Source organism: Taudactylus pleione, unplaced genomic scaffold (genome assembly GCF_031769625.1).
Source record: "Taudactylus pleione unplaced genomic scaffold, aTauple2 ptg000073l, whole genome shotgun sequence".
In the NCBI taxonomy this organism is placed as follows: domain Eukaryota; kingdom Metazoa; phylum Chordata; class Amphibia; order Anura; family Myobatrachidae; genus Taudactylus; species Taudactylus pleione.
In genome coordinates, this window is record NW_028284475.1 from 919,778 (window position 1) to 1,165,582 (window position 245,805).

Genomic DNA, 245,805 nt, shown 5'->3' on the forward strand with positions numbered 1-245,805 from the left:
AATCTTTTGTTCTGCCCCTTGCTTCCACCTTTATCCTTTACCCCTTGTCTCCTCCACTTCCTCTTCCCCTTATCTCCTCTCCTCTGTTTACCTTCCTCCCCACCTTCTCCCATTACTCCACTATCATTCTCTTATACTCCACTGGGGTCCTTCTACCTCACTGCTAATCCCTCCTCCCACCCCCCTCTCCATGTCCCTTCACCCAACATCCATCCACATATCATTAAGCTCCCTTCCTGCCCACCTTCTACAGGCTCCCCTTCTAGCACTGGAGACCGCACCATCGCTACACTCTATTCATCCCGGTCCCCCAAATTAATCTCACCCCCACGCTACAGCAACCCTGATAATCTCATTCAAATCTCTCCAACAAACTTTGTCCCTCTATCCTGTGCCCTCTGGAATGCCACGTCAGTCTGTAATAAACTGGTCCCGACCCATGACCTTTTCATCTCCAACTCCCTGAATCTCCTAGCCATTACTGAAACCTGGATTTTACCCTCTGACGCCACTTCTCCTGCAGCTCTCTCCTCTGGGGGCCTCACCTTTTCCCACACCCCACGACCTGGGTGTCGCCATGGTGGTGGTGTTGGGGTACTTCTATCCCCTGGTTACTCATACCAACCTATTCCCACTGAACCATCCCTTACATTCTCTTCATTTGAAGTCCATGCTATACGCCTCTTTCACCCAGTACACCTCCGTGTTGCTGTCATTTACTGTCCCCCTGGCCCTCCCTCCAAGTTCCTTGACAACTTTGCTTACTGGCTCCCTCACTTTCTCTCCTCAGACCTTCCCTCCATTATCCTTGGTGACTTCAATATTCCAATTGATATCCCCACAGAATCCTCTGCCTCCAAACTCCTCACCCTCAAATCTTCACTTGGTCTCTCCCAATGGACCTCCTCACCCTCCCATGTGAGTGGCCATATGCTTAATCTGGTCTTCACTCACCAATGTGATATGTCTGATCACTCCAATTCCCCTTTCCCACTCTCTGACCATCACCTTCTCTCTTTTAACCTGTCCCTCTCTCCTTCCTCTCCTCTACCTCTAAGCGTCACATTGACGCTATTGACACAGTTTCTTCCCTGCTTGACTCACTTCTATCCCCTATCCTCTTTCTCTCCTGCCCTGATAAAGCCACTTCCCTATACAATGCCTCCCTTACTTCTGCTCTGGACTCTGTTGTCCCGGTGATTACTACTCACAGTCACAGAACTACTCCCCAACCCTGGCATTCCAAATGCACCAGATACCTGAAAAAGTGTTCACGAACCGCCGAGCGACAGTGGACAAGATCACGCTCTAAGGCAGATTTTCTCCATTTCAAATTTATGCTCTCTTCCTATAGTGCTGCTCTCTCCCTCTCTAAACAGTCATATTTCAAGATCCTCATCTCCTCTCAGTCCTCTAATCCTCAGCATCTCTTCACCACTTTCAACTCCCTCCTACACCCACCCCCTCCTCATCTCCCCTCCTTGATCTCTGCCCTTGTCTTTGCTACCTACTTTACATCTAAAATTGATTCCATACGTCAGGACATCATATCCAACCAGTCCCCCAGCTCACCACCTCCTCCTTTCCCAGATCACCCCTCCCCTACAACTTTACCAACTCTAACATCCTTCTCCCCTGTATCTGAAGAGGAAGTCATGGCCCTTATCTGGTCCTCCCCCCTTCCACCTCCCCTCTTGATCCTATCCCCTCCCGCCTCCTCTGCTTCCTCTCTTTCTGCCTGCTGCCATCTTGCCCACCTCAGTAACCCCACCCTCTCATCAGGCGCTGTTCCTTCCTTGAGCGGATTGTCTACAAATGCCCTACCACTTTTCTTTCCTCCCACTCCCTCCTTGACCCTTTTCAGTCCAGCTTCTGTTCTCTCCACTCCACTGAAACTGCCCTCACAAAAGTCAGCAATGACCGCCTTGCTGCCAAATCCAAAGGCCACTACTCTCTTCTCATTCTCCTTGATCTCTCTGCTGCTTTTGACACTGTGGACCACCCTCTCCTGCTGCATAGCCTTCACTCCCTTGGTCTACGTGACACTGCCCTCTCCTGGCTGTCATCCTACCTCTCTGACCGATCTTTCTCAGTTTCCTCTCATGACTCCTCTCCCCCCCCACAGCCTCTTACAGTAGGTGTTCCCCAAGGTTCTGTTCTTGGACCACTCCTATTCTCCCTCTATACTTCCTCTCTAGGTGAACTCATCAGCTCTTTTGACCTCCATTATCATCTTTATGCTAATGATACCCAAATCTACCTTTCCTCCCCTGATCTCTCCCCCTCTCTTCTGACTCGTATCTCCAACTGTATCTCTGCGATCTCTTACTGGATGTCCCAGCAATTTCTTAAACTTAACATGTCTAAGACAGAGCTGTTCGTCTTCCCATCTTCCAATATAACCTCACTTCCCACTATTTCTTTATCAATTGATGGAATAACTATCTCATCTAGTCCCAAGGTGCGCTGTCTTGGAGTAATCCTGCACTCATCCCTCTCCTTCAAACCACATATCCAGAACCTTTCACAGTCCTGTCGTTTCCATCTCAAAAATATTTCTAAGATCTGACCCTTTCTCACCCAGGATGCTACTAAAACCCTCATACACTCACTGGTCATCTCCAGATTGGACTACTGTAACCTCCACCTATCTGGCCTCCCCAAATCCCCTCTCTCTCCTCTCCAGTCTATCCTTAATGCTGCTGCACGGCTTATCTTCTCCAAATGCTCTACATCTGCCTCCCCTCTCCTACAAGCCCTCCACTGGCTCCCCTTCTCTTTTAGAACCCAATATAAGGTTCTCACGCTCACTTACAAAGTCTCCACCCAATCTTCTCCCATATATATCTCTGATCTCATCTCCCTTCACTCTCCGCTCTCTTCGTTCAACTAATGCATGCCGCCTTTCATGCCAGCTGATTACTACCTCCCACTCCTGCCTCCAAGACTTTGCCCGTGCTGCTCCCCCACCTCTGGAACTCTCTCCCTCTCTCCATCAGACTCTCCATCTCTTTGCAATCCTTCAAACGGGCTCTTAAGACCCACTACTTCATCAAAGCCTTCCAGCTATCATTCTAACTCCCTGCTACATGCTCCTTCCTCCCCATCTACCCCATCTGTGTCACCCCTGTTTGTTTTCCCCTCCCTTGTAGAATGTAAGCTCTTACAAGCAGGGCCATCTACCCTCTTGTTCTTCTCCCTACTTTACTTTCATATACTTCTTACTCCCCACTAGGGCACCTAACACTTGGCTGCTTATGCACTGTTGCTTATCTGGGTGTTATGGTCGCTAATGTAGCAATATATATTATCCATGTCCTGGTCCTGTAGTGTATTGTTCTGTAAGTCGCTTGTCTACAACTTGTTTATGTACTTTGTAAGGCGCTGCGGAACACTTGTGACGCCATATAAATAATATGATAATAATAATAATAATGCTGTGCTACTGTACGTGGTGCTCCAGAATATGGGGTCTGTTTAGTAAGCAGTGTTAGGAGACAGAGGGCCTGATTCAGACCCGCTCGCGAGCGCTGAGCGCTCGCAAGTGGGTCGATCTTGCTCAAGTGCGCATGCGCACGATGGAGGCGGCTCCGTAGTGCGCATGCGCGAGACCCGATAACGACGGCCAAGCCAACGTTATGGGTCTCGCACCAAGGGGGCGTGCTATCGATGGTGATTGACAGCACGCCCCCTTTGGTGGGCGTGCCGGGGGCATGGCTGCCCAGACGGAGCCGTTCCCATGGGAACGCCTACCGTCTGGGGCCGGCCCCACTGACATCACTACTGATGTCAGTGGGAGTGCTTTTGGCTCTGATAGAGCCAAAAGCACTCCAGGGCTTGCGGCAGCGAGACCCTACCACAAGGGTCTCGTCGCCTGCCCGATGGTCGCAATGGTCTTGACCATCGTGACCATCATTTTTGTCGCTCGCTATAGCTGTGGGTGGTCACCAACAGCTATGCGAGCGGCCAGGGGGCCGCTCCAAAAAGTAGGAGAGACGGCCCTGTTTCAGAGCGAGTGCTCTGTCAGAACGTCCGGTTCTGAATCAGGGCCAGAGTGATAAGGTGCCAGCCAATCAGATCCTAACTGCCATCTCACAGGCTGTGTTTGAATATTGACAGTTGGGAGCTGATTGGCTGGCACCTTATCACTTTTCAATCTGTCTCCTAACACTGCTTAGTAAATAGACCCCTATATGTGTACTATTAGACCCAAAGGACATAGTTAGAATGTACAGTGCTGTACAGGTAACTCCAGGTGATTATGCTTTTTCCACCTTACCAATTTTTTTTTGCCCATTAGAAATCCAAGACTGTTGATGGGGTGGAGATCCCGGGTCACGTTATTGGGGATGCAGCCTACCCTTTACGGCGCTGGCTGATGAAGGGCTCCACGCAACATGTATAGTTGGGCCCAGAACAAATTGCATTTACCCACACCCTGAGTTCAGCCAGGATGGCCGCTGAGAATGCATGATGTGGACCACACGATGATGGCTGACATTGTAGCTGCGTGTTGTGTACTGCACAACATCTGTGAGCTTAGGAAGGAGCAATTTCTGCCAGAGTGGACTGTGCAGGAGTCAGATTGTGACCTATGTCGGGGACCATAGCTGTAGTGTCTAACAGCCAAACTTCCTGCACTAGTTACTGTAGCTACAGAAAGGCAAATGTCTGGTTTAAAAACAAAACTGGTTTATTTTTTGGTTCAACCAGTTTACCTGTTTATAAATTTTACCTTCAGCACACAGTACAATGCATGTGGTATATTATTCTAGGTATACGGTCAGGAAGCCGGCGGTCAAAATGCAGACCGCCGGCTTCCTGATAGCGTAATCCTGGGATTTAACATAGGCGTTCGAAATACCGACGCCTATGTTAATCCCGACGCCGGAACACCGACCCTGTCATCCCAATCGTCCACGATGGGTAAGTAGAACACTTAGCCCGGGGATGGGGGGTTTAAGTTTAGGGACCCCCGGGGGGTCTTAGGGTTAGGCACCTCCCCCCCCCCCCCCCGTGGAAGGTTAAGGTTAGGCTAGGGAAAGGGGGAATTAGGGTTAAGCACCCCCCAGGAGGGTTAGGTTCAGGGTGCAGGAATGGGGGGTAAGGTTTAGGCACCCCTGGGGGGAGGCTAGGGATAGGCACTGGGGGGAGAGGTTAGGGTTAGGCACCACTAAAAGAGGGTTAGGGACGCGAAAGGGTTAGGAATAGTTAAAATACTCACCCTGTCGGGATCTCCACTGTTCTGTCTTCCGGCGTCGGTATTACTTCTGACGGGCTTAGGTCCAGCCGCATGTCATACCGATATCATTATTCTAAAGGGTTTTGAATATACATTTTAAAATTGTAAACATACAAAATGTAACATAGCAAAATAGTACATTCAAAATAGCCTAATTTTTGTTAAAGCATTGCCTACTTACAGGATAAGTACATGTTATAACAAGCGTAAAATCCACATAAATATGTAAAACATAAAACATTTTAGCACCAGAAGGCATAGAACTTAGGCAATATATTTTAAAACCAAAATGCAGAGTTATAGTAAATTCCTGCACACAGGATAATCTGCATTTTCCTGGCTTTCAGGATGTTGACTACGGTCATAGTAATGGGCCTATTGTACTGGGGATGAGGTAGATTTGGGTAGCGTGGACCCTACTGTTGTGGAGTGACTGTGACCTGGGCTTGACTGTGACTAAATATTTGCTCTAGAAACTCCACCTGAAATTGCTGGGATTTCCTTTGGCGGTCATATGATTCCCTACTGTGACGATACATCGTGCCCATGAGCTGGGTAACACATGAGTACGGCATATCACGCTCTGCCTGCAGAAACCTGTCTAGACGAGCGACTTCCTGTGCGGACATTGCAGCGTCCATTTCTTGTCATAACTCGGGCAGCTTGTTCTGTGTTATTGGGTCTTTTTGTCTTTGGCGGAACCATATATAACACGGGAATAATAAACAAAAATGAGTCATCAGTGAGCGTATATAAAATAAGCAGTGGTGTTAGCTAACGTGTTTGTGGCCTTCCTCCACCTCCACACAAGCTACAGTACACTCTGCAACACACATTATTTTACTAATTAGAATTATTATTTGAACTGTATGAATTGATCATTGTGTGTCTGTTTAACAAATGAATTTACAGTGGAGAACTGTGCCAGTCGGGTAGTTGTCTATGAAAACTAATCGGTTACCATGAGCACCTTATCCGCTGGCACGCCTGTCCACCTTTTCACTGTATCATACATGTAATCCAGGGTGTTATGTGTTGTATCTTAATCTATTACTTACTGTTTCTGCATAAAGTTGGGGTTTGGGTATTTCTGGGCATCTCACTGGCACCAGTTATGTCTCAACACCCGCCTCAATGCTTGGTGAAACGCTGTCATCATGGGCCGCAGAATCTTGCAGAATGCTGTCATCTGGGTCATCTGGTAGTAACAGTGGCGAGGATGGGCATGCTTGTGAGGCTGATGGGCATGCTTGTGAGGCTGATGGGCATGCTCATGAGGTAGATGGGTATGATTGTGAGGTAGATGGGCATGCTTGTGTGAGGCTGATGGGCATGCTTGTGAGGATGATGGGCATGCTTTTCAGGATGATGGGCATGCTCATGAGGTAGATGGGTACGCTTGTGAGGTAGATGGGTACGCTTGTGAGGTAGATGGGTATGCTTGTGAGGTAGATGGGCATGCTTATGAGCAGTGGCATAACTAGGGTATTTGGTGCCCAGGGCAAATTTGAAAAGGGAGACCCCCTCCCCGATATGTGCGCGCGCCGAAGGCGCGCACAGCAAGAAAATGGGAGTGGTCACTTAAAAATGGGGTGTGTCAACATGACTCACCCCTTTATTTTCACGCTGAACATTCCTCTCCATATGCACCTTAACCCCAGTAGTGCCCCTTATACAGTACCCCCAGTATGCAGTTGTGGTCCCTCTTATGCAGGCCCATAGTAGTGCCCCTTATACAGTATCCCCAGTAGTGGTCCCCCTTATACAGCCCCCAATTAGTTCCCCTTATTCAGTGCCCCCAGTAGTTTTCCCCCTTATGCAGTGCCCCCAGTAGCAGTCCCCACAATGCAGTGCGCCCAGTAGTGGTATCCCCTTTTATTATTATTATTATTATTATTATTTATTTATATTGCGCCACAAGTGTTCCGCAGCGCCCTACACAGTACATAAACAAATTGTAGACAAGTGACTTACAGAACAATACAATACAGGACATGGATAATGTATATTGCTACATTAGCGACCATAACACTCAGATAAGCAATAGAGCAAAGCAACCAAGTGTTAGGTGCCCTAGTGGTGAGTAAGAAGTAAATGACACTATAGTAAGGAGAAGCACAAGAGGGTAGATGGCCCTGAGAGCTTACATGCAGTGCCCTTTATATAGTGCCCCCAGTAGTAGTCCCCCCCTATGCAGTGCCCTTTATATAGTGCCCCCAGTAGTAGTCCCCCCCTATGCAGTGCCCTTTATATAGTGCCCCGAGTAGTAGTCCCCCCCCTATGCAGTGCCCTTTATATAGTGCCCCAGCAGTAGTCCCCCCATGCAGTTTTCCTAGTAGTGGCCCCCCTTATGCAGGCACCCAGTAGTGATCCCCCCTATCTGGTGCCCCTCTGTAGTGGTCCCCCCAATGCAGTGCCCCTAGCAGTAAGCCCCTTATATAGTGCCCCCAGCAGTAGTCCCCCCCATGCAGTGCCCCTAGTAGTGGTCCCCCTGATGCAGGTCCCCAGTAGTGATCCCCCCTATCCAGTGCCCCCTGCAGTGGTCCTTCCTATTATTGCCCCCAGTAGTGGTCCCCCCAGTGCAGTGCCCCTTGTAGTAGGCCTCTTTTATAATGCCCCCAGTAGTAGTTTACCCCCCCCAAGTAGAGGTTCCCCCTCCCGATTAAGTGCCCCCAGTGGTAGCCCCCTCCAATAGAGGTCCTCCCAGTAATGGTGCCCCCAGTAGTACCCACCCCCCCTCCCTCCCCCATTGTGCCTCCACCCCCAGTAGAGGTCCCCCCAGTAGTAGCCACCCCCCCCCCCCCCCGTTGTGTCCCCAGTAGTGCAGACAGGTTTAAAAAAATATATATATACAAATATACTTACATGAATCCACGCTGCTGCTCCGGACCGCTCCCACCGCCACCGCCCGCCAGTCCTCCCGGGATGGTGCGCTCAGCATTATGGGAGAGACGTCATGATGTCTGTCCCATTACTCACTGCAGGAGCCGGACAGAAGCCCGGCTCTTGCAGTGGGTGCTGCAGCAGTCAATGAGAGTCTATCTGACTCTCATTGGCTGCTGTTTAACACACGCATCGCTGCCAGCACTGGCGGCGATGCGTGTGTTATGCACAGTCTGAGCCCGCCTCCTGGCGCTATCGGGCAAGCGCTCAGGGGGAGGGAATGGGCTCAGGCGTGCAGCACAGGACCGGCGCTGGAAGCCTAGCACCGGCCCTGTGTTAATGTGTAGCGCTGACCGCACTCACTGCGGTCGGCGCTACACTGGCTAACTAGGGCGGGCCGGACCGTGGCCGGTAGCCACGTGGCCACGGCTCCCAGGGCACACGCCATGCTCGACCCCCCCTTAGTTACACCACTGCTTATGAGGTAGATGGGCATGCTTGTGAAGTAGATGGGCATGCTTGTGAGGATGATGAGCATGCTTGTGGGGTAGATGGGCATGCTTGTGAGGATGATGGGCATGCTTATGAGATAGATGGGCATGCTTGTGAGGATGATGGGTATGCTTGTGAGGTAGATGGGCATGCTTGTGAGGATGATGGGCATGCTTGTGAAGTAGATGGGCATGCTTGTGAGGATGATGAGCATGCTTGTGGGGTAGATGGGCATGCTTGTGAGGATGATGGGCATGCTTATGAGGTAGATGGGCATGCTTGTGAAGTAGATGGGCATGCTTGTGAGGATGATGGGCATGCTTGTGAGGATGATGGGCATGCTTGTGAGGTAGATGGGCATGCTTGTGAGGATGATGGGCATGCTTGTGAGGTAGATGGGCATGCTTGTGAGGATGATGGGCATGCTTGTGAGGTAGATGGGCATGCTTGTGAGGTAGATGGGCCTGCTTGTGAGGATGATGGGCCTGCTTGTGAGGTAGATGGGCATGCTTGTGGAGTAGATGGGCATGCTTGTGAGGATGATGGGCATGCTTGTGAGGTAGATGGGCATGCTTGTGGGGTAGATGGGCATGCTTGTGAGGATGATGGGCATGCTTGTGAGGTAGATGGGCATGCTTGTGAGGATGATGGGCATGCTTGTGAGGTAGATGGGCATGCTTGTGAGGATGATGGGCATGCTTGTGAGGATAAATAAATAAAGAAGGAGCGCATGTAAGGAGATGGTGGGGATATGAGGAAATGACAGAGAATATAGTATCTATCTAATTTCCCCACCATCTCCTTACAAGCGCTCCTTCTTTATTTATCTATTTAACACCACATTTACCGGAGCTGCTAAATACTTAGCGTGGCACACACATAATTAATAGATGCTTGTGAGGATGATGGGGGGGGGTTGGACTAGGGAGGTTGGACATCAATTAGTGCATAACCAGTTTAAAAATTCTCAAAGTTTGGGGTGGGGAAGGCAGGATGGGCATGGGTGGCACGGGGCTGGGAAGGCTGGACTGGGAGGGCACAGGGAAGGGTGGACTGGGCGGTGCACAAGGCAGGGAAGGCTGGACCTTTATTGGGGGGCACAGGGCAGGGAAAGCTGGCTGGACTAAGGGGGGCATGGAAGGCTAGGTACACTAGGGTGGAGGCACAGGGCAGGGAAGGTTGGACTGGGGAGGGGGACGGGGCAGGGAAGGCTGGCTGGTTTAGGGTGAGCACAGGACAAGGAAGGCTGGCTGGACTAGGGGAACAAGGGGTAGGGAAGGCTGGAGTAGGGGAGCATGGGGCAGGGAAGGCTGGCTGGACTAGGGGAGCATGGGGCAGGGAAGGCTGGCTGGAGTAGGGGAGCATGGGGCAGGGAAGGCTGGCTGGAGTAGAGGGTTAGAGCAGGGAAGGCTGGCTGGAGTAGGGGAGCATGGGGCAGGGAAGGCTGGCTGGACTAGGGGAGCATGGGGCAGGGAAGGCTGGCTGGCTGGACTAGGGGAACATGGGGCAGGGAAGGCTGGCTGGAGTAGGGGAGCATGGGGCAGGGAAGGCTAGCTGGACTAGGGGAGCATGGGGCAGGGAAGGCTGGCTGAAGTAGAGGGTTAGAGCAGGGAAGGCTGGCTGGAGTAGGGGAGCATGGGGCAGGGAAGGCTGGCTGGACTAGGGGAGCATGGGGCAGGGAAGGCTGGCTGAAGTAGAGGGTTAGAGCAGGGAAGGCTGGCTGGTTTCTTGCACTAGGTGGAGGGGCACAGAGCAGGGAATCCTACCTTTCTTCAGAGGGCCCGGGGGAGACAGGGCAGATATAAAACGGCAGCTGGGGAGACACAGCGCCGCCGACGGTGTGTGAAGCTCTCTGAGAGCCAATCACAGCTCGCGGACCGGCAGCCAATCAGGAGCGGCTGCAATGGCTGCTCCTGATAGGCTGCCGGTCCGCGAGCTGTAATGTCTTGTATTTCAAATACCGCTGGCGGCGCTGTGTGTCCGCGGCTGACGATTCATATATTCTGTGCTGCTGTCACCCGGGCCCCTGCTCTCTCCGGGCCTGGGACTCTGGGCCTGTTAGTGGCCCTGCTTGTGAGGCTGATGGGCCTGCTTGTGAGGCTGGTGGGCCTGCTTGTGAGGCTGGTGGGCATGCTTGTGAGGCTGGTGGGCATGCTTGTGAGGCTGGCACGCTGCTGGTGGTTTCTGAGGCACATGGCCAGCTGCTTTCCCCTGCTGCTAAGATCAATGACAGGCTGACAGGCGTACATTAAGCTGTGTCTGAAAACACGGCCACATATGTCATAGTATTGCCACTCTAAGTGGGCAGCTCCACTTCTATTTCCATTGTCATGCCCTTTCATAAAAATGTTCTGAGTGCCTAAAGTTTGTATAGCACTTGCTGCTCAGTCCTCCGGAGGCCTCGGGATTCCAGGATGTTTGCTATACTTTTATAGATAACAGTTGTCTTTCACTGTGCTGTCATCTGTCATCTTCTTATTTCCTCCTGGCCCCTTATGGCCAGCAACTCCCCCATCTCTTCATCACTCCAAATGGACATTGCTGTGGTGGTGTTATGGTATATTACACCCGTTTAATACAGGAATGCCGCCTCTGTTGTTTGCAGTATGCTGAGCGTGTGTCCAGGGCTGTGGCTGCTGACATCATCAAAGGAGACCGAGGAACATCAAATCATCGCTGAGTCCAGGGTTGTATCCATTCATACTGCACATCACCCGGCTTGTTTCCGAGTTCAACCCTGCTCGATTGCAGGGTTGAAATGTGAGTCGCCGGACCCGGCAATATTTCTGGTGGTACGTTCACACTGCACCTCGACCCAGCAATATCCTGGGTTACTTTTGCAATGTGAAAGGGGTATAAAAGTCTTCTCATGTTCTTGCTCATGCGGCGGCTCAGTGTTCTAGCCGATGTGTATTCTGCTCATGGGATTCAAGCCAGTGATGCAGGATTCCAAACCTGGGACATCACCACAGCTATGTGCAGTGTTATTTATATTACATATAATTTTTACTCAGACTGAATGATAACATTGGTAAAAGTCTCACCTGGCTCCGGCGTGCGCATGCGCAGTGGCCAAATATCGACCCGCTCGCAAATCAGGCCCAGAGCACCCAGGGATAGTGGATGATGGTTGGTATGCTCAGTCAGGTGTCCTAAGTTGGAATGTTGCACCTTAAATAAACACACGGTGCAACATCAACTATAAAGGACAGCCTTCTGAAGGATCATCTACCACAATCTACTAACAGGTGATCTGCCTACTGGGGGCCTTTTGTCAATGTCATCCATCTTCCATAGAAGACTCTAAAAGTCAGTCACCACATTTGGGAAGCAGGGACTACTACTGTCACTAGAGCACATCCATGGAGCATTGAGGAAGAGAAGACACCTAGTCAGCATCCAAGTGTCTTGGATGCTGACTACTGTCCCTAGAGGAAGAGAAGACACCTAGAGTCCCTGCTTCCCAGGTGTGGTGACTTCTATTTTAATGGCTTCTATGAAAGATGGATGACATTGACAAAAGGCCCTCATAGGCAGATCACCTGTTAGTAGATTGTGGTAGATGATCCTGTAGAAGGCTGTCATTTACTGTTGATGTTGCACCTTAAATAAATAAACACACGGTGCAACATTGCAACTTAGGACACCAACCATCATCCACTAGCCCTGTGCCGTTGGGAACTCAGCCAGACTTTCGAACCAGGATCTTGATCATCACCAGTAGTAAACCTGGCAGCCATTCAGCTGAGCCACCACATGACCAATGCTAGGGTGAGACTTTTCCTATTGTCATCATTCCGTCTGGGAGAGAATTACAGGTAATATAAATAGCACTGGTCTTGGGATTCAAAGCAGGATTTCCTTGGTCGTCACCAGAAGTAATCCTAGTAGCCATTCAGCTGAGCCACTGCATGACAAGCTACTTAGTGAGACTTTTACTAATGTTATTATTCAGTCTGGGTAAATATTACAGGTAATATAAATAACATTGGTCCAGGGATTCAAACCAGTGACTCCCACCACAACTATGTGCAGAGTACATAGCAGCTAGGCCACTGAGCCACCACAGGATCAGGGATGGGAGGAAACTTTTACCAGTGTTATCATGCATTCTGGTGGAAAATGACCAATGTTATTTATATTATCTGTAATTTCTGTAATTTTCCCTCAGACTGTATGATAACATTGGTAAAAGTTTCGTTGCTTGCTTCGTCCTGTTGTGGCTCAGTGGTCTGGCGGATAGGCACTCTGCACATACTTCTGGTGAGGTCACTGGTTCGAATCCAAGGACAAATGTAATTTATATTACCTGTAATTTTTCCCCAGACTGAATGATAACATTAGTAAAAGTCTCACTAAGTACTTGGTCTTGCGGTGTCTCAGCAGAATGGCTGCTAGGATTACTTCTGGTGCTGACCAAGGAGATCCTGGTTTGAATCCCTCAACCAGTGTTATTTATATTACCTGTAATTTTCCCCCAGATTGCATGATAACATTGGTAAAAGTTTCCTTGCATCCTTGGCCCTGTGGTGGCACAGTGGTCTACCTGGTAAGCACTCTGCACATACTTGTGGTGGGATCACTGGTTTGAATCCCAGGACAAATTTAATTTATATTACCTGTAATTTTTCCCCAGACTGAATGATAACATAAGTAAAAGTCTCTCTAGATACTCGGTCCTGGGGTGGCTCAGCTGAATGACTGTCAGGTTTATGGCTAGTGATGACCATGGAGATCCTGGTTTGAATCCCTGAACCAAAGTTATTTATATTACCTGTAATTTTCCCCCAGATTGCATGATAACATTGGTAAAAGTGTCCTGGCATGCTTGGTCCTGAGGTGGCTCAGTGGTCTAGCTGATAGGCACTCTGCACATAAATGTGGTAGGTTCACTGGTTCGAATCCCAGGACAAATGTAATTTATATTACCTGTAATTTTTCCCCAGACTGAATGATAACATAAGTAAAAGTCTCTCTAGATACTCGGTCCTGTGGTGGCTCAGCTGAATGATTGCCAGGTTTATGGCTAGTGATGACCATGGATATCCTGGTTCGAATCTCTGGCAGTCTGGCTGAGTTTCCTGTGGCACAGAGCACCTTGGCTAGTGGATGATGGTTGGTATCCTCAGTGAGGTGTCCTAGGTTGGAATGTTGCACCGTGTGTTTATTTATTTAAGGTGCAACATCAACTGTAAAGGACAGCCTTCTACAGGATCTACCACAATCTACTAACAGGTGATCTGCCTACTGGGGGCCTTTTGTCAATGTCATCTTCCATAGAAGACACGTAAGAGGAGAAGGAGGAAGAAGACGAGAGAGGAGGAAGAAGACGAGAGAGAGCGCGTGGAGGAAGAGAAGACGAGAGAGAGCGCGCGCGGAGGAAGAGAAGACGAGAGAGAGCGCGCGCGGAGGAAGAGAAGAAGGCGAGCGAGCGAGGAAGACGAGAGAGAGCGCGCGCGGAGGAAGAGAAGAAGACGAGCGAGCAAGAAGACGAGAGAGAGCGCGCGGAGGAAGAGAAGACGAGAGAGCGTGCGGAGGAAGAGAGGAAGAAGAGCGCTCGTCTTCTCTTCCTCCGCGCGCGCTCTCTCGTCTTCTCTTCCTCGCTCCGCGCTCTCTCTCTCTCGTCTTCTCTTCCGCGCTCTCTCTCTCTCGTCTTCTCTTCCTCCGCGCGCTCTCTCTCTCGTCTTCTCTTCCTCCGCGCGCTCTCTCTCGTCTTCTTCCTCGCTCCGCACGCGCTCTCTCGTCTTCTCTTCCTCCGCGCGCGCTCTCTCTCTCGTCTTCTTCCTCCGCGCGCTCTCGCTCGTCTTCTCTTCAGCGCACTCTCTCGTCTTCTTCCTCCTCCTCCTCTTCCTCCTCGCTCTCTCTCGTCTTCTTCCTCCTCGCTCGTCTTCTCTCCCTCCGCGCGCTCTCTCGTCTTCTTCCTCCTCACTTCTCTCTCCTTGTCCAGTAGAGTGTCTTCTATGGAAGATGGATGACATGGACAAAAGGCCCCCAGTAGGCAGATCACCTGTTCCTGGATTGTGGTAGATGATCCTGTAGAAGGCTGTCCTTTATAGTTGATGTTGCACCTTAAATAAATAAACACACAGTGCAACATTCCAACCTAGGACACCTCACTGAGGATACCAACCATCATCCACTAGCCCAAGGTGCTCTGTGCCACAGGAAACTCAGCCAGACTGCCAGAGATTCGAACCAGGATCTCTATGGTCATTACCAGCCGTAAACCTGGCAGCCATTCAGCTGAGCCACCGCATGACCGAGTACTTAGTGAGACTTTTCCTAATGTTATCATTCAGTCTGGGGAAAAATTACAGGTAATATAAATAACATTTGTCCTGGGATTCGAACCAGTGACCCCCACCACAACTATGTGCAGAGTTAGACCACTGAGCCACCACAAGATCAAGCATGTAAGGAAACTATTACCAATGTTATCATTCAGTCTGGGGAAAAATTACAGGTAATATAAATAACATTGGTCCTGGGATTCAAACCAGGATCTCCATGGTCACCACCAGCAGTAATCCTGGCAGTCATTCAGCAAGGCCACCGCATAACCAAGTATATGAGGAGACTATTACTAATGTTATCATTCAGTCTGGGGGGAAATTACAAGTAACAAAAATAACATTGGTCCTGGGATTTAAACCAGCAACCCCACTATAACTACAGTATGTGCAGAGCACCTATGAGTTAGGCCACTGAGCCAGCCTATACCTCTAACCAGCAACCCCACTATAACTACAGTATGTGCAGAGCACCTATGAGTTAGGCCACTGAGCCAGCCTATACCTCTAACCAGCAACCCCACTATAACTACAGTATGTGCAGAGCACCTATGAGTTAGGCCACTGAGCCAGCCTATACCTCTAACCAGCAACCCCACTATAACTACAGTATGTGCAGAGCACCTATGAGTTAGGCCACTGAGCCAGCCTATACCTCTAACCAGCAACCCCACTATAACTACAGTATGTGCAGAGCACCTATGAGTTAGGCCACTGAGCCAGCCTATACCTCTAACCAGCAACCCCACCATAACTACAGTATGTGCAGAGCACCTATGAGTTAGGCCACTGAGCCAGCCTATACCTCTAACCAGCAACCCCACCATAACTACAGTATGTGCAGAGCACCTATGAGTTAGGCCACTGAGCCAGCCTATACCTCTAACCAGCAACCCCACTATAACTACAGTATGTGCAGAGCACCTATGAGTTAGGCCACTGAGCCAGCCTATACCTCTAACCAGCAACCCCACTATAACTACAGTATGTGCAGAGCACCTATGAGTTAGGCCACTGAGCCAGCCTATACCTCTAACCAGCAACCCCACCATAACTACAGTATGTGCAGAGCACCTATGAGTTAGGCCACTGAGCCAGCCTATACCTCTAACCAGCAACCCCGCTATAACTACAGTATGTGCAAAGCACCTATGAGTTAGGCCACTGAGCCCGCCTATACCTCTAACCAGCAACCCCGCTATAACTACAGTATGTGCAGAGCACCTATGAGTTAGGCCACTGAGCCAGCCTATACCTCTAACCAGCAACCCGGCCATAACTACAGTATGTGCAGAGAACGTATGAGTTAGGCCACTGAGCCAGCCTATATCTCTAACCAGCAACCCCACTATACTATAACTACAGTATGTGCAGAGAACCTATGAGTTAGGCCACTGAGCCAGCCTATACCTCTAACCAGCAACCCCACTATAACTACAGTATGTGCAGACCACCTGAGTTAGGCCACTGAGCCAGCCTATACCTCTAACCAGCAACCCCACTATAACTACAGTATGTGCAGAGCACCTATGAGTTAGGCCACTGAGCCAGCCTATACCTCTAACCAGCAACCCCGCCATAACTACAGTATGTGCAGAGAACGTATGAGTTAGGCCACTGAGCCAGCCTATACCTCTAACCAGCAACCCCACTATAACTACAGTATGTGCAGAGCACCTATGAGTTAGGCCACTGAGCCAGCCTATACCTCTAACCAGCAACCCCACTATAACTACAGTATGTGCAGAGCACCTATGAGTTAGGCCACTGAGCCAGCCTATACCTCTAACCAGCAACCCCACCATAACTACAGTATGTGCAGAGAACCTATGAGTTAGGCCACTGAGCCAGCCTATATCTCTAACCAACAACCCCACTATAACTACAGTATGTGCAGAGAATGAGTTAGGCCACTGAGCCAGCCTATACCTCTAACCAGCAACCCCACTATAACTACAGTATGTGCAGAGCACCTATGAGTTAGGCCACTGAGCCAGCCTATATCTCTAACCAACAGCCCCACTATAACTACAGTATGTGCAGAGAATGAGTTAGGCCACTGAGCCAGCCTATACCTCTAACCAGCAACCCCACTATAACTACAGTATGTGCAGAGCACCTATGAGTTAGGCCACTGAGCCAGCCTATATCTCTAACCAGCAACCCCACTATACTATAACTACAGTATGTGCAGAGAACCTATGAGTTAGGCCACTGAGCCAGCCTATACCTCTAACCAGCAACCCCGCCATAACTACAGTATGTGCAGAGAACCTATGAGTTAGGCCACTGAGCCAGCCTATACCTCTAACCAGCAACCCCACCATAACTACAGTATGTGCAGAAAACCTATGAGTTAGGCCACTGAGCCAGCCTATATCTCTAACCAGCAACCCCACTATAACTACACTATGTGCTGAGAATGAGTTAGGCCACTGAGCCAGCCTATACCTCTAACCAGCAACCCCACTATAACTACAGTATGTGCAGAGCACCTATGAGTTAGGCCACTGAGCCAGCCTATACCTCTAACCAGCAACCCCACCATAACTACAGTATGTGCAGAGCACCTATGAGTTAGGCCACTGAGCCAGCCTATACCTCTAACCAGCAACCCCACCATAACTACAGTATGTGCAGAAAACCTATGAGTTAGGCCACTGAGCCAGCCTATATCTCTAACCAGCAACCCCACTATAACTACAGTATGTGCTGAGAATGAGTTAGGCCACTGAGCCAGCCTATACCTTTAACCAGCAACCCCACTATAACTACAGTATGTGCAGAGCACCTATGAGTTAGGCCACTGAGCCAGCCTATATCTCTAACCAGCAACCCCACTATAACTACAGTATGTGCAGAGCACCTATGAGTTAGGCCACTGAGCCAGCCTATATCTCTAACCAGCAACCCCACTATAACTACAGTTTGTGCAAAGCACCTATGAGTTAGGACACTGAGCCAGCCTATACCTTTAACCAGCAACCCCACTATAACTACAGTATGTGCAGAGCACCTATGAGTTAGGCCACTGAGCCAGCCTATATCTCTAACCAGCAACCCCACTATAACTACAGTATGTGCAGAGCACCTATGAGTTAGGCCACTGAGCCAGCCTATATCTCTAACCAGCAACCCCACTATAACTACAGTATGTGCAGAGCACCTATGAGTTAGGCCACTGAGCCAGCCTATATCTCTAACCAGCAACCCCACTATAACTACAGTTTGTGCAAAGCACCTATGAGTTAGGCCACTGAGCCAGCCTATATCTCTAACCAGCAACCCCACTATAACTACAGTATGTGTAGAGCACCTGTGAGTTAGGCCATTGAGCCAGCCTATACCTCTAACCAGCAGAGATACTTTTCTCAATGTCTTACACCACCCAGCTGCAACTTTCAAGGAACCAGGATAAAAACAAGCCAGACAGGATCCAAGCCAGGATCTCACTATGCTGTATATGGAGGATCTGGCTGTTATCTCACTGATACAATATACATTGTGTCTAACTTGGGACACTTTTCTCAGTGCTTACAATCAGCCTGCTGTAACATCCAGGGGTCTATTTACCATCGGGGGCCGATACTTAAGTATCCACCTCGCAGCTGGGGATACTTATGATATTCAGCAAACTCTGAAAAATTTAGTTTTCAGAGTTAACCTGTGGGAACAAATGCCAAATGGTCCTATCCATACCCTGACGGGGATGCAGTCGGGAAGCCGATGGACGGAATCCCGACCGTCGGCTTCCCGACGGTCTAATCCTGGCAAGGTACAAATGACAGGTGTCGATATCCCGACGCCTGTCATTTTACCTACGCCGGGAGCCCGACACCCGGCTTACCAATCGAAGGTAAGCCGGGCGCGGACAACTGCGGGGGAGGGGGGAGGGTTAGATTTAGGGTTCCCGGGGGGGATTTAGGGTTAGGCACCCCGCTGGGAGGTTAGGTTTAGGCTAGGGGAAGGGGGGGTTAGGGTTAGGCAATGTTACGAATTCCGAGGCCTACTCCATGTGACACCACAAGAACCCAGCTATCGAGATCTTCCGCCAATAACAACTGCCCGTTGTTTCCTTAGAACTAGGATATGTTCACCGGTACTTAGGCGGCCGCCTGGACTTATGCTCGAGGTAGTAGAGGCTCACATGGAGATACAAGGGAATTCAATAGGTAAATAATGTACAGTTAGGACTGACACAGTTGATGATGATAAGGATATCGATGATCCAGATGTTGTGAGAGTACAGTTTGGTTTTTTGGACAATAGCTTGGGAGCCGATGGTGTGGCAGCTGTGCCGTTGGTGCAGCAATGGTGCAGCAGTGATGCTGATGGTGCAGCTATAGCCGTAGATAAACAGCCTAGGGTTAGTAAATGGCTCTGAGAGCCGAAGGTGCGGCAACTGTACCGATGGTGCCGATGTTGGGGCAGTTGCCGTGGATAAACAGTCTATGGTTCCATGATGGCTTTGAGAGCCGATGGTGCAGCAGGTGTGCCGATGTTGGGGCAATTGCCGTAGGATGAACGTTGGCAGCACGGGAGCTGCTGGATATGGCTAGGAAGCCGTTTTTAAGATTGATGGTAGCACGGAAGCTACTTGGAGCGGCCTGGAAGCCGTATGGTGAACCATGGCAGCACGGGAGCTGCTAGATGCGCCAAGGAAGCCGTTTGGAGATAGGTGGTAGCATGGAAGCTACTTGGACGGGTTAGGAAGCCGTATGGTGAACGATGGCAGCACGGGAGCTGCTAGATGCGGCCAGGAAGCCGTTTGGAGATAGGTGGTAGTACGGAAGCTACTTGGAGCGGTTAGGAAGCCGTATGGTGAACGATGGCAGCACGGGAGCTGCTAGATGCGTCCAGGAAGCCGTTTGGAGATAGGTGGTAGCACAGAAGCTACTTGGTGCAGCTAAGAAGCCGTATGGTGAACGATGGCAGCACGGAAGCTGCTAGATGCGGCCAGGAAGCCGTTTGGAGATAGGTGGTAGCACGGAAGCTACTTGGAGCGGTTAGGAAGCCGTGTGAGAGTTCCGTGAACCGGAGAACAGGAACAACCTGACTCTGCAGCCAGGCTGAGGGAACTCAGAGACACTCTATAGTCGGCCTGTGTCGCCCGGTTGACACAAGCAGCTGAGATGGTCTAGGCAGGGGCCTAAACAGCAGACAAGTGGATTCAGATGCTGCAGTAACACATAATGGAGGCAGTGAGGTGGAAACACTGCAGGTAACAAGATAAATGCAGACAGACAGGACTGTCACTCACCTGACTTGCATTCATTGCAATGGAGCCGCGGAGCTGGTGCTGAGAGAGAAAGCCTCGCAAGATGATGTCATCATCTCGCGAGGCTTTCTCTCTCAGTACCAGTTCCAGGCTCCAGGCGGAGATTGGGAGGGAGAGAGGTGATCGCGTGCAGCCAACAGTATGTGGCGCAGTCTGGCATCGTGACGTCAGGCTGCGCGCCTTTGCTGTTCTCAGTCTGCTGCTGTGAAGAGGAAAGGAGGAGGAGCTGTGCACCAAGGCCACGAGGAGGACGCTTCGCCCAGCCACCACGCTTTTCAGTCAGTCTGTGTGTCAGTGACAGACTGTCTGTAGCAGAAGAGGAGAGGGGGTCAGATGATTTACAGCAATTCTTTGCTTTCCCCAGGTAAGGCAATGTTTCTGGCTGCAGCTTTGCAGGGGAGTAGGTGGGGGTTCCTTTGCTTGTTTTGATTTATTACTCTGTAATGGTGGGAACCCCTGTTTTTATTCATTCTCTTTTTTTTTTTTTATGTAACTTTGTAAGAATATATGTTTTTAAACTCTGCAACTTCCAAGAGGGAGGTAGTCAGCACCCCGGCAGATGGGATGCCGACGTTCAAAAAAACGGCTTGTGAATCCCAACAGCAGTCAGGAATCCAGAGCGCCAGGGGGTTAGGGGGAGGGTTAGGTTTATGGTTAGGAATATGCACTATGTTAGGGTTGGGGGGAGGGTTAGGTTTAGGCACTGGGGAGGGAGGGTTAGGGTGCGGGGAGGTTAGGTTTAGACATTACGGAGGAGGTTAGGTTCAGGCACCGGGGAGGGTTAGGGGTAAGGGTTAGCATTAGGGTGCTTACCTAATGGTGTCGGGGTTCTGACTGTCAGAATACCGCTGTCGGTATTTTGACCGCCAGCATCCCAACCGCCGGGATCCCATACCCAGCCCTTTCCAACACTATATTATTATTTTATGTTGTCTTTTTTTCAAGTCATTTTTTTAATGTTAAATTTATATAGATATTTTTGAATCTGTGGGATGATTTAAATGTTTTGTGTGCCCCCTGCTGGCTGTCTATACAATTGTAGCTTTATTTAGATGCCTAAAGCTGCAGGGTGGGGGGACACATTTATCCTCACAGCCTCTTGAGATGCCGAAGAAATGTGTGCAAAGTCTTTTGTTTGGGCACCCAAACCAGGACGTCAGACGCCCAAACCAGGACGTCAGACGCCCAAGCCAGGACGTCAGACGCCCAAGCCAGGACGTCAGACGCCCAAGCCAGGACGTCAGACGCCCAAGCCAGGACGTCAGACGCCCAAGCCAGGACGTCAGAAGCCCAAGCCAGGACGTCAGACGCCCAAACCAGGACTCCAGACGCCCAAGCCACGACGTCAGACGCCCAAACCAGGACTCCAGACGCCCAAACCAGGACTCCAGACGCCCAAACCAGGACTTCAGACGCCCAAACCAGGACGTCAGACGCCCAAACCAGGACGTCAGATGCCCAAACCAGGACTCCAGACACCCAAACCAGGACGTCAGACGCCCAAACCAGGACTTCAGACGCCCAAACAAGAACTGTAGACAGATTTAGCTGCTTTCAGCTGCTAAACCCTGTTCTTTTGGGCGCGTTAAATACTAATGGGTGTCTAATCTGAGTAACAATTTATTTGCTCTGATAGACGCCTATTAGTTTAGACACCCAGCAGGGGGCACGCTAAACATTTGAATCGCCCCCTGTATATCTGTATAAAGCATGCATTAACAAATAAATTTGTAATTTAAAAAATGATAGGTATTAGAAAAAAATGGCAGGGGGATGGAGGGGATACAGGGGGCAGTAGGTGATACAGGGCACAAGTCTGGTAGAACTTCTGTTGTATGATGATGACATAGTTATATACCTACACAAACAGGCATCTTCTGGGACCATATGATCTCCAACATGAATAGTGAATACTGACTGAAGACAACGTCTGCCCAGGGAGGATCAGTTTCTTTAGAGGTCCTACGTTGCAGAGAAACCACCATACAGGTAAGGTGTATTTGGAACAGAATGGAGAGGAATGTTCTCAGAGTGACGAGAAATGGGTGGAGTGTCATGATGACATGCCCCCATTTCCAGTGACCACGCCCCTAATGACACGTGACCATGCCTATTTTTTTGCTGCTCGCCTTCGGCGCGCATACACTCCATGTTACTTTATTTTCAAACTTGCGCCACTAAAGTTATGGAACTGGGACCACCCATTATCAAATGGCAAGTTTCACCTATGGGCGCAGACAGTGAGCCGGAATTAGACTGTCACTGGCTGTGAAGGGATGCCTAACCCTAACCTCCCCCCCTAGTATGTCTATATATATATATATATATATATATATGTGTATATATATATATATATATGTGTATATATATATATTATAGCAATATATGGAGAGAGGCGGCACTCAGAGTCTTTTCAATCGAAAAGTGAACCCTATGCCAGGGTGATTTATTGGGACAATGTTTCGGGGACCGTATCCCCTTCCTCAGAACAACATCAATTGTAACGGGAGCGTACCATAATACCACGCCCCTCTTCGGCACACAGATGTCCCGACCGCTGAATCACCAGTGTTGGGAGGTATGATCCTAATAGTGAATACTTATGTGCCAGCTGCTGGTAGCCTTGTCATGCTCCTGTGGGTGGGTGCTTCTCACATGTTAGACACGCCCACAAAGAGGTGTAGCCCTGTCCCTAAAATGCTGTGGCCACACCCCCTCCAGAGGGGGCCCTGGGAAGTTGCTGTACCGGGACCCAGGATTTCTCTTGGCAGCCCTGGAAACAACACAAACACAGACAGACCTGAATGACAGGCAATGAATTGACAAAGACAAGACAGGATTTCCAGATTCTTGGAAAAAGCCAGAATAAGGATAGGACATGATGCAGAATCCCTGAAACAACTAAGACTGGGAATTGCCAACAAGATTATTTGATAAGCGCAAATCCTAACAGGCAGCAGGGAAGGAGGGGTTAGGGTTAGGCACCCCCCGTGGGACTTAGGTTTAGGCGGCAGGGTAGGGAGGGTTAGGTTTAGGCCCTTAGAGGGGGGATTAGGGTTAGGCACATTCAGGGGGGACGTTAGGGTTAGACACCCCTAAGGGAGGGTTAGGGGGGGAATTAGGTTAGGAAATACTTACCTTACATAATGTGGATTGTCACCCCTGCCGGGCAGCTGTTGTCGGGATTTGAACGGCCGGCCGGCGATAAATCATACTGAACCCCCCTGATGGTATTTTCACATGATTAATGGGCCATTAAGGGATGATGAATCGACCCTTCAAAGAACTAAGATTAATTATAGCCTTTGTCTTCATGATTATTGCACCTGTACGAGGTACTGTGCGGGGTCCTAGGTCTGGTATCCCCATACTGCACTGGTTCTATTCCCCATGCAGATTTCGTTTTAGTACTTTGAATGTTGTTTTGGGGCAATTGATGAAAATGACAAGAGTCACCTAGGTTGTTTAGCAGGCCAGCTGGCTCAGTGTGCAAGTGTCCAAACAATCTATTTATGGTGGTGGGGGAGTCTAAGGTTTGATTCTCCAAACAGGCTTATTTTCTCAGTGTCACCAATCAGTCTAGTACAGCAACCAAAGTAATAAAAAGAAACCTATCTTCAACCATCCAGCTGCAACTGCACTAAGATAATAATATGTCAGACAGGGTCAGTGGTGGATGTTACTTAGGGCCTTTATGGCTCCCAGTGATACCCACCCCTCCTCTGTGAGCCCCCAGTCCCCGGCAGCGGTTCCTACCTTCCTCCTATGGCTGATATAATAAAAGAAGAAGTGGTTTCCCATTGGAAGTGCAGCATTAGTGTGGAGGTGCTCTGGTGGCTGCATAGACAGAGGATAAGAGACACAGGGAGGGGTCTGGCTGATTGACTCTTAGGGGAGGCTGGCTGATTGACTCTTAGGGGAGGCTGGCTGATTGACTCTTAGGGGAGGCTGGCTGATTGACTCTTAGGGGAGGCTGGCTGATTGACAGGGTGAGGGCAAGGCTGAGGGACATGAGTGGAATTGAGATTGAAAGACACACGGGCAGGCAGGGCCGCCATCAGGGGGGGGACTACTGGGCCTGGAGTCCCGGGCCCGGAGAGAACAGAGACAGAGGGGGGCCCGGGTAGCTGCGGTGCAGCACCGATGATTTAATACGTGACAGTGCCTGCTGTATTACAGTTACAAGTATGGTGCCGGCCGCGAGACAGCTAGAGCTCGCGGACCGGTAACCAATCAGGAGCGTCCACTCCTGATTGGCTTCCAGTCCGCGAGCTTTGATTGGCTCGCGCTCGGCGCCATCCAATCAAAGCTCCCCGACAGGCAGCCAATCAGGAGCGGACGCTCCTGATTGGCTGCCAGTCCGCGAGCTTTGATTGGCTCGGGCCCAGCACCGTATGTGGAATGCCGGTGGGTGCAGCAGCTTCCAGTCACAGTGCCACTCTGCATGTATGATTCCGGCTGCCAACTGAAGAACCGCAATCTAGGTACCACATAGTGCCTGACTTTGCCCTGTGCTCTCCCTCCTGTTCCAGCCAGCCCTCTCTACCCCTGAGCCTCCCCAGCGAGTCCAGACAGCCTTCCCTGTCCCTCTCCTAGTGGTGATGGCCTTCCCTGCCATGCCCCACCCCCCAGTCCAGACAGCCCTCCCTGCCCTGTGCGTTTCCCCCCTAGTTCAGCCGGCCATCCCTGTCCGACCTCCCCCATTCCAGCCAGCCCTCCCTACCCTGTCCCCCCCTCTCTGCCCTGAGTCTCCCCCCAAATCCAGCCAGCCTTCCCTGTCCCCTCCTAGACCAGCCAAACTTCCCTGCCCTGTGCGTCTCCCTCCTAGTACTGCCAGCCGTCACTGTCATGTCCCACTTCTCAGCCCTGAGCCTACCGCCCCCCTCCCCCCCCCCCAGTCCAGTCAGCCTTTTCTGGATTTTATGTGGGTCTAGATTTTTCAACATATTTTATGTGGCTACAGCCTATTTATATATACAAATCCACCCCCTATCTCCCCTGGGGGGGCCCTATGTACTTTGTCAGTACCGGGCCCCACAATTTCCGATGACGGCCCTGCGGACAGGAGGCTACAGTGATGGGGCAGGAAGCTGGGGAGACGGGGAAGGAGGCTGTAAAGATAGGAAGTTGGAGAGACACATGGGGCTGGAGGGGATACACGGGGCACAAGACTGGTTGAACCTCTGTTATATTATGACATTGGTTATATTTCTACAGAAACAGGCATTTTTTGCATCATGTGAATCACTACAAGAATCACTACACGAATAGTGACTACCAAACTAAGAGACACCATCTGCCGAGGGAGGATCAGTTTCTTCAGAGGTTCCACATTGCAGAGAAACCACCATATAGGTAAGGTATATTTGGAATGGAATGTAGAGGAATGCTCCCATGGTGATGAGAAATGGGTGGAGTGTCATGATGACACTCCCCCATTTCGAGTGACACTGCCCCTCATGACGTACGGCAACGCCTATTTTTGGGCCGTGGACCTTTGGCGCACGCATACTGTACCTTGCACAATTTTTTTCAACTTGCACCACTGAAGGTAACTTACGTTATCTCTATCACTGCTGACCACACCCCTCTACACCAGATCCTATATATAATTATAGCGACTATCTGTTATTGATGACCACACCCCTCTACACCGGATTCTATATAATTATAGTGTTTATCTCTATCACTGCTGACCACACCCCTCTACACCGGATCCTATATATAATTATAGTGTTTATCTCTATCACTGCTGACCACACCCCTCTACACCGGATTCTATATATAATTATAGTGTTTATCTCTATCACTGCTGACCACACCCCTCTACACCGGATAATATATATAATTATAGTGTTTATCTCTATCACTGCTGACCACACCCCTCTACACCAGATCCTATATAATTATAGTGTTTATCTCTATCACTGCTGACCACACCCCTCTACACCAGATCCTATATAATTATAGTGTTTATCTCTATCACTGCTGACCACACCCCTCTACACCGGATAATATATATAATTATAGCGACTATCTATGTTATTGATGACCACGCCCTCTACACCAGATCCTATATATAATTATAGTGTTTATCTTTATCACTGCTGACCACACCCCTCTACACCGGATCCTATATATAATTATAGCTACTATCTATATTATTGATGACCACACCCCTCTCCACCGGATTCTATATAATTATAGCGTTTATCTCTATCACTGCTGACCACACCCCTCTACACTGGATCCTATATATAATTATAGCTACTATCTATATTATTGATGACCACACCCCTCTACAACGGATTCTATATAATTATAGCGTTATCTTTATCACTGCTGACCACACCCCTCTATACCGGATTCTATATAATTATAGCGTTATCTGTACCACTGCTGACCACAGCCCTCTACTCTGGATCCTATATATAATTATCTCCATCACTGCTGACCACGCCCCACTACACCGGATTCTATATAATTATAGCTTTATCTGTATCACTGCTGACCACACCCCTCTACATCGGATTCTATATAATTAAAGCGTTATCTGTATCACTGCTGACCACGCCCTTCTACACCGGATTCTATATAATTATAGCGTTTATCTCTATCACTGCTGACCACACCCCTCTACACCGGATCCTATATATAATTATAGCGACTATGTTATTGATGACCACACCCCTCTACACCAGATCCTATATATAATTATAGTGTTTATCTCTATCACTGCTGACCACACCCCTCTACACCGGATCCTATATATAATTATAGCGACTATGTTATTGATGACCACACCCCTCTACACCAGATCCTATATATAATTATAGTGTTTATCTCTATCACTGCTGACCACACCCCTCTACACCGGATCCTATATATAATTATAGCGACTATGTTATTGATGACCACGCCCTCTACACCAGATCCTATATATAATTATAGTGTTTATCTCTATCACTGCTGACCACACCCCTCTACACCGGATCCTATATATAATTATAGCGACTATCTATATTATTGATGACCACACCCCTCTCCACCGGATTCTATATAATTATAGCGTTTATCTCTATCACTGCTGACCACACCCCTCTACACCGGATCCTATATATAATGATAGCGACTATATTATTGATGACCTCACCCCTCTCCACTGGATTCTATATAATTATAGCGTTATCTTTATCACTGATGACCACACCCCTCTATACCGGATTCTATATAATTATAGCGTTATCTGTACCACTGCTGACCACACCCCTCTACTCCGGATCCTATATATAATTATCTCCATCACTGCTGACCACGCCCCACTACACCGGATTCTATATAATTTTAGCGTTATCTGTATCACTGCTGACCACGCCCTTCTACATCGGATTCTATATAATTAAAGCGTTATCTGTATCACTGCTGACCACACCCCTCTACACCGGATCCTATATAATTATAGCGTTATCTGTATCACTGCTGACCTCTCCCCACTACACCGTATTCTATATAATTATAGCGTTATCTGTATCACTGCTGACCACGCCCTTCTACACCGAATTCTATAGAATTATAGTGTTATCTGTATCACTGCTGACCACGCCCTTCTACACCGGATTCTATATAATTATAGCGTTATCTGTATCACTGCTGACCACACCCCTCTACACTGTATTATATATAATTATTGGGTTATCTCTATCACTGCTGACCACACCCCTCTACACCAGATCCTATATAATTATAGTGTTTATCTCTATCACTGCTGACCACACCCCTCTACACCGGATAATATATATAATTATAGCGACTATCTATGTTATTGATGACCACGCCCTCTACACCAGATCCTATATATAATTATAGTGTTTATCTTTATCACTGCTGACCACACCCCTCTACACCGGATCCTATATATAATTATAGCTACTATCTATATTATTGATGACCACACCCCTCTCCACCGGATTCTATATAATTATAGCGTTTATCTCTATCACTGCTGACCACACCCCTCTACACTGGATCCTATATATAATTATAGCTACTATCTATATTATTGATGACCACACCCCTCTACAACGGATTCTATATAATTATAGCGTTATCTTTATCACTGCTGACCACACCCCTCTATACCGGATTCTATATAATTATAGCGTTATCTGTACCACTGCTGACCACAGCCCTCTACTCTGGATCCTATATATAATTATCTCCATCACTGCTGACCACGCCCCACTACACCGGATTCTATATAATTATAGCTTTATCTGTATCACTGCTGACCACACCCCTCTACATCGGATTCTATATAATTAAAGCGTTATCTGTATCACTGCTGACCACGCCCTTCTACACCGGATTCTATATAATTATAGCGTTTATCTCTATCACTGCTGACCACACCCCTCTACACCGGATCCTATATATAATTATAGCGACTATGTTATTGATGACCACACCCCTCTACACCAGATCCTATATATAATTATAGTGTTTATCTCTATCACTGCTGACCACACCCCTCTACACCGGATCCTATATATAATTATAGCGACTATGTTATTGATGACCACACCCCTCTACACCAGATCCTATATATAATTATAGTGTTTATCTCTATCACTGCTGACCACACCCCTCTACACCGGATCCTATATATAATTATAGCGACTATGTTATTGATGACCACGCCCTCTACACCAGATCCTATATATAATTATAGTGTTTATCTCTATCACTGCTGACCACACCCCTCTACACCGGATCCTATATATAATTATAGCGACTATCTATATTATTGATGACCACACCCCTCTCCACCGGATTCTATATAATTATAGCGTTTATCTCTATCACTGCTGACCACACCCCTCTACACCGGATCCTATATATAATGATAGCGACTATATTATTGATGACCTCACCCCTCTCCACTGGATTCTATATAATTATAGCGTTATCTTTATCACTGATGACCACACCCCTCTATACCGGATTCTATATAATTATAGCGTTATCTGTACCACTGCTGACCACACCCCTCTACTCCGGATCCTATATATAATTATCTCCATCACTGCTGACCACGCCCCACTACACCGGATTCTATATAATTTTAGCGTTATCTGTATCACTGCTGACCACGCCCTTCTACATCGGATTCTATATAATTAAAGCGTTATCTGTATCACTGCTGACCACACCCCTCTACACCGGATCCTATATAATTATAGCGTTATCTGTATCACTGCTGACCTCTCCCCACTACACCGTATTCTATATAATTATAGCGTTATCTGTATCACTGCTGACCACGCCCTTCTACACCGAATTCTATAGAATTATAGTGTTATCTGTATCACTGCTGACCACGCCCTTCTACACCGGATTCTATATAATTATAGCGTTATCTGTATCACTGCTGACCACACCCCTCTACACTGTATTATATATAATTATTGGGTTATCTCTATCACTGCTGACCACACCCCTCTACACCGGATCCTATATATAATCATAGCGTTATCTCTATCACTGCTGACCACACCCCACTACACCGGATTCTATATAATTATAGCGTTATCTGTATCACTGCTGACCACGCCCCACTACACCGGATTCTATATAATTATAGCGTTATCTGTATCACTGCTGACCACACCCCTCTACACTGTATTCTATATAATTATACCGTTATCTCTATCACTGCTGACCACACCCCTCTACACCGGATCCTATATATAATCATAGCGTTATCTCTATCACTGCTGACCACGCCCCTCTACACTGTATTCTATATAATTATAGCGTTATCTCTATCACTGCTGACCACACCCCTCTACACTGTATTCTATATAATTATAGCGTTATCTCTATCACTGCTGACCACACCCTTCTACACCGTATTCTATATAATTATAGCGTTATCTGTACCACTGCTGACCACACCCCTCTACACCGGATCCTATATATAACTATAGCGTCATCTGTATCACTGCTGACCACACCCCTCTACACCGTATTCTATATAATTATAGCGTTATCTCTATCACTGCTGACCACACCCCTCTACATCGGATTCTATATAATTAAAGCGTTATCTGTATCACTGCTGACCACCCCCCTCTACACTGTATTCTATATAATTATAGCGTTATCTTTATCACTGCTGACCACACCCCTCTACACCGGATTCTATATAATTATAGCGTTATCTGTATCACTGCTGACCACACCCCTCTACACCGGATTCTATATAATTATAGCGTTATCTTTATCACTGCTGACCACACCCCTCTACACCGGATTCTATATAATTATAGCGTTATCTGTATCACTGCTGACCACACCCCTCTACACCGGATTCTATATAATTATAGCGTTATCTTTATCACTGCTGACCACACCCCTCTACACCGGATTCTATATAATTATAGCGTTATCTGTATCACTGCTGACCACACCCCTCTACACCGGATTCTATATAATTATAGCGTTATCTGTATCACTGCTGACCACACCCCACTACACCGGATTCTATATAATTATAGCGTTATCTGTACCACTGCTGACCACGCCCCTCTACACCGGATCCTATATATAATTATAGCGTTATCTGTATCACTGCTGACCACACCCCTCTACACCGGATTCTATATAATTATAGCGTTATCTGTATCACTGCTGACCACACCCCTCTACACCGGATCCTATATATAATTATAGCGTTTATCTGTATCACTGCTGACCACACCCCACTACACCGGATCCTATATATAATTATAGCTTTTATCTCCATCACTGCTGACCTCACCCCTCTACTCCGGATCCTATATATAATTATAGCGTTTATCTCTATCACTGCTGACCACGCCCCACTACACCGGATTCTATATAATTATAGCGTTATCTGTATCACTGCTGACCACACCCCTCTACACTGTATTCTATATAATTATAGTGTTTATCTCTATCACTGCTGACCACGCCCCACTACACCGGATTCTATATAATTATAGCGTTATCTATATCACTGCTGACCACGCCCCACTACACCATATTCTATATAATTATAGCGTTATCTGTATCACTGCTGACCACACCCCTCTACACCGGATTCTATATAATTATAGCATTATCTGTATCACTGCTGACCACACCCCTCTACACTGTATTCTATATAATTATAGCGTTTATCTCTATCACTAGACCACGCCCCACTACACCGGATTCTATATAATTATAGCGTTATCTATATCACTGCTGACCACACCCCTCTACACCGGATTCTATATAATTATAGCGTTATCTGTATCACTGCTGACCACACCCCACTACACCGGATTCTATATAATTATAGCATTATCTGTATCACTGCTGACCACGCCCGTCTACACTGTATTCTATATAATTATAGCATTATCTGTATCACTGCTGACCACACCCCTCTACACCGGATTCTATATAATTATAGCGTTTATCTGTATCACTGCTGACCACACCCCTCTACACTGTATTCTATATAATTATAGCGTTTATCTCTATCACTAGACCACGCCCCACTACACCGGATTCTATATAATTATAGCGTTATCTATATCACTGCTGACCACACCCCTCTACACCGGATTCTATATAATTATAGCGTTATCTGTATCACTGCTGACCACACCCCACTACACCGGATTCTATATAATTATAGCATTATCTGTATCACTGCTGACCACGCCCGTCTACACTGTATTCTATATAATTATAGCATTATCTGTATCACTGCTGACCACACCCCTCTACACCGGATTCTATATAATTATAGCGTTTATCTGTATCACTGCTGACCACACCCCTCTACACCATATTCTATATAATTATAGCATTATCTGTATCACTGCTGACCACACCCCTCTACACCGGATTCTATATAATTATAGCATTATCTGTATCACTGCTGACCAGACCCCTCTACACTGTATTCTATATAATTATAGCGTTTATCTATATCACTGCTGACCACGCCCCACTACACCATATTCTATATAATTATAGCGTTATCTGTATCACTGTTGACCACACCCCTCTACACCGGATTCTATATAATTATAGCATTATCTGTATCACTGCTGACCACACCCCTCTACACCGGATTCTATATAATTATAGCATTATCTGTATCACTGCTGACCACACCCCTCTACACTGTATTCTATATAATTATAGCGTTTATCTCTATCACTAGACCACGCCCCACTACACCGGATTCTATATAATTATAGCGTTATCTATATCACTGCTGACCACACCCCTCTACACCGGATTCTATATAATTATAGCGTTATCTGTATCACTGCTGACCACGCCCCACTACACCGGATTCTATATAATTATAGCATTATCTGTATCACTGCTGACCACGCCCGTCTACACTGTATTCTATATAATTATAGCATTATCTGTATCACTGCTGACCACACCCCTCTACACCGGATTCTATATAATTATAGCGTTTATCTGTATCACTGCTGACCACACCCCTCTACACCGTATTCTATATAATTATAGCATTATCTGTATCACTGCTGACCACACCCCTCTACACCGGATTCTATATAATTATAGCGTTTATCTGTATCACTGCTGACCACGCCCCACTACACCGGATTCTATATAATTATAGCGTTTATCTGTATCACTGCTGACCACGCCCCTCTACACCGTATTCTATATAATTATACCGTTATCTGTATCACTGCTGACCACACCCGTCTACACCGGATTCTATATAATTATAGCGTTTATCTCTATCACTGCTGACCTCTCCCCACTACACCGTATTCTATATAATTATAGCGTTATCTGTACCACTGCTGACCACACCCCTCTACACCGGTTTGTATATAAGTATAGCGTTATACATATATTACTGTTGATTATCATCTAAGTATTGTAGACAGAACGTAGTTTTATGGTGCCTTTTAATTGTCATCTGTAAATTGTTGATAGTATTATTACCATTCCTGCATACCCGACTACCAGAATTTCCAGGAGCCTCCTGCACGGTACGGCGTTACCCCGGCTGCCAGGAGAGTAAACAAGGCTGATGCACCCCTCTCTTCTGTAATGAAGTGGGCAGGGCGGGATTTGCAGCACCACAGTTGTGTAAGGACCAGGATTGGCAGACACCGATCCCGGCCATGTACCTGGGATCAGGGTGTCTCGGTAGTGACGTCAGCTGGCGCTTCATTCCAGTGCCACCACATCATCGACCAGCACTGTTCAGTCCTCAGAAGTGACTAATATCCAGAATTTTGCATCCTATCCTCAGCGTGTAATTGCTCTGTCCCTGCAGCCTCAGCCAGGCGGCCGTTGTTAACAAACATCTATAACATTTACATTTGCATGAATAAGAGTATACACAGCGTCCTCAAGGAGACATGTCAGCGCACTGCGCCTAAAGTGGACGGGATATTTGTGGCTGATGTTGTCCAAAGTATTTTGATATCTAATAACAGACTTCTCAGGCTAGCGGGAACATAGATTCGGTGACATCACTCATGTAACTGACTAGATCTCAGACCGGATGGTGACATCACTGCGGGCTTGAATTGCTAGCCCTTAATACTTTGTGAAAAGTTGAGTTGCATACCTCCCAACAATCCCGATTTAGGCAGACAGACCTGGTAGAAGGGGGCGCTCCCTGCGATCAGGACTTGTGTGTATTGAGACTGTGTGTAATAAAAGCCCACAAGTGACTGTTATAATTTCCTTGCTTAATATCTCTCCAGAAAAGGAGAGAACATTTTGTATGGGCCCTTGGGTACATGTACAAGATAATTTTTTATTTTGGTTGACCCTACAGCTTACTGAAGCGCCCTCTAGTGATCAGAGGCTGCAATCATAGAAAGCAGTTTACATCAGTGACCAATCACATTTTATTTTCCTGTCACTAAGACAGCAGTAATTATATATATATATATATATATATATACATACATACACATATATAAATATATATACATATACACATACATACACATATACATACATACAATCAAAATCACTTGTGAAGGCATTTGCTAAAGTCTGCAGTAATCTTAGATAACCACCAGGTGGTGCAATAGCACAATTAAAACTCCCGGAGGGGCCATTGGCAGATCCTCTGAGGATCAGTAGTTCTTATTAGGTTCCTGCGTTACGCGTTTATGCATGTATCTGTAGTGGAATACTAAAGATAGAAATTGTAAGAATTTTTTTTTTATTACACTTTCTATCTTTAGTTTTAAATATGTTTCTAATCCATAAGGATCCCAACAGGGCTGTAAAGAGAACTTTTGAATAATAAATAAGATTTTGCATACTAAATGAAGTGGGCCCAAGTGTACTACTTAGCTGGAATTCACTTGGTACTTTTTGTTTGTAAATTTGTAGGAGTTCAGCAGGAGCGCCCCTACGATTCCAAAATTACCAGTATTATAGCTATTTACCTATATTAGAACTGAGAAGGGACTTTTATATAGTAGTAATAATAATAATACTTTTACAGAAAATAGTGCAGGTTTATGTAATGAATGCTTATTGTCTGTCAGTCAGTCCCTACACCTGCTCCCTACATTAATGTGCTAATAATCTCCCATTACGCCCAGGGGAGAAAAGGGACAATCAGGTTACTTACTAAATTTACTTCTCCACCAGTTTAACCCCAAAAGGTAAAACGTCATTTATGTTAAAAGCAGAACACAAAACAATTTGGGGTTAAACATGGTAAATTCAGCCCCATTGTAATAACCAGTAACTTCGTCTTTGGCCTGAATTCAGTGATATTGGGAGAAAAATAAAATAGCACAATAGCATAAGAGCGTCTCGCACGTCCATTTATCAGGACGACGAGGAGGTTGCGCCGGCAGAGCTACAGAACAGACCGACAAGTGGTTTATTTATTCTTTTATAAATAATAATAAAAAACAAAAACACACTTGGCTCCGACTCTTCATGCACACAGCGCCTCCTATAATACTGATACGGTACTGCAACAACAGGAGACAGACGTGGAACACACCCCGCTCAGGGATCGGCATACTGCAGAGCATGCCTGGACACCGATAGTACACACACTCTCTACACTGCACGGAGGGTGATCCGTGTACACACACACGCACATACACACACACATGGACACGCTGCGCAGACACACTTGTACTTTGGTCACATGTAGTACACATGCACAAATCATTGCCGCATGTAGACAGTTGGCCAACACGCCTGGCAGTAATGCTTCTTGTGTGCTCGTGGAGCGTGGCAGGAAGAGGGGTACCCCCGGGTACTCAGAGATCCAGCTTGCATGGTGAGGGTACCAGCGCTGGGTTTTACATACTCAGCACCAGTGCGGCTGCCACCTGTTCGGCAGTGATCATGTCTTTTCTCTATTTACAACGGCGTTCACATTATAAAAAGGGCGACAGGATGTCCCCACGGGGCGATAAGTTTCCGGCTACTGGAACCGTCGTGGCTTATTGTAAAAACAAGTTTCATTTGGTCCCGCTGGGTGTGGCAGTGTAAGGGGTTTGATCAGCCACGGAGGTAGAAGGCTGCAAACCCATTATATACAGTACTGGAGGCTGCCAAAATATTCTAAGTAACATCCCAGAAACAGTGAAGTTCAAAGCGGTTGTGGAACCTACCGAGTGACAGGCGTATCCGGGGACAGCTTCCGGCTAACGCCACCGCAAGCGGACAGGAATGGTGAGAATGGTTTACAACAGGAATTAACAACATAGCTTAGACATCAGAAGCTCCCTCCATCGCCCCGTTGGGCGTCAGGTTCACGCTGTTATTATCCACGTCCATATTCCCATTGGCCCTACCCATAGGTATGCAGCACGGTTTGGCGTAGCTGCCGACATTCTGGTATAAACCATTCAGAGGGGTCTTGTCCGGCTGTTTAGAGACAGACAGTTTCTCGGTTTCCGGGGTGCTGCAGCCCTGAATCTTGCTATTTACTTTGATTCGGTCTCGGCAGGTGTAAAGCGCCACGATTAAGCCACCGCAGAGCGTCAACGTCAGCAGCACCGTCACGGCCACAAAAGGTTTGTAGTAATTCTGCTCGTGGTTGCTGAAGGACAAGTTATTCTCTGAACCCGAGTTACTGTCGCCGGTGTCTTTGTGGCTGACATCGACCCCACTGGGGTCTTTCACCCAGTACTGAGCCACCTTGTACTGAAAGCCGTTCTCGTTGGCCCAGCATTCGTACAGCCCCAGAGTATCGCGCCTGACAATCACTATCAGGGTCTCCTTGGAGGTGACCATCTGTTTCTCTGTGGCTTTTCCGAGCCTCTTCCAGCTGTAGGTGGCCAGGGACGACAGCTCCGGGCACTGCAGCTCCAGGATGGTGTTATAAGAGACCGTGTAGTTTATAGCTGGTAATAGAGAGAAATAAGATGGTCAGTAAGACAAAAGGTACCCGGCATCAACACATTATAGAAGCAAATGATCCGGACCCTTAGTGAATGACATAAGTGTTACTGCTGGGATCTTAATAAGACTTCTAGGCAGATGCAGCCGCTTTTCTGACATTTCTGTTGGTGTCTTCAGAGCACCTCAGATTGACATAAGTCATCAGTATATTTATAATTGATAAAATGTTCTCCAGTGGTAACTAGAGAACCTGTGTCCTTCAGCCATGACTAGCAGCCCGCTCATTGGCTCACCTCTCATCGGGGGGTTGTCCGTGTCCTGCCTCGGTTGGTTAGCCCTTCCTTTCGCCGCGGGGCTGAGACAAGTGTTATTCGGATTTCCGGTCTCTACGTCCTGCAGCCAGTGATCTCTGCGGGGAACAGACGCCAATCAGTATACACACCCGAAAGAGCCAGCTCCGCCTCCTATTAATAACGGATGGACTATCACCCCAAATTGTGTCACGTCATTTATCTCCCAAGCCTCCCTTCCCCGTTCTCTCACACGCAGGACAGGAGGCGGGGGCTGGGACACCCCTTCCCTGCCGTGTGTGCCGTGATGGCAGCCACTTACAAGTCACCATCCTTTGGGGTTCTCTGGCACTCCCGGCTTTGCAAGTTCCAGGCGCAGTAAGGGTCTCTGGCCAGAATACACTCAAAACAGGTCCTGTAGACGCTGCAGTTAGCCAGGGGCACCTGTAGGATGCCAGCTTTGGAGCCGATGTAAAGGATGTTCTGTAGGAGAAGAAGAAGAAAATGAGATATGATAATGTGAAATAAACTACAGGGGCGGAGCTAGAAGCATATGATATCACAGAGGAGGAGTATATAGTGGAAATAACAGGGAGATGTGTATATGTATATATATATATATATATATATATATATATATTTATATATAGTGGCAGTATCACCAGAGATGGCGCTGGTGAGCAGCAGATTCTGTGTGGGGCTGGAGGGATCCACCCACACAGGGTAGAAATACTAAGTTATGCTACACCTAGGGGCTGTAGTGAGATAGAGTCAAGTCTGCAAGACTCTGTAGTCAGGACAGAATGGGGCCTGTGTGTCCAGTCCAGGTGGGACTACAGTTGGAGACTAGTGTGGGCTGGGAAGCCACGGATGGCTAGGAAGCCAGGTTCAGACCTACAGGAGGTAGGGAGAACTCAAAAACTGCAAGACTGTGAGCAGGAAGCAGATTGTGAGGCTGTATCTGTAACCAGCTGTGGTAGACAAAGCCAGGCCGGAGCCTGCAAGAATACCTGTCAGAGACAGGACTGGGACTTTGACGCTGAGAGACTGTTTGCAGATTAGCTGCACAATGATAGTTAGGGGCGAAGATGTGAGTTAGTTGCCCTGAATGGGGGCTAGGCGTTTATTACTTTGTGTTCATTTGGAGTTGTACCCGATTTATGCTGAAAAGTAAACCACCATTCCATTTACTTACCTGAAAGCTGTGTTGGATCCTGATTGAGCACCTAATCATTGCACGGTATACAATCGGGAGGCCGGCTGCCGGAATCCCGACTGCTTTATTCCCGGCGTGGGATAAATGACCGGCGTCTATATCTAGACGCCTGTCATTTCCCCGACGCCGGGAAACCGGCGCCTGGCATCCTGATCGAAGGGATGCCGGGCGCCGCGAGCAGACAGCCACAGGGGGGGAGGGTTAGGTTTAGGGCACCCAGGGGGGACTTAGGGTTAGGCACCCCCCAGGAGGGTTAGGGTTAGGCTAGGGAGGGTTAGGCACCCCTAAGGAGGGTTAGGTTAGTTTATACTTACCTTAGCGACGATCGGGATTTCCAGCGCTGTCGGGCTTCCAATGCCGGGAACCCTGCGGCATTTCATACTGATTCCCATAATATCCCTGTGTGTTTTTTTTTTTTTTTTTTTTTCCATATTTGAACAGTTGCAAAATATAAAGTCTGCTCAGAGCTGGAGCTAAGCCGGGTGTGTCTCTCCAAGCAGCAGAATGCCCCCCTCCCAGGCACCCAAGTAGCCTGAGTTGTGTGCATACTGTATCCCCTTAGAATGCCCTTACCACTCCCGAATAGGATCGCTTGGCCACTCTAATACTACAAAATCTGTGTCATTGACATATATTAATAAATAGGGGCCCATTTGGTGTTCTCCAGAGTTATTTTCAAGCCTGTCAGCAGACTTTCTTTTAAATAAATTATTCCAATTGACAGTTTCCCATGTACAGTGCTATCTGCTTTGTGTTTGAATCAGGTCTAATGTTAATAGCTGCTTTATTGTTTCCCAGCTACCTCTGCTGACATTATAACTATAAATATCGAGCTGTACAGTAAGAAGGCAGACCGTCATACTAATCGCAATCAGCGTGCAGACCGTCATACTAATCGCAATCAGTGTGCAGACCGTCATACTAATCGCAAACAGTGCGCAGACCGTCATACTAATCGCAAACAGTGCGCAGACCGTCATACTAATCGCAATCAGTGCGCAGACCGTCATACTAATCGCAATCAGTGTGCAGACCGTCATACTAATCGCAATCAGCGTGCAGACCGTCATACTAATCGCAATCAGCGTGCAGACCGTCATACTAATCGCAATCAGTGTGCAGACCGTCATACTAATCGCAATCAGCGTGCAGACCGTCATACTAATCGCAATCAGTGCGCAGACCGTCATACTAATCGCAATCAGCGCGCAGACCGTCATACTAATCGCAATCAGCGTGCAGACAGTCATACTAATCGCAATCAGTGTGCAGACCGTCATACTAATCGCAATCAGCGTGCAGACCGTCATACTAATCGCAATCAGCGTGCAGACCGTCATACTAATCGCAATCAGTGTGCAGACCGTCATACTAATCGCAATCAGTGTGCAGACCGTCATACTAATCGCAATCAGTGTGCAGACCGTCATACTAATCGCAAACAGTGCGCAGACCGTCATACTAATCGCAAACAGCGTGCAGACCGTCATACTAATCGCAAACAGCGTGCAGACCGTCATACTAATCGCAGAATGAACGGTAATGTGGATAACGGTCACTCTGGGGTAAATGTAATAACCTGCGAATTGCGGGCATTGGCGACTTCTCCGCGAGTGTGGCCATGCTGGTTTTGCCTTTTAAATGATTGTTACTTTAAAACATCGGCCAGACTCGTGGGGAAATCAACGATCCCTGCAATTCGCAGGTTAATACATATCACTCCCCACCCCCTGTCCTTGTAGCATTTATGTGCCTTGAATGTCCTAACAATAGTCTGAATTTTCTGGGGCAGGTTTGGAGATGAGAGAAAATTACAAGATCTCTTCAAAATCTGCTCCTCTCACCCCATGCTCTGTGACTGCTCCTCTCGCCCCATGCTCTGTGACTGCTCCTCTCGCCCCATGCTCTGTGACTGCTCCTCTCGCCCCATGCTCTGTGACTGCTCCTCTCGCCCCATGCTCTGTGACTGCTCCTCTCGCCCCATGCTCTGTGACTGCTCCTCTCGCCCCATGCTCTGTGACTGCTCCTCTCGCCCCATGCTCTGTGACTGCTCCTCTCGCCCCATGCTCTGCGACTGCTCCTGTACATACTCTATTATATGTTCAAGCTAAGAGTTAGGGTCACTGCTAATACTTACTGCCGGGCCTGCTGGGCTCAGGGCTTAGCCTGCAGCGGGCCCTCACACAGAGTGGGGCCGTGCTACTTATACTGCCCGCACAGGGAAAGCAGAATCTGATTGGCTCTGTCCCCTGCACTGTGGGAGGTAGGACCCAGAGTCTGCTCTCCACAGTGTTGCTTTTTTTTTTTTAATTCTTTTATCACACATTCAAGTTCCTGAAAAACAAATGGGGTCACCCAAAGGATGGCTGCTACCCCGAAAATTCCGAGTGATGTGTAAACTGACTATTGGATTTCAGGACAACTTTGAATATTGTTGCGCTATATCGCAATTTTGCTTATTCCTATACAACGCCCTGTCAGTGATCCCACTCAAGCACACCACACTGCCTCGTCTTGCCACCCTTGCCAGATAAAACCTGATACTAAAGAACAATAGCTATGGGAACAGCTTACATTAGCACAGTTCTCTATCTGGACCCACCCAATGCCTGGCAGCTCACCTTGCTGGGTACCAGTTGAAGCGTCTCAATTGGCTCTGAATTTGGCAGGAGATCCAGCTCCTCAATGATATGAGATTCTGTGCCATCTTTCACCAGGACGGCCTTGTGCAAAGAGCCCCTGTCTGAAAAGGGCACAATGGTTGTGATTATTCCTGGCTACATGCTGCAGAACCATGAAGGACCAGCAGAGGGCAGAAAAGACCACTGTACGGGACTGGATAGAGAGACACTTACCTGTGCCCAAGTACATCATTGTGTAGGTACCACGTAAGGCCTGGACAGAGTCTATGGCGATCTGCGTATAGCTGACACTCTGTTTGATCAACACGGGGCTCTTGCCGACGGGTGAAACTTGATCATCCATCAGGAAGTGATCTTTCATGAAGTTGAGGTCGGTGTCTGAGAATTTTCCAGAGGAGCACTGGGGGGGGGGGGGGGGCAAAGGAAAGGGGAGGGGGGGGGTGAGAGTGGTCAATCAACATCTACACATGATCAGATGTTACACACATGTACATGCCTGAACCGCTGCCTTTGGCCAAGTTGTGGGATCTCATGACAAAAACATTCTAAGGGGGCTGACATAGCAATGTGGGTGATATAGCAGCACGTGAGCCACACTTATGGGAGCCCCTTATTGGTCGGCAAACTAGAATATGCATGATTTAAATAGAGGTATAGCAACGGCGTTCCAAGGCCACATCGGGGCATATCCCACAGTCTAATGGTGACTAGCTCTGCAACACTGCCACCCCAACTGCAGGTCACGTGAGGCACTGCAGCCAATAAACCCTTCATTAATGGCCTATTGCAATTGCGGATGAGAGGGGTAGTTGCAGTAGTAGTACTTACACTGCCGGGCCGTGGATTGGACACGGGTCCTGTGTATCTCGTCCACTTTGAACTCTCTTTGTTCTGCTCCTTGTAGTTCCCGTTGAAAACCGCCTCAATGTCCTTTAGTTTGAAGGCGCAGACGGCGGAGCTGCTGGAACCACCCACCTGCCTGCGGGGGGAGGAGAATGAGAACACGGTCACAGGTCTAGTGGATGAGCGTAAAGGTCACATGATGCTCTGAGGTCACAGATTAGGTATACGGAAGAGCCTGTCACTAAACCACAAGAAAGACCCCATGATATCTGTCCCATCCTCCAATACATGGGCAGACCTGGTTCTCAATTTTGTAAAGCTGCAGACGGCCCTACTTGCACCTACAGGGTCATCGCCAAGCGAACTAAGAATCTGTACTATACAATTGTCCAACCAGATCTGTCCTCTGCATTTTGTGCAGGTGCCCCTAGATTGCTACCCGATGGCGGTGAGCAGAATCGCAATAGGTGGTGGTGGGAGGAGTTGGGCTGTGTGATGTCCAACTCTCCGCCCACTAGGTGCACATCTAGGTCACGGAGATGGTAAAGTCGTGCGCACCACGTGTGCCGTCTAGACGCGCCATTGTAAAATCTAAGGTGTCTTCCATTACGGTGCGCCCTGTATAGGAGACTGAGCGTGTGTAGGCCTAAGGTGTCTTTATATTGAACTCAGCTGGGAAAGCCACTCCCTGAACCTAGAAGCCATTGATTAGACATGTATTATCCGCTAGTACTGGCCGCTCATTAGTGGGAGCAGCAAATCATTATTGATCGGAGCAGCGGTGACCGGTCCTCTGTACTCTGAGCACTTGTACCTGTACAGCGCTAATGACTGCAGGGCGATTTATAGCTCCACAGAGCGTATTACGGTCATGTTAACATAAGAATTGATCTTGGTGAATATGTGTTGTGTCTCCTGCATACAGTCTGATCACAGTCTGATCACAGGGGCCTCTGCATTACCTTTATTAAGATTAATACCAGTCAAATGTAATGGGAAGTTGCCATTTCTCTTTCCATTGTAAAAAGGTCAGTACTCCCATTAGCGGATGCTAGGGTGGCACAATGTGTGATGTGCACTATGTCTCGCAAGCAGGTATTCAACGTGCCGCCCTCCAGCAGCTGTGGAACTACATATCCCAGCCTGCTCTGCCACAGTTTTAGCATGTCCTAATAGCAAGACTGTGGCAAGGCATGCTGGGATGTGTAGTCACACAGGAATACCGTTCATATCTTCATGGTAAGACAGCATAATACGATGTGATCGCACATAATAACGGTGCCAGGTGACGCTTCCAGTTACTGAGGGTCCGCCCGTCGCACTCACCACTGAGAGCTGAACACCCCATAGAAAGTGCTGTCCTGGGGGTCCTGCGGATAAAGCAAGGCCACATGGCGCAGGACGTTAAAGGGAAAATTGTTGCTATGGGAGCAGACCAGCTGGGCTTTCAGGAACGTCGTCCACTTCCTCTGTAGGACCTTGTCCCCTCCGACGTCGTTCTGGAAGAAAGTGACACGGAGAGGTTACACTTCCCCCTGGATGACTGGACAGGTATACATGGCGGAGAAGCCTCTTCCTCCAACGGTCCCCGGGGCTGCGTCACCTTCCTGCGATATCGAGGTCACCGGCTTCCTACATGTCACAGCACATCTGCAGCATAACGAGATGCTAGGGGCCCGCTCATGTCTCACTAATGCGGGGCCCCTTAATATACTGTACATGCTGTATTTATGAATACCGTATAATGAACTTGTAAAAATAATAAAATCATTCTAATACAGGGGTTTTCAACTCCGATCCTCAGCTACCCCAACAGGTCATGTTTTCAGGATTTCTGTCTGTGGAAATGACTGGTCACGGTGGGGGGACGCACCTTGCAAACCCTAGCAACTCGGGACACCGTCAACTTGTCAAAGAAATCAAACTCTTTTGCAGTCTCCTCAAAGAAGAAATAGACCTTCCCATCCGACTCCGAGCCCGGAACGTAGAACGACCCTACAAACGAGGCGTCAGCTGCGACAAAGAGAGAGAGAGCGCGAGTTAGTGACAGGTGACGCGACTTCTACATCGCTTCCCACTGACAATAGTACATCTCACATTTAGCAAAATCATTGGCGGGCAGGCTATGGCTTTCCGGCTGTCTGTGGAACTACAACTACTAGCATGCTTGGCTAGCCAGAGGTTGGCCCTAAGTTCTGAAGTACCCGAGTATTATTTCGTATGTTGGTGGGTGGTCTCGGGATGACCGCAGCAGCCGACTACAACAGCGTCTCCAAGCGTATTTCACTACCGCGATGAGTTCCCATCAAACATGCTCAGAGGCCCACGCAGCAGGCTGACCAAAATCGCCATTCACTCAGAGGACGTGCTGGCGGCGGGTTTATACTGCTGCCACCACAACCCAGACGCCCCAGACATAATACACACTCACATCCTAAGTCACAGGACCTTGTACATTTATACGGAGGTTTATGAGAAGTAATAGTCAAGAGCTTACAATGCAACCAGCCCAGGGACGCTTCCGTCTTCAGAGCAGTTTTGTTGCCAAGGGTCCTGAGGATGACGGGGTCATTGCCCAAGAAATTGTAACTGGTTCCAGTGTACAGCTCCCCTTCTGCAATAAAACAAGGAAGATCATTAGAAGTTGGTAAAGGTTCCTGGAAGAGAGACAGGTTTACATAATCACTTCCTGTAACCGGTGATTTCCAATAACTCACTAATTGCGTGCAAGATATAATGACTTAATCACACCCAGAAAGCTGACATGCCTACTTGCTGGGTTTTTGTTAGAGGGTAGAACGCTCCTGAGCTGTCTCCTCCCCTGTGCGCAGTGACCGCAACAGGAAAATATCACTGGGCATGTGAGACCGGGCACACGCCACTGTGTAGAAAGTCACAGTACTGCACACATGTTCAGTACTTAGCCCCTCTAGGTGAGACTTGTTTTACTTGCAATAACTCTTGTTACAGGCATCCCCAGTGGCCACTGATGTTACCCTGCATCACAGTTTATACCGCTGTTAATGCAGTTAACCCTCTGTGTTACCAATAAACCTGCAAGCCTGGTAAAGGACTCTGGCCCTCATTCAGAGGCGGTCGCAAGAAGCGATCGCTCTCTCTGAATGAGGGCGACCGCTTCCTTTTTTTAGTGCGGCCTCCTGGTCGCTAGCTAAGCTGTGGGTTACCACCCACAGCTTAGCGACCGACCAGGTTGATGGTCGCGATGGTGAACACCATTGCGACCATCGGGGCTTGCGACGAGACCCTAAGGTTGAGTCTCGGCAACCGCAAGCCCCAGGGAGCTTCCTGCTCTGATCGAGCAGGAAACTCCCCACTGACATCACTGATGATGTCAGTGCAGCCGCCCGCCCACAAAATGGTAGGCGTTCCGTTTTGGAAGCCACCCCCCTGGCCCGCCTACAAGACGGGGCGAGCTGTCGATCACCATCGACAGCCGCCCCTTTTGTAGAGAGCTCCGGAGCGAGAGAGTTTCTCTCTCGCTCCGGGGCTTGCGCATGCGCAGTGCGGGCGCTGCGCATGCGCAGGGCTAACCATCGACCCGGTTGCAAGCGCATCAGCGCTTGCGACCGGGTCTGAATGAGACCCTCTGTGTGGACTAACTTTCATTTCACATTCCACTGTTACTCTATTGAAACCACCCAGGTTCCACCAATAGGCTGAATATTATTGATATAACCTATCAAACAGCATCATGCCTTAGTGATGTCACGGGTTCCTAGTGACTGGATAGGCTGCATTCTCAGTGATGTCACAGGTTCCTAGTGACTGGATAGGCTGCATTCTCAGTGATGTCACAGGTTTTTAGTGACTACATAGGCTGCATTCTCAGTGTTGTCACGGGTTCCTAGTGACTGGAAAGGCTGCACTCTTAGTGATGTCACTGGTTCCTAGTGACAGGATAGGCTGCACTCTGTGATGTCACTGACACCTAGTGACTGGATAGGCTGCACTCTAAGTGATGTCACTGACACCTAGTGACTGGATAGGCTGCACTCTTAGTGATGTCACTGGTTCCTAGTGACTGGAAAGGCTGCACTCTCAGTGATGTCACTGACACCTAGTGGCTGGATAGGCAGCATTCTCAGTGATGTCACTGGTTCCTAGTGCCTGGAAAGGCTGCACTCTCAATAATGTCACTGGTTCCTAGTGACTGGATAGGCAGCATTATCAGTGATGTCACTGACACCTAGTGGCTGGATAGACTGCACTCTCAGTGATGTCACTGACACCTAGTGACTGGATAGACTGCACTCTCAGTGATGTCACTGACACCTAGTGGCTGGATAGGCAGCACTCTCAGGGATGTCACTGGTTCCTAGTGCCTGGAAAGGCTGCACTCTCAGTGATGTCACTGGTTCCTAGTGACTGGATAGATTGCACTCTCAGTGATGTCACTGGTTCCTAGTGACTAGAAAAGCTGCACTCTCAGTGATGTCACTGACACCTAGTGACTGGATAGGCTGCACTCTTAGTGATGTCACTGGTTCCTAGTGATTGGACACAATAAAGCTACTTCACTGTGTAGAAGCTTTAAACGTCACATCTACTGACTCCCTATGGCTGATATTGCAGGAACAGGAGGGTCATTCTCCAAAATGTTCAGACGCTAACCATGTAATAATGATATAAAGGTTTATTTTGCACCTCTGCTCCCGGAAAGCTTCAGTGTATATATGATGTATATGATCTCGCAGGAAGCCCCTGATTACTTAAAAAATTGGTATTTCTACTTGACTGGCAAGAGAGGAGATGGTATGTTGCCCAGGGCAAATCTAACTGCACCAACCTGTCTGTCCCACCCGTCTGTTCTATGCTGAGAAATCTTAGCACATAACCCTTTCTATCCCTGGCAGGCCTGCACACGTAGCCTTTAACTCTGCAATATCGCTTCTTGGTTGTGGTTCCTTGTGTACTCACCGGCAACGACCGAGGTGCGTTTATGCTGAGGGTCAAAAGGGGAGCGACCTTTCCCGTCAGTGACGACCGTTTCATTCAGGTTGTTGGTCGGCAACGAAAATGTGTTTAAATCCTGAATAATTGAGATGAAAACAACCAGAAATCAGAAACTACCTCATAGAAATATTACCAGTATACTCCTTTATACCAGTACACTACCCTATACTACCAGTATACTCCCCTACACTACCAGTATACTCCTCTATACTACCAGTATACTTCTCTATACCAGTACAGTCCCCTATTCTACCAGTATGCTCCCCTATATTTTCAAAATAGTCCTCTATACTACCAATATAAACCCCTATATTGTCACTATAGTCCCCTATACTACTGCTATACTCCTTTATATCACTATAGTATCATATATTATCACTATAGTCCCCTATACTAGCTTATATCACTATATTATCACTACAGTCCCCTATACTACCCTATAAGCTCCACAATAGTCTTCTATGCTACAACTATACTCCCTTATATCACTATAGTAACATATATTATCACTATAGTCCCCTATACTACCGCTATAATACCTTATATAATCACTATAGCCCCCTATAATACTGCTATACTCCCTTATATCAAAATAGTACCGTATATACTACCAATATATACTCCCTTATATAATCACTATAGTCCCCTACACTACCAGTAAACCCGCCTATATATTTCCACAATAGTCCCCTGTACTACCAATATAATCCCTTATATTATCACTATAGTGCCCTAATACTACCGCTATAATACCTTATATAATCACTGTTACTATTACTACCAGTAAACCCGCCTATATATTTCCACAATAGTCCCCTATACTACCACTATAATCCCTTATATTATCACTATAGTCCCCTAAACTACTAGTATACTGCCCTTTATATCACTATAGTCTCCTAAACTACTAGTATACTGCCCTTTATATCACTATAGTCCCCTAAACTACTAGTATACTCCATATATTATCACTATAGTCTCCTAAACTACTAGTATACTGCCATATATTATCACTATAGTCCCCTAAACTACTAGTATACTGCCCTTTATATCACTATAGTCCCCTAAACTACTAGTATACTGCCCTTTATATCACTATAGTCCCCTAAACTACTAGTATACTGCCCTATATTATCACTATAGTCCCCTAAACTACTAGTATACTGCCCTTTACTATCACTATAGTCCCCTAAACTACTAGTATACTGCCCTATATTATCACTATAGTCCCCTAAACTACTAGTATACTGCCCTTTACAATCACTATAGTCCCCTAAACTACTAGTATACTGCCCTTTACTATCACTATAGTCCCCTAAACTACTAGTATACTGCCCTATATTATCACTATAGTCCCCTAAACTACTAGTATACTGCCATATATTATCACTATAGTCCCCTAAACTACTAGTATACTGCCCTATATTATCACTATAGTCCCCTAAACTACTAGTATACAGCCCTATATTATCACTATAGTCCCCTAAACTACTAGTATACTGCCCTTTACTATCACTATAGTCCCCTAAACTACTAGTATACTGCCCTATATTATCACTATATAGTCCCCTAAACTACTAGTATACTCCATATATTATCACTATAGTCCCCTAAACTACTAGTATACTCCATATATTATCACTATAGTCCCCTAAACTACTAGTATACTGCCCTTTATTATCATCACTATAGTCCCCTAAACTACTAGTATACTGCCCTATATTATCATCACTATAGTCTCCTAAACTACTAGTATACAGCCCTATATTATCACTATAGTCCCCTAAACTACTAGTATACTGCCATATATTATCACTATAGTCCCCTAAACTACTAGTATACTGCCCTTTATATCACTATAGTCCCCTAAACTACTAGTATACTGCCCTTTATATCACTATAGTCCCCTAAACTACTAGTATACTGCCCTATATTATCACTATAGTCCCCTAAACTACTAGTATACTGCCCTTTACTATCACTATAGTCCCCTAAACTACTAGTATACTGCCCTATATTATCACTATAGTCCCCTAAACTACTAGTATACTGCCCTTTACTATCACTATAGTCCCCTAAACTACTAGTATACTGCCCTTTACTATCACTATAGTCCCCTAAACTACTAGTATACTGCCCTATATTATCACTATAGTCCCCTAAACTACTAGTATACTGCCATATATTATCACTATAGTCCCCTAAACTACTAGTATACTGCCCTATATTATCACTATAGTCCCCTAAACTACTAGTATACTGCCCTATATTATCACTATAGTCCCCTAAACTACTAGTATACTGCCCTTTACTATCACTATAGTCCCCTAAACTACTAGTATACTGCCCTATATTATCACTATATAGTCCCCTAAACTACTAGTATACTCCATATATTATCACTATAGTCCCCTAAACTACTAGTATACTCCATATATTATCACTATAGTCCCCTAAACTACTAGTATACTGCCCTATATTATCATCACTATAGTCCCCTAAACTACTAGTATACTGCCCTATATTATCATCACTATAGTCTCCTAAACTACTAGTATACAGCCCTATATTATCACTATAGTCCCCTAAACTACTAGTATACTGCCCTATATTATCACTATATAGTCCCCTAAACTACTAGTATACTCCATATATTATCACTATAGTCCCCTAAACTACTAGTATACTCCATATATTATCACTATAGTCCCCTAAACTACTAGTATACTGCCCTATATTATTACTATAGTCCCCTAAACTACTAGTATACTGCCCTATATTATCATCACTATAGTCCCCTAAACTACTAGTATACTGCCCTATATTATCATCACTATAGTCTCCTAAACTACTAGTATACTGCCATATATTATCACTATAGTCCCCTAAACTACAAGTATACTGCCATATATTATCATCACTATAGTCCCCTAAACTACTAGTATACTGCCCTTTACTATCACTATAGTCCCCTAAACTACAAGTATACTGCCCTATATAATCATTATATAGTCCCCTAAACTACTAGTATACAGCCCTATATTCTCACTATAGTCCCCTATACGGGATACCTACCACCATAGTCCCCAATAATATTAACAGAACTCCCCTATACTACCAGTATTCTTACCTGTATTACCGCTATAGTGTCCTATATTAGCACTATATGCCCAAGTATTACCACTAATCTCACCTATACTACCACTATATATCCCGATATTATCACTATAGTCCCCTATATTACCAGTACACTAAACTATCGCTATACTCCCCATATTCTCCTATATTACTGCCATCCTGTTACCCCTATACTCCAATATATTAGCACTATATTCAGACGATACTTACCTATATTACTGCCATACTCCCGATCACTACCACCCTATTCACCTATAATACCACCATACTCTCCTTTATATCCTTATATTACCCCTATACTCTTCTATATTACCCCATAGTCTCCTATATTACAACTACACTGGAAGGAGAGAGCCATGTTACTTAATATGTACGTGCAGTGAGGGTGGAAGGAGAGAGCAATGTTACTTACTATGTACATGCAGTGCAGGTGGAGGGAGAGAGCGATGTTACATACAATGTACGTGCAGGTGGAGGGAGAGAGCGATGTTACTTACTATGTACGTGCAGTGAGGGTGGAGGGAGAGAGCGATGTTACTTACTATGTACGTGCAGTGAGGGTGGAGGGAGAGAGCGATGTTACTATGTACGTGCTGTGAAGGTGGAGGGAGAGAACGATGTTACTTACTATGTACGTGCAGCGAGGGCGGAGGGAGAGAGCGATGTTACTTACTATGTACGTGCAGTGAGGGCGGAGGAAGAGAGCGATGTTACTTACTATGTACGTGCAGTGCGGGTGGAGGGAGAGAGCGATGTTACTTACTATGTACGTGCAGTGAGGGTGGAGGGAGAGAGCGATGTTACTTACTATGTACGTGCAGTGAGGGTGGAGGGAGAGAGCGATGTTACTTACTATGTACGTGCAGTTAGGGTGGAGGGAGAGAGCGATGTTACTATGTACGTGCAATGAGGGTGGAGGGAGAGAGCGATGTTACTATATACGTGCAGTGAGGGTGGAGGGAGAGAGCGATGTTACTTACTATGTACGTGCAGTGAGGGTGGAGGGAGAGAGCGATGTTACTATGTATGTGCAGTGAGGGTGGAGGGAGAGAGCGATGTTACTTACTATGTACATGCAGTGAGGGTGGAGGGAGAGAGCGATGTTACTTACTATGTACGTGCAGGTGGAGGGAGAGAGCAATGTTACTTACTATGTACGTGCAGTGAGGGTGGAGGGAGAGAGCGATGTTACCATGTACGTGCAGTGAGGGTGGAGGGAGAGAGCGATGTTACTTACTATGTACGTGCAGTGAGGGTGGAGGGAGAGAGCGATGTTACTATGTACGTGCAGTGAGGGTGGAGGGAGAGAGCGATGTTACTTACTATGTACGTCCATTGAGGGTGGAGGGAGAGAGCGATGTTACTATGTACGTGCAGTGAAGGTGGAGGGAGAGAACAATGTTACTTACTATGTACGTGCAGCGAGGGTGGAGGGAGAGAGCGATGTTACTTACTATGTACGTGCAGTGAGGGTGGAGGGAGAGAGCGATGTTACTTACTATGTACGTGCAGTGAGGGTGGAGGGAGAGAGCGATGTTACTATGTACGTGCAGTGAGGGTGGAGGGAGAGAGCGATGTTACTTACTATGTACGTGCAGTGCGGGTGGAGGGAGAGAGCGATGTTACTATGTACGTGCAGTGAGGGTGGAGGGAGAGAGCGATGTTACTTACTATGTACGTGCAGTGAGGGTGGAGGGAGAGAGCGATGTTACTATGTACGTGCAGTGAGGGTGGAGGGAGAGAGCGATGTTACTTACTATGTACGTGCGGTGAGGGTGGAGGGAGAGAGCGATGTTACTTACTATGTACGTGCAGTGAGGGTGGAGGGAGAGAGCGATGTTACTTACTATGTACGTGCAGTGAGGGTGGAGGGAGAGAGCGATGTTACTATGTACATGCAGTGAGGGCGGAGGGAGAGAGCGATGTTACTATGTACGTGCAGTGAGGGTGGAGGGAGAGAGCGATGTTACTATGTACGTGCAGTGAGGGAGGAGGGAGAGAGCGATGTTACTTACTATGTACGTGCAGTGAGGGTGGAGGGAGAGAGCGATGTTACTATGTACGTGCAGTGAGGGTGGAGGGAGAGAGCGATGTTACTATGTACGTGCAGTGAGGGTGGAGGGAGAGAGCGATGTTACTATGTACGTGCAGTGAGGGTGGAGGGAGAGAGCGATGTTACTTACTATGTACGTGCAGTGAGGGTGGAGGGAGAGAGCGATGTTACTATGTACGTGCAGTGAGGGTGGAGGGAGAGAGCGATGTTACTTTGTACGTGCAGTGAGGGTGGAGGGAGAGAGCGATGTTACTTACTATGTACGTGCAGTGCGGGTGGAGTGAGTGATGTTACTTACTATGTACGTGCAGTGAGGGTGGAGGGAGAGCGATGTTACTATGTACGTGCAGTGAGGGTGGAGGGAGAGAGCGATGTTACTTACTATGTACGTGCAGTGAGGGTGGAGGGAGAGCGATGTTACTATGTACGTGCAGTGAGGGTGGAGGGAGAGAGCGATGTTACTTACTATGTACGTGCAGTGAGGGTGGAGGGAGAGCGATGTTACTATGTACGTGCAGTGAGGGTGGAGGGAGAGAGCGATGTTACTTACTATGTACGTGCAGTGAGGGTGGAGGAAGAGAGTGATGTTACTATGTACGTGCAGTGAGGGTGGAGGGAGAGAGCGATGTTACTATGTACGTGCAGTGAGGGTGGAGGGAGAGAGCGATGTTACTATGTACGTGCAGTGAGGGTGGAGGGAGAGAGCGATGTTACTATGTACGTGCAGTGAGGGTGGAGGGAGAGAGTGATGTTACTATGTACGTGCAGTGAGGGTGGAGGGAGAGAGCGATGTTACTATGTACGTGCAGTGAGGGTGGAGGGAGAGAGCGATGTTACTATGTACGTGCAGTGAGGGAGGAGGGAGAGAGCGATGTTACTTACTATGTACGTGCAGTGAGGGTGGAGGGAGAGCGATGTTACTATGTACGTGCAGTGAGGGTGGAGGGAGAGAGCGATGTTACTTACTATGTACGTGCAGTGAGGGTGGAGGGAGAGAGCGATGTTACTTACTATGTACGTGCAGTGAGGGTGGAGGGAGAGCGATGTTACTATGTACGTGCAGTGAGGGTGGAGGGAGAGAGCGATGTTACTTACTATGTACGTGCAGTGAGGGTGGAGGGAGAGAGCGATGTTACTATGTACGTGCAGTGAGGGTGGAGGGAGAGAGCGATGTTACTATGTACGTGCAGTGAGGGTGGAGGGAGAGAGCGATGGTACTATGTACGTGCAGTGAGGGTGGAGGGAGAGAACGATGTTAGCAGTGAGGGTGGAGGGAGAGAGTGATGTTACTATGTACGTGCAGTGAGGGTGGAGGGAGAGAGCGATGTTACTATGTACGTGCAGTGAGGGAGGAGGGAGAGAGCGATGTTACTTACTATGTACGTGCAGTGAGGGTGGATTGAGAGAGCGATGTTACTATGTACGTGCAGTGAGGGTGGAGGGAGAGAGCGATGTTACTATGTACGTGCAGTGAGGGTGGAGGGAGAGAGCGATGGTACTATGTACGTGCAGTGAGGGTGGAGGGAGAGAACGATGTTACTATGTACGTGCAGTGAGGGTGGAGGGAGAGAGTGATGTTACTATGTACGTGCAGTGAGGGTGGAGGGAGAGAGCGATGTTACTATGTACGTGCAGTGAGGGTGGAGGGAGAGAGCGATGTTACTTACTATGTACGTGCAGTGAGGGAGGAGGGAGAGAGCGATGTTACTTACTATGTACGTGCAGTGAGGGTGGATTGAGAGAGCGATGTTACTATGTACGTGCAGTGAGGGTGGAGGGAGAGAGCGATGTTACTATGTACGTGCAGTGAGGGTGGAGGGAGAGAGCGATGTTACTATGTACGTGCAGTGAGGGTGGAGGGAGAGAGCGATGTTACTTACTATGTACGTGCAATGAGGGTGGAGGGAGAGAGCGATGTCACTTACTATGTACGTGCAGTGAGGGTGGAGGGAGAGAGCGATGTTACTTACTATGTACGTCCATTGAGGGTGGAGGGAGAGAGCGATGTTACTATGTACGTGCAGTGAAGGTGGAGGGAGAGAACAATGTTACTTACTATGTACGTGCAGCGAGGGTGGAGGGAGAGAGCGATGTTACTTACTATGTACGTGCAGTGAGGGTGGAGGGAGAGAGCGATGTTACTTACTATGTACGTGCAGTGAGGGTGGAGGGAGAGAGCGATGTTACTATGTACGTGCAGTGAGGGTGGAGGGAGAGAGCGATGTTACTTACTATGTACGTGCAGTGCGGGTGGAGGGAGAGAGCGATGTTACTATGTACGTGCAGTGAGGGTGGAGGGAGAGAGCGATGTTACTTACTATGTACGTGCAGTGAGGGTGGAGGGAGAGAGCGATGTTACTATGTACGTGCAGTGAGGGTGGAGGGAGAGAGCGATGTTACTTACTATGTACGTGCGGTGAGGGTGGAGGGAGAGAGCGATGTTACTTACTATGTACGTGCAGTGAGGGTGGAGGGAGAGAGCGATGTTACTTACTATGTACGTGCAGTGAGGGTGGAGGGAGAGAGCGATGTTACTATGTACATGCAGTGAGGGCGGAGGGAGAGAGCGATGTTACTATGTACGTGCAGTGAGGGTGGAGGGAGAGAGCGATGTTACTATGTACGTGCAGTGAGGGAGGAGGGAGAGAGCGATGTTACTTACTATGTACGTGCAGTGAGGGTGGAGGGAGAGAGCGATGTTACTATGTACGTGCAGTGAGGGTGGAGGGAGAGAGCGATGTTACTATGTACGTGCAGTGAGGGTGGAGGGAGAGAGCGATGTTACTATGTACGTGCAGTGAGGGTGGAGGGAGAGAGCGATGTTACTTACTATGTACGTGCAGTGAGGGTGGAGGGAGAGAGCGATGTTACTATGTACGTGCAGTGAGGGTGGAGGGAGAGAGCGATGTTACTTTGTACGTGCAGTGAGGGTGGAGGGAGAGAGCGATGTTACTTACTATGTACGTGCAGTGCGGGTGGAGTGAGTGATGTTACTTACTATGTACGTGCAGTGAGGGTGGAGGGAGAGCGATGTTACTATGTACGTGCAGTGAGGGTGGAGGGAGAGAGCGATGTTACTTACTATGTACGTGCAGTGAGGGTGGAGGGAGAGCGATGTTACTATGTACGTGCAGTGAGGGTGGAGGGAGAGAGCGATGTTACTTACTATGTACGTGCAGTGAGGGTGGAGGGAGAGCGATGTTACTATGTACGTGCAGTGAGGGTGGAGGGAGAGAGCGATGTTACTTACTATGTACGTGCAGTGAGGGTGGAGGAAGAGAGTGATGTTACTATGTACGTGCAGTGAGGGTGGAGGGAGAGAGCGATGTTACTATGTACGTGCAGTGAGGGTGGAGGGAGAGAGCGATGTTACTATGTACGTGCAGTGAGGGTGGAGGGAGAGAGCGATGTTACTATGTACGTGCAGTGAGGGTGGAGGGAGAGAGTGATGTTACTATGTACGTGCAGTGAGGGTGGAGGGAGAGAGCGATGTTACTATGTACGTGCAGTGAGGGTGGAGGGAGAGAGCGATGTTACTATGTACGTGCAGTGAGGGAGGAGGGAGAGAGCGATGTTACTTACTATGTACGTGCAGTGAGGGTGGAGGGAGAGCGATGTTACTATGTACGTGCAGTGAGGGTGGAGGGAGAGAGCGATGTTACTTACTATGTACGTGCAGTGAGGGTGGAGGGAGAGAGCGATGTTACTTACTATGTACGTGCAGTGAGGGTGGAGGGAGAGCGATGTTACTATGTACGTGCAGTGAGGGTGGAGGGAGAGAGCGATGTTACTTACTATGTACGTGCAGTGAGGGTGGAGGGAGAGAGCGATGTTACTATGTACGTGCAGTGAGGGTGGAGGGAGAGAGCGATGTTACTATGTACGTGCAGTGAGGGTGGAGGGAGAGAGCGATGGTACTATGTACGTGCAGTGAGGGTGGAGGGAGAGAACGATGTTAGCAGTGAGGGTGGAGGGAGAGAGTGATGTTACTATGTACGTGCAGTGAGGGTGGAGGGAGAGAGCGATGTTACTATGTACGTGCAGTGAGGGAGGAGGGAGAGAGCGATGTTACTTACTATGTACGTGCAGTGAGGGTGGATTGAGAGAGCGATGTTACTATGTACGTGCAGTGAGGGTGGAGGGAGAGAGCGATGTTACTATGTACGTGCAGTGAGGGTGGAGGGAGAGAGCGATGGTACTATGTACGTGCAGTGAGGGTGGAGGGAGAGAACGATGTTACTATGTACGTGCAGTGAGGGTGGAGGGAGAGAGTGATGTTACTATGTACGTGCAGTGAGGGTGGAGGGAGAGAGCGATGTTACTATGTACGTGCAGTGAGGGTGGAGGGAGAGAGCGATGTTACTTACTATGTACGTGCAGTGAGGGAGGAGGGAGAGAGCGATGTTACTTACTATGTACGTGCAGTGAGGGTGGATTGAGAGAGCGATGTTACTATGTACGTGCAGTGAGGGTGGAGGGAGAGAGCGATGTTACTATGTACGTGCAGTGAGGGTGGAGGGAGAGAGCGATGTTACTATGTACGTGCAGTGAGGGTGGAGGGAGAGAGCGATGTTACTTACTATGTACGTGCAATGAGGGTGGAGGGAGAGAGCGATGTCACTTACTATGTACGTGCAGTGAGGGTGGAGGGAGAGAGCGATGTTACTTACTATGTACGTGCAGTGCGGATGAAGGGAGAGAGCGATGTTACTTACTATGTACGTGCAGTGCGGACTGAAGGCGTTGGTCCCGCAGGTGTACAGATGGGTATCATTTACAGGGAGAAGCAGACGGATGAAATTAAAACACTCCGTCTGTTGAAGACATTAATAATAATTAGTAACAGAAAACCCAGCAGAGCTTCGTTTAATGAGCAATGAGGAGCAAAGTCTGGGTACAGCGCCTGCAGTCACTGGCCAGTACGCGCCTGTCTGCAACGTTACACTGTGCTGTACCCATCTATGGTCTTAGCCTCGTCACTGCTTTATGTTAGCACACACACTTAGGGACCCATTTATCAAAGATCATTTGAGGTAAATTCCCCGAAAATAGAGGTTTTCGGGGGTTTACCTCAAATACTAAGTATCCCCCGAATGTATGAAGGAGGGACCGCAACAGCTATCTCCGATACCTGTTGCGATCCCTCCATTGCCGTCGGCAGCCGCCTCCCCCATAGGTTTCTATGGGGGATGCGATGCTGCCAAATCTATCAACATCGGGAATATGAAGCATTCCCGATATTGACCCCAGCAGCTAACGCCATCTGTAGATAGCGTTAGCCGCTGTATCCTATGGGCACTTACCGCATTTTCAGCCGGCGGAGGGATCTCCCAGATCCCTCCGCCGGCAATGGGTGCCGCTCATGTGCAGTCCGCGGGACTGCGCATGCGCAGCAGCCCGGAATGCGCTCCGGCCACATCGCAGGGACGGGCTCTTTTCGGAGCCCGTCTCCCTGCATGTGCCGGGTGATACATTCGTCCGGTATGATCGCATTTTGCAATGCGATCATGGGCGGTACTGCATGCCCTGATCGCATTGCAAAATGCGATCCTTAATAAACGGGGGGAGAGAGCGATGTTACTTACTATGTACGTGCAGTGAGGGTGGAGGGAGAGAGCGATGTTACTTACTATGTACGTGCGGTGAGGGTGGAGGGAGAGAGCGATGTTACTTACTATGTACGTGCAGTGAGGGTGGAGGGAGAGAGCGATGTTACTTACTATGTACGTGCAGTGAGGGTGGAGGGAGAGAGCGATGTTACTATGTACGTGCAGTGAGGGTGGAGGGAGAGAGCGATGTTACTATGTACGTGCAGTGAGGGTGGAGGGAGAGAGCGATGTTACTATGTACGTGCAGTGAGGGTGGAGGGAGAGAGCGATGTTACTTACTATGTACGTGCAGTGAGGGTGGAGGGAGAGAGCGATGTTACTATGTACGTGCAGTGAGGGTGGAGGGAGAGAGCGATGTTACTATGTACGTGCAGTGAGGGTGGAGGGAGAGAGCGATGTTACTTACTATGTACGTGCAGTGAGGGTGGAGGGAGAGAGCGATGTTACTATGTACGTGCAGTGAGGGTGGAGGGAGAGAGCGATGTTACTATGTACGTGCAGTGAGGGTGGAGGGAGAGAGCGATGTTACTTTGTACGTGCAGTGAGGGTGGAGGGAGAGAGCGATGTTACTTACTATGTACGTGCAGTGCGGGTGGAGTGAGTGATGTTACTTACTATGTACGTGCAGTGAGGGTGGAGGGAGAGCGATGTTACTATGTACGTGCAGTGAGGGTGGAGGGAGAGAGCGATGTTACTTACTATGTACGTGCAGTGAGGGTGGAGGGAGAGCGATGTTACTATATATTTGGCAGCCGCCTCCCCCATAGGTTTCTATGGGGGATGCGATGCTGCCAAATCTATCAACATCGGGAATGTGAAGCATTCCCGATATTGACCCCAGCAGCTAACGCCATCTGTAGATATCGTTAGCCGCTGTGTCCTATGGGCACTTACCGCATTTTCAGCCGGCGGAGGGATCTCCCAGATCCCTCCGCCGGCAATGGGTGCCGCTCATGTGCAGTCCGCGGGACTGCGCATGCGCAGCAGCCCGGAATGCGCTCCGGCCACATCGCAGGGACGGGCTCTTTTCGGAGCCCGTCTCCCTGCATGTGCCGGGTGATACATTCGTCCGGTATGATCGCATTTTGCAATGCGATCATGGGCGGTACTGCATGCCCTGATCGCATTGCAAAATGCGATCCTTAATAAATGGCCCCCTGAGTCACATGTACCTTTACATGTATGCAAATGGTCTATGATCATATATATCAGTCTATGCATTTTCATAGACATGCGCAGGAACAGGCATAGGGTGCTGCAATGGGACCACACAAGCCCCCCCAGCCGGGTTATGTACTCCCCCCTCCCCCCTGGAACATACACTACTGAGTAGTCCATGTCATGGGGGCAGTCCATAACTCCAGCGGGGGGCGTCCAGTCTGGGCACTCCCTGTGCAGGTTCTTGCACACGCCTATGGGTGTTATGTTGTTCTATAGGGGAAAGGTGCCGCTAATGATAATGGATAGAGCTGACTGTATACTGGGACTTTTTTTTTTTTTTGGTTTCAGTTTTTTAAAGCACGATATAGGGCCTGATTCAGACGTGGAGGCAAATGCCATCGCCGCTGCCATCTCTCTTGGATTTGCAATTGCAACAATATGCTAATGTCTCAGTCGCCGACAGTGGTTAGAGACGCCCACTGACAGCATCTCACATCCACCGCTCACACACAAAACCGAAAACATGGAATGCAGATCCGCCGCCCATCAGCCTTCTGAGTAAATCTAAGCTGCCACATACACAGCGGTCCCCAGACACACAGAGGGCTCTCCTGCTGCCACATACACAGCGGTCACCAGACACACACAGGACTCTCCTGCTGCCACATACACAGCGGTCACCAGACACACAGAGGGCTCTCCTGCTGCCACACACACAGCGGTCACCAGACACACAGAGGGCTCTCCTGCTGCCACATACACAGCGGTCCCCAGACACACACAGGACTCTCCTGCTGCCACATACACAGCGGTCACCAGACACACAGAGGGCTCTCCTGCTGCCACACACACAGCGGTCACCAGACACACAGAGGCCTCTCCTGCTGCCACACACACAGCGGTCACCAGACACACAGAGGGCTCTCCTGCTGCCACACACACAGCGGTCACCAGACACACAGAGGGCTCTCCTGCTGCCACATACACAGCGGTCACCAGACACACAGAGGGCTCTCCTGCTGCCACATACACAGCGGTCCCCAGACACACACAGGACTCTCCTGCTGCCACACACACAGCGGTCACCAGACACATAGAGGGCTCTCCTGCTGCCACACACACAGCGGTCACCAGACACACAGAGGACTCTCCTGCTGCCACATACACAGCGGTCCCCAGACACACAGAGGGCTCTCCTGCTGCCACATACACAGCGGTCACCAGACACACAGAGGGCTCTCCTGCTGCCACACACACAGCGGTCACCAGACACACAGAGGGCTCTCCTGCTGCCACACACAGCGGTCACCAGACACACAGAGGGCTCTCCCGTTGCCACAGACACAGCGGTCACCAGACACACAGAGGACTCTCCTGTTGCCGCAGACACAGCGGTCACCAGACACACAGAGGGCACTCCTGTTGCCGCAGACACAGCGGTCACCAGACACACAGAGGGCTCTCCTGCTGCCACACACACAGCGGTCACCAGACACACAGAGGGCTCTCCTGTTGCCGCAGACACAGCGGTCACCAGACACACAGAGGGCTCTCCTGTTGCCGCAGACACAGCGGTCACCAGACACACAGAGGGCTCTCCTGCTGTGCCACACACACAGCGGTCACCAGACACACAGAGGGCTCTCCTGCTGCCACATACACAGCGGTCCCCAGACACACACAGGACTCTCCTGCTGCCACACACACAGCGGTCACCAGACACACAGAGGGCTCTCCTGCTGCCACACACACAGCGGTCACCAGACACACAGAGGACTCTCCTGCTGCCACATACACAGCGGTCCCCAGACACACAGAGGGCTCTCCTGCTGCCACATACACAGCGGTCACCAGACACACAGAGGGCTCTCCTGCTGCCACACACACAGCGGTCACCAGACACACAGAGGGCTCTCCTGCTGCCACACACACAGCGGTCACCAGACACACAGAGGGCTCTCCTGCTGCCACACACAGTGGTCACCAGACACACAGAGGGCTCTCCTGCTGCCACACACAGTGGTCACCAGACACACAGAGGGCTCTCCTGCTGCCGCAGAGACAGCGGTCACCAGACACACAGAGGACTCTCCCGTTGCCACAGACACAGCGGTCACCAGACACACAGAGGACTCTCCTGTTGCCGCAGACACAGCGGTCACCAGACACACAGAGGGCACTCCTGTTGCCGCAGACACAGCGGTCACCAGACACACAGAGGGCTCTCCTGCTGCCACACACACAGCGGTCACCAGACACACAGAGGGCTCTCCTGTTGCCGCAGACACAGCGGTCACCAGACACACAGAGGGCTCTCCTGTTGCCGCAGACACAGCGGTCACCAGACACACAGAGGGCTCTCCTGCTGCCGCAGACACAGCGGTCACCAGACACACAGAGGACTCTCCCGTTGCCGCAGACACAGCGGTCACCAGACACACAGAGGGCTCTCCTGTTGCCGCAGACACAGCGGTCACCAGACACACAGAGGGCTCTCCTGCTGCCGCAGACACAGCGGTCACCAGACACACAGAGGACTCTCCCGTTGCCGCAGACACAGCGGTCACCAGACACACAGAGGCCTCTCCTGCTGCTACACACACAGCGGTCACCAGACACACAGATGCCTCTCCTGCTGCCACACACACAGCGGTCACCAGACACACAGAGGGCTCTCCTGCTGCCACACACACAGCGGTCACCAGACACACAGAGGGCTCTCCTGCAGCCACATACACAGCGGTCACCAGACACACAGAGGGCTCTCCTGCTGCCACACACACAGCGGTCACCAGACACACAGAGGGCTCTCCTGTTGCCACACACACAGCGGTCACCAGACACACAGAGGCCTCTCCTGCTGCTACACACACAGCGGTCACCAGACACACAGATGCCTCTCCTGCTGCCACACACACAGCGGTCACCAGACACACAGAGGGCTCTCCTGCTGCCACACACACAGCGGTCACCAGACACACAGAGGGCTCTCCTGCTGCCACATACACAGCGGTCACCAGACACACAGAGGGCTCTCCTGCTGCCACACACACAGCGGTCACCAGACACACAGAGGGCTCTCCTGTTGCCGCAGACACAGCAGTCTACACAAGTGCTGCGTATGGGTCAGATGTTACCGATTGTTTAATACACCTCCTGGAGATGACGTGTGTTACTAAGGGAAAGTGGGCGTCTTGTGTCAGGCTGGAGGGTGTCTAACTACATACCGCGATCGAACGGCAAGACATAGCAGGCGTGCTAATAACTTGCTAGCAATCGCGTGATTTGCATACTTTGGCTGCTGACGGCTGCGAGTGAACGCATCCTAGTGACCGGGACTGAATCAAGCCCTTAGTCCCGGGATGATCCTTTCACACAGGGAAAAATCCCGGGTTGTTTAGCAAATTACCGGGTAAAAGTGAATTACACTGGAATTTCCGTGTGAAAGGGGTATACGAGTGTCTATCACCCCCTCCCCCATCTGTAAGAATTGCTCACCCCTGACTATATAGACAGCAACATGCTTATAATGGATAGCAAATATAATACTATATAGTCTCTGGTGACAAGCAGTGGCCACAAGAGCTAGCAGTCATTAGTAAATACTAAGAGCAGAGCCGCCCTCATTGTGTCATTAAATATCCCGCCTCACCTCTTTCCGTGCTTTGGTCTTACAGTTGCTGATCTGTCCCTCGTCGGGCGGCCAGGATATCTAAGAGGATGGACATGAGCGTATATATGATATATCACACATGGTCCCTCAGGGGCAGGAACTTTATTTACTGCTGGCCGGCTACTGCAGAGGGGGGCTACGGGAGACCGGTCAGATTATATGTTACCTCTCGTAGGAGCTGGATATTAACGGGGTCCTTGGTGCTGAGGGCTAGAATTCTATCTCTGGCTCCAACATACAGCGTCTCCTGGTCTCTGGAGAGGTGGAACTGGTCGTAGTTCTGAACGCCAGACTGGGTAAAGACATTCACCGTTCTGGAAGAGTCTCCTAGGACAGGAACAGCAGAGGTATTATTACACAGATAGAGACAACTTGCATAGTATAGGGATGTTTAGCAGACATCAATGGTTTGCAATCGATGGTCAATGGTTTTCCACAGATGGCCAAGTTCCGATGTTCCTCCACCATTCATAGCTACATTCTGATGATGACGTATGTATTTCTACCACCCCCGTCGAGCATTACTTACCCGCCTCACCCACCCCCAACTGACGTCCCTTAGCCCCACTTTCTGGCTCTTATTGGCCCGCTGCTGTCATATGTCCCCACCTGTGCTGGACACCGATGGTTCAAACCATAAAAAGCTGTCAAACAATGATTTCCTGCCACTGATGGAAGGTACCGATGGCACCACCGATGATAAACTATTCAATGTCCTTCCTCGGGTTCCAAGTGCAACAAGCAGGAGAGACACCCATCACAGAGCTCAGCCATGTACCAATGACAATTCTGACCTTCTGTATAGTCCAACACTACTTGCAGAGCTGGGGGCAGGGCCACACCACGGTCAGTAAGCAGCACAAATAGAGAGCATATAGAGGCATGCCTCTGAGTATGAGGGGGGCCGGGCCTGATGGACACCTTGTATGGGTCATGTGACCAGGAAGTGCACTGCAGTGTTTAGAGATCGGCTCTCAATCAGCAGCAGCAAGAGAAGACAGTGCTGCAGGTAGGAGAATCACTGGACACTTAGTGTGGTGAGGGAAGAATTACAGTGAGGAGGGGGTGACACAACGTCTCAGCACTCAGACCCATCTCCATGTGTGCCTCCCCAGCCATTGACCTCACCGCACGTCACTGCCGCTCACCATGCTGGAATGTGATCCTGGGAACAAGCTCGGCGGGTACACGCATGACCAGCGCCATCACCAACCACTGAACGACAACCAAAGAAAGCATGGTGGCAAAATCCTGTTTACAGCTCCCCAATCTCAGTTCTGTCCAATCGCTGCAATGACAAAGAGACATAAATTACCACACAGAGCAAATACACCCACAAACAGCATCCAGCATACTACACTGTGATCTTATATTACTATGTTTGTCATGGGACAGAGCAATCACTAGAGAGGTCAGTAATGTAATAATCTGCAGAATATATCACTATGTAGCTGTCAGGGGGTAGATGGGACAGAGCAATGTTCTGCAGATCACTAGAGGTCAGTAATGTAATAATCTGCAGAATATATCACTATGTAGCTGTCAGGGGGTAGATGAGACAGAGCAATGTTCTGCAGATCACTAGAGAGGTCAGTAATGTAATAATCTGCAGAATATATCACTGTACCTGTCGGGGTGGATGGGACAGAGCAATGTTCTGCAGATAACTAGAGAGGTCAGTAATGTAATAATCTGCAGAATATATCACTATGTCCCTGTCAGGGGGTAGATGGGACAGAGCAATGTTCTGCAGGTCACTAGAGAGGTGAGTAATGTAATAATCTGCAGAATATATCACTATGTACCTGCCAGGGGGTAGATGGGACAGAGCAATGTTCTGCAGATCACTAGAGAGGTGAGTAATGTAATAATCTGCAGAATATATCACTATGTACCTGTCAGGGTGGATGGGACAGAGCAATGTTCTGCAGATCACTATAGAGGTGAGTAATGTAATAATCTGCAGAATATATCACTATGTACCTGTCAGGGGGTAGATAGGACAGAGTAATGTTCTGCAGATCACTAGAGAGATGAGTAATGTAAATCTGCAGAATATATCACTATGTACCTGTCAGGGGGTATATAGGACAGAGCAATGTTCTGCAGATCACTAGAGAGGTCAGTAATGTAATAATCTGCAGAATATATCACTATGTACCTGTCGGGGTAGATAGGACAGAGCAATGTTCTGCAGATAACTAGAAATGTCAGTAATGTAATAATCTGCAGAATATATCACTATGTACCTGTCGGGGTAGATAGGACAGAGCAATGTTCTGCAGATCACTAGAGAGATGAGTAATGTAAATCTGCAGAATATATCACTATGTACCTGTCGGGGTAGATAGGACAGAGCTACGCCCTGGAGAGGTCAGTAATGTAATATACAGTAAGTTATTAGTATGGTCAGTGGACTTTCTGTAAGTCTGAATGACGCCATGTTGTACAATTCATGACAGTATGAATCACTGGTTAAACAGATATTAATGACACAACGGGCAGCACGTGTATATTATAGGTAGATATAGTCACCATTACACACCTAGTTTCTCTATCTGCCCAGTATTATTTTAGCCCAACTCATAAGTGAAGGAGCCAGCGGACATGTGAGGGGGAAGGAAACCAGGATGGACTCATTACCAGTCCGTGTTCTGCACTGAGAGGAATCCCGCTACAGGAACACTTCTGGCTCCTCAGCTTAATGAGCGTGTGAGACTGAATCATACATCCCACCAAGACCCTCTGCAATCTGGCTGGACCGATGTGCAACATGTATCAGTTATTCTCGTGTGTTACACTCCCATTTCCCTATAGAGTGTAAGCCAGCGAGCAGGGCCCTCTTACCTCTCTGTCTGTTATTACCCAGTCTCCTCTTATTACTGTTTTGTTCGCAACTTTAAAGCCCAACGTAATATGCTGGTGCTACTACCCTCTTGGGTAACGGGTGCAGTCCACAGACAGTCCAAGCACCTGCACAATGGTTCTGGCGCATGCACATAAACACCGGCTTCTAGGGACTGCATCGGCTGCAGCCTCTAGAATCCGGGTATGGCTGTTGGAAGGCAGAAGAGTGACATCTGGACTGACAGGAGGCGTTTTATCCCGTCCCGTGTGCGCTTAGCAGGGAGCTCTTCCAATGGGAAGCCACTGCCAGTGAAGCCAATGCTCGGACTCACTGGCTCACTTGGGGTGGCAGATTTACTGGGGGGGGGCTGCAGCCCCTAGGTAAAATCTGCCCCTGCTGGCGTTAAATGAGTGACTTTTTAGGCAAATTACCGCCCCCTCCCCTCGGTCCCTCATGTCAGAGGAAACCCGTGCAGCTCCGATCTCAAGGAAAAGGGGTTTTCCCAAATACAGGCCAGGCAGCATTTTTCAAGATCAGATTTTTATGGAAAGAGTATACATGTTTATACAGAATCAGGAGGAGAGAAGGAGGGGTATACATGTTTATACAGAATCAGGAGGAGAGAAGGAGAGGTATACATGTTTATACAGAATCAGGAGGAGAGAAGGAGGGGTATACATGTTTATACAGAATCAGGAGGAGAGAAGGAGGGGTATACATGTTTATACAGAATCAGGAGGAGAGAAGGAGGGGTATACATGTTTATACAGAATCAGGAGGAGAGAAGGAGGGGTATACATGTTTATACAGAATCAGGAGGAGAGAAGGAGGGGTATACATGTTTATACAGAATCAGGAGGAGAGAAGGAGGGGTATACATGTTTATACAGAATCAGGAGGAGAGAAGGAGGGGTATACATGTTTATACAGAATCAGGAGGAGAGAAGGAGGGGTATACATGTTTATACAGAATCAGGAGGAGAGAAGGAGGGGTATACATGTTTATACAGAATCAGGAGGAGAGAAGGAGGGGTATACATGTTTATACAGAATCAGGAGGAGAGAAGGAGGGGTATACAGGAAGGAGAAGGGAAGAAAGAGGGTTTATGGGGGAGAGGCACAAATTGTGTCTCATAGAATAGGATATACATCAACTGCAAACGGTACACCATAAAAACATTGCGATAGTGAATAATGTAGTATTGAGGTATTGCAGCAAAAATAAACAATACACAAACCAGTATCAATATAGAATCTTAATCCATTATAGGCTGAACGCGGGAGTATCGCCTAGTGCCCAAGTTGATTAATGGGGTTTTGTTACCCAGTATTCATTCCATCTAAACCATTTATTATGTAGGTTGGAGGCTGATGAGGAATACATTACTCCTGCTACTTCCATTTCGTAATGGGATTGTCCACTTTTCTCTACTGCATCGATGGTTGGGACAATTGGGGAGCACCAATGGTGGGCTAGGAGAAGTCTAGTGGATCTAAGAATGTGTCCAATTATTTAGGTTTCACTAAATATTTTATTTCCTTCAGGTAAATGGAATAATGCTAGGGTTGGCCAAAATGTAATATGTGAGTGGGAGATTTATGATATTAACATAAAGACCGACCTCCATAAGTTTATAATCTTGGGACAAGACCAAAAGATGTGCAATAGCGTTCTGACAAGACCACATTCTCGCCAACATAAGCTGGAGGTGGTAGGTTGTATAACGTGCAGAAGCGCTGGGGTAAGATATAATCTGTGCAGGAGTTTGTGGTACTGCTCGCTATGAGATACACATCTAGATAGTCGGAAACAACTTGAGTAAATCGTATTCCATGGGATATCTGAGGCTGAGCAAGAGAGATCCCTTTCCCCGAGCAGCATTTTTCTACCACCTGACGGGATATGAGAGGACACAGATACATAGGACATGAAGGAGGGCTCTGTCGCCCAGTCATCAGCGAACATACAAACTCCACATAGTTAGGGCCGTGATGGGAATCAATCGAACCCACAACCTCAGTGCTGATCACTTTATCCTAATGTACATCTCTTCCTTGCGCTCCTATTTGTACATTTTACGTGAAAATCTCAGGGCAGAGATCGTGCTGTAGACCGCGCTGGAACCTGCGCCAGCATAGGCAGGGAGACTTTCTCTACAATCGCCATCCATTACGTAAGCTGACACCCATTATTCCATTCCGTATCAGATGAGAAAAGGGAATAACAATATTAGATGTAATATTCCTGTACCGGTCACACGTTAGACATAAGTCATTAGAGGATTATAGCTGATGGCATGCACATAAATGCTTACAGGGAATAACTGGAATGGTTACCCTCCGTCACCTCTTATTAGAGACAAATCGTTACCGAAATGTGACTCACCACAGTCCTCCCTCCCTGGTTACTTTATTCACCTCCTAATTTTAATTCCAGTTTCCTAAGTCTTCCTGTGTGGAATATTTATGAATGCAGGACCTATAAGTTGTAGATTTTCTGCGTCTATATGGTGATCACCAAATAACCAGTATGTGCCGATAGGCCATACTGGCTCAAGGCTGGATCACCAAATCAGACCTACTGTGTGTCCAGTTAGGCTACACAAATGGAAGATTGGATCTACAACCAACCAGATCTATGTTAGGCCACACCTGTAGAAGGCCGTACCTCCAACCAACCAGATCTATGTCCAGTTAGGCCACCCCTGCAGAAGGCCGTACCGCCAACCAACCAGACCTATGTCCGGTTAGGCCACACCTGTAGAAGGCCGTACATCCAACCAACCAGATTTATGTCCGGTTAGGCCACACTTGTAGTAGGCCGTACCCCCAACAAACTAGATCTATGTCCGGTTAGGCCACACCTGTAGAAGGCTATACACCCAACCAACCAGATCTCTGTTTGGTTAGGCCACACTGGTGAAAGGCCGTACCCCCAGCCAACCAGATCTATGTCCAGTTAGGCCCCACTGGTGGGAGGCTGTACCCCCAACCTACCAGATCTATGTCCGGTTAGGCCACACTGGTGGAAGGCCGTACCCCCAAACAACCAGATCTATGTCCAGTTAGGCCACACTGGTGGAAGGCCGTACCCCCAACCTACCAGATCTATGACCAGTTAGTACACACTGGTGGGAGGCCGTACCCCCAACCTACCAGATCTATGTCCGGTTAGTACACACTGGTGGAAGGCGTCATAAGCCTGTGCTCCGCAGCCAGGTGTCCGCAGAGATTAAGTCGCCATTACCGGGGTGACAGAAGAGGGAGATCATTCACAGAGGACCGGAGCTTCCTTATATTCTGGTATTGCGAGGGGACAGAGAAAACGGTCACTACAACATAGGTGGCCTAAACGTGGTGCAAGAGATCCGATGGTGCGACACACCGCAATATTGTGTCAGACGTGAGAACATAGATTTCAGCAGCATGGCGCAATTGTACCTGGACATGGCAGACGCTTCCCCTTACTACTTCCCCAATGTCATCTCTCACTGTACATGACACTCATCATTTCCCGCAGCCAGAGACATGGCCCAGATGTCAGTAACACGGCACACTCCTCAGAGGAACCCGATGTACCATAAAACGCAGCATATGACCCAGATCCCGCAGCTTCTGCAAGACCACGTTCCAATATGGCTCCAATGAATGCACAACATCGAACAGCGTGACCACGCCAGTGCTCAGATATTACTACAAGATGCCAAAGAGCTGGACGGAGGGATGTGGTTTCAGGAGGACGGCCGGGAAGAACACACCCAGCTCTAGCGGCCTAAGCATACAGAATCAGATGGAGCACCATTCTTTGGGGTGATCAAGAGCCCCCATCTTGCCGTATGAACCCCGCCCACGCATCACAAATACTATTGGGGACTGATTGTGGCATGGATAGTGGTGATCAACCAGTCATGGGACACACTCGCGTTTCTCAGACAATTGCGCTCTGGCGACCACGAGCGCATTTCAGATTACCCTGCAAGTGATCATTTCAATGGTTCCCAGCAAGACCACTCTCCCCGTTCCTCATTTCGCTGACAGAGTTGCCATACCCATTGCAGGGCAGCAAATGGTTTCCGTATTGCTGGTTGTCCATAGGATTGACCAATCTCATTAGTCCATGGCCAAGAAAATCCTCGTCACATACGTTTTCCACGAAACAGGATCCCTTACCCTATAATTACTTTGTACATCACCAGCCTCATGTTACAGCTGGTCTAGCTGCAGGGTGTAAGTTTGCTCCTGGACGAAACATGCTGCGCCACAAGGGGGGGAGGGGGGAACCATGCAGGGAATAGACTGCCTGACATTGACGGAACCACAGTGTCGCAGAAAAGGTGCAAATCCGGATGGATTTAATGCTAACTCTAACTGAGGCCTTGTGGTTTCTAGTCCTGAACTATAGGCCCAAACCAGTGATCCGTGACCCATCACCAAACCTGAATGTACCCACAACCCGCCCCACTAATATTATTACACCCCAGAAAACCACCGTCTGCGCTGTTATTGGTCAATGCTGGCTGCTTCCAAACCATTAACAACCAGCTCATCAATGTCACAACTCTACGTCGTGAATAGCAGGGATTCTGCGCAGCCTGTGGTTGGGGGCCTCGAAAGCCCCAATGTGGCATGGCCACACCCACACACAGTGGCCACACCTACTTTCGAACCATGATCTAACGTTTCTAAAAAGCAGCACAGTTCGGAAGTCCAACATTGTACTATACCTCAAATATAATAATGACATCACAGTCATATCATAAAGGACATAGTATATGTGTATTACATAGGCGTGGTGATCTACGCTAGCCTGCACTGAGAACAGGCAATATCACATATTCCATACTACATAGTAATGGCATCAATGTCTGACCTACAAAACAAGATGGCCGACGTACTGCTCCATGTACCATGCAGCTAATTAGACCTTAAACCAAAAGTCTTCCGCTGACCAGTGTGTAGAAACCAGGATGCTCTGTAGATCAGACTACAGCGACTACACGATATGACCCCAGAGGCATACAGTAAGAGAGGAACACATTTACTGGGCCCAGAGCCTGCGCTGCTTAGGAAACCGGGCCCCAGATGCATCATCCTGTCCCTGGCATTACAGCGCTCTGCCACTTTCCGTCCCACTTCGCTCACAGTGTCAATATTTGCCTTTCAAATAATGCAAATAACCCAGGTGCTGTCTAGCAAGATGGAGGAGGGAGGTGACTGACCACACAAAACCAGCTCCTGTATTACCAGCTCAGCCTGCCGCTATTGTCACTGAGAACAATTCACTACAGCAGGTTGTCCGTCAGTGATCCATATAACTGTACATACAACATCATATAACACCCCTGTCCCCACCTCCCAGGCCTATGCCGAGGGCACAGTTTCCTAGGGTACAAGGCACAAACACTACACCCCCCGCCTGAGATTACCAGTCCAGCAGTTATTATATGGGACAGTGCCCACACATCTGTAATGTATATGGATATTACTGGTCATTAGATATTAGAGGTAGAGATGAGCAGTTGGGTTCTTTTCGCCAACTTATGGCAAGTTCGGATCTGGCGTGACAGCCAGATAGCCAATACGATGATGTTTTCAAATTCGAGTGCAACCGAGTCAAAACCAAACTGCTCATCTTTAATTAGAGGGCACGGAGTATCTCTCTGGCTATATAAGATTGTATACAGGTCACAGAAACCTGGGGTGGGCTATAATATAAGTAAGAGTTCACCATAGGGGGCGCATTACCCCTTATAGTACACACGTTTTCCTGATAAACACTGAACTAACTGGTTACACCAGTACTTATGTTGTTCTCAGTGTGGAGTGGCATAGCGTGCCTTCCTTATCACAACATCATTCAGGTTTATGTCTTTCAGAGTTTATTTTGGGGGAAATGCGGAGCTCAGGAATCCGGTTTTACTTTGTCTGTTTTCCCACACACAAAAGAAAACAAAATAAGTGTTAATGGAATAAAGATTCCAGAAACAGAACAACAGTTCCTATAAGTGTTTATCTTGTTATATTAGAGAGAAGACTAGATGCCAGGGCAGAGAGGAGGGGACCCAGGAGAGGGGAAGAGGTGCCAGGGCAAAGAGGAGGGGACCCAGGAGAGGAGAAAAGGTGCCAGGGCAGAGAGGAGGGGACCCAGGAGAGGAGACAAGGTGCCAGGGCAGAGAGGAGGGGACCCAGGACAGGGGACAAGGTGCCAGGGCAGAGAGGAGGGGACCGAGGAGAGAGGACAAGGTGCCAGGACAGAGAGGAGGGGACCCAGGAGAGGGGACAAGGTGCCAGGGCAGAGAGGAGGGGACCCAGGAGAGGAGACAAGGTGCCAGGGCAGAGAGGAGGGGACCCAGGACAGGGGACAAGGTGCCAGGGCAGAGAGAAGGGGACCGAGGAGAGAGGACAAGGTGCCAGGACAGAGAGGAGGGGACCCAGGAGAGGGATGCCCACAGTATTAGTGCCACAGGGGGGACAAGGTGCCAGGGCAGAGAGGAGAGGACCCAGGACAGGACACAAGGTGCCAGTCAGAGAGGAGAGGACCCAGGACAGGAGACAAGGTGCCAGGGCAGAGAGGAGGGGACCCAGGACAGGACACAAGGTGCCAGTCAGAGAGGAGAGGACCCAGGACAGGAGACAAGGTGCCAGGGCAGAGAGGAGGGGACCCAGGAGAGGGGAAGAGGTGCCAGGGCAAAGAGGAGGGGACCCAGGAGAGGAGAAAAGGTGCCAGGGCAGAGAGGAGGGGACCCAGGAGAGGAGACAAGGTGCCAGGGCAGAGAGGAGGGGACCCAGGACAGGGGACAAGGTGCCAGGGCAGAGAGAAGGGGACCGAGGAGAGAGGACAAGGTGCCAGGACAGAGAGGAGGGGACCCAGGAGAGGGGACAAGGTGCCAGGGCAGAGAGGAGGGGACCCAGGAGAGGAGACAAGGTGCCAGGGCAGAGAGGAGGGGACCCAGGACAGGGGACAAGGTGCCAGGGCAGAGAGAAGGGGACCGAGGAGAGAGGACAAGGTGCCAGGACAGAGAGGAGGGGACCCAGGAGAGGGGACAAGGTGCCAGGGCAGAGAGGAGGGGACCCAGGACAGGAGACAAGGTGCCAGGGCAGAGAGGAAGGGACCCAGGACAGGAGACAAGGTGCCAGGGCAGAGAGGAGGGGACAGTAGTAACGCCCCTTATAGAATGCCCACAGTATTAGTGCCACAGGGGGGACAAGGTGCCAGGGCAGAGAGGAGAGGACCCAGGACAGGACACAAGGTGCCAGTCAGAGAGGAGAGGACCCAGGACAGGAGACAAGGTGCCAGGGCAGAGAGGAGGGGACCCAGGACAGGACACAAGGTGCCAGTCAGAGAGGAGAGGACCCAGGACAGGAGACAAGGTGCCAGGGCAGAGAGGAGGGGACCCAGGACAGGAGACAAGGTGCCAGGGCAGAGAAGAGGGGACCCAGCAGAGGGGACAAGGTGCCAGGGCAGAGAAGAGGGGACAAGGTGCCAGGGCAGAGAGGAGGGTACCCAGCAGAGGGGACAAGGTGCCAGGGCCGAGAGGAGGGGAGCCCGGACAGAAGACAAGATGCCGGGGCAGAGAGGAGAGGACCCAGCACAGCAGACAAGGTGCCAGGGCAGAGATAAGGGGACCCAGGACAAAAGACAAGGTGCCAGGGCAGAGAGGAGGGGACAAGGTGCCAGGGCAGAGAGGAGGGGACAAGGTGCCAGGGCAGAGTAGAGAAATGGAGAGACTGTAGATGAGAGAGAGAGAGGGCGGACGAGAGAGAGGGGTCTCAGTATATGAGAGGAGCAATTGCTGCCATTAAAAAATAAACAAACAACCTATGGCTGACCTGCCGGTTATGCGGACATTGGGCCTGATTCAGAAATGTGGACGCTATTATCACCACAGCTGAGATCCCGTACGCAGCGGCTGTGCGCATATACACAAATGTAGCAGCCGCCGGGATATGTATCGAGACGCCCTCCGGCATCTTTGCATATTCCAGCCTCTGTGTACAAAGACGCAGGATTGGTCGCGTCACGCCAGCGGTTTTAGCCGACGCTCCGTTTGCCGCGTTCAAACTTCACTTCAATTTTTTTTAAGTTCATCAAAAGTTTGAGGATTTGTTTTGCAAATTTCCATCTCTCTCTGACCGTCACTCACACTGCGAACAAATGCTCGCTGCTAGCGACTACGGCAATGTACCCTGACACATGCCCATTGTGCGGTAACTTTCTGATAGGCCAGGTGAATTTCGGGTCGGCGCAGTAATTCGCATGAAGACACTGATGTAGGAATTGCGCCCTCCGGCAAATCTTTACAGCTTACACTAGAACAACCGGACTCTGAGAATTACACACACAAAACATAATAACAGAAGTAGCACTGTGCAGCAATCCAGGCATATGACAACAGTCCATGTACTGAGAATTACACCCAGCACACGGAGAGCCTGGTACTGAGCATTACACCCAGCACACGGAGAGTCTGGTACTGAGAATTACACCCAGCACACGGAGAGCCTGGTACTGAGCATTACACCCAGCACACGGAGAGTCTGGTACTGAGAATTACACCCAGCACACGGAGAGCCTGGTACTGAGAATTACACCCAGCACACGGAGAGCCTGGTACTGAGCATTACACCCAGCACACGGAGAGTCTGGTACTGAGCATTACACCCAGCACACGGAGAGCCTGGTACTGAGCATTACACCCAGCACACGGAGAGTCTGGTACTGAGCATTACACCCAGCACACGGAGAGTCTGGTACTGAGCATTACACCCAGCACACGGAGAGTCTGGTACTGAGCATTACACCCAGCACACGGAGAGCCTGGTACTGAGAATTACACCCAGCACACGGAGAGCCTGGTACTGAGCATTACACCCAGCACACGGAGAGTCTGGTACTGAGAATTACACCCAGCACACGGAGAGCCTGGTACTGAGCATTACACCCAGCACACGGAGAGCCTGGTACTGAGAATTACACCCAGCACACGGAGAGCCTGGTACTGAGCATTACACACATAATACATAATAACAGAAGTGGCACTGTGCAGCAATCCAGGCATATGACAACAGTCCATGTACTGAGCATTACACCCAGCACACGGAGAGCCTGGTACTGAGCATTACACCCAGCACACGGAGAGTCTGGTACTGAGAATTACACCCAGCACACGGAGAGCCTGATACTGAGAATTACACACACAATATATAATAACAGAAGTAGCACTGTGCAGCAATCCAGGCATATGACAACAGTCCATGTACTGAGAATTACACCCAGCACACGGAGAGCCTGGTACTGAGCATTACACCCAGCACACGGAGAGTCTGGTACTGAGAATTACACCCAGCACACGGAGAGCCTGATACTGAGAATTACACACACAATATATAATAACAGAAGTAGCACTGTGCAGCAATCCAGGCATATGACAACAGTCCATGTACTGAGAATTACACCCAGCACACGGAGAGCCTGGTACTGAGAATTACACACACAAAACATAACAACAGAAGTGGCACTGTGCAGCAATCCAGGCATATGACAACAGTCCATGTACTGAGCATTACACCCAGCACACGGAGAGTCTGGTACTGAGCATTACACCCAGCACACGGAGAGTCTGGTACTGAGCATTACACCCAGCACACGGAGAGCCTGGTACTGAGAATTACACCCAGCACACGGAGAGCCTGGTACTGAGCATTACACCCAGCACACGGAGAGTCTGGTACTGAGAATTACACCCAGCACACGGAGAGCCTGGTACTGAGCATTACACCCAGCACACGGAGAGCCTGGTACTGAGCATTACACCCAGCACACGGAGAGTCTGGTACTGAGAAATACACCCAGCACACGGAGAGCCTGGTACTGAGAAATACACCCAGCACACGGAGAGCCTGGTACTGAGCATTACACCCAGCACACGGAGAGTCTGGTACTGAGCATTACACCCAGCACACGGAGAGCCTGGTACTGAGCATTACACCCAGCACACGGAGAGCCTGGTACTGAGCATTACACCCAGCACACGGAGAGTCTGGTACTGAGAATTACACCCAGCACACGGAGAGCCTGGTACTGAGCATTACACCCAGCACACGGAGAGCCTGGTACTGAGAAATACACCCAGCACACAGAGAGCCTGGTACTGAGAATTACACACACAATATATAATAACAGAAGTAGCACTGTGCAGCAATCCAGGCATATGACAACAGTCCATGTACTGAGAATTACACCCAGCACACGGAGAGCCTGGTACTGAGAATTACACCCAGCACACGGAGAGCCTGGTACTGAGCATTACACCCAGCACACGGAGAGCCTGGTACTGAGCATTACACCCAGCACACGGAGAGTCTGGTACTGAGAATTACACCCAGCACACGGAGAGCCTGGTACTGAGCATTACACCCAGCACACGGAGAGCCTGGTACTGAGAAATACACCCAGCACACGGAGAGCCTGGTACTGAGAATTACACACAATATATAATAACAGAAGTAGCACTGTGCAGCAATCCAGGCATATGACAACAGTCCATGTACTGAGAATTACACCCAGCACACGGAGAGCCTGGTACTGAGCATTACACCCAGCACACGGAGAGCCTGGTACTGAGCATTACACACATAATACATAATAACAGAAGTGGCACTGTGCAGCAATCCAGGCATATGACAACAGTCCATGTACTGAGCATTACACCCAGCACACAGAGAGCCTGGTACTGAGCATTACACCCAGCACACGGAGAGCCTGGTACTGAGCATTACACCCAGCACACGGAGAGTCTGGTACTGAGAATTACACCCAGCACACGGAGAGCCTGGTACTGAGAATTACACACACAATATATAATAACAGAAGTAGCACTGTGCAGCAATCCAGGCATATGACAACAGTCCATGTACTGAGAATTACACCCAGCACACGGAGAGCCTGGTACTGAGAATTACACCCAGCACACGGAGAGCCTGGTACTGAGCATTACACCCAGCACACGGAGAGCCTGGTACTGAGAATTACACCCAGCACACGGAGAACCTGGTACTGAGCATTACACCCAGCACACGGAGAGCCTGGTACTGAGAAATACACCCAGCACACGGAGAGCCTGGTACTGAGAATTACACACAATATATAATAACAGAAGTAGCACTGTGCAGCAATCCAGGCATATGACAACAGTCCATGTACTGAGAATTACACCCAGCACACGGAGAGCCTGGTACTGAGCATTACACCCAGCACACGGAGAGCCTGGTACTGAGCATTACACACATAATACATAATAACAGAAGTGGCACTGTGCAGCAATCCAGGCATATGACAACAGTCCATGTACTGAGCATTACACCCAGCACACAGAGAGCCTGGTACTGAGCATTACACCCAGCACACGGAGAGCCTGGTACTGAGCATTACACCCAGCACACGGAGAGTCTGGTACTGAGAATTACACCCAGCACACGGAGAGCCTGGTACTGAGAATTACACACACAATATATAATAACAGAAGTAGCACTGTGCAGCAATCCAGGCATATGACAACAGTCCATGTACTGAGAATTACACCCAGCACACGGAGAGCCTGGTACTGAGAATTACACCCAGCACACGGAGAGCCTGGTACTGAGCATTACACCCAGCACACGGAGAGCCTGGTACTGAGCATTACACCCAGCACACGGAGAGTCTGGTACTGAGAATTACACCCAGCACACGGAGAACCTGGTACTGAGCATTACACCCAGCACACGGAGAGCCTGGTACTGAGAAATACACCCAGCACACGGAGAGCCTGGTACTGAGAATTACACACACAATATATAATAACAGAAGTAGCACTGTGCAGCAATCCAGGCATATGACAACAGTCCATGTACTGAGAATTACACCCAGCACACGGAGAGCCTGGTACTGAGCATTACACCCAGCACACGGAGAGCCTGGTACTGAGCATTACACACATAATACATAATAACAGAAGTGGCACTGTGCAGCAATCCAGGCATATGACAACAGTCCATGTACTGAGCATTACACCCAGCACACAGAGAGCCTGGTACTGAGCATTACACCCAGCACACGGAGAGTCTGGTACTGAGAATTACACCCAGCACACGGAGAGCCTGATACTGAGAATTACACACACAATATATAATAACAGAAGTAGCACTGTGCAGCAATCCAGGCATATGACAATAGTCCATGTACTGAGAATTACACCCAGCACACGGAGAGCCTGGTACTGAGAATTACAGCCAGCACACGGAGAGCCTGGTACTGAGAATTACACACAATACATAATAACAGAAGTGGCACTGTGCAGCAATCCAGGCATATGACAACAGTCCATGTACTGAGCATTACACCCAGCACACGGAGAGCCTGGTACTGAGCATTACACCCAGCACACGGAGAGCCTGGTACTGAGCATTACACCCAGCACACGGAGAGCCTGGTACTGAGCATTACACCCAGCACACGGAGAGTCTGGTACTGAGCATTACACCCAGCACACGGAGAGTCTGGTACTGAGCATTACACCCAGCACACGGAGAGTCTGGTACTGAGAATTACACACAATACATAATAACAGAAGTGGCACTGTGCAGCAATCCAGGCATATGACAACAGTCCATGTACTGAGCATTACACCCAGCACACGGAGAGTCTGGTACTGAGCATTACACCCAGCACACGGAGAGCCTGGTACTGAGCATTACACCCAGCACACGGAGAGCCTGGTACTGAGCATTACACCCAGCACACGGAGAGCCTGGTACTGAGCATTACACCCAGCACAAGGAGAGTCTGGTACTGAGCATTACACCCAGCACACGGAGAGCCTGGTACTGAGCATTACACCCAGCACAAGGAGAGTCTGGTACTGAGCATTACACCCAGCACACGGAGAGCCTGGTACTGAGATGGTGGTGTCTGCACCTTTATGTTAATGCCGCGTATGAGTTTAAAGTAACTGAGATGCCCACTTGCAGCATCGTAAGACAGAGCATTTCCGTCACTGCGTCTATGGCGGGTGCAAAGTCTCCGTGCTGTGCATCTCTGTACGCAGCGACACCCCTGAGACGGCTTTCCCAGCCTTGTTATTTCCCATAAAGGCCCAATAAAAATCTCAGACCCTACGTCCGATTCCGTGCTGCGTCTGTGTGCGCTGACAATCGGGGGGCACAGGTGCTGTGCGACTCGGGTGCACCTGCGCAGATTTACAACATCGGCTGTTTGCGTGCGACATAAACACTGCGTCCAACGCTGAATCGGGCCTTAGAGCTGCTCTGGACACAACTCCCAGCCCCAGTCTGCAGTTACATGAATCTGACCATAAAACAGACAGGACTGAGCCGGATCCGGCCGCTTCTTACAGTAGTTTAAATGTTGGAATTTGTATGGAAAACATTATAGGCTGTAGACATCTTAGCGACAACACGACCGAACCGGTCAGATTTGTCGCGTTCAACTTCACCCTCCATTTTTTAAAGTTTATCAAAAGTTTGAGGATTTGTTTTGCAAACTTTGTAACCGATTCCACCTATCACTACGGGCCAATCAGCAGTCAGCGATGTCAGAGTACTGCCTCCTGCGGGGGCCCCTAACGCAGATTTGTGTCCCCATAAAATGCATGACCTCCCCCACCCCGTGTGCACGCGGGAGGCTCAGTACACGTGATGTACACGGGGATCCTTGTAAGGTGATCACAGGACCAGTCAGTACACAATACACAGTGCAGGGAGAGTCATTACTGTTACTAAAGACAAGTCATGTAACATTTGCTTATTGTGTATGAAGTTATCCAGTAACTTTATTGCTGCAAAGTATTGTGACTGGCGCCGTATATGTTCCTACGCCATGTTACACTATCTCTCCTCTCCGCTAGACACCTGTGCAATTGTTTTCGCTCGCTGACGGTGCGGCGTGCATTATTAATGCGGCTTGTTAGCTGAAGGGGCCCGTACGCACGAGGCTGGGACCTGGTGCCTCCGCTCACCTCCACTTAGTGTGTGCAGACTGATGTGCGAGGCCAGGAAACATATTTCCTGCATGTTCCTACAAGACGTGGTGACACACCCCACACACAGGCAGCCCTGAGATGTGAGCAGCTGCCGACCGTACTCCAGTGTCAGTAACTGTACACAGTGTCAGTAAGAGGCGCTCAGCGTACCTCCCAGCCGAGGTGGTAATGCCAAGTTACACATATACACTATGAGCTTCTCTCAGATACCCCAATATTAATGCAGGACCACAACGGGCACTGAACAGGGACTGAACAGCGGAGTTACCCATCCAGGAATAGTCCCTAAATATATCAGTCTGGGGTAGATATCACAGTACCAGGACCGGGAGTATCTATGGGAAGAGAAGGTGTACAGAGCAATGTTCTGCAGATTACTAGAGAGGTCAATAATGTAATAATCTGCAGAATATATCACTATGTACCTGATAGATGGAACATAGCAATGTTCTGCAGAATATATCACTATGTACCTGTCAGGGGGTAGATGGGACAGAGCAATGTTCTGCAGAATATATCACTATGTACCTGTCAGGGGGTAGATGGGACAGAGCAATGTTCTGCAGAATATATCACTATGTATCTGTCAGGGGGTAGATGGGACAGAGCAATGTTCTGCAGAATATATCACTATGTATCTGTCAGGGGGTAGATGGGACAGAGCAATGTTCTGCAGAATATATCACTATGTACCTGTCAGGGGGTAGATGGGACAGAACAATGTTCTGCAGATCACTAGAGAGATCAGTAATGTAATAATCTGCAGAATATATATCACTATGTACCTGTCAGGGGGGTAGATGGGACAGAGCAATGTTCTGCAGATCACTAGAGAGGTCAGTAATGTAATAATCTGCAGAATATATCACTATGTACCTGTCAGGAGGTAGATGGGACAGAGCAATGTTCTGCAGATCACTAGAGAGGTCAGTAATGTAATAATCTGCAGAATATATATCACTATGTACCTGTCAGGGGGTAGATGGGACAGAGCAATGTTCGGCAGATCACTAGAGAGGTCAGTAATGTAATAATCTGCAGAATATATATCACTATGTACCTGTCAGGGGGTAGATGGGACAGAGCAATGTTCTGCAGATCACTAGAGAGGTCAGTAATGTAATAATCTGCAGAATATATCACTATGTACCTGTCAGGGGGTAGATGGGACAGAGCAATGTTCTGCAGATCACTAGAGAGGTCAGTAATATAATAATCTGCAGAATATATCACTATGTACCTGTCAGGGGGTAGATGGGACAGAGCAATGTTCTGCAGATCACTAGAGAGGTCAGTAATATAATAATCTGCAGAATATATCACTATGTACCTGTCAGGGGGTAGATGGGACAGAGCAATGTTCTGCAGATCACTAGAGAGGTCAGTAATGTAATCTGCAGAATATATCACTATGTACCTGTCAGGGGGTAGATGGGACAGAGCAATGTTCTGCAGATCACTAGAGAGGCCAGTAATGTAATAATCTGCAGAATATATCACTATGTACCTGTCAGGGGGTAGATGGGACAGAGCAATGTTCTGCAGATCACTAGAGAGGTCAGTAATGTAATCTGCAGAATATATCACTATGTACCTGTCAGGGGGTAGATGGGACAGAGCAATGTTCTGCAGATCACTAGAGAGGTCAGTAATGTAATAATCTGCAGAATATATCACTATGTATCTGTCAGGGGGTAGATGGGACAGAGCAATGTTCTGCAGATCACTAGAGAGGCCAGTAATGTAATAATCTGCAGAATATATCACTATGTACCTGTCAGGGGGTAGATGGGACAGAGCAATGTTCTGCAGATCACTAGAGAGGTCAGTAATGTAATAATCTGCAGAATATATCACTATGTACCTGTCAGGGGGTAGATGGGACAGAGCAATGTTCTGCAGATCACTAGAGAGGTCAGTAATGTAATAATCTGCAGAATATATCACTATGTACCTGTCAGGGGGTAGATGGGACAGAGCAATGTTCTGCAGATCACTAGAGAGGTCAGTAATGTAATAATCTGCAGAATATATCACTATGTATCTGTCAGGGGGTAGATGGGACAGAGCAATGTTCTGCAGGTCACTACAGAGGTCAGTAATGTAATAATCTGCAGAATATATCACTATGTATCTGTCAGGGGGTAGATGGGACAGAGCAATGTTCTGCAGATCACTAGAGAGGTCAGTAATGTAATAATCTGCAGAATATATCACTATGTATCTGTCAGGGGGTAGATGGGACAGAGCAATGTTCTGCAGAATATATCACTATGTACCTGTCAGGGGGTAGATGGGACAGAACAATGTTCTGCAGATCACTAGAGAGGTCAGTAATGTAATAATCTGCAGAATATATATCACTATGTACCTGTCAGGGGGGTAGATGGGACAGAGCAATGTTCTGCAGATCACTAGAGAGGTCAGTAATGTAATAATCTGCAGAATATATCACTATGTACCTGTCAGGAGGTAGATGGGACAGAGCAATGTTCTGCAGATCACTAGAGAGGTCAGTAATGTAATAATCTGCAGAATATATCACTATGTACCTGTCAGGGGGTAGATGGGACAGAGCAATGTTCTGCAGATCACTAGAGAGGTCAGTAATGTAATAATCTGCAGAATATATCACTATGTATCTGTCAGGGGGTAGATGGGACAGAGCAATGTTCTGCAGGTCACTACAGAGGTCAGTAATGTAATAATCTGCAGAATATATCACTATGTATCTGTCAGGGGGTAGATGGGACAGAGCAATGTTCTGCAGATCACTAGAGAGGTCAGTAATGTAATAATCTGCAGAATATATCACTATGTATCTGTCAGGGGGTAGATGGGACAGAGCAATGTTCTGCAGAATATATCACTATGTACCTGTCAGGGGGTAGATGGGACAGAACAATGTTCTGCAGATCACTAGAGAGGTCAGTAATGTAATAATCTGCAGAATATATCACTATGTATCTGTCAGGGGGTAGATGGGACAGAGCAATGTTCTGCAGATCACTAGAGAGGCCAGTAATGTAATAATCTGCAGAATATATCACTATGTACCTGTCAGGGGGTAGATGGGACAGAGCAATGTTCTGCAGATCACTAGAGAGGTCAGTAATGTAATAATCTGCAGAATATATCACTATGTACCTGTCAGGGGGTAGATGGGACAAAGCAATGTTCTGCAGATCACTAGAGAGGTCAGTAATGTAATAATCTGCAGAATATATCACTATGTACCTGTCAGGGGGTAGATGGGACAGAGCAATGTTCTGCAGATCACTAGAGAGGTCAGTAATGTAATAATCTGCAGAATATATCACTATGTATCTGTCAGGGGGTAGATGGGACAGAGCAATGTTCTGCAGGTCACTACAGAGGTCAGTAATGTAATAATCTGCAGAATATATCACTATGTATCTGTCAGGGGGTAGATGGGACAGAGCAATGTTCTGCAGATCACTAGAGAGGTCAGTAATGTAATAATCTGCAGAATATATCACTATGTATCTGTCAGGGGGTAGATGGGACAGAGCAATGTTCTGCAGAATATATCACTATGTACCTGTCAGGGGGTAGATGGGACAGAACAATGTTCTGCAGATCACTAGAGAGGTCAGTAATGTAATAATCTGCAGAATATATCACTATGTACCTGTCAGGAGGTAGATGGGACAGAGCAATGTTCTGCAGATCACTAGAGAGGTCAGTAATGTAATAATCTGCAGAATATATCACTATGTATCTGTCAGGGGGTAGATGGGACAGAGCAATGTTCTGCAGGTCACTACAGAGGTCAGTAATGTAATAATCTGCAGAATATATCACTATGTATCTGTCAGGGGGTAGATGGGACAGAGCAATGTTCTGCAGATCACTAGAGAGGTCAGTAATGTAATAATCTGCAGAATATATCACTATGTATCTGTCAGGGGGTAGATGGGACAGAGCAATGTTCTGCAGAATATATCACTATGTACCTGTCAGGGGGTAGATGGGACAGAACAATGTTCTGCAGATCACTAGAGAGGTCAGTAATGTAATAATCTGCAGAATATATATCACTATGTACCTGTCAGGGGGGTAGATGGGACAGAGCAATGTTCTGCAGATCACTAGAGAGGTCAGTAATGTAATAATCTGCAGAATATATCACTATGTACCTGTCAGGAGGTAGATGGGACAGAGCAATGTTCTGCAGATCACTAGAGAGGTCAGTAATGTAATAATCTGCAGAATATATCACTATGTACCTGTCAGGGGGTAGATGGGACAGAGCAATGTTCGGCAGATCACTAGAGAGGTCAGTAATGTAATAATCTGCAGAATATATATCACTATGTACCTGTCAGGGGGTAGATGGGACAGAGCAATGTTCTGCAGATCACTAGAGAGGTCAGTAATGTAATAATCTGCAGAATATATCACTATGTACCTGTCAGGAGGTAGATGGGACAGAGCAATGTTCTGCAGATCACTAGAGAGGTCAGTAATGTAATAATCTGCAGAATATATCACTATGTACCTGTCAGGGGGTAGATGGGACAGAGCAATGTTCTGCAGATCACTAGAGAGGTCAGTAATGTAATAATCTGCAGAATATATATCACTATGTACCTGTCAGGGGGTAGATGGGACAGAGCAATGTTCTGCAGATCACTAGAGAGGTCAGTAATGTAATAATCTGCAGAATATATCACTATGTACCTGTCAGGGGGTAGATGGGACAGAGCAATGTTCTGCAGATCACTAGAGAAGCCACTAATGTAATAATCTGCAGAATATATCACTATGTACCTGTCAGGGGGTAGATAGGAGAGAGCAATGTTCTGCAGGTCAGAATATATCACTATGTACCTGTCAGGGGGTAGATGGGACAGAGCAATGTTCTGCAGATCACTAGAGAGGCCAGTAATGTAATAATCTGCAGAATATATCACTATGTATCTGTCAGGGGGTAGATGGGACAGAGCAATGTTCTGCAGATCACTAGAGAGGCCAGTAATGTAATAATCTGCAGAATATATCACTATGTATCTGTCAGGGGGTAGATGGGACAGAGCAATGTTCTGCAGATCACTAGAGAGGTCAGTAATGTAATAATCTGCAGAATATATCACTATGTATCTGTCAGGGGGTAGATGGGACAGAGCAATGTTCTGCAGATCACTAGAGAAGCCACTAATGTAATAATCTGCAGAATATATCACTGTGTACCTGTCAGGGGGTAGATGGGACAGAGCAATGTTCTGCAGAATATATCACTATGTAGCTGTCAGGGGAAGTGTGAGGCTGCGGGGAATACATGACTATAGCATGTTATTGTAGTGTGAGGCTGCGGGGAATACATGATCATAGCATGTTATTGTAGTGTGAGGCTGCGGGGAATACATGACTATAGCATGTTATTGTAGTGTGAGGCTGCGGGGAATACATGACTATAGCATGTTATTGTAGTGTGAGGCTGCGGGGAATACATGACTATAGCATGTTATTGTAGTGTGAGGCTGCGGGGAATACATGACTAGAGCATGTTATTGTAGTGTGAGGCTGCGGGGAATACATGACCATAGCATGTTATTGTAGTGTGAGGCTGCGGGGAATACATGACCATAGCATGTTATTGTAGTGTGAGGCTGCGGGGAATACATGACCAGAGCATGTTATTGTAGTGTGAGGCTGCGGGGAATACATGACCAGAGCATGTTATTGTAGTGTGAGGCTGCGGTGAATACATGACTATAGCATGTTATTGTAGTGTGAGGCTGCGGGGAATACATGACTATAGAATGTTATTGTAGTGTGAGGCTGCGGGGAATACATGACTATAGCATGTTATTGTAGTGTGAGGCTGCGGGGAATACATGATCATAGCATGTTATTGTAGTGTGAGGCTGCGGGGAATACATGACTATAGCATGTTATTGTAGTGTGAGGCTGCGGGGAATACATGACTATAGCATGTTATTGTAGTGTGAGGCTGCGGGGAATACATGGCTATAGAATGTTATTGTAGTGTGAGGCTGCGGGGAATACATGACTATAGCATGTTATTGTAGTGTGAGGCTGCGGGGAATACATGACTATAGAATGTTATTGTAGTGTGAGGCTGCGGGGAATACATGACTATAGCATGTTATTGTACATGTACACAATCACAGCACCTGTCGGGGGGTAAGAGTAGATATGGGACCCCGCAGGTAATAGACACGTCCTCATTATAGAAGACAATGAAAGCAGAAAGAACGCAGAGAATACAACAATGATAAGAGACAGAAGAGCTGGACCAGCTATAGCCTGTGTGCCAGGGTCCCCTGTACAGTGGCACTGAGTATATAACACACACACAGCGTAGTGCAGCGTCTGACGTGCTGGGTACAGGTGGGCACTCACCTTGCGGAGAGTCTCGGAGAAGTGAGGACAGAGCTGCTGTCGCTGTGTGTAACTGAGGAATGAGGAAGACACAGAAACCACAAGATCACTCTGCCAGTCCCAGCAGCTCAACCTCTTTTAAAGGGACAGTACACAAATACCCAGCCTCCTAGCAATAACAACACACAGCTGTACATAAAGAGACAGCACCCTGATAACAGAGAGTAGTGGAGACACAGATCAGCCTTTCAGCAACGAGAGAGAGAGAGCGCACTCTGATAAGAGAGCAGTGGAGCTACAGATCAGCCTTTCAGCAACAATAAACAGCAGTAAATAAAGAGACAGCACCCAGAGAGAGCAATAACTATACACAGTAGTATAAGAGGAGGCAGCGCCGTGATAACAGAGAGTAGTGGAGTAATCTGTTCCCAGCAATAACAACAAAGCAGTAACATATAGACAAGCAACACCCTGATAACAGAGAGTAGTGGAGACCCAGATCAGCAGCTCCCACCAATAACAACACACAATATAATAACAGAGGCAGCACCCTGATAACAGAGAGCAGTGGAGACACAGATCAGCAGCTCCCACCAATAACAACACACAATATAATACAGAGGCAGCACTCTGATAACAGAGAGCAGTGGAGACACAGATCACCAGCTCCCACCAATAACAACACACAATATAATACAGAGGCAGCACCCTGATAACAAAGAGCAGAGGAGACCCAGATCAGCAGCTCCCACCAATAACAACACACAATATAATACAGAGGCAGCACCCTGATAACAGAGAGCAGTGGAGACACAGATCAGTGTGTGAGGAGAGACATTACCTGAGCAGTGCAGGTAGAAGTCTGGTACCAATGTAGCAGCAGTCAGGCACATGGCTGGGGCACTGACTCACTCACTACTCTGCCTGAGATAAGGGAGCCGGGCATTGCTGCTGCTGCTGCTGACTGGGATGATCCCACAGGAAATGATCCGCTCTCAGGCAGATCCCAGAGTAATACTACTCACAGCAGGATCATTACATTCCCTGCCTGGGGGCCACTCCTTACTGTGCACATCAGACAGGGGCCACACCTGCTGCATAATACATCCCCCCTACTCCTTCCTGCAGATGTATCATCATTATGTCCTTTCCCTGACAGACCTGGTGCTAATAATCTACATGCACAGTGACATGGGGGAGGTCTTGGTGACGTCATATACCATTGTCAGTAAAACCCATTACCAGAGTCTGGGTAAGACCCCCTGGGGCCCCAGGGAGGATTCTGGTTTTGGCCCCCAGCCCCTTCTCCCCCCCACAAATTGTCCAAAATAATTGACACAAAAACTAAGGGGTCTAGTTACTAAGCAGTGTTAGGAGGCAGAGTGAAAAGTGATAAGGTACCAGCCAATCAGCTCCCAACTGTCATTTTTCAAACACAGCCTGTGAGATGACAGTTAGGAGCTGATTGGCTGGCACCTTATCACTTTTCACTCTGTCTCCTAACACTGCTTAGTAAATAGGCCCCAATGTTTGTGCAATCCGGGGTCGCTCAGTGCCCCATGGGCTATAGGCGGAAGCCCACGTTGTATAATCTTCCTTCTGTATCCTACAATCAGAAGCCCCCCTCCCCCTCCATCCCTCATCAATGGTGTTAGCCCAGTCTCTGGCCCCCCAGGACGTTGATGGAAGCAATGCCAGCCAGTCAGTAAGTATTTCCTGACACATGCATCACATGACAATGATAAGAATGTGGGAGGTGCCGGGAATCAGGTAGATGTCAGCAGGCGGCCCCTCATTCACCGCCTGGGGGAGATACCTTTATGCTCAGTCTTGTTGTCTGTTTGGGAGCCCCCCCCCCCCCCCTCTGATTTCACCTGGGGATGTTGCTGATGGCTCTTTCCCCCCTGGTGGAAGGGTTACCAGAGAAAGACTCAGCTGCTGTATAACCCTGTAGATGTGTGATACTGGAAGCATACCTTATGTGCCGGCTCATCCTCCGCATGTGGGTATTTACAGTCACTCACCAGGTAATTGTACCTGTGTATGGATAAACGTCACCCTGATGGAAGGCCGCTAGTTCAATAGGTCACGGGGAAAGCCGCACAACCGGTTCCAGCATTCTTTGGGAGATTTTCAGACACACACTAATATATATATATATATACACACACACACACACACACACACACACACACACACACACACACATTATCACGTGTGGTGACCCCGGGCTCCCACTTTCCATGAAGGGCCGCTAGTCCTAATACATAAATCACCTGACATGTACAAGCTACTAATAACATTGTACAATATCTCCAGTTCTTTCCTGTATGTCTGTCATTGTGTTTGCTATTGATGACTGTACTGCTGACTTAAGGCTACTGCTCTCTGTTATCAGCTCCTGTCAGCCTGGGGAGAGGCTGCCACGTCATTGAGTGGGATTACTGGACAGGAAGCCTGCAGGGTGTCGGTAAATATATATTAGTGGGCAATGCTAATCTACCAGCCAGGTGCCAGCGCGCAGAAGGTAAGATGCCAGTCTGAGGGGTAGAGTATGACCCCCATTGTGGGCACATGAGCTGCTCTCATCATATTAGGCTGCCAGAGCCGAGGCTGCTCCAACAACAGTGGCTAGATTTGAAGTGCTTAGTTTAAAGTGTCAATAGAACATTTAATTTAAAGCTGGAGTTAAACAGGAGTTAAACAGGAGGAGAAATTAACAAATCAGCAATTCCTGCTATTAAGGACTGCTTTAATCTTCCATCATGCCTATGGATTGTGCCTGCGCCTGGATCTCCAATGCTGCCCATATCCCTCCTGATCTCCCCATGCAATCTGTTTATCCACTCCAACTATGCCATACCGAACCACGCAGCAAGATGACCTCTCAAATGGTCCTTGGTTGTGGCCCCCAAATCATGAGGCTTGGTGCAATTCTTCTGAACTCATTGTTTTTATTTTCCTCTTAAGTTTAGACTAACCTTTCCATAGATGTTAGATTACTGTGCCCCTTGTATCCAGCCCATCTGGGTCACCCCTGTTTGTCTGCCCCCTCCCCTTTAGAATGTAAGCTCTCACGAGCAGGGCCCTCTTCCCTCATGTGCTTCTCCTTCACTTAATTATACTCTAATTTACAACAGCACCCAACCCTTGGTTACAGACACCCTGCTGCTTTGTTATGCAGCAATGTATAAATCATGTATCTGTCCTGCATTGTTTGTACTGTTAATATCTGTTTTCTTGTGTGCTTATTTGTCTATGTACTGTGTAAGGCGCTGCGGAACCCTTGTGGCGCCATATAAATAAAGGATAATAATCATAGGAATAAATGGCACAGATGTACGCGATGGTCTGAAGAGAGCACAAACGATAGGACTACAAATCCCAGAACCGCACGCAGTTAGTTATTGGGTCAGAGCGCACACGTGCTCCTACATGCACAGAGCAAAGTCACGTACGCTACCCAAACTGGTGCATCACTGACCGGGCCTCAGACTCCGCTAATCACATGTATTACATAACGTGTACTCATTCAGTGATCTCCCAGTCACCGCAACGCCGGGTGAGCGCAGACCTACATCATCCTTGTCCAACTTGGACACAAACATTTGTGTCTAAATACAAATAGATATGTCCCTCGGGCCAAGGCACCAGACCACTGCTGGGGACACCGCGGCCGGAGGACAACCTCTTCTGATTGTGTTACCAGGTCACAAGGGTTCAGGTTAGGACAATGATTCAGTCATTGCCGGCTGACTCGGGCGCTAGATGTTGTATCTGAGGCGCTCGGTGCTTTCTTATGGTGTCTCTGTCTTCTGGCTGTATTTGTGTGTATGTGACGCGCAGGAAAATGGGCAATATTGGGGTACCGTGAAACTCTAACATGCGCAGCAGCACTTCGCGTTCTGCACATCGCTGAGAATTGTTCGCATGCCAGCCTGTTCACCTATGTAATAATCTGGAACATTAACGCTTTTACACAAAAGATGTCGTAGGCGACATGACTATACTATATATACCCTGTCACGTCTACCGTGTAGGTTAACATGGGACTTGGGGTCTCATTCAGACCCGTTCGCAAGCACCGATGTGCCCGCAACCAGGGTGATAGTTAGCCCTGTGCACGCGCAGCGGCCGCACTGCACGTGCAAAACTCTCTTGCTCCGGAGCTCTCTACAAAAGGGGCGGCTGTTGATGTTGATCGACAGCTCGCCCCGTTTTGTAGGCAGGCCGGGGGGGTGGTTTCCAAAACGGAGGCGTTCCTTAACGCCTACCGTTTTGTGGGCGGCCGCACAGTAGAAAGCTCCCTGGGGCTTGCAGCTGCCGAGACCCAACCTTAGGGTCTTGTCGCAAGCCCCGATGGTGTTCACCATCGCGACCATCAACCTGTTCAGTCGTTAAGCTGTGGGTGGTCGCATTTAAAAAATCAAGCGGCCGCCCTCATTCAGAACGAGCGCTCGCTTTTTGCACGCCTCTGAATGAGGGCCTTGGTCTTTCTCTACTACATATAGTAATTACAGGAACGGAAATCATTTTTCACTGCCGTATAGTCAGAACTTCTCTACCGTATAGTCAGAACTTCTCTACCAGAGAAAGTAATCACCCACAGGAAGGCGCTTACCTGCTCACATTACGTGGGTAACACGGCACAGACGGGGGCCCGATGACTAAATTAGCACCTTACGCAACTTGCCCTCCCCACACAATGACGCGATTGACGCCACCAACTCAGGTCTAGCTCTTCTTATCGGACCTCCGCACTGCGAGACCCAGAAAGCAAGGTACAAATCAGCGGCGCACTCTTATTTGGGCCTGATTCGGAGGCGGTCGCAATGTCAATGTTTTCGCAAATGGGCGATTTTTTTACATACTGCGCATGAGCCGCGCTGGTCCTGAGACGGTAGTCGCAGAGAGTATTTACTCGCAAGGTCATTGACAGTTTGTGGGCGGTAACGTGGGGTGGTAACTCAAGCGCAGGCATGTTGCAACCATTTCAGGGGGGGGGGTCACAGCCTGCAACTGCGATCCTGTACGCTGTTGTCAGGGCTCCGACGTCTTACTTCCATTCGCCATTCTGCGCAGCCATAGAGTTCCTCTCAACTCCAATGAGCAACTGGCCCTTTGTTCAGACAGTGGTTCCATTTTGTGATTGTATCAGGCTGCGTTTCAGTATTATATCCCCGATATGGTCACACGCGGTATAACATCCAAAATTCCCCATCTGCTTCACCCATAGTGGGTGACTGACTGTCTCCGAACATATTTACCAGAGAAAAAGAGGAACGGCCATAACCACAATACACTCTTACTGTCGCCTTTGCTAAACTACCAGACGTCTTTCCCCTTCTTGGTATTACCCTGGATAAACTTGCTTTTACCATGTGGGTGGCACAGTGGTCTGCATTCTTACCTCACAACACTGGGGCCAGGAATTCGTATGTTCACGTGTATATTAATGAATGCAAAATACAATTTAATCCAGACACCAACACAAATAAAAGTAAACATTTAATTTAGACGCTCAGCCAATCAGATGTGGCTGCCAGTCGGCATCATTGTCAGGGGTTGAGCACCTACAGGATATATACGTCCTGATAAGCGCATATGCGTCTGTGTCCAGGTCTTCATCGGTCACCTTTACAGTACTCGGCCTACGGATCCCACCTCATCTGTCCCCCATTCTAAGCGTTGTCGTAAGCGTAAGATGCAACGGGAATGTACAGATATCTCGATAGGACCACTAATAGCTATGGCAATCCTCCTGTGCCCATCCATGATAGTGATATCGGCATAGTAACCGGACACTGCGTTCCCTGTAAGGTGTATGGGGCAGGGGCTGTGTTATAATTTGAATATTCCAGACAGAGCCAGCGATTCATCAAGGAGCACAGATCTGCGTGAGACACACAGACTTAGGACAGCAGCCTATCGTAGCCCAAAATCTGGCGTGTCAAGTGCAGCACTCCAGAGATTAAAGACCCTTATTGTTCCCGCCTGGGCCTCAGCCATCTGCCTAAGACTAGAGGGTCTGTGTCGTGTACTGGAATGTTCCCTGCACAGAACGTCCTCAGTGTCACTGACCGCTGCACAAAGAGGATGATAAACTGAGCTCCCGCTATGTCTGGCCTAGGAAGACCAGAACCACAAGAGCTGGCACTCTACATACACAGCCAGTCTCACTCCAAAAGGTCTGCAAAACTCTGCATCTATGCATATAAAGAATTGTTGCTCTCTGATCTCTATCATCTATCTTTCCCTCCTGCCTATCAGGATATTTATGGACACAGATAAGATGCTGTACGATGCACACATCGGCTTTCTGCACGTATTGCGGCACTACAAGCCCCAGCATGCTCAACCAGGGTTTCCTTGGACTTGTGGTACCCCTACGCACCTGTTGTCCCACATGTCTCCCAGAGTGTTCTGTAACAAAATCGTTTATGACTCTTATTGCCCGTACACACGGGACGATCAGACAATGATCGGATATCGTTGTCTGATCGTCCTGCATGTGCTGGATGTTCGATATCGAACATCCAGCAACATGCACCAACCCCCAAACGACGTAGCGAACCGCGATCAACGATCGTGGGGCCCTATAGTAAACAGGCTAAGCTGGTCGATATCAACCAGGTTGGCCTGCATATACGGGCAATGGTCGATATCGACCATCCATGCCCGCGCATCGACCATCGTTTGGTAGTTTAAAGGGGCCAGAAACTGGTCATTTTGAACGATAACGATATATCAATATCGTTATCGTTCAAATCGACCAGGGAAATCTGACCGTGTGTATGCACCAAGCTTCATGATTATCATCGACCGCTGTTACAAACGTTAGTAAAACACACAGTAAAAGGATCCGGCAGGTGGAATGTTACAGTACAGGATGTGAGACTAATAGCCACATCATGAGATAAACATGAAACCAACATAGGGGAAGCCACAGGAGGCCCACGTATTGCAGAACGAGTGCACACAGAAGGCGGAAGCTCACAGTTGTGGGACGCATGAAAGATAAATGAGGAGAAAAGTGGTTTTAGACATCTAAATGACTTGTCCCGCAACACCTCCTTTCTCCTATTCTCTGACGCTTAATCCATGTAGCACAGGCTTCTTGGAGTCCAAACTCACTACTGCCACCACAACTACGCGGTACCCTCAGGAACTGGCCCGGGGCGAGACATTTTAAGGGGCCCATCCATTAGACGATTAAGTTGAGCGATTGAACGATAACGATCGTGCAATCGTTCATAAATAGTTTGCAAAAATGTCTAAAACGACCAGCAATGTGCATGCCCGCTGGTCGTTTAGACATCTGTCATCGTGCAAACATGCTGGTCGACCTGACGATAACGTCAGGTTGAGCATGTTTGCAGATGATTGATGAGCCTGCACTGAACGACTACTCGCTCAGTGCAGGCTCATCACAGACTGACAAACGACTGCACGGTTACAATGTCGTTATCATGCAGTCGTTTTCATGTCTGCTACTGGATGGGCACCTATAGACTCGAATGGCTGAGATTCGGGAAAGTGCCGCCTCCTCCTCAATTTGTGTGAGGATAAAAGAGAATGTATAAAAAAATCCTAAGCAGATGCTTCCGGTGCCTCCAATAGATGCTGGCGTGGCTGCTGCTTAGAAAGAACCTTTCTCCAGATTTGGTGGGGCCCATCCGAAACTTACTGCTTTCTGGACAGATTTTATAAACCGGATTTCAACTCACAATCCCCTTAGACCAGAGGTTCCCAAAACGTGGTCCTCAAGGCTCTCTAACAGTTCAGGTTTTTGAGATATCCATGGTTGAGCACAGGTAGTTACATCAAATTTAATGATGTACTAATTAAGTCAAGCATGGATGGCCTTAATACCTGGACTGTTAGGGCGCCTTGAGGACCAAGTTTGGGAACCTCTGCATTTTTTGCTTTGTATTTTATACTGCACTGACCCTTCATACAAAAAAAATACATGAGGAACAAAAACTCAGCCACAGACACCTCATCCTGTTACTTACTGTATGCGATAAATCTCAAATACGGAAGAGAATATTTATATTATATCAGTTCCTACACTGTACTACTGTATACACAGTATGCTGCCAATAACCCGAGTGCAGGTAACGTCACTGTATACTGCTCAGACTTTATCATCAGGCCTTGCAGGACACATGAGGTACAGACCTCTATAGCAGAGAAGGGAGGAGACCCCACCACCACCTGCTCTATCACCAGGCCTTGCAGTATACATGAGGTACAGACCTCTATAGCAGAGAGTGAGAGGAGACCCCACCACCACCTGCTCTATCACCAGGCCTTGCAGTATGCATGAGGTACAGACCTCTATAGCAGAGAAGGGAGGAGACCCCACCACCACCTGCTCTATCACCAGGCCTTGCAGTATGCATGAGGCACAGACCTCTATAGCAGAGAGAGGGAGGAGACCCCACCACCACCTGCTCTATCACCAGGCCTTTCAGTATGCATGAGGTTCAGACCTCTATAGCAGAGAGTGAGAGGAGACCCCACCACCACCTGCTCTATCACCAGGCCTTGCAGTATGCATGAGGTACAGACCCCTATAGCAGAGAGTGAGGAGACCCCACCACCACCTGCTCTATCACCAGGCCTTGCAGTATGCATGAGGTACAGACCCCTATAGCAGAGAGTGAGGAGACCCCACCACCACCTGCTCTATCACCAGGCCTTGCAGTATGCATGAGGTACAGACCTCTATAGCAGAGAGTGAGGAGACCCCACCACCACCTGCTCTATCACCAGGCCTTGCAGTATGTATGAGGTACAGACCTCTATAGCAGAGAAGAGAGGAGACCCCACCACCACATGCTCTATCACCAGGCCTTGCAGTATGCATGAGGTACAGACCTCTATAGCAGAGAGTGAGGAGATCCCGCCACCACCTGCTCTATCACCAGGCCTTGCAGTATGCATGAGGCACAGACCTCTATAGCAGAGAGAGGGAGGAGACCCCACCACCACCTGCTCTATCACCAGGCCTTGCAGTATGCATGAGGTACAGACCTCTCTAGCAGAGAGTGAGGAGACCGCACCACCACCTGCTCTATCACCAGGCCTTGCAGTATGCATGAGGTACAGACCTCTATAGCAGAGAGTGAGGAGATCCCGCCACCACCTGCTCTATCACCAGGCCTTGCAGTATGTATGAGGCACAGACCTCTATAGCAGAGAAGGGAGGAGACCCCACCACCACCTGCTCTGTCACCAGGCCTTGCAGTATGCATGAGGCACAGACCTCTATAGCAGAGAAGAGAGGAAACCCCACCACCACCTGCTCTATCACCAGGCCTTGCAGTATGCATGAGGTACAGACCTCTATAGCAGAGAGTGAGAGGAGACCCCACCACCACCTGCTCTATCACCAGGCCTTGCAGTATGCATGAGGCACAGACCTCTATAGCAGAGAAGGGAGGAGACCCCACCACCACCTGCTCTATCACCAGGCCTTTCAGTATGCATGAGGTACAGGCCTCTATAGCAGAGAGTGAGGAGATCCCGCCACCACCTGCTCTATCACCAGGCCTTGCAGTATGCATGAGGCACAGACCTCTATAGCAGAGAGTGAGGAGACCCCACCACCACCTGCTCTATCACCAGGCCTTGCAGTATGCATGAGGTACAGACCTCTATAGCAGAGAGAGGGAGGAGACCCCACCACCTCCTGCTCGATCACCAGGCCTTTCAGTATGCATGAGGTACAGACCTCTATAGCAGAGAGTGAGGAGACCCCACCACCACCTGCTCTATCACCAGGCCTTGCAGTATGCATGAGGCACAGACCTCTATTGCAGAGAGAGGGAGGAGACCGCACCACCACCTGCTCTATCACCAGGCCTTTCAGTATGCATGAGGTACAGACCTCTATAGCAGAGAAGAGAGGAGACCTCACCACCACCTGCTCTATCACCAGGCCTTGCAGTATGCATGAGGTACAGACCTCTATAGCAGAGAGTGAGAGGAGACCCCACCACCACCTGCTCTATCACCAGGCCTTGCAGTATGCATGAGGTACAGACCTCTATAGCAGAGAGTGAGAGGACACCCCACTACCACCTGCTCGATCACCAGGCCTTGCAGTATGTATGAGGTACAGACCTCTATAGCAGAGAGTGAGGAGACCCCACCACCACCTGCGCTATCACTAGGCCTTGCAGTATGCATGAGGCACAGACCTCTATAGCAGAGAGTGAGGAGATCCCGCCACCACCTGCTCTATCACCAGGCCTTGCAGTATGCATGAGGCACAGACTTCTATTGCAGAGAAGAGAGGAGACCTCACCACCACCTGCTCTATCACCAGGCCTTGCAGTATGTATGAGGTACAGACCTCTATAGCAGAGAGTGAGGAGACCCCACTACCACCTGCTCTATCACCAGGCCTTGCAGTATGCACGAGGTACAGACCTCTATAGCAGAGAAAGGAGGAGACCCCACCACCTGCTCTATCACCAGGCCTTGCAGTATGCATGAGGCACAGACTTCTATTGCAGAGAAGAGAGGAGACCTCACCACCACCTGCTCTATCACCAGGCCTTGCAGTATGTATGAGGTACAGACCTCTATAGCAGAGAAGAGAGGAGACCCCACCACCACATGCTGATAGCAGTTTTCTGCCGTATCTCAGGACAATGCACCCACCCCCTGGAGCCTGATTAGATAACAGCATGACTGGAAAGCACAGAATTCAGAAAGTGACAGCAATGCATCTCATCAACAGACATTCTTAAACACCGCACTCTGCTAACTTAGATACTTGTTAATCAATAAAGACCCTTTTCTCAGGCATTTTTTTATTTTGTGATCACTAAATTCTTCTTTATGGCAGCAAATTATAGAAAAAGCTATCGCCCTGGCCCTGAGCAGTAAGGGTTAACTCTCTCCTTATCCCCCCAGCCTGGCTTTCAGTTCCACTTAATGTATAAAATGATACTAATGTTTAAAAATAGACAAACATTAAAATACTGTTTGAACACTTTTCACATAACATTTTTCCTTACACATGGTTTCCATCTGTTACTGCTGAGAGACGTGTAATAGGCTTCACATGCAACGCCACAAGGAAACGGTCATTGCCGCTGACCCTTTCCTGTACAGGATGGTGAGAGAAAAGGTTCTATTCCCAGTAAGGGATTCGGTCTGGATGTCGACATTCTGGTGACGACATTTTAAATCTAGACAACATGAATGACATTTCAACATTTTAACCATGTCAACCTTTTTTTTGCATGTCGACATATTGGTTGTCGACCTAAAGCCTATGTTGACAATCTGACTGTCAACTTTTCATACCATAGTCCCCGGCAACAATTCCAGTATTCACCCATTGATAAATAAGGTGTGGTATAAAATGTTTTTAATTCAAACCTATTCCTCCCCTGGTGCCTAACCCTAACTCTCCCCCTGCTGCCTAACCCTCCCCCTGGTGCCTAACCCTAACTCTCCCCTGGTGCCTAACTCTCCCCCTGCTGCCTAACCCTCCCCCTGGTACCTAACCCTAACTCTCCCCCTGGTGCCTAACCCTAACTCTCCCCCTGGTGCCTAACCCTAACTCTCCCCCTGCTTCCTAACCCTCCACCTGGTGCCTAAACCCTGACTCTCCCCCTGCTGCCTAACCCTCCCCCTGGTGCCTAACCCTAACTCTCCCCCTGGTGCCTAACCCTCCCCCTGGTGCCTAACCCTAACTCTCCCCCTGCTGCCTAACCCACCCCTGGTGCCTAACACTAACTCTCCCCCTGGTGCCTAACCCTAACTCTCCCCCCTTGTGCCTAACCCTAACCCTCCCCCTGGTGCCTAACCCTAACACTCCTCCTGGTGCCTACCCACCCCCTGGTGCCTACCCCTAACCCTCCCCCTGGTACCTAACCCTAACCCTGGTGCCTAACCCTAAGAATCCCCCTGGTACCTAACACTAACCCTCCCACTGGTGCCTAACCCTAACACTCCTCCTGGTGCCTACCCACCCCCTGGTGCCTACCCCTAACCCTCCCCCTGGTACCTAACCCTAACCCTGGTGCCTAACCCTAAGAATCCCCCTGGTACCTAACACTAACCCTCCCACTGGTGCCTAACCTTAACCCACCCCCTGGTGCCTACCACTAATCCTCCCCCTGGTGCCTAACACTCCTCCTGGTGCCTAACCCACCCTCTGGTGCCTACCCCTAGCCCTCCCCCTGGTGCCTAACACTAACCCACCCCCTGGTGCCTAACCCCAACCCACCCCCTGGTGCCTAACCCCAACCCACCTTCTGGTGCCTACCCCTAACCTTCCCCCAGGTGCCTAACACTAACCCACCCCCAGGTGCCTAACACTAACCCACCCCCTACTGCCTAACCCTCCCCCTGGTGCCTAACCCTAACCTATCCGCTGGTGCCTAACCCCAAAAATGTTGAAAAGTAACCCATAAAAAAAAAATATGTTAACAAATTTTGTGTTGACCATTTGAACTTGAGGACCTTTTAAACCCTGTTGAATTACTGCATGTCGACCTATTGTCAACCAATGAATCCAGATACCTGATAAATCAGCTCAGCCGCTCTCAGACGCACAATAATTAACAAGAAAATACTTTTTTTTTTTCCTGCTGTGGTTTATATTGTACACAAGCTAGATGTATATTTTATTTAATGCGTTATACCTGCATTTCTTTCTACGTTATCCCTGGGGCTTTTATTACATCTTTGTTTTTTTATTGTATCCCTAAACAATTTTGGGACAGTCATTAGACAGCAGGCGCAAACAGCTGCCCCATCCTCAAATTGAAGAGTTTATTTTAACCACTGGTTTTTCTGTTGCTAAAATACTTTAAATATTAATAATTTTCCAGGGATTTTGTGGGTTTTCAGGCACGTGTCTGTCGAGACTGCACCCCTCCCCTCTCTCAGTCCGGCCCTCGGACGCCATATTCCCTGGTCTGGTTATATATGTGTCCACAACCAGAGGAATGAAGACTGTAAACTCCATATTAATCTATCTCACATCGACCTAGAAGTGCCGACACAAACCCACAATCCCTTTCTTCCAATACCATTATTTCATACACTATCAATTCAGTTGCTGTTTTAATGGGGTGTGGTATGAAAAGTCGATGGAATATCGACACCAAAATGTTGACAGGTTTTGAGTGTCAACATAGACATTAGGTCAACAGAAAAAAATGGACATTCACTCATGTCAACATGTTAGTAATGTCAACATTTAATGTCGACACAATGTTATTTTTATATACTGTTTATTTTCGGCTAATCCCTCACCCTTAACTTATCCCTAACCCTAAAAATAACACTGATATGTTAACAGTATGAGCCTAATGTCCGTTTCGGCAATCAGTCCGGATACCGTTTTGTCTGTTGTTTGGTACGTCTCCTGTTTTTGGGCGTTATGGGATTTTTGACTAATATTTAAGCGACAAAGGTTACAGCTAAAAAAAAAACCCTAGTGTGTTCCTGGTTGATTATTTTTGTCGTTTTCATTAATCCCACGATTGTACTTAGGTCAGTGTCCTTATCGGAATTCTATTTCCATCGGAGAATTAGGGAGGTCCCATTTCCTGTGCTCTGACCCTTGTAGGGAGGTGGGTGTAATATTAGGAAATGTGTATGATGCAGGAGGCGACACTATCCATGCCTTTGGGGCCTACTTATCATTAATGATTTGTGCCATATTCCCCAAAAACATCAGTTTTTGGGGGATACCCCAAATATTTAGCAGTACGCCAATGTATGAAGGATGGACCGCAGGTGATCTCAGATATCCGCGCAAGTGTCTCCATCTCCGACAGCAGAACTAGGTTTCCATGGGGGATGCGATGCTGATGGGTCGTCCAGGCACATTCCGGAGATTGTCCCCTGCAGCTTACGCCGTCTGAAGATGGTGTTGGGCCACTGTAGTCTATGGGCTACACTTTGTAAAGTTTACAGAGAGAGGGGCTTCCCCAGCAATGGCCGCCGCCTGCGCAGGAGTCCCGGCATGTCGAGAAAGATTCTAACATTTGATGGGTCACCCCGTGTTACCTTGAGACTTACCGCGCAGGGATAACGCAGAATAACTGAATAGCTCAGCGCATTAACCTCCCCCTGTATATGATACAATCATGCCTCATGGGAATAATAATAATAAGGACAGTATAGTCACCTGTCTGCGGCGCAGCCACCTGTGGGCATCTGGTGCCATTTGCTATCAGCGGTGCAGAAGACTATCCAGAGCTCAGAGGAAGAGGAGGCCTATACGGCAATATGGTAATATCGACAGACAGGGATTGCCTCACAGCCACGGCCGGAAGTCAACACTCAGAACCAGGAATCTCATTCATTTAAAAATGCAAGTGGGAGTCAATTAGAATTAGTCAATTAGAGGAGACAATACAAAGCTTCTCGGCATCCGCTCACACGCCCAGGGCACTGAGCCTGGCACTTAACCCCCGAGTGCTCTGTTCTGGGATTATACACGAGACCATCTACTCCCTACTGTACATTATAGGGATAAAGGACGAGTGATCTTATAACTGGCAGCAGAATTTTAGGCCAGATTTCTAAGTACATTGAAGGGAATGTATCAGAAGTCGCCGATTATAAATACAGATGTGTAGACATACATCTATCCTCCGTGCGCTACAAGTCGCATTACACATAACACAGGAGAGCCGTGTGACTCAGTAGCGCCGAGCGTCTTTCGTGCAACTTTTTACCTTCAAAAGTGATGCGCATAGGACGCACAAGCAGCTTCTGCTGAGTAAAATGATATGCGACATGCCTATATCCTGTGTGCGACTGCGGGTGTATCTGCATGCCTATATCCTGTGTGCGACTGCGGGTGTATCAGCATGCCTATATCCTGTGTGCGACTGCGGGTGTATCTGCATGCCTATATCCTGTGTGCGACTGTATCTGTATGCCTGTATCCTGTGTGCGACTGCGGGTGTATCTGCATGCCTATATCCTGTGTGCGACTGCGGGTGTATCTGCATGCCTATATCCTGTGTGCAACTGCGGGTGTATCTGCATGCCTATATCCTGTGTGCGACTGTATCTGCATGCCTATATCCTGTGTGCAACTGCGGGTATATCAGCATGCCTATATCCTGTGTGCGACTGCAGGTGTATTTGCATGCCTATATCCTTTGTGCGACTGTATCTGCATGCCTATATCCTGTGTGCGACTGCGGGTGTATCTGCATGCCTGTATTCTGTGTGCGACTGCGGGTGTATCTGCATGCCTGTATTCTGTCTGTGACTGCGGGTGTATCTGCATGCCTATATCCTGTGTGCGACTGCGGGTGTATCTGCATGCCTATATCCTGTGTGCGACTGTATCTACATGCCTATATCCTGTGTGCGACTGCGGGTGTATCTGCATGCCTATATCCTGTGTGCGACTGTATCTGCATGCCTGTATCCTGTGTGCGACTGCGGGTGTATTTGCATGCCTATATCCTGTGTGCGGCTGTATCTGCATGCCTGTATCCTGTGTGCGACTGCGGGTGTATCTGCATGCCTATATCCTGTGTGCGACTGCGGGTGTATCTGCATGCCTATATCCTGTGTGCGACTGCGGGTGTATCTGCATGCCTATATCCTGTGTGTGACTGTATCTGCATGCCTATATCCTGTGTGCGACTGCGGGTGTATCTGCATGCCTATATCCTGTGTGCGACTGCGGGTGTATCTGCATGCCTATATCCTGTGTGCGACTGCGGGTGTATCTGCATGCCTATATTCTGTGTGTGACTGCGGGTGTATCTGCATGCCTATATTCTGTGTGTGACTGCGGCTGTATCTGCATGCCTATATCCTGTGTGCGACTGCGACTGTATCTGCATGCCTATATCCTGTGTGTGACTGCGGGTGTATCAGCATGCCTATATCCTGTGTGCGACTGCGGGTGTATCTGCATGCCTATATCCTGTGTGCGACTGTATCTGCACGCCTATATTCTGTGTGCGACTGCGGGTGTATCTGCATGCCTATATCCTATGTGTGACTGCGGGTGTATCTGCATGCCTATATCCCGTGTGTGACTGCGGGTGTATCTGCACGCCTGTATCCTGTGTGCGACTGTATCTGCACGCCTATATCCTGTGTGCGACTGCGGGTGTATCTGCACGCCTATATCCTGTGTGCGACTGTATCTGCACGCCTATATCCTGTGTGCGACTGCGGGTGTATCTGCACGCCTATATCCTATGTGCGACTGTATCTGCACGCGAAATGCTACGTTACTAGTGTTCACTCTAGCTCCGGCGGCAGGCAGGGCGCCGGAGCTAGAGAGGGCAACCTTATGCGCGCGCCGGGGGCGCGCCCGAAAAGGGGGCGTGGTCATGAAAAGGGGGCATGTCTATAAGACGCGTCCCCTTTTCGTCATACTTGGGAGCGTGCCCGGCGCTTACGGACATGCCGGGCAGCCCCCAAGCGCTGCAGAAAGGGAGAATAGATGCTGAGCACATGCGCCCGGCGTCTATTCTCCGGCGGTGACCGGGACACCGCATGTTTCTCCACCCGCGGGACACTGCGTCCCGCGGGTGAGAACGGCACCTGCAGGCTGTGAGGGCAGGGCGCATTTTGCCTCCTGGAGGGCAGGGTGCTTTTTGCCCTCCAGAAGGAGGGCATGGCGCCGCGCCCCGCTAAAACAGCCTAGCGGGAACGCTACGTTACAGTGCCAGCGGCTGGGACACTGTAACGTAGCATTCCCCATGCTGATACACCCACAGTCACACACAGAATACAGGCATGCTGATACACCCACAGTCACACACAGAATACAGGCATGCTGATACACCCGCAGTCACACACAGAATACAGGCATGCTGATACACCCGCAGTCACACACAGAATGCAGGCATGCTGATACACCCGCAGTCACACACAGAATGCAGGCATGCTGATACACCCGCAGTCACACACAGAATACAGGCATGCTGATACACCCGCAGTCACACACAGAATACAGGCATGCTGATACACCCGCAGTCACACACAGAATACAGGCATGCTGATACACCCGCAGTCACACACAGAATACAGGCATGCTGATACACCCGCAGTCACACACAGAATACAGGCATGCTGATACACCCGCAGTCACACACAGAATACAGGCATGCTGATACACCCGCAGTCACACACAGAATACAGGCATGCTGATACACCCGCAGTTACACACAGAATACAGGCATGCTGATACACCCGCAGTCACACACACAGAATACAGGCATGCAGATACATCCGCAGTCACACACAGAATACAGGCATGCTGATACACCCGCAGTCACACACAGAATACAGGCATGCTGATACATCCGCAGTCACAAACAGAATACAGGCATGCAGATACACCCGCAGTCACACACAGAATACAGGCATGCAGATACACCCGCAGTCACACACAGAATACAGGCATGCTGATACACCCGCAGTCACACACAGAATACAGGCATGCTGATACACCCGCAGTCACACACAGAATACAGGCATGCAGATACACCCGCAGTCACACACAGAATACAGGCATGCTGATACACCCGCAGTCACACACAGAATACAGGCATGCCGCATATCATTTTACTCAGCAGAAGCTGTTTGTGTGTCCTATTCACATCACTGTATGAATAAGACATATTTGAATGTACAAAGTCTCAGGAAGAGACACTCGGCGCTACAGAGTCACATCACGGCATGGCGCGACTAGAAGGGCTGTTTAACGCGAAAGGAAGTAAGATGTATGAGGACACAGGATGGGTATGTAATACCAGCGGCTGAAGAGACCAGAAGTCCGACTGGTGAAAATGCCGACGAGGGAAGGTAAGCACGCTATCCCTCCCCTCTCCCCCCTTAACCCTCCCTTGGTGGAGACCACACTATTAGCACTTGAGGTCCTAGCCATGAACTTAGTTATTATACTGTGTCCTTATTCCTGCTCTGTACAGACGGTTTTTAAAAATACTCCAAAATATTTTCATGGATGATCTTTATCAGCGAACTTAAGAGCTGATCCACAGATGGACGCTGGGCCGATGTGGTCGCGGCTGTCCAATGTTTTCTTCCTAACTGCGCCGCAATGCACACATGCATTCTGCTGCGGCTCCAGACGCAGTGTGGAGGAAGCTTGGGGGAGGAGATGGGGACCATTGCACAAAACTGTGGCCCCTTTTGTGTCGAGACCAGTGACTGACTCTTCCATCGCAGATATACTGTCCTCGGCAGCGGAGATGTGGCGGCATCCGCGTAGCTTTAGGGGTTACTCAGATGGCCGATGCTCCCACCAATAGTCGCGATGGTGATCCTGTGCTACGCCTACGGCCACAGCAGCAGAACACAGAAGCCGGCATGCAGCGTCTTTTTACACAAGACGCCTCCTGCAGCTTTTGCATATATTCGCACAGCCGCTGCGTACAAAGATGCAACGGCTGTGCCAATAACGGCCATCTCTGAATGAGGCCCTTATATAGCATTATATATTGGTGTTTATATATTTGTGTGTTATATGTATATGAAACCGTAAGTATATGGGATGATGGGGGATGGCAGCTCCCCCAGGTGTAGGATGACGGTAATTGTAGCGCTCCCATGCGACGTTATACCATGTTACATATTCCGGTTCAAACGTAAAGCGTCCCCATAAACCATTGTTATATGGGAGAATATCAAACTTAGCTGCTTAAATAAGTTACAGGTAATCACCCCATGGTGCCATCGGGTGGTGGACGTGCCCGTCTCCAGGGGCAAAATTGATTTTCCCCACCCTGCTCAGGCGCGCTGAGTTCTGATAAAGGGAACTTGCTTTATGGAAGTGAGGTTGTGGTTATTTGCAGAACATGGATTATATCCGCACAATACAGATGTCTGGGGAATAAATAGGACACGCGGAGATTTTCAAAGATTTCCTGCAGGAAAAGAGATTATCTGTGGCCCCCGGGGACCCGGAGCTCAGACATTATACACTTCCTTACAGGGCGTGTGTGCAGATACTGTGCTGCCAACACCTCTACTCCGCTCTCAGGGACAGATTAGGGTGTGTGGGGGCCCTGCCAGGAAAATTCTCCATATAATATGCTGGCGATGTTATTAAAAAGTATAACGTGTATTGTCCCTGTGTGGTCATTGGCCTGTTCTGCGCTGCAGTGTATGTACCACACAAAATGCAAATCCCCTTTTTTAAATATGTGCCCATTAAAGTACATGGCAGTGTAGTCATGACTTTATGACTAGTGACAGAATTGGATCTGCTGTGTGTGAGTGGATGATATATATGCATACCACCCAACTGTCCCACATCCAGCGGGACAGTCCCGTTTTTATGGGAATTTCCCATTGTCCCACCCGCGGCCCGCAGTGTCCACCGGTGGGGGTGGGGGGGGGGGGGGGGGAGTTGGGTAGTATAACAGGTGTCGTGCCATGGCATCTGTTCACCAGTATACGGAGAGCCTGGGGGCTGCCCAGCATCTTGGAGAGTGCTGGGCACGCCCCCATAGTGACGTAAAGAGGGAGAAGCCGCAAGGCTCCGCCCCATTTTCCCACTGCTCCACACTTTTCCTAAAGCCCCACGTCTTTTACGACGCTTCGGGGGACCTAAAAGTTGGGAGGGATGCCACACGCAAAAAGTGCATACGTGTTAAGCCTGTGCCTGACATACAATATGAAATGTTGGGATAAAGTAATTAATGCTGCCATAACAATTATGGTCACCCATAGTACTCACACTGGTACACGCTCACACCTACCCTACTCACACTGGTACACCCTCACACCTACCCTACTCCCACCTATACTAATCACACTGGTACCCTCACACCTACCCTACTCCCACCTATACTAATCACACTGGTACCCTCACACCTACCCTACTCCCACCTATACTAATCACACTGGTACCCTCACACCTACCCTACTCACACTGGTACACCCTCACACCTACCCTACTCACACTGGTACACCCTCACATCTACCATACTCCCACCTATACTACTCACACTGGTACACCCTCACACCTACCCTACTCCCACCTATACTAATCACACTGGTACCCTCACACCTACCCTACTCCCACCTATACTAATAACACTGGTACCCTCACACCTACCCTACTCCCACCTATACTAATCACACTGGTACCCTCACACCTACCCTACTCCCACCTATACTAATCACACTGGTACCCTCACACCTACCCTACTCCCACCTATACTACTCACACTGGTACACCCTCACACCTACCCTACTCCTACCTATACTACTCACACTGGTACACCCTCACACCTACCCTACTCCCACCTATACTACTCACACTGGTACACCCTCACACCTACCCTTCTCCCACATATACTACTCACACTGGTACATCCTCACACCTACCCTACTCCCACCTATACTACTCACACTGGTACCCTCACACCTACCCTACTCCCACCTATACTAATCACACTGGTACCCTCACACCTACCCTACTCCCACCTATACTAATCACACTGGTACCCTCACACCTACCCTACTCCCACCTATACTAATCACACTGGTACCCTCACACCTACCCTACTCACACTGGTACACCCTCACACCTACCCTACTCCTACCTATACTACGCACACTGGTACACCCTCACACCTACCCTACTCCCACCTATACTAATCACACTGGTACCCTCACACCTACCCTACTCCTACCTATACTACTCACACTGGTACATCCTCACACCTACCCTACTCCCACCTATACTACTCACACTGGTACACCCTCACACCTACCCTACTCCCACCTATACTACTCACACTGGTACATCCTCACACCTACCCTACTCCTACCTATACTACTCACACTGGTACACCCTCACACCTCCCCTACTCCCACCTATACTACTCACACTGGTACCCTCACACCTACCCTACTCCTACCTATACTACTCACACTGGTACACCCTCACACCTACCCTACTCCCACAGGTACACCCTCACACCTACCCTACTCCTACCTATACTACTCACACTGGTACACCCTCACACCTACCCTACTCACACTGGTACACCCCCACACTGGTACACCCTCACACCTACCCTACTCCCACATATACTACTCACACTGGTACACCCTCACACCTACCCTACTCCTACCTATACTACTCACACTGGTACACCCTCACACCTACCCTACTCCCACCTATACTACTCACACTGGTACATCCTCACACCTACCCTACTCACACTGGTACATCCTCACACTGGTACACCCTCACACCTACCCTACTCCCACTGGTACACCCTCACACCTCCCCTACTCCTACCTATACTACTCACACTGGTACACCCTCACACCTACCCTACTCCCACCTATACTACTCACACTGGTACCCTCACACCTACCCTACTCCTACCTATACTACTCACACTGGTACACCCTCACACCTACCCTACTCCCACCTATACTACTCACACTGGTACACCCTCACACCTACCCTACTCCCGTCTATACTACAGCTACAGGCGTGCAAGCCCAGAACTAGAGTTCTATGTACAGCTAGAGGCGTGCAAGCCCAGAACTAGAGTTCTATGTACAGCTAGAGGCGTGCAAGCCCAGAACTAGAGTTCTATGTACAGCTAGAGGCGTGCAAGCCCAGAACTAGAGTTCTATGTACAGCTAGAGGCGTGCAAGCCCAGAACTAGAGTTCTATGTACAGCCAGAGGCGTGCAAGCCCAGAACTAGAGTTCTATGTACAGCCAGAGGCGTGCAAGCCCAGAACTAGAGTTCTATGTACAGCCAGAGGCGTGCAAGCCCAGAACTAGAGTTCTATGTACAGCCAGAGGCGTGCAAGCTCAGAACTAGAGTTCTATGTACAGCCAGAGGCGTGCAAGCCCAGAACTAGAGTTCTATGTACAGCCAGAGGCGTGCAAGCCCAGAACTAGAGTTCTATGTACAGCTAGAGGCGTGCAAGCCCAGAACTGGAGTTCTATGTACAGCTAGAGGCGTGCAAGCCCAGAACTAGAGTTCTATGTACAGCCAGAGGCGTGCAAGCCCAGAACTAGAGTTCTATGTACAGCTAGAGGCGTGCAAGCCCAGAACTAGAGTTCTATGTACAGCTAGAGGCGTGCAAGCCCAGAACTAGAGTTCTATGTACAGCTAGAGGCGTTCAAGCCCAGAACTAGAGCTCTATGTACAGCCAGAGGCGTGCAAGCCCAGAACTAGAGGAGCAGTACGGTTTTTGACCCTGTTCTTTTTGCCAAATAAGCGCAAGTACGGATTCACCTTATTGGCTATCCAAAACCCGCAACAGCCAATATGACGCCATTTTAAAGATCCGAACCGCTCACCTCTACCCAGCACTGAGTACTGCAGCCCCAGACCTGGGCAGTCACATTTCTCTCTCACATTGTTATTGCAGTAAGTGATGGGTGATTCTAGTGAAGAAATGTCACTATACTGTCACAACAAATGGTGATTACTGACTATTCACACCCAGGAGGAATATGCACTGTAGAGTAGGGGTAATACTATATTATTATTAAACAGGTTTACCCGCTGTACCAATTAAATATATGTATAGTTGGTGCAGGGTGTGTAATGCACACGGGCCCCTGACTCAATGGGGCTCCTCCTGCACGCCATACACCCATTACAATTCCTTACCCTGCGGCTTCCGGCGCCATTATTCCGGAGTGCCAGTGCCTTACTAAATCCAGCACATGCCCATTTTATAGGGGAGGAGGGGTCCAACTGCAAATTTGCCTACGGCCCTCTCCTGCCTTACAGTGCCTTTGCGCTTTAGTGATGACTTAGGGCCTGATTCAGACCCACTCGCGAGCGGCTGTCCGATCGCAAGTGGGTCGATGGTCTGCACTGCGCATGCGCACGACGGAGGGAGCTCCGTCGTGCGCATGCGCGAGACGCGACGAGCGAAGGACTTTCCTTCGCTCGTAGTGTCTGATCAAAGGGGGCGTGCTGTCGATGTTGATTGACAGCACGCCCCCTTTGGTGGGCGTGCCTCCCAGACGGAGGCGTTCCCAAGGGAACGCCTACCATCAGAAGCCGGCCCCACTGACATCACTAGTGATGTCAGTGGGAGTGATTTTGGCTCTGATAGAGCCAAAATTACTCCTGGCCTTGCGGTTGAGAAACTCAACCGCAGGCTTCTGCACGCAGTGGTGATGGTCGCGATGGTCAAGACCATCGTGACCATCATCCTGCACGCTCGTATATGCTGTGGGTGGTGACCCACAGCTATACGAGCGTCCAGGAGGACGCTCCATATTTATGGAGGTGGGCCCTGATTCAGAGCGAGCGCTCTGGTCAGAGCGTCCGGCTCTGAATCAGGGCCTTAGTGCCGTAAGTTACACGTGTAACGGGCCCATAAGTGATGATTAATAGGCCCGTAATAAACATGTTACCTTACTATAGAAAAGGGGAAATACTGTATATAACCACTTAACAGGGTAACTGCTATAATGAGGCGTCAATACCATATATCAGGGGTAGGCAACATGATGCTGTGGAACTACGCATTCCAGCATGCCCTGACAAGGTTTTGCTATTCGGTCATGGTAAACCTGTGGCAGGGCATGCTGGAATGTGTAGTTCCACAGCAGCTGGATTGCCACAGGTTGCTCACCACTGCTATTACTATTAAACAGGTCTCGCACCATAGGGATGCGTTAATGCAGTATATTGGCAATAAATGTGTCCGCCAGCTATAGCAATTGGTTATATTACACAGTATTAATACTTATATAGCGGCAGAATACTCAGCCGCACTGTACAACTGGGGGAAAAAACAGTAATAATACTTATATAACGGCAGAATACTCAGCCGCACTACAACTGGGGGAAAAAACAGTAATAATACTTATATAGCGGCAGAATACTCAGCCGCACTGTACACCTGGGGGAAAAACAGTAATAATACTTATATAGTGGCAGAATACTCAGCCGCACTACAACTGGGGGAAAAAACAGTAATAATACTTATATAACGGCAGAATACTCAGCCGCACTACAACTGGGGGAAAAAACAGTAATAATACTTATATAGTGGCAGAATACTCAGCCGCACTCTACAACTGGGGGAAAAAACAGTAATAATACTTATATAGTGGCAGAATACTCAGCCGCACTGTACACCTGGGGGAAAAACAGTAATAATACTTATATAGTGGCAGAATACTCAGCCGCACTGTACAACTGGGGGAAAAAACAGTAATAATACTTATATAGTGGCAGAATACTCAGCCGCACTGTACACCTGGGGGAAAAACAGTAATAATACTTATATAGTGGCAGAATACTCAGCCGCACTGTACAACTGGGGGAAAAAACAGTAATAATACTTATATAGTGGCAGAATACTCAGCCGCACTGTACAACTGGGGGAAAAAACAGTAATAATACTTATATAGTGGCAGAATACTCAGCCGCACTGTACAACTGGGGGGAAAAACAGTAATAATACTTATATAGTGGCAGAATACTCAGCCGCACTACAACTGGGGGAAAAAACAGTAATAATACTTATATAGCGGCAGAATACTCAGCCGCACTGTACAACTGGGGGAAAAAACAGTAATAATACTTATATAGCGGCAGAATACTCAGCCGCACTACAACTGGGGGAAAAAACAGTAATAATACTTATATAGTGGCAGAATACTCAGCCGCACTGTACAACTGGGGGGAAAAACAGTAATAATACTTATATAGTGGCAGAATACTCAGCCTCACTGTACACCTGGGGGGAAAAACAGTAATACTTATATTATGGCAGAATACTCAGCCGCACTGTACAACTGGGGGAAAAAACAGTAATAATACTTATATAGTGGCAGAATACTCAGCCCCACTGTACAACTGGGGGAAAAAACAGTAATAATACTTATATAGTGGCAGAATACTCAGCTGCACTGTACACCTGGCTGAAAAAACAGTAATAATACTTATATAGCGGCAGAATACTCAGCCGCACTGTACAACTGGGGGAAAAAACAGTAATAATACTTATATAGTGGCAGAATACTCAGCCGCACTGTACACCTGGGGGAAAAACAGTAATAATACTTATATAGTGGCAGAATACTCAGCCGCACTGTACAACTGGGGGAAAAAACAGTAATAATACTTATATAGCGGCAGAATACTCAGCCGCACTGTACAACTGGGGGAAAAAACAGTAATAATACTTATATAGTGGCAGAATACTCAGCCGCACTACAACTGGGGGAAAAAACAGTAATAATACTTATATAGCGGCAGAATACTCAGCCGCACTGTACAACTGGGGGAAAAAACAGTAATAATACTTATATAGCGGCAGAATACTCAGCCTCACTGTACACCTGGGGGGAAAAACAGTAATACTTATATTATGGCAGAATACTCAGCCGCACTGTACAACTGGGGGAAAAACAGTAATAATACTTATATAGTGGCAGAATACTCAGCTGCACTGTACAACTGGGGGAAAAAACAGTAATAATACTTATATACTTATATAGTGGCAGAATACTCAGCCGCACTACAACTGGGGGAAAAAACAGTAATAATACTTATATAGTGGCAGAATACTCAGCCGCACTGTACAACTGGGGGAAAAAAACAGTAATAATACTTATATAGTGGCAGAATACTCAGCCGCACTGTACACCTGGGGGAAAAAACAGTAATAATACTTATATAGTGGCAGTATACTCAGCCGCACTGTACAACTGGGGGGAAAAACAGTAATAATACTTATATAGTGGCAGAATACTCAGCCGCACTGTACAACTGGGGGAAAAAACAGTAATAATACTTATATTATGGCAGAATACTCAGCCGCACTGTACAACTGGGGGAAAAAACAGTAATAATACTTATATAGTGGCAGAATACTCAGCCGCACTGTACAACTGGGGGAAAAACAGTAATAATACTTATATAGTGGCAGAATACTCAGCTGCACTTTTCAACTGGGGGAAAAAACAGTAATACTTATATAGTGGCAGAATACTCAGCCGCACTACAACTGGGGGGAAAAACAGAAATAATACTTATATAGTGGCAGAATACTCAGCCGCACTGTACAACTGGGGGAAAAAACAGTAATAATACTTATATAGTGGCAGAATACTCAGCTGCACTGTACACCTGGCTGAAAAAACAGTAATAATACTTATATAGTGGCAGAATACTCAGCCGCACTGTACAACTGGGGGAAAAAACAGTAATAATACTTATATAGTGGCAGTATACTCAGCCGCACTGTACAACTGGGGGGAAAAACAGTAATAATACTTATATAGCGGCAGAATACTCAGCCGCACTGTACAACTGGGGGAAAAAACAGTAATATACTTATATAGTGGCAGAATACTCAGCCGCACTGTACAACTGGGGGAAAGACAGTAATAAAACTTATATAGTGGCAGAATACTCAGCCGCACTGTACAACTGGGGAAAAAAACAGTAATAATACTTATATAGCGGCAGAATACTCAGCCGCCGCACTGTACAACTGGGGGAAAAACAGTAATAATACTATATAGTGGCAGAATACTCAGCCGCACTGTACAACTGGGGGAAAAACAGTAATAATACTTATATAGTGGCAGAATACTCAGCCGCACTGTACAACTGGGGGGAAAAACAGTAATAATACTTATATAGTGGCAGAATACTCAGCCGCACTGTACAACTGGGGGAAAAAACAGTAATAATACTTATATAATGGCAGAATACTCAGCCGCACTACAACTGGGGGAAAAAACAGTAATAATACTTATATAGTGGCAGAATACTCAGCCGCACTGTACAACTGGGGGAAAAAACAGTAATAATACTTATATAGTGGCAGAATACTCAGCCGCACTGTACAACTGGGGGAAAAACAGTAATAATACTTATATAGTGGCAGAATACTCAGCTGCACTGTACAACTGGGGGAAAAAACAGTAATAATACTTATATACTTATATAGTGGCAGAATACTCTGCCGCACTACAACTGGGGGAAAAAACAGTAATAATACTTATATAGTGGCAGAATACTCAGCCGCACTGTACAACTGGGGGAAAAAAACAGTAATAATACTTATATAGTGGCAGAATACTCAGCCGCACTGTACACCTGGGGGAAAAAACAGTAATAATACTTATATAGTGGCAGTATACTCAGCCGCACTGTACAACTGGGGGGAAACACAGTAATAATACTTATATAGTGGCAGAATACTCAGCCGCACTGTACAACTGGGGGAAAAAACAGTAATAATACTTATATTATGGCAGAATACTCAGCCGCACTGTACAACTGGGGGAAAAAACAGTAATAATACTTATATAGTGGCAGAATACTCAGCCGCACTGTACAACTGGGGGAAAAAACAGTAATAATACTTATATAGTGGCAGAATACTCAGCTGCACTTTTCAACTGGGGGAAAAAACAGTAATACTTATATAGTGGCAGAATACTCAGCCGCACTACAACTGGGGGGAAAAACAGTAATAATACTTATATAGTGGCAGAATACTCAGCCGCACTGTACAACTGGGGGAAAAAACAGTAATAATACTTATATAGTGGCAGAATACTCAGCTGCACTGTACACCTGGCTGAAAAAACAGTAATAATACTTATATAGTGGCAGAATACTCAGCCGCACTGTACAACTGGGGGAAAAAACAGTAATAATACTTATATAGTGGCAGTATACTCAGCCGCACTGTACAACTGGGGGGAAAAACAGTAATAATACTTATATAGCGGCAGAATACTCAGCCGCACTGTACAACTGGGGGAAAAAACAGTAATATACTTATATAGTGGCAGAATACTCAGCCGCACTGTACAACTGGGGGAAAGACAGTAATAAAACTTATATAGTGGCAGAATACTCAGCCGCACTGTACAACTGGGGAAAAAAACAGTAATAATACTTATATAGTGGCAGAATACTCAGCCGCCGCACTGTACAACTGGGGGAAAAACAGTAATAATACTATATAGTGGCAGAATACTCAGCCGCACTGTACAACTGGGGGAAAAACAGTAATAATACTTATATAGTGGCAGAATACTCAGCCGCACTGTACAACTGGGGAAAAACAGTAATAATACTTATATAGTGGCAGAATACTCAGCCGCACTGTACAACTGGGGGAAAAACAGTAATAATACTTATATAGTGGCAGAATACTCAGCCGCACTGTACAACTGGGGGAAAAACAGTAATAATACTTATATAGTGGCAGAATACTCAGCCGCACTGTACAACTGGGGGAAAAAACAGTAATAAAACTTATATAGTGGCAGAATACTCAGCCGCACTGTACACCTGGCTGAAAAAACAGTAATAATACTTATATAGTGGCAGAATACTCAGCCGCACTGTACACCTGGCTGAAAAAACAGTAATAATACTTATATAGTGGCAGAATACTCAGCCGCACTGTACAACTGGGGGTTACGGGTGTAAGGGATAACCCGCTGCCACTGCCTCACACTTACCCTGCCAACGCCAGTCGGTCACTGAGCAACGTAATCCCTGGCTCTCGGTTACTGATTGGTGCAATCACTGGTGTGAATTTCTGATTGCACTGATTAGTAATATAATTGATTACTACTGTTATTTCCCAGGAGCAATTAATGGCTTTTGGGGTAGATTATTTTTTTCCAATCATTTCTCAGTATGATTGGACGGAGCAGGGGAGACCTGGGAACATTACGTGGGCAGGGGGTGCCACGCTGTATATACCAGCAGCATGGGTACAGGGGAAGCTGGCGAGTAACGTCCCCTTGCCACTGGGTCTGCTCCGGTACATGTATCACAGGTGGGAGATCCCTCAGTGTCACACAATTCCCCCAGGAAACCTCACACGCAAGGTGTAATACACAGTACACAGGAGACCTACACCGTGTGTATATATATATATATATATATATATATACATACACACACACACACACACAGATGTACAATATATACAGTGTCACACAGATCACTACAACAGGGCGACAATTCCCCCAGGAAACCTCACACACGCAAGGTGTAATACACAGTACACAGGAGACCTACACCATATATATATATATTATATATACATACCCACAGATATACAATCTATACAGTGTCTTATGTACATTTATATGTCAGGAATGTAGGCATATTAATAAATCCAGCCAGCAATGTGCCGCGGGTGTGCCAGCGGTGCCAGGTATGAAATATACATACAAGTAACCAGCTGGAACATTAATGTGTAGAAGTGTATAACATGTTATATATCACACGTACACGGAGCGCCCTGTGTGTATACAAGGAGTACCCATCCTGCAATGGAAGAGCATGGTGTAATCTGACCAGGGGAGAGTGGTGGCCCCGGTGGGGTGGGGGCAGGATTCCCCCTGTATATTGCTGGCATGGTGGTGGGTAGCACTTACCTGCGGTGAGGCTGGCATCGGTGTCTCTTGCAGGGTGAGTGGGTGTGCACAGAACCTGCTGCTATTGTCACTGGCTGAGATCTACGTTATCGGTGCTTGTTGTCATGGCGACCTCACACCATTACATCTCCAGGGCGGGCGATGGTCCTGTGGCTGCAGCAGCCCCAGATGTTCTCATGGAGGGAGGGAGGGAGCGGGGATCCCAGCTATTGTGTGTGAGAGGCTGCAGTGGTAACCACACGGGGGACAGCTGTCACAGAGACCCCTCCCCTGCAATACACACATCACACATACACCGCACACATGATATCACATACTGTATATATGTGTACACACACATATATGTATACACACTAACACACACACATCACATATATATATATATATATATGTATACACACTAACACACACATCACATATATATATATATGTATACACACACTAACACACATATGTATACACACACTAACACACTCGTCTCACACATGTATACACACACACACACATCACACACACATGTATACACACACACATGTATACACACACTAACTCACTCATCACACACATATGAATACCCACACACTAACACATCACACACATGTATACACACACTAACACTCATACACATGTATACACACAGACTCATCATACACATGTATACACACACTCATCACACACATGTATACACACACTAACACTCATACACATGTATACACACAGACTCATCATACACATGTATACACACACTAACACACTCATCATACACATGTATACACACACTCATCACACACATATACACACACTAACACTCATGACACACATATGTATATACACTCACCACACACATGAATACACACACTAACACTCATACACATGTTTACACACATGTATACACACAGACTCATCACACACATGTATACACACACTAACACACTCACAACCATCACACACATATGTACACACCCACTAGCACACATCACACACATTATGTATACACACACATATGTATACACACACTAACACACTCATCATACACATGTATACACACACACGCATCACACACATATGTATACACATGCTACCACGCTCATCACACACATGTACACACCCACTAACACACTCATCACACACATTATGTATACACACACACACACATATGTATACACACTAACACAAATCACACACGTACATACACACACACACTCATCACACACGTATATATACATATACACTAACACACTCATCACCATATGTATACACACACTAATTATACACACACTCCTCACACGAATCACACATGTATACACACTAATTATACACACATGTATACACACACTAATTATACACACATGTATATACACACTAATTATACACACATGTATATACACACTAATTATACACACATGTATACACACACTAATTATACACACATGTATACACACACTAATTATACACACATGTATACACACACTAATTATACACACATGTATACACACACTAATTATACACACATGTATACACACTAACACACCCTCAGTACACATACATACATTTATACTAACACACCACACATACATCCACACACTATATAGTACACACACTTCACCACACATAGGGCCTGATTCATAGATTACGCAATTCCTATGTTTACGCAGTTAAGCGATAATCGCCAGTCTCCGCATGTATATGGGGCGCAGGCATCAAAGTGCGCCAGTAACTATTTTCAGGTGGGATGATTGACTGTGAGCGTTTTGGGGAGGTAACAGGAAGCGGCTGCACACACATCACACATACATACTAACACATCACACATACATCACACATACATACTAACACATCATCACACACATCACACATACATACTAACACATCATCACACACATCACACATACATACTAACACATCATCACACACATCACACATACATACTAACACATCATCACACATACATACTAACACATCATCACACACATCACACATACATACTAACACATCATCACACACATCACACATACATACTATCACATCATCACACACATCACACATACATACTAACACATCATCACACACATCACACATACATACTAACACATCATCACACACATCACACATACATACTAACACATCATCACACACATCCACATACATACTAACACATCATCACACACATCACACATACATACTAACACATCATCACACACATCACACATACATACTAACACATCATCACACACATCACACATACATACTAACACATCATCACACACATCACACATACATACTAACACATCATCACACACATCACACATACATACTAACACATCATCACACACATCACACATACATACTAACACATCATCACACACATCACACATACATACTAACACATCATCACACACATCACACATACATACTAACACATCATCACACACATCACACATACATACTAACACATCATCACACACATCACACATACATACTAACACATCATCACACACATACTAACACATCATCACACACATCACACATACATACTAACACATCATCACACACATCACACATACATACTAACACATCATCACACACATCCACATACATACTAACACATCATCACACACATCACACATACATACTAACACATCATCACACACATCACACATACATACTAACACATCATCACACACATCACACATACATACTAACACATCATCACACACATCACACATACATACTAACACATCATCACACATACATACTAACACATCATCACACACATCACACATACATACTAACACATCATCACACACATCACACATACATACTAACACATCATCACACACATCACACATACATACTAACACATCATCACACACATCACACATACATACTAACACATCATCACACACATCACACATACATACTAACACATCATCACACACATCACACATACATACTAACACATCATCACACACATCACACATACATACTAACACATCATCACACACATCACACATACATACTAACACATCATCACACACATCACACATACATACTAACACATCATCACACACATCACACATACATACTAACACATCATCACACACATCACACATACTAACACATCATCACACACATCACACATACTAACACATCATCACACACATCACACATACATACTAACACATCATCACACACATCACACATACATACTAACACATCATCACACACATCACACATACATACTAACACATCATCACACACATCACACATACATACTAACACATCATCACACACATCCACATACATACTAACACATCATCACACACATCACACATACATACTAACACATCATCACACACATCACACATACATACTAACACATCATCACACACATCACACATACATACTAACACATCATCACACACATCACACATACATACTAACACATCATCACACACATCACACATACATACTAACACATCATCACACACATCACACATACATACTAACACATCATCACACACATCACACATACATACTAACACATCATCACACACATCACACATACATACTAACACATCATCACACACATCACACATACTAACACATCATCACACACATCACACATACATACTAACACATCATCACACACATCACACATACATACTAACACATCATCACACACATCACACATACATACTAACACATCATCACACACATCACACATACATACTAACACATCATCACACACATCACACATACATACTAACACATCATCACACACATCACACATACATACTAACACATCATCACACACATCACACATACATACTAACACATCATCACACACATCACACATACATACTAACACATCATCACACACATCCACATACATACTAACACATCATCACACACATCACACATACATACTAACACATCATCACACACATCACACATACATACTAACACATCATCACACACATCACACATACTAACACATCATCACACACATCACACATACATACTAACACATCATCACACACATCACACATACATACTAACACATCATCACACACATCACACATACATACTAACACATCATCACACACATCACACATACATACTAACACATCATCACACACATCACACATACATACTAACACATCATCACACACATCACACATACATACTAACACATCATCACACACATCACACATACATACTAACACATCATCACACACATCACACATACATACTAACACATCATCACACACATCACACATACATACTAACACATCATCACACACATCCACATACATACTAACACATCATCACACACATCACACATACATACTAACACATCATCACACACATCACACATACATACTAACACATCATCACACACATCACACATACATACTAACACATCATCACACACATCACACATACATACTAACACATCATCACACACATCACACATACATACTAACACATCATCACACACATCACACATACATACTAACACATCATCACACACATCACACATACTAACACATCATCACACACATCACACATACATACTAACACATCATCACACACATCACACATACATACTAACACATCATCACACACATCACACATACATACTAACACATCATCACACACATCACACATACATACTAACACATCATCACACACATCACACATACATACTAACACATCATCACACACATCCACATACATACTAACACATCATCACACACATCACACATACATACTAACACATCATCACACACATCACACATACATACTAACACATCATCACACACATCACACATACATACTAACACATCATCACACACATCACACATACATACTAACACATCATCACACACATCACACATACATACTAACACATCATCACACACATCACACATACTAACACATCATCACACACATCACACATACATACTAACACATCATCACACACATCACACATACATACTAACACATCATCACACACATCACACATACATACTAACACATCATCACACATACATACTAACACATCATCACACACATCACACATACATACTAACACATCATCACACACATCACACATACATACTAACACATCATCACACACATCACACATACATACTAACACATCATCACACACATCACACATACATACTAACACATCATCACACACATCACACATACATACTAACACATCATCACACACATCACACATACATACTAACACATCATCACACACATCCACATACATACTAACACATCATCACACACATCACACATACATACTAACACATCATCACACACATCACACATACATACTAACACATCATCACACATACATACTAACACATCATCACACATACATACTAACACATCATCACACACATCACACATACATACTAACACATCACACACATCACACATACATACTAACACATCATCACACACATCACACATACATACTAACACATCATCACACACATCACACATACTAACACATCATCACACACATCACACATACATACTAACACATCATCACACACATCACACATACATACTAACACATCATCACACACATCACACATACATACTAACACATCATCACACACATCACACATACATACTAACACATCATCACACACATCACACATACATACTAACACATCATCACACACATCACACATACATACTAACACATCATCACACACATCACACATACATACTAACACATCATCACACACATCACACATACATACTAACACATCATCACACACATCACACATACATACTAACACATCATCACACACATCACACATACATACTAACACATCATCACACACATCACACATACATACTAACACATCATCACACACATCACACATACATACTAACACATCATCACACACATCCACATACATACTAACACATCATCACACACATCACACATACATACTAACACATCATCACACACATCACACATACATACTAACACATCATCACACACATCACACATACATACTAACACATCATCACACACATCACACATACATACTAACACATCATCACACACATCCACATACATACTAACACATCATCACACACATCACACATACATACTAACACATCATCACACACATCCACATACATACTAACACATCATCACACACATCCACATACATACTAACACATCATCACACACATCCACATACATACTAACACATCATCACACACATCACACATACATACTAACACATCATCACACACATCACACATACATACTAACACATCATCACACACATCCACAAAATCTCACACAACACCAGTATACTTATACACTAAACGCACAAAATAATCACAAACACACAGGTGCACCACACACATATATAAAGACACACTGTCATCACACGCACACATACAGTATAACACAAACGTATACACACCACATCCATACTCAAATACACTCACAGATATTTACCTCATTTCCTAATACAACACAAAGATGTTATGCGGTTTGTGTGTAGAGACACCTGTGAGCTTAGCACATATGTATAATATACCGACTCTCCATAATAACATGTAGATAAGTGGGTGTAGCCTGGTGTGTGCACATGCATAAAGACATATGTATAATATATAGACTCTCCATAATAACATGTAGCTAAGTGGGTGTGGCCTGGTGTGTGCGCACATGCATAAAGACATATGTATAATATACAGACTCTCCATAATAACATGTAGCTAAGTGGGTGTAGCCTGGTGTGTGTGCACATGCATAAAGACATATGTATAATATATATACGCTCCATAATAACATGTAGATAAGTGGGTGTGGCCTGGTGTGTGCACACATGCATAAAGACATATGTATAATATATAGACTCTCCATAATAACATGTAGATAAGTGGGTGTGGCCTGGTGTGTGCACACATGCATAAAGACATATGTATAATATATATACGCTCCATAATAACATGTAGATAAGTGGGTGTGGCCTGGTGTGTGCGCACATGCATAAAGACACATGTATAATATATATACTCTCCATAATAACATGTAGCTAAGTGGGTGTGGCCTGGTGTGTGTGCACATGCATAAAGACACATGTATAATATATATACTCTCCATAATAACATGTAGCTAAGTGGGTGTAGCCTGGTGTGTGCGCACATGCATAAAGACATATGTATAATATACCGACTCTCCATAATAACATGTAGCTAAGTGGGTGTGGCCTGGTGTGTGCGCACATGCATAAAGACATATGTATAATATATAGACTCTCCATAATAACATGTAGATAAGTGGGTGTGGCCTGGTGTGTGCACACATGTATAAAGACATATGTATAATATATATACTCTCCATAATAACATGTAGCTAAGTGGGTGTAGCCTGGTGTGTGCACACATGCATAAAGACACATGTATAATATATATACTCTCCATAATAACATGTAGCTAAGTGGGTGTGGCCTGGTGTGTGTGCACATGCATAAAGACATATGTATAATATACCGACTCTCCATAATAACATGTAGCTAAGTGGGTGTGGCCTGGTGTGTGAGCACATGCATAAAGACATATGTATAATATATAGACTCTCCATAATAACATGTAGGTAAGTGGGTGTGGCCTGGTGTGTGAGCACATGCATAAAGACACATGTATAATATATATACTCTCCATAATAACATGTAGCTAAGTGGGTGTGGCCTGGTGTGTGTGCACATGCATAAAGACACATGTATAATATATATACTCTCCATAATAACATGTAGCTAAGTGGGTGTAGCCTGGTGTGTGTGCACATGCATAAAGACATATGTATAATATACAGACTCTCCATAATAACATGTAGCTAAGTGGGTGTGGCCTGGTGTGTGTGCACATGCATAAAGACATATGTATAATATATAGACTCTCCATAATAACATGTAGCTAAGTGGGTGTGGCCTGGTGTGTGCGCACATGCATAAAGACATATGTATAATATACCGAGTCCATAATAACATGGAGATAAGTGGGTGTGGCCTAGTGTGTGCGCACATGCATAAAGACATATGTATAATATAACGAGTCCATAATAACATGGAGATAAGTGGGTGTGGCCTAGTGTGTGCGCACATGCATAAAGACATATGTATAATATACCGACTCCATAATAACATGTAGGTAAGTGGGTGTGGCCTGGTTTGTGCACACATGCATAAAGACATATGTATAATATACCGACTCTCCATAATAACATGTAGCTAAGTGTGTGTGGCCTGGTGTGTGCGCACATGTATAAAGACATATGTATAATATACCGACTCCATAATAACATGTAGGTAAGTGGGTGTGGCCTGGTTTGTGCACACATGCATAAAGACATATGTATAATATACCGACTCTCCATAATAACATGTAGCTAAGTGTGTGTGGCCTGGTGTGTGCGCACATGTATAAAGACATATGTATAATATATAGACTCTCCATAATAACATGTAGCTAAGTGGGTGTGGCCTGGTGTGTGCGCACATGCATAAAGACATATGTATAATATACCGAGTCCATAATAACATGTAGATAAGTGGGTGTGGCCTGGTTTGTACGCACATGCATAAAGACATATGTATAATATACTGACTCCATAATAACATGTAGATAAGTGGGTGTGGCCTAGTGTGTGCGCACATGCATAAAGACATACGTATAATATACCGACTCCATAATAACATGTAGGTAAGTGGGTGTGGCCTGGTTTGTGCGCACATGCATAAAGACATATGTATAATATACCGACTTTCCATAATAACATGTAGCTAAGTGGGTGTGGCCTGGTGTGTGCACACATGCATAAAGACATACATATAATATATAGACTCTCCATAATAACATGTTGGCCTGGTGTGTGCGCACATGCATAAAGACATATGTATAATATATAGACTCTCCATAATAACATGTAGCTAAGTGGGTGTGGCCTGGTGTGTGCGCACATGCATAAAGACATATGTATAATATACCGACTCCATAATAACCTGTAGCTAAGTGGGTGTGGCCTGGTGTGTGCGCACATGCATAAAGACATATGTATAATATATAGACTCTCCATAATAACATGTAGCTAAGTGGGTGTGGCCTGGTGTGTGCGCACATGCATAAAGACATATGTATAATATACCGACTCCATAATAACCTGTAGCTAAGTGGGTGTGGCCTGGTGTGTGCGCACATGCATAAAGACACATGTATAATATACCGACTCCATAATAACATGTAGGTAAGTGGGTGTGGCCTGGTTTGTGCGCACATGCATAAAGACATATGTATAATGTATCCACTCCATAATAACATGTAGCTAAGTGGGTGTGGCCTGGTGTGTGCGCACATGCATAAAGACACATGTATAATATACCGACTCCATAATAACATGTAGGTAAGTGGGTGTGGCCTGGTTTGTGCGCACATGCATAAAGACATATGTATAATGTATCCACTCCATAATAACATGTAGCTAAGTGGGTGTGGCCTGGTGTGTGCGCACATGCATAAAGACATATGTGTAATATACCGACTCCATAACAACATGTAGGTAAGTGGGTGTGGCCTGGTTTGTGCGCACATGCATAAAGACATATGTATAATATACCGACTCCATAATAACATGTAGATAAGTGGGTGTGGCCTGGTTTGTGCGCACATGCATAAAGACATATGTATAATATACCGATTCCATAATAACATGTAGCTAAGTGGGTGTGGCCTGGTGTGTGCGCACATGCATAAAGACATATGTATAATATACCGACTCTCCATAATAACATGTAGCTAAGTGGGTGTGGCCTGGTGTGTGCGTACATGCATAAAGACATATGTATAATATACCGACTCTCCATAATAACATGTAGCTAAGTGGGTGTGGCCTGGTGTGTACGCACATGCATAAAGACATATGTATAATATACCGACTCTCCATAATAACATGTAGCTAAGTGGGTGTGGCCTAGTGTGTGCGCACATGCATAAAGACATATGTATAATATACTGACTCCATAATAACATGTAGGTAAGTGGGTGTGGCCTGGTTTGTGCGCACATGCATAAAGACATATGTATAATATACCGACTCCATAATAACATGTAGATAAGTGGGTGTAGCCTGGTGTGTGCGCACATGCATAAAGACATATGTATAATATACCGACTCTCCATAATAACATGTAGCTAAGTGGGTGTGGCCTGGTTTTTGCGCACATGCATAAAGACATATGTATAATATACCGACTCTCCATAATAACATGTAGATAAGTGGGTGTGGCCTGGTGTGTGCGCACATGCATAAAGACATATGTATAATATACCGACTCCATAATAACATGTAGCTAAGTGGGTGTGGCCTGGTTTTTGCGCACATGCATAAAGACATATGTATAATATACCGACTCTCCATAATAACATGTAGATAAGTGGGTGTGGCCTGGTGTGTGCGCACATGCATAAAGACATATGTATAATATACCGACTCCATAACAACATGTAGGTAAGTGGGTGTGGCCTGGTTTGTGCGCACATGCATAAAGACATATGTATAATATACCGACTCCATAATAACATGTAGATAAGTGGGTGTGGCCTGGTGTGTGCGCACATGCATAAAGACATATGTATAATATACCGATTCCATAATAACATGTAGATAAGTGGGTGTGGCCTGGTGTGTGCGCACATGCATAAAGACATATGTATAATATACCGACTCCATAATAACATGTAGATAAGTGGGTGTGGCCTGGTGTGTGCGCACATGCATAAAGACATATGTATAATATACCAACTCCATAATAACATGTAGGTAAGTGGGTGTGGCCTGGTGTGTGCGCACATGCATAAAGACATATGTATAATATACCGACTCCATAATAACATGTAGATAAGTGGGTGTAGCCTGGTGTGTGCGCACATGCATAAAGACATATGTATAATATATCCACTCCATAATAACATGTATCTAAGTGGGTGTGGCCTGGTGTGTGCGTACATGCATAAAGACATATGTATAATATACCGACTCCATAATAACATGTAGATAAGTGGGTGTAGCCTGGTGTGTGCGCACATGCATAAAGACATATGTATAATATACCGACTCCATAATAACATGTAGCTAAGTGGCTGTGGCCTGGTGTGTGTGCACATGCATAAAGACATATGTATAATATACCGACTCTCCATAATAACATGTAGCTACGTGGGTGTGGCCTGGTGTGTGCGCACATGCATAAAGACATATGTATAATATATAGACTCTCCATAATAACATGTAGGTAAGTGGGTGTGGCCTGGTGTGTGCGCACATGCATAAAGACATAAGTATAATATATAGACTCTCCATAATAACATGTAGGTAAGTGGGTGTGGCCTGGTGTGTGCGCACATGCATAAAGACATATGTATAATATATAGACTCTCCATAATAACATGTAGGTAAGTGGGTGTGGCCTGGTGTGTGCGCACATGCATAAAGACATATGTATAATATATAGACTCTCCATAATAACATGTAGGTAAGTGGGTGTGGCCTGGTGTGTGCGCACATGCATAAAGACATATGCATAATATACCGACTCCATAATAACATGTAGGTAAGTGGGTGTGGCCTGGTGTGTGCGCACATGCATAAAGACATATGTATAATTTACTGACTCCATAATAACATGTAGCTAAGTGGGTGTGGCCTGGTGTGTGCGCACATGCATAAAGACATATGTATAATATACCGACTCCATAATAACATGTAGGTAAGTGGGTGTGGCCTGGTGTGTGCGCACATGCATAAAGACATATGTATAATATACTGACTCCATAATAACATGTAGCTAAGTTGCTGTGGCCTGGTGTGTGCGCACATGCATAAAGACATATGTATAATATACCGACTCCATAATAACATGTAGATAAGTGGGTGTGGCCTGGTGTGTGCGCACATGCATAAAGACATATGTATAATATACCGACTCCATAATAACATGTAGGTAAGTGGGTGTAGCCTGGTGTGTGCGCACATGCATAAAGACATATGTATAATATACCGACTCTCCATAATAACATGTAGCTAAGTGGGTGTGGCCTGGTGTGTGCGCACATGCATAAAGACATATGTATAATATACCGACTCCATAATAACATGTAGGTAAGTGGGTGTAGCCTGGTGTGTGCGCACATGCATAAAGACACATGTATAATATATAGACTCTCCATAATAACATGTAGCTAAGTGAGTGTGGCCTGGTGTGTGCGCACATGCATAAAGACATATGTATAATATATAGACTCTCCATAATAACATGTAGGTAAGTGGGTGTGGCCTGGTGTGTGCGCACATGCATAAAGACATATGTATAATATACCGACTCCATAATAACATGTAGGTAAGTGGGTGTGGCCTGGTTTGTGCGCACATGCATAAAGACATATGTATAATATACTGACTCCATAATAACATGTAGCTAAGTGGGTGTGGCCTGGTGTGTGCGCACATGCATAAAGACATATGTATAATATACTGACTCCTTAATAACATGTAGCTAAGTGGCTGTGGCCTGGTGTGTGTGCACATGCATAAAGACATATGTATAATATACCGACTCCATAATAACATGTAGATAAGTGGGTGTGGCCTGGTGTGTGCGCACATGCATAAAGACATATGTATAATATACCGACTCTCCATAATAACATGTAGGTAAGTGGGTGTGGCCTAGTGTGTGCGTACATGCATAAAGACATATGTATAATATACCGACTCCATAATAACATGTAGATAAGTGGGTGTGGCCTGGTGTGTGCGCACATGCATAAAGACATATGTATAATATACCGACTCTCCATAATAACATGTAGCTAAGTGGCTGTGGCCTGGTGTGTGTGCACATGCATAAAGACATATGTATAATATACCGACTCCATAATAACATGTAGGTAAGTGGGTGTAGCCTGGTGTGTGCGCACATGCATAAAGACATATGTATAATATACCGACTCTCCATAATAACATGTAGCTAAGTGGGTGTGGCCTGGTGTGTGCGCACATGCATAAAGACATATGTATAATATACCGACTCTCCATAATAACATGTAGCTAAGTGGGTGTAGCCTGGTGTGTGCGCACATGCATAAAGACATATGTATAATATACCGACTCTCCATAATAACATGTAGCTAAGTGGGTGTGGCCTGGTGTGTGCGCACATGCATAAAGACATATGTATAATATACCGACTCCATAATAACATGTAGGTAAGTGGGTGTAGCCTGGTGTGTGCGCACATGCATAAAGACACATGTATAATATATAGACTCTCCATAATAACATGTAGATAAGTGGGTGTGGCCTGGTGTGTGCGCACATGCATAAAGACATATGTATAATATACCGACTCCATAATAACATGTAGGTAAGTGGGTGTAGCCTGGTGTGTGCGCACATGCATAAAGACATATGTATAATATACCGACTCTCCATAATAACATGTAGCTAAGTGGGTGTGGCCTGGTGTGTGCGTACATGCATAAAGACATATGTATAATATACCGACTCCATAATAACATGTAGGTAAGTGGGTGTAGCCTGGTGTGTGCGCACATGCATAAAGACATATGTATAATATACCGACTCTCCATAATAACATGTAGCTAAGTGGGTGTGGCCTGGTGTGTGCGCACATGCATAAAGACATATGTATAATATACCGACTCTCCATAATAACATGTAGGTAAGTGGGTGTGGCCTGGTGTGTGCGCACATGCATAAAGACATATGTATAATATACCGACTCCATAATAACATGTAGGTAAGTGGGTGTAGCCTGGTGTGTGCGCACATGCATAAAGACACATGTATAATATATAGACTCTCCATAATAACATGTAGATAAGTGGGTGTGGCCTGGTGTGTGCGCACATGCATAAAGACATATGTATAATATACCGACTCCATAATAACATGTAGGTAAGTGGGTGTAGCCTGGTGTGTGCGCACATGCATAAAGACATATGTATAATATACTGACTCCATAATAACATGTAGCTAAGTGGGTGTGGCCTGGTTTGTGCGCACATGCATAAAGACATATGTATAATATATATCCACTCCATTATAACATGTAGCTAAGTGGGTGTGGCCTGGTGTGTGCGCACATGCATAAAGACATATGTATAATATACCGACTCTCTGTAATAACATGTAGATAAGTGGGTGTAGCCTGGTGTGTGCGCACATGCATAAAGACATTTGTATAATATACAGACTCTCCATAATAACATGTAGGTAAGAGGGTGTAGCCTGGTGTGTGCGCACATGCATAAAGACATATGTATAATATACCGACTCTCTGTAATAACATGTAGCTAAGTGGGTGTAGCCTGGTGTGTGCGCACATGCATAAAGACATTTGTATAATATACCGACTCTCCATAATAACATGTAGGTAAGAGGGTGTGGCCTGGTGTGTGTGCACATGCATAAAGACATATGTATAATATACCGACTCTCCATAATAACATGTAGCTAAGTGGGTGTGGCCTAGTGTGTGCGTACATGCATAAAGACATATGTATAATATACCGACTCCATAATAACATGTAGGTAAGTGGGTGTGGCCTAGTGTGTGCGTACATGCATAAAGAGGTTCAAATAACCTACAACCAACATTGGGACAGTTGTACTAGTAATAACCCTGGCGTATAGGTTATTACTACTTGTAGCACTGTGGGGGTCTGTACTTGGCGTTTGCCCTGGGCACTTTCTGCAGTAAAACCTTCTCTAATTCTGCCACTTAGGGGCACATTTATGAATGATGGCATTTGCAATGCGATCTGGGTGCGATATTAGCGCAGAATGCGATCACATCGGCCGAATGTAACAACCAGCCCCCGCAGGGACGTGCAGCACCTACTTTGGGTCATGCTGTATGTTTACGTATTCATAAATTGAGAGCTAATTTACCTGGAGACACCCCAAGATCCATCAATGTGGCACTACAAGGATCAGCATACCCTCCAACTACTGATCCCATCCATGCTCACAGGACAGGGATACACAGAATAGAAGTTGCTGAAATCAGTTCTTAGGCCTATCACAGCTGCATGTAAGGGGGGGGCTGATCTAGGCTAGCATTCCCCCAGCACATAGGCCATATGCACCTGTGATTCCATTCTGTGTATCATTGTATCATCCCTACCGCTGCTAAGAGTGTCCGGCAAAATTAAGCCATCGGGGCCTCCGCAACTGTGCACGCCCCCGCAATGGTCGCAACATGCCTGCTTTTGACTCGCCCCACCCCTCGGTTCCTCCCACAAGCAGTCGCTGACTGTCAATCATTTTGCGTCCAAATCCTCACTGTGACCGCTGTCAGTAATCAAACTTGGTACGTGCGCAGGGCGACTGTTAGCCTTTGATGGTTTTGCCATGGATGCCAGAGGTCCAATTGTTTTTCACCATCAATGTGTTTTTTTAATTTTAGCCGACGGAGGGAGCACAGATCTCCTCCCCCAAATGCACCCCTAAGCTCAGCCGCTTCCACTGATTGGCCTGCCGCCCGCTGTGTAGTACAAGCATGGATGTCCATCAATGGTTACCCGTCAATGGTTTTATGCCATTGATGCTAAGCACTGATGGTGCCTTCGATTTAGACCACCGATGGTTAACCCTACTCCTGCCAAAGCTCCCCTGTGGTAAGAACATCACGGAATATGGAACGTGTAAGTGCAAATGAATAAGTGGGGGGTTCCTGATTCATATCCACGAGCAAGCCACATAAACTGTCAGTACTCATGGAGCCACTGCAATGCGTGAGCGTTTCTAAAGACTGGTACGGCACACGCGATACACAGAGACCGGTGGTTTCAGAAGGGTGGCGGGAAAGTGATGGGTGTTCGTGGGCGATGACTGGGCGGAGGCTAGTAGGGCAGGCAGCAGTGGGCGTGTTATGCCGGTCAGGCGAACACACCGCTGCTGTCATAGGTCTGGTGCAAGTTTCAATGGTCTGACTGATGGTGGCATCTAAGGACGTGCCAATCTGTCTTACAGCGAGCAGGGGCGCTAAATGTGGGCGTCTCAGTCCTTGCACATTCGGCCGCACAGATGTACACCAGGGAAGGCGTTTGTAGCAGCATCACATAGAGTCACAGATGGGCAACAGCTAATAGCCGCCGCTGAGTGCGTTTAGCGTCCTGTGAATGGGCTCCATTACGACAAGGACACATCTATAGATAGAACCGTCTGACTCTGTGTTATTAGATCCTGTCAGAATCTATTCTCTATTGTAATAAACTGCACCAATAGGGATGTAACACCCAATTTCCGGTCGCCATTGCAAATCCTAAGTGATCCTAGCCCAAGGGGCCCCAGCTGCGCTTCTGAGCCCCCCCACATCTAAGGCGGAAGGATCATAGTTGGAGGTGGTGCAGCTAATATGGCCCCCACCCCCTGCTCCAGCCGGTGTCAGCCGCTTCCGCGGTAGTTCTGCCTTTGGTTGGATACTTGTAAGAGGATATCCTTAATACCTGTCTGTCTTAGTGACAGTGACAAATCTATAATGGGTGCATGTTGCGCGGTGCACACGGGTCCCTAGTCCGCGGGGGCCACACCGCACACCCTGCATCAATTACCTTATTTAATCCCCAGCAATATGGCGTTGAGGTTCTATTTCTAAGGTTAGTGCCAGAAATCAGCGCATGCGCAGAAGTCCTGGCGTCTTTCTGATGCTCTGCGCATATGCCGGCACCATTTTTACAGGGGGGCGGGGGCCATGGATATCTGCACCCCAGCCTCTTAAATCGCCCCTGCGTACTGAATTATGATAATCACCTGTGCACACTCTGGGCCCAATGGGCGCTACATTCTGGCTTCGGCACACCCAGAAATCGGGGCCAACACCCCAGTTTTGGAGAACGGTTCCTGTCGAAGCCTCCCAAACGCCGCAGCATGACAATCATACTGCGGCTAATGGGGGCTGCGAGCGAGCACGCAGGACCCATCCTGCACATGTGTAGACCCAGAACCATCGGAGATATGATATCCGCCATGTGCACCTACCTGTGGGCGCAGCAGGAATGTACAGGTGCATTTATGGGAGTTTGGGTCTGGTATGGGAGGAGCTTTAGTACCACTGGGCACCGCCCACAACGTCATATGACCCTGTGTACAGTGTGACGTGGCCATGCAACCTTACCAGAGGGGGGCGGGCATAGTCCGATTCCCAAGCATAGGATATTAGGAAGTGTGTAGACCTACCCCTGTGATAGGTGTAATTTAGAAAAATTAAATTTTCCCGGTTACTGCGCCTTTAACAGACAAAATAATTTTTGCCTATCTGAGAATAATACCACTAACTTCTTCCTGTTACCAACCATATCTCTAGCGCTGAGGTGCCCGCTTCCTCTCTGTGCAGTAACTAGAAGCCAGATGAGACTGCCCACCTTCATGTGGGTATACAGACGTGTTTCGCCCCAGTCAAGAAAGACGTGTGTGGTAAGAGGTGAGATCTGCCGGATCCGCCACGTCAAACTGCAAGTCAGTCACATGCTAACTGCTGAAGCCGCATGCAAAGACAGTTGTTACAGATTCAGACAGATAATATGAGAGATACACTAGGTAAAAAAAAAAACTTCCAAAATTTTTTTTTAGCTTGCACATTTTTGTTTTAAGTTTGGACAGTAATCTTCTTCATGTGAGCGCCCCCTGGAGGTGTGACTCTGCATCAAACCCCTTGCTGCTGCCCTCTATATTAACCAATCAGGTATGAGGAACAACTCAGGGTCTTTGTAAGTTATTTTCCGTCCTGTGCCATCGGCTGCAGGCTGCTGTGTTAAACAATCTTATTACATACATATTACAGGCTGTTAGATGCTGCAGCCCCATTGCTGCTGGACCACGGGTAGAAATATGAACCACACTTCAGCCATCTTGAAAAACAGAAATCCTATTCATCGTTGTAGCTGTAAATGTGTCCGGATGTAAGTTTCTGATCCGTATTCTTGTTACAGGAAGCGCAAGCATAATACAGGATATACAGTATGTGGTATACACATGGTTTAAAGACGTGGTTTAAATATAGATTATGTTTAAGAGATCTGAATAAGCACAGACTCTTGTTTTCCAGATGTTCCTCAGAGATGTATCATAGGAACAGGTCAATGGCCATGGTTGCTACCTAATAGTATGCCTTTTCTGCCGGAGTATAGTCAAACAAGGAACATCAGATCAGACCACACACAGACCCACTAAGTGCTACGTGTCCATAGCCGTGCACAGACCCACTAAGTGCTGTGTGTCCATAGCAAGGCACAGAATTACTGAGTGCTGTGTGTCCATAGCAAGGCACAGAGTTACTGAGCGCTGTGTCCATAGCAAGGCACAGAATTACTGAGTGCAGAGTGTCCATAGCAAGGCACAGAATTACTGAGTGCTGTGTGTCCATAGCAAGGCACAGAATTACTGAGTGCAGAGTGTCCATAGCAAGGCACAGAATTACTGAGTGCTGTGTGTCCATAGCAAGGCACAGACCCACTAAGTGCTGTGTGTCCATAGCAAGGCACAGAAAAACTAAGTGCTGTGTGTCCATAGCAAGGCACAGAATTACTAAGCGCTGTGTGTCCATAGCAAGGCACAGACCCACTAAGTGCTGCATGTCCATAGCAAGGCACAGAATTACTAAGTGCTGTGTGTCCATAGCAAGGCACAGACCCACTAAGTGCTGTGTGTCCATAGCAAGGCACAGAATCACTGAGTGCTGTGTGTCCATGGCAAGGCACAGAATTACCGAGCGCTGTGTGTCCATAGCAAGGCACAGAATTACTGAGTGCTGTGTGTCCATGGCAAGGCACAGAATTACTAAGTGCTGTGTGTCCATAGCAAGGCACAGAATTACTAAGTGCTGTGTGTCCATAGCAAGTCACAGAATTACTGAGTGCTGTGTGTCCATAGCAAGGCACAGACCCACTAAGTGCTGTGTGTCCATAGCAAGGCACAGAATTACTAAGCGCTGTGTGTCCATAGCAAGGCACAGACCCACTAAGTGCTGCATGTCCATAGCAAGGCACAGAATTACTAAGTGCTGTGTGTCCATAGCAAGGCACAGACCCACTAAGTGCTGTGTGTCCATAGCAAGGCACAGAATTACTAAGTGCTGTGTGTCCATAGCAAGGCACAGAATTACTAAGTGCTGTGTGTCCATAGCAAGGCACAGAATTACTAAGTGCTGTGTGTCCATAGCAAGGCACAGAATTACTAAGTGCTGTGTGTCCATAGCAAGGCACAGAATTACTGAGCGCTGTGTGTCCATAGCAAGTCACAGAATTACTGAGTGCTGTGTGTCCATAGCAAGGCACAGAATTACCGAGTGCTGTGTGTCCATAGCAAGGCACAGAATTACTGAGTGCTGTGTGTCCATAGCAAGGCACAGAATTACCGAGTGCTGTGTGTCCATAGCAAGGCACAGAATTACTGAGTGCTGTGTGTCCATAGCAAGGCACAGAATTACTGAGTGCTGTGTGTCCATAGCAAGGTGCTGTGTGTCCATGGCAAGGCACAGAGTTACTGAGTGCAGTGTGTCCATAGCAAGGCACAAAATTACTAAGTGCTGTGTGTCCATAGCAAGGCACAGAATTACTGAGTGCTGTGTGTCCATAGCAAGGCACAGAATTACTGAGTGCTGTGTGTCCATGGCAAGGCACAGAATTACTGAGTGCTGTGTGTCCATGGCAAGGCACAGAATTACTGAGTGCTGTGTGTCCATGGCAAGGCACAGAATTACTGAGTGCTGTGTGTCCATAGCAAGGCACAGAATTACTGAGTGCTGCATGTCCATAGCAAGGCACAGAATTACTGAGTGCTGTGTGTCCATAGCAAGGCACAGAATTACTGAGTGCTGTGTGTCCATAGCAAGGCACAGAATTACCGAGTGCTGTGTGTCCATAGCAAGGCACAGAATTACTGAGTGCTGTGTGTCCATAGCAAGGCACAGAATTACCGAGTGCTGTGTGTCCATAGCAAGGTGCTGTGTGTCCATGGCAAGGCACAGAGTTACTAAGTGCAGTGTGTCCATAGCAAGGCACAGAATTACTAAGTGCTGTGTGTCCATAGCAAGGCACAGAATTACTGAGTGCTGTGTGTCCATGGCAAGGCACAGAATTACTGAGTGCTGTGTGTCCATAGCAAGGCACAGAATTACTGAGTGCTGTGTGTCCATAGCAAGGCACAGAATTACCGAGTGCTGTGTGTCCATAGCAAGGCACAGAATTACTGAGTGCTGTGTGTCCATGGCAAGGCACAGAATTACTGAGTGCTGTGTGTCCATAGCAAGGCACAGAATTACTGAGTGCTGTGTGTCCATGGCAAGGCACAGAATTACTGAGTGCTGTGTGTCCATAGCAAGGCACAGAATTACTGAGTGCTGTGTGTCCATAGCAAGGCACAGAATTACTAAGTGCTGTGTGTCCATAGCAAGGCACAGAATTACCGAGTGCTGTGTGTCCATAGCAAGGTGCTGTGTGTCCATGGCAAGGCACAGAATTACTAAGTGCTGTGTGTTCATAGCCGCACACAGACCCACTAAGTGCTATGAAGAAAACCATTTATATTTGTTTGTATTAAATGCTGCTTTGTGCAAATAGAGTGTCATACAAATCTGTCTATTCCTCATAGAAATGTCGCCTTTATACAGAAATATGATGAGAAACCCACCTGTATCATTCAGGGTTTATTTATTGGCCCTAGTGTGTGACTATGGGGCTTATTTACTAATTATTGGGTTTTATATCTGATAATTACAATTTCTTATCACCGCTATTCTCAGCAATAAGACTGATAGATGACCTAGATGTACTATTAATCACACGCAGGAGCAGTGTCCCGTCCCTGTGATGTGTGAGCACTCAGGAGCCTGGTGAATGTGACAGCATCGCCTCACCCACGGAAAACTATAGGGGCTGCGGCTGCTTTCAGAAACAGAGTAACGATGGTAGATATCGGATATCGCCTGTGGTCCCTCTTTCATACATTTGGGGGATCCTTCTTAATATTTGCAGGTAACCCCCCAAAACAGGGAGATATGACACAAATATTATTTGATAAATATGGTCCTAATGTACATTGAACTTTCACAGGAATATGGCAGCGGGCTACGAGCAAAGACTGTGAGTCACCCAACAAATACTAATTAGCAGATAAATAAGCGCATTCACGTCGCATTACGGATCAGTAAGACACATAAAGGAATATTACAGAACGAGGTACACAGACAGAATGCAAATATTCCAATTCACATCTTACTACTGACGTACATGTCCCAGGTAACCAATAAACGTGCAGGCGGCAATGCTCGACCCATCCTCTGTACCACAGAAATAACTGCATCTACGCCTCCTTTCAGGGCACCAAAGCTGCGTGAGAAATGTGCTTTCCTCCAAGTGCGGACGGCGTTAGCATTTATTAGGAAATCCTTTAAACTCATTCTCCAAATTCCTCCGGGATACTTAGACCCTCAGAAGCTGGGACTATGCCGGATACGCAGATCCTTAAAGGGACAGTCCCCTGTGAGGCAGGAAAGTCCTGAGAGGAAGTTGGGGAATTCAGCAGGATAGTAGTGCGAAAACAGTATAAATGGTAGAAAACTGTATAAAGAGCAGAACGTGACCAGAAAGTTCCTATATCTATCTAATATATATATATATATATATATATATATATATATATATACATACACACACACACACACACACACACACACACACACACACACACACACACATCTATACCAGTATGCTAGTGGTTTGTGGCTTCACCTAGACCACAGTTTGATACTGCACCCCAGCAATTATTTCTCTTATAAAGTGATCACGATTCGCGGTATTGTGCCATGAGTGTGTGGGGGTTAAGGACATAGAAATGGCAACCAAACCTACACAGTTATCATCTGCACCGCCCACTGGAAACACTCTTGTAGGGGCAAAACGTAAAGTTGGCAAGAAAGATAGTACTGACAATAGGTAAAAGAGCTGCAAGGCTTATATAGCACTGGTCACATGACCTGTAAGGGTTATATAGTGCTGGACACATGAAGAAGAGACCTGTGAGGGTTATATAGTGCTGGACACATGAAGAAGAGACCTGTGAGGGGTATATAGCGCTGGACACATGAAGAAGAGACCTGTGAGGGGTATATAGTCCTAGACACATGAAGAAGAGACCTGTGAGGGTTATATAGTGCTGGACACATGAAGAAGAGACCTGTGAGGGGTATATAGCGCTGGACACATGAAGAAGAGACCTGTGAGGGGTATATAGTGCTAGACACATGAAGAGACCTGTGAGGGTTATATAGTGCTGGACACATGAAGAAGAGACCTGTGAGGGTTATATAGTGCTGGACACATGAAGAAGAGACCTGTGAGGGTTATATAGTGCTGGGCACATGAAGAAGAGATCTGTGAGGGTTATATAGCGCTGGGCACATGAAGAAGAGACCTGTGAGGGTTATATAGTGCTGGGCACATGAAGAAGAGACCTGTGAGGGTTATATAGCGCTGGGCACATGAAGAAGAGACCTGTGAGGGTTATATAGCGCTGGGCACATGAAGAAGAGACCTGTGAGGGTTATATAGTGCTGGGCACATGAAGAAGAGACCTGTGAGGGTTATATAGCACTGGGCACATGAAGAAGAGACCTGTGAGGGTTATATAGTGCTGGACACATGAAGAAGAGACCTGTGAGGGGTATATAGTGCTGGACACATGAAGAAGAGACCTGTGAGGGTTACATAGCGTTGGATACATGAAGAAGAGACCTGTGAGGGTTATATAGCGCTGGGCACATGAAGAAGAGACCTGTGAGGATTATATAGTGCTGGGCACATGAAGAAGAGACCTGTGAGGGGTATATAGTGCTGGACACATGAAGAAGAGACCTGTGAGAGTTATATAGTGCTGGTCACATTAAGAAGAGACCTGTGAGGGTTATATAGTGCTGGGCACATGAAGAAGAGACCTGTGAGGTTTATATAGTGCTGGACACATGAAGAAGAGAACTGTGAGGGTCATATAGTGCTGGACACATGAAGAAGAGACCTGTGAGGTTTATAGGGCATAGTTTGCATTCATGGAACATTTACAGTCTCTGGGAAATGCCTTGTATCAGAGAGGGGTACATGGTAATTCTGCAGCACACCACAGATGTAAGGAATCAGAATGAAGGGGATACATTAGAGCAGACACAAGGCCAGGGATGGGGTGAGGTTACGCAGTAGGCAGGGAAGGCAGTGTGTATATAATTTGGTATAACTCACAGTCACATATCCGCTGTCACTTACTCTGCCCAGGATCGTTCTCTGTGAGGCTGGCATTGCTGTTCCGGTTGGCAGTCGCTGTGTCCAGCCAGTGCTGTGGTTACTGTGAGCTCCAGAAAAGCAGATTAGAGGAGATTTAAGATCCTGCTCTCTCTCCCACCCTCTCCCATAATAACCCCATTAGTGTCGCTCCAGTGCCAGCCAGCAGGAACGGGCGGACGCTTGGAGCACACAGAATGAAGACAAGGGGGTCACTTGTCCCCTCCAGCCGATAAGCTCAGCCAAATGACTGACCCAGAAAGCAGGTTGCCTTAAAGTGCAACTCAATCTGAGTGAAAGAATTATATTGCTCTATACCAGAAGAAAGTGAACTCTATCACCTCCCTTTTAATGCACGTCAGGACGCCATCCTGCAAATGTTGCTCACTGAATGCTGCCATATTACCTGGTAAATTGGCTCCAAGTTGCAGGTCAGTGACAAGCTATATTAGTAGCAAGGTATGTGCAGCATAAAGATTTTTGTCACTAAAAGCTGCCAGTCTAGGACTTCTATAGGAGTATAAATTACCCCTATCACATTCACATGGGTGGGGTACATATCCTCCCACTAACTGACCAATAGGGGGCCTTTATCTCAAGGCTGCAGCCCCCCGCAATCTACACGCAGAGTGGACTCATGTGATTACCAATACAACAGCGCCCCTTGTGGCTAAATTATTATCATTAATTATATTTCTATTACATCACTAAACGTATGTATTACCAGTTATTTATGTAGCGCACACGTATTCCACAGCGCTGCACACAGAATAAAAAAGAAGGAAAGACTCTTGTTTTGGCCACTCTTATTGTATATTATGAAAATATTAGAATTAAACTTTTATATGATATGTAATAATATATACATAGCTGTAAAAGTGTTGGCTCGTGGTTTAAAGCTACAAAAAGACACACAAGATTTACATATATCACGTGAATTGCATTAAATATAAGCAAAAATTTATAGTGAAATGAATTATGGCAGGGAATAAGATATATTTACATGAGAAAAACTAGTCATGCATTCCTACCATAATTACATGTGGTGAATATATATATATATCTCCTTCTAATTCCCAGATAGACCAAACAATAAAGTAATGAAATACTGAAATATACGGTATGCATACCAGATCAATGACATTCTCTATTGGATCGTAAAGATTCAATAATTGTCTCTCTCAGTATTCATTAGTCTCAGATCATGAATACATTTACTTGCAATATTACACATCAGGTATTTACCTATAAAATAATAATATTGCATCAATATGAGACACAATGATATAATGATTTCATAACATTCTATTCATGCAGAAGCGGTTTCCTGAAAATGATCATTAAGTATCAGAATACTTAGCTACAATATATAACACATGTCTCAACAGGATTTTATATATCAGACAATATTGTGTATGGATATAACTCATAGATATAACTAATATCCTGTAAATCCCATGAAAAAAGGGCGAGCTGAACATTCAAAACTCAAAGCCTATGAATCAAAATGAATGAATCAGATAGTAATTAACAACAAAGAGGGAAAAAAATAGCTATCTAGGCATAAGAAATATTAATCATCGTGTGTACCATATCTGACACACATAGTGCCCATTATACACCGATATGCTTCTGCCTGTAGATTCATCATAACATTTATTAAAATATGTAGCCAGGAAAATATTTTTGTCTGCATGAGTTATACAGCTTTTACACCTAAATCCTGGGTCTGACCCGAGATTCGGAACACAGGGCCTGATTCAGAGCCGGATGCTCGGACAGAGCACTCGCTCTGAATCAGTGCCGGGCTTTTGTTTTTTTTAGAATGGCCTCCTGGCCGCTCGCATAGCTGTCGGTGACCACCCACAGCTATAGTGAGCAGCCATGATGATGGTCGCGATGGTCAAGACCATCGGGCTTGCGACGAGACCCTTGTGGTAGGGTCTCGTGGCCGCAAACCCCAGAGACCTTTCGGCTCAAATTGAGCCGGAAGCTCTCCCACTGACATCACTTGTGATGTCAGTGGGGCCGCCCCTAAACGGTAGACGTTCCTTCGGGAACGCTTCCGTTTGGCCGGCCACGCCCCCGGCCCGCCTACCAAAGGGGGCGAGCTGTCACTCACCATCGACAGCTCGCCCCCTTTGTTACGAGACCCGGAGCGACGGAGTGCCCGTCGCTATCCAGATCTCGCGCATGCGCACGACGGAGCCGGCTCCATCGTGCGCATGCCCAGTGGGCCACCATCGACCTGGTTGCGAGCGCTCAGCGCTTGTGACCGGGTCTGAATCAGGCCCACAGTTACAAATCTCTGACCCAGAGTTCCCATTTACACTGCAGGGTTTCATGGGTTGTTCCCGTGTAAAACCCTGCAAGTTACCTGGGTTGGATTGCTGGGTCACTCGACCCGGGAATCCAACCATAGCCCCTTTTACACCTAGGAGCAACCCGGGTTAACCCTGCTAAAACCTGGGTTTTAGCTCTGGTGTAAAAGGGGTATAAGTGTCATCTCAAATTGGCAGAACAGAAGGTTGCTGTAACATATTGGTGTTTTATGTATAGAATAGAGGGGCATCAAGTGTCCCCTTACCTCTGCTGTTGGTAGTCTTCCTCAGGATAGGACTACAAATGAGAGAGTAGAGGGACAGTGCTCCCTTGAAAGATAGGTACAGCGGTCACTTGTGGTCTCTTAGGGGAGTTAGATTGTCTCTGATACCACAAAGCATTGCAGGGAGAAAATGCACCAGAGACTCCCGCGTCCCTCCTTAGAAATAGATAGTGTGTGTTAGCGATACCTGTGCGGCCATGAGGCAAGCAATAGTGTTACATCATGGAAGGAGTCCCTTGTATTATCGGGACTGATTGCCTCAGTCACTGGTATCTGGAAAAAGCCCCGTATATCATTCAGACCAAAGAAGTGGAGTGAAGTGATGCACATTTCACCTGCAACGAGGCTTGGTCATTCTCAAAATTTTTGGCCATGGCTGTAGATGAATTGGTAGGAACAGAGCCTGGTGCCTAATAAATGAAAAATGAAGGATTAGGTGAAATACAAAATTACACCACTAGATGGAGACAGTGTACTATAGACAGTAACATACTAGATTAATAGGTAGGAACAGAGGACCTGATTCAGACCCGCTCGCTGGGATGCGTTTGCATTGCACGCAGCGAGACGATTGTTTGCATTCTGCACATGCATCACAGTGCGCGTGCGAGAACCAGTGCGGAAGATCAGAATGCGTTTGTATGCTGCGCATAGACAGCCCTGCAGACTGAGTGACAGGAGAAGCCGTTTGAGGGTGGGGACAGGGGCTGGCCACTAGAAATGGGGGGAGTGGAGGTGCCTCAGCAACCCAACGACGTTTTAGAAGCGTGCATAATATAGAGGGAGCGTTATTGTACAAGTCACCTGGGTGGTTTTTACACTAAAGTGATCGCAGTGTTTGCGGCAGGGTACGGTCACCGTCAAGCGCTGCGATCGCATTCAATGTTACCCGATGTACCGATGGTTGCATACACTTCCTGGAGATGACGTGCGCAAGTGGGAATCTTAAGACAGCATGGTGGTATCTGCATACACAATGCGATCGCACTCTAAGACATAGTGGGCGTGCTAATGTCTTGCCGTGTGATTGCCCTGCCTACGCAATTTGCATACACATCATGCGAGCGAACGCATCTAGTGAGCGGGTCTGAATGAGCTCCAGAGCCTGATGCCTAATAAATGAATAATGAAGGATTAGGTGAAATACAAAATGACACCACTAGATGGAGACAGTGTACTATAGATAGTAACATACTAGATGAATTGGTAGGAACAGAGGGGTGTAGTAGGTATTACCATCGGACGCAGGGTCGGCGGTTCAAATCCCGATAGCGGCAGCCCGGCAAGGGTGAAAATCCCAACCGTCCCTAAGGTAAGTATCGCTAACCTAAATGCCCCCCCCCCTAACCTCCCCCCAAGTGCCTAACCCTAATCCCCCCTCTAAGTGCCTAAACCTAACCCCACCTTCCCCGCAGCCTAAACCTAACCTCCCGGGGGGGGTGCCTCATGCTAACCCCTTCCCCTAGCCTAAACCTAACCTCCCGGGGGGGTGCCTAACGCTAAACCCCCCTTCCTCTAGGCTAAAGCTAACCCTGCCAGAGGGGTGCCTAATCCTAAATCCCCCCGGGAGCCCTAAACCTAACCCCCCCCCAGCGGCTGCCGGCACCCGGCTTACCTACGTTCGGTATGCTGGGCGTTAGTCTTCCGGCGTCTGGTTAATGACAGGCGTCGAGTTTTTGACGCCTGTCATTAGTACCGCGCCGGGATAAGAAAGTCTGGAAGCCGGCGGTCGGCATTTAGACCGTCGGCTTCCAAACTGTGCGCCGTGGCACCCTGGGGTGCCTCGGGACACTTGCAGGGGTTCCTCAGGTTGGTGGTCCAGCACCAAATCAAAGTATTTATGGTCAATGTAATGTAAATATGTGGACAAACAGAAGCGCAAACCTGTCACCACCACATAACTGACCCTAAGGACGACAGGTGAGCGCAATTTACTTCACTTTACTACATTTATTTCTGAATTTCTCAATAACAAACTTTTGACTTAGGGGTACTGTGAAAACATGGCTGATACACTAGGGTGCCGTGGTTCAAAAAAGTTTGGGAACTACTGTCCTAGATTAATTGGTAGGAACAGAGCCTGGTGCCTAATACATGAATAATGAAGGATTAGGTGAACTACAAAATTACACCACTAGATGGAGACAGTGTACTATAGATAGTAACATACTAGATTAATTAGTAGGAACAGTGCCTGGTGCCTAATAAATTAATAATGATTAGGTGAACTACAAAATTACACCACTAGATGGAGACAGTGTACTATAGATAGTAACATACTAGATTAATTAGTAGGAACAGTGCCTGGTGCCTAATAAATTAGTAATGAAGGATTAGGTGAAATACAAAAGTCCACCACTAGATGGAGACAGTGTACTATAGATAGTAACATAATAGATTAATTAGTAGGAACAGTGCCTGGTGCCTAATAAATTAATAATGAAGGATTAGGTGAAATACAAAATTACACCACTAGATGGAGACAGTAACATACTAGATTAATTAGTAGGAACAGTGCCTGGTGCCTAATAAATTAGTAATGAAGGATTAGGTGAAATACAAAAGTCCACCACTAGATGGAGACAGTGTACTATAGATAGTAACATACTAGATTAATTAGTAGGAACAGTGCCTGGTGCCTAATAAATTAGTAATGAAGGATTAGGTGAAATACAAAAGTCCACCACTAGATGGAGACAGTGTACTATAGATAGTAACATACTAGATTAATTAGTAGGAACAGTGCCTGGTGCCTAATAAATTAGTAATGAAGGATTAGGTGAAATACAAAAGTCCACCACTAGATGGAGAGTGTGCTATAGATAGTAACATACTAGATTAATTAGTAGGAACAGTGCCTGGTGCCTAATAAATTAATAATGAAGGATTAGGTGAAATACAAAAGTCCACCACTAGATAGAGACAGTGTGCTATAGATAGTAACATACTAGATGAATTAGTAGGAACAGAGACTAGTGCCTAATAAATTAATAATGAAGGATTAGGTGAAATACAAAAGTCCACCACTAGATGGAGACAGTGTACTATAGATAGTAACATACTAATTAGTAGGGACAGTGCCTGGTGCCTAATACATGAATAATGAAGGATTAGGTGAAATACAAAAGTACACCACTAGATGGAGACAGTGTGCTATAGATAGTAACATACTAGATTAATTAGTAGGAACAGTGCTTGGTGCCTAATAAATTAATAATGAAGGATTAGGTGAAATACAAAAGTCCACCACTAGATGGAGACAGTAACATACTAGATTAATTAGTAGGAACAGTGCCTGGTGCCTAATAAATTAGTAATGAAGGATTAGGTGAAATACAAAAGTCCACCACTAGATGGAGACAGTGTACTATAGATAGTAACATACTAATTAGTAGGGACAGTGCCTGGTGCCTAATACATGAATAATGAAGGATTAGGTGAAATACAAAAGTACACCACTAGATGGAGACAGTGTGCTATAGATAGTAACATACTAGATTAATTAGTAGGAACAGTGCTTGGTGCCTAATAAATTAATAATGAAGGATTAGGTGAAATACAAAAGTCCACCACTAGATAGAGACAGTGTGCTATAGATAGTAACATACTAGATGAATTAGTAGGAACAGAGACTAGTGCCTAATAAATTAATAATGAAGGATTAGGTGAAATACAAAAGTCCACCACTAGATGGAGACAGTGTACTATAGATAGTAACATACTAATTAGTAGGGACAGTGCCTGGTGCCTAATACATGAATAATGAAGGATTAGGTGAAATACAAAAGTACACCACTAGATGGAGACAGTGTGCTATAGATAGTAACATACTAGATTAATTAGTAGGAACAGTGCTTGGTGCCTAATAAATTAATAATGAAGGATTAGGTGAAATACAAAAGTCCACCACTAGATGGAGACAGTAACATACTAGATTAATTAGTAGGAACAGTGCCTGGTGCCTAATAAATTAGTAATGAAGGATTAGGTGAAATACAAAAGTCCACCACTAGATGGAGACAGTGTACTATAGATAGTAACATACTAATTAGTAGGGACAGTGCCTGGTGCCTAATACATGAATAATGAAGGATTAGGTGAAATACAAAAGTACACCACTAGATGGAGACAGTGTGCTATAGATAGTAACATACTAGATTAATTAGTAGGAACAGTGCTTGGTGCCTAATAAATTAATAATGAAGGATTAGGTGAAATACAAAAGTCCACCACTAGATGGAGACAGTAACATACTAGATTAATTAGTAGGAACAGTGCCTGGTGCCTAATAAATTAGTAATGAAGGATTAGGTGAAATACAAAAGTCCACCACTAGATGGAGACAGTGTACTATAGATAGTAACATACTAGATTAATTAGTAGGAACAGTGCCTGGTGCCTAATAAATTAGTAATGAAGGATTAGGTGAAATACAAAAGTCCACCACTACATGGAGACAGTGTACTATAGATAGTAACATACTAGATTAATTAGTAGGAACAGTGCCTGGTGCCTAATAAATTAATAATGAAGGATTAGGTGAAATACAAAAGTACACCACTAGATGGAGACAGTGTGCTATAGATAGTAATATACTAGATTAATTAGTAGGAACAGTGCTTGGTGCCTAATAAATTAATAATGAAGGATTAGGTGAAATACAAAAGTCCACCACTAGATGGAGACAGTAACATACTAGATTAATTAGTAGGAACAGTGCCTGGTGCCTAATAAATTAGTAATGAAGGATTAGGTGAAATACAAACGTCCACCACTAGATGGAGACAGTGTACTATAGATAGTAACATACTAATTAGTAGGGACAGTGCCTGGTGCCTAATAAATTAATAATGAAGGATTAGGTGAAATACAAAAGTCCACCACTAGATGGAGACAGTGTACCATCGATAGTAACATACTAGATGAATTAGCAGGAACAGAAGGCCTGATTCAGAGATGGAAGCTAATGCGATCGTAGCTGCGTTATTTTATGCAACGCAGCTGTGAAAGTATGCTAATGTTTGCAATGATCACCCGAACATAAAGACACCCACTGCTGCCTTCTTACCTACTTGTGATAACCCAAAGCTGCATAAATATCGGTAACATCGATTCACATCGAGCGGCCATCTTGCTTTTGTGTCAGGTCTGACCTGACGCAACCTTGGCAGCTCTCCTGACACGCAAAGCTGCGTAGGATCGTAAGGGCTAATTTATGCACGCCTACGTAACGGCGATCAAATGGTCAGACATGCCTACGTTTTTCTGACCACTCCCCTTTATCAAACCCAAACGCTGAGTACTTGCGATGGTTACCTCTGTGCATCCATAATCGCAGTGCGATCACTGCGCACGTGCAATGCGGCTTATATGCATGCGTGATGGGAAACATTCACTCAATTGCCTGCGTATTTGCCATTACGTCCATCTCTGAATCAGGCCCAAAGACTGGTATCTAATAAATGAATAATGATTAGGTGAAATACAAAACTACACCACTAGATGGAGACAGAGTACCATAGATAGTAACATACTAGATTAATTAGCATATAGAAAGGAGCTAAATTACTGTGTGTAACACTCTGTGTTGTGCACACGTTGCACTTATCATGGAAGATTGAAGTGTCCTGATTGTATGTCTCATTACTTTAGGAACTAACAATCCCTCTCTTTGGGGGTCATTTATCTGCTAATTACCCGTGGACGACAATCCTATTAGCGGTGTTAACCCCGCGCGTCATCTCCCCTAGGTGGACTTTTCCTCGCAGCTTCAGGAGCTGGGCAAAAAAGTCCATGAGGAAAAGGCACCATCTGGGGGGTTTACTGTGCAGGGAAACCGATTTTGCAGTTTATTCGGAAACCGTTGGTTTCTGCACGTTAACTCCTGATTTACCCCGCGGCTAGTTGGATTCCCCCTTTTATGTTTCTTTCATTCTGTCTCTCTCTCTGGGCAGGATGTACTAATCATTGCATCTGCCATGTGGTACATCCCATCCCGCCTCTTATCGGGTACATACCGAGGTTGATTACTTACCCTCTGGTGTCCTTGTGCGCATACAGAACGCGGAGGGGGCGGGGAATGGGGATCTCTCACCGGGCGTCCCAATATGAAGCTCATCACATTCTGGTGCTTAGTACATATGGGAAAAGCGGTAGAACCCATGAAAACAGCATTCCGGGGGATTTACTGCATTTTTCACTTTAGTACATCCGGCCTCCTTTATCTTTCATTTTCTCTCTCTTTGTTCAGCTTTCTTTCTATTTTTCTTTCATCATTATCCTGATCTATGTTCGGTCTGCATCTTCCGAGTCTCCGTGTTTTCCTAATACCAAATGATTAAGGTCGGCCAGACTGCCCAGCTCATGGCTGCTCCCTCTCACATCTAATCCGCAATACATGGATGAAGGTTCTTTGATGCACCTTTTGAATAGACGTATAGAGAATATCCCCAGTAAGAACGTTTCGTGAATAATATCTTTATGTATTTGCAGAGAGAAGACCATAGAGACTGCCCTAGAGAGAACAGAAGCTGATGTCTGTCTATCCCAACATTTACCAAGTCTATGATGATGTTGTCTCGCTATGGTCAGTGAGACACAGATACAGGACTGTATGTGGTAGGGAATATAGATTGTAAGCTCCATTGGTGCACGGACTGATGTGAATCACTTGTAACAAGAGTCACAGACGTACGTTTAATGCTACCAATACTATATAATAAATAATATGTTCATTCATTCTGGGTTTTGTTGTATAAGCGATAAATATTTAAAGCACAACATGGAATATAAATCTTTTTAATAAATGTGATTTCTTTTTCTAGTTTTACAGACAAACTGAATATTTTGTTTATTTACAAACACTAAAAAATTTATACAGATGAGTTAAAATGTTCTAAATGATTTTGGATCCCATCAGTATCATCATTTCCTGTACGTCTTTGTCCTACGCAGACTATTTCATAGGATAATATCTTCACATACCGGATACATGACTGACATCTATAGACGGACGCACCTGGTGACATAATACAAAGTATAGGTAACCGGGACCACACGCAGGAACCTCACACAATATACAAATAATAGGACCTGATTTCAAATGACATTTGTTGCCCCCGGATGCTGCCCTCACTACTTCCTGACACACATAGAGCTCTCATGCTACGTAGGAGATCACAAGGGTTCATTTATGCACGCCCGTAAAACGGCGTTTAAACAGTCAGACACGTCTGTTTATCTAACCAGCCCCCGGTACCACCCCCAAACGCTGAGTACCTGTCACTAACTTAGCGAGTGGTTCCTCACAATGCAATCGCTGTGCGTGTACCAGTTCGGTAGGAAACATTGCGTACAGCTCTGAATCATTTCTATAGATAACAATGGATCTCTCACTGTCATGTATAACAAACATGTATTATGTATAGGGTATCCGAACAGCAGGACAAGAACTTTAGGATCGTCGACGAATATGTTGACATTGAAAAATGCAGACACGGTTAAACTGTCGACATGTCCGTAATGTCACCGGGATGTCGACATGTTTTTTTTTTTGTGCTTATTTTTAAGTTAAGGGTTAGGGTAAAATAAGTAAAAATCTGAATACTGACATACTGGTGACATCATGCTAAGTGTCGGCTCTACGGATATGTCGATACTTTTTGAGTGTTGACATAATGGTTGTCGAGATAAAGTCCATGTTGACACTCCGAATGTCAACTTTTTATGCCACACCCATGTATGTAATAACGCATGGTGACCTGTCCCATCTCCCTCATCACATATCACTGCACCGGTTACATCTGTGGCCTGGGATATACACACCGCTGGGTAGCGATTGGACTGAAGGGGGTATCAGACTATAATACGCCGGGTACTTGAGACATTTATCGGGGGGATTTATGATGAAATGATAAATTCTTCACATAACTCCTGGAATTAGGGCACTTTGCCTACAAGATTCTCTCAACATCTCTTCTTAACTACGGAAGCTACCGCCGGAGGCTCCCTAATAATCAGAGCAATAATGAGCCTGATCCAGTGGTACACCCTCCTCGGCAAGGCCAGTGGGCAGCGCCACCCAGTGCCCCATGTCCTTAGGCTTCTAGCTCACAGCCGGTGAGACAGAGAATTGTCCAAGTGTACTGTAAAAATGGGAATCTCCTTCCCGTTCTCCGGTGGGGCTCCCCCGGTCAGGACCTCTCCGCCGTCACTCTCGATCACCGGGTGGTGGAATTCTACTAATATCTGGTACAGTAGAGAACCGAGAACTGCCCCGACACATGGTGCCACCACAGGGACCCACCACCAGCTGTTTCCAGCTCTGTAAAGGAGGAAAGACAGATAATCCCATAACACTTGCTCTACTGGTGAGTCTACACCCTATGCATGGAAATGATGGACAATATACTGCAATTAAGCTCCACTGAACACTCTTAGATTAACTAATTGTCCTATGTTAATGTGGTCGTGGTTTGTCTGGGTACCTTTAAGCCTGTCCCTGTTCATGAGATAAATGACCATACTAGGTCTCAGTAGGGCTGAAGATGTGCCCAAGGCAAGGTGGTTTTGTAGACATCTTGTAATGAAGTTGCAGAAGTAATGTACAGAAACAAAACAGTTTACAGGGTTTAACCACAGGGACAGCTAGAGATAGATGTGTGTTGAGATCTGTACTTGCAGTGGGCCACCCAACTGGTGGGCAGGTTTCCCCATTGGGGATGTCCGTCCTGGTGACCTGGCAGCATTGATAATACATTCTGACCCCATCTTTATCCCTTAACCTTGGTTGTTATGTCATGCGTGTATATTACTTAGGAGGCTAATCTCTGCAAACCTCCGTCAGCGAACAAAGGTCCAGCACGCTATCTCCCACAGGCAGAGTTCATACTTGTCCTTACAGTGTACGATTTGACTATGAATAATGGAGGCAGCCATTTTATGTACAGAGATAATAATCAGCCTATACAAGCAAAAGGTACTTACAGCATCGTAGCCAATGAATGAGCTGGATCCCTATAAGCAGTGACAAAGCCAGTGGCCGTGTATTTATGGGTAAACTTTGGAAGATCAGTGTTGAAGTCAGAAAACCAGAACTGATGGATCATTATAACAAGGGCTGCACCAGGTCCACACCTGGAACTGACCTATTATCATACGAAGACCTTAAACTCTACACCCAGCAGATTACAGGAGATATGGATCAAACCTCCTTAAGAGGACAGATGGAGAAGTACAGTCAGGTGCATAAATATTGGGACATTGACAGAATTTTCATATTTTGGCCTCTAGTCACCACCACAATGGCTTTGAAATGAAACAAACAAGATGTGATTTAGCTGCAGACTTTCAGATTTAATTTGAGGGTAATTACATCCAAATCAGGTGAACGGTGTAGGAATTACAACGGTTTCTATATTTATATATGTCAACATTCAGAACCAGTCAACCTTGTGGTGTTGACCTTCTAAATGTCCACCTTTCATACCACACCTGGCCTCAAAATCGTATATAGCCACCAAACAGGTTCTCACACAACATCACCCACCTGAATACATCGGTTCCCCATCCAGCCACACAGGTGAACAGCCTCGGCCCCAGGTCTCGAGTTGGGTTGATGGGGTATCCACAGTTGGCGCCCATCGACAGTCCAATGGAGAAGACCAGCAGACCCACAACGACAGGCTCCAGGCCCTTGGGGACCGGTTTGTTTCTGGGGTCACAGATGGCCAGGATGCCAATCATCAGCATGGCTGTTCCCATAACCTGTGTGTAGAATACGGTAGTCACTTGTGAGGACACGCCGGTGGACGAGGCAACCAAAGAGTATGGGGACATCCATTGTTGGGCACATCATTAAACTATAAAAGGTGGATAATGATTGTGATGACTGTCAATATGGGCCTGGTAGACGATACAATGGTGCAACCAATGATGGCGTCTAAAGACGCACCAGGCGGTATTAGTGTCTGGAGACGCTCAGTCCTTGCGCAGTAATACCCACGGCTGTACACCAGGGAAGGGCTCTTAGCAGTATAAGCATAAAGTCACTGACTTGCAGGCGGCAAAACGCACACACTCTGACGCTGCTGTGCAAGGATCAGAATCAGCTCTTTTGTCTCTATAACGTCTGTTTTACCATTTGGTGATATAAGATGTTATATAGAAGTCACATGACGGATGTGAAGATAAAGTTAGGTAGAGATAAGAGAGGCAGAATAACTTGCTGGTTGGGGGTTACCTGATCCAGGAAGCCGTTCCAGGTGCTCAGATAGGGGGCGGGGTAAGAGGAAAATATGGAAGCCGTCTCTCTTGGTCCGTAAACCGTCAGGTTCCCGTTGGTATAAGATTGGATGGCGTCTGAAAAGAGAAAGAACTTGTGATGATTCCAAATAACGTCTCGGGGGATCGTCCCATACGGAACCGCGGCCCCATTCATCTAAATGCAGCGATAAGGAGGATTTTTTTTTTTTATTGCTGTAACAATAAATCACTTATCAATCCACCAATATATCACTAAAATGTCCGGAGGGGAGAGAGGTACTTATTACTTCATCAGGCCATTCCCTGTGGATTTGCTAATTTAGTTCCCAGAATAAAAAATTAAATTAATTTATAAAAAAAAAAAAAAAATCAGTAAAAATATTGCCGTAAAATGGTTTATTAAAAAACAAATAAATAATAATAAATATTATTTTTGAATAATTATCTTCTGCTATGGCCATCCTGAGACGTCCATGTACCCAATACCACCCACATGAATAGAGAAGCCGGTAAATCTTACAGCTGCCAATGGAACCAGTATCACCGCCAGTTACCCTGTGCTATATATTGGGTCAGTGAACAAACCATCGCTAATAAACACACAAATTGTTGCTGGTAATTGGGCTTTCCACTCTGTGATATATACGCCCTGAACGGGATAAAGATGGGACGATCCCTGAAGCATAAATTGAGGCCACGGCACTTATATCGTAGGCCGTCATCGGCTGGGTGCTGTCACACAAGCAGTTTTATAGCATGTAAGGAGAACATCAGGAGCAAAGGGCCGATGTTGTACGCCAGCTGCAGGCTGGGTCTGTGGGTACACACATGTATAGACACTGCTTCTGTGAAGGGCACATTATACTGAGCTCATAATACAGCAAGTAAAGTATGGACAGGATGCGATGGTGAAAAACCAGCTCACCGTAATATAACGCAAACACCGCGGCAGCTCCAGAGAAGGACGCAACCAACTGGACTAGAACGTAAAGGGGCAACTTCCGCCAGGGGAACCTGCCCAGGACGCACAGGCTGAGCGAATACGCCGGATTCAGGTGCCCTCCTGTGGGGTAGTAAAGACTGGTTAGATGACTGGCTCTCTATATATGTATAGTATGCTGTATACCATGAGGCACCACTAAAGAGAGACAACCCCTACATGCCAACCGGTCCTTCCTGTGAGCTCTATATAATACACACCATACATCTCTCTATAATACACACCATACATCTCTCTATAATACATACCATACATCTCTCTATAATACATACCATACATCTCTCTATAATACATACCATACATCTCTCTATAATACATACCATACATCTCTCTATAATACATACCATACATCTCTCTATAATACATACCATACATCTCTCTATAATACATACCATACATCTCTCTATAATACATACCATACATCTCTATATAATACACACCATACATCTCTCTATAATACATACCATACATCTCTCTATAATACATACCATACATCTCTCTATAATACATACCATACATCTCTCTATAATACATACCATACATCTCTCTATAATACATACCATACATCTCTCTATAATACACACCATACATCTCTCTATAATACACACCATACATCTCTCTATAATACACACCATACATCTCTCTATAATACATACCATACATCTCTCTATAATACACACCATACATCTCTATATAATACACACCATACATCTCTCTATAATACACACCATACATCTCTCTATAATACACACCATACATCTCTCTATAATACACACCATACATCTCTCTATAATACATACCATATATCTCTATATAATACATAACATACATTATGTGTAGCCCCTTTAGCTGGGTGCAGATGGTTTTGTCCTCTGTTATATTCCAGTCATTTAATGTGTAAGTAATGTATTAAACACCTTTTTTTCCTTTAATGAGCATATAATTAATAAAGCAGCACAGCGGGGAAGGACGGGCTGCATTTGGGGTAAGTACAGAGGTAACGTTCCCCTGTATGTCTTCCCATGGGCTTACACACAGGAAGTCTAGTGCTCAAAGAAAAATGCTCCCCCCATACACACATTATCACACACATTATCACGCACATTATCACGCACATTATCACGCACATTATCACGCACATTATCACACACATTATCACACACATTATCACACACATTATCGCACACATTACCGCACACATTACCGCACACATTACCGCGCACATTATCGCACACATTATCGCACACATTATCGCACACATTATCGCACACATTATCGCACACATTATCGCACAGTTCCGGTGAGTCCCAGAAGCGATTGTCAGTATTTATTATATATAAGGCTTAGATAACAATAAGAGGGACTTGGCTAAGAATTATTTTCGGACTTACCGATAACAATATATTTACATTAAGGTTACGAGCCCCGGCCTCCACATACACACAGGTCCATCATCCCGACAGCGTAATGAGGACCAGCCGCACCAGCTGCCACGCAGCCGGCCATAAATCCTAAGTATTAAAGTTATAGCTCTGTCGATGCTGCACGCAGGCGGCCAATGTTTTCAGTCTGCGCATGCGTTCCGATGGTCACCGCACAAAGACACAGATTGTCATTGCAATTTCAGTGGGTGTTTTTGGCAGTAACAGGGGGTGGCTAGCAAGATGCGGGGGTGTCGCGGTTAGCGACTACATCCTAAAATGCAGTTCGCCTCCCCCAGCGGCTAGGTTGAGATGGACATCTATTGCATCTGCCTTAGGGTGGGTGCAATCTCCGATGGTGCGTCTATCGGTGCGAGCGATGGTGCATTTTCATACGCAGAGAGGCAGATTAGCGGCAGAGTTGGTTTGCTCAGTAGGAAGCTCATCTGTATTAGACTTTTATACGCAGTCACGGCAGCAAGACGCCACCTCTGACTGAGGCCCAAAATGAAGCAACTTTTCTACTTTAATGTATTTAGAGAGACGCTGGGGCTGATAGTGTAGGGTGTACACGCCCACATGGCACTGGCCACACCCACACAGCACTGGCCACACCCACTCCTCTTCACAATAGGCCCCTGATCATTTTCAGCCTCAGGCCCTTGTGGCCTCTAATCCGGCCCTGGCCCCCTGGTTTTGTTGAGGATACCATAGAGTGTAGTCACTGAGTGAGGGAGTAGAAGAGTGAGCTGGAAACATACCTGAGATGCCTCCTGACACGTATATGGCGATAATGACAGCAATGGCTCCGCCCAGGTACATGCAGAAGAAGTTGCCTTTGGTGTTGAAGCTGGTGACGCCCTGAGCGGAGGCTCCGACTGTGATCAACTGTGAGATGGACAAAGAAAAATAAAACAAGGGCTCTGTCATTCACTATACAGTGAAAAGACACCATAAAGCTAAGACAATGATGACTGGTGAAGGCAACAGATATACTAGAATAGATACCTGGAAGTATAGACAAGCAGTCGGGTTCCTCTTACCTGTCTTTACATGGACTCCGTCTATCAGAGACTGAATACCTGGAAGTATAGACAGGCCGTCGGGTTCCTCTTACCTGACCTTACATGGACACCGTCTATCATAGAGACTGAATATCTGAAAGTATAGACAGGCCATTGGGTTACTCTTACCTGACCTTACATGGACCCCGTCTATCATAGAGACTGAATATCTGGAAGTATAGACAGGCCATTGGGTTACTCTTACCTGACCTTACATGGACCCCGTCTATCATAGAGACTGAGGAGCTCATTCAGAGTCGGTCGTTGCGGCCGCTCGGTCGTATGCAACCGATGTTCGTTAAACTGCGCATGCGTAAAATTCGCAATGCGCATGCGCAAACTAGCTGTTACGATCAAAAATTGCTCTCTCCTTGAACACAGACAGGTCGTTAGTTTGAGTGATAGGATGAGGCGTTTGTGGGTGGTAACAGGGGAAGGTGCTTGTGAACGGGGGAGTGGAGATCCGAACGCAGGCGTGCCTGACTATAAACAGCGTTTTATGGGAGTGCATAATTAACTAAAGTAGTGTCATGGCACATGTGACATGGGAGGTTTTTACACTGACTTGATCGTAGTGTTTAAGAGAGGGTATGGTCAACCTTAAGCTCTACGACCAGCTCCGATGGTCTCGAAGAATCCTTATATGCCCGGAGATGACGTGTATTGCGAACGAGAAGGGGGCGTGTTTGTAGTCTTACAGCCGCAACCTCCCCTCGCTCATGCAGCTAATGATCCCATCTTAACGACGCAACTTGCGAGTGCTTCATTTGCATATCCGGCCCATTTTCCCTTACGACCGAGCGGCAGCAACGACCGACTCTGAATGAGGTCCTGAATACCTGGACAGGCCGTCGGGTTCCTCTTACCTGACCTTATATGTACTCTGTCTATCATAGAGACTGAATACCTGGAAGTATAGACAGGCCATTGGGTTCCTCTTACCTGACCTTACATGGACCCCGTATATCATAGAGACTGAATACATGGAAGCATAGACAGGCCGTTGGGTTCTTCTTCTCTGACCTTACATGGACCCCGTCTATCATAGAGACTGAGGAGCTTATTCAGAGGCGGCCGTACGGTCTACGACCGCACGGTCGCCTCAATGTTTTGCCAGTGCGCATGCGCACGAGGGAGCCGGCTCCCCCGTGCGCATGTGTGAGACCCGCTACGACCGACAGCGCTGGTCGTAGCGGGTCTCTTTCCAAAGGGGGCGAGCTGTCGATGTTGATTGACAGCTCGCCCCGTTTGGAAGGCGGGCCGGGGGGTGGCAGCCCAAACGGAACGCCTGCAGTTTGGGGGAGGCCCCACTGACATCACTAGTGATGTCAGTGGAGAGCTTCCGGCTCAGACAGAGCCAGAAGCCCTCCGGGGCTTACGACAAGTGAGACCCTACCCTAGGGTCTCGTCTCGTAAGCCCCGATGGTCGCGATGGTCTCTGACCATCGCGACCATCACCCGAGCGGTCGTTAGAGCTGTGGGTGTTAACCCACAGCCTAACGACCGCAACAGAGGCGGGCGGTCAGGATGCAAGTTTCTGAGCGACCGCTTGCATCCTCCAACCGCCTCTGAATGAGGCCCTGAATACCTGGAAGCATAGACAGGCCGTTGGGTTCTTCTTTCCTGACATTACATGGATCTCCCTGTATGGGACATCCAAAAAAAACCATAAACACTTATTGTGGTCAGGAGAGATTCTGTAACTAACGCACTGTCATCTCCCAAACTATGGAGACCAAACAGGAGAGGGTCCAGTGCACAAGTGTAAACCAAGGCCCCATATTTACATTAACTGCAAACATGGATTGATGGGCAGTTACTGTGTGCAGACTTGTCTGATCAGCACCCATATGTAATACAGGAATCACCGATCACTCCAAACTAATCACTTTCCAGGCAGGACTCCAGCCGTGATTGTATAAGAGAAGTGCTGGGATTTGTCAAGAGAAATATTGAGATTAGCCAACAGCGTTTACTAATCCACCAACCAAGATCCAATGTTGGGGATCATAACTACCAATTAGTACATATATAAAATATGGTTAATGATCCGCCGAGCTTTGCCCCATTTCACAGATACCAAGTTCCAAATCTGTATACTCACAGCTTTGTCCTGGACCACTAGGTGTCTAAGACTAGAATATCTGTTTCTTGATTTTCATAATCAGACACAAAAGTCACCGGGCAACTTTATAAGAAGTACGCTGTTTCCTATATTAAATAAATAAATTATATATTGTTATGCAATGCCGCCAGATGTACTGCTGGCGAACTAATTATGCTGGAAGCCCGAACGTCAGGATCCCGACTGGGGCTGGTAAGTACCCTAACCCTCCCTTAGTGGTGCCTAACCCTAACCTCCCCCCAGTGATGCCTAATCCCCCTCCCCCCAGTGATGCCTAACACTAACTCCCTTATCCAACTTCTCCCCAGTGGAACCTAGCCTTAACCCCCCTTCCCCTAACAAAAACCCTCCCCAGGAGGTGCCTAATCCTAACCTCCCCCCAGTGATGCTTAACTAACTCCCTTCTCCAAACCTAAACCTAACCTCTCCCCAGTGGAACCTAGCCTTAACCCCCTTTCCCCTAGCCTAACCCTCCCCAGGAGGTGCCTAATCCTAAATCCCCCCCCAGGGGTGCCTAAAACTAACCCTCCCTCCCCCCCCCAGCGGCTAACAGCTAACAGTCCCCGCTTACCTTAGTTCGGGATTTCGGCGTCTGGCTAAACATCGGCATCAGTATTTAGACGCCTATCTTTAGTACAGAGTAGAGCTTCCAGTCTCAGCATTCCGGACGCTGGTAAATTAACTGCATCCCATATATGACTGTCAGTCTACAATATAGCTGTGATTTTTATTTATCATGACCAACTAGTGAGCGACCTTTTTCCCAATTCTTCATAAATTATATATATATAGAGCTATTTTTCTGGAAAAACAAAATAGGTTCAGGAACTGTGGGTGGAGGTAAAAGCAATAATACATATATATATATACACACACACACACACACACACACATATATATATACATACACACACACACATATATATATACACACACACACATATATATACACACATACACACACATATATATATACACACACACACACACATATATATATACATACACACACACACACACATATATATATATATACACACACACACACATATATATACACATACACACACATATATATACACACACACACACACACATATATATATACATACACACACACACACATATATATATATACACACACACACACACACATATATATACACACACACACACATATATATACACACATACACACAGAACCGGCACTTACCCTTCCTGAATGATGGTCCCGGATGCACAACCACCAGAAATAGTTAAATGTTTCCAATCACGGAGCCTCTCCAGGACTTTCAAACACACAAATAAAAACTGCAGCTCTGCAACGTTTAGGTTTAATTAATAAACCGTCATCAGGCATACAGATAAAAACAAGTCTTACCTTAAATAACCCATCACCAATGACTGTTTACCATTCCAGTAAACATTACCAAATTGGACATGTACAGTGATGCTTGAAAGTTTGTGAACCCTTCAGAATCTTTTATATTTATGCTGAAAGTTGGCCTAAAACTACCTCAGATTTTCGTAAAAGTAGGTAAAGAGAACAAAATAATTTTTGCATGAGTCTATTCAGTGCATCGCCATTCCATAGCCAGTGCATCGCCATTCCATAGTGAGTGCATCGCCATTCCATAGTCAGCGCATCGCCATTCCATAGCCAGTGCATCGCCATTCCATAGTGAGTGCATCGCCATTCCATAGTCAGCGCATCGCCATTCCATAGCCAGCGCATCGCCATTCCATAGTCAGCGCATCGCCATTCCATAGTCAGCGCATCGCCATTCCATAGTCAGCGCATCGCCATTCCATAGCCAGCGCATCGCCATTCCATAGCCAGCGCATCGCCATTCCATAGTGAGTGCATCGCCATTCCATAGTCAGCGCATCGCCATTCCATAGTCAGCGCATCGCCATTCCATAGCCAGCGCATCGCCATTCCATAGCCAGCGCATCGCCATTCCATAGTCAGCGCATCGCCATTCCATAGCCAGCGCATCGCCATTCCATAGCCAGCGCATCGCCATTCCATAGTCAGCGCATCGCCATTCCATAGCCAGCGCATCGCCATTCCATAGCCAGCGCATCACCATTACATAGTCAGTACTGTGCTGCTTTACGCCTTTGTCACAGTTTCTCTAGGTTGGAAACAATGGCCAGTATACGCAGGGTTTTTCTGTGCCTCACTGGTCAGCGCGGCCATGATGTTAACACTGGTTATACTATGTTGCTATGGGCCAGTCTGGCCCTCGGTGATGTCATTGGCAGGCGCCATTGTGCGCCTGATGTCACAGGGTGCAGCACTGGTAACAGGGGTTTGCTTCACTGGTGTCATTGGTGATGGGTTATTTAAGGTAAGACTTGTTTTTTCTCTCTATGCCTGATGACGGTTTATTAATTAAACGGAAACGTTGCAAAGCTGTGCACTTTTATGTTTTTGTGTCTGTGTTTGGAAACATTTTTTAATACATAAACACGAAAATATCAACATCAGGTGCCAAGACAAAAATAGAAGAGAACACGGCACTCTTGGCTATAGTCCAATCAGGGATAAAGGATATCGCAGCGGCCCCCGGTGCTTACCATATAAAGTGACAGAACAAGTCAGCAAGGTGGCACTCAGGGATTTCAGCAGGATGATCTAAGGTACTGTAACCCAGGGTCCAACGTTTCTATTTATTCAAATGGTCTTCAGGGAGATGGATAAATATCTAGCTAGCAATACGGATTCTCATTATGATGGGTTAATGGTTTCGTGGAACCTGATTGGAGGTCCCTGCACTGGACTCTATCCTCCTACTGTAACTTTATTGCTATTTAGTAGCCATAAACACAAACGCTTATCTGCTTAATGATACATTTATGTACTAGAGGTCTATTCGTCATAATCCAGTCAGAGATAGCGAGCCATCAATTACCCCTCTCCTATTGCTACAGATAGTACGGCTCCGGGATATGATATTCTGTGTGAGGATGAGTCCTTCTGTCCTGGGATTCTTTACCCATGTCTCATGTATTAATAGTGTAACACAGACATGCCGGCACAACACAGCTCAGAGAGAGAGTACTTATTACAGAGACAGATAAGTTATACAGAAGAGAGAGAGAGAGTACTTATTACAGAGACAGATAAGTTATACAGGAGAGAGAACTTATTACAGAGACAGATAAGTTATACAGGAGAGAGAGAGAGTACTTATTACAGAGACAGATAAGTTATACAGGAGAGAGAACTTATTACAGAGACAGATAAGTTATACAGGAGAGAGAGAGTACTTATTACAGAGACAGATAAGTTATACAGGAGAGAGAACTTATTACAGAGACAGATAAGTTATACAGGAGAGAGAGAGTACTTATTACAGAGACAGATAAGTTATACAGGAGAGAGAGAACTTATTACAGAGACAGATAAGTTATACAGGAGAGAGAGAGAGTACTTATTACAGAGACAGATAAGTTATACAGTAGAGAGAACTTATTACAGAGACAGATAAGTTATACAGGAGAGAGAGAGTACTTATTACAGAGACAGATAAGTTATACAGGAGAGAGAACTTATTACAGAGACAGATAAGTTATACAGGAGAGAGAGAGAGTACTTATTACAGAGACAGATAAGTTATACAGGAGAGAGAACTTATTACAGAGACAGATAAGTTATACAGGAGAGAGAGAGTACTTATTACAGAGACAGATAAGTTATACAGGAGAGAGAACTTATTACAGAGACAGATAAGTTATACAGGAGAGAGAGAGTACTTATTACAGAGACAGATAAGTTATACAGGAGAGAGAGAGTACTTATTACAGAGACAGATAAGTTATACAGGAGAGAGAACTTATTACAGAGACAGATAAGTTATACAGGAGAGAGAGAGTACTTATTACAGAGACAGATAAGTTATACAGGAGAGAGAACTTATTACAGAGACAGATAAGTTATACAGGAGAGAGAGAGAGAGTACTTATTACAGAGACAGATAAGTACTCTCTCTCACCTGTATAACTTATTACAGAGACAGATAAGTTATACAGGAGAGAGAGAGTACTTATTACAGAGACAGATAAGTTATACAGGAGAGAGAGAGTACTTATTACAGAGACAGATAAGTTATACAGGAGAGAGAGAGTACTTATTACAGAGACAGATAAGTTATACAGGAGAGAGAGAGTACTTATTACAGAGACAGATAAGTTATACAGGAGAGAGAGAGAGTACTTATTACAGAGACAGATAAGTTATACAGGAGAGAGAGAGTACTTATTACAGAGACAGATAAGTTATACAGGAGAGAGAGAGTACTTATTACAGAGACAGATAAGTTATACAGGAGAGAGAACTTATTACAGAGACAGATAAGTTATACAGGAGAGAGAGAGTACTTATTACAGAGACAGATAAGTTATACAGGAGAGAGAACTTATTACAGAGACAGATAAGTTATACAGGAGAGAGAACTTATTACAGAGACAGATAAGTTATACAGGAGAGAGTACTTATTACAGAGACAGATAAGTTATACAGGAGAGAGAACTTATTACAGTGACAGGTAAGTTATACAGAAGAGAGAGAGAGTACTTATTACAGAGACAGATAAGTTATACAGGAGAGAGAACTTATTACAGAGACAGATAAGTTATACAGGAGAGAGAGAGTACTTATTACAGAGACAGATAAGTTATACAGGAGAGAGAACTTATTACAGAGACAGATAAGTTATACAGGAGAGAGAGAGAGTACTTATTACAGAGACAGATAAGTTATACAGGAGAGAGAACTTATTAAAGAGACAGATAAGTTATACAGGAGAGAGAACTTATTACAGAGACAGATAAGTTATACAGGAGAGAGAGTACTTATTACAGAGACAGATAAGTTATACAGGAGAGAGAACTTATTACAGAGACAGATAAGTTATACAGGAGAGAGAACTTATTAAAGAGACAGATAAGTTATACAGGAGAGAGTACTTATTACAGAGACAGATAAGTTATACAGGAGAGAGAACTTATTACAGTGACAGGTAAGTTATACAGAAGAGAGAGAGAGTACTTATTACAGAGACAGATAAGTTATACAGGAGAGAGAACTTATTACAGAGACAGATAAGTTATACAGGAGAGAGAGAGTACTTATTACAGAGACAGATAAGTTATACAGGAGAGAGAACTTATTACAGAGACAGATAAGTTATACAGGAGAGAGAGAGAGTACTTATTACAGAGACAGATAAGTTATACAGGAGAGAGAACTTATTAAAGAGACAGATAAGTTATACAGGAGAGAGAACTTATTACAGAGACAGATAAGTTATACAGGAGAGAGAGTACTTATTACAGAGACAGATAAGTTATACAGGAGAGAGTACTTATTACAGAGACAGATAAGTTATACAGGAGAGAGAACTTATTACAGAGACAGATAAGTTATACAGGAGAGAGAGAGAGAGTACTTATTACAGAGACAGATAAGTTATACAGGTGAGAGAGAACTTATTACAGAGACAGATAAGTTATACAGGAGAGAGAACTTATTACAGAGACAGATAAGTTATACAGGAGAGAGAGAGAGTACTTATTACAGTGACAGGTAAGTTATACAGAAGAGAGAGAGAGTACTTATTACAGAGACAGATAAGTTATACAGGAGAGAGAACTTATTACAGAGACAGATAAGTTATACAGGAGAGAGAGAGTACTTATTACAGAGACAGATAAGTTATACAGGAGAGAGAGAGTACTTATTACAGAGACAGATAAGTTATACAGAAGAGAGAGAGAGTACTTATTACAGAGACAGATAAGTTATGCAGGAGAGAGAACTTATTACAGAGACAGATAAGTTATACAGGAGAGAGAGAACTTATTACAGAGACAGATAAGTTATACAGGAGAGAGAGAACTTATTACAGAGACAGATAAGTTATACAGGAGAGAGAGAGTACTTATTACAGTGACAGGTAAGTTATACAGAAGAGAGAGAGAGTACTTATTACAGAGACAGATAAGTTCTCTCTCTCTCCTGTATAACTTATCTGTCTCTGTAATAAATACTCTCTCTCTCTCCTGTATAACTTATCTGTCTCTGTAATAAGTTCTCTCTCCTGTATAACTTATCTGTCTCTGTAATAAGTACTCTCTCTCTCCTGTATAACTTATCTGTCTCTGTAATAAGTTCTCTCTCCTGTATAACTTATCTGTCTCTGTAATAAGTACTCTCTCTCTCTTCTGTATAACTTATCTGTCTCTGTAATAAGTTCTCTCTCTCTCCTGTATAACTTATTACAGAGACAGATAAGTTATACAGGAGAGAGAACTTATTACAGTGACAGGTAAGTTATACAGAAGAGAGAGAGAGTACTTATTACAGAGACAGATAAGTTATACAGGAGAGAGAACTTATTACAGAGACAGATAAGTTATACAGGAGAGAGTACTTATTACAGAGACAGATAAGTTATACAGGAGAGAGAACTTATTACAGAGACAGATAAGTTATACAGGAGAGAGAGAGAGTACTTATTACAGAGACAGATAAGTTATACAGGAGAGAGAACTTATTAAAGAGACAGATAAGTTATACAGGAGAGAGAGAGTACTTATTACAGAGACAGATAAGTTATACAGGAGAGAGAACTTATTACAGAGACAGATAAGTTATACAGGAGAGAGAGAGTACTTATTACAGAGACAGATAAGTTATACAGGAGAGAGAACTTATTACAGAGACAGATAAGTTATACAGGAGAGAGAGAGAGTACTTATTACAGAGACAGATAAGTTATACAGGAGAGAGAACTTATTACAGAGACAGATAAGTTATATAGAAGAGAGAGAGAGTACTTATTACAGAGACAGATAAGTTATACAGGAGAGAGAGAGAGAGAGAGAGAGAGAGAGAGAGAGAGAGAGAGAGAGAGAGAGAGAGAGAGAGAGAGAGAGAGAGAGAGAGAGAGAGAGAGAGAGTACTTATTACAGTGACAGGTAAGTTATACAGAAGAGAGAGAGAGTACTTATTACAGAGACAGATAAGTTATACAGGAGAGAGAGTACTTATTACAGAGACAGATAAGTTATACAGGAGAGAGAGAGTATTATAGGTAATGCCTACCTGCGCTCTGACTTATACAATGGGGGATGTGTATTCATTCAGCAGCGGTACCTATAAGGTAACCCAAACCTTGTAGTTAATAGTGGTAAATGAAGGAGGGTACTGCGCTCGAATGAAAGGGTATTTTGTGAGTGTTCCCAAAAAAAAGAAGGTTAACAATCTGTCTGTTTTAGACTATTTATTAGGAGTCACACTGCTCCTATGTTGAACAATGGATATATGTCCATAGGTATATGTATATTAAGGGTATTAAGAGAGAGTGTACTTATTACAGAGACAGATAAGTTATACAGGGGAGAGCACTTATTACAGAGACAGATAAGTTATACAGGGGAGAGAGAAAGTACTTATTACAGAGACAGATAAGTTATACAGGAGAGAGAACTTATTACAGAGACAGATAAGTTATACAGGAGAGAGAGAGTACTTATTACAGAGACAGATAAGTTATACCGGAGAGAGAGAGAGTACTTATTACAGAGACAGATAAGTTATACAGGAGAGAGAGAGAGTACTTATTACAGAGACAGATAAGTTATACAGGAGAGAGAGAACTTATTACAGAGACAGATAAGTTATACAGGAGAGAGAGAGTACTTATTACAGAGACAGATAAGTTATACCGGAGAGAGAGAGAGAACTTATTACAGAGACAGATAAGTTATACAGGAGAGAGAGAGAGTACTTATTACAGAGACAGATAAGTTATACAGGAGAGAGAACTTATTACAGAGACAGATAAGTTATACAGGAGAGAGAGAGAGAACTTATTACAGAGACAGATAAGTTATACAGGAGAGAGAGAGTACTTATTACAGAGACAGATAAGTTATACAGGAGAGAGAGAGAGTACTTATTACAGAGACAGATAAGTTATACAGGAGAGAGAGAACTTATTACAGAGACAGATAAGTTATACAGGAGAGAGAGAGTACTTATTACAGAGACAGATAAGTTATACAGGAGAGAGTACTTATTACGGAGACAGATAAGTTATACAGGAGAGAGTACTTATTACGGAGACAGATAAGTTATACAGGAGAGAGTACTTATTACAGAGACAGATAAGTTATACAGGAGAGAGTACTTATTACAGAGACAGATAAGTTATACAGAAGAGAGAGAGAGAGAGAGTACTTATTACAGAGACAGATAAGTTATACAGGAGAGAGAGAACTTATCTGTCTCTGTAATTACTCTCTCTCTTCTGTATAACTTATCTGTCTCTGTAATAAGTACTCTCTCTCTCTCTTCTGTATAACTTATCTGTCTCTGTAATAAGTACTCTCTCCTGTATAACTTATCTGTCTCTGTAATAAGTACTCTCTCTCTCTCTCTCTCTTCTGTATAACTTATCTGTCTCTGTAATAAGTACTGTCTCTCTCCTGTATAACTTATCTGTCTCTGTAATAAGTACTCTCTCTCCCAAGACCATCGCGACCATCGGGCTTGCGACGAGGCCCTTGTGGTAGGGTCTCGTTGCCGCAAGCCCTGGAGTGATTTTGGCTCTATCAGAGCCAAAATCACTCACACTGACATCACTAGTGATGTCAGTGGGGCCGGACTCAAGACGGTAGGCGCTCCCATGGGAACGCCTCCGTCTAGCAACCACACCCCCGGCACGCCCACTAAAGGGGGCGTGCTGTCAGTCACCATCGACAGCACTCCCCTTTAGTGCGAGACCCATAACGACGGCTTGGCTGTCGTTATTCGGGTCTCGCGCATGTACACGACGGAGCTCCCTCCGTCATGCGCATTGTGGGAACATCGACCCGCTTGCGAGCGTCCTGCGCTCGCGAGCGGGTCTGAATGACCCCCAGAGTACCTATTACAGAGGAAGGAGAGAGAGAGGGGCAGAGTACTTATTGAAAGACTAGGGCAGAGTACTTATTACAAAGGCAGAGTACTTATTACAGAGGAAATACTAGGACAGAGTACTTATTACAGAGGAAAGACAAAGAAAGGGTACATAATACAGAGGAGATAGAGGCAGAGTACCTATTACAGAGGAAGGAGAGAAAGAGAGCATGAGTACTTATTACAGATGAAAGAGGCAGAGTACCTATTATATAGGAAGGAGAGAGGCAGAGTACCTATTATAGAGGAAGGAGAGAGGCAGAGTACTTATTACAGAGGAGAGAGAAGCAGAGTACCTATTACAGAGGAGAAAGGCAGAGTACTTATTACAGAGGAGAAAGAGGCACAGTACCTATTACAGAGGAGAGAGAGAGAGGCAGAGTACTTATTACAGAGGAGAGAGAGGCAGAGTACCTATTACAGAGGAGAGAGAGAGAGGCAGAGTACTTATTACAGAGGAGAGAGAGGCAGAGTACTTATTACAGAGGAGAGAGAGAGGCAGAGTACTTATTACAGAGGAGAGAGAGAGAGGCAGAGTACTTATTACAGAGGAGAGAGAGAGAGGCAGAGTACTTATTACAGAGGAGAGAGAGAGAGGCAGAGTACTTATTACAGAGGAGAGAGGCAGGCAGAGTACTTATTACAGAGGAGACAGAGAGGCAGAATAATTATTACAGAGGAAAGAGGCAGGCAGAGAACTTATTACAGAAGAGAGGCAGAGTACTTATTACAGAGGAGAGAGAGAGAGGCAGAGTACTTATTACAGAGGAGAGAGAGAGGCAGAGTACTTATTACAGAGGAGAGAGAGAGGCAGAGTACTTATTACAGAGGAGAGAGAGAGGCAGAGTACTTATTACAGAGGAGAGAGAGAGGCAGAGTACTTATTACAAAGGAGAGAGAGAGGCAGAGTACTTATTACAGAGGGGAGAGAGAGGCAGAGTACTTATTACAGAGGAGAGAGGCAGGCAGAGTACTTATTACAGAGGAGACAGAGAGGCAGAATAATTATTACAGAGGAAAGAGGCAGGCAGAGTACTTATTACAGAAGAGAGGCAGAGTACTTATTACAGAGGGGATAGAGAGAGAGGCAGAGAACTTATTACAGAGGAAAGAGAGAGGCAGAGTACATATTTCAGAGGAGAGAGACGCAAAGTACTTATTGCAGAGGGGAGAGAGACGCAAAGTACTTATTACAGAGGAGAGAGAGAGGCAGAGTACTTATTACAGAGGAGAGAGGCAGAGTACTTATTACAGAGGGGATAGAGAGAGAGGCAGAGTACTTATTTCAGAGGGGATAGAGAGAGAGGCAGAGAACTTATTACAGAGGAGAGAGAGAGGCAGAGTACATATTTCAGAGGAGAGAGACGCAAAGTACTTATTGCAGAGGGGAGAGAGAGGCAGAGTACTTATTACAGAGGAGAGAGAGAGGCAGAGTACTTATTACAGAGGAGAGAGAGAGAGGCAGAGTACTTATTACAGAGGCGAGAGAGAGAGGCAGAGTACTTATTACAGAGGCGAGAGAGAGAGGCAGAGTACTTATTACAGAGGAGAGAGAGAGAGGCAGAGTACTTATTACAGAGGAGAGAGAGAGAGGCAGAGTACTTATTACAGAGGAGAGAGAGAGGCAGAGTACTTATTACAGAGGAGAGAGAGAGGCAGAGTACTTATTACAGAGGAGAGAGAGAGGCAGAGTACTTATTACAGAGGAGAGAGAGGCAGAGTACTTATTACAGAGGAGAGAGAGAGGCAGAGTACTTATTACAGAGGAGAGAGAGGCAGAGTACTTATTACAGAGGAGAGAGAGAGCGGCAGAGTACTTATTACAGAGGGGATAGAGAGAGAGGCAGAGTACTTATTACAGAGGAGAGAGAGAGAGGCAGAGTACTTATTACAGAGGGGATAGAGAGAGAGGCAGAGTACTTATTACAGAGGCGAGAGAGAGAGGCAGAGTACTTATTACAGAGGCGAGAGAGAGAGGCAGAGTACTTATTACAGAGGCGAGAGAGAGAGGCAGAGTACTTATTACAGAGGCGAGAGAGAGAGGCAGAGTACTTATTACAGAGGAGAGAGAGAGAGGCAGAGTACTTATTACAGAGGAGAGAGAGGCAGAGTACTTTTTACAGAGAGAGGCAGAGTACTTATTACAGAGGAGAGAGAGAAGCAGAGTACTTATTACAGAGGAGAGAGAGAGGCAGAGTACTTATTACAGAGGAGAGAGAGGCAGAGTACTTATTACAGAGGAGAGAGAGGCAGAGTACTTATTACAGAGGAGAGAGAGGCAGAGTACTTATTACAGAGGAGAGAGAGGCAGAGTACTTTTTACAGAAGAGAGAGGCAGAGTACTTTTTACAGAAGAGAGAGGCAGAGTACTTATTACAGAGGAGAGAGAGAGGCAGAGTACTTATTACAGAGGAGAGAGAGAGAACACCTTCCTCCCAGCCTCAGCAATGGGTGAGGATGAGACATGTACATTGAGTTCAGTGAGGGAAAAACAGCCTCGTCACCAGAGCAGGAGTAAGACTCCATAGGGTCCTAAGGTTTGTATCCCGTTCTCTCCCCTCTGTCTACAAAACAACTAAATAAACAGAAAAAAGATTACCATACTCTGGTGCCCCCAGGTTGGAGACTAGGTCACCTAATGCATGAGCGGTCTCTGCTCCATCCTGCCCTGCATCTCTGTACTAGCCCTGTCCTACATTCATACAGAAAGCTCTGTCACGACACCTCCATCCTCTGCTACAACACTATCTTATCCTTACACTAATCCCCCGTCTCTTCCTTTATGTCTCTTCTAGCCCTAAACTCACTCCCTACAAATTACTATATCACAGCACCTCGGTCCTTCCTCTTCTAAGCCTATATTGTTGGACAATTTATGTGCACAACTCTTTAGTTACTTACAAGCAGAACAAATACCCCAAGAAACTCAGCGAGGCATTCCCGCGTGAGGGTACTCTTCAGCCTTATACGGTTCTGCACTCTCTGCTGAAGGCACCAACACGCCATCTCAACGTCGCATCAGACAAGGAAGAGACGGCAGAGATGGGGTTAGGTCTCCTTATAAAGACTCCTATCACCAGAGAAAGATAAGAGTGTCACTCAACCACAAGTCATTTATTTATCTGCTGAGTATTCCCGGCCTCTGGTGGATAAACACGAGTCATGTCAGAATAACTTGGTTGAACTACGGCAGACCTCAGAAGGTGGCTGAAACCATGAAGAACCCCATCAAAGCCAGGGCTATATGCCGTCCAACGGTTGGAGTGGGGAACCAATTAGATCATGTATCCAAAAACCTTGTCATGCAGTCAGACGCTGAAGACTGATGGCCACCAGCTTCACACATCTACCAACTTTTTGAAATGACCAATTCTACACTTCTATACTGGCTGTGATGGAGGTGCATCAAAGCTTCTAAAGATTGGACAAGTTGAGGTTGCCTATAGCAACCAATCACCTTCTAACTATCATTTTATAGAATGTACTTGGGAAATGCAAGCTAGTAGCAGATTGGTTGCTATGGGCAACTTCTACACTGGTCCTCTTCTCCACTCATTAGAATATTAAAATCCATTGGGCCATGGGAAACAAAGCCTCTGAAATATCCTTTCTAAAGCTTGAGTGTGGCATTTTCCTTTACTTGCCTGGGTCCATGAAAATGTTTTATTAGGAAGATGTGATACCGATGTCCGTTATGTCACAGATTGTTCCAGATGATGGTGGCTTCTGCGCTTCCTTCTCCATATCATTTCCCCTTTAAAATGTTTGCTGACCACAACCGAGAAGACAACTGGCAGAAAAAGAGAATGGTTTATGTATCTCAGCAATGAACTCGAGGTCCACACAAATATTTAATTCTGTTTACAGAAAGGGAAAAAAAAATAAAATCGCTGAGATATTTTATGGTCTACCCAGATTAATCACGCTTGTTGCTGTGGTGTCCTGATACGTAGACCTTATTATCTCTCGACTTGCATCAATAAAAATTATGTTGATCTCCATTATCTAATGAACGTGCTGAGGAATTTATCTGCTACAAAAATAAATCATTCAGCCAAGCCTGCTAAATAACAGGAATAACTGTGGGCCAGCCCGTTTCTGTATCCACTGGTAAAGGCCAGTGGGCAATCTGATGTGACCACCTCATCTGGGTAAATAAGATGTCATAATCCTGGGTTCTTCTCTCTATTGTATTCATTCTTATGGTGACGTCTCCTCTCACCAGCAGGCTCAATGGTCCCAGGCTTGCTGCTTCTTGTCATCCAACGGTGAGGGTCCCACATAGCACCACTGGTGACCCCACGAGTTCCTCAAAAAATGGTAGACCTCACTTACTCTTTGCTCACACCTTGGGCATGCTGGGAAATGTAATTTCCAGCAAGCGAGGTAATGATATACAGCCCCGTCTCTTGTCACTCAGCTTTCAAAATCCCAGTAGAGCTAGGTCCAGGGGATTCCTAGTTACACAACTACCCAGATGTATCAACATTAGATGCCCGACATCAAATGGTTGCTGGGCTTCCGCCATAACAACTAGTGATGCGATGGCTACTAGCCATAGTATTGCAATCATACAATTGTATAACAATCGATGGTTTTAGTGTGCACATGCACAGGAGCATTCGGAGCTTTGCACATGCGCACATTCACTGATTACTTCCGGGTGTCCACAGCTGCACAGAAGCAGACAGCCATCGGATGAGCATCGGAAAGCTGCATCCGATGGCTGGCAACCATTGAATATCAACAATCCGAAGGAATAAGGACCTCATTCAGAGTCGGTTGTTGCGGCCGCACGCCACCGATGTTCGCTAAACTGCGCATGCGGAAAGTTCGCAATGTCCGTGCGCAAACTAGCTGCTACGATCAGAAATTTCTCTCTCCTTGAACACAGCCAGGTCGGTAGTTTGAGTGACAGAATGAGGCGTTTGTGGGTGGTAACAGGGGAAGGTGCTTGAAAACGGCGGAGTGGAGATCCGAACGCAGGCGTGCCTAATTATGCGAACGGCGTTTTATGGGAGTGCATAATTAACAAAGTAGTGTCATGGCACACGTGACATGGGTGGTTTGTACACTGACCTGATCGTAGTGCTTAAGAGAGGGTATGGTCAACCTTAAGCTCTACGACCAGTTCCAATGGTCTCAGTTAATCCTTATATGACGTGTAATGCATACGAGAAGGGGGCGTATTTTTTGTCTTACGGCCGCATCCTCCCCTTGGTCGGCCAGCTAACGATCCGTTCTTATGGACGCAACTTGCGAGTGCATCATTTGCATACCCGGCCCCTTTTCCCTTACGACCATGCGGCCGCAACGACCGACTCTAAATGAGGTCCTAAGTCCTTACATTGAATTGGGAACATTGATGGTTGCTAACCATCGGCTTCTGATGGCCATCCCTAGCACGAGCTTCCCTGTGAACTAGAACATGAATCACAAACACTATGGTGGCCGTACCATGTCTGCATGCAGCATTGCAACCTGGTACGATATGGTATTCACAGCTCTCCAAGTAGAACAATGCCACATGCCAGGGTGGGTGCTGGGAAGGAGAGAAGACTCGCCCAGAATACCGGTGCCCGCAGTCTGGTATTTATAACCGTATTTGTAATTAACAGTCAAATCTGGGAAAAGCGTGTGGCGCCTCGGAGGAGAAATGACCTCTAGGTGCAACAGTGAAATCCGGCCAGTGTCTCCACGGAAGGGTGTACATCGAAGATTAATCTTTGGGAGCGATCGATCTTCAAGTCCCGATACATTGTTGTTCTTTTATTTATAAATAGATCCTGGAGCCCTGATCCATCAATAGGACAGATCCTAAAATCCCAATGCAGATGGCCCATCTTTTTACATCTTTCCTGAGGTCTACTCCACTACGCATCCGTGGTTTTAAAACTTACCCCGACTCGCCAACTGCGCATGAGCAAAAATAATAGCGATCCCTGAGAACATGGATAGGATTTGCTGTTTTTCTGCATTAAATACAGAAATACCAATCTTGCATCGATCCTGAAGAATAATACGGGGCGCCCGATTGTCCATCCCTACTCCACGGGCACATAAGTCAGATATAATCACCAAACGTTTAGTGTCTGCTCATCCACTCTGTCAGTCCCTCCATTGGCTGCCGGTCGTCTACCGTATTCAATTTAAAATACTTACACTCACACATAAAGCTATTAACCAAACCACACCAACATACATCTCTTCACTTATCTCAAAATATCTTCCAACCCGACATCTCCGCTCTCTGCACAAGATCTGCGTCTCTCATCCCCGCGCATTACTTGTTCCCATGCACGGTTACGGGACTTTTTCTGGGCGGCTCCCGCCCTGTGGAATGCCTTCCCACGCACAATAAGACTTTCCTCTAGTTTCCAAACATTCAAGCGTTCTCTAAAAACTCACCTCTTCAGACAAACGTATCAGATTCCAGAACCGCCCACCTAACCTTTTATAGCATCCCTATCTAACTCTCTTCTTATAGTAAACACCTATCACATCTTCTCTTTCTTCAATTTAACATCCTCCTAACCCTAGGCCAACTTTCCAGTGTGATTGGATTATACAGCCCACCAAGATTATCTGCAGTCGGGCTGGACCAATTTGCATGTTTAAATTGGTATGAATGATTTTATTTTTAGATAGATCATGGGTATATTAATAGAATTTGTGTGGATCCATGTTTATATCATAAGGTCGAGTGGTGCAATGTGAAATTTATTAATCTAGGGGTCAATATAGACAGGCTGCATGTTGACATTACAACCATGTGGAAAAAACATACCAACATACCGCACCCTGATTTCCCAGAAGAATAGGGCACAGAGAATTGGGAAGCGCCGTTCGTGCGAGCTTAATACGTGACTTGTTCTCATGGTACGAAGAATAAAACCTCTGACAGTCATACATTATACAGTATCTTATTACTACATGCTTACTATCTATCATTTTACTGCAATTAAATAATAATTATACTTATCTTATCTGTGGATTGGGAAGGAGTAGAAGTCCATCATAAGAACTATGCAAACACATTGAAAACTATAACAGATAATATACTTCATTACAAGGATCAACAAGTATTGAATTACTAATGTGAATTAAAGACAAACCAACTGTACTAGTGTCTATATTACAAATCTATACAACACAATGTTGTTGATATATTTAAGTAAAATTTATAGATAATTCAAAATTTATATGTTATTTAAAAAGAATAATAAATTATTTAAAACAAAATAGCTACAAATGATCTATCATAAAGCCTGATTTAGGTGGTACCTACTTCTTTTCTTAGTGTTAGGTGGCTGAAAAAAAAATGGAAATTTGTTAGATAAAATAAAAAGCTTACAATTTTTAAAAGAATCGTGTCTGCATTTTCTTAGCCCGTTTATAATCTACAAAATATTGAAAATTGCAAACTCTCCCGTTTTTATTTTTCCAAATAATTAATAATCCGGGACCTGACAATATTTATTATAAATAAATTTATGAATAAAAAAAAGCACAACCTATATATATATATATATATATATATATATATATATATAAAATTATTTTTTTATTGCCGTATCAACAAAGGGATACATAACATAAAACCAAAAAGTAATGCAATGGAAAGTGTTGAATGGGAGTGAGATTGGGCCACAAGGTGGCGATTGCCATGCTGTTACAGTCGTTTCTATGCCATTGCAACGTTACTTCGCCCCCTTTGCACCTAACTGGATCGAGCCCTTAGAGCAGCATTTCCCAACATCGGTCCTCAAGGCACACTAACAGTCCAGGTTTTAAAGTCATCCATGCTTTAGCACAAATGGTTAAATCAAAATAACTGATTTACTAATTAAGAGACTTGTGCTCAAGTATGGCTATCCTTAAAACCTGGACGGTTATGCTGGGTACACACTAAACAATATTTTGAACGATTCGGCCGATTCCGACGTTTCGGAATGACAAATCGTTCAAATCATGTAGTGTTTACCCACTATCACTATCCCGATGTGCACTCTCGCTGGTCGTCCGTCGCATCCTCAGGTCTGTTGTACATACAGAAAGATCTAAGGATGTCGCTAGCACTGCCATATTCAGCATGGCCCCCGCTACCCACCTGCCGTCGCTGCCGGCATTGGCAAGTATGTATGCGCCTGCCTATGCTGGCACCCCAGCCGGGTTCGTCGCTTACGATGTTGGTACACACTAGACATCGTTAGTGTGTACCGGCCTTTAGTGTGTCTTGAGGACCGTGGTTGGGAACCCCTGGCCTTCGAGAAACATCGTCAATGAAAACATGAGTCAGTAGAACAGGCGGGTACATTCAAGGGTAGGAGGGCATTATCCACCAACTGTTTTGAGAGGGCAAAAGAAAAAATGTATATGGAGAGCGCTGGACAGAGGTAAATGTATTTAATATTCAAATGGACAAGACATAATATTAAAAAACTGACATATAAAATGACATATAACAATCAATGTGCATAAATCCTGGATAGTAGAACCACCTGAGATCTCATATTAAGAATATAATCTTATATAAATGAGAACATGCACCAAGCAATATGTGCAGACACAGGTTAATACCCAAGCATCTCAAATATTCCACACAGGAACTAAAGAGTGTGCATGTATCAAAAATGTAAATAACAATGAGTTAATATGCATAAAATAGCTCCAGCTATAAAGAGCTCTGGAGAGTAAAGCAATGCACGTCTTTGCAATTGGCAACTGACAGATGGATCTTACCACCTTGGAAAGGTAACCGGCGTCCCGGCACACTAACAGGTGGTATCGGCTGCTGGTCCCGGCTGCTATGTGAAAAACAAGGGTAGAACTGTAGTCACTCTTGGATGGACGGCTGGGACTGAAGCGCCAGGATGAAATGTCCAGTGTGAAGCTCTGCCAAAGTGAGTGGGTGCCCACCGTGTGATCACCGTGGGGCTGCAGACGGGGCCAGTGCGTGGATACGCGGCGACTCTGTGGGGTGACCCAGAAGCTGTGACACCGCAACGTGTCCGTCTCTATGCTCGGCCGAGCAATGTGAAGAGAGACGCTGGAAGGGAAGCGGTGGGCCTGTGCAGGCGGCTGGGTGGTCACAGTGAGTCCGTCTATGTGCTCGCCGGAGCAGTGCAGCTGGAGAAGAGTGTGCAGCCAATCAGGTGGTGTCTGTGTCCAGGAAACAAGGAAAACACCTGACGTGTTTCTCGGCCAATCAGAGGGGCCGTTTTGAGAGGGGAACACTCCAAAATGCAATGTAAGAAAGATGCGTCCGGTTGCCTGAATTTCAGACAGTCCCCAGTATCCGAGAGGCCCATAGCACAGTGATGTTGTGGAGACAGGTAACCACGATGGTAGATGTTTAAGGACATCTCCCTATAAGAGCTGTCGAGACCTTACAAGAATAGGTTAAAGGATGAAATAGTTAATCCAAAGAGAGGGTTTGGAAAGTCTGAGTACAATGAGATAGGCCCGTAGCAGTCTTACTAAAGAACAATAGTGTAAGGATATAATTTTATTGCCCAGCGATGGATGATAAAAAGTAAGGAGACAAGACAGTTCGACCGATTAAAAAGTAGCAAGAACTGAGTGGGCATAATGAAGACCCTGATGTATAGCAAAAACATGGGTAGAAGGTAGTACAAACTTATCACCTGGGACGTCTAGAGACATCTACAATGGAGGGGACATTAGCGAGGCCCTTGGTTGGCCAAGAACAGAGTGGATATGAGGCAGCACCGTTTTGAAATTTATTTATTTTTATTTAAAACCACCGTTGTAATTTCCACTTATGCGAAATGTGTCTTCTGTATATGCATTCACACAACCCCAAAAATGTGGGCCATTGGGCCAAAACAAACTGGCAACTTAAAATTGTATGAAAGCGATCAGCTGCTGTTTATTATATCTCTACGCAAAACGCCCTCTACAGCAGATTTACGCATTGCAATATTAAATATTTAATTACCAGAGTGTCTGATAAACTAGGCTCAAACTGTGACATGTTAAACTAAAATGGTAAGACTAGAACGACACCCATAGGTCTATATGCAAATAAATAAAGTGCGAATTCAGCAGAAACTTTGGACCAGCTGGATTATTACACGTAGCTGACGTTCGTTGTTAGTATCTGCTTATCAGTGTCACTAATAAACCTTCTGTATCCTAATCCTCCAGCCACAGTATACCATCACATAACGTCCCTCTTATCACAGGGGGCCTACGCCCATTTCACCATCAATAAAAAAATAATCCTAACCGGAGACAAATCCCAACCCCATTACAGTCTCCACAAGGGTGAAAGTGAACCTGCTTATATACAGGAGCCTGCAGGGATCTGCCATCTGCAAGTTTTGTTTGGTTTAGTAAATTGGGATATTGTCTAGTAATAATTATTACACTTTTCTCAGGATAGATGAGGTCCCACTTAAGCTGTGCAGCAGATATTAAACTTCAAGAAAGTTTTTTTATTATAACTATTTAATAATTAAACTTTATTGTGTTTGTAGCTGTTAAGCACTGTATGTATTTTATGTTTAATTTTTGTCAGCTTGTTTATTTTTGTATATGCAAAATCATTTAATAAAAAATACTCAATGCAAAAAATAATTACACTTTTTCACAGTTGCTCTTTTCAAGATTGGTATTTATAAATAACTTATATTGTGATAGTTACGTCTTAGTTTTCTAAGATCCAATTCATTGTTACATCGAAGGACGGAATTCCATTATGCATCTGGCTATACAAATTTGTTAATGCTACATGTGCTATATGTAACACTATTCAACATGTGCTTTAGGGCTGGTCCCCGTGGGCGTTACTGCCCTCTCCTCCACATTGATGCTTGGCCAACAACTTGTTTTCAGCAATTTTGCTCTCAAACTGTCCCAACAGGGAAATGAGATGTTGAGGACGCGGATGACTTGTTTCAACCATTAAATCCTGAGGTTACGAAGACATAAATAATGATAAGTGAGCACAAGAGCTGCATCGCCACCTTGTGGTCACCAGTGATTACTACATAAGCAAGAACCAGCAAAAAAGCAGCACAAGAAAATGACCTTTATCTTTTCTTCTTTCCATATTCGTTTATTTGCTTTGTGTGGTATAATGCGAACTAGAGGCACTGTACTTTGTTCTGTGTCTCATAATGTGAACTGGAGGCACGGTGCTCTGTGTGGCATAATGTGACCTGGAGGCACTGTGTTCTGTGTGGCATAATGTGAAGAGGAGGCACTGTGTTCTGTGTGGCATAATGTGAACTGGAGGCAGTGTGTTCTGTGTGGCATAATGTGAACTGGAGGCAGTGTGTTCTGTGTGGCATAACGTGAACTGGAGGCAGTGTGTTCTGTGTGGCATAATGTGAACTGGAGGCACTGTGTTCTGTGGGGCATAGTACCTTGGCTCCAGGTTCCTCTTCTGCCATCTGCATACCAGTTCCTGTATTCTTGTGTTCTTATGGTGATCATCCTGAAAACCTGATTCAGGGTTCCTTCAATGGACAACCTGAAATCATGCTCCCATGTTCCTACACTGGACATCTCAAAAACTTGCACCTGCCTTTGTATTCCAGCTTTCAGGTAATGTGACAGGGCTGCACCTGCAAATCCACTCTCAAGTATATCCTACAAACCTGCATCCTGCTCCAGTGCTAATATCTTGGCTAACCCCCCTGCCCTCTGCCATGGTATCCCTCTATTGGATGGAATGAAGAACAGCATCATTAGGCCATCCGGCCCTCCTAGGGTTGGTACGCATCAGCTGGTGCATGGCTAAGTTGAAGGTGCTACACGCGATATGATTTTGCCGCCCACTTGAGTTGTCTTAGACCAGGGATGGAGAACCTCAGGCCCGGGGGCCGTATAAGGCCCGCAGAATCATTTGGTCTGGCCCTCTGAGCTTTTTCCTGCTAGCCTCATTTGGCTAGCAGAGCGCCTAGCCCCCCACCCTGCCTTACGTGCAGTTGTCATGTGACTGCGCTAATCAGGCTCCGTCGCCTCCGCACACTCACGGCCCCAGCGATAGCCTATTAAATCTCAATAAGTTACGATGCCATGTTATAGTGCGGAAGAATCAGTTTGGTTACTCTAAATATAAAACTTTATTTTATGTACACGTGTCGCCCCAAACATACAACACTGAGTAATGACGCGTCACGTTATCTCTGCGGTAATAAAAGAGGGACTTATTGTCACTAGCCCAAGATGTTGGACAGCTGATAATTTGGGCTTATAAATAGAACATTTTATTAAATGTGAAAATAGCTTGTGTTCTGTCATTGGCGTCCCAACCACATCCGTGAGAGGCGGCACAAAACAGTCTATGGTTCCGAGCCGTGGGCAGGTGGTCCGGTCCGTGTTAGTCAGGTCTAGGGTCCTGGCGATCATCTGGGTGAGAGAGGAAACAGGAGGAGAACCCTATGTACTCATCCCACTGTACGATTCACACAAACCTTCCACACAAATTGGACCTTTTATCTCAGAACTGAAGATATTGGCAATGTAATAAAAGGCACCACAAAATATTTAAGTGATTCTACCCTTACAGTCATGAAATTAGTGTTAATTCTAGCACCCTGCATTTATCACAACACGTGCAGTTCCCCTCTCCTGCCTGGGGTGTCGCTCTCTGCTCTGGTGCTTCTAGCACACAACTGATGAATCTCAGCATTTTGTTGCATCAGCGGAGTGTGCTAGAAGCACCAGAGAAGAGAGCGACACCACAGGCTGGAAGCAGGAACTGCACGGGTTGTGATAGGTGCAGGGTGCTAGAATGAAGACTATGAAATGATGGAGTAAGGGGTCCATAGAATATTATCATTCTATTCTCTTTAACTACACAGCTGTAAGTGTCGAGGTTTGTTGAACAGAAAAAGTCAGGAGCATAAAAGTGGGAATATTAACTCTCTGATCTCTTCATTGCGCGCAGACATCCAGGATTTCTCCCGTGCTGCTCCTATAATTCTAGAATGCCCTCCCTCACTCCATCAGACGCTCACCCACCCTCCCTGCCTTCAAACGTGTCCTCAAAACTCATGTCTATGGCCAAACCAACCAACCCCTCCAGCCTCTCCAATGCAGAATGTAAGCTCTTGTAAACTACGTTTAATATTATTGCCCTTTTAAATCCCGCTACCAGACAGCCGAAAGCCGTGGTTTTGTAAAGTCTTAGTAAATATACTGCAAAGTCAATTGTTAACTTCACACAGGGAGACCATGGTAAATATACACGAACAGCTGATGTGCACACTGGGGTTTTTAAAAACAGTATTCCCATGCTGTAAAGCTTTCATCTGGCCTTTATGAACAGCTAACATTGATCTGTAGGTTACCATGCCAAAATCCCAGATCTTCTTGACCATTCATGGTCTTTTGTTACAAGAAAGACTGACTCACCACTGAACTCTACGGAAAGAGGTTTCTTCAGTCTCACCGACGTTGTCCTTGGACCGTACCTCTTACAATTAGCCAGTAAGATTCTCAGGGTCAGCCTCCCCCTGCTAGTATGTAGTTCTGTATGGTATCTGATGACCCTACCTAGGATTGTACAGCTGACTTGAATAGATAGCGAGTGCCTCCAGAGCTGCCCTTGAACTTCTTTGGTTTCCTCTCCACCAATCGGCTACTGATTACGTATCTGACTGTTAGAGAAGCTCCCGGTTGGTCTACGTGGTTAAAAACCAGCTCTGTAACCAATCGGTGGAGAGGAAACAAAGGGGTCCCAGAGCAGCGGACAATTCCTTTATGTAATCTCTCACTGTATAGTCAGTCGTACAATACAGGGGAAGGGATTCAGAAGCAATATAGAGGTAAGCTAAACGGCGGCCATTTAAATCCACAACACTGTTATGATTGAAGAGAGAGGTCAATGAGCAATATCACGCGTGCCGTTCCACGTATGGTTACACAAACAATAGCGGTATGGTGTCCAAGAGGATTATGGGAGTTTATTATTCACCGATAACACATCAGCATCGAGGTCTCTTACCGCCGATCACACGGGTCGATGGTTCTGCTGCTGATAACATGGCCGTCTCTCGTCACGGTCACTGTGGTAGATGCGTGCCCCTGCCCGTCTTGTACAGTTCTCTTCTCCTCGACGGTCTGTGGCGACAGCATAAGTACGCATTAAGAGACACTTGGGACGCAAACAACATGTCCGACACAATGGACTGCAACGCATACGCGAGCAACCGCTAACACTGCGACTAACGGCAGCCAGGTGGGTACAATGGTAAAACCGAGGCGATACTGAAGTCGATGGAATAATTCCAATTACCAGCCAGATAAAGTCAGAATCTCATATTACAAACAAAAAAAACAAACAGTCCAGACCCAGAAAAAGGAAATGTCCTGCGCCAGTAGGTGAAGACGACCTCTGGTGGGTAACTGACCAGCTGAAGGGCGACAGAGTGGTCAGAGACCGTCTTCAGTCACCTTCCTTTATGGGGCATTACAGGGGCATCTAGGTAGGAGAGGAGCAGACGTCAGAGAAAGCCTACGAATGCCAAGGGCCGCAGCTTCAACCCACCGCCGCGGGCTACACTTTACACTTCAACCCAACGCCACGGGCTACACCTTACACTTCAACCCACCGCCGCGGGCTGCACCTTACACTTCAACCCAACGCCGCGGGCTGCACCTTACACTTCAACCCAACGCCGCGGGCTACACCTTACACTTCAACCCAACGCCGCGGGCTACACATTACACTTCAACCCAACGCCGCGGGCTACACCTTACACTTCAACCCAACGCCGCGGGCTACACCTTACACTTCAACCCAACGCCGCGGGCTACACATTACACTTCAACCCAACGCCGCGGGCTACACCTTACACTTCAACCCAACGCCGCGGGCTACACCTTACACTTCAACCCAACGCCGCGGGCTACACCTTACACTTCAACCCAACGCCGCGGGCTACACCTTACACTTCAACCCAACGCCACGGGCTACACCTTACACTTCAACCCACCGCCACGGGCTACACCTTACACTTCAACCCAACGCCGCGGGCTACACCTTACACTTCAACCCAACGCCGCGGGCTACACCTTACACTTCAACCCAACGCCACGGGCTACACCTTACACTTCAACCCACCGCCGCGGGCTACACCTTACACTTCAACCCAACGCCGCGGGCTACACCTTACACTTCAACCCAACGCCACGGGCTACACCTTACACTTCAACCCACCGCCACGGGCTACACTTTACACTTCAACCCACCGCCGCGGGCTACACCTTACACTTCAACCCAACGCCACGGGCTACACCTTACACTTCAACCCAACGCCGCGGGCTACACCTTACACTTCAACCCAACGCCGCGGGCTACACCTTACACTTCAACCCGTCTCCTGTTGTTCTGTGGGTGCAGCCGAACGTTATTATTCCTGCATAAGGTAACGGATAAAGCTATACCTGAGGGTGCGATTGTTAGTTAGGTGTAAACCAGAACTCACCCCATCGGGTCTCATCACTTTGGAAACGGAGACACTCTGGAAAAACGATGACGAAGAAGTTGGGTTCCTCGGCCTCAGAATAGAGTCCAAACCATGAGAAGAGACCTCCGAGTCCAGAACTAGAGACAGGAGTGAGTGAGACAGGTCAGACAGGTTTCGGGAGGGAGAAGTGGGGGGCTCAGACCAGAAAAGGCGGGGTGACACTGGAGAGATTAGGACGTAGCGTGAACAATGAACGGAGATCAGGGCTGGGTATAAAACGAGAAGAGGGTGAGACACGGATAGTACCATCAGACAGAACGCCCATTATATCTCCTTGCTGTCTGTGGTCACCTGAGGTATGATATTCCCTGCTGAGAGTTATACAGCTGTACAGGAACACAGCCCATATATTATTTTATATCATCACAGGACAGCTAAACCCTGGGCCATACTATACACTACAGCCATGCGGAGACATCTCTGGGTCTAATCCTGCAGTAGCTGCTCCGAGATACTGGTACCTGCTGTTATTAGTTAGTAGTAGATGTCGGGGTGTCTTACGCTAGGGGAGATATATCAAGTCTCGGAGTGAGATAAAGTGGAGAAGTTGCACAAGGCAGCCAATCAGCATCTACTTGTCATTTCAAAGACACTGCTAGATACCGGACAGTGATTGGCTCTCCGAGGCTTGATACATATCAGACTTTGAGAGATAACATCACCTTCTTGCATCATTTCATTATACTCCAACATGCATAGTCCCAGACTGAGAGTACCTACTTTTGTCTTGCTTGGCGTCTCCAGGATGGATGGCGACAGGATCATCTTCCTGCAGGGAGGAGAGAAGAAGGAGTTAGAAATTTCCTCTCAACCGCACCCAGGCATCACCAACACCGTCCCAGGGCTATAACAGGGGGAAATGGGGAGGGATGATCTACAGCGCCACCATCAGGTCAGGATGTGAAATTCTAAATCAATTATATATTGCCCAAATCCTGTATTCTAGCAGACCCACAGCTTAGTCTGAGCACACTTTGTGGACTTGTGATTGCACTGCTGGAGAGAAGATGGGGGCCAATGCTGACCATACAACACACCCTTCTGTTATTGCCCTGTGGAAGCCATCCTGGGTAACGAGGTCCTTCCTGGCTGCTGGGGTCCTGGGAATATGGGGACTGCTCTCTAGGAAGGTGGGAATCAGGATATTTTAACATGGAGTCTCGCAGTGAACCACTCCTAGGTCCTCCTGGACTCTGAATCTGGGGTTCCATCCCTGGCAGATCTACAGAGAAGATAGATTAGAAAAAGCAACATATATAATATACTGCAAAAGAGGGTGTGAAACACCGGCCTGTTGATCTGGTTACGCCCCAGGGCATTAAGAACTAGTGTCACAACACCGCATACACCAGGGTTTTCTATGAATGTATGGAAACCGCTTATGTAATGAAGGGGCTACTGAGGTGAGACCATGGCCTGGGTCATGTGATATCAATATGGAAAATGCACCATATATAGAGCAGACAATATGTGTGCGATATACATGAAATGTACAATTAAACCAATAAATTGTATCTAACTACATTTAGCGTTAAGCTGGGTACACACTGGAGCCATGTCGTTCCGATCTGGCCAGATTGTAATGACATATTGTGCATATTGTGCAGTGTGTATGTACCATATGCGCACTCCCGGGGTCGCATGTGACGTCGTCCGTTTTAATGTGTTGACATGAAACCTGACCACATCATATGCTGCGTCATGCATAGGAACAAGTGATCGCTCCGTCCTGCATTAATCGCTGCAGTGTGTTCCTTGCAGTCATGCGATGCACAGGCTGTCCGTGGACTTTGGCACGATTGTTGGTCGCACAAGTGGGTACCTGGCGATTGTCTCATTGTACTGCACACATGTAGAGATCCCCGGACATGCCAGTATCTAGGAGAGAACGTGCCCATCTTACTTCTGCAAGGCGTGACCACCACACAATTCTACACTGACAAATTTCAGGGGTACTCAGAGCAGCAGCCAGATAATCTCTCTGCGTATTGGGTCTGATTTATTACGGATCGCAACAGCGATTGCATACGCAGGCTCACTGCGATAGTATGCTAATCCACTGCCATCGCAGCACAACATAAGGACGCCCACCTTACCTTACACACATCCGTAATACTTAGCAAGACTGCGACACCACCAGTAACAGTGAGTACCATCGCAGCCTCACACACACTTACACAGCTCTGACCTTACTCAGGAATTGCTAACCTTAGTGCACGCTATGAGTACTCAGGCTGCGTACGGCACCGCGGTGGCTAATTTATGCACGCCCCTTTAACGGCGTTCAAACACACTGGCACGCCTGCCCACCCACCCCCCCATCACCTCCCACAAACGGCACTTCCTGTCACTCTGCCATGGGTCTGTGTAGTCGCTGTGATCGCAGTCCAATCGCAGTGGCGGGATCATGAACGCACAGTGTGATAGCTATGTACAGAGTAGGTTCAGGTGCGCTGTCAGCAGCAGCTGGTAAGAGGATAGCGAGTCCTCTATAATAATCACAAAGACAAAAACAAAAACCCAAGCGCTGAAAACATATAAAAAAAAATCTATTTCAACACAAAATAATATTGTGCAAAAAGGAAATATGAATAAAAAAATCCAAATAATGCTTAAAAACATCCACCTCTAATATCATAATATACCTTACTGGATTTAGGACCTCTCCCTATATAGTAAGCAGCAATATTCACCATTAGATGTTATGTTTCCCCAAAGTTTATAAGCACTCAGTCTTTGTATATAGGTGCTCTAGGGGTGTCCATAGGTGATGAGATGCAGTCAGATGATCCAGAGAAATAATGGTTCAAGTATCCGTAAGACTCAGCAGCCCATATATAAATCCAAGGTGGTGTAATAAAATCTCAACGCGTTTCACTGGGTAGATAGAACCCCAGCATCCTCAGGAGCATTCATGCTCCTGAGGATAGACTTACACATACATAGGGCCTGATTCAGAGCCGTACGCTCTGAGCAGAGCGCACGCTCTGAATGAGGGTCGGGCTCCATTTTCATGGAGCGTCCTCCTGGACGCTCGTATAGCTGTGGGTCACCACCCACAGGCTATACGAGCGTGCATTGTGATGGCCGCGATGGTCGAGACCATCGCGACCATCGAAATTGCGAGTCGGAGCCTGCGGTTGAGGTTTTCAACCGCAAGCTCCGGAGTGATTTTGGCTCTATCAGAGCCAAAATCACTCCCACTGACATCACTAGTGATGTCAGTGGGCCGGCTTCTGACGGGAGGCGTTCCCGTGGGAACGCCCCCGTCAGGGAGGCACGCCCCCGGCACGCCCACCAAAGGGGTTGTGCTGTCAATCAACATTGACAGCACGCCCCCTTTGATCGGACACAACGAGCGAAGGACTTTCCTTCGCTCGTCGCGTCTGGCGCATGCGCACGACGGAGCTCCCTCCGTCGTGCGCATGCTCAGTCCATAACATCGACCCACTTGCGAGCGGACAGCCGCTCGCGAGTGGGTCTGAATCAGGCCCATAGTCTTTAGTATACATCACACCCTACAGTAAGTCTGTAGGGCTGGCCTCTAAAGTCAGCCCAGGGTGCATTCATTGCAAATTAATTTAAACTGGTGTATGAACACAAGTCCGAACTCTAATACATGGTTCCACTAGGGGACACGTCATATGCATTACAACCTTGATCTACCTGTGACCCTGTGTGTTAATAACACTGAATCTGCTTGAATGTAAGCAGCCGCCCTGACACAAGGCGCAGTTCCAGTTTGTCAATACTGATTGGATGTTACACAGCAATAAGACATTAAGTCCTTGGACGCTCGTCGTCATCGCCACTGAAATCGGATCATGTGCTGGCAATGCAACATCGCTTGGTCCCAAAACGTTAGATCGGAGCCTATCGCTATGGAGAGCGAGAGCTGCAAACCGGTCTACAATTCCTGGGTTCCAAGCAATTCGCAATGCTAACAATCTAATTCTTACTGGCAGATTCCCCTCTGCGTTCATGTGTCCCCAAATACGCTACACGCACACCACCGCACCCCTTCCCTGCTATTCCCACCCTACAAACACAAGGAAACTAACTTACGGGGGACATCACGAATCATTGACCCGAAATCCGCAAAGAGCTCATTGAAATCCCGGAAAAATGCATCTAAGCCAAAAGGGTTGTGAAAGGAGGGGTCCTGGTGCCCAAAAGGTGACTGGAAGCCATAACCGGGCTGGTGGAAGAAGTCGTCCTCGTTTTCTTCCTCATCCTCGTTGTCCTGCGTTAGGCCGCCAAAGAACGGTTCCCTGAAAGTGAGTGAGATCGCGCTGATTAGAGCTACACGGCAATGAACCGACTTTACAACATAACTGGAGAACTGTGCGTTATAACCATATAACCACCATAGACCTGTCTTCTATATAACTACAGGAGAATCAGGCCTATTAGATAACGCTGCCTCTCTGCGTACCAGGGCCCCAGACGCTAGGGGAGGAGCCGCATAGCAGACAAATAACAGAGTAAAAGAAATAGGTGTCGTAGGCCATTCCAATGTAAGTATTTGTACAGTCACATCCTTGGATCCAGGTGCTCAGGCTCACACAGGGCAGGTTATCCTAAGAACAGACAATCAGACTGACCTTTCCCAGCCCTCGCCTAACCGGCATTTCCATACACGCTGTCGCCATCGTGTTAGCCCACAAGCATTTATTCCAAATTACTTTATAACCTGAATTCTGTAAAACTGAACTTCCTACTGCGGTCTTCAGAAAACCACACCCACTCAGCATAAAGTAGGCTACAGCGGGAAATCTGGCAATACCGCGTCTCAGAAAATGGGCTACAGGGGTGGTGAGGCAGCATGTCACTGTGTTATAGAGACAATGCTAATCAGCTACGTGGGGGTGATATACTAAGGGTCAGACTTGCACAGTGCAGTAACCAGTAAGGAAATAGTCCAGCAGTTATCAGATAGAAGCTAACGGCTGCTTCGTTGTCACTGGACTGTGACATCAGCATCACTGTGTGTCGGGGACTGAGCTATAGGGGCAGGGATTCTAAAAGCGACAAGTGGTGCCAGAGAGGAAGACTTCTCTATGGGGGTTGGTGGCACCAGGGAGGAAGACTTTACTATGAGGGGCTGGTGACTCCAGAGAGGAAGACTTTACTACGAGGGGCTGGTGGCTCCGGAGAGGAAGACTTTACTACGAGGGGCTGGTAGCACCGGAGAGGAAGACATTACTACGAGGGGCTGGTGGCTCCGGAGAGGAAGACTTTGCTACGAGGGGCAGGTGGCTCCGGAGAGGAAGACTTTGCTACGAGGGGCAGGTGGCTCCGGAGAGGAAGACTTTGCTACGAGGGGCTGGTGGCTCCGGATGAGGAAGACTTTGCTACGAGGGGCAGGTGGCTCCGGAGAGGAAGACTTTACTACGAGGGGCAGGTGGCTCCGGATGAGGAAGACTTTACTACGAGGGGCAGGTGGCACCGGATGAGGAAGACTTTACTACGAGGGGCAGGTGGCACCGGATGAGGAAGACTTTACTACGAGGGGTAGGTGGCACCGGAGAGGAAGACTTTACTACGAGGGGCAGGTGGCTCCGGAGAGGAAGACTTTACTACGAGGGGCAGGTGGCACCGGAGAGGAAGACTTTACTACGAGGGGCAGGTGGCCCCGGAGAGGAAGACCTTACTACGAGGGGCAGGTGGCTCCGGAGAGGAAGACTTTACTACGAGGGGCAGATGGCTCTGGAGAGGAAGACTATGGGGGCTGGTGGGTCAAGAGAAAGAGATATTCTAAGTAGGGCAAGGGGCTGTATAGAGGATGACTCCTTAAAAGTGGAAGTGAAGGGGGGGGTACACCGAATGGGGAAGTTTGCTGCAGAGGGGGCAGTTACTGAGCCTCAACTATGGGGGGGGGGGGGGGGCAAGTGGACATGGAAATCCCTTTATGGGAGGTAGGCAGATGTATACGAAGACACCAATATGGCATGCAGGTGGACCCAAAAACCCAGTATAAGGGGCTAGCATATATGGCGACCCCAATGGCGGTAGACAGCTGCATACCAAACTAAAATGGGAGAGGGAGGGGGGTGGACTCGGGGAGACTAATATGTGGGGATAGGAGAGCTCTGACTACTGTAAGGCGGCAGGTACACACAGACACCCCAATATAGGGGAGAAAGTGAATACAACACTCCCTTTATGGGAGGTGGTATGGGACCCTGCTAAGGGGAGGGCATGGTGATATGGGGACCCTCTATGGGTCAGTAGGATAGATGGACCCCTACAAAGGGGGAAACTTCTATGGGGGGGGCCAGGGGAATACAAGGACCCCTCCATGGGGGCAGGGGGATACCAGGGCCCCTCTAGAGGGGGCGGGGGCTCAGGAGACCCCTCTATGGGGAGGCAGGAGGGGTACGGAGACCCCTCTATGGGAGTCAATGGCTGTATAGGAAGGGACGCATAATTAGCCAGTAGTATACAGGCAGCAGCACTATAGCCTGTGCATGGCATTACTAGTACCGCGCCGTGTCTCCTCACCTCCTCCCCGGTACCTCAAAAAACCTCCTGAAGAGATCGAACAAGCTCATGTCCCGGTCTTTCCGTGTTATTATTATTATGTGTTACACCAGCCAGTCAGCTAAGATGACATCAGGGTACATCTACGGAACGGGATCTATCTTCTACCTATGTGACTGCGCTCACTGTTCTCACTTCCGCCAACCACTGCAGCGATGCAGCCTACTTCCGCCAGCCATGTACTTTCGCCATCCACCTTCTTCCGATAGCTTCTATTTCCGCCAACCATCTGCTTCCGCCAGCCATGTGGCAAGTTGAACTTCTCTTCCGCCAACCTTTTCAATCTCCTCAGCAAGGATAAACGAGGACAATTCAATTGTATAGGGGGGAGAGATCTTTCTCCCTGAAAACGATTTGAGTAAATAGAAACGTTGGACACTGGTTTACAAACAAGGACAATTGTATAGCTCTATCTTTACATATGATATATATATATATATATAAATATATATTTATATATATATATATATATATATATAATATATATATATATAATCATATCTGCAAAAATCTCACAAAAACTTTTTTCATGTCATTATGGGGAATTGTGTGTAGAATTTTGAGGACAAAAATGAATTTATTCCATTTTGGAATAAGGCTGTAACATAACAAAATGTGGAAAAAGTGAAGCACTGTGAATACTTTCCAGATGCACTGTAATAAGAGAAGCAATTATAGATGTAGGCAAAGGAAGGAGGGAAAAGAAAGGGCAGACACACACAAAGATGTTACAAGGAAACACTAACTGGGGCATGGGGGGCAGGCCTGCCAAGGGGTGGTCTAATAGTGGAAGGCGTGGTCACGCCCCCTTAGGTAAAAAGATAAATAATATTACTGCGCGCTGACAAGTGTGACGCAGTGAGCACCCCTCCGCCCAGAGCATAATCAGTGAGGGGGCGCGATTAGCTTGATCGCTCCCCCCCACAGGCATAGGAGACTGCTGACCCTGCTTCTTAACAGCCACAAGCAGCCTCCCAGTGCAGCCCAGTACACAGCATCTTGTGCTGGGCTGCTGTGATGTAAGAGGGGAGGGAGAAGACCCAGGCCCCTGCCGGGCCCCTCCAGCAAGCCCGGGTAATTAGTACCCGCCCCCCCCCCTCTCGGCACCCCTGATGGAGGGACATGGAGACGTACACACTGGGGTCTTAGGGGCGACAATGAGATATACACACTTTTATTGTACATGGAGACATATACACTAGTGACTGAGGGGGGACATGGAGACATATACACTAGAGACTGAGGGGGGACATGGAGACATATACACTGGTGACTGAGGGGGGACATGGAGACATATACACTACTGACTGAGGGGGGACATGGAGACATATACACTAGAGACTGAGGGGGGACATGGAGACATATACACTGGTGACTGAGGGGGGACATGGAGACATATACACTAGAGACTGAGGGGGGACATGGAGACATATACACTGGTGACTGAGGGGGGACATGGAGACATATACACTAGAGACTGAGGGGGGACATGGAGACATATACACTAGAGACTGAGGGGGGACATGGAGACATATACACTGGTGACTGAGGGGGGACATGGAGACATATACACTAGAGACTGAGGGGGGACATGGAGACATATACACTGGTGACTGGGGTGGCATGGAGACATATACACTGGTGACTGGGGTGGCATGGAGACATATACACTGGTGACTGGGGTGGCATGGAGACATATACGTTGGTGACTGGGCCTGACAGGGGACATGGAGACATATACACTGGTGACTGGGGGGAGACACATGGACATACAGTATATACACTGATGACTGGGGACGGACACATGGAGATACATACACTGGACCTTATAATTGTGACATTAGTCTCTCAGTTTATCATTCGTTTCGTGGTCCCATTTTTATTTTGCTCTCACTTTTATTTTTTCACATTTTTTTTCTTATTTTACACTTTCCCATATTTCGCCTACATACACCATTATCACACATTATTAGGTTTATTTTTCATTTATGTAAACCTGCTCTTTTTAGGGCAATATCCACCCTGAATACAGTCAGTTACCTATTATAGGCGTATATTGTATACAGAATAATGAATAACCGATCCAGCTGATGATAATTATTTATCATTCGAATTTATGTTTGTTACAACTTTTGATGTATGTGTAGTGCTGTAGTTTTAACATATATGTAATAAAGGTTATATTTTTAATTTTGTTAACTTGCATAGAAATAACATAGACCAGAGGTTCCCAAGTGCTGTTCCCCAAGGCACCCCAACAGCTCAGGTTTTAGAGATATCCATGGTTGAGCAGAGTTGGTTAAATCGAATTGACTGAGGGACTAATTAAGGGCCTCGAGTTTTATCATTCACAACGAGTGTTAAACCTCAATGCCTATGATAAATGGTGCTCCAGCCAATCAGCTCCCAACTGTCATTTTCCAAACAGATGACAGTTGGGAGCTGATTGGCTGGAGCACATTTATCATACACAGTGACATTTATCACTCATTTTGGTGATAAAACTTGTTAGTTAATGAGGCCCTAAAAAAAACAAACCCTGGACTGTAACAGCAGAGTTTGGGAATCTCTTCCCTAGTGAATTAATTTAACAACTTGCTACCAGATTCGGAACGGTACAATTTATGCCGTCAATCATTCCCATATCCCACAGGTTCTCAAACTTGGTCCTCAGGAGCCCAAGCAGTGCATGTTTTCCAGGTCTCCACACAGGATCACAAGTGGCTCCCCTGTGGACCATTAAAATGTGTCAGTGAGTAATGAATACACCTGTGCACCTGCTGGGTGACCTGGAAAACGTGAACTGAGTGGGGGTCCTGAGAACCGAGTTTGAGAACCACTGCCCTATCCACATAGCTTTTTTAGTGATGTCCCTGGTTCCTAGTGACTGGATAGGCTGCATTCTCAGTGATGTCACTGGCTCCTAGTGACTGGACAGGCTGCTCTCTCAGTGATGTCACTGGCTCCTAGTAACAGGATAGGCTGCATTCTCAGTGATGTAACTGATCCTAGTAACAGGATAGGCTGCACTCTGTTATGTCGCTGGGTCCTGGCTATGTACTTATGACAATTGCTAACAAAATAGCTGCCTCCACTCCACCTAGACATTTGAACACTTTAAAAAGAATGATTGCTCAGTTAAGCTAGTTTCTGACCCCAAAAATCAGCTCCTTACATCCATGTTGGTCAAGACAAATGATTTAATACATGACACAAGACACAGTCACACGCTAACAAAAAAAATAACATAAGACGAGACAGATTGCGGGTACGGACGAGGTTACGTCACAGGACACTGATCCAAGAGGTTAATAATGCTGCTTGGCGAGATCCAAAATCTTTGCGAAAAGCTTGTCCAGCTCCTCCTTCAGCGGTTCTGTCTTTGTTTTGGTCTGTTCAAGCAGTTGCCTAGAAAAAGACGACACCATCACAATTTATGCAGCAATCGGCGACCGCTCACCTGTGCTCCATCCCCACCTATCAGCTGTGTGGTGTATGTTACAGCTCCTGCTCTGATGTACCCGCATCACGTCTACCCTCCTCATCACAGCCCTCATCATCTTTTCCATCATGGGACTGGTAGTCTGGCCATAGCTAGAGAGTGGACCTTTCCTGACACAAGTGATTTATATCATCCGATCCTTGCTCTATTTCAGCGACAATATCCCAGATATGTATTTAAGATGTAACTCACCCAGCCTGAGCTTGTAGTTCGCCATTATCAAATTTGTCCTTCATTTCCTGGGTGCTGGCCTTGAGGGAATCATACAATGTCTGGAAGAAATCGGTGACCTGCTGCTGGACGCCCGGAGCTTCTCTCTTTACCACCCCAGCTACAAAGGGCAAGAAAGACAGTATTAAAAAGGACATATACTAACAATATATTTATATATACGTGACTGAGGATGACGGAGGCACACCCGAAATTATTGACGGGAAAATCCAAGGAAGGATTCCTTGAAATTGGCCTAACTCAAGGGCAAAACGCATTGGGATACACACATCACGGTGATAGCTCCCTTACAGTCTCACTGGAGTGAAGGGATTTGCACACCCAGCTGGCACCAAGCCCCGGGCAGCAGCGTTTAGAGCTCATCGCTGTGTGGAGGGAGCAGCCCAGCACGGTCATGCCATCTGACTGTTATGGGGAGATGTACTAAGCTCTGGAGAGTGATAAACTACCAGCCACTCAGTTCCTAACCGTCGTGTTACAGGCTGTGTTTGAAAAATGATAGCTAGGAGCTGATTGGTTGGTACTTTATCACTCTCCTTAGTACATCTCCCCGTATGTCATTTCAGTACTTGTTACCTGCGTACAGCCGCTTAGTTGTCGGAACAATCACCAACTGCTGAAGCTCCTGGTCTGTTGACCGGCTGCCCAAAACTTAGGACTTCCCACCTTCAGGACTTTACCCTGCACGACCTAAATTTTGCCTCCCCCACAGCCACAACTCCCATTCTTTGCCCCACACCTCCCCAAACTTGCCCCTACCATTTCCCATTTTACTGTCATAAACTACGTGGTCTGTGTTTTGACTCAAGGTCGATTGTAATCAATTTTTTACAAATCGATCAACATCGATGTTGTGTTTCAGGGGCTAAATTGCATATTTATGAACACATGAAAATCGATATAAAACAATCGTCTGTTAGTAAATGTGTGATTAAGCCCCTAAAACACAACATCGATGTTGATTGACTTAGATTGTTTTTATCAATCTATTAAAGTCGACTGTTAGTAAGACCTAAGTAAGATTGTAATCGACCTATTTATCAGTTTTGTTCAGTATAATACATACATATTATACAGCACACGTTCGCTTGTCTTTATTAGTTCAATTAGAGATCAGCAAAAAATTAAATAAATTTACCTATGCACAATAATTAACCTTTTAAAGAAGTTTAGTAGACAACCCTTTTAAATTAATCATAATTATACAGGAGTGTTGTATACAAGAGACAGTCCAGTGATCATGGCAAGGCTGAGGCTTTAGAAGTGGTATGGTAGTAACAGGCAGAGGAATAATATAATAATATAAAAATAATCCTTTGCTATTTCATACACTACTGTGCCGTGACCTGTGCAGGAAATATGGCAGCATGCAGTGAACAACTTACACATCTAAGTGAAAACAACTATAAATAACACAGGTTTAGTTTCCGTCTTACCTTCTAAGCTGCTGATGGTGATGATCAGCACCGCCAGAGCCAAGACCTTCATGTCTGTAGCGATGTGTGTGCAAGTCCTGGAATATGACATATAAGTCCCTATTATTGGACTGCAATCACTAATTATTGTACATTGATCTGATATTATCTCTGTTGGTGGAGTTTCCATAACGTGCATTTGAAGTAACTGTACTGTATGTCATATAGGTTCAGTATTGTCTAAAAATGCTACCTTTAGTGATTTTATCTATAGCAAAAATGCAAATTGCTCTCAAAGGACCCAATGACGCCCCCGCCCCCAACCCCCACAGGAAAAAAAAAAGTTTGGAACAGTTATTTGGGACTAACATGAAAGAAGTTTTGAAAACTACCAGGGGACATTCAAAAAAGCCAAACTTTATCAAGATGATGCCGCAATGGGCACCACTGAGAAGTACTACCACTGACTGACACCGAGGGGCGATGGTGACTTACCTGAGTGGTGTGTAGGTAATCCTCTATTCCTGGGATGATGTGCAGGTCCTGGACGTGTCCTTTATATACTGAGATGGCCCTGGTCGGCCCATCCCTGAGCTCTTCCCATTGGCCTTTAGCTGCTGACAGACTGATTACCCAACTGAGGTGTAAAGGTCTCTGTGCCTCCAACGTGGAGTCCCTTTATCTCCCTGGCCTTATGCTGACTATGTGTTGTGCTGCCTGGGTATGGGGAATAAATCTGAGGGGTGTATGGATGAGGGTCCTGCCAGTCTCTGCAGTCAGTCATTTATCACGTGGATCCTGGTCACCGATAAGGAGATGATGCCATAAATCCACATACAATGTGCCACATCCATAGGTGTAACTACCATAGGTGCCACATCCATAGGTGTAACTACCATAGGTGCCACATCCATGTCCAGGACTGATTAATGGTCCTCAGCGGAATGAGGCCGTCGCAGCTGCGTCCTAATGCTAATACCGCTACAACGCCCCTCCCTAATGTACATCCGTGCGTCTGACTGTGCGAGGACTGAGACACCCGCTGTCAGCGTCCGTACACACAGTAATACCGCTTGTTGCTGTAGACGCGTGGCACGCCTGCATCACTCCCATAAGATGCAACATCTGCGTGCGTTAATTTAGCCACCCTCCCCCCCATTACCTCCCAGTCACCGACCACATTTCTGCTACCGGACGTCCAAATCTGCTATTCTGAGGCATATATATATATATATATATATATATATATATATACATACATATACATACATACAGGGGAGGGAAGCCTGTTCCCAGGCAGATTTCCTGTGCCTAGCATGGGGAGGTGCACTTGCCAATACTAATAATGGCAGATCTGTGGCATCCAGCATGGGGAGGTGCACTTGCCAATACTAATGGCGGATCTGTGGCACACAGCATGGGGAGGTGCACTTGCCAATACTAATGGCGGATCTGTGGCACACAGCATGGGGAGATGCACGTGCAGATACTAGTGATGGCGGATCTGTGGCACACAGCATGGGGAGGTGCACGTGCAGATACTAGTGATGGCGGAACTGTGGCACACAGCATGAGGAGGTGCACGTGCAGATACTAGTGATGGCGGATCTGTGGCACACAGCATGGGGAGGTGCACGTGCAGATACTAGTGATGGCGGATCTGTGGCACACAGCATGGGGAGGTGCACGTGCAGATACTAGTGATGGCGGATCTGTGGCACACAGCATGGGGAGGTGCACGTGCAGATACTAGTGATGGCGGATCTGTGGCACACAGCATGGGGAGGTGCACGTGCAGATACTAGTGATGGCGGATCTGTGGCACACAGCATGGCGAGGTGCACGTGCAGATACTAGTGATGGCGGATCTGTGGCACACAGCATGGGGAGGTGGACGTGCAGATACTAGTGATGGCGGATCTGTGGCACACAGCATGGGGAGGTGCACGTGCAGGTTCTAGTGATGGCGGATCTGTGGCACACAGCATGGGGAGGTGCACGTGCAGGTTCTAGTGATGGCGGATCTGTGGCACACAGCATGGGGAGGTGCACGTGCAGATACTAGTGATGGTGGATCTGTGGCACACAGCATGGTGAGGTGCACGTGCAGATAATAGTGATGGCGGATCTGTGGCACACAGCATGGGGAGGTGCACGTGCAGATACTAGTGATGGCGGATCTGTGGCACACAGCATGGGGAGGTGCACGTGCAGATACTAGTGATGGCGGATCTGTGGCACACAGCATGGGGAGGTGCACGTGCAGGTACTAGTGATGGCGGATCTGTGGCACACAGCATGGGGAGGTGCACGTGCAGGTACTAGTGATGGCGGATCTGTGGCACACATCATGGGGAGGTGCACGTGCAGATACTAGTGATGGCGGATCTGTGGCACACAGCATGGGGAGGTGCACGTGCAGGTACTAGTGATGGCGGATCTGTGGCACACAGCATGGGGAGGTGCACGTGCAGATACTAGTGATGGTGGATCTGTGGCACACAGCATGGGGAGGTACACGTGCAGGTTCTAGTGATGGCGGATCTGTGGCACACAGCATGGGGAGGTACACGTGCAGGTTCTAGTGATGGCGGATCTGTGGCACACAGCATGGGGAGGTGCACGTGCAGATACGAGTGATGGCGGATCTGTGGCACACAGCATGGGGAGGTGCACGTGCAGATACTAGTGATGGCGGATCTGTGGCACATAGCATGGGGAGGTGCATGTGCAGATACTAGTGATGGCGGATCTGTGGCACACAGCATGGTGAGGTGCACGTGCAGATACTAGTGATGGCGGATCTGTGGCACACAGCATGGGGAGGTGCACGTGCAGATACTAGTGATGGTGGATCTGTGGCACACAGCATGGGGAGGTGCACGTGCAGATACTAGTGATGGCGGATCTGTGGCACACAGCATGGGGAGGTGGACGTGCAGATACTAGTGATGGCGGAACTGTGGCACACAGCATGGGGAGGTGCACGTGCAGATACTAGTGATGGCGGATCTGTGGCACACAGCAAGGGGAGGTGCACGTGCAGATACTAGTGATGGCGGATCTGTGGCACACAGCATGGGGAGGTGCACGTGCAGATACTAGTGATGGCGGATCTGTGGCACACAGCATGGGGAGGTGCACGTGCAGATACTAGTGATGGCGGATCTGTGGCACACAGCATGGGGAGGTGCACGTGCAGGTACTAGTGATGGCGGATCTGTGGCACACAGCATGGGGAGGTGCACGTGCAGATACTAGTGATGGCGGATCTGTGGCACACAGCATGGGGAGGTGCACGTGCAGATACTAGCGTAAATAGATTTAGTCACGTGTTATATTCCAGGACTGCACAACCTGTGACTCTCCAGGTACTCTATAACTACAAGTCCCAGCATGCTCTGAAGTCTGGCAGGATATGCTGGGACTTGTAGTTTTGCAGCACCTGAGGGGTGTTATCCCGGGAGTAGATGGTTTCGGTCGCTCCCAGCCTGTTGTTACTATGGAGGAAGAAGGTTGATGTCTGAGCAGTACAGTACAGTCCTATCAGTGTGCTCTTTGGTTCAGCACTATATCAGAGCTGCTTGTTCTCTGTGACCCTCCATATCTGCAGCTGACTATGCATGCTACACGGAATACGGTCCTTTCCTGGACCCGTCACCCAGCTCCAAAGGTGATGAGGATGTATTGCCGAGACACGGAAGCTTAGGGGAAGACGGCCTCTTATCTCCTCCATGTCTGTGTCTGGGCCCAGCTGTACACAGACGAGTCTGCTGGGTGTTACGGTACTTCTGCCATATTCCACAATTGCTCCATCCATGGACAATCTTTGTGGTTAGGGGCTGAGTAACCTGGCTACCTGTCACTCACTTTGCCAGTGTGTGATTACAAAACAATCGCTGAGAGTGCCACATCAGCTTACTTGCATGCACAATGGCAAACAATCGATCTGAGTAATTATCGGCATTGCGTACATCAAAGAATCAGGCCCCATAGTGTAGTGAGACTGAGGGACAAGTGGCTTCCCAGCCTAAGGCCATGCGAATTACACGTGTCCTGTTCCTGCCACGGCTGAACTGGGGATGACCGTTGAAGTGGTACCATCGGTGCTTAGCATCGATAGCATGAAACCCTCAACGGCAAACCATTGATGGTTTCACAAAGCGAAGCACATCCCTGACAAGCCAGGCATCGGGCCAATCAGGGGAGGTAACATGAGCTTAGCGGTGCATTGGGGAAGGGGGCTAAGCCTCATTCCTCCTTCACAGGGGTAAGGAAAATAAAACATCACATCTCTGCTATCGATGGCAAAACCATCATGCATTGGTGACAAATCTTTAATGGTACTAACCATCGATGTTCTATTTCGATCACTAGGCTGCATTGAATGTGAGCGCACGTATTGTCACCGGACTCGTGGAAACCTATTAAAAAAAAAAGTTATTTGCCATGTCATATTAAAAAACGGTATAAAACATATATTTGGAAACCACTAAACATTGAGAAAAAAAAACAGAATTCTGCGACTTTTCATCCATCAGATGGCGATAACAGAACGAGTAACGCAGCAGGACTTGTGCCGCCATGATTCTTGTTAAAACAGAAACAGACGACCCCGTGTGAAAGCGGAAACCCTTTTATATTTTCTGAAAAGCAAAAATAATTCAAAACAAAAATTCTATTGATGTATCTTCAAAAAAAAAAAAAGTCTTATAGATGGGAGTACCAGCATTTGTTTCTACAAGTAAAGTTTAGCATTTGATATATGTGTTATATCCCTAGTAAATATGTAACATATCAATATTATACCTCTCTTACTCAAATCCTTTTCAGGCCTTCTAGCAGCAAATACTGCTCTGTGACGTTAGAGGACGCAGGGGGGCGGGCTCACCTGTGATTGTTCCACCACTAACAAATCATGATAGTCAGGTAACCTGGTTGTGTCCTTAATTCCAGTCCCACCGGGAACATACTGTGAAACAAAACACCATTACCAAGAACAAAATAAGAAAGTGCAATGAAAACAAGTGTTATTACATCACACCGACATTGTGCAACCATTGTTATTGATTTGTACGCTCAGTATTATATCCCAGCCCCCACCCACCCACACACCGCCAGCCTTTCCATGGTCTCTCAGTAGCCAGGGTAAATGATTCATCCGAGTTTGGGTGAAAAAGAGGAAGTTGAAGTAAAAAAAAAAATATTTTTTTTAAGTTTTAAAGGGACAGTATGGTAACCCTATGTATATGTACGTACGTATGGACGTAGAGAGGGATCCGAGGGCCTGATTCAGAGCCGCTCGTAAGCGGCCGCTCGTTCGCTCCGAGCGATGTTCGCACAACTGCGTATGGGTTGTAATACGCATGCGCGAACCAGTCATTGCGGTCGGAAATTGTGTGCTCGCAAAATAGCGAATGCCTGCTAATTTGAGTGACAGAATGAGGCGTTTGTGGGCGGTAACAGGGGAAGGTGCTTGAAAACGGGGAGTGGAGATCCGAACGCAGGCGTGCCAAACGGTCAAAACGGGCGTTTTAAGGGTGTGGATAATTAAGCGTCATCGACCACGTCACTTGGTTGTCTTTTAGCCTGAACTGCTCGCATGATTGCGGTAGGAAAATGCTACCACAAGCACTGCGAGCAGTTCATACGCCTTTCGATGTACTCGATTAATCTAATAAATAGCGGAGATGACGTAGGATGCGAGCGGCCAGGGGGCATTTTTAAAAAAATAGAGAGCGCATGTTTCGTTCGCTCGTTCAGACATAGAGGCGTCAATAGACTGCATAGAGCGAGCGCTCTATTTAAATATCCGTCCCCTTTTTCTGAATGAGCGAGTGCAAATAGCGTCCGGCTCTGAATCAGGCCCTGAGTCTAACAAACTGTAAAGGAACTACAAATCCCAGCAAGCATGGCAATCTATGTTTCAGGATCCTAGAATTTGCATTACAGCTTAAGGCAGAGTTTCCCAAACTCCCCCATTACAGTCCAGGTTTAGAGGATATCCATGCTCGAGTCCAGATGGTTAAATCAAATTGACTGAGGTACTAATTAAGTCACCAGTGCTCAAGCATGGCTATCCTTAAGACCTGGACTGTAATGGCGGAGTTTGTCCTAATACAGGTATCTGCCCATCTATCCTAACTAAGCATCCATCTGCAGGTGTAAGCTGCACCCCACCCTGATTTTACCTTGCGTGAAGCCTTGTTTAGGTGCCATGTCATACTCGAGGGTTTAGTGCCAGGCTGTGACATCATTGCATGACATCACACTTCTTGCCCATTAAATACATGGATACGCATCAGCTGGTAGCTTCATGGGCAAGAAGGTGCTGGCTGCCGTGTTAATGACTGGCACACAGCGACATAAAGGCTGGCACCCTTGATGATCGCCAAGGTTCTCCTAGTGGTAGCGCCGCCCTGTAGGAAGTTTGAACGCTCTTGCATATGACAATATGTCCCCTTTTATTTTCTTCTTGGGCATTTGAAATGTTGAAAGGATTGTTGTGTTGTTCTCTGTGGAAAGCAGGGAATGTACCAACATGTCCTAGACTGGAGCTCTGAGGTCACAGTCCAAGAACCCAAACACAACACCGAGTACACCATGCAGGTCCAGCTGAGATTGTCGGGTTGTCACGTCCTTCTGTCTGCACTTGCCCTTTGCTGACTGGTTATGGGACCCAAGATGGCGCCTTTGTGTGGAAAGTTTGCAAACGTGCACTGAAATAGGCTGTAGAAAGAGAGTACAAATTATATAGTTCATTTGTATTGAGATGCCCACTAGCGGCGTCTAATGAAAACCGCTTGAGTAGAGACGCATCATCAGTTGCACAATCGATCTTCCGCATAAACGTCTGCATTGGTTCATTTATACATCAGGCCCTAAGTATGTAGTTCTGAGACATTTCATCCTTTTTCTGCCCGGTAAACAATCTATTTTACGCCCCAATACGCAATGACACTGAGCCTGATTCAGACCCGCTCGCGAGTGGATGTGCACGACGGAGGGAGCTCCGTCGTGCGCATGCGCGAGACCCGCATAGCGACAGCCAAGCTGTCGCTCCGGGTCTCGCACCAAAGGGGGCGTGCTGTCGATGGTGAGTGACAGCACGCCCCCTTTGGTGGGCGTGCTGGGGGTATGGCTGCCAGACGGAGGCGTTCCCATGGGAACGCCTACCGTCTGGGTCCGGCCCCACTGACATCACTAGTGATGTCAGTGGGAGTGATTTTGGCTCTGATAGAGCCAAAAGCACTCCAGGGCTTGTGGTCACCGAGACCCTACCGCAGGGTCTCGTCGCAAGCCCGATGGTCTTGACCATCGCGACCATCATCATGGACGCTCGCATAAGCACAGCTATGCGAGCGTCCAGGAGGACGCACCAAAAAAAAATAAAAAATGCCCTGATTCCGAGTGGGCGCTCGTTCAGAGCGTCCGGCTCTGAATCAGGCCCACTGTTCATTAGTTCGGACCCCTTTGCCTAGTCCTAATATGTAAAACCGGTTATGTAAACAGTCAGCTTACTCTCCTGCGTGGAATTCCCCGCCGGTTGGATATCGGGAGGAATGTGCGGCCTTTATTGCTATTGCCGTATTTCCAAATATATTGGGGAAACCTGCACCAACTTTATCTCGTGCTCCCAGTGTTAGCAAACAGCACCCAGATGAGACTAGAGACTAAGGGGCATATGTACTAAAGCTTGATGTGAGAATATATATCACCAACCAATCAGCTCCAAACTATCATTTCTTAAACAGCCTGCAGAATGTAAGGTAGAAGCTGATTGGTTGGTGATATATATCTCACAATTTTATCTCACGTCAAGCTTTGATACATATGCCCCTAAGTTCGGTTATCTGATGGCTGTAGGCATTTGTTCAGGCTGCTGACAAGACTTGCAAATATTGAAGGCTAGGGTGCCCCCCGCACAGACAAGGCATCGGAGGACAGGTGTCGGCCTCCTAACCCTACCGGGAGGCCGGTTCTAGGGTCCTGTCTGGAATGTATAGGTAAATACATATAAGGGGACTATCACTGGATGTAGATGTTGTAGGTGAGGACGGCATATCCTGTCAGCGATGTCTGGCTGCTCACTTTCCTGTTGCTGCTGTGTGGATTTGTGTCACCTGTGTCAGTATTTGCAGCACAGGTTAAAGGCCGAGGTGATGCAAACACACCGAGGTTATTACACACAAGGTGCAATCACAGCAGCCACTGATAAGCTTGTTCCATGCTGGCTCTGACCTGCAGCCTCTGCAATGTGGACCTTGGACACGTCATCAGCTGGATCCATGTTTACTGAGATTGTGGGGCAGATAGAATATGTACATGGAAATCACTTTACCGCTGTTCCAGGATATCTGCCCTTATTTCTTGTTCTCCGTATGCTAGATGTAATTCTCAGTATCAGTTCATCTGTATAAAGATACATGCACAGTACCACTTCTCTTATTCTGTATGCAATTATCAGCATCAGTTATCTATGTACAGTACAGACATATGCACAGTCACTTCCCTGGTTCTATATGCTGGATGTAATTGTCAGTATGAGGTCTTCTGTCTGAACATACACCTGTACAGTGCCACGGCCCTTATTCTGTACGGCGGGTGTACTTCTCAGTATCAGTGACTCTGTGTGAACAGACACGTACACAGTACCACTTCTCTTGTCTGTATGCTAGATCCATTGTTATTATCAGTATATGCACAGCACCACTTCTCTTATTCTGTATACCGGGTGTACTTCTCAGTATCAGTGACTCTGTGTGAACAGACACGTACACAGTACCACTTCTCTTGTCTGTATGCTAGATCCATTGTTATTATCAGTATATGCACAGCACCACTTCTCTTATTCTGTATACCGGGTATACTTCTCAGTATCAGTGACTCCGTGTCAACAGACATGTACACAGTACCACTTCTCTTGGTCTGTATGCTGGATCCATTCTTATTATCAGTATATGCACAGCACCACTTCTCTTATTCAGTATGCTGGGTGTAATTCTCAGTATCAGTTACTCTGTGTGAATAGACACATGCACAGTACCACTTCTCTTATTCAGTATGCTGGGTGTAATTCTCAGTATCAGTTACTCTGTGTGAACAGACACGTACACAGTACCAATTCTCTTGTCTGTATGCTAGATCCATTGTTATTATCACTATATGCACAGCACCACTTCTCTTATTCTGTATACCGGGTGTACTTCTCAGTATCAGTGACTCTGTGTGAACAGACACGTACACAGTACCAATTCTCTTGTCTGTATGCTAGATCCATTGTTATTATCACTATATGCACAGCACCACTTCTCTTATTCTGTATACCGGGTGTACTTCTCAGTATCAGTGACTTTGTGTGAACAGACACGTACACAGTACCACTTCTCTTGGTCTGTATGCTGGATCCATTCTTATTATCAGTATATGCACAGCACCACTTCTCTTATTCAGTATGCTGGGTGTAATTCTCAGTATCAGTTACTCTGTGTGAATAGACACATGCACAGTACCACTTCTCTTATTCAGTATGCTGGGTGTAATTCTCAGTATCAGTTACTCTGTGTGAATAGACACATGCACAGTACCACTTCTCTTGTTCTGTATGCTGGATACATTCTTATTATTAGTTCTTCATCAACAGATATATGCACAGCACCACTTCTCTTATTCAGTATGCTGGGTGTAATTATCAGTATCAGTTACTCTGTGCGAACAGACACATGCACAGTACCACTTCTCTTGTTCTGTATGCATTCTTATTATCAGTTCTTCATGAATATATATGCACAGCACCACTTCTCTTATTCTGAATGCTGGGTGTAATTCTCAGTATCAGTTCTTCTGTATGAGCAGACACCCTCACAGTACCACTTCCCTTATAATGTATGTAATTTTCAATATCAGTTCTTCAGTATGAATGGACACCTGCACAATACCACTTCCATTATACTGTATGCTTAATGTAATTATCAGTATGTGGTCTTCTGTCTGAACAGACACCTGCACAGTGTCACTTCTCTTATTCTGTATGCTGGATGTAATTCTCAGTATTAGTTTTTATTCTGTATGAAAATACACCTGCGCAGTACCACTTCCCATATTCTGTATGCTGAATGTAATTATCAGAATCAGTTCTTCGGTATGAACAGACACCTGCACAGTACCACTTCCCTTGTTCTGTATACTGGTTGTAATTCTCAGTATTAGTTTTTCTTCGGTATGAACAGACACCTGCGCAGTACCACTTCCCTTGTTCTGTATGCTGGATGTAATTCTCAGTATTAGTTTTTCTTCGGTATGAACAGACACCTGCGCAGTACCACTTCCCTTGTTCTGTATGCTGGATGTAATTCTCAGTATTAGTTTTTCTTCGGTATGAAAATACACATGCGCAGTACCACTTCCCATATACTGTATGCTGGATGTAATTATCAGAATCAGTTCTTCGGTATGAACAGACACCTGCACAGTACCACTTCCCTTGTTCTGTATACTGGTTGTAATTCTCAGTATTAGTTTTTCTTCGGTATGAACAGACACCTGCACAGTACCACTTCCCTTGTTCTGTATGCTGGATGTAATTCTCAGTATTAGTTTTTCTTCGGTATGAACAGACACCTGCACAGTACCACTTCCCTTGTTCTGTATGCTGGATGTAATTCTCAGTATTAGTTTTTCTTCGGTATGAACAGACACCTGCGCAATACCACTTCCCTTGTTCTGTATACTGGTTGTAATTCTCAGTATTAGTTTTTCTGCGGTATGAACAGACACCTGCGCAGTACCACTTCCCTTGTTCTGTATGCTGGATGTAATTCTCAGTATTAGTTTTTCTTCGGTATGAACAGACACCTGCACAGTACCACTTCCCTTGTTCTGTATACTGGTTGTAATTCTCAGTATTAGTTTTTCTTCGGTATGAACAGACACCTGCACAGTGTCACTTCTCTTATTCTGTATGCTGGATGTAATTCTCAGTATTAGTTTTTATTCTGTATGAAAATACACCTGCACAGTACCACTTCCCATATTCTGTATGCTGAATGTAATTATCAGAATCAGTTCTTCGATATGAACAGACACCTGCACAGTACCAATTCCCTTGTTCTGTATACTGGTTGTAATTCTCAGTATTAGTTTTTCTTCGGTATGAACAGACACCTGCACAGTACCACTTCCCATATTCTGTATGCTGAATGTAATTATCAGAATCAGTTCTTCGGTATGAACAGACACCTGCACAGTACCACTTCCCTTGTTCTGTATGCTGGATGTAATTCTCAGTATTTGTTTTTCTTCGGTATGAACAGACACCTGCACAGTACCACTTCCCTTGTTCTGTATGCTGGATGTAATTCTCAGTATTAGTTTTTCTTCGGTATGAACACACACCTGCACAGTACCACTTCCCTTGTTCTGTATACTGGTTGTAATTCTCAGTATTAGTTTTTCTTCGGTATGAACAGACACCTGCACAGTACCACTTCCCTTGTTCTGTATGCTGGATGTAATTCTCAGTATTAGTTTTTCTTCGGTATGAACAGACACCTGCACAGTACCACTTCCCTTGTTCTGTATACTGGTTGTAATTCTCAGTATTAGTTTTTCTTCGGTATGAACAGACACCTGCACAGTACCACTTCCCTTGTTCTGTATGCTGGATGTAATTCTCAGTATTTGTTTTTCTTCGGTATGAACAGACACCTGCACAGTACCACTTCCCTTGTTCTGTATGCTGGATGTAATTCTCAGTATTAGTTTTTCTTCGGTATGAACAGACACCTGCACAGTACCACTTCCCTTGTTCTGTATACTGGTTGTAATTCTCAGTATTAGTTTTTCTTCGGTATGAACAGACACCTGCACAGTACCACTTCCCTTGTTCTGTATGCTGGATGTAATTCTCAGTATTAGTTTTTCTTCGGTATGAACAGACACCTGCACAGTACCACTTCCCTTGTTCTGTATACTGGTTGTAATTCTCAGTATTAGTTTTTCTTCGGTATGAACAGACACCTGCACAGTACCACTTCCCTTGTTCTGTATACTGGTTGTAATTCTCAGTATTAGTTTTTCTTCGGTATGAACAGACACCTGCACAGTACCACTTCCCTTGTTCTGTATGCTGGATGTAATTCTCAGTATTAGTTTTTCTTCGGTATGAACAGACACCTGCACAGTACCACTTCCCTTGTTCTGTATACCGGGTGTACTTCTCAGTATCAGTGACTTTGTGTGAACAGACACGTACACAGTACCACTTCTCTTGTCTGTATGCTAGATCCATTGTTATTATCACTATATGCACAGCACCACTTCTCTTATTCTGTATACCGGGTGTACTTCTCAGTATCAGTGACTTTGTGTGAACAGACACGTACACAGTACCACTTCTCTTGGTCTGTATGCTGGATCAATTCTTATTATCACTATATGCACAGCATCACTTCTCTTATTCTGTATACCGGGTATACTTCTCAGTATCAGTGACTCCGTGTCAACAGACATGTACACAGTACCACTTCTCTTGGTCTGTATGCTGGATCCATTCTTATTATCAGTATATGCACAGCACCACTTCTCTTATTCAGTATGCTGGGTGTAATTCTCATTATCAGTTACTCTGTGTGAATAGACACATGCACAGTACCACTTCTCTTATTCAGTATGCTGGGTGTAATTCTCAGTATCAGTTACTCTGTGTGAATAGACACATGCACAGTACCACTTCTCTTGTTCTGTATGCTGGATACATTCTTATTATTAGTTCTTCATCAACAGATATATGCACAGCACCACTTCTCTTATTCAGTATGCTGGGTGTAATTATCAGTATCAGTTACTCTGTGCGAACAGACACATGCACAGTACCACTTCTCTTGTTCTGTATGCATTCTTATTATCAGTTCTTCATGAATATATATGCACAGCACCACTTCTCTTATTCTGAATGCTGGGTGTAATTCTCAGTATCAGTTCTTCTGTATGAGCAGACACCCTCACAGTACCACTTCCCTTATAATGTATGTAATTTTCAATATCAGTTCTTCAGTATGAATGGACACCTGCACAATACCACTTCCATTATACTGTATGCTTAATGTAATTATCAGTATGTGGTCTTCTGTCTGAACAGACACCTGCACAGTGTCACTTCTCTTATTCTGTATGCTGGATGTAATTCTCAGTATTAGTTTTTATTCTGTATGAAAATACACCTGCGCAGTACCACTTCCCATATTCTGTATGCTGAATGTAATTATCAGAATCAGTTCTTCGGTATGAACAGACACCTGCACAGTACCACTTCCCTTGTTCTGTATACTGGTTGTAATTCTCCGTATTAGTTTTTCTTCGGTATGAACAGACACCTGCGCAGTACCACTTCCCTTGTTCTGTATGCTGGATGTAATTCTCAGTATTAGTTTTTCTTCGGTATGAACAGACACCTGCGCAGTACCACTTCCCTTGTTCTGTATGCTGGATGTAATTCTCAGTATTAGTTTTTCTTCGGTATGAAAATACACATGCGCAGTACCACTTCCCATATACTGTATGCTGGATGTAATTATCAGAATCAGTTCTTCGGTATGAACAGACACCTGCACAGTACCACTTCCCTTGTTCTGTATACTGGTTGTAATTCTCAGTATTAGTTTTTCTTCGGTATGAACAGACACCTGCACAGTACCACTTCCCTTGTTCTGTATGCTGGATGTAATTCTCAGTATTAGTTTTTCTTCGGTATGAACAGACACCTGCACAGTACCACTTCCCTTGTTCTGTATGCTGGATGTAATTCTCAGTATTAGTTTTTCTTCGGTATGAACAGACACCTGCGCAATACCACTTCCCTTGTTCTGTATACTGGTTGTAATTCTCAGTATTAGTTTTTCTGCGGTATGAACAGACACCTGCGCAGTACCACTTCCCTTGTTCTGTATGCTGGATGTAATTCTCAGTATTAGTTTTTCTTCGGTATGAACAGACACCTGCACAGTACCACTTCCCTTGTTCTGTATACTGGTTGTAATTCTCAGTATTAGTTTTTCTTCGGTATGAACAGACACCTGCACAGTGTCACTTCTCTTATTCTGTATGCTGGATGTAATTCTCAGTATTAGTTTTTATTCTGTATGAAAATACACCTGCACAGTACCACTTCCCATATTCTGTATGCTGAATGTAATTATCAGAATCAGTTCTTCGATATGAACAGACACCTGCACAGTACCAATTCCCTTGTTCTGTATACTGGTTGTAATTCTCAGTATTAGTTTTTCTTCGGTATGAACAGACACCTGCACAGTACCACTTCCCATATTCTGTATGCTGAATGTAATTATCAGAATCAGTTCTTCGGTATGAACAGACACCTGCACAGTACCACTTCCCTTGTTCTGTATGCTGGATGTAATTCTCAGTATTTGTTTTTCTTCGGTATGAACAGACACCTGCACAGTACCACTTCCCATATTCTGTATGCTGAATGTAATTATCAGAATCAGTTCTTCGGTATGAACAGACACCTGCGCAGTACCACTTCCCTTGTTCTGTATGCTGGATGTAATTCTCAGTATTAGTTTTTCTTCGGTATGAACAGACACCTGCACAGTACCACTTCACTTGTTCTGTATGCTGGATGTAATTCTCAGTATTAGTTTTTCTTCGGTATGAACAAACACCTGCACAGTACCACTTCCCATATTCTGTATGCTGAATGTAATTATCAGAATCAGTTCTTCGGTATGAACAGACACCTGCGCAGTACCACTTCCCTTGTTCTGTATGCTGGATGTAATTCTCAGTATTAGTTTTTCTTCGGTATGAACAGACACCTGCACAGTACCACTTCCCTTGTTCTGTATGCTGGATGTAATTCTCAGTATTAGTTTTTCTTCGGTATGAACAGACACCTGCACAGTACCACTTCCCATATTCTGTATGATGAATGTAATTATCAGAATCAGTTCTTCGGTATGAACAGACACCTGCACAGTACCACTTCCCTTGTTCTGTATACTGGTTGTAATTATTATTATCAGATAAAATGCAGTCCAGGAAAATGCCCCTGGGGAATCTGTGTGATACTTGTTTCCCCGCCATTCCTCTTAACCCTTCGTCACCAGTCTTGGACGCCAACGTGACCCAACTTCGGGAACCACGTGCGTAGTGATCTGGATGCCCGCCCCTGACCTTCGCCATTATAGAAAATAAAATGATGAAAACGTAACGAATAATAATAATACAAAAATGAATATATATTACCTTAGGTTTATGTAAAGCACTTTTCCGGTGGCATGACACTGCCGTCTTCATTCTGAGATGGCGCCAGCGATAAGAGGATCGCGGCACAACTTGTATCGCTGCTACCCTTTGTCAGGTGCAAATGCCGGTATTCATGGAAATGCTGAATGATTTCTAACTGCACATGCGTCTTAAGTCGCTGAAAAGTCGCACAGCGCATATGTCCCACGGTTCTCAGAGAGGCGCGATCTCAGAAATGTATTGAAGTGACTGGGAGGCGGCTATGCCAATACATGGAGATGCACCGTCTGATGGGCGTGTTATGGGAGTGCACCCAGCATGGGGCCGGTCCAAGTATTCCTGGTAGGAGCGATGGAGGCGTCTAAACGCACCAAGCGGGATTATTCACAAAGTGGGCGCCTCAGTCCTTACACAGCCAGATGGCACGGCTGTACGCCAGGGAAGGCGTGTACTAACATTAGCATAAAGACCCAGATGCAACTGCGGCAAAAGACGGACGCAACCAATTCAGAATCAGCCCGTGTCTTATGTCAAGAAAATACAACGCTAATGCGGCCACTTTACTCCCAGCACAACGGTTACATCCCAGCGCTATGATCGCATCCTGCAATGCGATCACCAGCGCTAATATCGCATCCAGATAGCATTGCACATGTGATAAATGGGCTTGGCCACTAGATGGCAGTGGAATCCGCATTGGAAGGTAGAGCTGGAATAATTGGGGATAAAGTACAGTCCGCTGGGAACGCCGATGGCGCCTCTCAGCATCATTCCTAATTAAACGGTAAAGTGGCTGATCGCTCAGTTGTGAAAGAGATTAGAGAGAAATCGTGCGGAACGGTCCCTGCAGGCAGCGGCAATGGGTGGGGGTTATAATAATGGTATAATATATTTTATGTATAATCCTCCTCATTTCATAACATGAAGAAGCAGCCACATTGCAGAGTGGAGAGTACAGCTGCATGGGGATATGCCGGGAACAGCAGGTCGCTTAGGTCAGACTAATGACCCCGTACCGCCATGCGATCTATAGAATGGCCAGTGTGTACTGTACATATAGATGAGAACAGATACCAAGATTCAGACGTTGTACTGTGCCAAGGCATCCAGAATAAGGACAGATACTGAGAATGACATCGAGCATACAGAACAAGACGCAGGGATATACAGCACAGTGATCTGTATGTAACAAATGAGATCACATACCAGGAATTGTATACAAACCATGAGAAGTGGCACTGTGCATTATCCATTACATACAGAATGAGAACTCACAGATAGAGAGAATTGCATCCATACTTACAGAATAACATATAAAGAGATCGGCATCCAGAACAAGGGAAGTGGTACTGTGTGGTTCTCCATAAACTCAGAATAGCAGATACCGAGAACTGCAATCAACACTCATAACAAGGGAAGTGGCACTGTGTAGTTTCCTGTGCATACCGAATAAGAACAGATAGAGAGAATTACATCCACACTTACAGAATAACAGCTACCGAGAACTGCATAAACACTCATAACAAGGGAAGTGTCACTGTGCAAATTCTAGTGCATACATAATAAAAACATATAGAGAAAATTACAGCCATACTTACAGAATAACAGATACCGAGAACTGCACCCAACACTCTTAACAATGGAAGTGGTACTGTGCAGTTTTCCATACACTCAGAATATCAGAAACTAAGAATTGCATCCAGCATACCAGATTAGGGAATTTGCTCATACATGCAGCAGTGACCAGAATACTATGGCTCACATGTAAAGATCTCTTGGGCGCGGAGAGGTGTCTTGGGCCCTGGTGTGGCCCATTGGGGTCCCCCCATGTTGCTCATGATATAACGTGACTCCATTTCCGGGACATAGGAATCAGGCGCTCAGCGACAGACATTACTACACATAAAACAGAACATTGCACATTACTGCTTATAGATTATCTAGCCTCATCATTAACTCTATGGGGGTAATTCCATCAGCGGCAATGGGTAACAGCGCACTTCACTGCTTATCACCGTGTCCCAACATCGCAGATTTTCCTGTGCACCGCTATGGGGTGTGACGAATAATGGGGTATAATGGTTGCTATGAGTAACATCACCACTTGTCTGTTTTAGAAGCTTTAGTAAATCTACCCCATAATGTACGGCGCCGATAGCCGCAAGTTGCCAGAGCAATGGTTGGGATACCGGCGCCTCGCAGCCATCGCATCTAAATGGATCGCCCCCTATGTTTGTTGCAATAGATGTTATCAAAGGGATTATCCCATGTAATCTCCTCCCAGCTCCTGGGCCTCTCTCTGTTCCAAGGACACAGGAATTTCCAGATCAATTGACGCTTTCTGTGTAGGAATATTCTCCGGGGGCTGCAGAGAGATAAAAATAGTCATATTGTGTAGCGCGTTCAGCCGCAGCGGGTGGAGGCAGAGGCCGGTTATCATGTATCACGCAGCTGACGGTCCCCGCGTTGCTATTGGCTGATGGATGTTCACAAACACACAATACGCTCAGTGGGACCCCCACAGACGGTAGCTCTCTCACCCCCGCCTCACACATCTCATTGGCGCCCTCATGCAGCTTACACACAGGTGTTTATGCAACATTAACAGTAATATTAACCCCCCCCCCCCCCGTGTACCGGTGATTTTCCCCTAACACGTATCTTTGTTGCGTCCCATGATGTCTCTCATAATCCTGCGATCTGATTGGCTGAAAGAAAAGCACAACTAGTTGTTCACTTTTTACTTTGAGAGATTGCTTGGCTTGACATCTGCGTTATAAAAAAAGACGAGGTTCAAATTGCGCTTTGAACTGAGGTAATCGGTTCTCAAGTTGAGATTGCGAGGGGGGGGGGGTATTTTTGCCAATGCTTCCTGCCACTAAGCCTATAGATGGAAACTGCGGGTAGATTTACTAAAACATAGCAGCCAATCAGATTTTAGCTATCGCTTTTCCAGACCAGGCTGCAAAATGACAGTTGGAATATGATTGGCTGCCATGGCCAACACCTCCATTTTGAAACATGGAAGTGTTTATAATAGCAACCAAAATGGAGGTATATGGCAGTCAGTCAGATTCCAGCAGCCATTTTGTAGTGTGTGCTAGATAAACGATAGCTAGCATCTCATTGGTTGTTATGGGAAAACCCTTGTCGAATCCGGATAATTGGCTGAGACAAGATCAATTTAAAATCAGATCGGAGCAACGCCATCTTGCGAATGGCGACAAGACTCCATCTTAAAAATAGGTCACACAGCGCCATTTTGTCAAAATCACATAGTACACAAAACACAACGCAAAATTGCTAATAAATAGCAGGGACAGCTTTTTAACAATCTTCCCCAAACATATACCGACAGTGTCTGACATACATAAAAATGACTTTCCAACACATTAAAATCACCACAGACTGAAATATGAACAGTGCTAAAAAGTAGCAAATTAGTGGTGTTTTCCCTGCATTCACATTAACACATACACGCGATGTTAAACCGTGCACAGCGCAAAATAGCTAATGATTAGCATGAGAACACTTTTATGAATCCTTCTCAAAATCATACTGTCAGTAGTCAAAACACCTAAGGATAACATTCAGGCACACTGCAACACTTACACAGTGCTAGTTAGCGCTGTTCTCCCTGCACTCTCAGTAAAACACCTAGCCACGAGGTTAACACAAATCTCATAGCGCAGAGAGTGTAATGTAGTTAAACTATGCTGTGCGTCTGAGACGCAATAGAACACTTTATACAATCCCCACACAACCAATACCGACTTAGTCCCACACACTCAAAGATACCTTCCCAGCCTAGCGCTGCTCGCTAAGTATCCCACAGACTCCCAGACACACAACGCTATTTAGCATTGTTTTCCTTTGCATACATACACTTAAAGCAATGGTTCCGTAGCGCAAAAGGATTATTATTATTCGATTCACTCACAATGCCAGCATGTAAATAAATGACTGTTTTCTGCAACTAAGGTTTAGTACATGATAAACAGACCGTGTTTGGTGTTGTACTGATCTACTCTGTCTCAATAGATCTCCGGTACCATCGGTGAGAAGATCGGAACATGCATCTGCGAACTATGGACTATAGAGAGTTAAAACATTAAAATGTACTCTGTAATGTTAGCAGCTTAGATTTGCATGGGGCGGGAAAAAGGAGACAAAAGGCTGTCGGAGGCTGACCTGTGTCCATTTGAACTGACCTGTTAACTGTCCTGTAACAGAAGCATCGTGACGGAGAACCAATGGAATCATGCCAACCTGTCCTATTGTATTGCCTATTCCTGTAAGTGTATATATATGCGCTCTCTGACCTCAGTTGAAAGTCTTCTTGCTGATGCTGTTGACGGAGGTTTCTTATTGGTGCCGGTATCTGGGACCAGAGCGCGTGCGTATATAACAACTGTACCTTGGGTCTGTATGATTTAATTGCGCTAATTGTCTTTAGATCACAGCGTGTAACCATCTGTTTTTATGTTGAATAATAATACTTTGTGCTTTGGAAACACATTCAAAGTCTGAAGACATTTATTTACTGAGCGACTCATTACGATAAATTGTGACAATTCTAGAAGGTATAGGCAGGATCGTATAAAGGTTTAAATCAGGTATTGATAACCTCCACTAGTTTTAGCAAATCTACCTCATTGGGTGCAATTCAATTAGGAGTGAGGGGGACAAGTTGCTGTTGCAGCAGCGTAGAAATGCTGGCAACAGCGGCAGAACTCCCCCCTCCCCTCGGATTTTTGTATACAAACAAAAAGTCTGAGAGTCTGGTGGTACCGTAAGTGCGGCGTATATACATACTTAATGGCAACCGCAACTATGGCCTGTATTCAATTTGAGCGGACCCGCGATACTTTTCCGCCTCCCGGACTTTTCACCTACATCGCGTGTTTTGTAGGCGGAAAAGTCTTGCGCGCGTGTCCGCGTATCCCCGTATTCAATTTGAAAGTAGGTGAAAACGGGACCCGGCGAAACTTAAACAAGCGGAAAGTCCTGTAAGATTTGGGGAAATCAGCCTGACACCCCACAAAAGATGCTCTGATATGGGGGGTTAGCTATGGTACCCCTGATTTGGCTGGCTGAAGGTATTTGGTGTTTTTAAACAGGCTCAATAGCTGCTAAATAGCGTTTTTGTATAATTGGTGCAGAATAGTATTCAGGAGTTGTTTTTGCAGAAAATAAATTATCCCAGCAAATTTGGGGTACTTGAAAATGGGGGTCAGCATATCTAATAGTTGTTAAAGGTAAGTAAAAAAAAACATGAAAAATCCACCTGCCGCAAGCCCCTACAATAAAAAAAACACTTGGGGGCATACTTGGGGACCCCCCCAGAGTCAAGTTCGCTAGTTTTTAACTTTGTCCCCCAACATTTGTTTTTTTCGCCCCCGAAATTCAAAGTGATTTTTTGGGGTGTTATTAAGTGTTTTGTTTTTTTTAATTTTTGACACAGTTTACCTTTGGGGGGCTGTCTGAAGGCTGCACGGGGTTTCCAGCAATGTTGCACCCCAAAACCCCAATTCTGCACTTTCTTCCGCCTGCTATTCATAGGCGTATCTTTTTCGCCTATTACATTACATTGACTGTCCGCCTAGGCGGAAAGTCTTTCAAATTGAATACAGCGATACTGTTCCTCCTGGCGAAATGACAAAATCGGCAAAACGGCTTTTCCCTCGAAATTGAATACGGGCCTATGTTCCGGATCACTGAATTGAGCCTTTGAAGTCTCAGGTGACTGATACGAGAGGACAAATAAAAATCAGCGTCTGAATAAATGTGAGTTTTGTGAAACCAGGGAACGGTTTCCGCGCCGTGCCCGCCCTCGTCTAATTGCGCCAATTTAAACATTACATCAACTGGTATTTTCGGTTCCTTGGTGGAGCCCTCATAAATAAGACATCATTATATAATTAGTGATGACAAAGCATTACTAGGCAGGTAACCACGCTTTAATGGCTTTTTACGGCTCTTGAGTAGGTTAAAATGACTCTGTCAGCGAGATGTATTAACTCTCAGCGCCTGCCTCACGCCCCCTCCCCACCATTAATCTATTGTCTAACTCACTATTCTCCCTCCTCATCTGGGCATTATCCCACCACGCACCCGAGCGAGGGGGCGAGCGGAGCCATGGGGGGGTGTTAATGTAGCTGCGTTTAATCTCACAGCTGAGGAAGCAGAAAGATCTGTAACAGCCCGATTAAAAAATCAATCTGACTAATGGCGGTGATAGAGCGATCTAAACAGCGACAAATCGATGCGAGCGCGGAGAAGGCAACGTGTCAGGGATTATTTATGGACATACTTCATTCTTCCCGGTAAGTGTTGCACCTAAACAAACCCCAGGCAGCCGCAGCGCCAATTTGTTTAGTCTTTAATTGGCGGCTGTAATAGAAGTAGATCCAAAAAAAAGGGAAACTTTTCTGTGTGTCCCCGGATCGCCTGCAGCGGACTCGGTATTGTGATCCCGCTTAGGCAGCTGCCAGGGGTGCCAGATTGGTTTGGTGGAGCAAATTGCACCCCTGCACTTGCCAATCAGACCTCTCCTCCTGGATTTCCCAGAGAGGTCCACAAAGCATTCGGGTCTGATCTAGCCCAGTGGTGGCCAACCTGTGGCTCTTCCGTTGTCCTGATGCTGCTCCCCTGACTCACACTGACTGTCGCCTCTGATAGGTGCACAGCAGTTCACGGGAGGCTCATCCTTTGTTGCAGCAGTCTGCCCTGCTCCGTAGGCATGTATGGGCGACGTGGTGACGTCAAGCCACAAACAGGAGGTGGAGCTCAACTTGTGACTGAACCTGCAGCCACGAGGAGGATGCGGTCACAGACGCCAGATCTTACCTACGTGACACAGACAGTCACAACAGGGTAAGAGCTGTGGGGAATATTTATTTGTTTTCATTTTATTTGTGACATGTGGGGGGGGGCTGGATTAGCCCGTGTAGTGGGAGGGAGTGTGGGGGAAGGTGGCTGGACTGAAGTGGCCAGGGGAGAGAAGGGGAGGCTTGTAGTGGCACGTGAGTGTCTGCTGGAGTGACATATGGGGTGGTTGGAGTGACACATGAGGGGCTGCTGGAGTGACACATGGGGGGTTGCTGGAGTGACACATGGCGGGGCTGCAGTTGTGACATATGAGGGGCTGCTGGAGTGACATATGGGGGGCTGCTGGAGTGACAAATGGGTTGACATGACACTTGAGAGGCTGCTGAAGTGACACATGGGGAATTGTTAGATTGACACATGGAGGGGCTGCTGTTGTGACACATGAGAGGCTGCTGGAGTGACACATGGGGGGTTGCTGGAGTGAAACATGGGGGGGCTGCTGGAGTGACAAATGGGGGTCTGAAGTGACACAGGAGAGGCTGTTGAAGAGACACATGAGGGGGACTCGAGTGACACATGGAGGGGCTGGAGTAACACCAGGGGGGGGGGTTGGATTGTATTTTGTGAATCTGTTTTTTTTCCTTTTCAATGTCATCTTTTGTGGATGTGGCTCTTTCAGTATCATTTATGTGGCTGTGGCTTTTCAGTGAATTATTGTGTATGTGGCCTTTTCAGTGTATTATTGTGTATGTGGCTTTTTCAGTGTATTATTGTGTATGTGGCCTTTTCAGTGTATTATTGTGGTTGTGGCTTTTTCAGTGTATAATTGTGTATGTGGCCTTTTCAGTGTATTATTGTGGTTGTGGCTTTTTTCAGTGTATTATTGTGTATGTGGCCTTTTCAGTGTATTATTGTTTATGTGGCCTTTTCAGTGTATTATTGTGGTTGTGGCTTTTTCAGTGTATAATTGTGTATGTGGCCTTTTCAGTGTATTATTGTGGTTGTGGCTTTTTCAGTGTATAATTGTGTATGTGGCCTTTTCAGTGTATTATTGTGGTTGTGGCTTTTTCAGTGTATAATTGTGTATGTGGCCTTTTCAGTGTATTTAATCTGGATCTGGCTTGTTTCAGTGTGTTTTATGTGGATCTTTTTTTTTCAAAGCTTTTTGTGTAGTTACATCCACGGTGATTGTGTGCATGCGCTTTTACATGCTCCTACAAAAACAGTATACCAGGGGCGTGGCCTAACTGACCACTCCCCTTTTTGCACTTGCGCCTTCGGCGTGCACGTGATCTCGGCTCTTTGACATGCTTACAGATGTTTTTAGGCTCTTTACCTCTGACTAGTTGGCCACCACTGATCTAACCTCATCATGGTGTTAATTAGTAATGAGGGTGTGAGAACATTGGGACTCTCCCAGTGGTGCATCGCAGCCCCGTAGCGTTCTATGTGGACTGTAGTGCCAGCGAGTCCGCAGCGCATATCTCAGATATCCTATGCAGACCACTTTTATGCATGTGGGGTTTGTAGCAAACTTACCGAAAACAGCAGTTTTTGGAGTTTTGTCAGCATTTTTAGGGTTGATACATCCCGCCCTCAGACAGTATAATACATTTTTCTGCATCCGCTTGCATTGATTGTTATCTTGTAAGAAAAAGAAATCAATTAAGCCTATTTCTCTGGCAACGATGTTTATTGTAATGAAATATTTCTATGAGAATTGACCAATAATCAGCCAACGCTGTGAGTGCATTATACAGACATGAGGTATTGTCTCACAATACACAATACCTGGTTATACTGCTCCACGTTTGGCTGGAATCCGCTCACCCACAGTCCTTGTGACATCGCTCACAAACCCCAACAGCCTCTACGGACAAATATCCAATTCACACTCACACTGTGCAGGTTTCCGCAGCCTATTACACCCAGATTTACCTTCACTGGCTCACGTCATGTTCTCAGGAGACTACAGACTGGCGTGAGTGCTTCTCTCATTCACTCTGTATTGACGAGACATCATTTATTTATCATTTCACAATGCAAGTGTTCATTTAATATTAGTTATTAACAGTTTTTGTTTTGTTTTGTATAGTGGATATGTATTACACAGGGCATGGAAACTGTAGGGCTGATTCAGACCCGGTCGCAAGCGCTGAGCGCTCGCAACCGGGTCGATGGTGGCACAGAGCGCATGCGCGAGACCCGGATAGCGAAGGGCAATCCGTCGCTCTGGGTCTCGCACCAAAGGGGGCGTGCTGTCGATGTTGAGTGACAGCACGCCCCCTTTGGTGGTGGGTCAGGGGGGTGGCTGCCCAAACGGAGGCGCTCCCATGGGAACACCTACCGCAGGCTTGCCTACCCTCCCGATTTGGCCAGGAGCCTCCCGATTTTCAGGTGCCGCTCCCGGTCCCCCGGAAAGGCAGGCAAGCCTCCCGGAAGGCTCCGACCCTCCCGTCCTCCCCCCTGAAAAGATTAGAAACCCCCGCAGCGGGGGAGCCGGTGACGCGATTTGCGCTGAATCGCGTCATCGCGGCCCCGCCCCCTGCTTCACACTGCCGAAAATAACGGCATTGTGAAGAGGGGCGGAGCCACAATGACGCAATCGTGTGGCTCCGCCCCCGGTTCCACCCCCAATTCACCACCAACTGGCTGGCCCACCCCCGGCTCTGCCCCCAACGACCGCCCCCGCCCCCCTGCTGTTAGCCGACAATCATCTCCCTCCCGGAAGGCTGGAGCTGATTGTCGGCAAGTATGGCCTACCGTTTGGGGGCGGCCCCACTGACATCACAAGCTTTTGGCTCTGTTTGAGCCGAAAGCTCTCTGGGGCTTGCGGCCACGAGATCCTACCACAAGGGTCTCGTCGCAAGCCCGATGGTCGCGATAGTCTTGACCATCGCGACCATCATCCTGGCCACTCGCATTAGCTGTGGGTGGCAACCCACAGCAATGCGAGCGGCCGGGAGGCCGCACCATAAAAGAAAAAAAGACGTCCTGATTCAGAGCGAGCGCTTTGTCAGAGCGTCCGGCTCTGTGACCCAAGAAGCTTACAATCTGTCGGTGTCATGAAGGACAGCAAGAGCGCAAAAAGAAAGATGGAGGGATACAATATCAGCGTGTACATCTCCAAAGTCCTGCAATCTGGAATCTATAGGGCTGGTTCTTTATTGGAGGCAGCGTTGTCCGTGTGTGCGACTCTATGCTAATACTACAAACACTTTCCCTGCCGTACGTCTGTGCGTATGAATGAGAAAGACTGAGACGCCATCTCCATGGATCTGATAAGGAATAAAATTCTTTGTGTGACTCTGAAATCGTAACTGCGACCCATAAACGCAGTGATTCTTAGACGCATGTGTAGTAACGAGAAAAAAACACAACGACGCCTGACATCTACGTAGCGCACGACTTAGAATCAGGCTCTATACTGTATGTACTTTTTATACATAATGAGAATACCCCAGGTTCCTTCCCTATACATAAACTGTATATATGAGGCCGGTACAAGCTAAAACCAGATCCCCGGGTGGTTACATTCCTGTGCTGTGAGGGTTTGTATCATTTGTGTGGGCAAAGCAATGTCAGTATGTACAGGACAGGTCAAAGGGCGAGGTCGTGCAAACATCCCGAGGTTATTGCACAAGTGCTAAAGTGGAATGGAAAATAAATATTTACAATTTTCATTCCAAACTATAGTGCAGATGTCTGAATGCGATGTACTGATCATTTCGTCACTTATTCCAAACCGGCCAGACAATTACAATTACAGATTGAACCAAATTGCTTTGAAATTTACGTGAATCACTAATAATCCATATTGACTTGAATGCAATTCTAAACCAAGCCTGTAGTGCGACAGAAATTCAATTAACCTGGGGTCCTGGCCCAGTGACACACTGACACCAGGGGTCCCGGCACACTGACACCTGGGGTCCCGGCCCAGTGACACACTGACACCTGGGGTCCCGGCACACTGACACACTGACACCTGGGGTCCCGGCACAGTGACACACTGACACCTGGGATCCCGGCACAGTGACACACTGACACCTGGGGTCCCGGCACAGTGACACACTGACACCTGGGATCCCGGCACAGTGACACCTGGGGTCCCGGCACAGTGACACACTGACACCTGGGGTCCCGGCACAGTGACACACTGACACCTGGGATCCCGGCACAGTGACACCTGGGGTCCCGGCACAGTCACACACTGACACATGGGGTCCCGGCACAGTGACACACTGACACCTGGGGTCCCGGCACAGTGACACATTGACACCTGGGGTCCCGGCACAGTGACACGCTGACACCTGGGGTCCCAGCACAGTGACACACTGACACCTGGGGTCCCGGCACAGTGACACACTGACACCTGGGATCCCGGCACAGTGACACACTGACACCTGGGGTCCCGGCACAGTGACACACTGACACCTGGGATCCCGGCACAGTGACACCTGGGGTCCCGGCACAGTCACACACTGACACATGGGGTCCCGGCACAGTGACACACTGACACCTGGGGTCCCGGCACAGTGACACATTGACACCTGGGGTCCCGGCACAGTGACACGCTGACACCTGGGGTCCCAGCACAATGACACGCTGACACCAGGGGTCCCAGCACAGTGACACACTGACACCTGGGGTCCCGGCCCAGTGACACACTGACACCTGGGGTCCCGGCACACTGACACACTGACACCTGGGGTCCCGGCACAGTGACACACTGACACCTGGGATCCCGGCACAGTGACACACTGACACCTGGGGTCCCGGCACAGTGACACACTGACACCTGGGATCCCGGCACAGTGACACCTGGGGTCCCGGCACAGTCACACACTGACACATGGGGTCCCGGCACAGTGACACACTGACACCTGGGGTCCCGGCACAGTGACACATTGACACCTGGGGTCCCGGCACAGTGACACGCTGACACCTGGGGTCCCAGCACAATGACACACTGACACCTGGGGTCCCGGCACAGTGACACATTGACACCTGGGGTCCCGGCACAGTGACACGCTGACACCTGGGGTCCCAGCACAATGACACGCTGACACCAGGGGTCCCAGCACAGTGACACACTGACACCTGGGGTCCCGGCACAGTGACACACTGACACCTGGGGTCCCGGCCCAGTGACACACTGACACCTGGGGTCCCAGCACAATGACACACGGACACCTGGGGTCCCGGCACACTGACACACTGACACCTGGGGTCCCGGCCCAGTCACACACTGACACCTGGGGTCCCGGCACAATGACACACGGACACCTGGGGTCCCGGCACAGTGACACACGGACACCTGGGGTCCCGGCCCAGTGACACACTGACACCTGGGGTCCCAGCACAATGACACACGGACACCTGGGGTCCCAGCACAGTGACACACTGACACCTGGGGTCCCGGCACAGTGACACACTGACACCTGGGGTCCCGGCACAATGACACACGGACACCTGGGGTCCCGGCACAGTGACACACGAACACCTGGGGTCCCGGCACAGTGACACGCTGACACCTGGGGTCCCGGCACAATAAAGACAATACTACTATAATCATTACGCTGAGTGTCCTCTCTTCCTTGCCATATACTGTGTACACGTTCATGAAACTCACGGCTCACAATTGTTTTTTTTCTAGGTCATTTCACCATGCAGGAGCAGGTGATAAAATTAGAATGATAATTAGGATAATTACACTTGCTTTCCCCAGACAATAGTGTGATGAATCAGACGGTCCTATTGCTGCCATGAAAGGATCTATGGAACAAAGACCAGCCCTGAGGTCACCTGATTCCCTGAGTGTCTGTGGCAGCCCCTACTCACACTTACATACAGGAGCTGCATAGTGTGTGTGAGCTGCTATTACACAGGGGGGTCATCACTGAGGGGTGCGAGCTGCTATTACACAGCGGGGTCATCACTGAGGGGTGTGAGCTGCTATTACACAGGGGGGTCATCACTGAGGGGTGCGAGCTGCTATTACACAGGGGGGTCATCACTGAGGGGTGCGAGCTGCTATTACACAGAGGGGTCATCACTGAGGGGTGCGAGCTGCTATTACACAGGGGGGTCATCACTGAGGGGTGCGAGCTGCTATTACACAGGGGGGTGATCACTGAGGGGTGCGAGCTGCTATTACACAGGGGGGTCATCACTGAGGGGTGTGAGCTGCTATTACACAGGGGGGTCATCACTGAGGGGTGCGAGCTGCTATTACACAGGGGGGTCATCACTGAGGGGTGCGAGCTGCTATTACACAGGGGGGTCATCACTGAGGGGTGTGAGCTGCTATTACACAGGGGGGTCATCACTGAGGGGTGTGAGCTGCTATTACACAGGGGGGTCATCACTGAGGGGTGCGAGCTGTTATTACACAGGGGGGTCATCACTGAGGGGTGCGAGCTGCTATTACACAGGGGGGTCATCACTGAGGGGTGCGAGCTGCTATTACACAGCGGGGTCATCACTGAGGGGTGCGAGCTGCTATTACACAGAGGGGTCACACTGAGGGACAGCTGAGGAACCATACAAGAGGAGCAAAGTGATAATACCATGATACTTATACCAACCAATGTCAGAACTGAACAACTGTAACATAGACAAGGAAAGCTATTTATAGCGTGCCCTCAATGCACAGCGCAAAACACCTTCACATCGTCTATGTATCTGCGTGGATGGGACATAGAAATGTAATAATGTGCAGAATATATCACTATGTGTCTGTCAGAGGGTAGATGGAATAGAGCAATGTTCTGCAGATCTCTAGAGAGGTCAGTAATGTAATAATCTGCAGAATATATCACTATGTACCTGTAAGGGGGTAGATGGGACAGAGCAATGTTCTGCAGATCACTAGAGAGGTCAGTATGGTAATAATCTGCAGAATATATCACTATGTACCTGTCAGGGGGTAGATGGGTCAGAGCAATGTGCTGCAGATCACTAGAGAGGGCAGTAATGTAACAATCTGCAGATATCACAGTGGGAGTGTGGGGGGGGGGGTGGTAGAGATTCAGCAGGAGGTTTCAGGTGACGGAGTTAGGGCAGGACTGGTAACACCGGGCACCAAGCAACAGAGGAGTAATGAACATTTGTGATGGGTAAGCAGGAGGTAGAGACTTCTGCCAGCTCTGTCCTGGGCAGCAGTGGGTATCACCCAACTACAAACAGGTCAAGAGAACCACTCAGATGGGGGGCACCTTTCTGCTAGAGTCTGCTTGGGAGGATGGGGGAGCTTAGCACTGCATTGCTGAATCTATTAGTGCCCCAGACTAAGTGATAGCTCTGTGCACAGCTCTCTGCTTCTCCTGTCCACGTAGGAGCTGCAGGGTGGCAGTGATGGTGTATAGCGAGGGTGGAGAATGGAGGTGCTGACAGTGTGTTACCCCCATAACTGCAGCACAGAGGAGACAGAGATCTAGCAAGCACAGACCAGAGAGAGAGAGAGAGAGAGAGAGAGAAAGGAGGGGCAACACATCTGCAATCAGTGACCTCTAGCATGGGCAGGCTGCAGATCTCCGCCAGCATTCCAGCCTAGGACACTACTTAGGACACCCTCACCCTTTGTGTCTCCTAGGGGCATCTGCTGGCACTACCAGACTGGGAGTACCACCCTACAGCCAGGGGCAGAGTCTCACTGCAGACTGGTAAGTTATCGCTCTGTCTTGTCTTTATGCTGCAGACTGTCTCATCCAGCTGCTCCCGGGAACGCTGCACCTCTCGGGGAGCTGGGAAAGTGCCTGTGCCGACATGGGATGCCCTTTGCATGCCAAGTGGTTAAACAGACGAGAAGAATGACAGGTTGTGCTGGCTGGGAGAGTGCTGGACGTAGGGAGCAGGGTAGGTAACGTGCATTGTGTATTGTATGCTGGATATGCAGACAGTGTGTGTGTGATAGAGTTTTGGGGGGTTGTGTATGATCTAGTAGTTGTACGATCACAACCAAGCATCTGCGTTCTCCCTCTCTGTGTCCACCCACTGCCCCTCTAGATTGCAAGCTCTTGTGAGCAGTGCCCTCCCTTCTTCTGTGGTCTCCACGTAGGTATGGAACCTAATTATGTACACTTGTAAAGTTGGTATCTTGCCTGTAACTGTCTTGTCTGATCACCCAGGTACTATGTAGCTTTGCTGTATGTTCCATCCACTATGCGCAGCGATACGGGACCATTGTGGCACCATATTAATAAAAGATTATCGGCTGCGATCCTGTACACAGAGGTCGTGCGAGAATGTGCAAATGTTGCAGCCGCTGGGATTTGTATTGAGACACCCATTATCGGTATCTCAGTCAGCTGCTTGCAAACATAGACGTAACATCGGTTGCACCATCGATGTTCTGTTGGTCAGAATGTCCATCAGAAGTAAGCCGCCGGAGCCTTAACCACTGCGTATGAAGTTGCAGTCGCAGACACGCCCCCAAAACGGCCACGACACGCCTGTGTTTGATTCAGTGCACCCTGTTACCTCCCACAGACGCTCAATGTGACGGTCATTACGACCATCCTCTGAATGGCCCCATTAAACCATATTACCTTTATATTGTGATCTATTTACAAGGCAAATGGTTACATAGAGCCTGTTATTTTTTTTTGGAGGGGGTGTTAATAGTTTTGATACACCTCAATCCAGAAATCAAAAGGGACTTCAGGTATCAGGAACTCCCTTGTGGTGCGAAATATAGATCGAGAAATATGAGTACAAATAGCAGCTACTGCAATGTCACCTGTCATCAACAGATGGCGACAGAGAGGCAAATTATATCTTGTAATCAGGATATAAGAGGTAAAGGGGGGTATTTATCAAAGTTTGGTGAGAGACAAAATTGTGAGAGATAAAGTACCAACCAATCAGCTCCTGTTATTTTTCAGTCTCATTCTACAGCCTTGTGCTTTTATACGGCTAGAGCACCCCTAGATGACTTCTGTTATCATTTGCAGTAGGGTGTGCGTAGAACAAAATGTAATATATGCATGGTATGTGTGTATAGGGATTGTGTGTTACATGGATTGTTGACCAGGGTGAGTTTTCATTCAGGATGGTGGGGTTAGGTACAATGCTAATCCATGACAGAACACCCATAAACATGCGTATTTACCTTTCCAGGCAACCCTACACAGCCCGCAACTTCATCTGAAAACCGATCTATAGAACAGAGGTTCTCATACTCGGTCCTCAGGACCCCACACAGGTCACCCAGCAGGTGCACAGATGTAGTCATTATGTACAGACACATATCCCAGGTCACCCAGCAGGTGCACAGATGTAGTCATTATGTACAGACACATATCCCAGGTCACCCAGCAGGTGCACAGGTGTAGTCATTACTCACTGACACATTTCCCAGGTCACCCAGCAGGTGCACAGATGTAGTCATTATGTACAGACACATATCCCAGGTCACCCAGCAGGTGCACAGATGTAGTCATTATGTACAGACACATATCCCAGGTCACCCAGCAGGTGCACAGGTGTAGTCATTACTCACTGACACACATCCCAGGTCACCCAGCAGGTGCACAGGTGTAGTCATTACTCACTGAAACATATCCCAGGTCACCCAGCAGGTGCACAGGTGTAGTCATTACTCACTGACACATTTCCCAGGTCACCCAGCAGGAGCACAGGTGTAATCATTACTCACTGACACATTTCCCAGGTCACCCAGCAGGTGCACAGGTGTAGTCATTACTCACTGACACATTTCCCAGGTCACCCAGCAGGAGCACAGGTGTAATCATTACTCACTGACACATTTCCCAGGTCACCCAGCAGGTGCACAGGTGTACTCATTACTCACTGACACATATCCCAGGTCACCCAGCAGGTGCACAGGTGTACTCATTACTCACTGACACATTTCCCAGGTCACCCAGTAGGTGCACAGGTGTAGTCATTACTCACTGACACATATCCCAGGTCACCCAGCAGGAGCACAGGTGTAGTCATTACTCACTGACACATATCCCAGGTCACCCAGCAGGTGCACAGGTGTAGTCATTACTCACTGACACATTTCCCAGGTCACCCAGCAGGAGCACAGGTGTAGTCATTACTCACTGACACATATCCCAGGTCACCCAGCAGGTGCACAGGTGTAATCATTACTCACTGACACATATCCCAGGTCACCCAGCAGGTGCACAGGTGTAGTCATTACTCACTGACACATATCCCAGGTCACCCAGCAGGTGCACAGGTGTACTCATTACTCACTGACACATTTCCCAGGTCACCCAGCAGGAGCACAGGTGTAGTCATTACTCACTGACACATTTCCCAGGTCACCCAGCAGGTGCACAGGTGTAGTCATTACTCACTGACACATCCCAGGTCACCCAGCAGGTGCACAGGTGTAATCATTACTCACTGACACATATCCCAGGTCACCCAGCAGGAGCACAGGTGTACTCATTACTCACTGACACATATCCCAGGTCACCCAGCAGGAGCACAGGTGTAGTCATTACTCACTGACACATATCCCAGGTCACCCAGCAGGTGCACAGGTGTACTCATTACTCACTGACACATTTCCCAGGTCACCCAGCAGGTGCACAGGTGTAGTCATTACTCACTGACATATTTCCCAGGTCACCCAGCAGGAGCACAGGTGTAGTCATTACTCACTGACACATATCCCAGGTCACCCAGCAGGTGCACAGGTGTAGTCATTACTCACTGACACATTTTAAAAGATCCTCAGGTGGAGCTAATGATCTCACTTGTGATTCTGTGAGGAGACCTGGAAAACATGCACTGTATGGGTTCCAGAGGTCTGAGTTTGAGAACCTGTGCTATAGATGCTACACACATATTATTATCCTTTATATTTATGTTGCTACAAGGGTTCTGCAGCGCCTAACAAATTAGCAAAAGAAGAAGTAAGTGACTTATAGTACAAAACACTGCAGTACAAGGACATGGTTTATAAACATTGCCGCAGTCGTGATCGTAACACTCAAATAAGCAGCAGAGCGTCAGCAACCAGGTGTTAGGTTGTTAGGTGCAGTTGTAAGGAGGATTGGGAAAGGAGAAGCACATGAGGGAAGAAGGCCCTGCTCCTCAGAGCTTACATTCTAAAAGGGAAGGACGGGTAACACAGAGGAGGTAGACAGTGAGGGGCAATTTTTTATTCTAAGGGGGCGTGGCCACGCCTCCCGCTATTAGGCCACTCCCCGAGTGTAACCGTGCCCGGGGCGGCTCTTTACAGCCCTGGGTACGAGAGGCGGCGTGCATTTGTGGAGCGAAGTGGGTGGGCAGGAGTATGAAAGGAGATCAGGCCAGATATGTAAATGGGAGAGGATTGTTGTGGGCTTTGTAAATGTGTGAGAACCTTGAATTGGGATCTGAAGGGGAGGGCTTGAAGCAGATGTAGAGCGTTTGGAGAGGAAGATGAACCGAGCAGCAGCATTGAGAACAGATTGTAGTGGTGACTGGGAGGCCAGATAGGAGAAGGTTACAGTAGTCCAATCTGGAGATGACCAGTGAGTGGATGAGGGTTTGTGGCATCCTGGGTGAGGAAGGGTCTGATCCTGGAGATATTTTTAGGTGGAAATGGCAGGATTATGAGAGGAGCAGGATATGTGGTATGAAGGAGAGGGAAGAGTCCAGGATAACTCCAAGACAGCGCACTTTGGGGCTAGAGGAGATAGTTGTGCCATCAATAGATAATGACATTGTGAGAGGTGAGGTTGTGTGGGAAGATGATCAGCTCAGTCTTAGACATGGTAAGTGTAAGAAATCGCTGGGACACCCAGGAAGAGACAGCAGAGAGACAGTTGGAGATATGGTATATTCCCCATTGCACGTTTTTTTGGTGTCTTTATCCTTCTTTGTGCACATGGGTAAGAGAGCACCGTTAGGGATGACCGATTGTCAGTCCTGCATCAATCTTTTGGATCGCTAAGGGTTTGTCATCTCTATATTTAATACAGAGTATAATCATGCGAATAACATCGATCTGCTCCAGGATCGATATTATTTTCGCGCATGGGCAGTTATAAAAGAGCAGATCACGCTTGCGCAGTAAGGGAAGAGACGCTGGGGAACAGGTAATAACATGGCGGCCAGGTTCCTGATTTTTGGATTGATCCTTATTGATTCCTCATGCCTTCAGGATCAATCCCAAAACCAAAGAAATGATGAGTGATCTTTCTGTATGACTGATTCCCGATACCCATCCCCAAGCACCGGTCCCAGCTTTCAGTAAAGGATGGAAAGAAAACAGGAAAGCCAAACCCGTATCTAATGTTTTAAAAGACCCCAAAGTGTAATTATATTAGATGCAGTAACACCGGGCTAATCCATAGGGACCTTGCCGGAGTCTAATTAACAAGTAACCATTCCGTTAAATGCTCTACAGGTCATTAAACAATCAATTACAGTGATCCTGAAACTCCCGTCTATTTAAATGTAAATTCCAGGGGACGGGACACTCTGCCAGAAGACGGGGGCTCATGTGGGCAATGTCTAATTCCCCCTTATGTTTGCACCCTCCCCCAGCTGTGCACAGTCCATAAACCATAAGATGTGATTTCAGTATCTATGACGCCTGCAGGTCTCATTCCCGGCTGCTGTGTCATATAAAGTGGGATTTCAGGAGACAATTTAATTCCTGTAAATGAAACACCGGCAGAATGACATTATCACATAACCGCAGCAGAGACCCACACGCACAATAGCCCCCTCCCCTACGCAGGCCAGTGGTCACTCTCAGTCTATAAATACACTGTCAGTTCCCGGCGGCTTCAGAGGTGACGTTACATTGTGCTTTACAAGAATAGAAACGGTATAGTAACAGTATGGCGTTTGCCCAGATGATGTTGACGCTTTCTCTATCGCCGTTATCTGTGAATCCCATTTGGACCATTTGCCACCTGCTAAAGCTTGCCCTTATTTCAGAATAGTCATTTGCTACAACAGGTTCAAGCCGATTTAAGTCTGTGTCCTGCTCACATTTACTAAAGTGAAGATTATGGGACCGATTCTCATTTGGGAGCAAAGCAACAAAAAAAAAAAACAAGTAATTTTGCTCCTGGGCAATTAGGCTGCACTGCACGGGGCAGATACATGTATTATGTGTGCATGCAGGTAAATAGCGACTGCTTCTGCATGCAGCCCACACATGCTGGCCAGCTTTATTTGTACACTGCAAGATGACGGAAACAATATAGTGTATGCAGCACACGGTCTCATTCCCCCGATCTGAGCGCTGCAGGAGCGTTGAGGCTGTTTATCGCTCCTGCATACACACTAGCTTCTAATGCCCAATAATAGGATAATCGGCCTGATAATTGGATAGTGTGTACCATGCTGAGGGGTCTATTTACTAAGCAGTGTTAGGAGACAGAGTGAAAAGTGATAAGGTGCCAACCAATCAGCTCCCAACTCCCATCTCACAGGCTGTGTTTGAAAAAAGACAGTTGGGAGCTGATTGGCTGGTACATTATCACATTTCACTCTGTCTCCTAACACTGCTTAGTAAATAGACCCCTAAGTCTCTTCATGTTACATCTGCCCCACCTGCAGTGCAGCATGGTGTTACCAAGGTACCATTTTGCTCCAAAATCAGAATCAGCCCCTAAATCTATGTTATGGGGGCATTTTGCAAGGCAATGCCCTTTAATACCTTCTGTTTTAAGACGGCTTTTAATGCATTTCCATTTCGCCCCCCCTTCTCCTAAACTTAATGGAGGCTCCGTCTAGCTACAGGTATTCCATTTGTTGCCCTATATATTTGCCCCACTGGCCATGTATTGTAAGACCTCTCTTCTTCCAAATTCAGCACCTCACCGGTACGGTCACTAGCCACCTCTCTGCCCTAGTTAGCTTAGATGCCAGATACAGATCGCCTGCCGGGGAGGAGTGGGATCTGCCATGACATTTCTTTTTCTTTCAACTTTGCACAGGGCTATCTGCAGAAACAGGACAGCTTCTCTTATCCTGCGCCGCCGAGCGATCCGCCGGGAGGACTTGTGATCAAAGACCAGATGACGCTGCAGACAAGGTGCATCATGTCTATAATGGGCTGATTGGGAAATAACAGCAACAGAAGAGACACGATGAACAACGGGAAACTGGACGACTTGCCTAAAGAGATGACCATTACCCCGGGGCTCCAGGTTCGGAGCTGACAGCTGGAGAAGAATAGTACAATCTGTTACGGATGTATGTGTGGGCACCAGAGACACTAAAGGTGATCCTTGATGGCAAGAGGAATAGAACCCGTGTGCGTGCTGGTTAGTAAAGATGTATATTTTGTCATCATGAAGGACATCCTCTGCGAAGGTCCATCACTGAACCGAGCTCTGAGGCCTCCCGGTGAGGAGACATCTGTGTCTTGAATCTGCCACTCACAATGCATTTACCCCCCGCTGAGATGGATGTACACATTTCGTCCCTGGTAAGGTCTTCTCCCTTGAGCCCAAGATGAACATCAGTGACCAAGTGATGGGACGAGGGTTGGCTGGCTTTCTAGGTCTCTGCGTATTCAGAGACTTGAACCTCAGCTGCATCCATGTTAATGACCTTGATAAAGCGCACGGACCCAATATAACTCTGGTCAATGAGGACCAATTCGTGCTCCCCACCTTCTCCATGGCTGCCAAGGTGCGTGTGGCCATCACCTGTGTCCTTTTCATTTCCTCCGCCTGCTTCAACTTGGTCACGCTGTGGACCATCACTCACAAGTACAGGAAGAAGTCGCACATCCGCATCCTCATCATCAACTTGGTGGCGGCCGACCTGCTCATCACGTTTGTTGTGATGCCACTGGACGCGGTATGGAATGTCACCATCCAGTGGTACGCTGGGGACGTGGCCTGCCGGATCCTGATGTTCCTCAAGCTGGTGGCCATGTACTCTTCTGCCTTTGTCACCGTGGTGATTAGTCTTGACCGCCACGCTGCCATCCTAAACCCATTGGGGATAGGAGATGCAAAGAAGAAGAACAAGGTCATGCTGTCCGTGGCTTGGACGCTGAGTCTTCTGCTGGCTACCCCACAGGTAGGTCAATCCAGGTCTGAGGCCTTCATATCTTCTGGAGATTCCAGAGCTGATTAGCATGGCTGTTATAAGATACGGACGCTCAGTGATTGCTTTCCCCGATTGTAAAAAAGTGCATCCACCTAAACTCTTACTCTCGCCCCTCCCCAGCTCTTTGTGTTCCACGCGGTCAGCAGATCGCAGCCGGTGTACTTTGTCCAGTGCGCCACCGTGGGCAGTTTCCAGGAACACTGGCAGGAGACCCTGTACAACATGTTCACCTTCTTCTTCCTCTTCCTGCTGCCGCTCCTCATCATGCTCTTCTGCTACACCCGGATCCTCGTAGAGATCTCTCGCAAGATGAAGAAGGCCTCTGGTGAGTGGTGGGGTGTGAGGACCACTTGATGCAGGTCACTGAACGCCCAGCCTTTCCCCTGTTAGAGCCTGATAACGTGTCGCGCTCAGTTCCGTGGGCGGCCCCATATAGGAAATTTTATCAAACAGCGCATGCGCATTGTCCAATCTATCCGCATCGTCGCTTATCTTCGGCCGATTCCAAGTTAGGCGGCTTCTCCGCGTTTCAGTCTGTGAAATGTGCGATTCTGGGCATCCACATTGCGGACGTACGCAGAAGAACAGTCTCATGGAAGTGTCGTAGTTGTGTAGTCAGAGTTACCTGCTATTCTCAATCCGTCCGTACGCCAAGGGGACAGATGTCTTGCACCCTGCATGGGGTAGGTGTAAAGCTGGCTACACACTAGACCAACTTACATCCAACCAGCCAACTTGTTGATTGGTTGGAATGAAACTCTGGTAAGGAATGGGAGTAAATGATGATCAGCAATTTGCTCCTAAATGCCAGAAAACAGATGAAAATGGTCGTTCAGACAAGTTTGTTAAATGTTTGATCCAAACTATTTGTTCAAACAACAGTTTTGGTCCATTTTCCAGCGTTTGGGAGCAAATTGCTGATTGTATTCCTTACCAGGTTTTCATTCCAACCAATCAACTAGTTGGCTGGTTGGACAAATAATCTTTAGATGTGTGGCCAGCTTAAGTCTCGAAGCTAGTGATGATGGGTATGGACAGAATAACACCTGCATTAGGATATAGTTCCAAACATGCTTACAGCGACGTCAAGACTTGCGGCCTCTTGCGTGCGACTCAAAATCAGACCCCTAAATCATTGTCCGTGTAGAAGAACACCGTACCAGGCATTTCTATGTACCAGGTTTTGTCTATTGCTGAACCACAACTCAAAGCCTGTAGGAAATGACTTAGTCACGGGCTGTATCTCTCACTGAACAGTCCGGCCCTCACTGTCTCTGCATTGCCAGATGCCACATGACCTTAGGTTAAAGTAAGAACATTAATAACCTCTCCTGCCCCCCTTTGACAATTTGACAGTAATGGAATGCTATAAAACGCTGGGATAGTGCTCTCAGGGGCCCCGTTAGTGCTTGTGTCTAGCTTTGTGGGAAACTTCTATAGATTTGAACCTTTCAAGGAAACCATCCACTAGCAGATTACACTGTACAATTGCACGATTACGACGTCGTAATCGTGAAATCGCTCAGTAATCTGCCGCAAAACGTGCACAAATCGTGCATCCAAATGTCGGAAACGAGCAGCGATGCGCGCTCCCGCTGGTCGTTTCTGTCGTTGGCCGAACATACAAGCCAATCTACCGATAACGACAGACTGGCCATGTTCGGGGATGATGTGCCTACACTGCACCACCTAGGGGAACACCGGTACGATTACCATGTCGTAATTGAACCGTCTTTCCCTGATCTACTAGTGGATGGGCACCTTTACTGTCTACATAAAAGATAACTGTCCCAAAATGTAAAAAAGGTAAAATAAAAGTTTTCACTTGCCAGCGCTCAGTGGATCCAGCAATCCAATCTCTTACTGCGCTCTTGTACAGGTGAAAAAGCTGATGCTGCAGTTTTCTGAGCTGCTGTGACATCACTGCCCCTGTGTGGGAACCTGACATGCCACGTAGTCAGTAGTACATTTGTGCAGAGCAAGGCTACAAGACTGTCTCTCACATTGTGCCTCACCAGTTAAGTCAATCATGATCATGAGTTACTAATACACAGCCTTTGAAATATATTAATGCGAGATAGTGGCTTTAGTTGGCCTCTAAGGGACTCATTTGAGAGGCTCTGGCTAAAGCAAGGAATGGCTCAATCTTCTGTATAGATATTGCTTCTAGCGACACCCCGTAATCCCGCAGAAAGCGGTTTCATTCTGTCTTCTTCTTCCCAGGTTCTTCTAGAGAAATCAACCTCAGACGCTCGTACAATAACATTCCCCGAGCTCGGATGAGGACTTTCAAGATGTCGTTAGTGATAGTATTGACATTCATTGTGTGCTGGACACCATACTACCTCCTTGGAATCTGGTACTGGTTCTCCCCAGAGATGCTGACCCGGCGCAAGGTCCCGCCCTCGCTCAGCCACATCCTCTTCCTTTTTGGCCTTTTCAACACATGCCTAGACCCCATCATCTACGGCCTCTTCACCATCCACTTCAGCCGGGAGCTCAGAAGGGTTTGCCGGTGCAACGCCCAGGGAAAGGATGACGCGGCCTCTTTGGGCACTGGCTCCTTCCGGACCTCCACTGCTGCGGTGTCCTTCAAGAGGTCAACTGGGACTTCGAGAGGCTCCAGAAAACTTGACTTAGAAGTCACCGGGGTAGGTCTCCATTCAGGGAAATGTGACCATCACAAGAGGAAAGTTGCAGAGAGTTTCATGTGAGGAGCTGAAGGGACAGTAACCCCAATAGTCCAACAGACTAACCAGACGACCAGGGTTTGTGGTTGCTGCAAGGCACAGATGGAAGTCTTGTTGATCCTACTGCCAGTAGATATTCCGATTGCACAAAGAGATGTACAGGGTCGAGCACTACGCATAGCCGCATCGCACACAGCGCCCTTGTGTTGTCAGACAAAATTTGCCTTAGTCCTGATACAAGATGATCCATTACATTTTGTGTATCCATGGTCCCAGCGGGTTCAGACAAACATCAGGGGGCAAAACCTGCACTTCAGATCCAGTGGTGAAACCCTGTCGCCAATTATTTTTAAGAGAAAACCTACCAGTGGAATCTTCTTGGGCCTCTATTCGCTTGTATTTTTCTGTAAATGTTCAGTAAAAGACTTTGCTACAGATTGTTATAGAATGTCTGCGTTCATTTTCTATGTATCTGCGAATTTGCATGAGTGGGGCGCAGATCAGCACCATCTAGTGGCCAGAACAGACTGCAGCAGGCCACCTAGTGGCCCGAATGCAAATTAAATACTGGTTTTAATACGTTGTCCTTGTCAGAGGAATGGCTACTGCTCAGCAAAGCTGAATAAGTCACCGGGCAGAACCAAACTTTGAAAGAAAAATTATTAAGGGTTTATAAAAACAATGTAAAAAAGATCAGCTAATAGACAGCAGCCATTCTGTGGTGGAAAGGACTATTTATGAGTGCAATTCCCTCTTATTCCACCAGGGAGCACTGTCTGTGGAATATTCTGTGAATTCTTACTGATCCCTACTAGTATCGTAGCCAAGATTTGAGAGCAATTTTCAGGGATGCTACATGGCTTGTGGGACAGTGCTTGTCAGCATGTTACATACACTGCAGTCCAATGCGACCATTGGCGCACTACAATCTCCAGCATTACACGTGCACTAAACACAGCTATTTACATTTTAAAAGATTTTCTCTAATTAGCACAAATTTACAAAGCCAGATAATAAGAACGGACAGTGAGAACGATTATATACAGAATAACAAAACTGCATTGTACAGTCAGTCAGTTCCCAGGAACAACACAATCTGGGACTCTCACTAGGAACTTGGTAAAGTTGGCAGCTGTACTAATATTACTTATGTAGTGTCTCAGTGATGTCACTGGCTCCTAGTGACTGGATAGGCTACATTCGCAGTGATGTCACTGGCTCCTAGTGACTGGATAGGCTACATTCGCAGTGATGTCACTGGCTCCTAGTGACTGGATAGGTTGCACTCTCAGTGATGTCACTGGCTCCTAGCGATTAGATTGGCTGCATTCTCAGTGATGTCACTGCCTCCTAGTAACTGGATAGGCTGCATTCTTTGTGATGTCATTGACTCCTAGTGACTGGATAGGCTACATTCTCAGTGATGTCACTGGCTCCTAGTGACTGGATAGGCTGCATTCTCAGTGATGTCACTGGCTCCTAGAGATTGGCTGCATTCTCAGTGATGTCACTGGCTCCTAGTAACTGGATAGGCTGCATTCTCAGTGATGTCACTGGCTCCTAGTGACTGGATAGGTTGCACTCTCAGTGATGTCACTGGCTCCTAGCGATTAGATTGGCTGCATTCTCAGTGATGTCACTGCCTCCTAGTAACTGGATAGGCTGCATTCTTTGTGATGTCATTGACTCCTAGTGACTGGATAGGCTACATTCTCAGTGATGTTACTGGCTCCTAGTGACTGCATAGGCTGCATTCTCAGTGATGTCACTGGCTCCTAGAGATTGGCTGCATTCTCAGTGATGTCACTGGCTCCTAGTAACTGGATAGGCTGCATTCTCAGTGATGTCACTGGCTCCTAGGGATTGGATTGGCTGCAGTCTCAGTGATGTCATTGGATCCTAGTGACTGGATAGGCTGCATTCTGTTGAATATGGTTGAATCCTGCAAGATGACCATCTCCGCTATATGTGACACTAATTAAAAATGTTTTGAGGTATGAACGATAAAGGTAAATACACAGGTCAGTGCTATATGGACACTACACCGCAGCTCTGCTATAACAATGATTCCCTCCCATCACTCCATTACAGAGCACTGAAGCTCCTGTCAGATATTTAGGATATTGTCATCTTTAGAAATGATGTTGAGGCTGCAGTCACTCGGTGGTTCTGACATCACTGTCCCTGCGGATGAAAGTAATAATACAGCAAGGCTGACACTCAGACTGAGCCTGCTCTTAGAGAAGCTCCTCCCTCCTCATGCTGTGTATGTGTATTATAGGACAGTGATTGACTATAGAAACGACCCTTCTTCCATATCACTAAGGATCAATCAGCATAGCCTTAAGGAATGATATACGAGGGGGACGTAACGTGCAGCACTCCAGCTGCTGTGTGACTACACATCCCAACACTCAGGCTTATGTTGTGCTGCACCACTTGAATACATGTCAGTAAATTGGTCCACGCACGACCTTCAGGATTGCCCTGAGCGGTATTAGCCCTCTATACATAAGCCAAATACCTGTATTACCTTTGGGATAACCACTGCTATATAGGGAATATAGCCTCTTCATGTGGGGAGACTATAACCGTAATCCGCTCAGTGTCCCAAGAATTAGCCGGAAGACACCACAGTAAATAAATTTAAGCCAAGCTTCCCATTAGCAGTAAATTACCCAGACAGCAATGATGAGCTGTTTGTGTATTCCAGGAAGCCGCTGACTCATTCCCTGATATTTCCAAATGCAGAGATCCAAAAACTGAGCTCACCAAGAGAAATTACCAGCCGCTAGGCCATTATTCAGCAACCTGGAGTCGTCTAGGTGCTGCGGAACTACAAACCTCTGCATTCTGGGACTTGTAGTTCTACACCTGTACATGCTGATTGCGGTTGGATAGAAACAGTCCTAGTGCACGGGCTAGGAAACATGTGGCTGTCCAGCTGCTGTGGAACTACACATTCCAGCATGTCCAGCCACATTTGCTGTTAGGGCGTTCTGAAAAAAAAAAAGTGGGAAGGGCATGCTGGGATGTATAGTTCCACAGCCGCTCGAGCACCACACAGTGCCATCCCCCATCCAAGTATATTTAGAATTAATGATTTATTATAATGTGCCATCATGTCAGAGTGTTACCATGCCTTATACAGGAGGGTTACTTTTTATATCATTTTACTTTCTGTGTAATATTTCACCCTGTTGGGTCAACTTTAAATTCAATTTCTCATAATACAATCTTCTAATGTAGTATCTCCCAGTTCCAATCCTCACAGTGCATGTTTTCCAGATGTCCTCAAGCAAAATAATGAATACCAGCTGTAGATCTTTAAAATTATGTCAGCCTGTGCACCTGTTAGGTCCCGCTAATTAAAATTCCTTAGCCCAGCAATACGAAATGATGTTATCGCAGGGATTTACCAGTTTTCCCATCGATGGGCTGGGGCTCTGATAGTAACCTGTCCCTGTCATGTGTAATACTAAAGTGATCTCTTTACTGCCTGGCTCAGCTGCACTACTGTACACACAAAATACAAAGCGATAAGAGGGCGCAGCTTACCCATTTACACTTTAGCGCTCTGTCACTTTAACACATTAAATGAAGAGATTGTGAACGCACTGCAGTAAAACACAACATATTGATTCCAATAAACCGCTGTACGGATTAATCATTAGATTCTGCTTGTCTAAGGCAGGCTGGTAACTGCATGCAGCAACAGTGCCACCTGCTGGCACCTTCTGGAAACACTGTATAACTGACCACATCCCCCAGGTGATTATGTGTTTGTTAGGATAGAATGGAGCAACACTAAGTGCAGACAAAGAGATGAGCTGCAAGTTGGGTAGTCATCATAATGTAACAGCTGTTACTCTCTACCATTAATAGCGATAACCCGCTGGCAGACAGAAGATCATGTCAGGTGCACAATGGGGGGAATGGTTTTAATGTGCAATATCCATACACTCAGCGTAATGCTGGGAACACACTGCACAGATATCTGTAGATGATGATCGTTCATATACACTGAACAACCATCATCTTCCAGGCAGCCGCGGGTCACGCCACGGCTGCACGTGTACGGGCGATCGGCTGATCACCAGTACACACTTGCCCCTGCACAGATATCTGCCATCGGCTGTGCAGCACACCCTGCCCGACGGGCATCACATATATTGGCCGATCAATTGATCAGCCAGTATATCTGCCAGTGTGTACCCAGCTTAACTGTGCAAGCGGCCAAACATTCCAACAGCCAGTCGGCACTAGTGTTTATTATGTTGCCCAGGCGGGCTAACAGAGGAGGGGGCCTGTGTACAACCCCCGTGCGGGTCCCCTTCTATCTTCGTAGCACAGTTGCAAGTAGACTGGCACTCTGCTAGATTATACTAAGCATGCACAGGTCTCCAGTAACATGGCACCCGCACAGTGTCCCTGGTGATTTTTACACTGCGCATGTGCAAACCTCTGAGAAAATTGGGGACGCATCATTTTTGTACACAGCAAACCCTGGCTCCAGTGGACTGGCTCTCAAATCTAGTCTACAAGAACGACGACCAGGTCATGTTTTCAGGATTTCTGTTTGTCGAAGCATGTAAGAAATCCAGAAAACATGACCTGTTGGAGGTATTTGAGGACTGGCGTTGAGAACCACTGCTCTTATGCATTGTTGATTATCCGGCTTTTATATGGTGCCACCAAGTGTCCCTAGCCCTGTACCGGGAGAATTACTATATAGGGTATACAAACAAAACAGTATAAAAAGAGGGATCAAACCAACAGTACAGGGGCAACAATAAATCCACAAAATAATCACACAACAAACTGTAAGGGCTGAATAGAAGAGATCAGAGTCACTGACTGAGTGGGAGCGCACTGGAGAACCAAGATGGCGGAGGAGCCTGCTCGTGAGCGCTTAATCCGAAGACTACAGTTCTTACACGTGTTTTGGCTCTATATCCAACAATATCCGTAGCCATAACAGGCAGCCCTCGACTGATGCCATAGAAAGTCGTATAATAAGCATCATTAATCCTACTCTAGTCTTCTCCTGTCACCTACAGACTCGCCCACCTAGAACCCACTCCTCTAATCAGCTCGTGAAATGACATGTCCGGGGACTCGGCCCGAGTTTGCAAACCTTCAAAATCAAGTTTCCAGCTCCCCCAAAGTTTTCTATCAGTGCTTCAGGCGCATCAGTCACCTCGCTTCGGGCAATGCGGCCTGGATCATACACCGGCACAATGACGCAGAGCACAGAGAACATAAAGACTTTATTATTTTGTAGTTTTACAAAAGCGTGTTCTCCGGTAATACTTCCACTAAAACATGAGAAATAAAAATGGTAACAGCCGGCACATAACTGCGCAAAACTCAATGCGCAGCGCACACAGAGACCCTGCCCCAGTTCTCGTCCTCTGCATTATGTGGGGGCTTCCCCCAATCACCCCCAGGGTCACCAGACACTTGGTAGATCTTCGAGACATCTTTAACCCATCTTCAAGTAAACATCAGCGGTTGGTTTGTTGGTTGTCCCGATCTCCACACCCGAGCGCCCCATGATGAGGGACCATAACCCACCCAGTTTCCCCAAACTAAAATCCCCCAAATTATGACAAAGAAACAAATTACTGAGAACAAATCGATGGGGAAGACGTCCGCGGTTACTAGCGCCGCCTCCTCTCTGGGCTCCGGCTTCTCCTCCTCCCGCTTCTGAAAAACAGCCGCAAAAAATCACTTTACTAGGTCACCCCTGTATCATCGCTGCTAGTCTAGAACCCCATGCAACCATTACAGTAACCATGCGTGTCCGGAAATAGAATATTCGTTTATCCCTTAGGATAATCAGGGCTCTGTTGTGCAGAGTGAATACTTTAAGTGGACTAAAAATTATACAAAAATAACAGTCATCAGTCAGTACATCACCTCCTATTTAGTCCCCTGCCCACCCTCCGTCCTGCCACAGTCTCCAATATCCTTTCCCTTTGCCCCTGCTGCCTCCCTGACGCTTGCCATCACCTTGCCCACCACTACTGGCATTGTCCATTACACACACAAACAAGTTCTCATCACTTACATGGTCAAGAGACCATCTCTGGATTCTGTGCACCTTCTGCCCCAATCTCTATTGGCATTACTATGCAGACTTCCTAAATGGCTAATCTACAACCGCTTAACACGCTCCCCATTAAGGCTCTCCCCTACCCATTACACCTTGGCTTCCGCCCTCTCCTTGCCACCAAGACTGCCCTAGCCAAGGTGTAATGTCCTAATCTTGGCTACAGCCAGAAGACAATTCCCTCTGCTCTTCGAACCTCTGCCAATTTTGACAGCTGACCACCCTCTCCCCGACAGTCCTCACTCCAATGGCCCTCACAGTCGTTTCCTGATCGACCTCCCTGATTGCTCACTCAGTCCCTGTTTGTCAGGGTCCAAGATTCTGTTCTTGGCCAACTCATCGGCACCTTTGGCCTCAAAAACCCTTTACTCCAATGAGAGCTTCACCCGCACCGCTCCTCACCTATGGAACTCTCTGCCCCTGCCCAGACTCTCCCACAACCTCCAATCTTTCTGGCGGCCTCTCAAAGCGAACCTAAAATTATAATCAATTCCTTTACTTTCAACCAGGGTTCACGCTTCAGTTTGGGAAGATTAAGATCCACCAGCATCCATGGTGGTCCCCACTGCTTCATCGCACCCCCCCCTCCAACAGTGGGCTTACATTTACATGGCGGAACCACTAATGATGCAAACCCGGAGGTGAGCACGTTTGCAGCACGCGGTACGCAGCATTTACAGCGCTCGGACCAGCAATCAGGAAGGACAAACTAGCAGCTTTGGGTGCAGCGTGCACAAGAGCGACATCCAGTGATACTTACCGCCTCTTTCCTTTCGGAGGTCCCCGGACGAAGCACCAATCCACATTTACCGGCTGCCCCATCAGATCCTGGCCGTTTAACCCTTCCATCGCAGCCAGAGCCTCTTTGTAGGTCTCGTACTCCACCAGCGCGTACCCCTGCGGGAATAAGATACACGCGAGATGTAACACAGGTCCAGGGGGATGACTCGCAGAAGAGGTTATGGATGGCGACTGAACGCCATTCTTTATAGGAATTCAGTGTAATAGACCCAACTATAACCCAAGAATGGCCAGAAAGATGGACCCCTACTTGGCTATCTCTGTGGTTTACCACTGACCTTGAGGTAGCCCGTCCTACGGTCCAGATTTAAGTGGACGTTCTTAATCTCCCCGAATTCGGCAAACTTATCGTGAATGTCCTCTTCTGTCGCCTCCTCGTGGACTCCGGTGATGAACAGGATCCAGCCCTCAACAGCTGCGGAAAACCAAAGAGTAAGTGGTCAGTTCTACCATAGCGAGAAGATAAAGACGGCAGGGGGTTAGGGCCGTGTGTATGGGGCACTTACACCTCTGGGGGCCAGGCTCATCCCCGTCCTGCTCCACGCTGTCATAGTTCTCCCTCACCCTGGCTCTGGTGCCCTCCTCGGCTGCAGATAGAGACAAAGTGTTATCTCTGCGCTCTGTACATGTAATATTAGATATGTACCGGACATACACCGATAGAACGGTACACACATCGGGGACTCACCGGCCACAAAGCCTCGACCCTTCCTCTTCTTCGCCTTCTCCTTCAGCTTGTGAATGCTCTCTGCGGAGAATAAAGAGGGGTTACATTCACATACCGTCCTATAAACGCTCTGCACACTGCCCAGGTGATGGAACCACCGTCCTATAAACGCTCTGCACACTGCCCAGGTGATGGAACCACCGCTCTATAAACGCTCTGCACACAACACAGGTGATGGAACCACCGCTCTATAAAAGCTCTGCATACTGCCCAGGTGATGGAACCTCCATCCACTGCCCAGGTGATGGCACCTCCGTCCAATAAATACTCTGCACACTGCCCAGGTGATGTAACCACCGACCTATAAACGCTCTGCACACTGCCCAGGTGATGGAACCACCGACCTATAAAAGCTCTGCATACTGCCCAGGTGATGGCACCTCCGTCCAATAAATACTCTGCACACTGCCCAGGTGATGTAACCACCGACCTTTAAAGGCTCTGCACACTGCCCAGGTGATGGAACCACCATCCTATAAAGGCTCTGCACACTGCCCAGGTGATGGAACCACCGACCTATAAAGGCTCTGCACACTGCCCAGGTGATGGAACCACCGACCTATAAAGGCTCTGCACACTGCCCAGGTGATGGAACCACCATCCTATAAAGGCTCTGCACACTGCCCAGGTGATGGAACCACCGACCTATAAAGGCTCTGCACACTGCCCAGGTGACGGAACCACCGACCTATAAAGGCTCTGCACACTGCCCAGGTGACGGAACCACCGACCTATAAAGGCTCTGCACACTGCCCAGGTGACGGAACCACCCTCCTATAAAGGCTCTGCACACTGCCCAGGTGATGGAACCACCGTCCTATAAGTGCTCTGCACACTGCCCAGGTGATGGAACCACTGACCTATAAACGCTCTGCACACTGCCCAGGTGATGGAACCACCGTCCTATAAGTGCTCTGCACACTGCCCAGGTGATGGAACCACAAACAAACGCTCTGCACACTGCCCAGGTGATGGAACCACCAACATATAAACGCTCTGCACACTGCCCAGGTGATGGAACCACCAACATATAAACGCTCTGCCTGACCTACAGATGTGTCCACATACATCTTACATCCATGCGCTACAAGTCATGTTAAACAGAATGTGTGAGCATCGTGCGACTCTGTAGCGCAGAGCACTTTTTTGTGCGACTTGTTACTGCAGTTATATCTGCATCCATGCTACGTTACAGTGTCAGCGGCTGTAACACTAACATAGCATTTTGCATGCAGATACACCCGCAGTCACACACAGAATATAGACATGCACATATCATTTTATACAGCAGATCTTGCTTGCGTGTCCTACTCGCATTGCTTTGTGAATAAGACATTTGAAGGTAACAAGGTGCACAAGTGAGAACAATGGAGCACCTGGCTGTGTGTGAGGTCATATACTGCAACCTGTAGTCTGTGGCCATTCTATTGATCTCTTATCAGCGCTGTGTGCGCTGCTGCTCTCTGTTATCAAGAACACACATTATATATCTACATATGGCTGTGCTGCGCTCAGTTATCAGGAACACACGTTATATACCCGCATCTCACAGTCTGCGCTACTGCTCTCTGTTATCAACACACACACTATATACCTGCATCTCACTGCCTGTGCTGCTGCGCTCTATTATCAGGAGCACACACATTATATACCTGCATCTCGCTGCCTGTGCTGCTGCTCTCTGTTATCAGGAACACACACATTATATACCTGCATCTCACTGCCTGTGGCTGCTACTCTCTGTTATCAGGAGCACACACATTATATACCTGCATCTCACTGCCTGTGCTGCTGCTCTCTGTTATCAGGAACACACACATTATATACCTGCATCTCACTGCCTGTACTACTACTCTCTGTTATCAGGAGCACACACATTATATACCTGCAACTCACTGCCTGTGGCTGCTACTCTCTGTTATCAGGAGCACACACATTATATACCTGCATCTCACTGCCTGTGCTGCTGCTCTCTGTTATCAGGAACACACACATTATATACCTGCATCTCACTGCCTGTACTACTACTCTCTGTTATCAGGAGCACACACATTATATACCTGATCTCACTGCCTGTGGCTGCTACTCTCTGTTATCAGGAGCACACACATTATATACCTGCATCTCACTGCTACTCTCTGTTATCAGGAGCACAAACATTATTATATACCTGCATCTCACTGCCTGTGCTGCTGCTCTCTGTTATCAGGAGCACACACATTATATACCTGCACCTCACTGGCTGTGCTGCTGCTCTCTGTTATCAGGAGCACACACATTATATACCTGCATCTCACTGCCTGTGCTGCTACTCTCTGTTATCAGGAGCACACACTCTCTGTTATCATATAATGCATAGTTATATATGACACAACCCATACAGGGGGGGGGCACCCTCCAGACAGTACGATACTGAGGACCCGGTGGGAGTACACACGGACCCCACGCCCCATCATACACCTCTCACCGTCACCATCCTCGTCCATAGCGAAGTCTTCGCCACCGGCCTCGTGTAAGTCCAGAACGTCCGCCATGATCGCCGCCTCCGAGCCCTGAGCAGCGCTGCCGTGCTGAGAGACTGAGAAATCAGGGACTAACGGCTTCCGGCGCCGGGAGATGGCGTCACCGTACAGCGCCGTGGACGGAAGTGACGTTGCGACACCGCCTGCCCGCCATCTTGTAGGGGTCACAGCAGCAAGAGCTGGGACCTTTATATAGAGACTGAACTCTCTCTGTCTCTGTTTTTCCCACTTATTACAAGTACAGTAACCTGATCTTCATGTATGAGCTGCTGGGGGTTATACTCCATAGCACATGGGCTGGTGCTTGTGGCTGGGAGGAGCTGCTGGGGGTTATACTCCATAGCACATGGGCTGGTGCTTGTGGCTGGGAGAGAGGAGCTGCTGGGGGTTATACTCCATAGCACATGGGCTGGTGCTTGTGGCTGGGAGAGTGGAGCTGCTGGGGGTTATACTCCATAACACATGGGCTAGTGCTTGTGGCTGGGAGAGTGGAGCTGCTGGGGGTTATACTCCATAGCACATGGGCTGGTGCTTGTGGCTGGGAGAGAGGAGCTGCTGGGGGTTATACTCCATAACACATGGGCTAGTGCTTGTGGCTGGGAGAGTGGAGCTGCTGGGGGTTATACTCCATAGCACATGGGCTGGTGCTTGTGGCTGGGAGAGAGGAGCTGCTGGGGGTTATACTCCATAACACATGGGCTAGTGCTTGTGGCTGGGAGAGAGGAGCTGCTGGGGGTTATACTCCATAGCACATGGGCTGGTGCTTGTGGCTGGGAGAGAGGAGCTGCTGGGGGTTATACTCCATAACACATGGGCTAGTGCTTGTGGCTGGGAGAGTGGAGCTGCTGGGGGTTATACTCCATAACACATGGGCTAGTGCTTGTGGCTGGGAGAGTGGAGCTGCTGGGGGTTATACTCCATAACACATGGGCTAGTGCTTGTGGCTGGGAGAGAGGAGCTGCTGGGGGTTATACTCCATAACACATGGGCTAGTGCTTGTGGCTGGGAGAGAGGAGCTGCTGGGGATTATACTCCATAACACATGGGCTAGTGCTTGTGGCTGGGAGAGAGGAGCTGCTGGGGGTTATACTCCATAACACATGGGCTAGTGCTTGTGGCTGGGAGAGAGGAGCTGCTGGGGGTTATACTCCATAACACATGGGCTAGTGCTTGTGGCTGGGAGAGTGGAGCTGCTGGGGGTTATACTCCATAAGACATGGGCTAGTGCTTGTGGCTGGGAGAGAGGAGCTGCTGGGGGTTATACTCCATAACACATGGGCTAGTGCTTGTGGCTGGGAGAGAGGAGCTGCTGGGGGTTATACTCCATAGCACATGGGCTGGTGCTTGTGGCTGGGAGAGTGGAGCTGCTGGGGGTTATACTCCATAGCACATGGGCTGGTGCTTGTGGCTGGGAGAGAGGAGCTGCTGGGGGTTATACTCCATAGCACATGGGCTGGTGCTTGTGGCTGGGAGAATGGAGCTGCTGGGGGTTATACTCCATAACACATGGGCTAGTGCTTGTGGCTGGGAGAGTGGAGCTGCTGGGGGTTATACTCCATAGCACATGGGCTGGTGCTTGTGGCTGGGAGAGAGGAGCTGCTGGGGGTTATACTCCATAACACATGGGCTAGTGCTTGTGGCTGGGAGAGTGGAGCTGCTGGGGGTTATACTCCATAGCACATGGGCTGGTGCTTGTGGCTGGGAGAGAGGAGCTGCTGGGGGTTATACTCCATAACACATGGGCTAGTGCTTGTGGCTGGGAGAGTGGAGCTGCTGGGGGTTATACTCCATAGCACATGGGCTGGTGCTTGTGGCTGGGAGAGAGGAGCTGCTGGGGGTTATACTCCATAACACATGGGCTAGTGCTTGTGGCTGGGAGAGTGGAGCTGCTGGGGGTTATACTCCATAACACATGGGCTAGTGCTTGTGGCTGGGAGAGTGGAGCTGCTGGGGGTTATACTCCATAACACATGGGCTAGTGCTTGTGGCTGGGAGAGAGGAGCTGCTGGGGGTTATACTCCATAACACATGGGCTAGTGCTTGTGGCTGGGAGAGAGGAGCTGCTGGGGATTATACTCCATAACACATGGGCTAGTGCTTGTGGCTGGGAGAGAGGAGCTGCTGGGGGTTATACTCCATAACACATGGGCTAGTGCTTGTGGCTGGGAGAGAGGAGCTGCTGGGGGTTATACTCCATAACACATGGGCTAGTGCTTGTGGCTGGGAGAGAGGAGCTGCTGGGGGTTATACTCCATAACACATGGGCTAGTGCTTGTGGCTGGGAGAGTGGAGCTGCTGGGGGTTATACTCCATAAGACATGGGCTAGTGCTTGTGGCTGGGAGAGTGGTTATCACATTAATGACCTGTAGGCTATGTGTTGTGGCTGAGAGAGTGGTTATCACATTAATGCCCTGTAGGCTATGTGGCCACCATCACACTACGTGTCGCTTGGTGTAGTCCTGCGTCTGCTCCTATGCTAGTACCGACTGCTATTATCACCCCATAGACTCCTAATACTCCTCGGATATAAGGCTTGGTGTAAATAGCCTATAGCACCTGGGCACCTCGTGTCAGCGCTTGTTCGTGGCGCTGCCCAATGCTTTTTGCCTAGTCCATCACAAGGGAGCGAAAATATGTTGCTCGGAGACCAATCCTCACCATTGACGGGGGGGGGAGGAGTGTTGCTTTTCCTGTCTATTAGATTAAGCATCATGTGCCTGGCGAAGGAAATCCTGAAAGCATGGTCTGTCAGGGACGTATGAAGAGATATTGTGGCATTGATATTACTTACAAATGAGCTTTTGGGCCTAAGAGTCTCACACAAAGCAGCCACACTGATTACCTGAAGACAGGTTGAATAAACCCCAAACAT

General features: G+C 46.8%; 6 protein-coding genes across 18 annotated transcripts; 1 reads left to right on the forward strand and 5 right to left on the reverse strand.

The window, feature by feature from the left end:
• Window positions 1-34,817: 34,817 nt before the first annotated feature.
• SEMA4A (semaphorin 4A) lies at window positions 34,818-141,235 on the reverse strand. Of its 8 annotated transcripts, XM_088467530.1 has the most exons (16): window positions 86,295-86,550; window positions 85,475-85,526; window positions 63,346-63,485; window positions 62,364-62,524; window positions 62,177-62,236; window positions 56,470-56,568; window positions 46,528-46,639; window positions 44,087-44,203; window positions 43,463-43,602; window positions 42,916-43,088; window positions 41,575-41,725; window positions 40,960-41,146; window positions 40,726-40,847; window positions 37,211-37,371; window positions 36,892-37,007; window positions 34,818-36,600 (listed from the first exon to the last, which is right to left on the reverse strand). In XM_088467530.1, the coding sequence occupies exons 1-16, from the start codon at window positions 86,344-86,346 to the stop codon at window positions 35,963-35,965; spliced, it is 2,481 nt and encodes an 826-aa protein (XP_088323656.1). In that variant the 5' UTR covers window positions 86,347-86,550; the 3' UTR covers window positions 34,818-35,962. The 8 variants fall into 8 exon arrangements, with proteins under 8 accessions (XP_088323656.1, XP_088323658.1, XP_088323662.1 ...); XM_088467532.1 differs by lacking the exons at window positions 85,475-85,526; window positions 86,295-86,550 and adding an exon at window positions 141,217-141,235; XM_088467536.1 differs by lacking the exons at window positions 85,475-85,526; window positions 86,295-86,550 and adding an exon at window positions 140,864-141,005.
• Window positions 141,236-147,701: 6,466 nt separating this feature from the next.
• Window positions 147,702-169,770, reverse strand: AQP10 (aquaporin 10). 2 transcript variants are annotated; one of them, XM_088467539.1, is made up of 7 exons: window positions 169,370-169,770; window positions 163,869-163,919; window positions 154,327-154,453; window positions 152,070-152,207; window positions 151,122-151,240; window positions 150,429-150,646; window positions 147,702-149,204 (listed from the first exon to the last, which is right to left on the reverse strand). In XM_088467539.1, the coding sequence occupies exons 3-7, from the start codon at window positions 154,385-154,387 to the stop codon at window positions 148,991-148,993; spliced, it is 750 nt and encodes a 249-aa protein (XP_088323665.1). In that variant the 5' UTR covers window positions 154,388-154,453; window positions 163,869-163,919; window positions 169,370-169,770; the 3' UTR covers window positions 147,702-148,990. The 2 variants fall into 2 exon arrangements, with proteins under 2 accessions (XP_088323665.1, XP_088323664.1); XM_088467538.1 differs by lacking the exons at window positions 163,869-163,919; window positions 169,370-169,770 and adding an exon at window positions 168,627-168,772.
• Window positions 169,771-176,350: 6,580 nt separating this feature from the next.
• On the reverse strand, window positions 176,351-187,929 carry HAX1 (HCLS1 associated protein X-1). Its single transcript, XM_088467540.1, has 7 exons — window positions 187,736-187,929; window positions 185,297-185,502; window positions 182,269-182,453; window positions 181,952-182,000; window positions 181,190-181,308; window positions 179,707-179,822; window positions 176,351-178,106 (listed from the first exon to the last, which is right to left on the reverse strand). The coding sequence occupies exons 1-7, from the start codon at window positions 187,783-187,785 to the stop codon at window positions 178,103-178,105; spliced, it is 729 nt and encodes a 242-aa protein (XP_088323666.1). The 5' UTR covers window positions 187,786-187,929; the 3' UTR covers window positions 176,351-178,102.
• A 3,062-nt stretch (window positions 187,930-190,991) lies between these two features.
• APOA2 (apolipoprotein A2) lies at window positions 190,992-199,166 on the reverse strand. Of its 3 annotated transcripts, none has more exons than XM_088467686.1 (6): window positions 199,114-199,166; window positions 197,814-197,894; window positions 197,274-197,346; window positions 192,944-193,020; window positions 191,469-191,607; window positions 190,992-191,182 (listed from the first exon to the last, which is right to left on the reverse strand). In XM_088467686.1, the coding sequence occupies exons 4-6, from the start codon at window positions 192,993-192,995 to the stop codon at window positions 191,083-191,085; spliced, it is 291 nt and encodes a 96-aa protein (XP_088323812.1). In that variant the 5' UTR covers window positions 192,996-193,020; window positions 197,274-197,346; window positions 197,814-197,894; window positions 199,114-199,166; the 3' UTR covers window positions 190,992-191,082. The 3 variants fall into 3 exon arrangements, with proteins under 3 accessions (XP_088323812.1, XP_088323813.1, XP_088323814.1); XM_088467687.1 differs by having other exon boundaries at window positions 197,732-197,894; XM_088467688.1 differs by lacking the exons at window positions 197,274-197,346; window positions 197,814-197,894; window positions 199,114-199,166 and adding an exon at window positions 193,418-193,438.
• A 15,266-nt stretch (window positions 199,167-214,432) lies between these two features.
• On the forward strand, window positions 214,433-233,529 carry LOC148532495 (gonadotropin-releasing hormone II receptor-like). Of its 3 annotated transcripts, XM_088467691.1 has the most exons (5): window positions 214,433-214,518; window positions 222,621-222,690; window positions 228,952-230,047; window positions 230,198-230,402; window positions 232,301-233,529. In XM_088467691.1, the coding sequence occupies exons 3-5, from the start codon at window positions 229,472-229,474 to the stop codon at window positions 232,789-232,791; spliced, it is 1,272 nt and encodes a 423-aa protein (XP_088323817.1). In that variant the 5' UTR covers window positions 214,433-214,518; window positions 222,621-222,690; window positions 228,952-229,471; the 3' UTR covers window positions 232,792-233,529. The 3 variants fall into 3 exon arrangements, with proteins under 3 accessions (XP_088323817.1, XP_088323815.1, XP_088323816.1); XM_088467689.1 differs by lacking the exon at window positions 214,433-214,518 and having other exon boundaries at window positions 222,602-222,690; XM_088467690.1 differs by lacking the exons at window positions 214,433-214,518; window positions 222,621-222,690 and adding an exon at window positions 227,746-227,831.
• A 4,489-nt stretch (window positions 233,530-238,018) lies between these two features.
• RBM8A (RNA binding motif protein 8A) lies at window positions 238,019-243,082 on the reverse strand. The gene is made up of 6 exons (XM_088467541.1): window positions 242,878-243,082; window positions 240,372-240,431; window positions 240,190-240,270; window positions 239,962-240,098; window positions 239,643-239,779; window positions 238,019-238,476 (listed from the first exon to the last, which is right to left on the reverse strand). Exons 1-6 carry the CDS (start codon window positions 242,942-242,944, stop codon window positions 238,431-238,433), a joined length of 528 nt encoding a protein of 175 aa, XP_088323667.1. The 5' UTR covers window positions 242,945-243,082; the 3' UTR covers window positions 238,019-238,430.
• Window positions 243,083-245,805: the final 2,723 nt, after the last annotated feature.

Excerpts from the sequence above, each read along its gene's own strand:
- SEMA4A (XM_088467530.1), bottom strand. The coding sequence starts at position 86,346 with ATGTGCCTGACTGCTGCTACATTGGTACCAGACTTCTACCTGCACTGC. Across the intron at positions 56,569-62,176 it reads AGACCAAAGCACGGAAAGAG|ACGGAGTGTTTTAATTTCAT; the intron begins GTGAGGCGGGAT and ends TGTCTTCAACAG. Across the intron at positions 37,008-37,210 it reads ACCCCAAAGGATGGTGACTT|AGATCACTGGCTGCAGGACG; the intron begins GTAAGTGGCTGC and ends TGTTCCCCGCAG.
- AQP10 (XM_088467538.1), bottom strand. The coding sequence starts at position 168,731 with ATGGCGTGTTGGTGCCTTCAGCAGAGAGTGCAGAACCGTATAAGGCTG. Across the intron at positions 150,647-151,121 it reads GGAACGGCTTCCTGGATCAG|GTTATGGGAACAGCCATGCT; the intron begins GTAACCCCCAAC and ends TTCTACACACAG. Across the intron at positions 149,205-150,428 it reads TGGGGAACCGATGTATTCAG|AGCTGGAAACAGCTGGTGGT; the intron begins GTGGGTGATGTT and ends CCTCCTTTACAG.
- HAX1 (XM_088467540.1), bottom strand. The coding sequence starts at position 187,785 with ATGAGCTTGTTCGATCTCTTCAGGAGGTTTTTTGAGGTACCGGGGAGG. Across the intron at positions 185,503-187,735 it reads TTTGAGGTACCGGGGAGGAG|GGAACCGTTCTTTGGCGGCC; the intron begins GTGAGGAGACAC and ends ACTCACTTTCAG. Across the intron at positions 181,309-181,951 it reads AGACGCCAAGCAAGACAAAA|TTCTGGACTCGGAGGTCTCT; the intron begins GTAGGTACTCTC and ends TCCTGTCTCTAG.
- APOA2 (XM_088467686.1), bottom strand. The coding sequence starts at position 192,995 with ATGAAGGTCTTGGCTCTGGCGGTGCTGATCATCACCATCAGCAGCTTA. Across the intron at positions 191,608-192,943 it reads CACCATCAGCAGCTTAGAAG|CTGGGGTGGTAAAGAGAGAA; the intron begins GTAAGACGGAAA and ends TGCCCTTTGTAG. Across the intron at positions 191,183-191,468 it reads GAACTACAAGCTCAGGCTGG|GCAACTGCTTGAACAGACCA; the intron begins GTGAGTTACATC and ends GTCTTTTTCTAG.
- LOC148532495 (XM_088467691.1), top strand. The coding sequence starts at position 229,472 with ATGAACATCAGTGACCAAGTGATGGGACGAGGGTTGGCTGGCTTTCTA. Across the intron at positions 230,048-230,197 it reads TTCTGCTGGCTACCCCACAG|CTCTTTGTGTTCCACGCGGT; the intron begins GTAGGTCAATCC and ends GCCCCTCCCCAG. Across the intron at positions 230,403-232,300 it reads CAAGATGAAGAAGGCCTCTG|GTTCTTCTAGAGAAATCAAC; the intron begins GTGAGTGGTGGG and ends TCTTCTTCCCAG.
- RBM8A (XM_088467541.1), bottom strand. The coding sequence starts at position 242,944 with ATGGCGGACGTTCTGGACTTACACGAGGCCGGTGGCGAAGACTTCGCT. Across the intron at positions 240,271-240,371 it reads GGGTCGAGGCTTTGTGGCCG|CCGAGGAGGGCACCAGAGCC; the intron begins GTGAGTCCCCGA and ends CTCTATCTGCAG. Across the intron at positions 238,477-239,642 it reads CCTCCGAAAGGAAAGAGGCG|AAGCGGGAGGAGGAGAAGCC; the intron begins GTAAGTATCACT and ends GCTGTTTTTCAG.